General features: G+C 45.2%; 7 protein-coding genes and 1 long non-coding RNA gene across 13 annotated transcripts; 4 read left to right on the forward strand and 4 right to left on the reverse strand.

The window, feature by feature from the left end:
- The first annotated feature begins 9,175 nt into the window (after positions 1-9,175).
- Rnf183 (ring finger protein 183) lies at positions 9,176-17,210 on the forward strand. The gene is made up of 2 exons (XM_028858040.2): positions 9,176-9,642; positions 16,175-17,210. The coding sequence occupies exon 2, from the start codon at positions 16,213-16,215 to the stop codon at positions 16,783-16,785; it is 573 nt and encodes a 190-aa protein (XP_028713873.1). The 5' UTR covers positions 9,176-9,642; positions 16,175-16,212; the 3' UTR covers positions 16,786-17,210.
- Positions 17,211-20,517: 3,307 nt separating this feature from the next.
- Positions 20,518-35,414, reverse strand: Prpf4 (pre-mRNA processing factor 4). Its single transcript, XM_028858044.2, has 14 exons — positions 35,272-35,414; positions 34,410-34,587; positions 33,115-33,301; positions 30,804-30,891; positions 30,201-30,280; positions 29,959-30,052; positions 29,254-29,348; positions 27,942-28,000; positions 26,747-26,870; positions 25,315-25,404; positions 22,789-22,911; positions 22,567-22,674; positions 22,368-22,486; positions 20,518-21,904 (listed from the first exon to the last, which is right to left on the reverse strand). The coding sequence occupies exons 1-14, from the start codon at positions 35,296-35,298 to the stop codon at positions 21,711-21,713; spliced, it is 1,566 nt and encodes a 521-aa protein (XP_028713877.1). The 5' UTR covers positions 35,299-35,414; the 3' UTR covers positions 20,518-21,710.
- Positions 35,415-35,527: 113 nt separating this feature from the next.
- Positions 35,528-47,021, forward strand: Cdc26 (cell division cycle 26). Of its 3 annotated transcripts, none has more exons than XM_028858046.2 (4): positions 35,528-35,633; positions 37,468-37,577; positions 38,872-39,057; positions 45,756-47,021. In XM_028858046.2, the coding sequence occupies exons 3-4, from the start codon at positions 38,977-38,979 to the stop codon at positions 45,933-45,935; spliced, it is 261 nt and encodes an 86-aa protein (XP_028713879.1). In that variant the 5' UTR covers positions 35,528-35,633; positions 37,468-37,577; positions 38,872-38,976; the 3' UTR covers positions 45,936-47,021. The 3 variants fall into 3 exon arrangements, with proteins under 3 accessions (XP_028713879.1, XP_028713881.1, XP_028713880.1); XM_028858048.2 differs by having other exon boundaries at positions 38,936-39,057; XM_028858047.2 differs by lacking the exon at positions 37,468-37,577 and having other exon boundaries at positions 35,531-35,633.
- A 2,108-nt stretch (positions 47,022-49,129) lies between these two features.
- Slc31a1 (solute carrier family 31 member 1) lies at positions 49,130-82,787 on the reverse strand. 2 transcript variants are annotated; one of them, XM_028858045.2, is made up of 5 exons: positions 82,655-82,787; positions 55,009-55,192; positions 54,530-54,602; positions 52,901-53,069; positions 49,130-52,322 (listed from the first exon to the last, which is right to left on the reverse strand). In XM_028858045.2, the coding sequence occupies exons 2-5, from the start codon at positions 55,135-55,137 to the stop codon at positions 52,121-52,123; spliced, it is 573 nt and encodes a 190-aa protein (XP_028713878.1). In that variant the 5' UTR covers positions 55,138-55,192; positions 82,655-82,787; the 3' UTR covers positions 49,130-52,120. The 2 variants fall into 2 exon arrangements, with proteins under 2 accessions (XP_028713878.1, XP_037058505.1); XM_037202610.1 differs by lacking the exon at positions 82,655-82,787 and adding an exon at positions 70,947-70,969.
- A 188-nt stretch (positions 82,788-82,975) lies between these two features.
- On the forward strand, positions 82,976-146,968 carry Fkbp15 (FKBP prolyl isomerase family member 15). 2 transcript variants are annotated; one of them, XM_037202607.1, is made up of 28 exons: positions 82,976-83,122; positions 93,593-93,708; positions 94,702-94,786; positions 95,771-95,840; positions 101,044-101,118; positions 101,439-101,537; positions 103,060-103,209; positions 105,819-105,887; positions 107,033-107,179; positions 110,852-110,994; positions 111,429-111,486; positions 113,037-113,144; positions 116,163-116,265; positions 117,550-117,656; positions 119,237-119,351; positions 121,642-121,751; positions 122,601-122,708; positions 123,593-123,687; positions 124,799-124,871; positions 131,335-131,506; positions 133,011-133,147; positions 138,381-138,536; positions 139,530-139,691; positions 140,595-140,714; positions 141,282-141,389; positions 141,662-142,377; positions 143,616-143,712; positions 145,719-146,968. In XM_037202607.1, exons 1-28 carry the CDS (start codon positions 83,070-83,072, stop codon positions 145,794-145,796), a joined length of 3,630 nt encoding a protein of 1,209 aa, XP_037058502.1. In that variant the 5' UTR covers positions 82,976-83,069; the 3' UTR covers positions 145,797-146,968. The 2 variants fall into 2 exon arrangements, with proteins under 2 accessions (XP_037058502.1, XP_037058503.1); XM_037202608.1 differs by lacking the exons at positions 82,976-83,122; positions 93,593-93,708; positions 94,702-94,786; ... (1 more) ...; positions 101,044-101,118; positions 101,439-101,537 and adding an exon at positions 101,552-101,643 and having other exon boundaries at positions 124,799-124,901.
- Lamtor2 (late endosomal/lysosomal adaptor, MAPK and MTOR activator 2) lies at positions 133,251-134,655 on the reverse strand. The gene is given in 4 exon segments (XM_037202325.1): positions 133,251-133,269; positions 133,405-133,657; positions 133,660-133,752; positions 134,649-134,655. Coding segments are annotated over 4 exon segments (372 nt in total).
- A 1,703-nt stretch (positions 146,969-148,671) lies between the features above and the next one.
- On the reverse strand, positions 148,672-161,500 carry Slc31a2 (solute carrier family 31 member 2). 2 transcript variants are annotated; one of them, XM_028858042.2, is made up of 4 exons: positions 161,395-161,500; positions 154,843-154,909; positions 151,028-151,217; positions 148,672-150,164 (listed from the first exon to the last, which is right to left on the reverse strand). In XM_028858042.2, the coding sequence occupies exons 1-4, from the start codon at positions 161,398-161,400 to the stop codon at positions 149,996-149,998; spliced, it is 432 nt and encodes a 143-aa protein (XP_028713875.1). In that variant the 5' UTR covers positions 161,401-161,500; the 3' UTR covers positions 148,672-149,995. The 2 variants fall into 2 exon arrangements, with proteins under 2 accessions (XP_028713875.1, XP_037058506.1); XM_037202611.1 differs by lacking the exon at positions 161,395-161,500 and adding an exon at positions 155,014-155,411.
- Positions 155,904-165,533, forward strand: LOC119087401. The gene is made up of 2 exons (XR_005090831.1): positions 155,904-156,138; positions 165,287-165,533. It is a non-coding gene; the product is annotated as an uncharacterized LOC119087401 (long non-coding RNA).
- Positions 165,534-209,347: the final 43,814 nt, after the last annotated feature.

The raw sequence follows: 209,347 nt of genomic DNA on the forward strand, positions 1-209,347 counted from the left end.
CCCCCCATCCCCACCTCCTCCAGGGCAAATCCTCCCCGAGGACTGCGATCAACCTGGTAGACTCAGTTCAGGCAGGTCCAGTCCCTTCCTCCCAGCCTAAGCCAAGCATCCCTGCATAAGCTCCAGGTTTCAAACAGCCAACTCATGCAATGAGCACAGGATCTGGTACCACTGCCTAGATGCCTCCCAAACAGATCAAGCCAATCAACTGTCTCATCTATTCAGAGGGCCTGATCCATTTGGGAGCCCCTCAGCCTTTGGTTCATAGTTCATGTGTTTCCATTCATTTGGCTTTTTTTTTTCAATAATTGAGTAAAACCGAAATTTATTATAAGCCACAGTCATCCTAAGGACCTCCGTACTATATATATAGCCTTCATGGTTCTATGGGTTGTGGTCTGATTGTTCTTTATTTTATATCTAGAATCCACTTATGAGTGAGTACATACCATGACTGTCTTTCTGGGATTGGGTTAGCTCACTCAGGATGATTTTTTCTAGTTCTATCCATTTGCCTGCAAATTTCATGCTTTCATTGTTTTTCTCTGCTGAGTAGTACTCCATGGTATATATGTAGCACATTTTTTCATCCATTCTTCCGTTGACAGGCATCTAGGTTGTTTCCAGGTTCTGGCTATTACAAATAGTGCTCCTATGAACATAGCTGAGCATGTATCTTTATGGTATGAATCAGCATTCCTTGGGTATATGCCCAAGAGTGGGATGGCTGGGTCTTGAGGTAGTTCAATTCCTAATTTTCTGAGAAACTGCCATACTGATTTCCACAGTGGTTGTACAAGTTTCCATTCCCACCAACAGTGGAGGAGTGTTCCCTTTGCTCCACATCCTCTCCAACACTGACTGTCATTGGTGTTTTTGATTGTAGCCATTCTGACAGGTGTAAGGTGGTATCTCAGAGTCGTTTTGATTTGCATTTCTCTGATGATTAAGGATGTTGAGCATTTCTTTAAATGTCTTTTAGCCATTTGTGATTCTTGTTTTGTGAATTCTCTGTTTAGCTCTTTAGCCCATTTTTTAATTGGACTGTTCAGTATTTTGATGTCTAGTTTCTTGAGTTCTTTATATACTGTGGAGATCAATCCTCTGTCAGATGTGGGGTTGGTGAAGATCTTTTCCCATTCTGTTGGCTGTCTTTTTGTCTTATTGACTGTGTCTTTTGCCCTGTAAAAGCTTCTCAGTTTCGAGAGGTCCCATTTATTAATTGTTGTGCTCAGGGTCTGTGCTGTTGATGTTTTATTTAGGAAATGGTCTCCGGTGCCAATGCATTCAAGAGTGCTTCCTACTTTCTTTTCTATTAAGTTTAGTGTAACTGGATTTATGTTCAGGTCTTTGATCCACTTGGACTTGAGCTTTGTGCATGGTGACAGATATGGATCTATTTGTAATCTTTTACATATTGACATCCAGTTATGCCAGCACCATTTGTTGAAGATACTTTCTTTTTTCCATTGTATAGTTTTGGCTCCTTTGTCAAAAACCAGGTGTTCATATGTGCATGGATTAATGTCATGGTCTTCAATTCGATTCCATTGGTCCATATGTCGGTTTTTATACCAGTACCAAGCTGTTTTTATTACTATAGCTTTATAGTAGAGTTTGAGGTCAGGGATGGTGATGCCTCCAACGGTTGCTTTATCGTATAGGATTCTTTTAGCTATACTGAGTCTTTTGTTTTTCCATATGAAGTTGAGTATTTTTCTTTCCAAGTCTGTGAAGAATTGTGTTGGGATTTTGATGGGGATTGCATTGAATCTGTAGATTGCTTTTGGTAAGATTGCCATTTTTACTATGTTAATCCTACCTATCCATGAGCATGGGAGATCCTTCCATTTTCTGATATCTTCAATTTCTTTCTTTAGAGATTTAAAGTTCTTGTCAAAAAGGTCCTTCACTTGTTTAGTTAGTATTATCCCAAGGTATTTTATATTATTTGTGGCTGGGATTTTTTTTAAGATGGAGATTTCACAGTGAAAAGACTGGCTGAATGGGAGGATGGCACTGAAAGTGTGTGTGTGAACATTTTGTTCACTTAAGTGCACTGCACTCATGCAGTTCCCACAGAAGCCAGAAGGGGGCGTCAGATCCTTGGGCATTACCAATGTGAGCCGCTGTGTGGGTGCTGGGACCTGAACCCCAGTCTTCCAGAAGAGCAGCCAGTGCTCTTAACAGCTGAGCCATTTCTTCAACCCCTTCAGGACCTTTGTTTTTGAAGTAAAGACTTCCCAGCCTGCATGATTTTATGATACAGAAAGATGGCAAGATGGAAAGAAGGCTACCCAATGGTACACAGGGGCCAGCACAACAATTTATGAAATATATTTCTGTATTTAAAATATAAAGAAAAGAGTCAGAGGGATACACATCTCCAGATGAGTCAATGACTAGCTCCGCGTGGAGGGTCTGAGGCGAGTTGATTCCCTCTTCCAGAAGGTGTGGCTTTCATAGCGGAGGGGTGGCTTCATCTGTGCATTAATGTCCTTGTCTGAAAAATGGAGAGGATGGTGAGAGGGTGTCATCAGGGTCAAGTTATGAAATCCGCTGACCCTGGAGAGTGTGTTTGTCATTGTTCCTAAGTGTCAACAATTGTGTTCACCCGAGTCTCATCATTTTTCTGTCCTGGATGTATCTTATGGAAAAGTTAAGCAGCGGTGATGGGAAACAACGGGAGGGTGTATGTGGCCGTGGAGAGCAGAACACCCAGAAGGCCTGAGAGTACAGCAGTGAACCTGCACACCCATGGCATAGGGATCGCTGACGTTTTGACTTCCACACTGTGGGAATCCCGTGGGAAAGACTTCCTGCTGTTGATTCTTTCTGTAACAGCATGCCCGAGACCGGAGAAGTACAGGCTAAGAATTTCAAGATAATGGTGCAGGCTTCTGGTGAGGGTCTTCTGCGGCTTCAGTGCACAGTGGAGAGAGGGAAGGCAGCTGGGACTGCTCCGTGACAGCTCATAGTCTCCTCGATGAATCTGCAATCCACGGGAAGCATTACTCCTCTTAATGATCTAATCCCTTGTAATGGCATCACCACCTTCGGCACCATCACAAGCAAACAGCAAAGTTTAGGAGCGGACAAGCTATATTTAAAACATAGCATTGTGGTGATATTGTGTTCCCCAATATATTGTGCACCCCAATAAACTTATCTGGGGTCAGAGAACAGAACAGCCACTAGATATAGAGGCCAGAAAATGGTGGCACATACACCTTTAATCCTAGCATTCCAAAGGCAGAGATCTGTCTGGATCTCTGTGAGTTCAAAGCCACACTAGGAACAGCCAGGCATGGTGACTCACGCCTTTAATCCCAGGAAGTGATGGCAGGAAGCAGAAAGGTATAAAAGGCGTGAGGACCAGGAACCAGAGTCTTGTTAAGCTTTTAGGCTTTTGAGCATCAGTTCAGCTGAGATCCATTTGGATGAAGACTCAGAGGCTTCCAGTCTGAGGAAATAGGATCAACTGAGGAATTGGCGAGGTGAGGTTAGCTGTAGCCTGTTCTGTCTCTCTGATCTTTCAGTATTCACCCCAATATCTGGCTCACTTTTTTTTTTTAAGATTTATTTATTTATTATGTATTCAGTGTTCTGCCTGCATGTTTTGCCTGCAGGCTAGAAGAGGGCACCAGATCTCATTACAGATGGTAATGAGCCACCATGTGGTTACTGGGAATTGAACTCAGGAGCTTTGGAAGAACAGCCAGTGCTCTTAACTGCTGAGCCATCTCTCCAGCCCAATAATTACTGGGTTTTTGTTGTTGTTTTATTTGTTTGTTTGTTTTTGTTTTTTTCTTTTGGTTTCTCTGTGTAGCTTTTGGAGCCTGTCCTGGAACTCACTCTGTAGCCCAGGCTGGCCTTGAACTCACAGAGATCCGCCTGCCTCTGCCTCCCAAGTGCTGGGATTAAAGGTGTGCGCCACCACCACCCGGCTGTTTGTTTTTATTAATAAGAGTTTTTAAGATTCATGTTACATAGAATCCCATCCCTGCCTCCTCACAATGTAAAATACTCCATCCCCCAAATCTAAACTTGTTCCAAAGTCCATCCCCCAAAGTCTTACTTTGTTTCGGCACCAGCTGTAAAGTCCAAAGTCCCATTTATCAGCTTATGAAATCAAAGTAAGTGCTCTACATCCAAAACACAGCGTCAAGACCAGCATAAGGTACAGACATACTCCTGTTCCAAAAGGGTGACACAGGCCATCCGCCCCCTAGGTCCTGAGTGTCTAGAATAGCAGCCACCATTTCAGGAGCTACCATTTTACTCTTCATCATCAGCTGGAGCTCATGTTCTGCACACACACACACACACACACACACACACCATGAGCACCGAAAGAGCACAGGGTGTGCCCAAGACCGCAGATGCCCTGTCCTCTGGGAAGGGAGGGAAATTTGAGGCCCTGGGTCCCAGCCTCAGCTCTGACAATTAGCATTCATATTAGCTGCTCTAAAGGGCTTGATAATCTGTGTCAGCCTGAGGTCAGAAAGGGCTAGAAGATAGAGCTGTATCAATGTTTTTAATTTCGTTCAACTGACACAATCTACATGTAAAATAAAATAACAAGATCAGCAGCCTAAAACCCTATCCTTAATCCCCAAATCCCCTGCTCTGAAAAATTAAGATTTTTTTCATTACATTTGATGCCAAAACTTCAGATACTGTTGTGTTGTTTATTCTTCTGATGCCAGTATTCATAATAAACTGTAGGCTATCTTCCAAGACTGGAGGCGGGGGCAGTGTACAAACTGATAAACGTTATGGTTAAGTGGAAGGTTTTTATTGTTGACGTGAGGGAGAGGACAGCCAGAGGCATCGGAGAGAGTCCAGAGCACAGAGAGAAAGTAGTAGACTGAAAATGGCCAGCAGACTGGACCTGGAAAGGAGAACAGAGAGAAGGGGAGAGAGACAGGGGAAGACAAAGAGAGAAGAGCATGGCTGGACTAGCAGGGTTATGGGGCGACGAGAAGCTGGGATGGGACAAAGTGCCAGAGCCGGGGAAGTTCACAATAGAAGTGAGAAGAGCTAGGTTCTTGTGATACCGAGGGAGCCTGGAGGCCAGCATGCACTTTGGTGTGCCAATAGGCACCACAGATGGCCATTTGCCCTCTGACGGTGTTGAGGGAACTGGCTTCTTTGGTAGAGGGGAACCTGCTTCACCAGTTCCTGAGGAATGCTGGCTTTTGTCTAAAGGCCAGAACTTGGACCTGACAGTCAGTGCTTACATGAATAGGAAAAGGCCACACCTAGGTTAAAGTGTCTACAAGGGTGCCGGACCAATCAGAACTTTACATGGTGACTGACTAATCAGAACTTTACAAGGGTGCCAGACCAATCAGAACTTCCTGATGAGAAGTTTAAATTTGCTGTTCCAGAGTCAAAATTACCTTGAGTTATCTTCAGTCTCCATATTAGTCATTCATTGTCCATCTACGTGTTTGATCCAACAGAAAATGTTTAAAATGTATTTTTAGGAGACCACTAGCTTCTACCAATTCAAAACCTGAGAACGTCATCAGTTAACATCTGAAACCTATAGCAGATTTTTTTTCCTTCTCTGCTTAACCCACCTACCCATGGCCCTCACCAATGTATTTAGGAAATGTGTTGGTTTATGACTTTCTTCTGTTCTGTGACTAATAAAAGCTCATGTAGGGGTGGAGAGATGGCTCAGAGCCTAAGAAGACCTGGGTCCTGTTCCCAGAACTCACACGGTGGCTTATAACCAACCACCTGTAACTCTGGTTCCAAGGGATCCCAAGACCTCTTCTGGCCCCCATGGCTCCTGCACACACATGGTGCACATAAACTCACACAGACACACATGCACATAAATAAATCAGTCTTCTTAAAAGAAGCCTATGTAACCACTTCCAAGGCAGGGCATGTCATTCAGGACAACCTGAGTCTGAGTTCCTGGGCTGTGATCACTCATACTTGGCTCAGAGTAAACTGTCTCTTACTCTTTCAAGGTGATGTTGTGCTTTGTATCATCAGGTTTTAATGCCAAGGATGACCTACTTTCTCCAGAACAGTCACCAAGACCAGTGTCAAGTCCTATCATGGGATGTTCATGCTGAACGGTCCGTGCTGTAGAAGGCTGGGGCCTGGACCTTTTTGTTTCAGTCACTGGTCCATCGGTCTATTCTGAGCTGGTCGTTGGGTGTTCTCTCCTGTTTCAGAGCACTTGTGTTGTTTACAGAGTATTTGGTTGGAATATTTGATTGCTGGCATCCAGCCTTTTTCTCCTGCCATTTCTTCATGTTGTATGACTTTTTCCTGGGGAGACATGAACAAATGTCTATTCACCCCAGTGTGCTGGCTCATTTTATGTCAACTTGACTCAAGCTAGGATCATTGAAGAGGAGGGAGCCGCAATCGAGAAAATGCCTCCATAAGATCAGGCTGCAGGCAAGCCTGTAGGGCATTTTCTTAATTAGTGATTGATGGGGGAGGACCCAGCCCATTGTGGGTGGTGCCATGTATATACTGGTGGTCCTGGGCTCTATAGGAAAGCAGGCTGGACAAGCCATAGAGAGCAAGCCAGTAAGCAGCACTTCTCATGGCCTCTGTATCAGCTCCTGCCTCCAGGTTCCTGCCCTGTGTGAGTTCCTGTCCTGCCTTCCTTCAGTGAACAGTGCTGTGGAAATGTAAGTCAAGTAAACCCTTTCCTCCCCAAGTTGGACATGGTGTTTCATCATCAGTGACCCTAATTAGGACACCCCTGATAAGACACCAATGACTGACCAGAGAGAATGGTTCCACCAGAGTCTGTACTGGAGAACCAGTGGGTTGATTAGGGTTACTTACAGACTTCTACTTACCTTAGAGTAACTATGTCTCCACTGGCTCTTGCCAGTAGTGATATTTGAAGTTTGGGTTGATTCTTTTTAACAAAATTGTACAGAACAATTCATCTCCAATAACAGCATTATTTATGGTGTTTTATCCTCTTGCCTGCTTCCTTCCGATACAGCCAATCCCTCCTTAGGCCCGGTCCCCCACCTTGGCTGTGATCCACTGAATCTTATGACCCTTGGCTCACAGGTTCCAAGGTAATGCTTAGGCCAGGTACTTTTCCAGCTGGCTGGCCTGGTCCCCCCAAGCATGAACTAAATTAGTTTAACTCTCAAATTCCTGAGATGCCTCACCCTCTCTTCTGGGTATTTCTCAGATTTAAAAAAAAAAAAAAAATTCCATTGTTTACAAAGGACTTCTTAGCCTGGCCACCCACAGACATCAAGATGATGGTCTCCTCACAGGACGGTTAGTGACCCAGCGGAGGGCCAGGGCCTCTTTTATGTCTGTTTCACGTCCTGCAGTGCCCTGACTGACTTCTTACCTGCACTACTTACTTTCACCTTAAAGTCTTTAAAAAATCATTGATTTTTATATTTATGGGTGTTTCATTTGCATGTATTTCTGTGCACCATGTGCATGTCTGCAGAAGCCAGGAGAAGTTGTTGGATCCCCTGAGAGCGAGTTACAGACAACTGTGAACCACCATGGAGGTACTGGTTATCGAACCTGAGTCCTTTGGGAGGAGCAACCAGTGCTCTTAACCACTGAGCCATCTCTCCAGCCCCAATGCTTGAAGTCTTTAGAGAGCTAAAACATCCCAAAGTCCACAGTTTCATTTCATACAACTTTAGGCTAACCTAAAAAAATAATCTATAATTACTATTGCATTTGTCTTTTCCATGCAGCATTTACATATTTAAAATTAAAGGGTTCTGCCAGCATGGTGGCACGTGCCCATAGTTCTAGCACTTGGGTCGTGGCGATAGGAGGATCACCAGGTGGAGGCTAGCCTTGGCAATACAGTGAGTTTGAGACCAGCCTGGGTTGCCAGGACATCTTGTCTCAAAAACAAAACAACAACGGCTAAACTTATTGAGTGATTAGTTAAGTAACCGGTGGCACAGCCATTCGACAGAGCAATGCAGCCATTACAAAAATAAGAACAATTGGTCTGGTGAGGGTCAGTGAATAAGGGCGTCTGCAGCAAGGGGCAGAGCAGCCTGTAGAATACGCGCGTGTGGATAAAAGGATGAGAAGGAACAAGGCACCCAGGCATTTTGCTTGTGCACACACAAGACATCTTTGAAAAGAGACACAAAAAGCATATATAGTGTAATGCTTTAATTTTGAGTGTAACTAAATGTCTGGGAAAAGAGCTTTTACTACAAAATCAAGCCTTCCACATACTGAAACACATGAATGTCCCGGTTCAAAAAGAATGTTAGCTGGGCCATGGGGGTACATTCCTTTAATCCCAGCACTCAGGAGGCAGAGGCAGGAGGATCTCCATGAGTTCAATGCCAGCCTGGTCTACCAAGCAAGTTCCAGGACAGCCAGGACTGTTACACAGAGAAACACTGTCTCGAAAAGCCAAAAAAAAAAAAAAAAAAAAGTGAACAAAAATGGGCCGTGTGTGAAGATGGTGAAGCCATAGGGCAGATCACAGGCTGGACTTCCAGTCTCCACCTGAACTCCTGCGTGTGTGCTCCATTTGCATTTTTATTATTTACCTGATCGTGCTATAGTGACAATAATAATAGTTCTAACTGAAGTTCACTGTGTGTTTCCGTGTGCCATTTACAACACGTCTGTGAATTAGCTCATTTAATCTGCACTCCGAGTAGGGGTGTGTGTATGCGCGCGCACACAGACGCATGTCGCATGTAGCGAGCAGCCAGAGGAGGATGTCAGATGTTTCTGCTTTATTCCTTTGAGGCAGAGTTCCGTCAAACTGGAAGCTTGCTGTTTAGGTCGGCTGGCCAGCAGGCCCCCAGGCCCCGCCAGTCTCCCCCTTTCGCCCTTTCCAATGCTGGGGTTACGGGCACGCCCAGGTTCTTACACACGTGTTTGGGATTTGAACTCAGGTTCTTGCACTAGCAAAGCCAGGCCAGTCCTCTTAGCCCACCCCCAGTAGGTGCATTTCTCCCCTCCAGTTTCAGATGAGAAAACCCAAGGCCAGGAGAAGCGAAGTCCCGTCTTCTTTGCTGGTCTGCATTCAGAAGCCACTGATTCTGGATTCCTAGTGGGTCTGATGTCTGGCTTGTTGAAGAATTAATTCAGGCACTTCCTGCTCATGCTTACTGAAATGTCATTTAACTCTTGTTTGTTTGTTTGTTTGTTTGTTTGTTTGTTTTGTTTTCCTGCTGGGTTGTCTGTATTTTGAAAGAGCTCTCGGTGTGCCTTCATTGCTGTTTGGGCCTCAGAGTAGCCATGTATCTGGCTTTAGGGATCCCCTGGTTTCCCTGAAGCCAGGCTGAGTGCGAGTCAAGACAGGTCAGCCCAGAGTAAGAGGAAGGCTAGGGCCCCTCCCGTTCCAGCAACCTGCAAGGATGAGTGGACTTCCTCCTACCAGCTCGCAGAAAGCCAGGGTGACTCACAGAAGCAAACGTCTAGGTCTCTCGTATGTGCAGAGGTCCAAAGTCGCCCGACGAGAGAACCAGCCAGAGTGGATCAAGAGCTGGGAGACCCATGCAAATGAGGCTGGCCCCCAGCAACCTGGAAGCCAGGGCGGAAGTGAGAAACCAAAGCACCCGCCTGGAGACTGCTGAGAGAGGAGGAGGAGGCTGGCTGAAGCTGGTGAGGACTAGGAAGAGGGTCTACCAGGTAAGGGGTGGGAGGGAGTCTACCAGGTAAGGGGTGGGGGACGGGGTCTACAAGGTAAGGGGTGGGAGCGGGTAGTGCAGGTGGTGTTACTTAGTGTGAACTCTGACCTGGAAGGCAGGCTCCTGGGTCAGTTTTCAAGCTCTGCAACCTTGGCCACGTCGTTTTACATCCCGAGCCCCAGTTTTCCCATCTATCAGACGGGCATTAAGAAAATCTGTGCTGACCACCCACTGTGGCATGCTAAGGTCGATGCCACCCTCACAGCAGCCTGCGAGGAGGGGTCATAGCTTCTTCAGTGCAGGAAAGTGGAGTTCAGAGAAGTGGAGTCATCACTCATTGAGTTCAGCGAGAGTCTTGTGTCACATCGTGAAGACTTTTTACTCCCACTCTGGCTTGTTTCTAGCCTGGGTTTAGCGAATCAGAGGGCCTCATAAAAACAGAAACAGTTGTAAAAGGCAATTACACTTTCTCGAGTGTTACCACACTCAGCTCCTGGCAAGGACCAGCCCCCTTGGAAAGCCAGCAAGTGCCACCAGAATGCCCGTTTTCTATGCCTGCTCTCAGGGTGTTGACAACATGGAGCAGATGCTACAAACAAGTTACCGTTAATAATGACTGCCGGGTGCTGCGTAGAATTTACCGTTGCTGACCTGTCCAGGTGGGAAGCTGGAGTCCGTAAGTCCCCGAGTGTCTCCTAGAGACACTGAACTCTGTACAGTGGGTGTCAGAGAGAAGCACCTCTGATAAGGACCCAAGCAACAGTTGCATCTCTTTACTGATCATGCATTTAGAGCTGTGGCCATGGGACTTCAGAGAGAATGTAGGTCATCTGATCTAGGCTGACACGGGAGATCTTCAGGGATAGGAAGACAAGCTTACCAGAATAAAGTTAATGTTTTCGTTCTTTCTTTTTTAAAAATGATTTATATATTTTTATTTTATGGGCATTGGTGTTTTGCCTGCGTGTACGTCTGTGTGAGGGTGTTGAATCCTCTGGAGCTGGAGTTACAGACAGATGTGAGCTGCCCTGTGGGTGCTGTGGACTGAACCTAGATCTTCTGGAAGAGTAGCTGGTGCTCTTAACTGCTGAGCCATCTCTCCAGCCCCAAAGTTAACATTTTTTTCAAGTAATAGAATTAAAAACAAAAGCTCTAGCAATAAGCCAGGTTGACGGTTTTGCCCACATCGATAACCACTATTGATAGTGAGTGGTTTCTAGGAGTGGCAGTGCACGCCATTAAGCCTAGAACTTGGGAAGCAGAGACTAGAGGATCACTGTGAGTTGGAGGCCAGCCCGGTCTACACAGAGAGTTCCAGGCTAGCCAGAGCTACAAAGTGAGACCCTGCCATAAACCAACAAACAAACAAACAAAATACTTGGTAGTTATCTTTCGGTAGATATTTTTCCATAGTGCACACATTTTTCAAAGTAGATTCTGTTGTAATTGTCTTATCACTGATTCTTTAATACTTCATAATGTTATATCATAGACAAACTCCAAGTAAGAATTGTTTTATCACATCATTTTAAAGGCTGCAGAATGTCTCCCTCTTAAATCCATCTTCAGTAATAATGCAAATCACCTTTCAAACAGAACTGGCTACCTGCATGTGATGTAGTGCAGAGGAGGCCAGTGAGACTGGGTCCTCTGGAGCTGGAGTTACAGGCAGTTGTGAGCCACTCCAGGTGGGTTCTGGGAACTGAATTTAGTCCTCTACAAGAGCAGTATGGACTTTTTTATTTTTTTTTTGTTTTTCCGAGACAGGGTTTCTCTGTGTAGCTTTGCGCCTCTCCTGGAACTCACTTGGTAGCCCAGGCTGGCCTCGAACTCACAGAGATTCACCTGGCTCTGCCTTCCGAGTGCTGGGATTAAAGGCGTGCGCCACCACCACCCGGTGACTTTTTTTTTTTTAAAGATTTATTTATTATGTATACAGTGTTCTGCCTGTATCTCATTACAGATGGTTGTGAGCCACCATGTGGTTGCTGGGTATTGAACTCAGGACCTTTGGAAGAGCAGTCAGTACTCCTAACCGCTGAGCCATCTCTCCAGCTCATCAGAATGAATTCTTAAGACTCAGTTGTCTCTGCAGTCTGTGTCCATCCTCTTGACCTGGGCTCTATCTAAAAGCTTCATTTAAAAATGGGATACAGTTTGTGATGCTTGCCTAGCATGAGCAATGCCCTGGGTTCAATCCTGAGTACTTTAAGAAAACAAACTAAATGCTTCATGACTTTTAGCTTTCTTTTTCACAAAGGGAAATTGAGTCAAGAGAAGTTAAGCAACTCACTTGGAATTATAGTCCTAACAAGTGGTGGAGCCCCAACAACTTGGTTCCAGAATCTATAACCTTGCTTCCAAGATGCCTCCTGGCTTCCTGGAAATGATTTTGATTCTGTCTCTGAAGGTATCTTTCATGCAAATCCCACCATTTCCTTATTTCTCTTTTTAATTAAAAGTTTATACTTAGTATACAAAACAATGTGCTTCATAATGTCATATTCATACATGTACATCATTGTACCTTCCTCCATCACCTCACTGTCCTCTCTCCTCCTCCTCATCTCTCTCGCTGGTCCCTTCTCCTCCTCAAATAGTATTCCTTTGTTTTTATGTCCCATATATACACCCACATATGCATATATGTCTCCATTCCACAATTGAGAAGAAGCATGTAATATTTCCTTCTTCCCCTCCAGTTACCCTCTCTAGTTACCCCTATATCCTCCATCCATCCACATATATATGAACAGATACATTTAAATCTAGATTCTGCATATGAGAGAAAAGATACATTTTTCATTCTGATTCTGGCTTATTTTGCTTAACATGGTAACCTCCAGTTCCATCCACCTTCCTGCTAATGGCGTAATTTCACCCTTTATGGCTGAATAAAACTCCATTGTGTATACCTAACACTTATTCTAAAAATCCACTATCTACTGATGGGCATCTAGGCTGGTTCCATGTCTTGGTTATTGTTCATAGTGCAGCAGTGGACAGATGTCTCTGTGGATACGTATCTGTTCTGCTGACTTAGGCTCGCCCAGGTTCACACACAGGAGGAACATGGCTGGGTCACAGAGAGGAGCCCCAGACTGATTTTCATAGTGCCTCCCCCAGTTTGCACCCCTACCAGCAGTGTACAAAGTTCCCTCCTCCTCCAAGTCCTTATCGACCGACACTCATTTCCCTTTTTATCTACTTTTTTACATTCACTTCTTTTGGAGGAGCGTGTGCATGTGTGGAGGTCGGAGGTCGGCTGACGGAAGTTGGCTCTTCCCTTCTACTATGTGCTCCAGGGGCTAGAACTCAGGTCATGGGGCTTGGCGGCAAGTTCCCCACCGAGCACCTAGATGGAGACCTGGCCATCACTTCTTGTTCTTTGCTTTCTTGATAGCCGTTCAGACCAGGTGAGGTGCAATCTCAATGTTAATTGACACTTGCTGATGGCTGAGGACGCTGAACAGTTTTCAGATAGTTATTGTGTGCTGTATTCTTCCAGCCGTACCCTCACCGGACCTACAGCAGACATCACCGTCACACACTTGAACTAACCGCTGTGGCCATAACTGATCTTTCGTATCCACTCTTGGCCCTTCCAGTCTCTTCTCTGTACTACAGCTGGAATGCCATTTTTAAAATGGAAATGGCTCAGCAGTTAGGAGCACTGGCTGCTTTTCCAGAGGATCCAGATTCAATTCCTAGCACCCACATGATAGTTCATAAATGTTTGTAACTCCAGTCCCTGGGGGAAAACGACACCCTCTGCTGGCCTCCATGGGCACTGGGCATACATTTGGTGTACAGATAGACACTTAATACCAAAAAATTTTATATTAAAAATAAAATGGATTTAGGAATCCCATGGTGGCTCACATCTGTAATCTCAGCACTTGGGATTCAGGAGGCAAGAGAACCGTGAGTTCAAGGTCAGTCTGGACAAATAGCAAGTTCAAGGCAGCCTCAGCTCTAGCATAAGACCCTATCTCAAACAAACAAAAACCTCCAAACAAATGAAAATGAAAGCAAGTCAAGGATTAGGCCTACCCCATCAACAAGACTCAAATGAGGTTGGAACTTACAGATCCTGCTTCCTGCCTTCACTCTGAGCACTTTGACCTCTCGCTTGCCCAGCCCCTCAGCCATCTTGGCCTTTGTCTTCCTCACACTGGCAGACTTCACCTCTGGGTTTTGAGATGTGCTGTTTTCTGGGCCTGTAACGCTCCTCCTCCACTCTGCCTGGCCGGATTGTTTTCAACCTTGACTCAGCAGGCACGTCACCTCTTTGGAGAAACCTTCTATTCCAAGCCCATTTTCTTTTTTGTTCTTCGTAGCATTTGTTAAAATCATGTATTTCACTAGGTGTAGTAGCACACGCCTTTAATCCCAGCACTCAGGAAGTAGAGGCGTGTGGATCTCTGTGAGTTTGAGGCCAGCCTGATCTAAATAATGAGTTCTAGGGCATCCAGGGCTGCATATATATAAAATGTAATTTGTTTCTCATTACTCATGAGACATCAGTTTTGCCTCAGCAGCCTATGGACATCATGAGATCAAAGATGAGGCCGATTGTGTTCACTGTTATCTGTCAGTGCCTAGTACAGCACCTGGCATGTGGTAGGCATTCCGTGATCGGGAAGGAATGGACGGCTCACTGCTTGGCATCAGCACACGTCCAGTGGCTGTGCCAGCTTTGGTTATGGCTGTGCCATCCATCCTCCCGGAATGTCTTCATCTCCTTAGTCCATGTGTGAGCTGTGACTGAGGTCCAGACAAAACCAGGAAGTAAAAGTGGACACAGGGTTTGCTTTGGTATCAAATTGCTCAGGATATAGAACATTTTATCAAATCTCCAAGGAAGTCACACTGCCCCGAAGTCTTCCTTTGCACGATTCCTGGGTTCCTACCCAGAGAATCTTAACTGACACAAGGAATCTCAGAGGAAACAGGAGTCCTTCCTATGTAGCTCTTTCCACACATCCCACAGGTGGGTGAAATGGATGCAGCGTCTTTGTGACTGCAGCACATGGACTGGGAATCCAGACATGTGTCCAGTGTCATAGGAACTAGCCAGAATCACTTCCTGTTTCCAGGTGTAAAGTGAATGGTCTCAATGGAGTAGTTTCCTTAAATACCTCCCCCACAGCAACTCAACTCTTCAAATCATTTAAACGGCCAGTATAAGCAAGAGATAAAAGCCAAATGTTTCCGCCTGAAATGGGGAAACAGGGTTCAAATGCTCCTCTCCAAGGTGGGCAGAACGGCCAGCTCTGGGGTTGGAACTGTCCCTGTCCCGAAGGCTTGCCTGCCTTGGTTGTCGCTACCAAGATGAGTGGTGAAAAGGAGAGGTACAGGCTTTGGGGATTTGATAGATCTTCGAGGTTTGTGTAGCAAGCGAAGTGCACGGCAGGCAACTCCTTAATGCGAGGAGGAGGTTCCAGCATTTTAGGAAAGAAATGAGGGCCCAAGAGAGAGGAAACCCAGAAGACTTGCCCTCATGGTGAGCCTGAAAGAGGAAACTGTCACCCTTACCTTTCCAGTCCAGGGATTTCAGGTATGAAAAGAGCCACCCTCAGACCTGTATCTGCTCTAGACTCAATTGGTTGCCACGCCCTCTGTGTGTGTGTGTGTGTCTCTCATCTGGGTCTCTCAGGCACCACCCTGGCAGGTCTCTGGCCTTGACTCCAGGCAGGTGTGCCAAGGCTGCAGCCAGGGCCACCTGGCAGCTCCAGGTGCTGTGAGCATGCTGTCATGGAAACGGCCCTGGGGTTGGTGGCAAGGCGGCAGTTTCCCAAAGCTAGGAGGATTCAGGAGAGGGAAAGACGGGAAACTCATACCCTTCAGAGTGGTCTCTCTGATCCCCCTCTCCAGTCCACAGAAGCCCAGGTGGGTGCTGGGAGAAAGCGGGAAGGAGGAGCCATGGGAGGTGAGAACTGGGAAGAAACACAGAGAGCTGATCTAGTGGCCTGAGTGAGGGAGTCTTCTCGAGAGTTGTTCCCTAGGACCAGGACCGGTCAGTCAGCTGTGAAGAGCTGGCCTCTGGCCCAAAGGAAGGAGCAGAGAGGGGGCTGGCATTTGTCCCCAGCGGAGGGACAGACCAGGGAACTCACAGAGCCCATCTCTGCTCTGGTTAGGGATTTGAGGCTGCAGGAACGGAGACTCACCGAATGTGTAATGCTCTCTTGCTGCATAGAGCCAAGGCAGCCTAGAGTAAGTGCAGGGAGCGAAGGCTGACGTTTTAGTCATCTCCAAAGCCCCAGTGTGGCCCCCTCGACTACCGGCTCATTCTACGGGGGCTAGGGTAGGGTGACTCATAGGGTGGCTCAGGCCTTCACCCTTGGTGATGGACAGCTTCAGACTTCAGTCAGTGATCAGGACGGGGTGTTGGTGGACAATATGCTTTTAGACATGCATCCTCCCACCTGTGAAATGTGGGTAGACAGCTGTTAGCCTCTCCGAGCTGAGGGCTGCAGACCAAGCTCAGGGACAGAGCCCCATGGGTGTGCTTTACTCTCTCTCTCTACCAGGACATCCCCTGTGGGGTTCCCCTGCATGTGATCGGAGGATGGCCGAGCCACAGGGCCAGGAACTCACAGCTGAGTGTCCCGTCTGCTGGAACCCCTTCAACAACACGTTCCACACCCCCAAAGTGCTAGACTGCTGTCACTCCTTCTGCGTGGAATGCCTGGCCCACCTCAGCCTGGTGGCCCCGGCCAGGCGGCGCCTGCTCTGCCCACTCTGCCGTCAGCCCACCGTACTGGCCTCAGGGCAGCCGGTCACTGACTTGCCGACAGATACTGCCATGTTGACCCTGCTCCGCCTAGAGCCCCACCACGTCATCCTCGAGGGTCACCAGCTCTGTCTCAAGGACCAACCCAAGAGCCGTTACTTACTGCGTCAGCCTCGGGTCTATACCCTGGACCTTGGCCCGGAGCCGGGGAGCCAGACCGGCCCCCCTCCGAACACAGCCCCCGACGCCAGGCCTGTGCCCATCCCCAGCCACTACTCTCTCAGAGAGTGCATCCGCAACCCTCACTTCCGGATCTTTGCCTACCTGATGGCCGTCATCCTCAGTGTTACCCTGCTGCTCATCTTCTCCATCTTTTGGACTAAGCAGTTCTTTGGGGGCATGGGGTGAGCATCCTCTGTGCCAGCCCAAGGAACCACGCCTTTCTCTGTGGTGGCTGCCGTGGGGACTACCGAGCCGCCTTCGACGTTGTCCGTCTGTGTGGTATTGCTCATTGGACAGCCCAGGGATGGGTTAGGTCATGTGTCTGCTTTGGAGAACAGAGACCAGGAAGTGAACTGTGGGGGCATGGAGTGTAGAGGAGCAGTTCTGTGGCCCCGTGGTCCCACAGCAAGCTGTGCCAAAGGGCTGGACAGCACTGTCCAGACCGACCAGCTGAGATGGCTTGCAGCACCCACCACCGGCACTGCGTTGAGCTGTTCGTGTGTTGTCGAGTTCTGCAGTGTTTGGGTTTGTGGGCCAACGCACTTGGCTCCCCTTTCAGCCTTTCTGATGCTCGCCACCCTTCCCAGTAAAATCAGCCTGCATTCCTTTAATCCATTGGTTTCTTCCTTCCATGACCATTTACTGGGCAGAGACAGAGGGAAGAGGAGAGAGAATGATGGGGGGGGGGGTGGCCCTCAGTGGAAGGGAGGGTGTGCAGGATGATGTCTTCAGCACGCAGTGTGAAGAAATCTGTAAAGGTGAAGGAAGCTGTGGGGCAAAGGTCTGTTGCCCTGGTCAGTAGCTGCAGGGCAGATGGAGCTGAGGCCAGCACCGGAACTCTGGCGGGAGGACCCCTGGGAGGAAGGAATGCTCCAGCCCCCCATCTCAGGCTTGAGTAGCCCAGGGCACAGGGGTGACCCAGGTCTTCTCTTATGACAGACCCCAGAATCAAGTATCTGAAAGAGTCAGGCCAGCTGCTATGGGGCAGACTGCCACTGTGCCACGTGTAAGTTCTGATTCTCTGGTCTGAACGTGTCTTTCTGGCACCAGACTTTGAGGCAATCCCAACGTGTCTAACACACAATCAGGAAGACATTTTCCTTTTTGATTTATAGAATAAGCTGTCCGAGGTCAGAACTTGAGTCAGTTTTATTTGCTCTAAATAGTATTTTCACAGACGTATCATTTATTTATAAATTCCTTAGGGGTCAAAGATGCTATAAAATAGTCAAGATATAAACTCTATTTTGGTTTAGTAATCCAGACAGTTTTAAGTGCTGACGTGGAGGAAAATTCTCCATTACGAAACTGGAAAGGTTCCTGGATGTTCCTCCTGAGACCAGTGCCTGTCTCCACTGACCGCGCCAGGTAACTGTGCTGACGCCGACTCCATCCCCACGGACTTCATTTCTCTGCACTTCTGCTTCTTAACTTGGTGGCAAATAAGTTAGGCAGCTACCTCACCATATTCTGAGCTAACCGGGACGGGCAGAGAGGAGCTGGTAAGAACCCAAGAAGGTTCCCTCCTCCCGAGCCCCGGGACCAAGAAAGCTTCGTGCTGGAACTGAGGCTCAGGCCAGGGCTATCCAGCTACCAAGTGCTGGAGTCCTTTCTGTAAGAATAGAACTTAGATTTTTTTTTTTTTTTTTTTTTTTGATTTTTCGAGACAGGGTTTCTCTGCGTAGCTTTGCGCCTTTCCTGGGACTCACTAGGTAGCCCCAGCTGGCCTTGAACTCAGAGATCCGCCTGGCTCTGCCTCCCGAGTGCTGGGATTAAAGGCGTGCACCACCACCTCCCGGCTAGAACTTAGATTCTTAGGATGGTGGCTATACCAAAACTAGTTGGTAAGTTTGTCACACTGGACAGAAGCCTGTCTAGGGTGCTGGCTTCTACTTCACATGTTAGTTCTAACCCGGGGCAGTGTGAGTGAGTCACTTTCATGTCACCGTGACAATAGCTGACAGAAACCACCTGAGGCGAGCTTGACTCCGACTCGGTTTCAGAGGGTACAGAGCATGTGCAGGGAGCCTGCTGCAGATGCTTGCTACATCACAGCACACCAGGAGGCAGAGAGCAGCTGGGAACAGAAGCTGGTGACCTATCTGCACCAGCCGGGTCCTGTCCCGAGGGTTCACAGTGCCAGGGACATTTCTGAACCAAATCCTAACAAGCAACTCACCCACTTACAGCAACACACATCTAGAAACACACGGGAACATCTTCTTTGGGTGTGCTAAGGTTGGGGACATAGACCTGCGGCTGTGCTGGTTCTACGGGACAGTAACACCTCTCCGGAAGTACAAATCCATTGAGCAACAGCAACAGGCTCCAAGTCAAGATAGGAGTGGAAAAAGAACTCCATTTTTCATAAGTCAGAGTGATCTGTCAATGGCATCTACAAGAAAGGTGAAAATGCTATCTAGCAAGCAGGCCACATGTGCCATCCTGGCCTTGTCGTGAGTCCAACCTTCTCCATAAGGCTCTGTGAAATCACTTCACAGTCTCAAATGGTTCCACCACTTACAAGCCAGGTAATCTAGCAGGTCACTTGAGTCTGTTTTGCCCATAAAAAGGGAATACATCTCAGTAATCTTTTTTTTTGGGGGGGGGTTTGGGGGGTGTTTTCAAGACAGAGTTTCTCTGTGTAGCACTGGCTGTCCTCTGTCCTGGAACTCTCTCTGTAGAGCAGGCTGGCCTAAAACTCAAGAGATCCGCCTGCCTCTGCCTCTCGAGAGCTGGATTAGAGGCATGCACCACCTCCACCCCGCTCCACCTCAGCAATCTTAGGAGAACGAGCTGTCTTGGTGTGCCTGACACACCACTTAGGCAGGGTTAAGTGATAAACAGTGGTTCTGCCGTTCAGGCTCCACTAATCATTTCCTTACAAAGGTTTACACAGAGCATTTCCAACTGAAATGCTCTCTTGGAACAGCCAAAAATCGTTAAGTCCTAGTAAAGTTTAAACCAGAGAAAGTGGAACTTGGAGTGCTAGATCCTGATTGCAGGGTAGCACACCAGTCTCATCATTTTACACACACTACAAGAAAGTCAAGAAAAAGGTACTTTTCATGGCACACTATTATGGGAACGAACAGGTTAAGGGTACTAAGTGCCAAGAGAAGGGTAGACCTGAGAAGCTTACAGCTATAGAGGAAATGTTTAGTTATAACTGGAATCAGATTAAAATTTATGTTTAGCTGGGTGTGGTGGGCAGCCTCTTTAATCCCAACACTTGGGAGGCAGATGCAGGTGGATTACTAAGTTTGAGGCCAGGCTGGTCTAATACATCAAGTTCCAGGCCAGCCAGAGCTACATAGTAAGACCCTATCTTAAAATACAAAACAAAAAACCAAGAACAACATGTTTTGCTCCATACCACATATCCATAATCTGCAGAGAGCAGAACAGAAAGGGAAGCTGGTAGAGTGTAGTTTTGAATACTGGAGGGGACGCCACCATAAGTCCATGGTAATTTTACTCTATACACAACCTTCTTTGAAATTACTCTTATGTGGATTTACTGTGTCAATTCTGGAGCTGAGGATATATGCCCATAATGGGAAGATAGATAAAGACTGATGAAGAATTATGGAACCCAGACACACAGTTCACTGTAATATGTTCTCCTAGGCCAACTCTATTACAAAGGCTGTTAATACCACCCCTTCACCTGTAATTTACAAACCTTGAGATGCAGAGGCAGGAGCATTAAGAGTCTGAGGCCAATATGAGCTACAAAGCAAGACCCTGTCTTGAAAAACCTATCCCCTGCCCCCTGAAAAACCCACCATAAACATCTGTGAACAGTGATAGAAACTGAACAATTCACACCTGGAATCGCATTAGATCTCAAAACTAAAAAAGGGAACCTCTTTGGACTAATGGTTAAGACTCATAAAAGGATGAACTAGAAAAGAATCCTTTGAAAGACATTTTTATGGTAGGATTTTACTCTCAGCAAGTGTATAATAAGAAAAAAACGTTTATGTTTGGGAATGCCCAAACTAGATTAGGGATTTGTCCCTCATTTACTTTGTCAATGAAGTACCCTTTAATACAGAAAGTACACCCTTTAAATAATCAACAGAAGGAGGTTGTACCAGACATCATGTTTGTTTTCTAAAAACTCATTTGAATCTGGATACAGTGGCCTTGTCTTATCAGGAAGAATGCCAAACTTCAAAGCAAATGGAAGAGGTTTCCCCCAACAAGGCAGATGTGTTCAGTTCTGAGTTCCGTGATGTAGTTAACATCCTCTGTGAACTCCACAGGAAGAGGGTAAATCTCTGCTGCGGAACCATCATGCAGTTGCAGTCTACTGCTTGACATCTCATTCTCAGGGGCAGGAGAGGAGCGTGCCCTCAGGCCCTGCTCAAACAATGCACAGCAGCAGCATGCCCTCTTAACGGGGGAATTTCAAATACAGTCCGCTATCTTCTTGCTGGATCACGTGTAGAAGGGAGCACATACCACGCCACAGAGACAATGCAGCTGTCAGGGGCAGCAGCACATTTCTGGAATGCCATCACTTGAAAGGCAGAGGCTGGAGGATCACTTACAATGTGAGGGAGGCCTCCTGACATGTACACCAAATTCCAGGACAGTCAGGGCTAAATAGACAGACCCTGTCTCAAAATGCCAAATTAAAAAACTTAAAAATGAAAGAACAGCTGGGCGGCAGTGCCTTTAATCCCAGCACTCGGGAGGCAGAGCCAGGCGGATCTCTGTGAGTTTGAGGCCAGCCTGGTCTACAGAGCGAGATCCAGGAGAGGCACCAGAACTACATAGAGAAACCCTGTCTCGAAAAAACCAAAAAAAGAAAAAAAGAAAGAAGAATAGCCACAATCCCGAGTACCGAGAGAGGTGGGAAGGCATTCAAAAGTGATGAGTCTAATCAATGTCTACACAGTTTATGGCAGAACCTGAGACGAGGATTGCACTAACCACGATCACCTAGACACTGGGCTACTCAGAAGTGGGGCCGACGTGAAAATCCAATCCTACACGTGGTATCTGGCAGAAAACAGGACAGACCACAGCACAATTCTTTTCCTCTGAGGAAAATGGCTCCTCGGTGAGAGCACAGGGCCCGAGGCCTTCCATGGTCTTGCTTACTCTGCCATCCAGAGCTTGAAGGTCCTGTCGTATGAGCAAGTGGCTATGAGTTGCCCATCAGAAGAAATGTCTAAGCCCATTACTTTGCCCTCATGTCCAGCCAAAGTCTTCAACGGCGACCAGCCTGGGTGGGTCCAGATCTTGGCTGTGTTATCATAGGCACCCGTGAGCAAGAAGTCTCCATGGATAGCTGCAGGAGAAATGAAGCAGGCAGGAAGAATTTAAGTATTTAAAAAGAGTCTAACAACCCAAAGATCTGCCCAAACGTGTTAGTTTGAAAGGAAAGTTATTTCTGCATTCAGATAAACCCAACACATAGATTCTGCATTTCTAGGGGGCCTCCAAGAGAAGGGACAGCCACGAGCAGATTGAGGACACCCAAGGAACGGTAGGAAGGCTTTGTGCTCTTTCCCTGGTGGACAGTCTGTTCAGGAACATCAAGCATCGAGTACCTGCCCCACCGTCCATGGAAGACATACTGAAACAGCCTTCACCGGAGTCTGCCTCAAGAAGCATGCTTTGCCACAGCCTTGTCTGTGGGTATGGCAGAGGCAAGGAGATTAACATTTGCTTCTTTAACAGAGGTTCCATGTCTAGGCCTAACCCTGGCACGCACTCCATGAAGCAAGGCTGAAAACCAGGGCAAAGCTTACGCTCAAATTTGACACCGGTCACTAAGTTCTGATGGGCAGGGATGGTGTAGACACAACGCCGCTGTCGAAGGTCCCACACCTTGCAGGTGTTGTCGCCACTGCCCGTCGCAATGTGGTAGCTGTGGATCAGAAGTACCACGGTCAGGACCAAAGAGTACGATCTATGACCAGAGCCCTCCCTTCACTCAATGTGCTTTACCCATTGGGGGAGAAATTTATCCCGTAGATCTCCTTCAGGTGGCCTTCTAGGAACATAATGCACCGTCCTGTGCGCAGGTCCCAGACTCGACCAAATGCATCCAGTCCCCTGAAGAAACAACATACATGTGAGTACTCTGAATCCCGTTCCACGGGAAGCAGGGATGCCTAAGAGGTGAGACTACTGGCCTGCCCACCCCTTGCTTTGGGGAGGAAATCTTACCCAGTGCCAGCCAAAGAGCCATCTTGATGGAAGGCAATGTCATACACACCCATGCTGTGGCCTTCCTGATGCAGGATCTCCTCTTGAGCCTCTAAATCCCACAAGCGCCACGAACGGTCATAACTTAAAAATAAATAAACCAGCAGACTGATTCAGTGTCTACTATCCACAAGGTACTACAAATAACTGCAGCGCAGCTCATGCTCCTGAAACGAGTCACTCAACCATGTTCCTCTCTGGCACAAACAGTGCCTCACCATTCAAGCCTTTATGTCTTAGATGACAACTGGGAGATCAAGAACGTTCTAGACTTTACTTGAGCGGCTATTATTAAAGAATTCCCCAGTTTGGGGTCGGGGCTCAATAGGAGGGCGGGGGCTTGCCCGATATGTGCAGGGCCCTGGGTTCAGCTAACAACAGAAACAAAAACGCAATTCTTGACGAACAGCCCAGCAAAAGACTATTGTTTCTTCCCTCCCTCATTCCAGTGCTGTATTCCTTCATCCACCCAGCAAGCATCTGTGTATTTACTAGAGCCTCAGCGGGATGTTGGCATTAAAAAAAAATTCAGATGGACACATAGAGCAGATACAGACTAGACCCAGATATATAAGATCAGGTTTCACTAAGGGTGCTAAAGCAATTTGAATAGAAATCTTCAATGATGGCAGCACACAGGTTATGGCAGTACAAATACAGAAAAAATAAACTCAGCTGGGTGATGGTGGCGCACGCCTTTAATCCCAGCACTTGGGAGGCAGAGGCAGGCGGATCCAAAGCACACAGAGAAACTTTGTCTCAAAAAAAAAAAAAAAAAAAAAGGAAAAGAAAAAATAAACTGGAGTCTACTCAAGAAGGGCACAGTAGCCGGGCGGTGGTGGCGCACGCCTTTAATCCCAGCACTCGGGAGGCAGAGCCAGGCGGATCTTTGTGAGTTCGAGGCCAGCCTGGTCTACAGAGCAAGATCCAGGAAAGGCGTAAAGCTACACAGAGAAACCCTATCTCAAAAAACAAACAACAAAAAAAAAAAGAATGGCACAGTAATTGGACCCTGCACCAAAGAAGACATGCACATGGCAAAATCCTCACCAGCAAGAGCTGTGAGGACAGTAACACTAATAACATAAGGTTTGCTATGTGCCAGCTGCAATGGGTGAGATAGGAAGACCGACAACAGCAAACACTGGCAAAGCAGCCAGAACTCAGCTGGTCACATGTCTTTACTCTGGGGAATGGGGTCCCACCACGAAGGCCAGACTGGCCCAAGCTGTGGCACTGAATCCAGTTTGCCTGAATGTTTGAAGAAAGCTAAATATACATCTACTCTATGAACTAGCAATTGTACTCCCAGGTATTTACCCAAGAGAAAGGAAAAACAAAACAAAAAGCTTCAATAAGAATATTTATAGCTAGGGATGGAGGGACGGCTCAGTGGTTAAGAGCACAGGCTGCTCTTCCAGAGGACCCAGGTCTGATTCCCAGCACCCACATTACAGCTCACAGCCATGTGTAACTCTAATTCTAGGGGATCCAATGCCCCTTTCTGGACTCTGTGGGCATGAGGCACACGAGGCACACAGACATACATTAAAAGAAAAAAAAAGTATAGTAGCTTTATCCTGACTAGCCACACCCCAGAAACATGCCCAGGTGCCCATCAAGAGAGAACACATAAACTGGCGCAAACACACCACACACTGCTGCTCAGCTGAACAGCACACATGGCTATAAACAGGCCGAGTGAGCAAGTCAAGTCAGAGGCTGCTTTGGAAGGGGAGGCTAAGAAGGGGTGGGAGAGAACTCTGTTGGGTGATAGAAACATTCATTACATTGGTAAGGGTGTGGGCTATAGGCGGTATGCACTTGTCATGGTTGACTTGTACAATAAAACAATCCCGTTCTATTGTATGTTACTTAAACCTCAAAGAAAAAGATTTTTAGTAGAACTAAGCCTCACTAAACTAGAAAACTACAGAACTAGAAAGTCAACGTGTTGGCACAGAGAAATTTTATTTATTAGCATTTCTATTTTATTTATTTTTTCAAGACAGGGTTTCTGTGTAGCCCTGGCTGTCTTGAACTCGTCTGTAGATCAGGCTGGCTTTGAACTCAGAGATCTGCCTGTCTCTGCCTCCTGAGTGCTGGGATATAAGGTGTGCGCCGCCGCCGCCGCCGCCGCCACCCAGTTCTATTTAATTTTGTTATTTTCAGCCTTGCTATGTAGCCCAGGCTGGCCTCGAGCTTGTGATCCTCTTGCTTTAGCCTGCTGAGTGCTAGGACTGTAGGTGTGAGCCATCACAGCCAGCTGGGAGCCATTCCCATACAGAGTGCAGCGCACTCAGTGAGAGTTGAAGCAAACATCCTCTGCTCTGACAACTTTTGGCCTCCTTCTTTCTGATTCTATTACTGAAGTTTGAGAAAGTCCTAAGTGAAGATCCTTGCTCTATATATTTACCTGGCACATAACTGAAAAGGATTATCAAAACCAACAGGCTTGTACAAACTGGACACTAACAGATGGCTTACCAGGTCGTGCCCAGGAAACGCCCTGATGGATGCCACATTACCCGAGCCACACGCACTGTATGGCCTTCAATATCTGCCACTGGTTCATCACTGAAAGGAACCAAACACACAGGGGTTAAACACCTTGCAGCCATGACAGCCCCTCAGTTTACTGCTGCTGTGCAGACACACTCACGCTGTAGTTTGTACACAGGCATCTGCAGAGCGAGCAGCACAGGGGCTGACAGCACCTGCACACGGCTCTGTGCTAACTTGGAAATGCACCTGCAGTGGGTTACAGTCTTAGGGATAACAGTAACTTAAGCTACTTGCTAAGGTGCTGAAAGATGGAGGATTATTTCTGTGACCACAGAGTAAAGTGATCACTGTCTCAGTGCAGTGTGCCGATAAATTCTCCATCGAGGATAAGAGAAAAGTTCTTCAGACTGATGAGCAAAATAGTTCCACCACATCAAAGGATTCAAAAAAGAAAATATACTTTGGTAGAGGTGTGGAAACTGAAATCAGTTTTGGTCCAATGGGTTCCAGATAATCTGTTAAGCCTGTTCAAAGACTCAAATAAAAAAAAGAACTCCTAAGCTAGAGTGACTCAGTCTTCTGGATGGCCACTAATTTCTGCTACCTAGCAACAACAGAAAGGCTGAGACACCAGAGAGGAAATAAACAGGAGTCTAAAGAGGGCAATTAGAAGGGAGTGCTGTCAACGCGCACACACAGACCCAACCAGTGCCCTATGGGGACAAGCACCGCTAAATATTACAAAAGCCAATTAAAACTTGCCATGCTAGTAGCTGAGACCCTATCTAGCAAAAGACTGTAGATGCTAATTAGTGCTTTGGAAAATTCTGGAATAAAAACTTTGCTATGCTTTCTCTAGGAAAGAAAATGAACATTCAAATGTCTTTCAGATTACAGTATACTTCCAAAATTTGAGTGGACTAGTAAAAACACCCACATGCCCACATGAAGAAAGAAAACCATGCTGTAGTTGGAAAATGCATCCTAGGCAGAGGATGACACCAGTGGCCTGTACTGCCAGACAGAACCTCACTTCCCTCTCCTCTGTGGCTGTGTGCACAGATCCAAGAGGCTGCCAAGATGATCACCTTTAGTCCATCTACAAAACTGCATGTCGCTACTGCTAATGTACCATGTAGGTTAAACTGGATTGTTTTAGAATAATGGGAGCTGGGAATCAGTGACTCCTATGCTAAAGGCAAAAACTGAAGCCCAAAGCCAGCAAGGAAAGAAAATCCCAGCACACCTTCTGTGAACGAAAATGGTCTAAGAAAGACATCTTCTATTTTCAGTGAGCTCCCTGGACTTTTGGAGCATGTCTGGGGTTAAATGTCCCATTTTAAACCTAAAGGCCTAGTCATGTGCACATCTGCTTTAGGGATGGCACTATGGACTGCAGAATGGTAATAATCACCTGTCCAGACTCCAAAGCTTCACAGAACCATCGGCTGCGCAAGAGGCCAAGTTGACATCCTTTTGGTCCAAGGAGACAGTGGATTTAGGATGGAATACAATTGCCCCTACATTTGTGTTATGGCCTAAAGAGATAAAGGAGAGCAGAGTTAGAGGGTTTTTACTCTTCATAACCTATGAGCAAACAGAGACTACTATAAAGAACACAGAAAAGTACAAACTAGGGAATGTTAAAGTGACTAGTCAACTACTAAAAAAAAGAACATCTATTTATTTTTGAGACAGGGTATCTCTGTGCAGTTCTGGCTGCCTGGAACTTGCTATGAAGACCAGGCTGGCCTTGAATTTACAAAGATCGACCTACCCCTGCTTCCTGAGCGCTGAGATTAAAGGTGTGTGCCACCATGCCCAGCTATTTATTTTGTTTTTTAAGATTTATTTTAAAATCATGTATATGTGTGAGTATGTGCACATGAGCGCAGGTGCCTATGGAGGTCACAGGATCCACTGCGAGCCACCTGATGTGTGTTTTGGGAACTGAACTCAGGTTCCGTGTAAAGGCAATGCATGTTTTTAGCCGCTGAGTCATCCTCCAGTCCCCAAAAGAAATGTTTTAAACAAATACTCAAATTGCATTTTTTTTTTTTAATTTAGGGGAGGGGAAAAAGGTCGAAAACGGCATAGTGGACTTTATCAATAAATCTAGCACTTGGGAGGCTGAGGCAGGAAGATACTGAACTGAAGGAAGGCCTGGGAAACAGAGCAAGACTCCATTCTCAAAAGACTAAACCAAATCAAAAAAAGACACAAAACCTTTGTGTCTTTTAATTTAGATGCTGTAAAAGCCTGTTTGGCTGGACAAGATAACAGACTGCATGTTGTGAAGTCCTAATATTCTGGTGTTGTGGGGAGAGAAAAACACACACATCCACTCAAATGAAAATAAAATGCATGGGCTGGAAAGACAGTCATCAATCAGTTAAAAGATCTACTGCTCTTGCAGGTGGCTCACAACTGCCTGTAACTCCGGCTCCGGGGAATCAGACACCTTCAGCTGGTCTCTGCCAGCACTTACATATGTACATAGAGTACACACACATGTGTGTGCGCGTGCACGCATGCGCTTATTAACTGGAGTTTTACTGTTTAACAGATTTGTTGAGAAAAGAACGAGAGCTCCCGAGATTGTCACTCACCTCGAAGAGTGTGAAGGAGGCTGCAGTCAGGGACAGACCAGAGCTTGCAAAGCCCACTCCTATCAAACACAAAGGAAAGCATCTCAGCCAGGGTTGGTCTGGGAAGGAAAAGGCACCTTCATAACATCACCGAAGGACTATTTTGTCTTGCCCCTACACACCTGACAGTGGCCAGCAGAAAAGCAAAGCCTTGTAGAAAAGAGAGCTACAGCAGCTATTAGGCAACCAGTGGCCTCCTAGATTACCATGGGATGCAAGCTGCTAGTCTTAATGTACAGGTCAACTTGCTAGGGAAGGGAGAAAAATTAAACTGGGTCAATAGTGGCAGGACCTGAAATCCGAGCAGGATTTTGCCATCTACCAAGTGCTTTAGCCTTTAGCTTTCTCCTGAACCACAGCTTCGCTTTCTGCCCACTGAAGCCTTCCTCTGCAGTCAAGGTTAAGTTTCCTCTTTCTAAGACAGCCATGAACAGGGTCCAGGAATTGGCTCACATACTCAACAAAGTGCTTGTATGCGAACATGAGGATTTGAGTCCAGGTTCCCAGCACTCATGTAAAAGTTCAGTATGTAATGTCCGCAACCCCGCACAGGGACAGGCAAATCCCTGGGGCTCATGGACCAGTCAGCCTAGGTGAAGTGATAACTCCAGGTACAGTGAGAGACCGTTTCAAAACAATGTGGAGAGCAGTTAGGGAAGGAAGAAGATGTCCAACACTGGCCTCTGGCCTCCACATGCATACACATATTGAACCGCACATGTGCAGAGGCCCACATGAACACATACACACCACACATACACATACCCCAGCACCCCAAAACCAAAGCGATCATACACCCTGAGTTTCCTGTATATGTGGTAATATGTACAAAGCAAAGATAAGACTAATAATTAACATTTACCAAGTTCTTATCAAATGTGTGGCAAATATTAGCTACTGTACCAACGGTACAGATAAAGGCACCGAGGCTTCCAAGGATAGCCTACCTCAGTGAAACCACAGAACTAAGAAAGCAAAGCTGGACTAAGGCGTGAAAATACATACTTGGTTTATAAATTCCCATATGAACTACTCCAAGACACCAGTGGAAGAACATGAGAGACATTACATGTCACGGGTCTCTGGGGCCTTCACGAGTAGTAAGACCTGCCCAACTGAAGCTCTGCCAGTGCATATGAGCAGGCAGAGCCATGACACCTGCCTCAGAGGAGCAGAGGAAGAGGACAGAGGGACAGACACCTGAGACAAAGGCAATTTTTCTTCCTGAACCCATGCACAATTCAGAAAAATGTTACTGTAGAATGGAACTTACCAACAAGCTGTGGCTAACATTTTAGAATCGGGACTAAAGTGACAATAGGAGATTGGCCGATCATCTCCAATCTGACTGCAGAAATTATTCAAAGACTGAAAAACAAAAACAACAACACAAAAGGTGATTATTTCAAAGGCTAATCTAAGAGTTCTTTGGCTTTTCCACTTCTGGGAAAAAATGGGGGCTGCGGGGCTGGGAGCGAGGGGCGGCAGCAGTAACATCCTCCCAATGTAATCCACCTCAAGACTTTGTACACTTTGCTGTTGTCAGATGACATTCATGTTGAAGGAACGGAAAGAACAGCATAAAGCCTCATCTGCAACGCTGCCCCCCCCCTTCTCTGTGCAGCCCTGGCTGTCCTGGAACTTGCTCTGTAAACCAGGCTGGACTCCATCTCACAGAGATCCACTTGTCTCTGCCTCCCGAGTGCTCTGCCAGGGTACTTCAGTAGCTTTTACGTCAGTTAAACACAAACAAAAGCACAGAGAAAAGCACAGCTTGACCTATGAGAAGGGAACAGTCAAGGGCAGAAGCACCAGTCTCTGGGAGCACAAAGCACAGAATGTTCTTGTCACCACAGCTGACAGTGTCTCCGACATCACCGATCCATCAGGTGGCATGTGCCTTTACCTTCCTGTGGGTGGGGCCAAAACAGAATCTCTACTAATGGAAGAGACTGGACAATAGTGAAGGGCATCTTACCCGGAGAGACTTGTGCAGCTCTTGCATCTGGGAGGTTCTGGTTGTCTCAGGAATCTCCTTATGGAGACGGGCCTCCTCCAAGCGTTTCATTGCCCTGTGACCCATAAACATCATCACTAAAGGAGCTACCAACAAGGGTCTGTACACTCTCTACTTCTAAATCCCATACAGTAAACGCCACCATCAGAGTCTACCCCCAGTCCCTGAAATGACAGGCTTCTTTCTTCTGGACCTCTGCTTACCTGGGGAGTGAATAATTAGCAATCCACAGTCTGGCCACTTTTAGGCTATTTGGCCCTTCATGGTACCAGGTTTGCTGATACTGAAAAGGAATTAACAGAAGAAATGTTAGGTCTGAAGCACACTTGCTGTTCTCAATTGTAACTGCTCACAAAGAAAGTGAATTGATTCAGTAATGGAAAGAAGTAGGCACATGTTCTTTCTATTAATTGCCTTTTGTTTTCTTTAAAAAGATTTAACTATGTGTTTGTGTCTACATGGGGGGATATGCATGTGAATGCAGGTACCATGGAGGTCAGAAGACCACATCAGACGGCTTGGCAGTTGTGTGTTGGTGTACACTCTTAAGGGCCGGGCAATCTCTCCAGCCCCCCTACTTTTCTTCCTTCATGTCTTACTAGTTTCTGGTTTCTTACTGAGTCACATCAAGAGTGCCATGGTGCCTTCCTGAATGGAGAACTTACAGCACCATTCAGTTGTATAAGAATTACCAATTGGTGTCATCAACCATTCCCGAATGGCAGAACCTGTAGACACCTCTCCTCATCCTAGCAAAGCATAGCACTGGAAAGAAAGACCTATCCTCAAATTTCTTTACATTTTACCTCTTCTTTTGACTTCTTAGATTTCTCATCATCTTTTTTAGTCTTTTTTAAGGCATCAGTTCCAACCACTGAGAGGATATTTCTTAACCTGTAACAAAAAAGGTCAGACACCAATGGATGAAATAAGACTGTCAAAAGGTCTAGCAGGAGCCCACCACCACTTGTGAGAGAGACGTGTCAAGATCCCCAGATGCCAACAACCACAGAGAGCAATGAACCCTATCCATACTGTGTTTGTTCCCCAGCTCATCTATCCTTATGATAAAGCTTACTTCATAAATTAGGCAAGGTAAAACGTTAGTAACAAAAACCCAGATTTTTATAATTATTTGAACAGGGTGTTTTCTTTCTCGCTCTCAAAATTATCTTACTCTCCTGCACACTAATGGAAGGACACAGCCAAAAGACAGAGCTGGATGGTGTGACATTGCACTGCATCCCTCAGAAGGGTGTGCAACTCAAAATTTATAAAGTGTCTACTTCCGGCATCTTCGCAGTCAGGATTTTTGGGCCTCAGACGACTATGGATGAGAGAAAGCAGGAAAACAAGCAAGACCACATGGCAAAGGGGAGGGCTGTGCACTCCTTAATCTTCCCCAGACCTCCCCGACTCCTCCTTCTTCATCTGAAGGCTCCCTAATGCAGCTACCAGCAATTGTTTTCTTTCATTTTGTCAACTGGCCTATACATGGCTGCCACTCAGTCTTTAAGGATGGCTGGAATCCACTTAATGCCATGATGTGGAGGGCCCTGATTCAGGGGCTAAGTATATTTAATGACTAAGAATAGTTCCAAGCTGCGATGGTGGTGAACGCCTCTAATTCCAGCACTTGGGAGGCAGAGGCAGGCGAATCTCTGAGTTCAAGGCCAGCCTGGGCTAGAGTCCCAGGACAGCCAGGGCAACACAGAGAAACCCTGTCTGGAGGTGAGGGTGGGAGTAGGGAAGAAAAGTTCCAAAGGGACTATGCTTGATGGCACACACCTTAACCCCAGTACTTGGGAGGTAGAGGTAGGCAGATCGCCCTGAGTTCTAGGCTAGCCTGGTCTACAAAATGAGATTCAGGCCAGTCAGGGCCACACACTGAGATCCTGTTTCAATGAAATAAAAATTAAAAGACAGGTGTGGTGGTGAGCTCCAGGCCAGCCAAGGCTATATAGTGAGAGCCTGTCTCAAACCACCACCACCACTAAAACTAAAGGCTAATTCTGAAGGGACTACAGACCACAGTGCATCACACCAGTACCGGACAGCAGTGGGCAGCATGTGAAGGAAATGTGGAAGAAGTATGGAATCCAGGCTTGAGAGGAGTGTGGGGCCGATTCCAGGAAAGGCTTTCCAGAAAAGGTGTTGTCAAGTGCTCATTCAGGCCAGAGTCCAAACAGAAAGATGACAGTTGAGGCAGTGGGTAAGGAAATGTAAAGGCCAACAGTCAGGAAAACAGGCTGAGCTTAGACCTGCAAATGGGCAGTAGAGCTGGAATGTGGAATACAGACGGCCTGTGGAAATTCACGTGGGGGCCCGGTCACCCGAGCTATTCATGCTATACACAGGAGGGAGGGTCTGCAAGGACAGTGATGTGGCAACAGGCGGGAGAGGAAGAATAAAGGTGGAAAACCAGGCTTTAGTGTCATAGCGAGCGCAAGCCACAGTGGTGGCCCTGAGCTAAGGCAGTGGCAATTGGGACTCAGGCATTCACCTAAGGGACCCAATGATACAGACAGATGGGACACATGGTGAGAGGGAACCAACTCTCACAAGTTGTTCTATGACCTCCACACCACGTCTTCACAGACACACACAAATAAATAGGATTTTAGAAAGCATCCTTTAAAAGGGCTTTCACAGGAAACGGGGGAGGCTTACTTCACAGGAGAAAGGCTTCTGTGAGTAAGTGGACTTATTCTCAAACAAACAAAATGACTCTAAAAGGTGAGAGAGAAACAGAAAGTGAAATGCTGTGGACCAGGGCCAGAGGATATGGTGCAGCAGTTACAGAGTGCTTCCTGATCTTCAGGAGGACACAAGGTCCGTTCTCAAAACCATACAGCTCACAACTGCCTGTAACTCTAGCTCTAGGGGATGACACCCTCTTCTGGACTCCCAGGGTACCAGAACTCATGTGCACATTCCCACATACAGATTTACATAATTAAAAATACATCTTAGAAAACAAGACCCCCCCCCCCCAGCATTTCAAACAAACAACTTCAGAGGAGAGCAGGAAAAGGGTTGATAGGAAAGCTGGCACCTTCTTCATAGTCCATAAAACCCTGTAATTAGAACAAAAGTGTAACTATTTATAAAGGACACCTTTCTCTTCGTTCAGCAGGGCCCTCTCCAAAAAGTGTGATAGGTTCTCCCAAGGCTCTGAGGCAAGCCTTGACCTCTGAGTCATCCGTGGAAACATTGATTTGCCGGGCCCTCTTTCTTCTTTCAAACTCTGCCAAGACTTCCGCCTGCCGCTCACTGATGTGCTCCTCGATTTCAAACACTTCCCCTATGCGAAGACCAGGCAACACGGGGGAGAGAGACAATTACAAACAACTTCCAATCAGAGGCTGCGTGTCCTGGAGTAGAGCTTCTTACACCAGACGGAGGTGCCATGTGGTGTCTGAGTGTAGGGCTCACAGAGAATTCAGCAACACTGAAGGGCTTCTGAAGGGGCAGTGACCAACAATTAATCCAAAATCAAGTTCAAAACAAATCTGCATGTATGCCTGCATGCCAGAAGGCATCAGACCCCATTATAGATGGTTATGGGCTGCCATGTGGTTGCTGGGAATTGAACTCTGGTCCTCTGGAAGAGTAGCCAGTGCTCTTAACCGCTGAGCCATCTCTCCAGCTCTTTTTTTTTTATATTTTGTCTTTTTTTTTTAACCACAGAGCCAAGGACTGAACCCAGGACCCTGTGCTTGCTAGGCAAGTGCTCTATCACTGAGCTAAATCTCCAACTCCTCACCCCCGCCAAAAAACAAAACCCAAACCAAAACAACAGGGGTTCTGAGGAATCAATCTCAGGTCCTAATGGCTGCACAGCAAACCTTTTGTCACCAGAACTAGCTCCCCAGGCCAAGAAAGGAAGGTTTTGACCCGATAAATCTTAATGTTATGTGGTCTGGGAAGGTGTTCATCAGAAAATTGGATCAGCCGGGCGGTGGTGGCGCACGCCTTTAATCCCAGCACTCGGGAGGCAGAGGCAGGCGGATCTCTGAGTTCGAGGCTAGCCTGGTCTACCAATTGAGTTCCAGGAAAGGTGCAAAGCTACACAAAGAAACCCTGTCTAGAAAAAACCAGAAAAAAAAGAAAGAAAGAAAGAAAGGAAGAAAGAAAGAAAGAAAGAAAGAAAGAAAGAAAGAAAGAAAGAAAGAAAGAAAGAAAGAAAGAAAGAAAATTGGATCATTAAAGGTGCACGGTGGTGTACACCTGTTCTAGTCCCTGGGAGGAGGCAGGAGTGAGAGTTCAAAGGCAACTGACTAGCCAAAGGATGGGAATGTGTGGTTCAGTGGTGGAACACCTGCCTAACATGCAAAAAACCCTGGGTTGGATCCACCACCACCCCCAAAAAAAAGAAAAAAAGGAAAGATGATTCACAATTTGTATCTTACCAGAGGTTATATTAATATTTCCGGCTTCAATGCCTGCTTTGAGTCCTTCTTTTCCCAAAATCCCAGATTCTCCTTTGGCCAGACGTTCCCTCTCTTTCTCTTCCAAGCTTCCATAATATATGTGTGGTTTCTTCACAACAGGAGCAACTAAATCATCAGGTGCTTTAGTTTTAGTTGCCTGTTAAACCAAAGACCCCGATTAAAGCTTAATCCGAGTAAACCATGCTTCCCAAAAGAACGAAGCTAATGCTTTCATTTTAATTTCTCCAAAAACTACAGGACAAGGTGGGTATCCGTCAAGATTGATTTTGTGCGAGTTCAGACTCTCGTTAAGTTTGGCAGACAAATACAACGGATCAACTTCTGTTTGAAGTATCTGGTTTGCTTTGGGGCCCGTTTATTTTATTGGAAATGCAATCTTCGGTTTTACAAAAATAACTGCCCATTACTGGACAAGTACCAAGAATAACCCCAAACAATCATGGCGGTTTTAGATGCACCAAGTCACAATGTTACTGGAATACACATTTCAAATACTTCCAGAGCCCATTTGAAGTTGGGAGGCCTCATCGTTAAGTCCCGAGTCATACAGTTTAAGTCAAGACATGTCTCCATTTCTAAGCACCGTGTTTTGGAGCAGTCATAAAATGCGTTCACTGCTCCGGGCTGAAGTGAGAGCGGTGCAGAAGGAGCTGCGGCACACGAAGGCGTTTAGACATCAGGAAAAGGCTGCTAAGCTCCTCACTACGGTCCCTCAAGTCTTCCTCCTCCGCCCTGACCATCAAGGTAACGGCCCCTTCCCGCGGGGACCCCGCCCTCTCTGGGATAGGACCGGCCTGAACTGCGATCCGGAGCTCCGTACCGTGGACGAGGCTCGTGAGGAGGCCATGCCGGGCTAAGGAGCCGCGAGGCCCTGGCCAAATCGGCGCTCTACTTTCCAGATCGTCCACCGCGCGCCCAGCGAAGTGGAAGTGCGTCACTGGCCGGAAACGTATCAGAGCGTACTCCGAACTAGAAGTCGCGAAGTATCTTGGGCGTCGTAGTTGCCAAGCGTCTGCTGGTGTCGAGGGGCGTGGCCTCATGAGCGTTCAACACAAGCTCGCGGGAAAAGAGGCGTGTGGGAAGAGAGGCGCAGAGTATTCTGGGAAGTGTAGTTCGGGACGCGCAGCGATGGCTTCTTGGTGGGAGTTGAGGTTCTGGGAAGCTGCAGAGGCCTGAAAAGAGGTAGGTTCGCGGATTTCGACTGTAATCAGGAGCGAACCGAAGGTCTCTGCTCTCCTTCGGGAGGCCTTCCATCATCTCGAGGCCGAGAGCTGTGTTGCCATGGAAATCTCTCCCTAGACTAGTGCAGCCTTGGAGCTGGTAAGGAGGACTGTACGGTAGGTACGGAAGTCCTCCCGGGGGCCCCTCGTAACTGGGTGGCTCCGCAGCGATTTTGGGCTTCAAGAAGCATTAAACTCTAAGAGCCTTCTAGGACTAAAAGACGTGGCGGGGGATCGGCGGCCTAGTTTGTTGTTGGTTTACTTGTCTACAACCTATTCTTTGTGTTCTTTGAGATAAAGGGTCCAGGGAGGCGCCAGGGAGAGTGCATACCAGCAGCTGTCGCTCCCCGGATCGCTAGGCCATCAGAGATAAGGTTTCTTTCTTCTTCTTTTTTTAAATCCTTACATGAAGATTGTGGGGATTGCCAAAATATTCGTGTTTGCTGAGCTGGACAGACTCACTCCTGCTCTTTCCCAAACAAATGCAATTATCGGAGCACTTCATCTTCGAGTGCTTACTAAACGCCGAATTATGCACAAGGAGCTAATTCTATTTTAGTTATCCAAGTCACGTGACAACAGAGTACAGAAAAATAAATTCTGGTGAGAAATGAGGCTAATCCGTCGTTCTGGAGCCATAGTGTAGTAGAATTATTAACGTGGCAAGTGGAGAGCAGTTCTTTTAACCTGCACTCAATACTGCCCTCTAGTGGCGAGGCTTTCAGTTTGTATACAAGTAGAAAACTTTTCTTCTAATTATTTCTTCCTTTTCCTTTGGAGCTGGCTTCCTCTTCCATTTCTCTACTTAGGGATCTGGTAGAACGTAGTATCTGATTTAGAATAAGGCAGTTTGAAATGTCATGGGCCAGTGTTTTGTATTGATTTTATCACCCCTGGCTATGCTAAGAGAGAAAGGTAAATGTTTCTTCATTTAATATACATCGTAGTCTTTTGATTCTAGATGCATACAAGAGTAATTTACATATTCACACTATGATCTTTCACTTGGATCATTATCATTTTACTCTTTTCTCTAGTGGTCTATGTGTAACTTTTATAGGCAGCTGATATTGTTAACTAAACTGTTTGCTTCAATTTTACAAAACTGCAATAATTTTTCAAGCTTCACAAGTCTTCTGTATTAAAGTAATATAAAGAATGGGAATGTAGCATGTTCAGTGGGTAAAGGAACCGGTACCCAGCCTGACATCCCCTGTAGTAGAGAGAACTGACTCGCAAAGGTTGTCTCTGACCTCTGTTCATGGGCTGTGGGCTGTGTGCTGTGTGCTTCTACCACACCCAATAAATAACCAAATATAAAAAAAAAAACTTTCCAAAAAGCAAAGTTTTAAAAGTTACTAAAGAGAAATAAAAAAAAAAACAACAATAATGGAAGAGTCTAGGACTCAAGAAAAGTTAGTTTCACCTTCTCTTATTTGGATAGCTTAGATTATTCCAAAACTTGTTGTCTGCTAACTATGGATACTGTGGAGGACATAAAGATGATACCTTCAGTGGGTACTAAGCTCCACTTAGTTTTTTGTTCCGAAACAAACATGGGCTTTGTCAACACAAGCATTCATTTGCCCTATGAAATGATTTTGAACTCCTGTGGCCTTATTGGTCTCTATCTGCCTCCCCTTCAAATTTCCCACAGGGAGTTGACATTCCTGGCCCCTCACATGCAGCCCAGCCTGGGCTCAGTGCTCATGCAGCGCTGTTGAAGGATCCTCCTTAGAGTTCTGTTTTTCCACTAGATTGCCACAGTCTGTTGTCTTGTCTTGTTTTCCCCACAGGTTGCGACAGTGCCTTTAAATGTCTATAGCTCAGCACAGGAAACATCTGATTAGTCAGTGATTTACCCACTTAGGACCTGGCTAGATCCTGTGGATAATCCTATGAATTGGTAAGTTTGGTTTTCATGAGATTTAAGCCATGGTTTTAATACCCAGGAATGGTCACAGTCTCTGATGATGTTCATAGAAAGCAGATTGAATTTATGGCTTGTCCACTTTCCCTAACTATGTTGAATTAAGATGAGATAGTTAACCATTTCCCATTTTTCCTTTGTGTGTATGTGACTGTAAGTGTGGTATATTCACATGTGTGTACACCTTGAGGCTAGAGGATGTTTCCTGGGTGTCCTGCTCTGTCCCACTCTGTTTTACTCCTTGAGACAGGGGCTCTCCCTGAATCCGGAGCCAGGCTGATAGCCAGCAAACCCTAGCAATCTCCTGTTCCTCCATAGTTCAGGGTTACAGGTCCCTATAAGATCATGCCCAACCTTTTTTACTTGAGACAGGGTTTCTGTGTAGCCTTGGTTGTCCTAGAACTTGCTGTATAGACCGTGCTGGCCTCAAACTAAGATTCACCTGCCTCTGCCTCACAAGTGCTGGGAAAAAGGGGTGTGTCACCATTGCCTGGCTATGCCTGTCGTTTTATGTGTGGGATGGAGATTTGAACTGAGGTCCACATGCTTGGGCAGGAAGTGCTCTACTTGCTCAGTCAATCTCCCCAACTCCTGACTTTCTTCCTCTTGTTTCTTGTCTGTTTTTGTTTTTTTCAGACAGGGTTTCTTTTCTGGCCTCCAACGCCTATGCTCAAGTGACCCCAGGCAGTTGGGGCTGTAGTCACAGGCCACTGCCCTCGGCTAATTTCTTTTAGCTAGTGTATTTTTTTGGAGGTTATTAGAGCACGAGATTAAGGTGATTGTTGGGGGTCTTGCTTGGGAGCTCACAGCCGGGAAGGTTTCAGGACACCCAAGCTTGGTTTCTGACCTAAAACTCTCGACAGAGAATAGTTTCTGTGCTGCTGTGTCTGTCATGTCCTCTGGGTTTTGAATGAAGCATCTCAGAAAGTGTTAAAAAGAAGAAAAAAAAAAAAACAACCCAAAAAGATTGCTGCCTAGATTCTCTGCTGGCATTTTGCTGGGTTTGTTTTTGAAGATTTCACTTTTAATTTTGTGTATAATAGGTATATGCACGTGAGTGCAGGTGTCCACGGAGGGCATAGGCATCTGATCCCCTGAAGCTGGAGCTACAGGCAGTTAGTTATAAGCTGGGAATTGAACTTGTGTCCTCTGCAAGGGCAATATTTACTCTTAACCGGAGAACCATCTCTTTAGCCCCCAGCAAAAAAAGCCTATGCGTGAAAATCTAAATGAGTTAATGTCCTGTTTATTTTATTGTTCGTGTTTACAGATTTATCCGTTTGTAGCTGAGACTCCGGCACCTGAAGTTTTTCCTCTCTCGACATTTTTAACAGCCCATAGCTCCCTGGGTCTGACTCCTATTGCTGATTTCAATATGCTGCGACGAAAACCAACACGTCTGGAGCTCAAGCTCGATGACATTGAAGAGTTTGAGAGCATTCGGAAGGACCTGGAGGTGAGAATTCACTTTCCGATTCTTAGGGGTATTTCAGATAGTAATTACCTTCGGAACCTCAGACTCTTCCAGCGGCTTATTTGAAATCTATTAGGGTGCTTTTCAGGGATCTCAAAATAAAAATGAATTTCCTGTGACTATCATAGCAAAGAATTTGGTGGCCCAAAACAACAGAAAATGATCCTCTTATAGTTCTTTTTTTATTTATTTATATTACTATTTTATTTGTTTATTAACTTTTTCATATATTTTGGTCATGTTTTCCCCAGCCCCAATTCTTCCCATACCCTGTCTACCTCATTACTCACCCAACTTTATGTTCTTTTTCTCTCTCAAAAAACGAAACAAGGGCCGGGCGGTGGTGGCGCACGCCTTTAATCCCAGCACTCGGGAGGCAGAGGCAGGCAGATCTCTGTGAGTTCGAGGCCAGCCTGGGGCTACCAAGTGAGCTCCAGGAAAGGCACAAAACTACACAGAGAAACCCTGTCTCGAAAAACCAAAAAACAAACAAACAAACAAACAAACAAACAAACAAAAAAAAACGAAACAAATTCCCCAAACAAGAAACAAAAAGTCCACAAAAATACCACTGAGTTCATTTTGTGTTGGCCACCTACTCCTGGCCGTGGAGTCTGCTCAGGAGTGTGGTTGATATCCCCAGTGATGTTGGAGACGTTAGAGAAAACTGATTTTTCCTTTGCCATGAGTGTCAGTTGCAGCTAGCCTCTTGGTTAGGGGTGGGACCCTGTGTCTGTCTACTTCTCCCTCAGTGCTGGGACCCTGTCTGGCTCGAACCCGTGCAGGTCCTGTGCGTGCCGCCACAGGCTCTGAGTGCATATGTGCATCCGTCCTGTTGATCTGGAGGGTGCTGTGTCCTTGGAGTCGTCCTTCTTCACCTCTTAACGATCTTTGTGCCTCCTCTTCCACATAGATCCCTGAGTCTTGAGGGGAAGGGTTTGAGGAAGACAATCCAATTATTACTGAGTGCTCCAGAGTCTTCCACTCTCTACACATTGTCCAGTTGTGGGTCTCTGTGTTAATTGCCATCTAGTTCAAGAAGAAACTTCTCTGATATGGCTGATCTGTGGATACAGCAGTATGTCATCAGGAGTCATTTTATTGCAATGTTTCTTTATCAGAATAGTATTATGTTTTCCCTTAGGTCTGTGACCTATCTAGTCTCAGGCTTGTGCATGCTAGGCAAATACTCTACCAACTGAGGAACATTACAGCCTGTCAGCATTTGTTATTAACTTGGAGTTATTTTATTTCCCCCTCAGTGCTGAAGATTAACCTAGGACTTTGTGCATGTTAGACAGATACACTTATTGAACATTCACCTGCTCCTTGCAATCATTTGGCTGTTTATTGTAAAATCTTTTACATTAGGAACTTTGAGTAAAGAAATCCTATTCATTTTCTTCACCATTGAATTTCTAAAATCTAGCCTGCAGTGGGGTACTGTTTATATTTTTTGTTTTTGTCTGAGACAGGATCTCACTGTGTAGCCCTGGCTGGTCTGGGAACCCATTATGTAGACCAAGCTGGCCTTGAACTTGAACAGTTGCCTCCTGAGGACTGGGATTAAAGGCATACCCACACTAGGCAGCTGTATATATTTCTAAATCTGGCTTTGCCACACAATATTAGATATCTATTAATAAGAGTAAATTCTTCCATGCCTTCAGGATGAAGTCCAAATTCCTAAGCATGGTTCATGAGGTCCTTTATGACCTAGTCCTTGCTCATCTCTCCACTTTATCTGCCAGGTTGTCTTTAATCTCAGTGCTGTGTACTCTGCTCCCTTCCCCCCTACCTCATCTTGACTTGGCCCCTTCCAGCCCCTGGCTGGATTAAGTTCACTCCCCACCCATGTTGATCTACCTCTTGTAGGTAGCACCGCTCTCTGTTTTAACTCTCTGTTTTCTTCAGCTGGGCCAGAAGCTCCTTGAAGGCAAGGATTAGTATATTAAGCTCTGGACTCTTTCCAGAGGAGGGCTCCCTACAAGCCAATTTGCATTTGCTGCTCGAGGAGGTACTTTATTCAGATGGTAGGGGACATTACATCTTGCATGTACCCAGCATGGAATTGGCTTTACATCATTCATACGAAGTCTGACAACTTCGGTTTCTCTTGTTCTTCATTCCAGCAACTGTATTGTTCATAAAGTATCATCAATTTTTTCGTGTGTGTGTGTGTGTGTGTGTGTGTGTGTGTGTGTGTGTGTGTGTATGTATGAGTGTTCTCATGCCATGGAACATGTGGCAGCTAGAGCACAACATGCAGAAATTATTTCTCTTCTCTCACCATGTTTATTCCTGGGATTTAATTCAGGCTCAGTCTTGGCAAGCAAGTGCCTTTACTCACCCAGCTGTCTTGCCAATCCAGTTCTTTTTTTTTTTTTGCTTTTTAAGAATTCATATTGGCAGTCTATTATTAAGCATGAGGTTTTGCTCTTTTTGTGTTTTTAAGACAGGGTCTCACTGTGTAGCCCAGGTAGGCCTGGAACTCATTGTGACCTTTCACCTCAGAGTCCTGAGTGCTGGGATTGTAGGCATTCATCTTCAGTCCTGAAAAGGATGAGTTTCAAGAATGGTTTAGGTTTTAGTTGTGATGAATCAAAAATGCTGGCCCAGTGGACTTTGACTCTGCAGAATGAGCTCATTGTTGAATCGGCCTTTCCACTAAAAGGTAGTGGGTTTGGTGTCCTTTCAAACAGTTCAGGAGAGAGGGACACTCTTGGAATGAATGAAAATGAAAACAGTAGGAAAAGCGGCCCTTCCTCTTTCCATCCTCCTCAGGTTCAAATAAGTAGCCCAGGCTGTCCCAGCTTCTCCTGCCCCTGCCTCTCAAGGACTGACACTATAATTGGGCACTGTCCTATGCCTGGCTCTGTTCTTCCTCCTTTCCTTTTCTTTTTTCTTGTTTGGTTTTTCAAGACAGGCTGTCTTTACATAGCCTTGGCTGATCTCGAATTCACAGAGACCCCCCTGCCTCTGCCTCCTAAGTACTGGGATTAAAGGCTTGTGCCACCATGCCCAGCTCTGGTCTTTTTTTAAAAAAATCTTTGTGAACTTTTTGACTACATGTGTCCTCACCATGTGTATGCAGTGTCCATGGAGGCCAGAAGAGGGCATCAGAACCCCTGAACTGGAGTTACAGATGGCTGTGACCTGCCATGTGGGTGCTGGGAGCTGAACCTGGGTCCTTTGCCATGTGGGTGCTGGAAACTGAACCTGGGTCCTTGGCAAGAGCAGCAGGTGCTCTTTCTTAACTGCTGAGTCATCTTTCTGTCTCTACTCCTTGGTATTTCATTTTTCACTAAAGTTGTTTGCACCTCAGGAACAGTCTGTAGTTGTTCATAACATGAAACTTTTAAAACGATTTCATTCCAGGTGAGTATCCTCAGAGATCCCTTTGCTTCTTAGAAGTAGTTTTTATAAAGATTTTTTGGGGTGAACCTCTTAAGGTCACTTCTTTGTAGTGTTGACTAACTAGAGATTAACAGAAGTCCAGTACACATACAAACGCGCACACACACACAATTGTATTTATTATTATTAGGTATATGATGTGGGTGAGTGAGGGTGTTCGTTTTCCACAGTGCATGTGTAGAGGTCAGAGGACAACTTTCTCGAGTTGGTTCTCTCCTCCGCCATGTTGAGGCAGGGTCTCTTCCTGTTTCTGTTGTATACTTCAGGCTAGCTTGCCCAGGAGCGTCTAGGCTGTCTCTGCCTGCTAGCTTACGGCTAGGAGTGCTGGCATTACAACCCTGCACCACCACATCCAGTTTTGTTTATTTATGTATTAAAACCCCATGGGTTCTGGGGACTGAACACAGACTGCCAGGGTTGTGCAGCCATCGTACTGGCCAGGTTCCTTATGTTGTTATTTAAAAGGTAACCACAGGAAATTTCATATTTGGGGGCATTTTAGATTCTGGATTTTTAGCTTAGGATACTTGACTTCTGTAGCAAATGCATACTATTCCAAAATCTGAAAGAAAAAAAAAAAAAACTTGAATCTCAAATACTTTGGGTCCCAAGTATTTCGGAGAAGGGATCCTCAGCCCAGCCTTATTTGATTGACTCTAGTACATTGATGCTGGGATTTGAGGGGTCACAGTTCACCAGTGAGTGGTGCAATTACCATCATAATTTCAGTGATCAGAGCAGCTGAGCTGTGTTCCCAGTAAAGAACTGTAGATAGAGCATTATCATTTAATGCCATCTTTATAGTCAGGGAGTGGTGGCTATGGGAATCTGTAGTCACTTGTGATTTAGAGCAGGACCTCTTTTGTGAGACAACAAAGCCTAAGTCTTCCTCTGTATCTCCTGTTCAACTTGAATTGGCAAGGTCGAGTTCAGTCTCCAAACAGCCGTAAAGTTAGTCTGGTCTCCTGCGGCCTGACTGAAGCCATTGCTGCTGTAACAGGAGGATTAAGGGCATGAATCAGAAGAACCAAAGCCCTGATTGGTTGGATGTATTGATCTGACCTTTGACGGTACAGCGGGGAGCTCAAGAACACATTGTCAGAAGTGGGGCAGACTCACAGATTGTCTGGTCTCGAGAAAGCCCCAAACAAAATGTTCATGGGCCGTGGTATTGTTCAGACAGATCAGCATTTGCTCGTCTATGCAAGGTGGATAGGCAGAGTGGAAGGAACCAAAGAGCCCTTTCTGGAGAGGATGCCTTATGCACATCAATAGTGAAGATTTTTGTTGGTGACAATAAAATACTACTCAGGAGCATGTGTTTAAGAGACTGCTTTGAACTGTAGAGCAAGATCGAAAGAAGTAGTTGTGGAAACAGTGGAATAGAGAGGATTTGTCCTTATAACTTGTGCCAATTATCATACAGTTGATTCAGAAATAACACCATTCATTGGCATCCTTTTGACATGGAAAAGACCTTTTTGAACAAGACATTATCCACTGCATAACAAGGAGGCGGGGCGGAGGTGGACCTGGTGACCTTTTTAGGTTGTGAAGAGAACTTTGGAAGTGCTGGAAGTAACTTTGGTCACAGTGGCAACTTTGGCAGAAGACGAAGCTACAGTGATGGAGGCGGAGGCGGTGGCAGCAGAGGTTGTTGTGTGAAGCAGGCTGTGGGGGCTGGAGAGATCTGTAACCAGGATCCGGCTGTGGAACCTAAGCGAGACATGGTAGTGGCGGGATCCATGGTGGCTGCAGTGAAGGGAATTTGGCAGTGGTTTAACTAATCACAGTGGTGGTGAGAACTCCATGGCTTGGAAATCAGTCAGATCAGAGACCCAGGAAGTACGTCTCAGTGAAGGAAACTCAGGCAGTATGGTGGTGGTGGTGGATTGTAGCATAATTCTTTTGTTTTTGAGATAAGGTTTTACTATAGAGGCCAGGCTAGCTTTGAACTTGTAATAGTCCAGTTGTAGAGTTCTAAACAGCGCAGAGAAGGCTTCCATTCTTAGGAAAGCGAGTTGTCAGGAAAGCTATAGAGTACTTAGGACAGTCCAGCCAAATGCCTTAAAGAAACTTTAGGAAATGAGCCACAGAGGGAGTGACATCCCTATCAGGAAGGTTTCTGCAGCGGAAGCAGGAAGCCCTTCTTGTTCAGGAGGTTCTCAGCCACAAGTGTAGAGACAAGTGTAGCAACTGTTGATGCAGTGTGGTGCCAGCTGGATTGACACCAAAGTCATCTAGCTGTTGTAGGTTTTCTTTCCATTGCATTAAGGATTGACACCAAGGTCATCTATCTGTTGTAGGTTTTCTTTCCATTGCATTAGGGATTGACACCAAGGTCATCTAGCTGTTGTAGGTTTTCTTTCCATTGCATTAGACTTATGGCTCATTGAGTTGCAATAGTGGTACCAAGAATAAAGAGGAAATTTTCCAAAAAATTCAAAACCAAACCAAAAGCAAACCAGGGGCTGGGATATAGTTCGGTGGTAGATTGCTTGCCTACCATGCATGAAGCCTTGGGTTCAATCCCTAGCATCATCAATAAACAAGTAGACAATTAACTTACAAAATTGAAAAGGCAGAAGGAAGCCCCCAAACTGAGACCTACCCCAGGTAGCATCGTCTCTTCTTGTGTTACCATAGTTGTGGGGAACCAGTCAGGCTGCAGGTTTATTTTTTATTTTCTGGTTTTTTGAGACAGGGTTTCTCTGTGTGACCACACTGGTTGTTCTGGAACTCACTCTGTAGACCACTGGCCTCCAGATCACAGAGATCCACTGCCTCTGTCTCCAGAGTGCTGGGATTAAAGGCGTGCGCCACCATGCCTGGCAAGGCTGTGGCTTCTTGGTGACTACAAGAGTCATGTCATTTTTCACTTGTTCTCATTAAAAAGTTTGCTTGAAACACCTTTTGTTGCCCCATATCCACTATCTCCAACTGCAGGTTCCTGCAGGCCTCTGTACTGCACCCTCTGTGACTCCCCCATTATAACCTTGAACTCTCTGTGTATAGAACTAGTGGTCTCCATGCCCGTTGCCTTCTAGACTGCGATATTCTGGAAGGTAGGGGTACATCTTCTAAGACTGCATGCCTGTATCCTTCTTGTAACGATCCTAAACTTGGGATATCAGTTTATTGTTTATTAGCCCCTAACCTTGCCCCTTACCCAATACTCGTGTATGGTAAATAAATGCTAGATTAAATATTTGCTAATTGAAAGAATGTTTTTCCTAATTTTTTTTTTTTTTTTTGACTTTCAGACCCGTAAGAAACAGAAGGAAGATGTAGAAGGGGTAGGAACCAGTGATGGAGAAGGAGGGGCTGCTGGGCTCAGCAGTGACCCCAAGAGCCGGGAACAAATGATAAATGATCGAATTGGTTACAAACCCCAACCTAAGCCCAACAACCGCACATCTCAGTTTGGAAACTTTGAGTTTTAGAGATGGATTCTCTTGCATACCAGACCCCTGGAATGGAATAAAATGATGGCGGAAATACAGAACAGATTTAGAGAATTAAGTGTGTACAACCAAGCAGAATGTTTTCTGTCTCCTGCAGGGAGAAATAATGTCTGCGTGAAATTACTGTTCAACTTTTCTGATAAGCTAGAAGCCAAATTCTGGCTGTTTCTGGAAAATTGGACTGTGGAAAGCTTACCTGATTTTTGTTTTTAAAATTAAATATATTTTTGGAAAAAATGTGAGACATCCTTAAACGTAGTAGCAATGAAGTCCCTCGCTCTGAGAGGTAATCGCCATCAGAGGTGATGTCCTTGTCTTTACAAAAGGACCCCAAACCTGGACACTTGGAGTTGATCCCCTGGACTTTCACTTCACTTGTTTATTCAGTATTTGGTGACTGCTGCCCGTCCTGCAAGCAACAGAGATCCCAGATGAGTGTGCTCGTGGCTCTAACCCTGCACTTGGAAGGCTGAGGTAGTCTCATGAGTTGGAGGCTAGTCTGGGCTACAGAATGAAGTCTTGTCTCAAAATGTAAAAACACAAAAACAAAACAAAAAAACCAATCCAAACCAAGACAAAGACCCCTACCCTCATGGAGATTGGATTCTAATGAACAAATTGTCAGAGTCAAATCCACAAAGGCTTTATACAATGAGGGAAACACGAGCATTCCTAACAGTACGAGAGGGACTTTAATTCTTCTTCCCTTGGGACTCGCCTAAGAATTCTTGCAGCAGGAACCCATCTGAATTCTGGATATTTTTGCACCATGCTCCATTTTACCATAAAATTCAGGGACAGAACCACCAACTGTGGAAGCCAGAACACCTGGAATCAAGTTTCAAAGAGACTCCTTAGCTGGGTTTTACCCAGGCTTCTGGATAGTTCGTGAGTGATGTATATGGGAAGGTAGAGATAAAGAGGAATGTGTAGTTTCCTCTTCCTGCTCCACGCTTTTTTTTTTTTTTTTTTTTAACAAAACTTTTATTCCAGTTTTATTAATGACCCCTGAGCCCTGTTATCTTACTGTCTTAAAAAACAATAAAACCCGAGACACAGGCTGTAGATAGGGACTCTTTATTGCAGCCTGCAAAGGCCTTACAGAGGGCAAAGAGAAGATTCTGCCTGCATTACTCCTTCCTTCCTGCACCTCCCCGTAGGACTTCCCGGTTGTTTTCATGCCTCCTGCATGGCCTGCCTTTGTTCTAATAGCTGTCATGCAGAGGGCTGTGTAAGACAGTGCGGAGTGATCCATGCAGACACCACAATTCCTGAAAGGGCACACCTGTCTGAGTTTGCAGACGTGAACCAGAGCTCAGCCGTGAAGTGGCAGGTAGTAGATTCGAACCCGGGCAGTCTGCTTTCCTTGCCCATGCTTCTAAATGGCCTTCAATATGTTGCTTTCTTAGTGTTCCTGGCTGAAAGCAGTGTGTGGGGGATAGAAGTTTTTATTTTTAGGTTTCCAAGAATTTCCATGCTGTTTTATGAACAGAATGACAGTTATTCATCAGTAGACTAGGACTTACTGCAATTGCTAATCTTTTTTGGGCATTAACTACATTATGTTTCAATTCTGTATTCCTTAGGATCTGTTCATTTCTGGATTACCAGTGCCCAGGAGGTTAGTCAGTTGTAAAGATACTGACCTTATTCAGGAGAGTGACCTCTCATTTTCCTGAAGTCTCTAGGGACAGAATAACCAGTAGATAGTGAAAACAATATGGGTTGGATATGCCTGTGTTGTGTGGAGTACCTTATCCATATTGCTTTTAATTCAAATAGGTAGGTGCTATTACTCCTTTGTGTGTGGGAGGATACACACTAGGCGTGCTACAGATTGAACCCAGAGCCTTAGAAAAGCACACTCAGGCAAGCACTCAACCACCAAGCGACACCCATAGCCATTTGCTTTTGCAACAGGGTCTCACAGTGTTAGAAGCCCAGGCCGAACACTGCTCAAGTTATGCCTGCCCTCTCTATCTCCATCTTCATAGCTGGTTCTGAGATCCTTGCTGCTACAGGGACAGACATACTGTGGAGCATCTGTAAACAGAATACCCAGGTGCCAAGATTCCATTCTGTCTGCCTAGACTTACAGATCAGGTTGCTCGACTCCCGGCCATTAGAGGGCTTCTGGTGGGGACACATCTGCCACCTGTGTGTGCCCCTCCTCCTTACTTCCCCCGTATCCAGAGTGGTGCATTTCTTTGGAATTCTCTCCTTGCCACCAAGAATCAGAGATAGCCTGACTGGTGCTGAGGCCTGAACTCTCAGATCCTGTCATGCTGCTGTCTATATTTTCATGGCATTAATGACTCTGAATAGAATTCTTGCCCAAATGGAAAATCCACCTGTGTTCCCCTGTACCCCCAAACTGAAGACCTTTAACTAGGTAGTCCAGGTCTTTCCTCATAACCTTCCTGCCTCATCCTGCCAAATACTAGAATGACAGGCACTTGTCACCGCACTTGACTATCAACTGCCTTTTTATACATGAGGAAACGTCGAGATGGTTAGAATAGTTTTTCCTAAGTGGTGCAGCCCAGATTTGAGACCCCCGTCCTCAGGGGCCATGTTTATCACCGCACTAAAGACTGCAGGAATGGTGGGGAGCGCTCTGTGGGCCAGCAGGAAGACCGGTCATGGTGACACCGGCCACTACCACGGGGCTAGGCAAAGTCCGGCAGGGAGGCTCCTGGAAGCCAGTGCTCCTGCCTGATGGCATGAATGCAGAGGTTATGAATCATGGATGAAACGGGGCAAAAGTTAGCTTTTGAACCCAACAATCCCTCCTATACTGAAAGACTTGCAGACACAGGACCCGTGTCCTAGGCACAAGGTCATGCTGATCTGGCAGGCACTAGCCCAGACTTTTTTTTCTTTTTTTTTGAGACAGGGTTTCTCTGTGTAGCTTTGGAGTCTGTCCTGGAACTCGCTCTGTAGACCAGGCTGGCCTCGAACTCACAGAGATCCGCCTGCCTCTGCCTCCGAGTGTGGATTAAAGGTGTGCGCCACCATTGCGCTAGCCCAGCCTTTTAAGTACAGTGAGAGAATAGCAACAAGACCACGTTATCTAAGAGACTGACATTGTAGAATTCATGGTAATGGCCAATCCCCAAAGACTGCAAAGCGACCAGCTTCCTTAGAGACTACTCTGTGTAGACAGACATGCATAGAATCACAAAATCAAGACATTTATTTTGTTCTCTTGCACACAACACTTACAACGTTCCCATTACAGCAGTCCTGCTCTCTGGGAGCTTACAGTCTCTGAAACAGTCAACACGAACGGAGACCCAGTGATTAAGGCATTACATCAAATGCAGACTTGTCATTTAGATGAATTTTCTGAAGTGGCTGGAAAGGGCAGGCTCAAGATTAAATGATATGACGTACACCCCGCCTCACTCTCCTGAGTCTAGTAAGGAACCCAAGCCCACAGTCTGAAAGGGAATTTGGGACAACCCTACCATAATAGTAAAGAAACTTTGATGGATGCTGAGGAGCTTCCCTATGTGGGAAATGGGATGTTGAGTGTTCTTGCATCTTGGACTGGAGTTAGTACCTAGGATCTGTAACTCTGGGGGTAGGTAATCCTTTACTCAGCTTTATAGAAACTAATGGGGCAACTGCTTCTTGAAGCAAACTTAAGGCCTGTACCCAGTTATAAATACCAAGTTCTAATCGGTAAGATAATTATAAGCACAGCATTGCGATGCCTACTGCATCAGGAAGCTGAGAGACTTTAAAAAAACTAAGCTGCCTGGGATAAGACAGGAAGGAAAAAGTAAGCAGGGCTCAAGAAATTTAGACCCAGTCTTCCCACAGAAGAAGGAGACGTTTAGATGAACACAAGAGCTGGGCATTAATGTTCAAGAGCATGGATTTAAGCTTACATCTGTCCAGTACTAACCACACCCTCCAGAACCTAGTCAGGGATCTCAAGTGCAGGTTTTGCAGTAGACTGCTTCTAACCCGAAGAACCACGTCAAAGTGAGGTTTCTCTTGGTTTCAGATTCATAGCACCCTGTCCTAACTGGCCCTGGTTCTTCCCACCTCACTGGTAAGGTCTTGTTTCTGATAGTGTATGCTTTATTTTTAGGGTGTTGGTTAAACAAGGCCTGCATATGCTAGCTAAGTGATCCCCATCTGAGCTGCATCTCAGCCCCGGGAAGGTGTTTTATGGCAGCTCACCTGGAGATTTCTAGAAAGCACCAGGGTCCCCACTGAATGTGGGTTTTGTATTCCCCTGGGTTGTTTATTCCTTGGCTTCTGAGATAACAACGGGGTACATCTGTCTGCACCATAATGTCGGGCTCCGTCAGTACCTGGCATTCACTGTGCAATGCTAAAAACCAGCACAACAGGACTGAATGAAGAGAAAAGCGAAGCTCTAAAGTGAATTTCTTAGATTTTTTTTAGTCTCTATCCAGTAGGCTTTTAACCCTCTCTTGGGTCAAAGCTACCAAAGAGCACATTCCTTGTTCTCCGAGGTTTAATTGGCACCCATAGAGAGGAAGTATAAACTTCAGAATCACAACACTGGCCAACAAGACAGCAGGTTTGTTTCTTCTGTTCCGAGGCACAACGGATCTAGCACCAAAGAAGGAGGGATGAACAGACGAGCACAGGAAGAAGAATCACTTTAAAGAGGTAGTTTGGGAACAAGCCTGCATGGAGACTAGTGATTGACAGCACATCCAAGGGGATTCTTCAGTGAGAAAAGGGGTTTTGGCCACTCTGAGCTATGTGAACCCCCATAAATGATAAAGGTGGTCAAGCGGAGGATGGGGACCTACATAATGCTCACTGAGAAAAATCTGGCTACTAGACCATGCCCCACGTCTCTCCAAACAGAAAGTCGGGTTTTTGCCCTTCTGGCCTTGGACTGGCTGACCTGCACTACAGGACAAAGGTCTCCTGGCCTTCAAACTACTTCCAAGGAACCCCAGATCTTTAAGTCAGGACTAGAGACTATATATGCTGCTAAGTGTACTTTGGCTATACACAAGTGTGTGTATATACATAAAGCCTATTTGGAGCTAAATAAGTTTGTGGAATGAATAAGTATTGACCAGCAGCATTTAGATATGACATGTGCCCAAGACATACCACCTACCAACCAGCAATTCTGATTCTCATGCCTGATGCCAGGGAGCCCCACCCTCTGTCCCTTCCAGGTGCAACTTTGCTATTTTAATGCTGACTCTTAGGGTAATCCTCTTGATGTCAGCAGAAATGTCACCTAGGAACTTAGAAATGCCAAATTGGTGGCTCTAGGGTTGATGTCCACCAAGTAGTGTCTTAACAAGCCCTCTGGGTGATTCTGAAACATTCTAAAGTTTGAAAAATCACTGGTTTCAAGGAACATACACAAAAACAATAATAGGAAAAACAATACAAACTTTGCTTTGTTCAGTTGGGACAAACCAAAGTACTGAGTCAAAGTAAAATGGCAATGGTTTTATTTAACAATCTCTATTTCTGCTATCTCAAATTGATTGTCCTGTTTTGCTTTGATTGGTAAGTTCACTTCTAATCCAAATGTTAATGGGAACAAATGTTGGTGAGTGAGGAAGAATACATACTCCACAAACCATAGGCCGCATTTAGTCCCTAACCACGCTCCACACACTACTAGTATTTTGGTGTAACACATCACACCTAGAGAAAGGCACAATGTGTTTCCCGCTTGCTAAGACTGGAGCTTATTTTCTAGTGTGAAATTTAAGTCCCGGGTTGGGTGAGATGTCCCTAATTACCATCAATTCTTTATGAAGTTAAAATCCCTTTCTGTTACTGACCCAGAACCCCACCCACCCAACACACATATCATCTGTTTAAAACAAAAATGCACCCCCCCCCAAAAAAAAACCCAGAAAAATAAAAAGAAGCAGATAATCAAGTCATTAACTAGGAAGCTACCTGGATTAGACAAGACTCAGGATTATGAGAGAGAAGACATCTCACAGATGGCTTCTCAAGACAAAGTCAATTTCATCTTATTAGAAAAACCACTACTCAGAGACTGTAACTAAGCCTCTATTCAGTGTGTGTGCATAAAGAGACAGGAGAGAGAAGGGATGATTGGAGAGGGAATCACATCTTCCGGTCCCGAGATGCTTCCTACATACAATTGATAAGGCCACATGTGGAGTCTGATGTTAATGGCAGTGCTCTGTGATGTCCACTACCACTGCCTTCTTCCAGCTGAAGAGAAAGTATCCCGTCCCAGCCCCTGCTGCTACTGCGATGCAGAGGTACCCATTGTAGGTCATGAAGATGAGCATGAGGAAGTAGCTGATGACTACCTGGATAATGTGCAGCACTGTCTGCAGGAGGTGGGGGAAGCTCAGCATCTGCTGCCTGGGGAGTAAACAGACAGGAAAGTCAGACTTGGGAGGCTGCAGTGCAGGAGAAAAGCTGTAGCTGTTAGCACAGCCTTCAACTGGACTGCATCATAGCTATCCCGGACACTGTGTGGGGATGGGATTGGGGGTGGGGGTAAGATAGAACTTTCGATTTTCATTGAGCCAGTCTCAAACTTACTACGTATTTAAGGACGGCCTTGAAATCTGATTCTCCAGCCTTCATCAAGTGCTGGGATAACAGGCATACATCATGCTTAGATTTAACTTTTGACAGAAAGGAATCAGGTGCATTCTGCCATTCTTTTATATCTTGACTCTACATTCTTAAAATGCCCATTACTATTTAGAAAATATTTAAAAAATTGGACTCCCTTCAACTTCTTTCAAAGTGGCAAACACTTGCAACTTAGAACAACATGTATGTGCCTTTGCAGACTGCAAGTCCATAAACCACAACTGGGAACTTCTAAAGTTACATGGAATCACTAACTCAGGGAGAAAAAAACACTTGCTTTGTTACATTCTTAAGACAGCTCTCTAGACCTTTCCTTTGGATCTGTTCCATCTTCTTACCCAACAGTTTTGTGCGTCTCCATCAGGATGGTTCCATTTGGTCCGGGGACAGGCATGGAATTGTAGCGAATGCTGACCTGAGACTTGCGCAGCAGACCTTCTCTGGCTATCTTGAGTCCTTCATAAAACATCGCTAGTAAGAACACGGCCACGAAAGCTCCAGCCATCTCTAAGAAAGGGAGCAAGGAAGGAAGGAGGTAACAGCACCGTCAAAATCATGGGCCAGCATGCTACTGGACACAGTGGCGCCCTCCTGTGGTCCCTGTGCTCGGGAGGCTCAGGCAGAGGATTCTGAGTGCACAGTCAGCCTGAGCTACATGGCAAGTAACTATCTCAAACAGAACAGAAAAAGTGTCATCTCAGTTTATGAATAACTGGATGGTTGCCTCTTTACCCTCGCAGGAGAGCTGAGATGTTATCAAAAAACCACTGCCTCTGCTCAAGAACATATTTACTTTCTGATTATCCAAACACATGATATAGAATATGGAAAAAGGGAATAGCCAACTGTTGTTTTGTTGTTTAACAGGGTTTTGTTGTGTAGCCCAGGTTGATCTTGGCCTTCTGGAAAGTCTCCTGCCTCAGCCTCTAGAGCACTGGGATTACAGGTATGCACCACCACATCCAGCTAAAACAACCTGTTTTTAAAAGTGCTGCTTATGTATTTTGAATAAGCATTTTAAGAGATAATGTATATATAAAATGAAGAATTGGTAAGATGAATGTATTTATGTGACTAATTTAAATTTAACATACTACTTGAACTAAATGCTTCCCCCTCCTTCTCCAAAATCAAATTGGTTTATTTCAGAAATAACCTTGGTATCTAAAGCAGTTTAAGTGACAAGTAAACTCACTGAATTGCATTTAAATGTAAAGCACCAATATATACATGATAGATAGCAAAGACGGGTGACAGCCACCTTAAAACTAAGAGTGACTCTATGATATGCCAAGTGTCAGGACATGAACACCATAGTTTGATGTAGCAGAGAAAAGTGCTGGTTTAGAGAGTTCTAGAAAGTGTGACACTTGTTTTAGCTCTGTCATAATAAACTGTGTTTCAGGGCAAGGCATTTCACTATATATATATATATATATATATATTCACTATATATATATCTGTAAACAGGCAGTTTATGAGATCAATACTTTTTTTTTTCCAGGCAGTGTCTATGTAGTCTGGCTATCCTTGAACTCTCTATGTAGACTAGGCTGGCCTTGAACTCACAAAGATCCTCCTGCCTCTGCCTCTCAAGTGCTGAGATTAAAGGTATTCACTGCCATACCTGCCAGGACCAACAGTTCTTAACCAGGGTTACACTGTGGTATTTGAATATGCTTGCAGTCTTAAACCTAGGACCAATTACAACTTAGCAAGCAAGAAAAGGATTACAAAAGATCCTTATCTGAAATTTAAATTATTTACCTAAAGGAAGCTCACTGGAGGATCCAAAAAAAATATCATGTATTCCATCTTCTGATTAGGAAATAGGAATTATGATGGTTATGTAGCACAACCATCCGGATCCGGTAATAATAGGACAGAAAGAGGTGCTGGATTTCCAAATCTATGTCACCATCTCTCATGTGATTGTCATCTTCAAAGATTACCTGATGGTTACTCACCTCCAGGTGTGTTGATTACCAAACCGGAAAACAATAGTTCCACATTATCAAAGCCAAAGTAGAAGGTCATAGGCTGCCAGAAAACCAAAACAAGCCAGTTAGAGAAGACTGAAGAGCTAATGGGCATCTCAGCAGAGGCTCACAGTAACACAAGCAGACAAGAAGAAATACCTGAAGCAGTGGGAGGCTTTACTACCATGAGCACTAAGAGTTTTTCCCCCCCCCTCCACCCCCATCTCATGTCCTTCTCTCTTTCTACACAGAACACAAACACCAGGACTTAATTCAGGAAGGGGTGGGTTTCAAAAGAGAGGCTTAAAGAAAGGAGTCTAGAAAGTCTGGTTCTGGTGTCACTGTGTATGTTGTCATCCGACTTGCCTGGGGCGGGGTCTGCTTTGGTTCTCTCTTTGGTGACCTCCCAGTGCTAAGATTCCATGTTCCTATTATCCAAGTGTAGGGCAAGGTCCTGTGACACTTACCATCATCATCATCATGCCGTCGCCTCCACCATGGGAGTGGGAGGTAGTGGGGTGATGGTGAGGTGGCATGGTACTGTTGTCCATGTGGTTCATCTCCATATGGTTCATCCCCATATGGTTCATCCCCATATGGTCGGAAGGATCCAGTTTTCCAGACAAAGATGAGAGTCAGCAGAAAAAAATCCTTCAAGAAGAACAACTATGTATTATTAAGGACATAAAATATTTTCTTGATAGATACTTTGTCCACACAGAACTTTGCCCAGTGAACAAATGCTCTCCTAGATACGGAGGTAACTTGCACTAGTAAGGATCACCTTCGAGACAGACGAAGGACAAAGGGCTGTACTGAAGACTCGAGACACCCACTCCTTATTCTGCACAACTACTCCTCTAAGACACAGGCTTAACAATGTGTGTTCAGTTTAAATATGAGGTAGAGGAAAGCAGCCTCTTCAGATGGCAGGAAATAGAGAATCTGAAATAACGTATAAATGGAAGCCATTAACAAAATGCGATGACTCCAAGGCTCTCTAATCATAAACACCAGTAGATAAAAAGCCAGGACCAGATAATTCTCCTAATTGGGATGGCCTGTGTTTAACCAGGATAGTCAGATTCCACTTAGAGGACAATCAGCTTTGAGTTCATTTAAATCTCAGGAAAGGTCTGCTGCTGCCTCAGGCAAGGAGTGTGCCCAGCTTTCAGACACAATTTCAGCCACCAGGACATTAGCATTAAGAACATGAAAAATAAGGTATAAATTGGATGGTCTATATTAAATTAAGTCTAGACACTGCATCTTCAGCTTGTACCTTTGCACCATGTTAATACTTTACTGCAGAAGTCAACATGAGTCAGAGTTCAGTGACTCCCACAGCTGCTGTGTGGGCAGGGGACTGGGAAGTTGGGCTATACTGTGCAGAGGTAGCCCTGGCTGTCCTGGAACTCACTATGTAGACCAGGCTGGCCCTGAACTCAAGAGATCCATCTGCCTCTGCCTCCTGAGTGCTGGGATTAAAGACATGTACCACCACTGACTGGAAAAAACCTGTCTTTTCTCTAATTTGTATTTATTTTTATTTGTATGAATGTTTTGCCGGCATGTATGAATGTGTATCACTTGTGTGCAGTGCCTGAGGAGGCCAGATGAGGGTGTTGGATCCCCTGGAACTGGAGTTACAGATGAGTGGAATGGAGCCTGGGACTTATTCCAGAACAGCAAGTTTGCTTAACTTCTGAGCCACCCGTCTAGCTCCTGAAATCTCTGTGTCCCTCAACTCCAGTATGTAGAAGAAATTCAAAATAGGATCAGGGCATGGTGGTGCCCACTGTAATCCCAGCACTCAGGGTGTTGAAGGAGAAATATTCAGACTCTGAGTCAAGCCTGGGCTACATAGTGAGCGTCTGTCTCAAAAAAGGAAAAAGAAATTCCAATTAGGTATCCGCGGACTTGAGTCTGAGTACGCTTCTGACCACTCAAGCTCCTATCATGGACCAGACTGGGAGCTAAGTACTAGTAGTTCAACAGCAAATAAAGGGAAGTACTTGATAAGGAGAGAGGTAGTGAAGTAAGCAGAATAATTTCATGATGTAATCAGTGCTATGGGGGAACTAAACAGGGCAGCGTGACATCGCTCAGATGTGGAGAAGAGATGCAGCTCAACTAGGAAATTTACAGCCAGGAAGCTACATGTCTGACTCAAGAACAGCCAGCTTACATAGTTCTATCACACAGACATGCTCCAAGTTCCACTTTCCACTTGAGTAACTGTCATTCTAGACTCGGCAGTATCATTACAGAGTTGACAGTCTATCTAGTCCTCTCAACACCATTGTTACGGTATTAAAATGTTGAACAGTGGTTTTGCTCATGGAAATTTTATAATAAATACCAAATAACAGAATATATAAAATAGAGCCGGGCGGCAGTGGTGCACACGCCTTTAATCCCAGCACTCGGGAGGCAGAGCCAGGCAGATCTCAGGGAGTTCGAGGCCAGCCTGGTCTACTGCGTGAGATGCAGGACAGGAACCAAAACTACACAGAGAAACCCTGTCTCGAAAAACCAAAACTAGAAAAAAAAAAAAATATATAAAATAGTGAGCCCACAAGTGTCAATGATGAGACCATTGTCGAGCAGTTATCAGTTTTCCTTAAAAAAAAAAAAAAAGGCAATTATGACAGAATGGTAGGAATATTGGTTATAACTCATGATTCTAAACCAAACAAATAAAATGGCATCAGAATAAAAGGAGCCAGATGACTAATAAAGACACCAAACAGAAGTTATAAATTTCATTTTCTTCCAGGGCAAGGCTGGAAAATGATAACATTAGAAAAGGATAAAAGATAATTTCACTCCATATCATCGACAGGAATCCAGGTCATGGAGAGGCAGTGAACATTTTATTGGGTGCCTTTATTTCTAAGAGGCAGAGGGAGATAAAGAAATGAACCAGACACAATCTTTCCTTAGAGACTCTCGAAGGGGAAGTTGAGCAGTCACACTTTATGACATGGACTCTTTAAAAAGCAGGAACATGGCACCACAAACTGCTTGAGCCCCCACACCCTTAACTTCTCTGACCGCTGATAACACTGTTTTCAGTAACAATATTTGAAGACCGGGCAGTTAAGTCTGTGTAATGGTAAATATTATCAAAAAGCCTTCAGGCAGATCAGTGGCCCAGGTTCAAGGCTCAAGGAAAGCTCCAAACCATGCACCTGCTCTGCAGTGTCCTGTGTGTAGGATGCATTCCACATTCAAACGCACCAGGGAAGAGAGCAGGAAGAGAATCAGCTTGTTTTTCTTGTAGTGCACAATGGACTTCTGTAATGGGAACCTTCTGCAAGGCTTCCCAGTGGGGTCTGGGCAGGGAGGAGATCATCAAGCAGACACTGTAGCTCAGACTCCAGCCTGCTGTACCCTGTGTCCACTAAGCTTCTTCGGATTACTGGAGCCCAGGAATACAGAATTTGCTTAGTATGTGTGGACTCTGGCTTTGACCTTAACAGCAAAGGTGTGAGATTAGGAAAATCCCACAGGACTATGTCAAATCAAATTTATAAATATATATATTACTATATTGTGCATCAGGAAGAACTTAGAAGTTATTTATGAAAACAAAACATATAAGGGCTGGAGTTAATTGCTCAGTTGCAGAGCTTTTGCCTAGCACAACTGAGGCCCTAGGATCAATCACCAGCATGGCAAAAAAAAAAAAAAAAAAAAAGGTTTTATTTTTCAAAAAATTTGTATCTTATTTACTTTTACTGTATGAGTGTTTTGCCCTGCATGTATGTATGTTCACCACATGTGTGCCTGGTCCCTGTGGAGGTCAGAAGAGGACATCAGATCTCCTGGGACAGACCATATAGGTGGCTGTGAGCCACTGTGTGGGTCCTGGGAATTAAACTTGGGTCTTCTGCAAGAGCAACCAGGGTTCTTAACCACTGAGCCATCCTCCAGTTCCCTAAAACTTTAAATCATAGTAAGTACATGCCAGTCTATATGTTTTTTGTATCAACTTAGCTTTTCAGTGATGTGTCTGGATATGCCATGTGTCTGCATAACCAATTGTATATATAAAAAAAGATTCAAAAATCAAACACAATTAACCCATTCCCTCTAGAACATAGGCAGCAAAATGGTATTTGTTGGTTTTCCTTTGAGAGCTTTAAGTTGATCCAAACTCAATTTATTGAGAACAGAAATGGATACTGAAGGAAGAAAGGGTAAGTCAGAACCCAGGCACACACGGCTGTTGGCCTTAGTTCACAGTCTGAGTGGTCTGACCTCAGAGTAATCTGGAGCCGGCTGTTTGACTCATTTATGTTTCCCAAACTCCACAGCATCTTGCTCTCTAAGAACTGTTTCCTGTGATTTAGCTCCACCCTTACCACCTCTTTCTAAGAACCGGGTTCAAGGTCCACAAAGCAATTCCTGTACATTTTATGGACTCAAGTTCTCCATTATAAAGCAATTAGTTGAACCCGAGGATGAGTAAGAGACGGGATTTAAAATCTCTGAGATAAAGCATTGATTCAATGGGTGACTGTTTGGACACAGCAGGCATATGGTAATTCCATGCTAAGACTCAACTTTCTCTTTGCTCCTTATCCTCTATCATTTCATCAGGTTCACACATTATTTAAAAAGAAGAAATAACAAAACATGGATAGAACAGAAAAACAAAACAAAAAAAATCCTTGATTCTTAACTGATAAAATCTACTTGCAATACTGTTGTTTAAGGGCTTCTTATAAGACATCAGAGAGAGCAGAAATACTGTGCTTTTATTTATATTGTTGCCATTCAGATTACGCCAGTTTTCTTCAATAGAATTCAAGTGGGACCCATATTAGAAAGACACCTTTGTATTAGAAAAGATAGTCAGGCAATTTAAACCCGGTCGGTGGTGGTGGTGGTGGCGCACGCCTTTAATCCCAGCACTCGGAGACAGAGCCAGGCGGATCTCTGTGAGTTCAAGGTCAGCCTGGCCTACAGAGTGAGATCCAGGAGAGGCACCAAAACTACACAGAGAAACCCTGTCTCGGGAAAAAAAAAAAAAACAACCAAAAACCAAAAAAAAAAAAAAAAAAAAAAAAAGGCAGTGAAGCAACTTGACAGCAGATTGTGGAAGTTCCTAAGCTGCTAGTATGGCCAACTTGGATTGTTAAGAAAATACAAAACAGTCTAAGAGCTGACTTAAAACAAAACAAAACATGGAGCAGATTTTAAGGAACGTAGTCCGTATAACCGCGAAGAAGGCTTTTTCTACTCAGCTTCTCAGGAGTACCTTACTTTAGAGGTACTTGAACTTGGTCCTGTCGCCCTCTCTACCTGTAGAGTCTATACTGAACGCTGGGTAGCTAGCTCTGTTGTTCGTTCTGTGTCCTCTTTTCCTGCATCTGAGCATAGGTGTTTGTTGTGGAATATTTGGCTGCTGGGACGACAGAGAAAGACCTGATACAGGTGTTTATACAAATAGCTTTCTTTCTATTACAATTCAGTCAGTCTACCCCTAAGAACTATCAGAAAAGGGCAGTTTCCCCTAACTTCTCTAACAAAGACTTACCTAAAAGATTAACTTGAGGCAGGGCACGGCACAGACCTGTAATCCCAGCACTTGGGAGGCAGCTCACAAGTTTCAGGCCAGCCTGAGCTACATAAGGAAATCCAGTCTCACAAAGCCAAACCAAGCCAAGTAAAACAAAATGCTTAAAATGCCAAACTGCAAACCCTAGGACATCTAGCAAAATAAAAATGAATTTGTGGGCAAAAGCTAGACTGTAACAAGAAAGCTAAATCCTGATGGCTTTCGGGGCCTCAGCACTCACTGTACTTCTAATAGGTGAGCGCCGAACTTCACATTCCTTCTTTGTCCTGGCATTACGTAACGGTGGAGGAGAAACACTCCCTGGGACTAGCAGTGGACCCACAAAAGAAGGAAGTGGTTATGCTTGGCATGAAGCCCCCTTCCCAGCCCAGGCAGATGGAATCGAGAGTCTTGGACAGTTCTGGAGACTGCCTAGGCCTTTGCCGACTTTCATGTTAAGGAGGATAAAGAAAGCTTTTATTCTTAAAGTGATTAGGTTTCTGTTTCCTTTTAGACTGGTACAAACATAAGACAGACACTCAGCTTTCCTGCTTTTGGCAAAAAAAGATATGAGAAACTCAAGGTCAAACACATTAACCACAATAAATAGGGATTCCTGTTCCTGGACTCTGTCCACATGGTCAAGTAACCAGTTTAGCTGTGCTAATACTGCTTCTGTACAGGGCTAATATAGATCCCGAGATTGGTCTGACTTTGTTTCAAGTGACTTTCAAAACTTCCTTGTATGAAGGATCGATCTACTCATCCATAGTTCACCTTTGAGGACAGACTATAGGGGAACTTTCCAATGGCTAACTTTAAACTCTCTTGATGGCTTTATGAAAATCAACCTCCCCCTCCAGCCCCCCCCTCTCCCCTCTCTCTCACACACACACACCCCTTCTCTCTTAGCTTTTCATATTTTAAAGCCCTCCAGTGAGCTGGTTCTGGTGGCTCATGCCTTTAATCCCGGTACTTGGGAGGCAGAGGCAGATCTTTGTAAATTGGAGGCTAGCATGGTCTACATAGTGAATTTCATGCTAGCCAGAGCTATACAGTGAGACCCTGTTGCAAAACAAAAAAAGAAAAACCCAGGTGAAACAATGTTTCAGTTTCACTCTAACTTTTTGCTGGTTGATAATAAAAAAAGCACTAAGGGATCACCTATAAATCCTCATCTGCTTCTCTCCACAGCACTGGTGGGCTGAGAAAGACTCCAGAATGGGTTAAGGGTTAATGCAGCGATTCTTTGCAGATTTTAAATGATCACTATGTTATTTTCTCTTCACCATATATCACAGGAAGCATTACTTCAGGTCATCTGTGGCATCCTGAAAGCACTGATCACTATGTTATTTTCTCCTTCTTCACCATATATCACAGGAAGCACTACTTCAGGTCATCTGTGGCATCCCGGAAAGCACTTTTCATGGAAGGAAACCGGGCTGTGTCATTCATTGTTCACATTCAGGCAACAGTAGAATTCATGTGGCTGCCTTAGTCATACATTAGACTCCCAGGGCGCATCAAAAGTAACTACCCACCAGACACATAAAGGGGAAAACTACTTCAAACAATTAAACTTAAGAGCTTTCCTTCATAAGAGTGGCCAATAATCTAGGCAAACAAGAAATGCTGCATGGATTGACAAGTTTTTAAAATCATAAAACAGCAGCTATCAATTAGTGGCTCTTCTACCTGGAGGCTCTTGGCTAGGAATATCTATTCAGCAAGGACAGTAATTTGACTGCCCTTGTCTCCAAATCTAATTCTGTCTGTGGAGAGCAAACCTGTGATCTGATTCTAATCAGAAAGAGACAAAAAAATACCGTTTCGGCTGTTAGCTGAAGGTCACCTTCTGGTGTCATAAATTTCATCAGCCCACATCACCCACCCCACTGTAGTATTAGGCTGTTTGGACTGAAGAAGCCAGATAGGAAACCTGTTAGGGCAAGACAGATGCTGCGGGACTGCCTGCCTGAGGAATTACAGAGCCACCGAGGGCCATCCTTTTTAGAGAAATCATGCTAATGTCAAACAATGCTTAAAATGCTGCTGACCAGTCCCTACGTCACTTACGTCTTCTGACAAACATGAATGGACGGTACAACTACCACATAAGCAACAAAACATAGGAGAGGGAAAAACCAAACCCAAACTAGTTTAAACATGAGACTTGGTAATTAGTTTACTTGGAAAATTGTTTTGTACTTTAGAGCTTCACTTTCCCTAACTGTAAAAACAAGACAGTGTATTATTAGTGGGGCCCTACCAAAGCCAAAGCCTCATTCTGCCTTCCCACGTGCACCCAGTAGAACAGAATGCCTCTAACACCCTTACTCCTGGACTGTAAGTTGAGGGAGCTCCCTGCCATCTTTACCTTTGGATTACCTACATTTTAACACCCTGAATACAGTAATAAATTATAATAAAAACCTTCATAAGTAAATTGCTTTTTTGAGACAGTCTCACCACACAACTCTGGCTGGCCTTGAACCCAGAGATCAACCTGTGTCTGCCTCCCATGTTCTGAGATTAAAGGCACGCCACACTTGATTGCCTTAATATTTAGGAGTATACTAAAACAATCTTAATTTCCTCTTTACTACCTTAATGAATCTGACATGTTATATAGTATCTGATAGGCTTCAAAACTATTCAATAGCTTTATCTTAAGAAGTAGCAAACTGTAGTTGATGTAGAAGTAACATAGGCAAGTTTGTTAGCCTTACTTCAGACCTAAGTAAAATCTAGGAAAGGAACCTTGCAGGTAGGACTATTCATTATTTATTTTTGTGGTGGTGGGACTGAACCCAGGGCTCTACACCTTGGCAAGCAACACATAAGCGTACAATAGAGGAAGTGAGAGAACTGTCAGATTAGATCAGCTTACAAGTACATTTACTCAGTACATTTACTAAATAAATAATTGCATAGAACCTGAACAAATGTTAAAAAAAAAAAAAAATCCTTCCTGGAGGCTGGAGAGAGAGCTCAGAGGTTAAGAGCACTGACTACTCTTTCAGAGGACCCAGGTTCAATTCCCAGCACCCACATGGCAGCTCACACCTGTCTATAACTCCAAGATCTGACACCCTCACACAGACATACATACAGACAAAACACCAATGCACATAAAAAAATCTTTCTGAAAATCCAACATAGTATCTTTTCAAGATGGAGGAACCAAGGCACAGAGAGCCTCACTGGTCTGTTCAATGCAAGAAAGTTGAGGCCCCTTTGCTAGGACCCGCATATCTTCACAACTAGCCTAGTGTCTGTAAGTTAGAGATCTTCTGGCTGGCCTCTGGGTTTCACCATCAACAGCTCTGTTCTCACCTTTACATTACTCTTGTGCTCCAGACAATCATTTCTTCAGCATCGAAAGTCACCCTTCCAATCTCTTGGGCAACAGCGTCCTCCCTGGCTTCCAGGGTCTACTTCTAAGACTGCTACATATCTGTAAAACATTGTCCCTTCTCCAGCAGTCTAACTGGGGCCAGGTCGCAACAAATCCTTAATCTATTTTCATGACCTTTTCAATCTGTGCTTATTTCTGTCAGCATGCTAACAGAATTGTGTGGTGAGAAGGTACAAATGGTTGAGCCTGGTCCCAAGCAGTCAGGACCCCCCACCCCCACAAAAAAAAGAAAAACCTGAATGAACTGGAAAAATCTTAGAAGTCGTACCATGCATGAACTCTTTTGTAGATACAGGAATTTTTAATAACTTAATAACTACTCCAACACCTGTGGGGACACGTCAGGAAAGTGTATTGCTCCATTCCAGACACATAAGCAAACTCTTGCAGCCAGGCAAATGCAGAGGCTCCCCGGGATCTGAATCATGCTGCTTGATGGAGCTGGCGTTGGTCAAAGAACCAGCAGCCCAGGTTAAACTCGTGTCTCCACTCCAGGGGTTTATTGCTTCTCAAGCCCTAATTTGCTTTTTAGGCTGCAATAGGAGGAACTATCTTTTCCTCAACTGGCACTGATTTATTACCTGATTTTTATGTCTGTCTGTCTGTCTGTCTCCCCCTCACCCCCTTATCTCAGTCTAATCATCTTCACATGGATGTGTTTCACGAAGACAGTTCTTAGTTTTTCTGAATGAATTTAGCACTTTGAAACTTACTTTTCTTACTTTTTTTTTTTTTTTTTAAGAACTATGTCCTCTTGGAACTCTTTTTTCTTCAATCATCTGCATGAGTCCAAATCCTGTCACCTTTCACATTCACTGTGCAGTACGCACACAGCACCCAAACTAAGGATAGATCAAAGCCTGAACTCTTGTGAGTGTACATTCTGTCGTAGTCAGGGTTTCTAGTGCTGTGAAGCGACAGCATGACCACGGCAACTCTTGGAAAGCATTTCACTGGGGCTGGCTGACAGTTTCAGAGGTTTAGTCCACTATCGTCATGGTGGGAAACATGGCGGTGTGCAGGCAGACATGGTGCTGGAGAGGAGCTGAGAGATCTACATCCTGATCCACAGGCAGCAGAAGACTGTGTGCCACACTGGGCAGAGCTTGAGCATAAATGACCTCAAAGCCCACCCCCACAGTGACACACTTCCTCCAACAAAGCCACACCTCCTAAGAGCGCCACTCCCTATGGGCCAAGCATTCAAACACTTGAGTCTACGGGGGACCATACCTATTCAAACCACCACAGTCTAATTCATTCTGTAGAAAGAACTAGGATGTCATGTCTATGAAGTTTTTCTTATATTTCTAACAAACGAAATCTCTTTTTGGACTTTCTTACTTACGGAAATTTTAACTGACCGTTCTTAACATTAGTTAAGATGGAAAATATCACATATACTCGCTAAGTTCCTTGAAGGCAAGTACCTTTCTAATTCTTACCCTACAGCCTCTGGAAGAACACTCTACAAGCAGTCTTTCAGAAGATATTTGTTGGGCTGGGTATGAAGTTCACTCAGCGGGTTGAGGGCTTGCCAGCATGCATGAAACCCTGGGCTCCCTCTCGAGCACCACAACAGGGCACGGTGGTGCCGGTCTGTATGCCTAGCACTTAGGAAAAGAAACGGAAGGACTGGAAGTTCAAGATAATCTTCAGCGTGAGTTCAAGGCTAACCTATGCTACATGAGATTCTTCCAACCTCCCGACAAGCAAAAGTATTTATTCATTCTTATAAATTCATGTAGATTTTAATATCCATCTACATGCAACTAGATAAAAATGAAAAGTCATTGGCTTTGGGGAGCTCCTATAGGAGAGAAAACCCTCATTAAATATAGAAGCAAATAAAGATGTGTAGGTGTAGACAGTCTGTGATAAGTGGATGAAGGAGTAAACAAGCGTGGATGGAAGAACAGGAAGGACAAAATCAGATCGAGTGGGGCAGGGAGGAGGAGAGAGGCGTGCTCTGTAAGGAGGTGCCATCTCAGCACTGTTAACTTACTAGAGCTTGGTAAATGAGCAGGAGAGTGTCCATGGGGGCAAGAGAATCAAGGGCATCCAAGGTCAACAACACATTCAGGGAAGAGGTTAATGAGACAGAAGTGACTGGTCCTTTGTTCAGTGGTTCTCAACCTGTGGGTCACGACCCTGGGAATGGGGTTGAATATCAGATATCTTGCACACATATAAGGTATTTACATTACCATTCATAACAGTAGCAAAATTACAGTAATGAAGCAGCAATGGAATAATTTTATGGTTGGGGGTCACCAGAACATGAGGAACTGTATTAAAGGGTCTCAGCATTGAGAAGGTTGAGACCACAGGCTTAGACAGTGCTCACGAACAGAGTTGAAGAATGTCAGTTCAATGACTTACAGTTGATCAGTGAGAAGCCTGTAAGCTGTATCTCATGAGTAACCTGGAATTATTTCTGAGTAGCAAGCAGGGGATGACATAAGTGTAGAATTATATGGTATTCAAATCCTGGCTCTGTTCATTTCTGGCTCCTGGAGACAATTCTTTGAACAGTCCACGGTCTGTAGGTTTGCAATAAGTACCACGCACAGAAGTTGTGTTGAATTCAATAGCACTTGTGTAAACCACTCAAATTTGGTACTTACTAGCCAGCTAGCCAACTAGCCAGCCAAACAAACAAATAAAATGTAGGTAGACTAAGCTCCAGGAAGAACACAGCAGAATAAAAACAGTAAGTGCTTAATGGTTTTTCACTCGACCTCGTAACACCAGGACATTTTCTACAGTGACACAGAACAAATCTCATGCCTCACTTCTACCTCCCCGACAACATCAGTGACTAGCAGGTAGTTCGTTTTTAATGTCCTGCTTTAAAGACAATGGCCAACATATGAGATTGAGTCCACAAGCTGGATGCTGGTTCCAACACCGTCACACAGAATTATTTTGTGTAAAACACTTCTCAGTCTCAGTATCACTGACATTCTGAGCTGGAAATCCTTCATTACAAGCTGTCACATGCTACAGGATGTTTAGCACCATCTCCAGCCTCTCTCACATAGTAACAGCCAGAAAACCATTCCCACTCACAGACTCACACTTGTCTACATAATTCCCAGACACCGTGAGTTCCAGGCCACCCGACCCTTTATGGTAATTACAGTAGGAAATATTAGGTCTAGCCCTGATTATTTTTCTTATACATTAGGCAATTTAACCTTTCTGGTCATAGTTCCCTGAGTCAAGGGATGGAATAATTTATCTTTAGTGCCTATTTAGTTTAAAAGTTCAGATGTGGATAGCAGTTTCAATAAAGCAAACACACACTTGTCTTCTAAAGGTACTCGGAGTAATAGATGATATGCTTTGGACATTCTGACCTTTCAGTGTCTTTAGCATTTACTTATCAAACACACTTAGATCACCTAGCACTCTGCAGTTCACTTTTAAATAATCAGCTCCTCTGAGAGGCATTTTGCTAAAGTGGAGATAGCAAGAGCCTTCGCAGCTTCCAGAGTCAGGCTGCTGACTGGTATACGGCTCTGCCATCACTGGAACTCAGAACAACTTATTAAAACTTTGTGAGAACAATATGCACACATAAAACTGGGATAATAACATCACAACATTATAAAAATCAAATGGAAATATATAGATGAAAGCAACTGCTACCCTAATCACACACACAGTAAATAATAAATGCTAATTACTTTCTTCCTAACTCAAGGGCTTCTCAAAGTGCAGTCCAAAGACTACTTGGATCACAATTCCCAGTAACATTGCTGAAAATAAACCCAGGAGGCTAAGGAGACAGAATTATGAGGTCTAGGCCAGCTTGGGCTACATGGTAAGTTCAAGGCCAGCCTGGTATACCAAGTGAGACTTTGTCTTAAAAAAAGAAAGAAACAGTGATAAAGAGATGGCTCAATGGTTAAGGGCACTGGCTGCTCTTTCTAGCACCCCAATGGCAGCTCACAGCCACCTATAACTCTAGTCCCAGGGGAATCCCACACCCTCTTTTGGCCTCCATGGGTACAAGGCACCCACATGATACATGGACATTCAAGCAAGCAGAACACCCATACACATGAAATTTTAAAAAAAATGAAAAAAGAAAAAGAAACGACAGGATACCACAATAACCCCTCCCCAGTCAGTCTATGTTCTGTGGTTCCGAGGTAAGTGTAACACACTGAGATATTCTGTGGAAGGGCCAGTGAGACTTTAGCAGCAAAGGAACCTGCTGCCAAGTGCGTTTACCCTAAGCCAACCCACTGCCCCAATCATTTACTTCCTGCAGTTTTGCATTTCCAGTTTTAAAAACAAGGCAGCCATGGATAGAAAAGAGACATTTTATTTCCCCATAATGTTTCAAAGTTACTACTTCTGCCTACAAAGGATGCTTTTTTCATATAATTGCGTATTTTAAAATATATATTTCTATGGTCATTTCACTAGGATTTTGGGAAGGAAAAGATAAAGGTTCAAATTGCCATGTTGAAATGGAAATGTGATTGATTATACTATAGTGTGTATATGTATAAGTACAGTGTTCTTGCCCATCTTGTCTTTTCTAGTCTAGGAGTAGGAACAGTTCAGAGGTACAATGCAGCACCATCTGGTACAGCTGAAATCATAACAAAGGAAACTCTTTTCGTGGCTGGTTTTCTGGAAGGTTTCAAAGCCTCTGACAGATTGTCTAGCCTGGCAGAAAGGTGGCCTGCAGGGCAGGCTTCAATCATCCTGCCGCGACTTTCCCTGGGAGCCTGGGAAGCGTCAGTAGGGCTACCTAGGGAAGCCATGTGTTAGTCTCCAATTCTGTCCTCGAACCTCTGGGAGCTGTAGTTCAACAGTGGGCCTGGTTATTGCATGTCCTGACCCGTCCCATCCGTCCGTCCGTCGTGTGTCGTCCCCCCGCCCCCTGTCACTGGAGCCATTCCACAGAGAAATGATGAATGCATGCTGAGAGCTTGGCCAGCAGCTAAGTTTTATTCTCAAGTCCAAAAAGTCAACACTAATCAAACTGTATCATCTTGGTGGCTGTAAGAGTTCATAGTTGTGAGATGTGATGGTGTACACCTTAATCTCATCGCTTAGGAGGCAGAGGCAGGTGGATCTCTGTGAGTCTGAGGGCAGCTTGGTCTATATACTAAGTTCCAGGACAGTCAGAGCTACAAAATAGAAAGACCCTATTTCAAAAAAAAAAAAAAAAAAAAAAAAAGTTATCTATTTACTTTGAGTTTTATGGTTTTATAAATATAAAGAGAGATTTTTTTGGAACTAAAGGATACATGTTTGATATACCCCTGTGCTGTTCCCACTATGTGTGCTACCTTCCACAGCCGCAAAACAATGTTCCCAAACTTCAACTATAACACCAAGAATGACACTGGAAACCCGGGATGTGTGCATGCATTTACTGCGACACATATACATGCACACATACCTCCTCAAGGCAGCTGCTAGTCTTTGGTCTTTTCTCTAGAATATGTGGAGGGATGAGGAGTTGAAAAGTGTGTCAGAGTTGTGCAGAGAAGAGGGAAGGCAGGAACTGACAGGGTAGCAGAGGCTGGACTACCTGACTTCCTACTCTCTGCCCCAGGGGCCACAGGAAATCCACACAAAAAGGTCAGGAGGCTCTGGCTTAAAGCTGCAAGAACCCACGGCAAATTTCAGAAAGGCCCTGGGCACCTGGCAGCAGAATGGAGGTGGGGGAAGGAGGAAGAGGAAGTTACAGTCTATGCTTAAGTATGAAGGAAAATACTGCATGTGGTGACATACATGCCTCTGATCCTAGGACTCCAGAGGGAGAAGCAGGGGAATCAAAAGTTCAAAGTCCCTCAGCTACATAAGTAATTCGAGGCCAGCCTGGCCACAAGAGACACTGACTCAAAAAACAAAAACAAAAAAGGCAGCTGGCAATTTTGACCTGCTTTTGGTCTCTAAGCTCAAAAAGACACAACTGTGAGGGTGCCACACACTTCAGAAAGTTACCATAATCACAACATCGGAGGGAGGGGAAAACACAGTACTCTTTGTAACCCCAGTCCCTCTGTGGACGTTATGAAAAGGAATCTCTTGACTCCTATGTGTAAGTACGGCAAGCATGACTGGGACACGGTGCCTTTTTCTAAGTTTAGAAATATTCACCTTGTAAATCAGCTCTTAAATAACGCCATACTGAAAAGCATTAGGAGATGTCCAGGACTGTGACACAGGTGACCGCAGTGCACTGTGCAGTTCCCAGCAGAATCTCATTTATAGGAAAAGGACATGTCTAAACAACCCCTTGTGCAATGTTGGTGGCTCCTAGTTCCACCTTATCAGCTCCTCATTCTATCCCAGGCATGTCCAGAGCACCTCACTTACCAAATGAGAGAAGAAAAATGGTTCTTAGCAACCATTTCGGGACATCATCAAATGAGATATGGCTGACAGAGACAGTTAGTTACATACTCTCTTGGAGAAGCCCACACTGGTACTTGGGTCCATCTTGCTTCTCCTCTCTTCCTTTGGGAAGCTTAAGTACATCTGTCTGTGCAAGCTGAAGTACATCTGTCTGTCTCCTGAGTGCTTCTTTCTCTTAATCTTCAAACTTGAGCCTATATTAAAATATCCTTAATGTCCCTAAAGCTTCAAGAATTCCTCAGGCCACTGAGGATGGCAGTGTAGAGCTGTATCTGTCCCTCACACTTGACAAAGTTACCTATACAAGGTCTCCACTGAAGATTTTGTCTCTAAATAATAGAAGTTAAGGTGTTTCAAAATTCACTGTGCATTGGCAATTAATACCCCGCAAATCATAAGTTGGTCTTCAGTTTTCAGTATGATGTATACATCCCCTGACACCTTGAAACAGCTTCTAAGTATTTACCCTAAGGGCAAATGTATGAACTGTTATATGTACAAAGCTATGCACCACAGGCCTGTCTGTGACGCCAAAACACTAAAAATACAACCCACGTGTTCACTGATTAAATTAGTTATATTTCCAGAAAACAGAATACTTTATAGCCATTTAAGAGTGAGAAATGTCTGTCCACCTTTATAGGATGATCATTCAGATATACTATGAAATTGGTGGGGGGAGCAGAGCACACTGTATGATGTAATTTATAAAAACAAACAAACAAACAAAAAAGTTAAAGGGAGAAAGTATACACACATAGTTTATAGTTTTAAAAATCAAGTGATCAGGTTCCATCCCTTTATTTTCCAGTGGGGAAACGGATGCACATGTTACTGGAGAATGACATTAACATACTTTCTAGCCACCTTTATATTTGCTTCTGCAATGGGACTCTGTAACACTCAGCCCTCCCATTTCTCCCCACGGCTTGCTGGGAAGTGGAAGCAGGAGGGGTTTCCGAGCCCCACATAATCCTGTGTTGGCAGTAACCGTACAGGAGCTCTTTTCCTTAGCCCACTCTCACCTTTCCACACAAAGAAGATCAGGTATAAAGCCACATTCTTCACAAAGGCCTTTAGAAAGCTTTTCTTTGCTTGTGCCCCAGAGCCCAGCTCACACTGGATAGGACAAACAGACTGGAAAGGTCCTTTAGTTATGCAATGGCAGAGGGGCCCAAGTCCACTGATCTCCCGGACGCTGGCCCTCCCAGATGCTGCCCTTTGCTGCTGGCTGAGCCATCCTGGAATTAGGAGAGCAGGAATGCGCCCTTCCCTTCTCCTCTGAGTGCCCCACTGCAGTCTGGGTACAGTTTCAGCCCCTAATCAGAATGATTTCCAGTATATTTTGTGTAAAGATTTCAGAATGCTTTATATATGGTATCAGAGTGGAGCCAAGTACTGCATTATTCTTCACAGATAGAAGTTTGTCACATATTCGCTATGTGACATTAAGAAAATCACCAATGAGATGACTCTGTGGGTAAAGGCACTTGCTGAGCAAAGCTGACAACCTAAGTTCGATTCCCAAACCCAAGCAAAGGTGGAAGAACTGCAGCCTCCACAAAGTCATACTCTGACCTCCACACATGTGAATACCCACACCCATATAAAAAATAATAAATAGTTCAGCTGGCCTTGAATTTACTATGTAGCTGAGGACAACCTGAATTCTTGGTCTTCCTGCCTCCACTCCCCAAAGTATATAGCTTTTTGTCATTTGATTTAAAGAATCCTAGCTACGCAGATACACACAGGGGCAGAGCATTTCTTTGGCTACTTGCTTGCTGTAGTCAAAGACAGATTGTACTCGCTACAATCCAAGGTCTTTTATTGTTTAAATCTGTCTTTAGTTACAGAGGATTTCAACTGTCTAGGCTATAATGTTGATGTGCCCAGAATATGATCTGAAACATAAACGTCAAAACAGATGAGTTGTTCTTTCTATTCAACAGAAAGCTGAAGTTAAATAGATTATGTGACAGGAACTTACGTCCCTCAAACCACTAATTAACAAAAGATGACTTTATCTAAGTGCAATAGGAGAGAGAGTACAACTGAAAACAAGAAGATCCGCTCCTGGGTGTGATGGCTCAGACTTTTAATCCCAACACTTGGGAGGCAAACTCTGTGAGTTCGAGACCAGCGTGGTCTACATAGTATGAGCCTGTCTCAAAAGAACTGAACAACAAACAAACCCTCAAAGAACAAAGTTGTCTGAGCTGGGGGTGGTGGGGTGGTGGTACACTCACACCTTCAAAGGCAGGCGGATCTCTGTAAGTTTGAGGCCAGCCTAGTCTACAAAGTGAGTTACAGGACAGCCAGGGCTGTTACACAGAGAAACTCTGTCTTGAAAAGCCAAAACAAACAAACAAACAAACAAACACAAAAACAAAACAAAACAAAAAACCCAAAAAAACTTGAGCTGTCTGAAGCCCAGATAGAGGCTTCATGGAAGAGTGCAACAAGTCCTGAGCTAGGCCCAGGAAGGGTGGTTGGTACTCTAGACCTGACCCCAGGCACTTGCTAGTTATGTGAACCTGAGGAACTTGTTCATTCATGCAATATTGCTAAAAAGATTTATTGCACAATGTAATGTAAATTTCTAGTCCTTCAAAGTTACTGTTACAAACTATTTAGATTAATTAAGAAATACAAGTTAGATCCCCGACTTCAAGTTCTACTATAAAGCTATAGTAGTAAAAACAGTTAAGTATTGGCATAAAAACAGACACATGGATCAATGGAATCGAATCAAAGATCCTAACATAAATCCACACACCTATGAACACCTGATTTTTGACAAAGAAGACAAAACTGTAAAATGGAAAAAAGAAAACATCTTCAACAAATGATGCTGGCATAACTAGAGGTCAACATGTAGAAGATTGCAAACAGATCCATATCTATCGCCATGCACAAAACCCAAGTCCAAGTGGATCAAAGAGCAACATAAATCCAATTACACTGAACTTGACAGAAGAGAAAATAGGAAATAGTCTTGAACACATTGGCACAGGAGATCACTTCCTAAATATAACACCAGTAGCACAGACACTGAGAGCAACAATTAATAAATGGGACCTCCTGAAACTGAGAAGCTTTTGTAGGGCAAAAGGCATGGTCAATAAGATGAAATGACAGACTACAGAATGGGAAAAGATTTTCACCAATCCCACATTTGACAGAAGGCTGATCTCGAAAATATATAAAGAATTTAAGAAACTAGACATCAAAATACTGAACAATCCAATTAAAAAATGAGCTGGGCAGTGATGGCGCATGCCTTTAATCCCAGCACCTGGGAGGCAGAGCCAGGCGGATCTCTGTGAGTTTGAGGCCAGCCTGGTCTACAGAGCAAGATCCAGGACAGGCACCAAAACTACACAGAGAAACCCTGTCTCACCGGGCGGTGGCACAGCTTATCCACACGGAGGCAGAGCAGGCGGATCTCTGTGAGTCGAGGCCGTCTGGTCTCCAAACGAGTCCAGAAAGGCGCAAAGCTACACAGAGAAACCCTGGCTCGAAAAACCAAAAAAAAAAAAAAAAAAAAAAAAACTGTTCAAAAAGCCAAAACAAACAAACAAACAAAAAAGGGCTACAGAGTTAAACAGAGAATTCTCAACAGAAGAATCTCAAATGGCCGAAAGACATTTAAGGAATTGCTCAACATTCTTAGTCATCAGGGAAATGCAAATCAAAATGACTCTGAGATACCATCTTCCACCTGTCAAAATGGCTATGATCAAAAACACTGATAACAGCTTATGTTGGAGAGGATGCAGAGCAAGGGGAACACTCCTCCACTGCTGGTGGGAGTGCAAACTTGTTCAGTCACTTTGAAAATCTGTATGGTGGTTTCTCAAAAAATTGAGAGTCAATTTACCTTAAGACCCAGCATATACTCAAGGAACGCTCAATCATACCACAAGGACACATGCTCATCTATGTTCACAGCAGCATTATTTGTAATACCAGAACCTGGAAACAATCTAGATGCCCCTCAACTGAAGAATGGATAAAGAAAATGTGGCACATATACACAATGGAGTACTACTCAGCAATAAAAAACAATGACATCATGAAATTTGCAGGCAAATGGATGGAACTAGAAAATATCATCCTGAGTGAGGTACCCCAAACTCAGAAGGACAAACATGGTATGTACTCACTCATAAATGAATACTAGAGGTAAAGCAAAGGATAACCAGACTACAACCCACAGCTCCAGAGAAGCTCAGTAACAAGGACCCTAAGAGGGACACATGGATTACCCTGAGAAGGGGAAATAGATGAGATCTCCATGAGCAAACTGGGGTGGGGGGGCAATGGAGGGTAGGATATGGAGAATGAGAACATAAGGGATCAGGATGGTCAAGCTAGAATGGGGACAGAGTGGGAGAGCAATGAAAGAGATACCATGATAGATGGAGACATCATGGGGATAGGGAGAAACAGGGTGCTAGGGAAGTTCCCAGGAATCCCCAAGGATGACCCCAACTTAGACTACTAGCAGTAGTGGAGAGGGTGCCTGAACTGGCTTACTTCGATAATCAGATTAGTGAATACCCTAACTATCATCATAGAGCCTTCATTCAGTAACTGATGGAAGCAGATGCAGAGATCCACAGCCAAACACCAGGCTGGAATCCAGGAGTCCAGTCAGTGAGAGAAAAGAGGGATTTTATGAGCAAGGACATCAAGATCATGATGGGAAAACATACAGAGACAACCAAACCAAAGTAGTGGGAACTCATGAACTTTAGACCAACATCTGTGGAGTCCCCAAGGGGATTGGACCAGGCCCTCTGCATAGGTGAGACAGTTGTCTTGCTTGAACTGTTTAAGGGGCTCCCTGGCATTGGTATCGGGATTCGTCCCGGGTGCATGAGTGGGCTTTCTGAAGCCCAGTGCCTATGGTGGAACACCTTACACAGTCTTGGTGCAGGGGGAGGGGCCTGGACCTGCCTCAACGGAATGTACCAGGCTCTGCTGACTCCCCATGGGAGGTCTTGCCTTGGAGAAGGTGGGAATGGTGGGTAAGTTGGGGGGAAGGCTGGTGGGTGGGAGGAGGGAGGAGAGGGGGATCTGTGATTGATTGGTATGTATAAAGAATAGAAAAATTTTTAATAATAAAAAAGAAAAAAACTATATGTATGAGTGTTTTGCCTGCATATATGTAGATGAACCATGCGTATACAGTGCTCAGAGGCCAGAAGAGGGTGTCAGATCCCCTAGAACAGTGGTTTTCGAGACCTCTGGTGGGGGTGGGGGGTGGTCATCGAATGACCCTTTTACAGGGGTTGCTTATCAAATATTTTGTGTATCAGATATTTACATTGTGATTCATAACAGTAGCAAAATTACAGCTATGAAGTAGTAATGAAAATAATTATGGTTGGGGGTCACCACAACATGAGTAACTGTATTAAAGGGTCGAGCATTAGGTAGGGTGAGAACCACTGTTCTAGAACTAGTTACAGACAATTGTGAATTGTCATGTGGTGCAGGGAAGCAAACCCCGGGACCCCCAGGTACAGCCAGTGCTCTTAATTACTGAGCCATCTCTCCAACCACAGAACTCTTAGCTTTTTAGATTTATTTTATAGGTATAAATATTTTGCCTACGTCTATTATGTATGTATATGTACCATGTACCTACCTGATGCCCATGTAAGACAGAGTGGACATCAGATGCCCTGGAATTGGAGTTACAGATGGTTGTGAGCCACCACATGGGTACTGGAAATTGAACCTTGGTCCTCTGTAAGAGTAACCAGTGCTTTTAACCACTTAGTCACCTCTCCAGACCCCATTCAATACGACCCCGCCCCCTCTTTTTTCGAGACAGGGTTTCTGTGCCACTTTGGAGCCTGTCCTGGAATTTGCTCTGTGGACCAGGCAGGCCTCAAACTCACTGAGATCTCTCTGCCTTTGCCTCCCAAGTGCTGGGATTAAAGGTGTGCGTCACCGCCCCCCCTGCCCCCCAGCCCATTCAATACTTCTTGCTCATGCACTGAATGAAGGAACTACAATGATGCCCTATCCCAAAGATGGTGGAAGAAACATGTAACTAACTACAACACAATTTGAGATGTATGAGTTACAGATAAAGACTATATGGAAGCTGATAAAAAGCTAACAAAGGCTGGGCATAGTGGCACACAACTTTTATCCTAGTATTTAGGAGGAAGAGGCAGGCCCTTCTCTGAGTTCCAGGTCTACATGGCGAGAACTTGTCTTAAAAAGGAAAAAAAGAAAAGGAAAGAAAAGAAAAAGAAAAAGCTAACTGACAACGGACTAGAGACCATGGGAACATAGTTCACAGCATTCCCCTTTCATTTTATAAACCAAATAACTACATTCTAGTACTCTGAACTGCTTGAAAATTGTATCAATACTCATTAGAGTTCTTTAACATATGTACTGTCTATTTAGGGAACGACCAACAAGGCTAAAAATGGTCCATTAATGTGTTTAAAGTTTTCCTGTTGAACCATTTTTCTGAATTTACTTTCGAGAGGCAGACTTCCATGTCATGCTGTATTGCATACTGTCCTCAGCTACAAAAGCAGGTTGTGTACAACCCCCTGGGGTCACTGTGCAAAGGGAAAGAGGTAGGGTGGGTCCTTCTCAAGCCTTCCTTCTCCACAGGGTTTGCATTCCTAAGGATGGGCCCCTCCTCTGCTTAGGGATGTTACCTAAACCATAAAACGATACAACTCAAAGCCATGGAACTTCAAAAGCATTTTCCTTCCAGTACCTACTATAAGGTGTGTGTGTGTGTGTGTGTGTGTGTGTGTGTGTGTGTGTGATAAACAGCACACTCTAATGTATTAAGTACAAGACTTTTGATAACTTGTTACATACCTAGTTACAAAGGACAGGAGACCAGTTTTAAAAATGGCTTTGTTGTGCCAGGAGCTGAATGTGGGAGTACAGGCATGAGCAACTTCCTACTGCCTCCACTCCCTGCCCCCACTCACACTTGCCTGGCAAACTTTCAAAGGCAGAGTTTTCTGGGTGAGTTATCTGACATCAGATGAACTCTTGTCAATGTAAACATGTCATTTTCTGTGACAACTGTCTCATCTTTTCCCTCTTGTCGCACTGGGAAAAAGACTCAACAACAGAGCCAAGTTAGAGACAAGAAGGGAAGGAATGACCTAAAGAGAAGAAACATCTCTCTCTCTCTCTCTCTCTCTCTCTCTCTCTCTCTCTCTCTCTCTCTCTCTCTCTCACACACACACACACACACACACACACACACACACACACTCACACATACCAACCACACTGGTCTCAAGCTTATTATCTATTTACCTTCTCTGATCTTGAACTCCTCCCTCCCACCTCCCCTTCCCAGAGCTGGGATTACAGGCCACCATTCCAGCTAAGGACCAGAGACTACTAGTATTGAATTATTACCTTCACAACAGTCATTTCGTTTTATCTATAGTCTGGAACCTTTACTTTCTTCAACTTGAAATTTACATTATAATCTAAAGGGAAACTGGATTGAAGTTTTTAAGATTAATACCACTGCCCTAAGTAGTGTTTACTATGCTTTACCTCAGTCAATCTGCATAACCTCGTGTTCTAGGGATTAAATTTTTCCTTTATAAAATTCTGAACTAACTGAATTTTTTAAATGTTGACCATGTCATGCTGTGCCAGTACATGCATATAATCCCAGCATGGTGGAGGCAGAGGCAGGTGGATCTCTGTGATTTGGAGGCAATCCTGGTCTGTATAGCTCCAGAATAGCTGGGATACATAGTAAGACCTTGTCTAAAAATCAAACCAACCAACCAAAAATATTAGTCATGTCATTTAGAGTACAAATCATTTCATGCTGATCTAATTGGAAACTTGTTATCTTGGACTAATAAGTATAGCTTTGGGTTCCTTTTACATATTACTTTTTAATATTCTGTGTATATTATTATCTTAAATTCTCTCAAACAATTTATCTGACAAAGAGGAGATTTATTCAATGCGGCTACAACAGGAAGAGGAGGGAAAAAAATGCAGTGACCCTCCCCCACAGTCCACCTTCAGGATTCTGAAGTGAGGTGCAGTTTCAGTAGAAGGCCTATCTAACAATCCCAGTAAAGGTGTGGTTCCACACATCAATGGGTCTTCTATAAGGTAGTCCAACAGGTTTAAATCTCTTTCCAGGAGAAAGCGTTCTTCTCTGGCTGGCCCAGGCTTTAGACTTTTTTCTCACAGCATGAGACCAGAGACTACTGTTTCAATAGTCTAGAAGCCAAACTGTGGGGACACAGGTATCATCCTTGCTAGGTTGGATATACTAACACTAACTTAGTACTTAACTACCTGCAAGTATTATTCTAGTACTTTATGCCTTATGTGAATTAACTCATATGACTCTAGAAAATGGGTACTGCCGGGTGGTGGTGGCACATGCCTTTAATCCCAGCACTTAGTAGGCAGAGCCAGGTGGATCTCTGTGAGTTCGAGGCCAGTCTGGTCTACAGAGTGAGATCCAGGACAGGTACCAAAACTACACAGAGAAACCCTGTCTCAAAAAAACAAAAAACAAAAACAAAAATAAAAACAAACAAACAAAAAAAAACCAAAAAAAAAAAAAAAGAAAAAAGAAAATGGGTACTATTGAAACCCCTATTTTATAATGGAAAAATCGTAGCAACTTGCCCAAGGCCTATGCAATTAACAAGGAGTGAAGAAATTTGACCCCAAAGCTTAAGTACATAACTTCTATTCTACACAGCCATTCTAGTGGTTGTGTCTATGAAAATCAAGTTGAATGCTTCAGCTAGACTAGATAAGAAGGAGTCACACAGATGCCCACAATCTGCTGTTGGATGCAGGAATCAACTCTAAAGGCTGGCAGAAATTTTCATAAACCTCTAGAAAAAATTTGTGGTCAGGCTGCTTTGTGAGTGACTTTGCAGTAGTTATTGTATGATGGAGAAAGCAACCATATATGATTAGGCCAGGGTTGATAAGTTTTCTATAAAGGACCAATGACTAAACATTTAGGCACTGTGGACCACGTCATTGCTGCTGCAGATACTCAACTCTACCTTGTAGGATAAAAGTAGCCATAGATAATATGCAAATAAATGAGCATGGCTGTGTTCCAATAAAACTGTAAAACAGGCAGCTGAGATAAGATTCGCCTGTAGTCTGCTGATCTCTGAGAACCATATTCCAAGAAAAAGTTGAGGCTTTAGGTTAAAAACAACAAAACTCACAGAGGTACTGTGTTTTAAGCTGGAATAAGATATGTAAAGTGTGCATGACGCCCTACTTTAACACACTTTAGTTAGCCAGGCCACAGTCCTAGGTGCAGCGGGTCAAAGGGCATCCCTTGCCTTGGAAAATTTTGCAAAGCCCCCTTTAGGCTGGCGATATATAGCTTAGTGGTAGAATGCTTGCCTAGCTTGTGCAAAATTCTGTCTTCAATTCCCAGTGCCATGGAAACATGCACCTGCCTGTGTTTGCCAAAGCTGCTCCTTGCAACCTGGAAAGCCTTACCTCCCAGTGTCCTTTTGGAATCCTACTCATCGTCAAAGCCCTCTATGTAACCTTACAATTTCAGTAGTTCAGGAGTCTAAAAAGGAAAGGTTAATCCCTAGAACATGGGGTTTTGCAGATTGGCTGAGGTAAGGCATGGTTTAGGGCACTGGTACTAAACTTCAACCCAGTTTCCCTTTGGATTATAATGAAAAGATATGATCTCTTCCTACTTTGGTATTCTACAATAATTTCCTAGAGAGTTCATTTCTGATCTACACAAAGGCTAGCATTACACACAGTAGTCTCTGAGGTGATATTTCTCAAATTGTATTTTATATTCTTCTGCCTTTAGCAACTTGAATGAATAGAATACTATAGACATATTTTAATCTACATTCAATCCATATCTCTATACCACTGGAAGATTTGCTTGATATAAAAGTTATCATCTTTTTGAAAACTTGATTTGAAAGAATTATTAAATTTGATGCTTCCTAGTTAATCTTCAGGGAATTCTCTCTCTTTCTGTGTATGTGTATATAATATATATGTGTGTGTGTGTGTGTGTGCGCGGTGTGTGTGTGTGTGTGTGTATTTTAAAGACAGTTTTCACTATGTTGGCCTGGCTGGCCTCTAATTCTCAAGATCCACCTACCTCTGCTTTCCAAGTGCTATGATCAAAGAGGTATGCTACTACATTTGATAATCAACACACTTTCTACATATTTCAGTGCTGTATGGTTCAGAAAATGAAATGAACAAACATACTGAACTCGAACTTGAGCTTAGGGTTGTATTTATTACTTATCTTTGCACTTCCAGTTCTCAGCAGACATGCCTACATCTTATCCCTTTTTAAAGGTGTTTAGGAAACCTGACCTAAACTCTGAGCACATTATAAAGGCTAGGGAGGAACTCAGGTTTCCGGACTCCAACTCCAGTAGTACCAAGCTGGATGTCCTAAACCAGAATGACTGGCTTTTCAGAAGCACCAGATCCTACATTTCCAATTCTAAGCCTGAAAGACTGAGGAAGACCAATTTCTACTTTTCTCTTCCTCATGTTGCGAATGAAATTCAAGATCAGATATTATGCCTGCCTAGAGTGTCCCAATCACCAAACAGGCCAGTTTTAGGGTTAATGAATACCTAAGAAAGGCCATTTAATACACCCATGAGAAAAACACCTCCATCCAAGAATACAAGAAAAGAGCTCAGACACTCTCTAAGGTTTCCTGTTTACAACAAACAAACAAACAAACAAAAACATTATTAGCCCAGTGTAGTGACATAGTTTTCAATTGCTTCACTTGAAAGTCAGAGGCTGATGGATCTCAGTGTGAGTTCAAGGCCAGCCTGGTCTACATAATGAGTTCTAGGACAGCCATGGCTACATAAATAGACCATCTCAAAAAACAAAAAAGCAACCAACAACAACAACAACAACAACAACAACAAAAAACAAGCTGGGCAGTGGTGGTGCACACCTAGCACTCGGAGGAGGCAGATCTCTGAGTTTGAGGCCAGCCTGGTCTACAGAATGAGCTCCAGGACAGCTGGGGCTACATAGAGAAACCCCATCTCAAACAAAACAAAACACCAAACAAAAAACAAAAACAAAAATAATCCAAAAAAAAAACTAAAAAAGAAAGAAAGCATGACTGAAATGTTTTAATACTGAGTGATCAGACCTAGGGCAGGGTTAGAATTTATTATCCATTCGTCCCCTCCTCCCAACTCAAGTTCATAATGTAAACAGAGCTACTGCTCTAGGCTCCAGTCCTACTGCACAGATTCCAGTTTATCCTTGCTTTAACAGTCAGATTTCACTGCAGTAACCATCTTAATCTGTAAAATAAACACAGGAAGCAGACCAACAGCCTTATCCGCAGATAAACAGGAATAATTTACTTACAAAAATTATAAGTAACGTATAATATTTCTAGCTACACTATTTCCCCTTCCCCCTCCCCTGGAGTTTTAGACAATAGTGCAGTCACCTTCAATGAACAAAAGAGACCAAGCAACCCAGACAGTTCACAGCCAGTACAGCATTTTTATCTTTCTGGAAGCTACCTATTAAAGACAAGAGCCATCGTTGGCTCTTTGGGTCACACGGGGAGGGGGCGGGAATGAGAGTAAATTAAGGAACAAGGATAAATTCTATTATTCAATCTAATAAAAAAATTAATGAGAACCCACTGTGGGCAAGAAGACTTACAACTTAGTAGTTCAAAAACTATAATAAAGAGCCCCACAGGGGAAGTGCCAAGAGGTACAAAGTTCTCTGGGAGACAGCTACCTGTCCCTTCAACATCATCCAACAGACTAAAGCATTCCGGTAAGGGACACTTACAGGGCCAACCTGACTGAGAAGAAAAGCTGAGAGAAAGAACTCCAATGAGATCTGTGGAAATGGACGCTACACTGGGACACACTATCGGCTTATCCACAGTGCGGCTAACCAGGTCTGTCTGGTTCATGATCGTTCAAAAATGATACCGGTGTTACCCAAAGAAATACAGAAAACACACACACACACACACACACACACACACACACACACGGTGAAAACTGGAGGCGGAGAAGTCAGCAACAACTAATGTTGACTTAATACCTTGGAAGCAAAACTCAGTCCAGCAAAAGTGAGCTGAGGTTTTTCTCCCTTCAAAGTTCCCTCCATCATCCACCCTCCCGAATATCCCAGCTCTTCTAGACCTCTCCTATCTGAATTTTAGAAACGAGGTCCTTTCTCAAGCCGTATGCCACACAGTCTAGTAGTTAAGGGCCAGGGTTCTCCTTTACTCATTAGCTCTCCAAACCCTGATACAAAGGACCAGGTTTGCCCTTTACTCTGCGTGACCTCGGACTAGTCACCCAAGTGGTTAGTTCTCCTGTTTTCTTTTCTGCAAATTCGTTGATTACGAGGAGACCCGGATCCGACTCGATGATGGCTGAGATTTAAAACCTTGGCAAACCGCACACGGAGACACTGGACACACGGTCCTTTGCGTAGATGGGGAAACTGAGGCACCGAGCACCCTGCCTAAGGTCATAATAGCAATAACGCTGTGGGGGACAGGCCACCGCACGGCTCAGATCCCCAGACTTCTAGTCGCCCGCTCTTTCTCTTTCCGCCCAAGCCCGGAGGAGCTGCGGGGGGTCCTGATTCGGGAGGGGAAAGGACAGCGGACACGCTGGGATTGGGAAAGGAAAGGGACAGGCCTTACCCTCCCAGGTCGAGCTCCGCCGCCCGTGCCTTCCTCTGGAACTGGAACCCCTCACCAGGTCTGGACTTCTCCCAAACCCCCGCCACTACTGTCGGGCTCGACGCGTCCCACGACTGCAGCAGAGGCCACGGATTCCCGCCCCGGCCCCGCCCCCTGCGCTATCTGACCAATCCTCACCCAGAGCCTAGGAACTCCACCCCCTCGGAGGGCTGGCGAGGCCTTGCGTCACCAGGAGCTCACCTTCTCATTTGCCTTTGCTCCACCTTCTCCACCGCCGGGTCTCCTCTGGGCCCCACTACCGGGAGAGAGTTTTCCTGCCGGAAAGCAGCTCGCGGCTGCGGCAATTTACGACATCGGTTGTGACAGGCCCTGGGAACACCGACTTCCTCCCTTCAGCCGAGCTAAAGCCGACGTGATGTTCGGGGCCGGAGACGAAGATGACACCGACTTCCTCTCGCCAAGCGGCGGGTGAGTGATTGAGAAGTCGGGGCTGGAGCGCAGGCCCGAGAGACCGGTGGGTGGTTGCAGGGGTCGGTCTCTGCTCAGGCCTCTTCTCAACTTCCGGGTCCAGACCCCTGCCGCACTCAGTGGCTCGACTTGGCGGTCTGAGCACAGCTCGCCCCGGTGTCAGACCGGTCGATTTGGGTTCAGGACCTGGCATCTTCACCTGACACCCTTTTGCTTTATGAATCACAGTGTCTCCAGTGAAATGGAGATGATTGCGGAGGAGACTGCCTGCCTCGGGGTTTTTATAGGAGTCTGCTTCTATAAATACATGCGCTGTAAATTCAGGAGACTTTCTCTTCCCAGTGAACCAGGTGGTGACACTTTGAACCAGGAGCTGGTAGGCAGCTTCCTTCAAAGCCTACCTCGGATGTTACCTTTTTGGCGATCCTCTGCCTTCACAGCCCCAGGCAGAACAGACTGCATTATCTTCTTTATTCCCACGAGTCTTTTGCACACGGGAGCTACTGAAGTCTAAGTCCTGAAGAACTGCTTACGTTGCTCATTTCTGTCTAGCTCTTAGAAGAGTAGCTCCTGGAGCATGTTGATTGCTCAGGAAGTGCCCGCGAACTCACACTTTGTAAGCCCCGAGGCTTAAAGCCAATGGGAGAGACTGCACCATTTTCTCCTGCGTCAAACATCATATATACTGTCTTGGGACAGAAGTCTTTAAAGGGAGGCAAGATTTCCCCCCTCTTTTTAACAATTAGCTTAGTGTTTTCCCTTCCGTTGACTTAGTGGACCTCTTGCCTCCCTTCAGACTTGTTAACTGCAAAGCTCACATCCTTGCAGAACCCTGCTTTGCACATCTGCTTTACGAGTTTTGTGCATGGTGACGAATCTCCTTAAGAAATGACGAACACAGCAACATGCCCATCATTCTACCAGATTCCGAGAGGTAACACTAGTGATTAATCTTTTGGTGTACTGGGAATTCAATGCAGGAATGACTATAAAATGACTGGTTTTCTTTTGGTCTTTCTTATTTGTGCACTGTGTTTGTGTGTGCGTGTGCCTGTGTGTGGCATATGCATGCGGTGACCATTTTTGTAGAGGACAGAGGTTCAGTATCAGGTATCTTTCTCTGTAGACTTCCACTTTATTTTTTGAGACAGGTTCTCTCACGGAACCTGAGCTTAACATTTTGACAAGACAAAATGTTTCCATTCTTTCCTATTTCACCCAAAATATTTGCAGCCTCTACTGCTGTTGGTTGGATTTTCAGCCAACACCTGTTTTGTTTGTGTCTGTATATGGGGCCTTTTGAATCTCTTCAAGGTTTGTTCATTTATTTGAGACAGGGTTTCACTATGAGGCCCTGGCTGGCCTAGAATTTTTTATATAGACCAAGCTGGCCTTGAACTCACAAGGATCTGCCTGTCTGCTTCCTGAATGCTGGGATTAAAGGCATGTGCCATCACATCCAGCTTTGAGGTATATTTTAATTTCATAATCTTCACTATGTGAGAGTATTTGAGGAAAGTCTATAAAGGAATTTTAAGACGCTCAACTTTCATGCTTCAAGGACTCTGCTGCTGACTAGGCAGACAGTGGCAGTCATGTGCTCTTCTCCTGATTCCTGACCCAAGATAAGTTTTTCCTAGCTCAACTCGCCTGATTCCTTGAGCAGGCTTAACTAAGGATTTGAGATTCATCAAGCGTATGACTGTGGGTCCTAGGCATAGCAACAGACAATTTGATGATGAAAAGACTCAACAACAAAACTATGCAGATCAATTTTTGTCCCCAGTTGTAGCTAGGTAAACAGAATCAAATTTAAGATTAAGAATAGAAAAGTGAACGGGGGAGATGGCTCAGTAGTTAAGAGCATTGGCTTCTTCTCTTCCAGAGGACCTGGATTTGATCCCCACCACCCACATGGTGGGTCACAACCTTCTGCAACTCCAGCCTTGTGACCAACACCATCTTCTGGCCTCCTTGAGGCATGCACATGGTACATAGGACACACATGCAAACAAAACACCCACACACATTAAGTAAAAAAAAAAAAAAAAAAAAAGATGAGAGGCAGTTCCGTGAGCAGTCTCTGATTTGGCTGTCCCCCGTTGGTTTTGTTAAGGAAACAGCACATCTGACAGTGAATGCTGACACTGATTTTCAGTTCCTCTTTTACAAGTGCAGTTTAATTTTCCCGAAGTTTGACTTAACTTTATGACTTTCCTGATTCTATGTAGGCTATTGAAGGCTAACCGGAGTACGAGTACTGATGTCTGGGGTGTAGCAGGAATCTTAGAGAGTCTTGTTAATAAAATCAAACCCGGGGCCAGTTATTGGGGTGAATACTGGAAGATCAGAGAGACAGAACAAGCCACAGCTACCTCACCTGGCCAACTTCTCAGCTGATCCCGCTCCTCAGACTGGAAGCCTCTGTGTCCTCATATCCGAATGGCTCTCAGCTGAACTGTGCTGCTCAAAACCTAAAAGCTTAACCAGCCAAATGCTTAACCAGCCAAATGCTTAACCAGCCAAATGCTTAACCAACCAAATGCTTCTAGTTTCTGGTCCTCACACCGCATATACCTTTTTGCTTTCTACCATCACTCCCTAGGATTAAAGGCTCGCTTTCTGGGATTAAAGGCGTGTGTCACCATGCTTGACTATTTCCAATGTGGCCTTGAACTCACAGAGATCCAGAGGGATTTCTACCTCTGGAGTGCTAGGATTAAAGATGTGAGTGCCACCATTTTCTAGCCTTTGTATCTAGTGGCTGTTCTGTCTCTGACCCCCAGATAAGTTTATTAGGGTGCATAATATTTTGGGAACACAATACCACACTGGGGTGGTGGTTTAAGTGACTGGTAGTCTGCTTTTCACGTTCCTGGGCCTCTTTTTGTTTGTTTGTTTGCTTGCTTGTTTGTTTGTTTTTGAGACATAATTTTACTGTGCCTCTCTGGTTAGCCTGGTATTCACAATTTATGGCAGACTAGCCTCCAACTCAGAGATCTGCCTCCTTCTGCCTCCAGAGTGTTGAGATTACCCAGATTAATTGAGCCTGGACAAGTTCCCCAGCCTTAAAGTCAATGGCTAACCTAAAGTAGTAAACAAAAGGCATATCTCTCCTTCCGTCTTAGCCCTTTCCCCACCGTTGTGACTGAAGTGAAGAAATGGGCAAATGTTTGTTAAGTACATCGTGTTTGACTTCAGCTAAGACAGAGAGGAATAAGGAATAGTTCTTACCCCTTAAACAGTGGAGTAAAATAAAATAACAAACAAATCACAAAGCTTTAAACATTTTAGATTTATTTATTTAATGTTAATGTGTAAGAGTGTGTGTACAGGGTGTCAGGTTCACAGATGGTTACAAACCACCATCTGGGTGCTAGGAACTGAACCCAAGTCTTCTGCAATAGCAAGAAATGCTCTTGACATCTGAGCCATCTCTCCAGCTCCCACAGGCTTTGTTTGAGATTGCATCTCACTCTATTGCCCTGTAAATTCTTAAATTCCTGGCTTCAAATACTCCACCAGAGAGCTTCTGAGCTGCTTCCCCACCTGACCTTCCTTTTATTGTCAATTATTGGTGTGTAAACAATTATACCTTATCTAGATTTAAGCTTTGGGCCAGCAAAATGGCTCAGTGGAGAAAGCCTTGACAATCCAAGTTCAATCCCCATAAACCACATAAAGATAGAAGAAGAGAGCCATTTCCACAAAGTTGCCCTCTGGTCCTGCATGCACACTGGCACATACTTCCTACACACACAAGCACATAGACATTGTACATACGCAGTACTGATAATAAGTTTTTCAAAATTTATACATATAATACTTGACAGTTTTTCACTATTGCTAAAGGTATTATTGCCTAACTCTTCTAGAATTTAACCCCTTTAAGAACCTCAGCCAGGCATAGTGGCACATGCTTTTTAATCCCAGCACTCAGAGGCAGAGGAAGGTAGATTTCTGTGAATTCACCTACTCTACATAGGGAGTTCCCAGGCAGCCAGGCCTCATAGTTAAACACTGTCTTAAAAAAGAAAGAAAGGGGAGAGAATCTTTAGACCACCCTGACTAAAAGGAAAAATCTCAGTTTCTCCTATGTTCTTTTTTTTTATTAAGAAAAAATTTTTTTATTCATTTTACATACTAATCACAGATCCTTCCTTCCCTCCTCCCGCCCACCAGTCTCCTCTCCCTCAACCCACTCCCTATTCCCTCTTACAAGAAGGTAAGGCCTCCCATGTGTAGCTAGCTACACCCATGGGGAGTCAGCAGAGCCTGGAACATTCAATAGAGGCAGGTCCAAGCCCCTCCCCCTGCCTCAAGGCTGTGCAAGGTGTCCCACCATAGGTAGTGGGCTCCAAAAAGCCAGCTCATGCACTAGGGATGTATCCTGATTCTACTGTCAGGGGTCCCCTTAAGCAGATCAAGCTACTCAACTGTCTCACTATGCAGAGGGCCTAGTCCAGTCCCATGGAGGCTCTAGAGGTGTTGGTCTAAATTTCATGAGTTCCCACTAGTTTGATTCAGTTGTCTCTATAGGTTTCCTCATCATGATTTTGATGCCCCTTGCTCATAGAATCCCTCTTCTCTCTCATTGACTGGACTACTGGAGCTTGGCCTGGTGTTTGGCTATGGATCTTTGCATCTGCTTCCATCAGTTACTGGAGAAAGGCTCTATGATGATAGTTAGGGTATTCACTGATCTGATTACTGGGGTAAGCCACTTCAGGCACCCTCTCCACTATTGATAGTAGTCTAAGCTGGTGTCATCCTTGGGGATTCCTGGGAACTTCCCTAGTACCCTGTTTCTCCCTATCCCCATGATGTCTCCATCTATCATGGTATCTCTTTCATTGCTCTTCCACTACATCCCTGTTCCAGCTTGACCATCCCGATCCCTTATGTTTTTATCCCCCATTCACTATCCTCTATTGCCCACCCCCACCCCCAGTTTACTCAAGGAGATCTCATCTATTTCCCTTTCCCAGGGTAATCCATGTGTCCCTCTTAGGGTCCTTCCTTGTTACTGAGCTTCTCTGGAGCTGTAAGTTGTAGTCTGGTTATCCTTTGCTTTACCTCTAGTATCCACTTATGAGTGAATACCTACCATGTTTGTCCTTCTGAGTCTGGGCTATCTCACTCAGGATGATTTTTTCTAGTTCCTTCCATTTGCCTGCAAATTTCATGATGTCATTGTTTTTTACTGCTGAGTAATACTCCATTGTGTATATGTGCCACATTTTCTTTATCCATTCTTCAGTTGAGGGCATCTAGATTGTTTCCAGGTTCTGGCTATTACAAATAATGCTGCTATGAACATAGCTGAGCATGTGTCTTTGTGGTATGATTGAGCATTCCTTGGGTATATTCCCAAGAGGGGTATAGCTGGGTCTTGAGGAAGATTGATTCCCACTTTTCTGAGAAACCACCATACTGATTTTCAAAGTGTCTGTACAAGTTTGCACTTCTGCCAACAGTGGAGGAGTGTTCCTCCTTGCTCCGCATCCTCTCCAACATAAGCTGTTATCAGTGTTTTTGATCATAGCCATTCTGACAGGTGTAAGATGGTATCTCAGAGTTGTTTTGATTTGCATTTTCCTCAACATAAGGATGTTGAGCAATTCCTTAAATGTCTTTCTTTCGGCCATTTGAGATTCTTCTGTTGAGAATTTTTCTGTAGCTCTGTATCCCATTTTTTAATTGGATTGTTTGGTATTTTGATGTCTAGTTTCTTGAGTTCTTTATATATTCTGGAGATCAGCCCTCTGTCAGATGTGGGGTTGGTGAAGATCTTTTCCCATTCTGTAGGCTGTCGTTTTGTCTTATTTACTGTGTCCTTTGCCTTACAGAAGCTTCTCAGTTTCAAGAGGTCCCATTTATTAATTGTTGCTCTCAGTGTCTATGCTATGGTTTTATATTTAGGAAGTGGTCTTCTGTTCCAATGTGTTCAAGACTATTTCCTACTTTCTCTTCTATCAGGTTCAGAGTAACTGGATTTATGTTGAGGTCTTTGATCCACTTGGACTTGAATTTTGTGCATGGCGATAGATATGGATCTATTTGCAGTCTTCTGCATGTTGACATCCAGTTATGCCAGCACCATTTGTTGAAGATGCTTTCTTTTTTCTATTGTACAGTTTTGGCTTCTTTGTCAAAAATCAGGTGTTCATAGGTGTGTGTATTAATGTCAGGGTCTTCAGTTTGACTCCTTTGGTCCACATGTCGGTTTTTATGCCAATACCAAGCTGTTTTTATTACTATAGCTCTATAGTAGAGCTTGAGGTCAGGGATGGTGATGCCTCCAGAGGTGGCTTTATTGTACAGGATAGTTTTAGCTATCTTCCATTTTTTGTTTTTTTCCATATGAAGTTGAGTATTGTTCTTTCCAGGTCTGTGAAGAATTGTGTTGGGATTTTGATGGGGATTGCATTGAATCTATAGATTGCTTTTGGTAAGATTGCCGTTTTTACTATATTAATCCTACCTATCCATGAGCATGGGCGATCTTTCCATTTATCTGTTATCTTCTTCATTTTCTTTCTTCAGAAAAGTAAAGTTCTTGTCATTACAGGTCTTTCACTTGCTTAGTTAGAATTACCCCAAGGTATTTTATATTATTTGTGGCTATTGTAAAGGGTGATGTTTCTCTGATTTCTCTAAGATTATTATTATTATTTTTTTCCAAGACAGGGTTTCTCTGTGTAGTTTTTGAGCCTGTCCTGGATCTCGCTCTGTAGACCAGGCTGGCCGAACTCACAGAGATCCACCCAGTTCTGCCTCCCGAGTGCTGGGATTAAAGGCAAGCGCCACCACTGCAGCCGTTTCTCTGATTTCTTTCTCAGCCTGTTTATCATTTGTATATAGGAGAGCTACTGATTTTTTTGAGTTAATCTTGTATCCTGCCATATTACTGAAGGTGTTTATCAGCTGTAGGAGTTCACTATAGAATTTTTGGGGTCACTTATGAATACTATCATATCGTCTGCAGATAGCAAAAGTTTGACTTCTTCTTTTCCAATTTGTATCCCCTTGATCTCCTTTTGTTGTCTTATTGCTCCAGCTAGGACTTCGAGTACTATATTGAATAGATATGGGGTCTCCTATGTTCTTTTAGCGCTTGTTGATGTCTTAAGCAGGCATTACTCTCACTCAAGTATTACATTTTCATTGTAATCTAAACCTCTGTCTTTAAAGTAAACATTTGTGGTCCCATTTACAGGACACTTAAAGGAACATTCTAGATTCTTTAAGAAAATAATAGTGCCAAACCACATTGAATGTATTTTGTGAAATACTAATGTAATGCACATATATGAATTATGCTTTTAAAAAGCCAGAAGAATTGAGTTGTTGAGAAGCTTCAGAGTTTGTACACCCCAACCAAGAGCAACTTTGGAGAAGAGGAATTCAAGGATAGACTGGATTTGAGAGTTAATTATTTTCTCAATTGATTTGTTTTGCTATATATAACAAAATAGAACAGACTGGGTAAGTAATTAAAGAAAATAAATCTAGGACTTAGTTTGTGGAGTACAACACCATATAACAGTTGCCCCTTTGGATAACTCATAATTTGTGATATCTAATCTCCTCATTTGATCATAAACTTCTGGAAAAAGAATCCAGTTTTGCTCACCCGTGTTTACCTAGCTCTCAGTGTAGTGCTTAACCTCTCTTAAGCCCCAGGAAAACATCTAACTTAGATTAGATTAGCTTCCAGGGAGTCCAGGCACAGGAAGAATGCTCCAGGTAGAAAGAATACCATGTCTAAAGGCCTAGGGATGTGGTTTAATGATCAAGTCTTTGCCCATCCTGCATGAGACTCTTGAGTTTAATCTCCAGCTACTGCACCCCTCTCCAAAACAAAGTTCCTGCCTTATATAAGAAACTGAAGGATTTGGAGATGGCCCACCAGTGAAGAGCACTGGCCGCACTTCTACAGGACCTGGGTTCAATTCCTAACTCCCTTGGCAGCTCACAACCCTCTTTAACACAAGTCTCATGGAATCCAATGCCCTCTTCTGGCCTCTATGGGCACTGCATGCATGGGATGCACAGACATATATGCAGGCAAAATCATGATTTCTAGCATAGCCAGGGCTACATATAAAATCTTTAAAAAGAAAAGAAGCTGAAAGTTCCTTATAGTAGCTGTAGCACACAGTTGGAGATAAGAAAGAAATGACTAAGTATGAAGCTTCTGAAGTAAGGAGATGAAGTCTTGAAGGGTTTTCTAAAACCATCTTCATCTTGTAGAGTTTGGATTAAAAAAAGAAATTTTTTTTTACATTTATTTGTTTACTTATTTATAGTGTGTATGTGTAGATGCATGGGTACAGGCACACATGTGTGTCATGGCATGAGTATGGAGGTCGGGGTAACTTGTAGGAATTGTTTCTCTTCTTTTGCCACCTGTTTTCTGCAGATTGAGCTCATGTCATCAAGATTGGTGACAAGCACCTTTACCCACTGAGCCATCTTAATGGCCCAAGTTCCAAGTCTCTATCTTACTAATATTGAAGAGTCATCAAGAATAATCGTGTAGATGCAGTGTGTAGAATGTATAAGAAGTAGATAAGAGTTGGGTCTTGGCCGGGCCGTGGTGGCGCACGCCTTTAATCCCAGCACTCGGGAGGCAGAGGCAGCGATCTCTGTGAGTCGAGGCCAGCTGGCACCAAGTGAGCTCCAGAAAGGCGCAAAACTACGCAGAGAAACCCTGTCTCGAAAAACCAAAAAAAAAAAAAAAAAAAAAAAAAAAGTTGGGTCTGGTGCACATGCCTGTAATCCCAGCTACACAGGAGGACCGAAAGATCAAGGTCAACCTGGCCCCTTAGCCAGACTCCATCATAAAGTAAAGTAACATAAAAAAGGGTGATGGTGATGGCTATAGCTCAGTGGGAGAGCACTTGCCTGGCGTGTTCAAGGCCCTATGGTCAATCCCCAGTACTGGAATAGGTCTGGGGAGAGAGAGAACTGTGTAAGACGTAGGTGGGGGGGGGGCGAGTGAATTAGGAGATTATTGCAGTTATTAAAACTATACAGAGGTGGCCAGGTGGTGGTAGCACACGCCTTTAATCCCAGCACTCTTGAGGCAGAGCTAGGCGGATCTCTGTGAGTTCGAGGCCAGCCTGGTCTACAGAGCGAGATCCAGGACAGGCACCAAAACTACAGGGAGAAACCCCGTCTTGAAAAAAACCCATACAGTTTCTTCCTTTTCTCATGTGGTCTTCATTTACCATGGTCTCCTATTCCTTGTTCTCCCTCTGTGTTCTTGATCCAACTGGGATCTCCCGCTCCCACAGGCTCTCTTTCCCTCGACCCTCGCCCTTCATTACTCCCACTCATGTTCAGGTTATTCATGTAGATCTCAGCCATTTCTCCGTCATTGGGCAATCCTCGAGTCTTTCTTGGGGTCCTGTTTTCCAGGTAGCCTCCCTGGTGATGTGAGTAGCAGTCCAGTCATCCTTGTTCCACCTTTAGTATCCTCCTATGAGTGAGTACATAGAAGAAACAAAGTGCTAGAGAAGCCCACAGAAATCCACAAAGATACCCCCACAATAGACTGCTGGCAATGGTTGAGAGACAGCCGGAACTGACCTACTCTGGTGATGAGATGGCCAAACACTCTAATAGTCGTGCCAGAAACCCCATCCAAGGATTGAGAAATCTGGATGCAGAGATCCAAGGCTAGGCCCCAGGTGGAGCTCCGGGAGTCTAATTATCGAGAAAGAGGAGGGTTTATATGAGTGAGAATTGTTGAAACCAAGGTTGGATAAAGCACAGGGACAAATAGCCAAACAAATGGAAACACATGAACTATGAACCAAAGGCTGAGGGCCCCCAACTGGATCAGGCCCTCTGAATAGGTGAGACAGTTGATTGGCTTGATCTGTTTGGGAGGCATCTAGGCAGTGGTACTGGGTCCTGTGCTCATTGCATGAGTTAGCTGTTTGAAACCTGGAGCTTATGCAGGGACACTTGGCTCAGTCTGGGAGGAAGGGATTGGACCTGCCTGGACTGAGTCGATCTCAGTCCTCGGGGGAGGCTTTGCCCTGGAGGAGGTGGGAATGGGGGTTGGGCTGGGGGGAAGGAAAGGGGGACAGGAGGGGAGAGAACAAGGGAATCCGTGGCTGATATGTAGAACTGAATGGTATTGTAAAATAAAATAAAAGGAAAAAAAAAACCCATACAGAGGTGATGGCAGCATAAATGGAGGACGTGACAGTGAGGTAGGGAAGTGGGGAATGCATTTGGGAACTCTCTAGGAATACAATCAGATGGAACTTGGGTCAGCTACGGATTTCAAATCACAAATACTGTCTTGATTTCAGAGAGCCTCAGCTGCTCCTGCTGTTACTGAATGGTGAGCTACACCATCAGAGATATTTAAGATCACAGGCAGCAGCATTTAAAGTGATTAAAAGTTTGGGATATGTCAGATGAAATTTTATTTTCATTTTTCATTAACAGTGCCAGGCTGGCTTCTCTTTTTGGACTGGATCAAGCAACTACGGGCCATGGAAATGAATTCTTCCAGTACACAGCCCCAAAGCAGCCTAAGAAAGGCCAGGGAATAGTGGCCACAGGTAAGTTAAGAGGCATTAGGATTATGTCATAATGGGTTGGTTGGATGGCTAACTGTCTTTGGAAATGACATGCTATGATGGTTAATATTGGTTGTTAACTTGGTAGTATCTAGAATCACTTAAGGGACCAACTCTGGGCATATCTGTGAGGAGTTCCTATACTGGACTAACTGGATGATTAAACTACTCTAAATATGGGTGAAGTTTTATAGGAACAGAACAAAGAAAGACACAAATCAAGGTTTTTAATCATATACCTCGGCGGAGCCATGAGGATAAAACAAACAGAGAAAATCTCTGCTGTAGGCCTCAGATGTTATCTGATGACATTCTTAGCCTTTTGGTTGGTGGAAGCTAGTGTTCTTTTAAGTTAATACATTCTGAAAGGCTCTGCCTGTTAGTCACCAGGATGTTAGATTAGACACATGAGTGGGCAAGAGAGGGCTACTGAGGGGGCTGAAGACAACCCAGGATAGGTTGTAATTAGGCTCTGAACCTGCAAACCTTCTTACCTCAGCCCGATCACTGGCCTTCTGGTCAGTTCATCAGCCTTGTAGGAGATTCAGTGTTATGTGGGGTTCCTTCCAGGAACTTTCATCCACACTATCACCCTAAATTCCCTGTACTAGAAGAGGGAGATAGATTTATTTTTATATACCCTAGTTGTCTGAGCATTGAAAAGAGAAAAGAACACTGTAGTATGGCCCTGTTTTCTAGACAATACTTCTTATCCAGCCATAACATTCATCTGTGGTGTATGGTGTTGGGGCTGGAGTGAGTCTAGCATCATCTGCTGTCATTATGTAAAGCTCTCACTTAGAGCCTGTTTCCTTACCACCAGACAAGGTTGTGGAGCTCTTTCTGGATCCAATGAGGAGAGTGGTAATGAAAGCATTGTTACACCAACCAGAAAGTATGAAGTGGAATTTTGAGGCTAGTTTTGAGGTGAAAAATCAAAAAAATGAATGACACCTTTGTTTTCTTCATCTTCAGGAAATCAGACAGCACCCAAACCAGCAACCACCACCACAGGCACTTCGTCAGTACTGTTTGCAACCGCAGTGCACGCATATCGATAGTGAGTAGTTGGGAGACAAAGCTCTGCGCTGGTGGAGGGTAGGGAAGTGTAGGATGCAGTTCCTGTCCTTTCTCAGAAGCCCATGCTCATTGCAGCCTAGTTCCTCAGTCCTTGCCTAAACAGGGCCTTAAATAACATTATCTTGTCTGTGCTGTTAATGTTTGGACCCTCCACAGCAGCTTCTTAAGTTCTTAGGAATACTGTGGATAATAGATGATTTGTTGTATGATATCATTTTAAGATGTGTTACTTTTGTTTATGTTGCATTTGTTTAACTCTGTGAAGCTGTGTTGCTATGCCTATCTAAAACATCTGATGTTCTAATAATGAACTGAATGGCCAAAATCAAAGCAGGAGAAAGAATAGGCAGGGCTGGCAGGCAGAGAGAATATATAGAATATATATAGAAGAAAAAATCTGGGAAAAAAAGAAGCAGTCAGAGAAGGAGGAAGACTCCAGGGGCCAGCCACTCAGCTACACAGCAAGCCGTGGAGTAAGAAACAAAGAAAGGTATGCAGGAATAGAAAAGGAAAAGCCCAGAGGCAAAAGATAGATGGGATAATTTAAAGTTAAGAAAAACTGACAAGAAACAAGCCAAGCTAAGGGCGGGCATTTATAATTACGAATAAGCCTCTGTGTGTGATTTATTTGGGAGATGGGTGGTGGGCCCCCAAAGAGCTAATAGCAAAAAACAACTAATAACACTGACTGAGGAATAAAGAAGTTGGAGCTGGGTGTGGTGACACTCATCTTTAATCGCAGCACTTGAGAGGCAGAGATTGCAGGATCTCTGAGTTCCAGACCAGCCAGAGTTATACCAATGAGAGCCTGTCTCAGAGAAAAAGCAGTTGCAGAAGAGCTTTAGATTAAAAACTGTTCACCTCTGACCTCTTCTAGAGGCCAGATGCCTAGCTGTATCAAAACAGTGCTGGCTCTTCATGGTTTATAGAGGTCCTGATATCTGTTGTTTTCTTGCTTTAATAGCATAAACGGTCAATATGCAAAGCAGGGCAAATTCGGAGCTGCTGTCCTGGGGAACCACACAACCAGAGAGGTGAGAAGCCCCACATCAATTCATATGCCACATCCCAAGTATTGTTAGTACCAGGGGTCTGGTTTTTATCTGCCTGATCTGGCTCGTGTGTCAGGATAACAGTGGCTACTAATGATAAGTCTGAGTGTGTAGGATTCAGTAAATGGCCTCAGTTTGCATACTGTTAGGCATTAAAGCAGGTGCAGCTGCTCAGAATGTTTGCTTTAGACGTTTCATTTGTGATGGTTCTAGTGTCAGAGCTGGAAAGCTTTGGAGTAAACTGTTAAGGATGTTCTTTGTTGGGTAGTTAATGATCATTCATTGTACTGTCAGCACATTCCATCTTTATCAGCTAATGACTGATATTTATCCTTTGCAAGTCTGAAAACAAGGTTGAGCAGTTGATCACTGCACATTAGTCAGGGTGAAGTGTCGTGGATATCACCAAACACCCCTAAGCCTGACTTCTTTGAGTTGGTACATCTAGCTCAAATACCGCTCCAGAACATTGAGTTAGACATTATTGAGCTGAACATCAATTCTAGCATTTCAGAGGCCCAGAGAACACAGGGTTCCTGCTGCTCTGCCACTCTCAGCACAAAGCTAAGATTAGTTGCCCATGGTAACTGATACAATGGACAGCACTGTAAGACACACAAAAACAGGTATGGGAGATTTGAAACACAAATCAGCAGGGCTTAAATATGCAGCCACAAGTATTAGTACTAAGCTCTTGCTAGGGTTATTAAGTCTTTCATCTGTGATCACACCCTCACCTTTCTTTTCACACTCAGCTTATTTTGAACAGATCTCAATATACAATTTCAGTGGTAAATGCTTTAGTATATAATTCTAAGAGAGGAGATACTTAAAAACAAAACTGTCAGGTCATTATCACACCTAAAGAAGTAAACAGTACATCTTAATCTCAGTCACTACCAGGAAGTGTTCAAATTTCCTTGTTCCTGTATTGTTTTTCTTCTTGTACATCCATTTGAATCAACATCTAGTGTGGTTACCCATTGCAGTTGGTCCCTGTGTCCCTTAAATCTTCCATCCTCCCATCAGGAAGCAAATGATGTCTGGCCGTCTCTTGTTTTGTGTTTTAGCAGCTGCTGCTGACTGTTATCTAGACCTGTTAATTCATTAGAGATTACAGTTTGGATCTTAGAACTCGAGCTGTGAGACATCACTATGCTTGACGGCCAGAAAGAGGTAGTAGGTTGGAGAAGCAATTATAAAGAAGCAGATAAGGGGCTGAGATATGGCTTAGTTGTTAAGAGCACCAGCTTCTCTTCCAGAGGACCTGAGTTTGGTTCTCAGTGCTCACATATTGGCTCACAACTGTCTGTAATTCCAATTCAGGGAACCTGATGCCCTCTTCTGGCCTCTGCATGCATGTGATGCATAGACATACATGTAGGCCATACACACATACACAGAAAAGAAAATAAATTTGGGGGTCTGGAGAGATGGCTCAGTGGTTAAGAGCCCTGGTTGCCCTTTCAGAGGATCCAGTTCAATTCCCAGCATCCACATTGCTGCTCACAATTGTCTATAACTCCAGTTCTAGGGATCCAATGCTCTCTTCTGGCCTCAACAGGCATCAAACACAAGGTACAGACATGGTGCACAGATATACCTGCAGACAAAACACCCGTTCACATTAAATAAAGAATAGGAGCTGATAGCTGAATGGTAAGCACACACCTTTAATCCCAGGACTTGAGAGGCAGAGACAGGAGGATCTCTGTGGGCTCAAGGGAGATATGGTTTACATAGGAGTTCAAGGCCAGCCAGGGCTACACAGTGAGGTCCTGTCATTAAAAAGAAAGAAAGAAAGAAGGAAGGAAGGAAGGAAGGAAGGAAGGAAGGAAGGAAGGAAGGAAGGAAGGAAGACACAGATAAATTGCAACAGTTATATTGTAAAGTTTTTTGGATAAAAACCTCGCTGGAGAGCTATAGAAATGTTAAAGGGAAGATAAATTAAAATCTTAGGGAAAAACCACCAATGAGGTGCCTCTGTTCTCTATCTTGAGTACATTGCTGACTTTAGGTGTAGTCTAGGCAGCAGGTATGACACAAGCAGAGAGACTGCTCAAGAGAAGAGAAGTTGACAAAACCAGAGTCTCGCAGCTCTACATCGGTTTTCCCCCCTAGACATTTGTGGAATTCAGGGGTGCTATGGAAGTCCTGGCACTATGCCAGAGTTGGAACGATTACTGCAGCTTTGTGGTGCATAGGAGAAACACTTGTAGAGGGAGAGACCTACACAATAGCAACTCTCTTCCTCTGCTTGTATTTGCTAGATTTTGAACTTCATGGGGAAGTACTAAAGAACTCAGCTAAAAATCTCTGTTGAGTAGAACTTTAAGAACGAAGGAGTTGGAGAGACAGTCTAGGCTTTCAGCCAAAAGCTTGGCAAGGTGCTGCCTGAGAATCAGGACAACTCAGAAGTAGACTGATTCTTAAAATATTTTAAAGATTTATTTGTTTTATTTTATGTATAAGAATATTTTGCCTGCATTATTTTTCTGTGTACCAAGTGAGTGCACTGTGCCCACAGAGGTGAGAAGAGAGAATGGGATCCCTCTGGAACTGAAGTTAGGATGGTTGTGAGCCACATGTGGGTACCAGGAATCAAGCCTGGGCCCTATTCAAGAGCAGCAACTATGTTTAACCTCTGAGCCAACTCTAATTATGATAAACTGATTCTTAGTAAATGTCTAATCCTCTTACAACCACTTCAGTCCACAGTTGAACTGTGGTGATCAGCCTTTCACTTTGAAAAATAGTATTGCAGGTGAAACCACCTATCAGCCCTCACATCCTGCGCCCCCCCCCCATGTTTCTGAGGACAAATTCCATTTTTAAAAATATTTATTTATAGCTGAGTGGTGGTGGCACATGTCTTTAATCCTAGCACTCGGGAGGCAGAGCCAGGCAGATCTCTGTGAGTTCGAGGCCAGCCTGGTCTAGTCAAAAACAAACAAACAAACAAAAAACCCATATATATATATATATATTATATATATATATATATATATATATATATATATATAATTTTAATTATTTTTAGTTATGTGTAAGTATTTGTGTCTGCATGTGGGAATGTACCTATGAGTGCAGGTACCTGAGGGGGCCAAAGGCATCTCTTCCCCTAGAGCTAGAGTTACAGGTGGTTTTGAGCCTCCTATCATGGATTTGGGGAACTGAACTCAGGTCCTCTAGAAGAGAAGCAATGCTCTTAACCACTGAGCCATTATGTCTGTTGTCCAGAGGGTGAATTTTAATTATTTGTTCGTTTGTGTTTGTTTAATTGATATATATAGCATACATGCGCATGTCATCCCTAAGTCTCTGGGATATTGGTTCTAGGGTCCTCTCCTCCCCATGTATAAATGAATGTTCAAGATCCTTCTGTAAAGTGGCAGAGGGCTGTACTTGTACATTCTTCCTTATACTTTAAGTCAGCTCTAGGTTATTTGTACCATCTGATAGATGTAAGTGCTGCATAAATCGTTACTATATTATTCAAGGACTATAAGAAGAAGTATATGTTTAAATCTCCAGAACTGGAATCCAGGCACATAGAGGCTGACTGTGACATTTTTTTATATATAAAATTTTGCATTTTAACATTTTAAGTACACAGCCCAGTGGCTATTTTGTTTTATTTTTTAATTATTTTATATTTATTTATATAATGTATATGGGTGGTTTTCCTACATGTCTGTCTGTCTGTGTACCACTTATGTGCTTAGTGCCAAAAGAGGCCAGAAGAGGGTATAGGATCCCCTGGAACTCGAGTTATGAGCTACCATGTAGGTGCTGGGACTTGAACTCAGGTCCTCTGGAAGAATAACCAGTGCTCTTAACTGCTGACCTGTCTCTCTAGCTCCAATCCAGAGGCTTTAATTACAGTATTAAGTGCTCATCACTACTAGTCCCATTTTTTTTTTTTTTTTTTTTTTTTGTAATCTCAAACAGAAACGATCCATTAAGTGGTAACCCTCCATTTCCCTACCCTTACTCCTCCATAACCTCTAATCTGCTGTCTCTGGGAATTTACCTGTTCTAGATACCTCATATAAGTGAAATCATGTGACATTTATCTTTTTGTGATTGACTTGCTTTATTAGCTCAGTACCCTCAAAGTTCAACCCTGGTTTTCTTACCCATGACCTTTCTAAGTACATGCTGTAGCCCTGTGCTATAATGCTGACCCCCTGTGTATAATTCTATGCCAAGAAAAATGCCCATAAGAAATGAGGACAAAATAAATTTGCAGACAAACGAAAGTTGGGAGAACCTATTGTCAGTAGATTGTTACTATGGGAAACTTGAATGGAAGTTCATTAGGTTGAAGGAGGTACATGTCCACGTCCTCTGTAAGACATGGAGAAGTTCATAGATGCACTATCCATATGGTTTCAAACTGGACACAACTTGAATAGCCACGACTAGGAGAGTGAGTAAATAGGTTGTGGTATATTCATATAAAATAATAGTAATGGACAATAGAGAACCAAGTACTGGTAAATTAAGTGACAAGGCTTAGTCTACATTAAATGAAAAAGGCAGGACAAAAATCAAGATCTATAAGCCATTTATAGTAATTTAACTATAATGAAATTGGTCTATGACTGAGTCGTAGTAGTGGTTCCCTGGTAGGGAGAGATTACTGATGGGAAGGGGCAGGGGAGCTATTAGGATGTAGGAAACAATGGTCTTTTCTCAATCTGGCTGGTTGCCACATGGGCACATATATGTGTGAAAATTCACTGAACTGTACATGTATGATTTATGTGATTTTTTTCCCCCTCAAATTTAAAAGATTTTTGCTGTTGGTTGGTTGGTTGGTGTTTTTGAGACAGGATTTCATTCTATAGCTCATGTTGAACTCAAACTCATGACAATCCTCCTGCCTCAGCCTCCCAAGAGCTGGGATTACAGGCATGCACCTCCAAATCTGACTTGCATTTTCTGTAAAGCATTCAGCCACTATCCCTTAGTTACCCCTCATATGAATGGAAATGCCAACAAAATACAGTTATTGCTATTTACAGTTAAAGAGTGAGGCCAGAATGAGAGGAGGTAAATGGCCAGTGAAAAATCCTATTTCACAGACTGAACGGTTTTGAGATTTATGGCTGTAGGAAGCATAGCCTCATGTCTTACTGATGGCCTGTTTTCTTTTCCTGTCCATTGTGTTTGACTACAGTATAGGATTCTTCTTTACATCAGTCAGCAGCAGCCAGTGACTGTTGCTACAATTCATCTGAACTTTGAGCTAATGGTAAGAGTCCCTCCTACTGGAATCTCTAGCCCCATTAGGTTTGTGGGAAAGATGGGCCTGAACATTTCTGATCAAAAAAGATCCTCTGCTCAGGCCTAGACACCAGTAAGCAGCCCTTCAGAAAGGTCTCCTGGCTCCTTTTGGGAAAGTGGACGTGTGTGTGTGTGTGTGTGTGTGTGTGTGTGTGGGTGGGTGTGGGGGGTTCCTGTTTACTGCCTGAGTCGCTGAACCAGTCCTCAGTCCTCCTCTGGGAGCTGAGACAGTCAGATTTACCCACGTGCTGCTCTGCTTGAATTACCCAGACTTTTTTGTGCCCCCAGGTTCGGTCCAATAACTACAGCACCTTTTATGATGACCAGAGACAAAACTGGTCTATCATGTTTGAGTCAGAGAAGGCTGCTGTGGCGTTCAATAAACAGGTGACGTCTTCTTACTCTTTCCTGTGCAAAGCCAGAGCACTTGTTTGGAGTCTTCCTTATTTAAGTTATGGCAAAACCATAACTGCTCTGTGTTATTAATGACAAGGTAAAGAACCCACTAAGCTTGCTGTGTTTCAGGAAAAGAATAGACATTCTTATTGAAATTGCCTGAGGAAATATTTAAAGGGAAAAATGGGGAAATGTTAGCTTATTTGATTAAACTTTTTTGCTGGGCTGGAGAAATGGTCCTGTGTTAAAACACTTGTTGCTATACAAGTGTAAGGACCAGAGTTCACATCCCTAGCACTCAAATAAGTGCTGGATGGGTGTGGCAGAGAGGGATTCCCAGGACAAACTGGCCGGTTAGACTAACAGAATCAGGGAGCTCTGCCTTCAGCCAGAGACCCTGCCTCAGTAAATACAGTAATCAAAGAAGACACCTAGCATTAGCCTCTGGCCTCCAGACACACACAGCCTCATATCCATGTGCCCACCCATGTGAACACAGATACACATATACCACACACATATACAGATGCAAAAATCCCTACCTTTTTTGCTACACAATTTTCTTAAAGATACATGAAACCTGTAGAAGTAGCATATCAAAAGACTTAAAATTTTATAAGCTCATTGTAGAAAAACATCTAAAAAAAATCATTTAAGAACTAGTTGGTAAAGTGTTTGTCATGTAAACATGAGGACTTGAGTCCGATCCCCAGCACTGTGTGATAAAGAGAAAGCCAAGAGTGGTGGTGAGTACTTATAGTCTCTGCACTTTAGTCCTTTGACCTCTACACATATGTACACACACACATGTACCCACACACAAGCATGTAGCGCACACACATTCGTAACTTTACTACCCAGAGTAACACATATTAACACATTACATTGTTTTTTATGTATATAGTAAGTGTATGCATGTATATTCCTTCAAGAGTTCTATAGTTTCTGTATTTTATCTTCCTACCTCATGAAAAATTATTTAGAAGCTTGTACTATGGATTTTGTCTGCTATGGTTTGAATGTACCTTTCCCTAGGAGGTCACATTATTGAAACCTAATCACTAAGGTAATGGTAGTAGGAGGTTGGGTCTTTGGGAGGTGGTTATTAGATCATGAGGTCAGAGCCTCTGTTTACTTACTGGTATTTCCTAGGTGCATTGCTAAGCACTGTTTGAACTGGCCTGTCTAATTTCCATAGCCACCCTATAAGATTTGCAAAGCTCTTCTTCATTTTGCAAGTGGGATCGGGTAAATCTATGGAGATTAAGTTATTTGCTGAAGGTCAGAGTTAAGAAGTGGCACTGCCTGGCTCTGTACCCAGACATTCTGACTCCAGTGCTGTCTTGTTAGGCACCTAGATTCCTGGCCCGATTACTGACTTTGGAATGGCTTACTTCTACACTTGTAATCTGTTTGTTAGTAGATGCAGCTGTTTGGAAAGAATATTAGCGGTGATGGGATGGGTACATATGAAGCTTAAAGCAAGCTTATGGTGCTGTGATTTGACTTGCAGGTGTGTGTGGCCAAATGCAATAGCAGTTCTTCCTTGGATTCGGTGCTGTGTCAGGACCTGGTTGCAGCAGAGGGTCCTGCTGTAGATACTGGAGATTCTTTGGAAGTAGCCTATACAGGCTGGCTCCTTCAGAATCAGATGCTGGGCCAGGTAAGACAGTGTACTCTCCAAGTTCTTTCTGTGTAAGCGGCACGTGGCTTTCCATGTGCACATGGAATGTGATCTGTGGCTACTGATCAGGAGAAACCTTTGCAGAGACTGAATCAGTCTTCACAAAACACATTCATGAAGTACTTCTGTGCAAATGTGCTCAGTGACCCCACACCCCATCTCATATCTAGGGGGACACAGTTTCCTAAGGATAATTGATGCTTATGTCTTGTCCTCCCTGCCAGTTTCAAACTTGAATATAACTTTAAGAAATAGATTATTGAGAGCTGCTGGTAGTGAAAGTCCATGAGAGTATACAGCAGTGACAACTAGTGTTCAGAAGGTCAACCTATCAGAACTAAGGGTTCTGTTAGAGGAAACCATCACACAAGGCATTATGGAATTACTGCCTTTTGAATGAACTGGCTGTCTCTTGTTGTAAACTTCTTGTGCAATAACAGCTATGAGTCTCCGCATTTACCGTGCATTTCCATGTTATGTGTACATGTAATCTCATGATGGCATCTCAATCTTGGGCACAACTTTCCCTATACATTTGGGGTAATTGGACAACTGCCCCAGCTGTGTTTATTTTTCATTAACATAAATCTGGCCAGGGCCATTCTCCAGACAAAAGTATTTCAGCAAAGATACCTTTTTCCAAGGACAAAACTGCACATAGATAAACATTAGCTCATCTCACTCACAGATAGAGAAAAGAACCACTAGCAATTAAATCCTAAACTCCTTACCTTCACCCCGGGTTATTTACACAAGACCTAACTTAAGAGATTTACTGCTCACATTCCTGGGATGAAGTTTTAGCCATTTGCTAGATACTGAGTTACGGCAGTTTCTTCCCACTGACCCAAGGAGATTGCCTCCAGGCCAGGCAGGCAATAGGTGCCAAGCTTCTTTCTTGTGCAAATTAAGTTTTTATTTCTCCTCAGCCAGGTGCTATTCCTAGATTTTCTCCTCAGCAATTACTCTGAGTGAAAGTGCTTTTACTAACCAAATACTACATGCTCTGACATAGGTTGCTTAGCCACCTAACATATGCCCCCCTCCCTATCAGAAAGCAGCTGCAGCCGGACTGAGTGGGAAAAGTGGCGCCAAAGACAGTTTACTTTCTTGTGATTTACTGACCCCTAACATTCTACCTAGCATTTCTAGATTATAGTTTGAGCACATAAATTCCCTAGTGATCTTAGCCTTTAGTTGACCCTACCAGAGAACTCCCCATTAGTCACTCCCCTTTTGGGTTGTAATTGGAAGCTGACAATTAATTGCTTTATGTGTGGGTCCTTATCACCTCTCTCTGAGACCCTGAAAACTTCAAGCCTCACATTGCTTTACCAAAGAATTACTGGGTGGGTATATAGACTGGTTCTCTGAGAGCACTAGAAGAGGATTGATGGAGAAGAACAAAGATGAGGACAGAGATGGAAAGAACTAGGTAGAATGATGAGAGAACAGCAGAAGGGACGGAGAGCAGGAGGGACTGAGAGGAGCTAAGTAAGAGAGCAGAAAAGAAACTGTGCAGATAGAATCGTCATAGAAGAATGAAGTGAATGGACTAAAGAACTCAGTGTGCTTAGATTCATTGAATAGCCCTCAGATTAGAATCCTCAGCTGGTTGGTAGACTCTTCCGCGGACCCTGGGAGCAAACAATATAGGCTGGACCTATTACTGTTTGCGTTAATAGATCTTATTTTTAGACCTTCTCACTATCTTTCTTTTTCTTTTAGAGACAGGGACTCACTATGTAGCCCTGGATGGCCTGCAACTTGCTATGTAGACCCGGCTGACCTGGAGATCACAGAGATCTGCCTGCCTCTGCCTCTGCCCTCTTTCCAGAGTTCTGGGATTAAAATCACATGCCACTGTGTCTAGCTACCATTTTCCTTTTACCAGACACTGTAAATATGTTGGAATTGTTGTGTTTTTAATACTGTTAAGTTCTCAAAAGCAATGGGATGTGACAGAAAGAGTTGTATGACTTAAAAAGTGTGAATATGTGGGCTATGGTGGCTCAGGTTTTTAATTCCAGCACTTGGGAGGCAGGTGCAGGCCGATTTCCATGAGTTCAGGGCCTGCCAGATCTACATAGTGAATTCCAAGCTGACCAGGGCCACATAGTGAAAGCCTGTATCAAACAAAACAAAAGACAGAACACAACAACAAGCAACGGGGGTGGGGGGTGGGGTGTGTGTGCGCAGATCAAGGCCCAGCTGTATCCCAGCTTGACCTGGATCAAATCTAGGAAACCCGTGGGTTTCCCCATTTGTGCAGGGAGGTTAGTAATCCTCCCCAGCTTTCCTGGCAGGACGGTATCAGCACCAAATGAGTACAGTCACTGAAAATGTGTTATAGATGTGATGGTGCCAGAGCGTGCTGTTCCCCAGCTTGGCAAACCATTGTTCCCAGGGTGTTCGTTGTGATAACCTCCAACCATGACGTAGTCCCATCCTTTTAGCTTCTTCAGGAGCCACGTGCCCATCATACCTGTTGTTTCCTGTTCGGAAGTACTGACCCCGGTAGTTGATTATCATCATGAGGATTATTGTTTTTGAAACTGACTGACTTTCTTTACTTTACCGAATGGCAGGTTTTTGACTCTACTGCTAACAAAGATAAACCTCTTCGCCTGAAATTAGGATCAGGAAAAGTTGTCAAGGTAAAAGCCTGTTGGAATTTAGCTTTTATGTTGTAGCATCCTCAACCTGTCCTTATCTTCTAGAGTCTGGAGATGCTTGGTTGAAAAGTGGGAAGGGGCTGGGGGGAGGTGGCGCACGCCTGTAATCCCAGTACTCTGGAGGCAGAGGCAGGCGGATCTCTCTGAGTTCGAGGCCAGCCTGGGATACAGAGTGAGTTCCACGACAGGCTCCAAAGCTACACAGAGAAACCCTGTCTCGAAAAACAAAACAAACAAACAAACAAACAAAACAACAACAACAACAAAAAGAAAAGTGGGAGGGGAAAGGTGTTCTGCACTGTCGACATTGGGGAATGCTTACCTATGAGAAGAAGCTGTGCTGAAGAGGAGTGCATTTGTTTTCTTAGACTCTCCCTTCCTTTTCCTCCTGTGGCTCTGAGGAAATTATTCCATTGTTCCCGAAGCCTGATGGAGAAGTGGCACTGTTTCTCCCAGCTGTTGCCATGATGCTCGATTCTCGTCTTTTGACTGGGTGTAGCATGAGGAGCCCTGCTCTAGGATTTGAGTTGTGAATTTTGCTTATCATAAAGTGGCCATTTTAACATATGTTCAGTGTCATGGTATTGGGCATGTTAGGGCATTGTGCTGGGTCTATTCATCCATGTACAAAATGTTTTTTCACTGCATTGCCTATGCCTGTTTTGCCCAAATTCTTTGGAGACTTTTTCTGTTAAATAGTTAAGGCATGCTCCTTGAAGTTAGACGGGTCTCATGTTCCACATCAGCTTAACACCTACTGACTGTGTAATCTGTAAGCCAGTTATTGAACCTCCAGAGTCTGTTTTCTCACTTAAGAAGTGAAGGCAGTGCTAGCAATCATGGGATTCAACAACAAGCAGGTGGAATGCTTAACCATAGCTATACCTGGAAAAATGTGATTTAATAAGTGATAGCTTCCATTCTCTTTTAATACTATAATTCTGTGCCCACTCCCATCATTTAAATGTCTTGCCCCACTCCAGATGTGCCAGCTTTTATTCTTTTTTTACATTTGTTTATTGTTTCTGTGTGTGTGTGTGTGTGTGGTGTATGTAAGTTTATGTGTTTGTGTGCATGTTTATGTTCTTTTTGTCTGATGAGTTTTTTCCTACTTCCGGTTTCTATAGGGCTTAGAGAATGGACTACTGGGCATGAAGAAAGGAGGAAAGCGGTTAATTATCATCCCTTCAGCCTGTGCTGCTGGCTCCGAAGGAGTAATAGGCTGGACTCAGCCAACAGACTCAATCCTGGTGTTTGAGGTAGAAGTTAGGCGGGTAAGTGAAACTGACCTGTGTTGTGCTTGTACATCTGATTCTGAAGATATAGATTGCTTTTAAAAAATAGAAATGGGCCGGGCGGTGGTGGCGCATGCCTTTAATCCCAGTACTCGGAAGGCAGAGCAGCGATCTCTGTGAGTTTGAGCAGCCTGGGCTACCAAGTGAGTTCCAGGAAAAGGTGCAAAGCTACACAGAGAAACCCTGTCTCGAAAAACCAAAATAAATAAATAAATAAATAAAAATAAAAAATAGAAATGGCAGGGTAGGGAGAAGGTTGGTAGAGTCCTTGCCTTCAGGTCTGAGCTCAGTTCCCGGAACCTACACAAACATGCTGGTATGGTGATGCGTGTTTGTAATGACCATACGTATTTGTATACATACGTGTGTGAGTGTGTGTGTGTGTATGTATACACATATACATGTATATATATGTACATAGAAGACATATGTATGTTCATGCATTCCTAGGAATTTCTAGAAGCTTTAGAAGAAATGATGAGTGGTTTTCTCTGAGAATGGACTTGGAGTTCATCATCTTGTCTTTTTTTTTTTTTTTTTTTTTTTTTTTTTATTATGTTTACAGTGTTCTGCTTGCATATATTCCTTCAAGCCAGAAGAGGGCACTAGATCTCATTACAGATGGTTGTGAGCCACCATGTGGTTGCTGGGAATTGAACTCATGAACTCAGGACCTCTGGAAGAATAGTCAGTGCTCTTAACCTCTGAGCCATCTCTCCAGCCCTCATCTTGTCTTTTTTTTAGTGTATAAAAATCTTGTCAGCCAGGTGTGGTGGTGCATATCTTTAGTCCCAGCGTTTGGGAGGCAGAAGCAGTCAGATTTTAGTGAGTTTGTGGCCAAACTGATCTACTAATGAGTTTCAAACCAACCAGGGTCACACAGTGAGACCCTGTCTTTGAATAGCTATAATTTCTATACTAAAATAGCAACTAAATTTGGTTGGTTTATAGTATCCCTTCCCTCAAATGACCTTGTTATTATTAGGGTTAAATGTTATGGTGCTGGTAACTATAAACTATAAAATACAATACAAATAATGAATATTATGACTATTTCTATGTAGTAGTTATGCCTGCCACAAAGAGAGGTAGCCCTCCTAATGGGAGACCCTTCTCTCTGCTGGCCATATCTAATCTTCTTACAGTGACATGTCCCCAGCTGCCTTTTTTGTTTTCAAATATCTTCTAGTTTCTCTCAGTTTTTCTTTGAGCCTCAGGAAATCATAGGTAATGATAGATGACAAACTAGTTCAAAACTATTAATACTGACTTATAAACATAAGCAAAAGTTTTTTTTTTGTTGTTTTTTTTTTTTTTTTTTTCCGAGACAAAGTTTCTCTGTGTAGCTTTGCACCTTTCCTGGAACTCGCTTTGGAGACCAGGCTGGCCTCGAACTCACAGAGATCCACCTGGCTCTGCCTCCCAAGTGCTGGGATTAAAGGCGTGCGCCACCACCGCCTAGCGCAAAAGTTTTCTACTTTACCAGTAATCAAGAAGTTAGACTGAGTGAGGTAACCCAAACCCAGAAAGACAGTCATGGTATGTACTCACTCATAAGTGGATTCTAGATATAAAATAAAGAACAATCAGACCACAACCCATAGAACCATAGAGGCTATATATATAGCATGGAGGTCCCTAGGACGACTGTGGCTTATAATAAATTTCGGTTTTACTCAATTATTGAAAAAAAAAAAAAAAAGAAGAAGTTAGAGCTAGGCATAGTGACCTATGCTGTTAATCCCAGCATTTGAGAAGCAGAGGCAGGTGGATCTCTATAGGTTTGAGGCCAGCCTGGTCTACATAGTGAGCATAGTGAGTTCCATGACAGCCAGAGCTAATAATAAGACCCTATCTCATATATATATATATATATATATATATATATATATAGAGAGAGAGAGAGAGAGAGAGAGAGAGAGAGAGATTAGAAAAAGCATATGTAAGACAGGAAAAGCGACTGGAAGGGGGAAATGAAGGGGAATGGGATGAGGGGGAGAGTATCTACTAAAATATATTTTGTTTGAAAATGCCTTGTATCTAATATCTTATATGCTGATTAAACAAAAAGCCAAGAGAACTTTGAGTTTAAAAAAGATAAAGGAGGGCTGGAGAGATGGCTCAATAGGTAAGAGCACTTACTGCTTTTCCAGAGAACCAGGGTTTAGTTCCCAGCACTCATATCAGGCAGCTCACAACTGCCTGTAACTCTAATTCCAGAGGATCCAGTGCCCTCTGCAGGCCTCAGTGGTAACTGCATGCAAGTGCCACACATAAAGTCATACAGGCACACTCATTTATGCATAATTTATAAATAAATTAATCTTTAAAAAAAATTAGAGCTTGACATGATATTAAGTTGACAAAGCTGATAATGATAACCCTCAGCTAGCATGTCAAAGATGTTGAGAAAGTTTATATACTGCTATGGCTTATGGGCTGGTTCATATTTTATAAAGGAATTTAGGGAATTTAATGATTTATGTAATAGTCTTTAAATATGAGCACACTCTTTAAAAAACATTTTCTTATTTAGTTTGTGTGTGTGCGCACATATGTGTGTGTGTGTGTGTGCACATATGTGTGTGCACATATGCTACAGTGCATGTGTGATGGTCAGAGGAATCAGTTCTCTCCCTGTGGGTTCTGAGAATTGAATTCAGGTTGTCAGGATTGGTGGTTAGTCTTTCTGGCCCAGGAATACACCTTTTATCCAATAATTTAACTGATTGGAATTTGTACTCAGGAAATATGTAAGATTATTTGCAAAGATCTAGACATAGAGCTAGACATTAAAGCATTATTTGTGATAGAAATAAATTATCTAATTATGTGAAATAGGTTTTTATTTATTTATTTAAAGATTTATTTATTATGTGTACAGTGTTCTGCCTGCATGTATGCTTGCACTGCATGCCAGAAGAGGGCATCAGATCTCATTATAGGTGGTTGTGTACCATCATGTAGATGCTGGGAATTGAACATAGGACCTCTGGAAGAGCAGTCAGTGCTCTTAACCTCTGAGTTATCTCTCCAGCCTTGAAATAGCTTTTTATAATAGCATATATAGCAGGGCGGTGGTGGTGTACGCCTTTAATCCCAGCACTCGGGAGGCAGAGCCAGGCGGATCTCTGTGAGTTCGAGGCCAGCCTGGGCTACCAAGTGAGTCCCAGGAAAGGCGCAAAGCTACACAGAGAAACCCTGTCTCGAAAAACCAATAAATAAATAAATAAATAAATAAATAAATAAATAAATAAATAAATAATAGCATATATATTTATAACTTCCATTTCAAAAATCCTTTGGAGACTTTACCTTGTAGATTATAGCAGGAAAGAGCATGACCTAGAAGTTAGACACACTCTTCAAGAACTGAAAACAATGAAGATAAATATTTAGTGACAGGAAATACATTAATGTATAAGCAAGTAAGCAGAACAGCTATGAAGCTGTAGCCCCATTTGTAAAAGCACACATGCCCTCGTTCATAAACGCAGATGATGTAATGGTAGCTAATTGTAACTAACCATTCCCTTTGTCTTGTCTTCTGCATTTTTGATTACCTATACTGAATAGGCAATAGCTTGTATGCTAAAGAATAAATAAAAGAGACTATTGAAGGGTAAGCGTGTACATTCTGTTCTACCCCAGGTGAAGTTTGCTAGAGATTCTGGCTCTGATGGCCACAGTGTGAGCTCCCGGGACTCTGCAGCCCCCTCCCCTGTACCTGCTGCTGACAGCCTCCCAAGTGACCCTGTTGTGATACCATCCATAACACTGCCTCTCAAGTCCGGGTAAGATATTAGGGCCATGGCATGCTCTAGGATTCTTCAACATGGTTCCTCATATGTAGTTTAAAACTGCAATCAATATTAAGTAATTGAAAAAATAAAATAAACAGGATCAGGAATGGGAAAATGCTACATCAGATTCTTCTGACAATGGATTAATAGTCTGTAAAAGTGGTAATAAGAATATCTGCAGAACCCTGGAAGAAAGCTGAGTAAAGGGCATGAATACAGAATGCAGGCCCATGAGAAAGTGGACTGAATTTGAATGAAAGATTGTTCAACTTTGGTGGCCTTCCAAGACTATACAAGTAAAGAGGAGTTAAAATTCTGTTTTAGCTGTTCAGTTGAATATTTTAAAAGCAATGTTTTTAAGCCAGCTTAATTTGTGTTTATGACTATAGATTTTGTAGTATCTCAGGACTTTTTTTTTCTTTCAGGGAACCGGCTCTTCGTTCCAAATCTAACTCTCTCAGTGAACAGCTTACTGTAAATACAGTAAGTATGATTCTGTACCCCTAAGCCCTGGAGTGCTTGGTTTCGTGTGCTTAGTACATGGTTTGAGAGCCACTGACTAGGTTAGAAATGAAATTAATTATTACTATATTCATTTTATCCTACTTGGAAATCAGTCAGTAGAAATTAGCTTGGGCTTTTACACCAGTAGTTCTGAATTAAAGGTATGTGGCCTTGAGAAAGGATCTGACTTTTCAGATCCTCAGTTTCTTTATTGTTGCAGTGGAGATAATTTTCACAGCCCCCATTTACAGTTCTTGTGAGGACTAAAGATGCTCTTAAAGCCCTGAGCTCAGAGCTGTGTAAAGTTGTTTTCAATGGGCAGTAGCTGTGGTGTTACCAGGAGAGAGGTGTGAGGTTGGGAGGGAACCCCTCCAGTAGAGTGCACTTCTGTCTAGAGATGCCATTATTCCAACAGGGATGGATCAGAGGTTAATCCTTGGCTTTCTCTGTTGCTTATTCTGTGTGACCTTGAAGAGCTTACTCTCTAAAGAGGTTTATTTCTTCGTATGTAAATTGACGTAAGGAAATGAACACTTACTGAGTTTTCAGTATTATATCTGACATATTGTAAGTGCTTAATAAGCATTGTTCACATTAACATTGATGCTAATATAATTTTATGTTATGTGTATTTTATCTCAAAAAGAACAAAATTCTGTAACTGCCACCACCACCAAAGAAAGTGTGTGTGAGAGGGGGATTGGAGAGCACTCATTTACCTGAAAGAGTAGACACCTTGTGCTTTTTGTTCTCTCAGAGGAACTGAGGCTTCTTCATCTACTGGTTGACTTTGAGCAGGTCATTGGCTTTCTGTTTCCCCAAAGGTCAGAGGAGAGGACCAGTTGCTATTTCAGTAAAATTTGGACTTGAATGCCTCTAGGAGGCATGAAAAGGTAGTTTCCTGCTGCCCTGCTTGGTCCATGCAGGTTCTGAGTGTGCAGCAGGGGGACCAGATGACAGGCAAAGAACTTCAGGTTCAAGAAAGGCCTTTCTTTCCCTGCCACTGGGTACAGTAGTGATGGGTGGAGCCAGCCCTGTGCACATTCAGCCACAGCAGGACCCACTTCATAAGTAATTGGTCCTGGTGGAAAAAACTTTCTAAACTCAGGAAGTTAAACCAAGTGTGCATTAGCACTCTCATTTTACAGTGGGGACACTTGATTTAAAAGAGATGATTCGTATGCAAGCAGTCCATTCCAGATCTATGGGGACTCATTTTGACTGTTGTTGTTATTATTAATTATACGCTTCTATGCATGGCATCTTTAATTCTTTCTTTCTTTTGGGGGGGCTATAGGGATTGTGTCTGAGCTAAATGTACACAGATAGGCCTCTTTCTTGTCATTATTTCCTCAATACTGTATTTATATAGCATTTGCATTGTATTTGGTATAAATAATTCTTGCTTTCTAGAAGAAACGGCTTCTAATAGGGAATAGTACGGGTAAAGGTTTTGATACAAGGCAAAGAAGTTGAACTGTTTGTGGCAACAAACCACAATCACAGTGATGTTTATGCCTTCTTTTTAGAGTCCTGATACAGTCAAGGCCAAGCTGATCTCTCGGATGGCTAAAATGGGCCAGCCCATGCTGCCCATCCTCCCACCACAGCTGGATTCCAATGACTCAGAACCAGAAGTATGTCACCTTGACTGTATTAACATGTGTAGTACAGGTGCTGCCATCTTGTGTTTCTTTGGTTGAAATAAGTTCCTTTCCTGTGTCTAATCCAGAGTCATGAGATCAGTGTGGGTACATGTCTTTCTACTGTGATTAGGCCTTCCCCAAATGGAGGTAAATCCTGCATATCTGACCCAAGAACTGGACTGTTTAAAAGCAATTCTGCACATCAGGCACAAGAACTAGACCATTTAGAGAGGTTTGGTTAGTGTTCATGTACCAGGATCTTGCATCTGTATTGCTCATAATCTTTAGCTGCCTGTCTGAAATGAATAAATCTGCTTCATGTTGAGAAAAAAGAATCAGTCTTCAGACAAGATGTGCAACCCATAACAGGCACTCTATTCTACTTTTTGAAAGTTTCTTTTACTCTTTAAAAATTTTAATTTTATTATTTTTGTGCATGAGTGTTTTGCCTGCATGCATGTCTACATGTCTACAGGTGCTCAATTCTTTTTTTTTTCCCCCCTTGGAGACTGAGTCTCACCATGTTGCCTAGGCTCGTAACTCCTGGGTTCCAGTGACTTCCTACCTCAGCCTTCCCAGTGTGTAGGACCATAGGCACATGCCACTACTTCTGGCTTCCATCCATGTTTGTTAATTGAATGCTTGGATCAGTTTGGGAAATACTGGTCTTCTCACCCATGATACCTGTTTAAATACCAAACTGTTACATTTTATGACTTTATATATGATGTTTTTTCCTGTGTTTTAAAAACATTATTTAGAAGTTCAAGAATTTTGTTGAAATCCTATCTACAATCCCCCTTGCTTTTTGCTCTTGACACTGTGCTCAGAAAGCATCCCCAGGATGGGGAGGTAGTTCAGTGGGGAAGGTACTTGCTATGTGCACCTAAGCAGCTCTCCAGCACCCACATCAGAGCCAGGGCAGTGCCTTGTGCCTGTAATCCTAGATCTGAGGAGGGCCCACAGAGGGATCCTTGGGGCCTGGGAGTCAACCAGTCCAGTCAACCAGTGAGCTCTAGGTCTGGTGGGAGACCTTGACTCAGAATTAATGTTAAAAGTGACCATGCAACACACCCAGTGTTGACCTCTGACCTCCACATGCCCAAAAGTGTACAATGTGCACATTCCCTCCTATATACACACGTGAACACATATAAACACTCATATACAAATGAAAGCACTCCTATTTTTAGATTTTAGAAATATGGCATATCTTTCAGAAATATGATTATTTTATATTTATTTAGATCTAAATTTGTGGTCCACAAGAATATAAAGTAACTTAAGCTGTTTTTTTTCTTTCTTTTTTATTAAGAAAATTTTTTCATTCAAATTATACACCAATCAAAGATCCCCCCTCTTCCCTCCTCCTGCCCCCTGCCCCCAAGCCTCCACCTTTCTTTGGTTTTTTTGAGACAGGGTTTCACTGTGTAGCTCTTGCTGTCCTGGAACTGGCTTTGTAGACCAGGCTGGTCTCGAACTCACAGAGATCCACCTGGCTCTGCCTCCCAAATGCTGGGCTTAAAGGCATACGCCACCACTGCCAGGCTAAGCCTCTTTTCAGTGGTTAGCTTGTTACTGATAAAAAAAAAATTCTTTCTCAAATGAACTGAAATATATGATAGATTGATTTTTGAGAATTTTTTCATTTGATATAAAATGAAGAGAAAAAATATAAAATGTGCTCTGAAGTAGGGTTTATTTTTCATAGTATTGTTTTATTTGTTTTCTGGAAAGTTCTAACATTTTAAATGGAGCTTACTATTTTGTTTTTGTTTCCTGGTTTCTACAAATGAAATTTGAATAATATAATTCATTAAAAATTACTTTTTATATATATAATTAATTAAAATTTAAGTATAATTAAAACTAAGTTACTTTATTGCATAATAATTAAAAATTATAAAGAAAGAATATACTTAACGGCATTTTCTTTATATATTGCTTTATAAACTAACTTTTAAACTTATTGTTATATCATAAATGCCTATGTTAATATCAGATATATATATATATATATATATATATATATATATATAAAATGTATATTGCTTTAAAGGCAATTCAGTGGCCTTCCATTTATCATAATTCCCTTTATTCTCTTGGTAGACATTTGAATTGATTTAGGAATTGGTAGTAATCTAAAAGTGGGTTGATTTTCCCGGAAGAGAATACTGGGGCCTGGGGATCTCTAAAGAATGACGAAGAAGTGACAGCCTTGAACCACAGCACGGCAGATTATGAACTGTGTGTCAGGACTGCCTGCCCTGGCACGAAGATGGAGCAGCTTCATTTAGGGTTACAGCTTTGGTTTAATGATTTTTTTCAAAAAATATTTTAAGAATGAGAGCCAACAGCTAGGTGTGGTGGCACACACCTTTAGTCTCAGCACTTGGGAGCAGAGACAGGAGGATCTCTGAGTTTGAGGCCAATCTGGTCCACATAGCAAGTTCCAGGACAGTGACAACTGCATAGAAAGACTCAAAAAAACTTTCTCAAAAAAACAAAACAACAACGAAAGAGTTCGGGCAAACATTCTAGACAGCCAGCATCAAAGCCAGCCTGCTAATGAGGTGGAGTGAATCCCCTCTGTCCAGTTTCCTATGGCTGTTTGGGGTCTGTGAAATGATTTGGCTGAAGAGGTGAGGCTGGGTTGATGCTGGCTGTCCTTGTAGGAGGCCCTTCTCGTGGGAACGGGTTAGGTCAGTTAGGTAGCTGATGGTGCATTCTGTAGATCTGTCACGGTGAAGCATCGACAGCTTAGAACACCAGTAGAGATGAACTGTGTTTGATTATTTGGTATGGCTTATAGGAAGAAGGGCTCTTACTCTCTTACATAATTGAATGCTTCCTGCATACAACTCATACCCTTGACTTTTGCATTTCTGCCTGCCTTTCCTTCCTCTTTCTTGCCTGGAAATCCTGTACTGCGAGCCGAGTTAGAGAGGGGCAGCCTCAGTCTTCAGCTAAAGTCCTACACATAGAGACCAGCCCTTGTGTCTCTTTCAGGATACAACTGTTGTACGCGGAGCTGGGCAGTCCCTGGTGACCCCGTCTGTCCAGCCTTCTCTTCAGCCAGCCCACCCAGTGTTACCACAGATGGCCACACAGGGTAAGAAAGGAACCTCTCTGAGGCTTGGCCCCTGAGTCGGATCTAACTTTTCTTCAGTGTTCCTTAGATTATTAGCTTGCCTTGTTAGTGCTGGGGCCTGGGTTAGGGACTAACACTTGAGTTTGTCTTGTAGAACACTTTCAAACTCAGATGGAGTCAGCCTGTCGTCGTGACTTCTGCTTTGTTGCATTGTCCCTTTTGGAAATCTCTGCTCAGCTCTTGAGACATTTCCCTTTGTGTTATTTGCACGTGTGTCAGCAGATGGGATCTGAGTCAGATGCACAAGGGAGCACTGTTTTCATCAGTTGCTGGGATGCTGGTGGAGCGGTTCTGGGAGTTTAAGTGGGGAAACTGGCCCAGTTTAAAGCATGGGAATGTCAGGTGCCAGTCCAGACTTATGAGTGTGACGGAAAGTTCCTGGAAAGACCCCACCTGACATTGAACCTTCTTAAGGCTAACTTACTCGAGGTCAGTGATTGTGTAGAGGCAGAGATCCAGCAGGTTCAGAGACCAGTTGTAATTTATCTTGGGCCATTAATAGCTACCTGGAAGAATTCATTCATTCATTCATCCATTCATTTATTCATTCATCTATTCATTCATTTATTCTATGTGTCTTTAATGGCCACCTGGAAAAATCTATTTATTTATTTATTTATTTATTTATTCTCTGTGTCTTTTACATTGTGTTGTGGAGATCATGCTGATTTGGGTCTGCAGGTCAGGTCCCTTTACGTGCTCCAGCAGATCATAGATGGGGTGAATGATGGGACAGGCCAACTCATACCCTTGGGTCTGGCCTGGGCAGTTGTAGGGTTCGTTCACAGAAATGGAGACAGTTCTCCGTGCTGTCCCCAGCCTATTCTTAATAGCCATTTATTGCCCTTCTTTGGTTGTGACCTAACATCTCTGCAACTATTAGGTAAACCCTTTGAAATGTACAGAGTATTAGCCTTCACCAATCAAAAGCTAAGAATGTGGTCAGATAGCATCTGAGGCCCGAAACTAAAACCTCCTGCCTTTCCAGAACACACTCAGAATACAGATGTTTTCACCACTGTATTTAAAAAAATGTCTAGATTTGTGAAAACTTCATGAGATTGTTAACTACATGGGAACATGGAATTTGGAGTAACCCAAATCCATGTTCCCGAGCCATGGTCATGATTGCTTGGCTCCAAAATTAATTATCTTTTATCCCCTTTGAGGTCAGAGTTGTGTTTTTGTGTTAACACAAGAAGCAAGGATGGTAACAGTAGAAATATCTTGGTTTATCATACCTAGCACCTCAGCCATCTGTTTCTGGGTTCCAAACACCCTCTGCTGCCTTGATGCAAGTTGCTCCTGTTGATTCCCACTCTGCTGTATCTGGAAATGCTCAGAACTTCCAGGTAAGTCTTTTTTAATTAATTAATTAATTAATTAATTTCTTTAGTTGTTATTTTGAGATAGGGTCTTACTATGTAGTCTTGGCTGGCCTCGAACTCTCAGAGATTTGCTTGCCTCTTGCCTCCTGAGAGCTGAGATTAATGGAGTGTACCACCACGTCCAGCCCTCAGGTAACAAACAATATTATTTTAAAGTGGTTTTAGTCATGAAATATAATTTCTGTTGGTCTTCTTGTGTGAATAAGAAAGATCCCTTCCCTCCTTTTTACACAGCAGCAGTTCCCCAAGTCAATATTTGTAATTTCCCTTTCCCTAAATTACTCCTTTCTTATCCCTAAACCACACAGAGTTGTCTATTCACGACTTCCTGTGAAGAGTAAGTGCAGGAATAAGCAAAGTACTTATTCAAGGCCTGGGCCTGGCACACAGCGAGGTCCTGTTGGTGCACGCAACATAGCAAGAGCTCTCTCCAGCCTCGGCCCCTCGTGGTGATTGTGAACAGAGACTCAAAACTGAAAACATCTCCCACAGTGGAAAATCCCTCTGTCACAGACTAAGAATTTTTGTTTTAATTTAACAATGTTTGGATTGTTATATTGTCCTTAGAAACAAACAAGTTCTTCTATGGGGAGAGAATAACTCTCCTCAAAATGATAGCTGATGTTTATTGAACATTTGCCTTTTGCCAGGCATTTAATTTGCCAATTTTTAGGGGCTTTGCCTGTATTACCTCATTTAGCCCATTAGCAAATCCCCATGAAACAGTAACATCTGCCTTGCACAGTTGAGATACTCCGGTTCAGAAAAATAAGAGCTTCTGGTCACCCAGATAAGCATCAGGATCTAGCTAGGGTACTGGATGTGGTGGCAAACATCTGTGATCCCAGCACTAAGGAACTGGAAGCAGGAACATTGAGAATGCAAGGGTATCCTTAGCTATATAGTGATTTTGAAGCTAGCCTGAGCTACATGAAACCTTGTCTGAAAACACACAAACAAAACAGAATCTAGGGGCTGAGCAGTGGATGGCTCAGCTGTTAAGAACCCACCATATCAGGTGGGTTAGAAACCCCCACACATTTGTGCATAGACATACATGCATACAGATTTTTAAAAGCCTGTAAAATAAAATAAAAAAAAAAAAAAAAAAAAAAAAACACAACCCCCCCCACACACACACAAAAAAAAAAAAAAAAAAAAAAAAAAACCGATTCTAGCAGGGGAGAGGCATCCAGGAAACTGACTGGCTTAGTTTGGAATCTTGAAAAATAACTTTTTTTTTTTCCTTCAAGAGAAACTAAACAGGGTTTGCTTAATTTCAAGTTTTTCTTAAAAATAGGCTTGATAGTAGGGAACCAATTCCCACTTTATTAAATCATATTGCCAGAGGACTGATAGTGATACAAGATTCCTGTTCCTCAGGTTCTGGGTAGGACTGGAGTGACCAGGTACCATCAAGTCCCAAAGACAGTGACCTAACTGTGGTCTTATCATTTCCAGTTTTAATCACCTCAAGCCTCCTCCCTGTTTTTCTGCTTTGTTCTATCATAGGAATGTAAACAAATAACTTGTCACTTTGTCAGCCCTGTGCAGGTGTGCAAGCCTACACATATCCCCAGGCATGCTCAGTTACCTCGCAGCTGCAGCCCGTTCGGCCCTTGTACCCAGCACCACTGTCCCAGGCTCCCCACTTTCAAGGTAGGGAATAACTTTCTCCTCCCAGTTTCCCCTCTTCTACCTTTGCTGGGCTCTCCTCCCTCCCATTCTGTTTTCATTTTTCCTCCAACAGCTCTCTACCCTTTCTTTCTTTTCATTGTTTTGTTTTAGCAGCTTGGTTGAGTTGTAATTTATATACCATATAATTCATTTAAATATATATTTAAATATAGTATATATAGTACATGTTGTGTATGTATATATGTATGCATGCATATGAGTGTGCAGGTATGCGTACTTGTGTACATATATGTGGAGGCCAGAGCAGGACATTGGATATCTTCCTCTATTGGTCTGCAGCTTATTGTTTTGAGACTAGGTCTCTCAGTGAACTGGAAATCTTGCCATTTTTGCATAGACCACCTAGCCAGGAAGCTTTCAGGATCCACCTGTGTCTACCCCCCAGTGCTGGGGTTCCAGGTATACACAACCATGGTCAATTTCCTTTGTTACTATTTTTGGTAGGTGCTGGAGATTCAAATTCAAGTTCTTGAGCTTATGGAGCAAGGCACTTTTACTGGCTGATCATCTCCCCAGACCCCAGCATTTTTTTTTTTTCCTTTAGGAAAAGTTCAGAGTTGTGCATTGTAGTTGGAAGTGCTCCTGTGTCCTGCCCGGTCCACAGCTGCTCAGACCCAAGTAAACACACAGAGGCTTATATTAATTAAAACTGCTCGGCTATTAGCTCAGGCTCACTACTGACTAGCTCTTACACTTAAACTAACCCATTTCTGTTAATCTATATGTCGCCACATTGTCTTTGGCTTTACCTGTGTGTCATTACATACTGCTCCCTGGATGGCGGGCTGGCATCTCCTCCTCAGTTCTGTTTTTCTTTCCCAGGATTCTCCTTGTCTGCTTATCCCGCCTATACTTCCTACATGGCTCCTAGCCAATCAGCATTTTATTAAACCAGTGCACAAAAGAGTTATCCCACAGCAGTGCATCTGTCACAACAATCCATTTTTTAGAAAATTTGCATCTTCCCCGAAGTTCCTTTGTACCCACAGTCCTGGTCTTTTTCCCTCCATGCTCTCCTACCAGCCTTTTTAATTCTTCTGTCAGAGTGACTGGAGCCTATAGCAGATGGTGAAAGAGCAAACACTGGAGGGACTGAGAGGAAGCATGAGGACTACTGTGGGTGTTGAGTGCCTCGGATGAAAACTACTTTGTTAAAATTTGTAAATTAGGAAAGTAATTCACTTTAGTAAAAATGTCAAACAATACGAAATGGGATAAAGTAAAGGTAACTGTCCTCTCTGTCATTAAACTTCTGCCCATAGGAGAGCATCTCTCATAGTTGTGTGGGCAACTTTGTGTGTATTTTATGCACTTATGCAAGCATAGATGTGTTTTGTAAACAAAGTAAATGAAATGTTGACTGATGTGTGGGTTTTCTGCCATTGTGTGCAGCCTGTCTTTTGCTTGGTAATCACTTTGGCATGCATCAGATAGTGGGAGAGGAAACTAGTGTATCTCCAGCAGCCTAACTTGCTCTTCTGCAGTGGGAAGGGCTTCCTAAATGCAGCCTTTGTCTGGAGCCCTGTCCCTTCTCCATCTTTGAAACACTTTTGCATCCCTCCAACCTGACATTTCCTCTGGCTCAGCACCTCTCCATCCACTGCTTCTGTAGACACAAGTGCATATGAATGTCCCCAGAAGGTTAGTACTATTTTTAAGGTGCTATTTTTGTACCTTATACATGGCCTATTTTTTGCACTTGAAATCACCTCCTTAAAAAGTTGTTTTTCAGATAGTATCTCATGAAGCCCAGGCTGATCTTCAACTCTGAATCTTCTGTGTGCCTCATGAGTTACAGTCATGTGCTGCTGTGCCCATTTTAAATTTAAAACACTCTGTTGTAATGATTTGTCTATAAATTGAAGCCCACTAAGATCTGGGACCATGTTCTATTCATGACTGTATTCCTGGTGCCTGTGCAATGCCTGACACACAGCTAGGTAAAGGGGAAGCAGTGTAAGTGCCAGGATTATAGTAGTCCAAAGTGGGTGTACACTTGGACCAGTGTGCACTTGGGCCAGACTCTAGCCCTTGATGCATTTTGCAGAAATATAGCCTAGTTATTATTAGCTTGGGAGCCCTTTTGTCTCTATTCCTTCTTCTATGTCTTCTCCTAACAGTGTGAAATCACCTACTGCATTTCCTAGTACATGAAAGGGGTCCTTTCCTTTCTCTGCTAAAACTGCCCTTGACTTTTTCACGCATGGTTTCCTCTTTCCAGGTTTATAAGTTCCTTTTCATATCTGTTTAGGATCAGGTGACGTGATGTCCTTTCTCATGACTGAAGCCCGGCAACACAACACTGAAATTCGAATGGCAGTCAGCAAAGTGGCTGATAAAATGGATCATCTCATGACTAAGGTGACTGAGTCAGAGCTGAGGCTCTGTTGAAAATGGACCAGTTAGGCCAGGGACGGCTCAGCAGGTAAAAACACTTGCTGAACAAGTTCAGCAATCTGAGTTTGATTCCTGAAATTCATCATGCAAAGAGAGAACTGCTTCCTGCAAGTTATGCTCTGACTTCAGCACATGTGCTGTGACACAGGTGTACATGTCTATATTTACACATGTCATATGTACACAGAATAATGCATAGAATAATCTGAATAAATAAATACTAATTTTAATAAAGGAGAGTGGGTATAATAAAGACACGTTATTTATATGTATGAAATTGTAATAAATAATAAATAGAGGGCTGGAGAGACAGTTCAGTGATTAAGAGTACTTTTGCAGAGGACCAAGGTTCTATTCCCAGCCCTCACAGTTCCAGGAGATCTGATACCTCATCTCATCTCTGATGCACCAGGCACACACATGGTGCACATACATACTTGTAGGCAAAACACTCAAGACACATAAAATAAAATAAATAAATCTAAAAAAATATTTTAAATTTTAAAAAGAGATAACAAAAATGTAAAAAAGGGGGTTGGGGAGACAGGAAGTAGACAATAAGTGGGACGTAAATAGGAGAAGCCACAGCTGTAAGAAAACTCTTCCTTGGTTTCCCATATTCACAGTCCTTAGTCATTTACCTAGAAGGGTGGTTATTTTTGCTTTGGGATCAAGTTAGCAGGAGAAAGCAGGCTTACATTTAGATATTGTCTCAGAAATTTATTAACTTTCTTGAAAAAGTGATTGGTCCCGGGTGAGTTGCATTTCTCCAGTTAAACATGTTCACAGAGTCTTTCTGGCCTCCCTTTGCAGGTTGAAGAGTTACAGAAGCATAGCTCTGGCAGTTCTGTGCTTCCTCCTAACATGTCAGTCACCATGGAAACAAGCATGATCATGAGCAACATCCAGCGAATCATTCAGGTGAGGGTGATGGGGAGCACAGCTCAGCCTGGAGAGCTTGTCCATGCTCCCTCCTCAGATGTGCTACCCTTTGAAAATCTGTCCCTCACCCCGAGAGATAACATGTGTTGAATACTACAGTTGGACAAACCAATGGCTTAATTTGGTCCTATGACTTACACTGTCGTATTAGTTATTTTTCTTAAGAAAGTAGGGTTTGTTTTGCCTCCTAGTTTGAGAGCATGCAGCTTATCATGGCAGGTAGGAGTGGTAGCAGAGGGGAGACAACTGGTCCCATTGAGCAGAGAGCCAATAGGAAGTGGGACCTAGCTAGGAACCCTTAAGGACCACCCTCAGTAACCCACTTCCTTTCACTGGACCCCACCTCCAGTCCACCCCAAGCTGGAGATGAAGTATTCGAACACATGCGCATGCAGGTGACATCTCCTGTTGGAACCACAACCATCTATATTGTACTGTATATTCCATTATACTAAGCTGTATTATACTGTGCTCTATGTGCAATGTGATTTATACTATATGTGGTCAAAAAGAAACATTGCTTTTTGGCCCAATTTTAAATTCTCACTTCATTTTCTGATCATTTCAGTTCTCTAGCTATCTAGCCTAGTGATTAGAATCCATCAGGTATAATTCAGTTTGTTACTTCAACAGTTACATCTGTGGGGAAATAAGTTTAGTGTTTGTTTGAAAGTGTGTTCACAAAGCTACCCATGGGTTCAGCTATTCTGCCTTACACTTTGGGGATACAGTCTATCATGGCAGGAAGGCTTGGCAGCAGAACGTGAAGTGCTGGTCACGTTGGCTGCAGCCGGGAAGCAGAGAGTGGAGAGGAAGCGGGCACTTTGAAGACACATACCTTGTGTGTTGTGTGTCTGGATCAGGAAAACGAGAGGCTGAAGCAGGAGCTCCTTGAGAAAAGCAGTCGGATAGAAGAGCAGAATGACAAGATTAGTGAACTCATTGAACGAAACCAGAGGTAAGGACAGGGACAAGGCCAGGGGAGGTGGGCAAAGGGCTTAGTGTAATTTGTCCACTTTAACACACGTTTGTTGAGGGCAGTATATTAATCACAAGTCTCTGCTCTACGTTTGCTGTGTTTTGTTTCTTGAACCCGAGGACCTTGAACACACTAAGTACACAATACCTCTCTCTGAGCTGCAACCTATTCACCCGTCCATGTATTTCAGCCATGTCAGTTCTGCCTGTTGTGTGAGTTACCTGTTCACTGCTTCAGGAGAAAACGCTGAGGTGCCTGTGCTTGGTTGAGACCCTCAGCTCTGCCCTTCATTCTTGTGTGGCTTTGGGTATTTTGTTCATCTCTGCAAGCCTAGCTTCCTCATTTCTGAAAAGCGTGTTACGTAGAAAATTGTGTCCGCTCTTCTCTTTTCTGTGTGAATTATTTTATCAATAGGACTCGACCAGAGCCTCACTTATTTCATAAAGCACAACCATTTTGTAGTTTTTAGTGGATCCTTTTGAGCTTTGTGAGGGTGGAAAGGTAAACAGGACTAGTCTCAATGCATTTCATTTGAAAAAGCCATTTTTCCTGTATTTCTCACTAGTATTTGTTGTCTCTCTCATGGCAGGCTTGGTAGAAGGCTTACAGTCTTCTTACTCCCTTTTCTTTCCTCCCCATCTCCCATTAGCACACACCCTGTGAATGTCTGCCTTCATTATGCAGAGCAATTCTTCTGTGGCCCAGGTTGCCACCTCTTGGTTACTGTCGATATCTTGGTTAATTTCTGCAGGTATCGAGAAAGCAAAGTGCTTTCAGATTATTTGTTTTTTTTTTTAAGATTAAAAAATATGTGCATATGGATGTTTTGCTTGCATATCTGTGTATTGTGTGTGTGCAGTATCCTGGGAGAGAAGATGGAGCTGGATCCCTTGGACTGGAGTTACATATGGTTGTGAGCCACCACGTGGGTGCTGGGAACTGATCCCAGGACCTCTGCAAGAACATCGAAGGCTCCTAACCTATGAACCATCCCTCCAGCTCCCTTTAGATTGTTTCTGATGAAGGTGTAGAACAATGATGTGAGAACTGAGTGGGTTAAATCTTCTCTTTGTCTTTATTTCTGTCTCAGGTATGTTGAGCATAGTAACCTGATGTTGGAGAAGAGGAACAACTCACTTCAAACAGCCACAGAAAACACACAGGCAAGAGTATTGCATGCTGAACAAGAGAAGGTAAAATAGCTGGCAGAGGAAGGCCCAGGTTGGGATATGTTGAGCTGAGGAGTCCTACATAAGAACTTCCAAGTTTCTGTTCAGCAGGATATTTGTTGTCTTTGGGACAGACCTAGAAATCCAACGATTTTCATGTGTTAGTCACATCTAGATCTGTTTTACTATGTTTTGCAGTAAGTTGACTCAGAAACAAGATTGAACTAGGGGTGAGGTTTTATGCCTGTAATCCCAGCTTCTGACAGCAGAGGCTGGAGAATCTGTAGTTCAAGGGCAACCTGAGCTACCTAGTGAGATCGTCTCTCAAAAAAAAAAAAAAAAAAAAAAAAGAAAGAAAAATCCAATTGCTTGTCTTAATAATTTGATAATTATGAGACTATTATAGTTTATAAGAAGCTAAATTTATTCTTTTGATAGAATCAAAAGAAAATTTCTATTATGTTATGTAATAAATTTGTATGTTGTTCTTAGTGGAATTTAGGATTGTCTAGTTTGATCTTTCGTCTGTGTGTAGTTTGTTATTCATTTGAGTCTGACAAAACCATTTTAAAGTGCTATTTTGGAGCCAGACAGGTAGTATATGTGTGTAATCCCAGGACTTGGGAGGCCAAGACAAAAAATTACTGTAAGTTCAAGTCTACCCTGAGGTACGTGGCAAGTGCCAGGCCAGCCTGGACTACCTTTCCTTAATAAAATGCCAAGTGAGATGACATACACTTTTAATCCTGTTACTTGGGAGGCAGAGGCAAACTCATCTCTGTGAATTTGAGGCCAGCCTGGTCTAAATAGCAAATTCCAGGCCATTTGGGGCTACATAGTGAGATTCTGTCTCAAGAAACAAAACAGAAGGAAAATAATGGAGTTGGACATGGTGACATATGCCTGTAGTCCCAGAGGAGTGTCAGGAGTTCCAGGTCATTCTCTGCTAGGTGGAAAGTCTGAAGCCAAAGTTTGAGCTACACGAGACCCTGCCACAGTAGATAGATAGATCAACAGACAGACAGACATATAGATAAGGAAAGAAGGAGGGCATGAATTACTGTGACTTCAGTCCTTCAGAGTAGGAATTTTGATCTGCTCTGAATAGAAGTGAGAAAGATGCTAGTGAGTCTTGGGTTGGAGTCAACTAATTCTGGAGTCTAGTTTCCCTCTTCTTGTTACTGGACACTGTCCAGAACAGATTCCTTCGTATTTGGGTCATCACTCTTCAGCTGGCAAATCTTTGCTCTTTATCTTGTATTTTTTCATGAAATTCTAAGCAGTCTATCTATATTTTATAATTGACGTTTCCTTGGAAACATGCAAAATTGAACAGAATGAATATATAACTTGTGATTTTGACTTTCTTTCCTATACTCTGATAATAAGGGTTCCTTATTTATGTTTCAAGCTAACTTTTGTGTTTGCTTAGCCATACCATCCAGTAAGTAATGTCTTTGGCCAGTGTGGTGGTTTGAATGACCCCATAAGCTCATATATTTGAATGTTCGTTCTCCCAGTTGGTGGACTGTTTGGGAAAGATAGGAGGTGTGACCTTGTTGGAGGAGCTGTGTGACTGGGGGTGGGCTTGAAGATTTCAGAGGCCCACACCAGGCCTCGTCTTGCTCTCTCTGCCTATAACTTGTGGATCAGATGTGAGCTCATAGCCATGCTCCAGTACCATGCCATGCCTGCCTGCTTTCATGCTCCCTACCATGATGATCACGGACCAACCCTCTAAACTGGCAGCAAGCCCTCTGGCTTTGGTCATGGTGTCTTAGCAGTAGAACAGTAACTAAGACAGCCACCTATCCGCAGATGAGCTGTGCCTGGCCCTGCACAGCCCTGTCCTGTTCCGGCCCGGTTTCTTTTCCATTGCTACTTCATTCATTGTTTGTTGTGACGGCTACTAACGACCTGGTCATAAGCAGCAGCCTGCAACTTCATTGCTCTCCACAAAATGTGCCTTGCTATGTCTCCTTTCTCTGGTTTTATTTTTATTTTCCCTCTCCTTTTCCTTATCTCCCCAACGCCAGGCCTACTGGGCACCCAAATATGCTATTTATCCTCACTGTTGCTATTCAGGGGTAAATGATGACTATAACTTATTCTATAGACCAATAATGCCCAAAGAATGGCTTAGCGACCTCAGAGTTGCTTGGGAAACTTGATCAGAATTACATATTTTGAAGCCTCACCTCCTGGGTTTCTAATTTAGTATATGCAACCAAGATAACACTTTTCCAAAGCTCTTCTCTATTCCAGTACCTACCCAGGTATAAAAGTCATTTCTTTTTTGACATCTCGATACTTTTGCTTTTACTTAAGTTCAACATGTGACTTTCATGTTCACTGGCCCTGCTTGTATATGCACGTATTCACAAGTATGTTCCAGTGAAACTTTATTCCCCAAAAAGTAGTGGTCCAATTTGGTGTAGTTTATCAAACTTTTCCTTAGCTTGCTAATCCTCTCGTGGTTTTGCATTTTAAAATTCCACCTGTCTGGCCCAGAGCCTAGCAGGTGTCCCATGTGTCATAGTCAAACAGCAGGGTAGAACAGAGCACCCTGCCCTGCTTCCTCTAGAGAACCTCCCGCTGGTGACCAGGGCCTGCCTGTATATTCCACCCATCACCGTGATTTCAGCGAGCCATTGTGGGCCTTGACTGTCCCCTGGTAGTTGTTTTTTCTTCTTCTTTCTTTGTTCGTATAGGTCTCACTGTGTAGCCCGGGTGTTTTCAGTGTTTCGGTATGTAACCCAGGCTGCCATAGACTCTTCAGCCTCCTGCCCAGCCTTCCAGGTGTTGGAATTACAGATGTGTGCCACTATCCCTGGATAATCTACTTCTTTTTTTAAATTTGCTGTTTGAGACAGGGTGTCACTATGTAGTGCTGGCTGGTCTGAAGCTAGCTATGTAGACCAGGCTGGCCTTGAACTCACAGAAATATGCCTGTCTTTTCCTCCGAGTGCTGGGATTTAAGGTGTGCATCAGCTTTGATCTACTTTAGCAGTCTCCCTGTGATCTCTTGTAAAGAGAGACCAGCAGTTCTTTCAGGAGGCAGATGTTTGCCTCCAAGCACTTCTCAGAAAAATATGGTTAAGTGTTCAATGAATATTTGGTAAGTGAAAATTTTTTTCTGTGACAGAATCGATTCATAAGAACCCATTTTCTTATGAAGTAATGACAAAGTGAAAAACTGTTAGAGGAATTGAGCTCAATGAACTCATTTTTAAAAGAACAAATCAAGGCCCAGAAGATGGCCAGGACTTGCTCAGGGCCTCATTTTCAGCACTGTCCTCCCACATCAGAGTGCTGTCTCTCCTGATGCTGTTTTCCTGCTTCTAGTGTCAATGCTTCCTTGTCTTTGATCCTTGCTTCTTCTCCCAGCTCTCTACCTCGACGGTGGACATTGTTCCAGGGTAGCAATCAGAGTCCTCCCACTACCATGTAGGTTTCTGCTGATTTCCTTTTCCCCTTGACATTGCCTATCCTGACAGTATTTAAAATATTGTGACTATATCTGTAAATACCTACATGCACACACATCATCATGTGTACCTTCTCCCAACTTATAAAAGTTTGATCTGTTGATTCTAATAAAATAACAAAAAACCCCATAACACATAAATCACCCATAATCCTTCCAAAGATAACCATGGTTAATGTATTGCTGATGTCTTTGCATATGTACATGCGTTTGAATGAGAATATTTTTATGCTTCTGTAGTAGGCCTTTCTAGGTAAGGATCTGATATAAAAACAACTTTGAAGCTGGTCATAGTAGTGCATGTCTATAATCCTAGCCCTTGGGCTTGGGTAAGAGGATCATTAATTTAAGGCCAGTCTGAGCTAAATGGTGCGACATCACTTTAAAATAAAGTGTGGGGAAGCACTTTTGAGTGTCCCCTACTCTGTCCTTTGGACATAGGGGTCTTCCAGGTCTTGTGAGGGGCTCTGCTGTAATTAGTGAACTCCCTAAGCTCCACAAAGGGGCAGAACTGTCCGAGTTCTATGTTAGTTCAGTTTTCATGCCTGTGCGAAGCAGAACAGCAAGTAGACTTTATTCCATGTGAGGAAGATGAAGCCTACCCTGGAGGTTCTAGACAAAAATTATCTACTGTAAAGGTCACATATACTTTCAGATTCATGGCCTATTTATCTTTAGTCATTATACTTTTGTTTCATTTCCCTCACTGTTAGGAGAGTCAAAACCACAGACTTTAAATGAAAGCTAGAAAGTTGATAAATGCTTGGGGATAAGACAAGGAATAAATACTTTCATGTATATGTGATACTAAGGCCTAGTTTATGCTAGGCAAGTGTTCCACTCCTGAGATATATCCCCAGCCCTAGAAATAAATACTGTAAACACAGGTGTGCATGGTGAATACCATAAGAAGCTACAAATGATAAGATGAAAGTAGACAGCTGTCTAATGTGCATAAAGTAGAACAGTGGAGAGGGAATCATGGTGGCAATATCATAGCCTGGGGAGTCAGCCCAACCCCAGTTGACAGAAACAAGCCTGGTCACCCACAGAGTAACCTCACCGCCTCTGCTGATGTCTGACTCTGTGTTACGGGAAGCCCAGCAGTTCAAGGCAATGAATGCAGTCTGACTCTGTGTTACGGGAAGCACAGCAGTTCAAGGCAGTGAATGCAGTAGCTGACTTTTCTTGACCATCCTTATAATCATTGCCATCATCACTAGTGTTCAGAATACCACCTGAGAGTTTCCAGTCATTTCGCCTGTATCGTAAGTTCTGGAGAATATTTAGTCTCTTTAAAGTTGGTCCTTGTCTATCACAGAAACACTAGAAAGTGGCCCAAGTCCCATTTCTCATCAGCTTGATTGGAATTTTGGCAATGAGTGATGAAATGTGTAGAGTAGCTGCTGGAGGAGAACCAATGATATACAAAATTGCAATGGATTTCCTTCGATCTAGCATTCTGTACCTAGGAATATTCTAAATGGCTCTTGCATACACAGGGGATCACTGCATACAGTGGATCCAAGATGCTCACTGGTGTAATGAGAAAGGCCAGAAACAATGCGTGCATGCTGCAGTACAGAATAAACTATGTTATAGACACATGGTGGAATATGATGTAGATTTTACAAAGCGGGGGAAGGGAGAAGACCCATATGTACTACTGAAGACTACATAGTTTATCTGCTGTTTTACCTGGAAGGCGTGAAGACTCAGTATGTAGATAAAGAATCACTTTATACAAGTGGGAAGTTGAACACATATGGCTTTTGTTACATTTTTATTTATTTTGTGTTCATATATGTTTATGGCCATGTATTTGCTACAGTGTACGCATGGAGGTCCATTTTCCAGTATCGATTTTCTCTTTCCACTGTGTGAGTCCTGGAAATCAAACTCTGGCTGTCAGTCTTGGCAGCAGACATCTTTACCCACTGAGCCATCTTGCCAGCTCCTGAAAAAACATACTTCATGTGGTTATCAATATGAGGCAAGGCAGAACTGTGTAGCATGGGAGAGTCTCACTCTTTACTTTTTAAATACTTTAAAAAATTTTTGAGCAACAGCACATTATCTTTTTAAAGAATAGTCTGTGAAACATCTTTTTTGGTTTTTCGAGACAGGGTTTCTCTGTGTAGCTTTGTGCCTTTCCTGAACTCATTTAAGTGCTCGAACTCACAGAGATCCGCCTGTCTCTGCCTTCCGAGTGCTGGGATTAAAGGCGTGCGCCACCACGCCCGGCTGAAACATCTTTTTGAAAGGCTCATATAAAATCTAATCCAGTCAGCAAGAAGAAAGTAGGAAGCACCGAGTTTCTATCTAGCTTGGCCACTGATAGAAAATGCCCTGCAAGCTCTTTCCTTCACATATAGGTCATCTTACAAAAACAGAATAACACTTACCATGCTATTTGATAATCTGCTTATATTCTTCATTTAGCTGTAGGTTCCAGCTGTACTCCATGCCATCGAGTATTCTTTTTCAAATACAATTGTGATAGCCCACAGGATGAGCATTTCCTATTTTGCTTGCTTAAATCTTTTCAGTGTTTTATGTTAGTTCTACATTCTGTTAAAACTTAATGCTACATTGAACAGCCTTGTAACACACTTTTTGTCATCTCTTACAGTCCGGTTTCTCTGTTTATTTGCTTTTGAGATGGTCTTGTTAATATAACCAAGGCTTGCCTTCGGCTCCTTATCCTCCTGCCTCATCCTTTCAAGCTCTGGGATTACAGCGTGTGCTGCCACACCTGGCTTGTGTAGTATTTCCTAAGTACACATTCCTGCAACAGAAGTCAGTCCGAGCCCTTGGACATTTCCAGGTCTTGATTTGAGCCCAGTGCAGGTGGAAGGTGTCCTTCTCTCCCTTCCTGTCTACCAATACCATCAGTTCAGCGTCCCATGAGGTTGAATCAGCACTTGGGATGCCTGTGTCTAAATGATGTCACCCTTTGTCACTGTTCAGGCCAAGGTGACAGAAGAGTTAGCAGCAGCCACTGCACAGGTCTCTCACCTGCAGCTGAAGATGACAGCTCACCAGAAGAAGGAGACAGAGCTGCAGGTGCAGCTGACAGAAAGCGTGAAAGAGACAGAGCTTCTCAGGGGCCAGGTCACCAGACTCCAGGCGGACCTCTCGGGTAAGTTCTCAGAGGAGGAGGAGTTAAATGGCGTCCTTCCTGTCGATTCCTCTGGCATAATGTCCATACCCACAGGAAGGACTTAGCATTGAGGAGGAAGAACAGGAAGACACCCCTCCCCCAATTCCGTTGTAATTGACAAGTCACACTGTTTCTGTTTGAGGAAATGTTGTTTCAGTATCTTTGTTACTAACATGGTGGACTTTTAAGAAACAAGCACTTCCCGCTGTGGTTTCCTCCTTCCTGGAGCGTGGATTACAGTGCCCCAGCTTGGACTCAAGGCCCCTGTCCTGCGCTCACCTCCTGCTCTGTTGCCCAGAATCTGCCTTAACATCAGGCCTCCTGGCTGCGCTCCCTGTTTGATTCTCATCCCGTTCTTCCCTTGGACTAGCTGGGTTCAGATGGGTGTAGCCGTTGCTTGGCGTGCTCACTCACCATCAGTAGTGCCTCCAGTCCCTCTAAAGTCTGTCTCTTGCACAGTTTTTCTAGACCATTTGATCTCTCCTTTCGAGTCCCTGATCCCTAAGTGCATTATTCTGACCTTCCATAAGCATCATTTATAAGTTTATTCTTCCCTCTAGAATACAAGTCCCTAGAGGGCAAGGACAGTGATTTAGTCTTTGTAAAAGTCCTTCCTCCGTCTGAGGGTTACGTCAGTACTTGGCACAAGGGGGTGACTAAGGCGTGCTGATAGCTAGAAGCTTGTGAGTGCCAGCGCGTTGGCTCCTGGTGTCTTGGTGTAGAGAAACCTGTGTGGAAGGAACTGGGATGAGTGGGCAGGGACAGAGGCAGCAGCCAGGTGGGCAGAGGCACAGTCCTTGTCTAAGAGAAAGCTCAGGGTCACTGAGAGCATTGGCAGGCGGTTCCTTGCAGATGCATCCTCTCTTACAGAGCAGGAGTTGGCCCACCTCAAACACATTGGACAACTTTTGATTTGAATGTCGTGTAGGCATCTCACCTCTGTTTCTGTGGTTCCCTCTGACAGTCCTTTGTGACAGTTACTTCAAGAGCCGGTTTTCAAACGAGTTTTAGTATACTAGATTAAAAGATAACCCCACCCCCAACCTCATTTGAAAAGGGATGTTTTGAAAGCAAATTCTCAATCAAATGTCTTAGGTACCAAGAAAGTTGAGAGTCTTACCCAGGCAGTGAGAAGGGACTGAGCTCTCCTCAACAGAGACACTCCATGTGGTCCTCTGGCAATGGAAGTAGGGCTGTCTGAGTGATCGGTGTTAAAGGTGGTCTCTGACTGTTCAGAGACCATTCCCTCACACTTCGCATGTGTGTAAGGAGGTATAGACATTCAGAAGTTACCCTTCTCAGGGTAAACATGGGTTGACAGTAGAGTCAGTGTAGGGCTTATTAATCCTTTCTGGAGGTCAGGGAGGCTCATGTGGTAGGATTGGGAGATTAGAGCATGCAACGTTGAAGGAGCCTCCGGAATGCCCCAGTGCCCACCGCATCTCTGGTTCTCCGGTCATGTCTCCCTGCTCCTCTGTCCTAGAGCTCCGAGAAGCCTCTGAGCAAACACAGTCCAAATTCAAAAGTGAAAAGCAGAGCCGGAAACAGCTGGAGCTCAAGGTGACATCCCTGGAGGAAGAACTGACTGACCTCCGAGCTGAGAAGGAGTCCCTGGAAAAGGTAAGTTCCAAAAGCCAAGTTCTTCTTGGAGCCAAGTGGCCAGGCATAGCTAATTAATACACAATTTTCTTTTCCATTTTTTTTTTTAAGAGTTGAAATTTATTCAGAAAAAAGCAAAATTCCTGTGCTCAGCCCAATAAGGTGTTTCCAGGGCTCTGCTCTCCCACCATTTTTTTTTTTTTTTTTTTTTTTTTTTTTTTTTTTTTTTCGAGGGCTCTGCTCCTCCCAGCCACTCATCTCCTTCTGCTATTCCCCACGCCCATCCTTTCTGATCCAGCTTCCATCCCTCTAGTATGATGCTGCTACTTGGGTGAGGAGTTCCTCCAGGCCCTCCAGCAATTGCCTGGGTCTGGGCCTTGAGCACTCGGAAGCCTACAGTCTCCTCGGCATTTATACATAGCAGAAGGTTGGCCACCTGGTAATGGCTACATGGCCCTCCGTGTAAGTCCATGAGGATAAATTTGAGATTGTCTTCATTAAACGCTTGGTTCCCATTCTGATTGTACTCGGCCAGAGGTTACTGGTGCTAGCAGTGGTGACCCAGGCATCTGTGCCCCCTCAGCCCAAGTCGTCCAGTGTAGTCCCTCCTGAGTCAGCAGCGCGTACTGCAAGCAGCTCATGCCACCCGACTCTAGTGCCTGATGCTCAGGTCCCTGTGCACTCACAGGGTGCTTTGAACTCCTTGGGTGTTGGCTTGGCTTAGCACCTGTGTCATAGCCTTAAGATGGAGCATGCCTGTATCTCCTAACCCTGACCTGCATCCCTTACATTTTTTATAGTATGGATGTGTTAGGGAAAGTGCAAACAATACAGAAAAGTATAAAATTAAAAAGTTGTTTTTAATTCCTTCTCTCACTGTATGTGTTATAAATAACAGCTATAAACAACACATGGACCTAGGTTACTCTCTGTATACATAAAATATTGCATATCCCTTTATATAAACACGTACTGATAATATGTTTTTCTAAACAATATTGGGCTCCTACCTAGTGAACGCTTTTAAAAGAGTGGTGAGGACACTATGCTCACTACTGCACAGAAGTCTACTGTTAGTCCACTGTGCAGCTGCTGTCCTATGCTGGACCAGTAGATATGTGTGCCTCCAGTTTCTCATTTCAGTCAGCTGTGGACCTCCACAGACTGAATAGCTTCTTGTTTGTTTGTTTGTTTTTTGTTTTTCAGACAGGGACTTTCTATATAGTCCTGGTTGTCCTAGAGCCATGTAGACCAGGCTAGCCTCCAACTGCTGCCCCTGCCTCCTGAGTATTGGGATTAAAGGTCTGTGCCACCATGCCTAGCAGCTATGTGTTTTTATTAGTAATAAAGCTTTCATATATTTCATACCTATTTCTATTTTTCCTGTGAATTTTCTTTTGGAGTCCTGTATCCTCTTTTCTATTAGAATATTGAGTGTTAATCCTTTGTCAGCCATAAACATTACTAATATTTTTCCATCTTGATACTTTTAAAAATTTATTCTCATTTTTCGAAGATTTACCAGGCATAAGGACACAGGACTCTAGAGGCAGGCAGAGACAGGTAGATCTCTGTGAATCTGAGGCCAATTTGGTCTTACATAATGAATTCTAGAGCAGTCAAGGCCAATGAGACCCTGTCCCAAAACAACAACAATAAACAAACAAAACATCTAGATGTAATAGAACATGTCTTTAATCCTACCACTCAGGACTCAGAGACTGGTGGATCTGTCTGACAGGCTCTTCTCTGTCCTGCCCTGTCCCACCGTCGCTTCCGATTAATCACTTATATTAATTATAAATGTTTGACCAATGGCTCAGGCTTATTATTAACTAGCTCTTAATTTAAACTAACCTGTATTTCTTATCTGTGCTTTGCCATGTGGTTTGTAGCTTGTTCCCTCATGTTCTACATGGCTTGCTTCCTCAGTGGCTGGCTGGCCTCTCCTGACTCCACCCTTCTCTTTCCCAGCATTCTCAGGTTGGCTTTCCCACCTAACTTTCTGACCAGCCACTGGCCTGTCAGCTTTTTATTAACCATTGAAAGTAATACATATTCATAGTATAGAAAAGGGTTATTCCACAGCATTCTGTGTGAGTTCAAGGCCGGCCTGGTCTACATAATAAGCTCTAGGTCAGCTAAGTATACATAGTAAAACTCTGTCTCCAAAAAACCCACCAACAACAACAAACCCTGATTGTTATTATTATTTTGTGTTTAAGTGCCTCAGGAAAGCAAAAGAGGGTGTCAGATCCCTTGGAGCTGGAGTTACAAGTGATTATAACCATCCAACATGGGGCCTGGGACCCCAAATCAGGTCCTTTGGAAGCTTTCTTAAAGGCTGCTGAGCTGACTTTCCAGCCCACTTCCCCTAGCTTGCTATTTTTGTGTTAGATATTATTTTAAATTTTAATGATTAAATTTTTAATGTCAGGGTAATCACCTGGTGCTAGCAGGGGTTGGACAAAGCAAGAACATTGCTATCTTTTTCTTTGTGCTAGAATGTTTAATATGAAAAGAACAAACTGTTACTGAGCTTTCAGTGAACCTCTAGTAAAGCTATTCTTGACTAACACCTTTTTAGAGGGGGTCAATCCTGATCTGTGTTTATATAGAGTTTGTGTATAAACACATAAGACGACTTTATCTTCTATGATTTTATCACTTTAAAGTGTGTGTTTGTTGCTAGGTGGTGGTGGCACACTCTTTAATCCCAGCAATTGGGAAGCAGAGGCAGGTGGATCTGTGAGTTCGAGGCCAGCCTGGGCTACAGAGTGAATTCCAGGAAAGGCTCCAAAGCTACACAGAGAAACCCTGTCTCGAAGAAGAAAAAAAAAAAAGTGTGTGTGTGTGTGTGTGTGTGTGTGTGTGTGTGTGTGTGTGTGCGCACGCACAGTGAAAGTAGGGAGGGGAGATGATGAGAGCAGAAGCATGCACACATGTATGAAGGTCAGAGGAGATAACCTTAGGTGGCAGTCCTTACCTCCCACCTTGTTTGAGATAGTCTATTGTTCCCTAGCTGACCCATGAGCTTCTCAAGATGCCCCTGTTTCCACTTCCCCTCTTGCCATAGGAGTGCTGAGACCAAGTCTGCGTTTGCATGGGTTCTGAGGGCCTGAACTCAGGTCCTCACACTCCGTGGCAAGTGGCTTGCCCTCTGAGCCACCTTCCCAGTCCCTCTTTCATTCTGTCGTGCTTTTTAAAGCACTTCCCTCTGACCTTGGGCTGTTCTTAATTTCTCCTTGTTGCAGACACTATCACTGTGACTAACCCTATAATCTTTGACTAGAATTTACAAATTTACAATTTGTAGCTTTTCTGGATGTATTTTGAAAGATTACCATCCAAAGAGACTATGTCTGTTTATTTTCTCACCAGCCAGCCAGATGTGAGTATGTGCCCTTTTGTATCTACATGAAAGTTATGCTGCCCCAGCTCTTAAGAGAACAGCAGCAGATCAGTTACTTGTCTTTTCCTTGTATAATTTATCTCACTCAGTAGCAGAGATACAAAATATAAAAGGGGGTGCTTAAAAAGGAACTGTAATAGTACTTTTTGTCGGGACTGCCAGCCTGCAAATAATGACGTGTCAACTTATTTTAATTCTAAAAGTTGGGCCATAGCTTAGGCTTTTTCCTAAATAGGTCTTATAACTTAAATTAACCAATTTTTTTTTTTTTTTTAAATCTACGTTCTTCCACGAGGCTCATTACCTTATATCCACACTGCTCATCCTGCTTCTTCCTTGTCTGGTTGATAACTCCATCTTTCTTCTTCCCAAAGTTCTCTCTCTGCTGTGAAGTTCTGCCTATACTCTACTGCCTAGCTATTGGCCATTCAGCTCTTTATTACACCAATTACAGCAATATATCTTCACACAGTCTATAAATACCTCACAATAATTCTCCTTTTTGTCTAAATTAAAAGGAAATGTTTTAACTTTAACATTGTAAAACAAAAACAGTAAGAGCAATTATCAGGTAAAAATTACATTCACAATGTCTAGTCCATCTGTATTTGGCATATTCAGAGAAAATACTCTATTATCCTACCTTGGGGAATCTAAAGTTTTATACCTAAATCATTTTCTATCATAATGTGCATTACCATCCTCAAAATATCTCAAAAATATTTAAATCTCAAAACTTTTATTCAGATAACAAACTTAAGCTTTTATGTATCTCAACCTTATACACTTTACAATTCTTTTGTAAGTTTCTTTTCTAAATTTGGTAACAAGGAAAATGATATAACAATCTGGTATAAGGTCCAAACTCCCTGTGTTTTCATCCTTATGTGGCTTATTTTTTTATATTATTTTACTCTCTTTTAAAGACTTTAATATTTTCAAATCTTTTTCTATGACTATCTATACCCATTTTCTTTTTGTCTTCAGTACCTAAGCACCCTTTTAAGAATACTGTACCTTTTTAGAGGTTTGCTTTGTGTGTGTCTGGACCTGGCTTTCTGTGCATCTGCAGCGTTTTCTGACCAGGTGAGCCAAACCTTAAACTGCTAGGCTACTGCTGCTGAGTGGCGCTGGTGGATGGCTCCATGCCCCCTCCGTTCTGTGAGAGCCGAGCCTCATGTCAGTGGGTACTGGCCCAGGGCCACATTTACCTGTCCCAGCTCTGGGAATTTGTTGTGTCTGCCTGCAGCTGGAGTTTGTACCCATTGCCAGCTATTCAAACACTCAGCTGCACAGCAGGGCCTCTTAAAAGAGCTGTGTTCCATGTGCAGCAAGCATTGAGTCTAGTTGGATTTTTTTTTCAGCTTTTTCAGGCCCTATGTGGATTTACATGCCCCATGTTGGGTGCCATTTATAGTGGTACTTTCCCATCAGGACTGCCAGCCTGCAATTAATGACACCAAGACTTATTATTAATTATAAATGTTTGGCCTTAGCTTAGGCTTGTTCCTAACTAGTTCTTGTAACTTAAATTTGCCCATATTTTTAAATCTACATTCTTCCATGAGGCTTGTTTTCTCATCTTTGTACTACCTATCCTGTTTCTTCTGTATCTGGCTGGTGACCTCTCCTTTCTTCTGCCCAGAAGTCCTACCTATACCCTCCTGCCTAGCTGTTTGCCATTTAGCTTTTTATTATATCAATCATAGCAATACATCTTCACACAGTGTACAAATGTCCCACAACAAGGAACCATTCCTAGAAATGACCCACTGAGATCACTGACCACCACCCCATCCACACTATTCAGCTAGTACTGAGGCTGGTTCTCTTGTTCCTAAGAACCTCTCAGAGAGGAAAAAGAAATCGGCTCAAGAGCGCTGCCAGGCAGAGGAGGAGATGGATGAGATTCGCAAGTCACACCAGGAGGAACTGGACAGACTTCGGCAGCTCTTGAAAAAGGCTCGAGTGTCCACAGACCAAGCGACTGCAGAGCAGGTAACGGGTACTTGGAAACATAAGGAAGTAGTGAAGGACACAGCGAGAACATGTAGCTTCCACTTACCCTAGGAAGATGTTTCTTGTGGCTTATGCACACCTGGGAGGGTAATGGAAATCCTGACAACCAGGGCCATCCCTCTCTGAGTGTTTAAAAGCTATACTTACTTTGGGACTGGGGATATGACTGAGTAGGTAGGAGTGCTTGCTGTGTGTAAGTGAGGGTCCAGGGAAACCACTGAACTGGACTACTCCATGCCTAAAAAGAAAGATTTATTGGGGCTCAAATCACAAGACTATCTCTGGGAGGGGGAGGGGGGAGAAGCAAAATGGTGGAAAGCAAGCTAATTGTATATGGCAGCCAGCAGGGTAGAGGTCTTTGAGCTCATACAGGCTGTTTGGATGGATGTGGACTAGATGGCCTTTGGGGTAGTTGACTTTTGGTGATGGATTAAGGGAGGTTCCTAGTAAACAGAATCCCTGAAAAGAAAGCCTAAAGGCAGAGCCCTGTTTAGGACTTTGACACCAGCACTGCCGTTTGGGGGCTGCTTTGGACCTGACGCTGTGCAAGCATGAGAACCCGAGTTCGAATCTCCTGTACCCACGTGAAATGTTGGGTATCACTGCATGTGCACAGGGAGACAGGAGGGTCCCTGGGGCTGGCTGCCAGCCAGGCTCCAGGTTCAGTGAGAGACCCTGTCTCAAGGGAATGTCACGGATAGCTTCCTCCTGTCTCTGTGTGTGGACATGAGTGTGAACACACATACACATACACGTGCACACACTGCTCGCATAGAGACCAAGAAGGAATCAAAGGACACTTTCAAAGTCATTAAGATCTTTTCAACAGCTGATTTCTAGCTACATGGGCAAAGGCCTTTAAATTCTGTGGGGATGGGCTTCTTCTGTTGTAATGTGAACCCCGCCCCCAACTCCTAACCCCGCCCCCAACTCCTAACCCCGCCCCCACACAGCTGTTGTTTCTCTTGGCAGCTGTCTCTCGCACAGGCCGCACAGGCGGAGCTGCAGAGCCGGTGGGAAGCCAAGTGTGAGCATCTCCTGGCCTCTGCGAAGGATGAGCACCTGCAGCAGTACCAGGAGGTTTGCGCGCAGAGGGATGCCCAGCAGCAGCAGCTGTCCCGCCTTCAGGATGAGGTAGTTCTTTCTTTCCCTGAGTCAGCTCTGTGACACGAGGCCTCCAGGCTGTGGGAAGCCTGTCCAGCCTTGTGAGCTTGGGCGGTATTAACAGCTGGCAAACACAGCCAGGCCTGGGGAACCTGCAGTTAGTTATTTTTCACTTGCTTACACAGGGTGGCGGGTCAGGAACCTGGAAAAAGATAAAACAGCAGTGTTCCAGGACTTGTTTCCACTGTTGGACCCTTCATTTCCTACGCAGATATTTACTGAGCATTAGTTTGGCTCCAGTCGCTGTGTTAGAGAAAGGGCATGCCAAGACTCTGTCCTCAGTAGTCACAAAGCACAGAAAAGAAACGGAGATAAGTGGTCTGAGGAAGCCTAGAAGAGGAAGTGCCTAAAGTTGCTGGGAGGGAGTCCCAAAGGAGGTGACCTTTGAGCAGAGCCAAGGACAGGTAACTTGTGGTAAGGTAGACAGGTAGAGCGTGGGATATGGTGGGATACTTTAGGGAGAGCTGGAAGGTGACTTAGGGACATGTTATGACAGTCCCTTGTCTGAAGGGCAGTTCCTTGCATTATCCAGTAAAAACCCTTTGACTTGGAAGCCTTGGAGGCAGTCTTGGAGGTGAATAGGTTGCTGAGTATTTGTATGTATGTGACTATCCTTACTCATACCCCCTTGTTTTCATTATATTCTTGACCTCACTGGGAGCAAGTCAAGTATCGTTGATGGGAAGGAAGCTGTGAGCTGATTGTTGAGGAAGTAGAGTGACCTGCATCAGCTGGTCTGGGGTGAGGACCAAGACTGGGCCCAGCAGACCTTGCTGAAGCCAGGACTTGTTCCCAGAATGGTTCTCGTGTGTTTCCTGACTGTCACAGTGATGCAGGTTCCAAGGCCACAGCCCGTGTCTGTTCACTTTGCAGTGCTTAGCTCTCCAGGCGCAGGTCGCAGCCCTCACCGCACAGAATGAGCACCTCCAGCAACTGGAGAAGAATAAGTCCCAGGCACCTGCAGTCAGAGCTGCTGCTGACCCCTCAGAGAAGGTGAGCTGACATTCAAAGCAGCAGCAAAACCTCTCCTATCAAGACAGTGAATGTGCTTATCAAGTTTTAGAAAACATAGCCTGTGTGTCATGCTGACAGTGTTTCTCCAGCTTTATTGATTCATCACTTGTCTGACATAAAAACTAATTCTTTAGAATCTACCACTCTGGTAGCAAACCCAAAGAGACTCTCTTCCTCTGAAGCTTTGACAGCTATGGGAAGTATCCCTAAATCATAGAGAAGAGTTGGATGATTGTCTGCACCCAGCACCCAGCCTCTACTGATCCCTGTGGTCAAGGCCACACGGCCGGCTGTGGTGCTTATAGTTGGAGTTACATCATATCAGCAAATGATCTTTGGGCAGTCTTGTACACTTACTATCACTGTGCGCCCTTGGCACACATAAATTTAAAGGATAAATTCTCCTTTAAAACTGTCCTCTCCGCGGTGGCAGTCACAGACATTCACGACTATCTGTGTCCCAGCCTCTGTAGAGTTCCAACTCTGATTGTAATGCATCACTTAATGACTTGACTTTGGTCGCATGCCTTTTTGATCTTGGCACAGGTCAAGAAGATCATGAACCAGGTGTTCCAGTCATTGAGGGGAGAGTTTGAGCTGGAGGAATCTTATGACGGCAGGACCGTCCTCAGGACCATCATGCATACAATCAAGGTACAGCCAGAACGCTGCCAGCTGGTTCATTGAAATGGGCATTTTGTTTAATTACTGTCTAAGCACTCATACTTAAAAAGTTACTCAAGACCATCCATCCGTGATGAGGATTTCTGAACTGACATATGCCTGGATGGATGTGACCAGCCTCTTCCGGCAGGGAGAAGCACGGTCATTTGAATTAGGTGGCAGCTGTGCCTCTGGGGACAGAAGACCTCTCGGTGCACACTGTCTCCCTTTCAGTGCTCATCTCCTCCTTGGCTTTTGAACAGATGGTGACTCTGCAGCTGTTGAACCAGCAGGAGGAAGAGCAGGGGGCGTGTAGCAGTGAGGAGGAAGAAGAGAAGCCTTCGAGACCTTCCGTGGAGCAGCCAGGTCCCGCCACTCCAGGGCTGTCTCCAGCACCCCCAAGTGGGGAGACGCAGGAGGCTCCCAAGGTGCTGTCAGAACAGGTAGCAGGGGAGACCAGCCCACTGCTTCCACAGGATCTCCCCATGCCACGGAATGGTACACAGACAAGGAGAGAGGAGTTCTCCGAAGCAGAGACGTCCTCAGAGATGAAAGACAGCTCCCTCCCACCTGAGCCAGCCGGCATCCCATCCCACAGAGTCCTGGGGCCCCCGACTTCAATCCCACCTAAACCCCCAGGCCCTGTGACTGTGGATTCCGAGTGTGAGGAGGCACTTGCTGATGGCCAGAGAGCAGTGCAGCCCGACAACCCACCGGGAGAAGAAGAACATGTCAGGGAAGTAGCCCCCGATGGCCCACTGCAAGGAAACTCCAGGAGATTGTCACTGACTCCAGACCCTGAGAAGGGGGAGCCACCAGCCTTAGACCCTGAAAGCCCAGGAGAGCCTCAGCCCCCTGAGCTCAGAGAAGTTGAGGATGTCAGTAGCTCTGGTCCCCCTGAGACATTGTTGGATACAGAGCTTGCTTCTGCGGCTTCAGGAGCATCCCTCAGACACAACCAGGATGCCCAGAACTGCAGGTGTGTATCTGAGCAGGCACAAGATGGCTGTCGGTGAGGTGATCTCTTTTCCAGGGTTGACACATGACACTGGCTGTTGTACTTATTCTTCATCAACAGCTCTACATACTGGGCTCTGTGGCAGGCCCCATGATAGTGTGGCGGGCAAGGCAGGTGTAGTTTCTGAGTCTGAGGAGCATACAGTCTAGTGGGGAAGATAATAATACTTACATATTATAATAGTGAAGTACATGCTAACAAAAAGAAACTGTGCTGGTCCTGAGGATCAGGGGGAAATTCTGTTAGAACAGGTGGTTATGGAATGCCTCTGAGAAGGCAGCATTTCAACCATGATCCGAGGAGTCCTGAGTCATCCAGACTGACAGCAGGAAGTCTCTGCAGACAGAGGAGCACACAGAGGTGCTCTGGTGGATGGACACACCATAGGAACTGAGAGGGTCTAGTATGAGACAAGTCGGGTAAAGCTGAAGGTGGAAAACAAAGAAGGGGCCAAGATAGGTGACCATCTGTGTCACTGTGAAGGCTTGAATTGTATGCAAGTACAATGAGGAACCAGGAAAAGGATTTAAGCAGAAGAGTAGTAGAGTCTGATTTATTAACTTTAGAGATTGTGCTGGCTGTAGACCGGAAGAGGGCTGGCACAGGATGTAGACTGGAGGGGATAAGAGATATTATAGACTGGAGGAGGGGCTGATACAGGGTGTAGACTGTGGAGGGGTGTTAACACAGAGTATAGACTGTGGAGGGGTGTTAACACAGGGTATAGACTGTGGAGGGGTGTTAACACAGGGTATAGACCGTGGAGGGGTGTTAACACAGGGTATAGACTGTGGAGGGGTGTTAACACAGGGTATAGACCGTGGAGGGGTGTTAACACAGGGTATAGACTGTGGAGGGTGTTAACACAGGGTATAGACTGTGGAGGGTGTTAACACAGGGTATAGACTGTGGAGGGGTGTTAACACAGGGTATAGACTGTGGAGGGGTGTTAACACAGGGTATAGACCGTGGAGGGGTGTTAACACAGGGTATAGACTGTGGAGGGATGTTAACACAGGGTATAGACTGTGGAGGGGATTAGACAGGGTGTGGTCTTTAGAGGGATGGATGCACAGTGTAGGAAGAGAGATTTGAATTGGGTGAGTGGGTCTCACTTCAGGACCGGTGACCCTCATAACTGGTGGGCACTGTGACCCAGGCAGAAACAGCAACATATCTGTGGCTTGATTCTCCTTTAGTCTCTCTGGGGATGAAGAGGACGAGCTGTTTAAAGGGGCAACTCTGAAAGTCCCGAGGCCCAAAGTCCAGCCTGAGGAAGAGGATGAAGACGAGGTGGTAAGGAAATCTCAGGCTCTGCTGAGTCCTCATAGCACCACCTGGGGGCTCTTCCCTGCAGGCTCGGAGAAGAGAAAAGGAGTCTGTTGGTGGCCTACTTCCTGGACTCTGTGTACAGGACCTTGTGGGAGTGAGCTTGGGGTCCAGAGTGGGCAGCTCTGTAAGCAGAGTGGGGATGGCCAGCTGCCACTGTACTCTTAAAAGGGTGCCATAATCTCTGTCCCCTGGGGGACAGTCCTATTTGCAGTAAGGGAAGGTGGGAAGGATTCTGAAAGTCAGCTTGTTGCGCTCCTCCGTCCTAGACAAAGAAAGGTTAGAAGGATCATTCACAGGAGGCTGATGGTAGATTAGGACTGAGCCAGGCTTCTCTTGGGTCACTTGTTTCTGAGAACTTCTGCTCACCTAGCCCACTTCCACCCTGCTGCTTGCTTTCTCAGCTCACACCCAGGGCTCATTGTTGACAGTGTAGTCAAGTGAGGGGACAGGAGAGCCGGGCCACAAAGGAGCTGCTGACAGAGCCAGGATTGGAGCCCTGGCTTGGCCATCTGACATGTGACCATTTTGACCCTGTAATGGGAATTTCACTGTTATGAAGTGTGTGTGGAGGAGACAGAGGAGTGTTAGATTCAGTCTAGGGCAGAACTAGGACCTGAACATGGGCAAAGCCTGTTGTCCTTCTGTACCATCCATTTGGAGTGAGTTTTGCCTTTTGCCAGAAGGCAGTGACATCTGGAACCCAACTCAGGTGAAGCAGAGTCCGGCCCTCTTGCCTGCCTGCCTGCCTGCCTTCAGAGAAGGTACCCTATTCCTCCCATTAGCCTGCCTTCCTGAGAATTCAGTTTGCATTTAGAACACTAACTAAAAATTCTGCATAGAAAATGAAGGAGAAAAGAAGATGAGCAATATATTAATTGGTATTACTGCCAGTTCTATCAAGTCAATAATCTGTTTCTTCGGTAGTTCAGAAAAATACTTCACAGTTTCATTTAACCTTCTACTAATATGGTTATGTGTTATGCTTGTCTGGAGCCTCAAGCCTTGCGTCACCTGACCAAAGCAGACAAAAGGCTAGAAGCTTAAATCATGAAAAGAGCAGGAGAACCTCCTACACGGCTCCTTGTGTTAGTCAGCATTGTTACTGCACAAAATGCTGGAAACAGGAAGTGTATAAAGACAGACTGTATTTTGGCTCAAAGTTTCAAAGGTTTTAGTCCACGATGGGTTCACTCCACTGCTTTTAGGCCTACGGTAAAGACATGTATGGAGAAAAAGCATCCTCTTAATAGTTAGGAAGTGGAAGAGTGAAAAGGAGGGCCAGAGTTCCCCTGCCCCCTCTGAGGGCAGCCTCTAGTCCCCAGACCTCTTACTGGGCCCATCGCAGAAGGTTTCCAGCACCTCCACCAGTACCACCTGTAACACAGTATCCTTTGGCTGGGACGCTTAGGGTCCTAAGACCCTTTATCCCTTTAGTCCACACTCCCATTAAAGAGAGCATGGGCCCTGCCTTTGTGAGCTTTCTTTATCTCTCGGGATTCTCCACTTGAGAGTTTGGACATGCCTCTGCATCCACGTCTTTCTGAGTTTCTCTGGCCACCTCAGGCCACAGCTGGCTTTCTAATGTGATTGTACTTCTCCGGACCTCTTCTTCTCCTGTTCCAGGCTGCTTTGCTTTCGTTTCTTCTCTTTTCCCATCTCTCCTTAACGAACCTTCTTTTTTCCACACGCAATTTCTAAGTTGACTTATCTGCCCTATCAATACGTGTTTCACAAATAAATTACAGAAACTGCCAAGCAAAATTGGTCTTTTGTCTCTGTTGAAAGATGGCTTCCCTCCGTGCCTGCTTGTCTCAGCTTTATCTGGATCAGTTCTCTGGCCACAAAGCCTGTCCTAGTTTATCTCCTTTCCAGCCAGAGGCAGGACAGCTGTTGGACCACTTCCCCTCATAGGCAGGAGGCCCCCTGGGCAGGGATGTGTGAGGACTGACCTCTCTTTCCTGTTTTGTCAGAGCATGAAGGGACGTCCGCCCCCAACACCCCTTTTTGGAGATGATGATGATGACGATGACATTGACTGGCTGGGGTGAAGACCTAGGAAACAGGCACACAGGTTCCTCTCCCAGCCCTTCCCTAAGCATGATTTTGCACAGCCGGCCTCAGGTCTAGGTGAGCCTCAGGGTGAGGTCCCGGTGGACATTCTGGGGACAGTGGTTCAGACATCTGAGTTAGCTGCCATCTGAGCCCCTGCCTGACCTGGTGAAGAGGACCATGAGCCTGTCTGCAGAACTGGTGGCGTAAGAGCCCTCAGGGAGTGGCCCTACCGTGGAGGAAGGGCTAGGAGGGTCACCTGCAGCCAGTCACAAGCATCCCGCCATCTCTCCCAAGCTCTTCCTTTTCACTCATTCTCAAGTTGACCCGTGAGCCCTCCTGCTCTCCCTGGGCTCACCAGAGCTACAGCAACAGGCCCTATGGCCTGAGGAGGGGTCTCCTCAGAGAACCGAGGGATCATGCTGGCCTAGCCTGTGGCTCTGGGACATCTATCTTCTATCTCTGCCTTAAATCTTTTAAAAGAGGTCAATAAGTACTTGGAATTAACAAGACTAAAATAAATGCCGACAATAAAACTTGACTTGGGCCCTCGAGGAGAAACTGAGTTTGGTTTCTAGGGCTGTCATGCTCCTTCTTGGGACCCTAGGGGAGGGGTGGGGGGGGGTGGGGTGGGGTTGTAACTTGGTCAGTTAATGTGCACAAAAGCACTGTGATATATTTGTTGGCACCTGACCTTGAACTTGAGGACTTTCAAAGAGTCACACACTGCAGTACCAGTTGACCACAGCTGCATAAGGCTCAGGGCATCATGGTTATCAGGACCAGTCCCACCCTGTACTGATTTCTGCAGACTGTATTACAGGCTAAGGAGCCATGCAGGAGGAGAAGTGGGAGGCTGTAATATCCACTGTTTATATCTGAGGGATTCTTCCATTGCCTGTGAACCCCAGGGGCCTACGCTACTGCAGAGAAGAGCAGTCAGAAAATACATGTGGCCTTTCACATATTCTAGGATCTTCCAAAGACCCTGCAGCCACTCTTCAAGAGGAATGCTTTTAACAGAAATGCTCCGTGGTTTTAAAGTTTGTAAGACTGTATCCTGAATTCCACTGCATCTGGCCATTACCCTTGCAGGCTTTGTGCTGGTCTCCCACATCTGGGTCTAGGACAAATCAAGAAAGACTGTATTAAACAGTTATTTAAACAAGTTGCTTTAACCTCTAAGCCTCAGTTGTCTCTATAAAGATGTGGATAACGGTGTCCTCTTGCAGTGGCTGGTAGCTTTGGGACAGTCTGGGCAGTGCCCGTCACTGAAGAAGACACGGTTTTCCCCACTTTTAAAAAGATTCATTTTTATTTGATATGCATGGGTGTTTGGCCGCATGTGTGTCTGTGTACCATGTGTGTGCAGAGGCCAGAAGAGAGCAGCAGAGCGTTCCAGACAGTTATGAGCTGCTTATGGGTGCTGAGAACTAAACCCAGGTCCTCTACAAGAGCAACAAGTGCTGTTAACTGCTGAGCCATTGGTCCTGCCCTGTTATCCCCAGACGTAGAGGAGCAGAGTAAGCTGTCCACAGTTCCATAGTTAGCAAGCAGGACAAGAGTTCTGGTCCTGTCCAGCTGATCAAGAGCTGGGCTCTTGTCCACCATCCTTGCCTGTCCTTGGGTAGAGGGGAAGGGCTAATGCTGCTTGCTAGGAATATGGGTCCCGGGGCTGTGTGTCTCAGTGGTAGAGTACTTGCCTAGCATGCACAAGCCCCAGAGCTGACTCTAGCACTAAAGAAAAAAGAAAAATGTAGGCTCCTGGCCCCATCCAAATCTGGGAGACTTTCCAGCCATTGTGGAAACAGAACACAACATCTTCAGTCTCCATTCACTGTGTATCCACAGGCACTGTGTGGCCCATGCCCCTCCTCTGAGTGATGAGGGGACAGTGAGTCCCAGCTCTGCTGCTCATCACCAGGTGACTCCCTCATACCTCAGCCTCCTCAGCACATATGCAGGTGTTTGTTTACGAGCCAAGGAGAGTCCTCTGGTCTTGACCTGGCATTCCTCAGCTGCCGAGGGCCCGGAGAGATGTCCTCCCCACATGCTCGCCATATAGCCAACTTGCCAGCTCATTTCATTGCCTGGGTTCCCTCCTTACCTTAACTAGCCAGAGTCCTGACCACCTGTGCCCCGTTTCAGCTTGAAGCAGTTATGGAGAAAAATATGTTCCTGTGCTCCTTGTTCCCAGGACAGGCTTCAGGGCTAAGTTAAGGACGGAACCCCTGGCACAGGGGACCGAATGGGCTACCTAATGGCCATTGATGAGGACCATGAGCCTGTCTGCAGAACTGGTGGTGTAAGAGCCCTCAGGGAGTGGCCCTACCGTGGAGGAAGGGCTAGGAGGGTCACCTGCAGCCAGTCACAGCATCCCGCCATCTCTCCCAAGCTCTTCCTTTTCACTCATTCTCAAGTTGACCCATGAGCCCTCCTGCTCTCCCTGGGCTCACCCGAGCTACAGCAACAGGCCCTATGGCCTGGGGAGGGGTCTCCTCAGAGAACCGAGGGATCATGCTAGATGCAGCGCCTGGGGTATGAGTGACTGTCCACACGCTTCTGCCGCCGCTACATCTGCCCAGCATGTTTTCCCTCACTTGTGGGATACCCTGGCCCAGCCAGCCGGGGGTCCCCACGCACAATATACTAACACCTGTTACAATCAATAGCTTGTTACATGAACTTAACAGGACTAAGCTGACACTCTGGTGTCTACCAACAGGCACATTTCTGGGCATAGTTTCTCTGCACACAGTGTTGTCTTTAACACATGCAATCTCAGTCCTTGGTCTCAAGTGTTCCAGCTCCTGCAGTGGTAACATGTAAGAGTTGTGCACTGTTGGTAAGAGGAGAAACAGACCAACAACTGCAGACTGTTCAAAAATAGAAATTTATTAAAGTGTATTTGTTTTTAATTCCCAAAGCTTAAAACCGTCTTTTCATTGAGCCCATGAGGTACTTGAACATAGACACTATAGTATGTAGCAGTGACTGCTCGTGCTCTGTGTGTGTGTGTGTGTGTGTGTGTGTGTGTGTGTGTGTGTGTTTCACTGCATTCCAGGCTAGTCTGGAATTCTGTATGTAACCTGGGCTGCCCTCAGACCCACAATCCCCTGGCTCAGCCTCCCGGGTACTGGGGTTACATGTACGTGTCCCCATTCCTGTCCCTAACTTTTTTCTGTAAAGTGAAAAGGCTCAAATACCTGGAGTCCACTTAACGCTTAACATGACCTGGCTTTGGTTTGCCTGCTATTGCACCCTCAGTCACACCCCTGCCGAGTCAGTACTTGTATTGCACCCTCAGTCAGCCCCCGCCCCCCGCAACACACCCCTGCTGAATCAGTCCTTCAGTGACTGACTCATGGCTCCCTCCCTACCAGGTCATTGGGAGTTAGCAAGTAAGAAATGAGAGGCAGCCAGTCTGTTAGGAAATGCCGTCCTCTGCGGTGCACACAGAGGATGGGGTGTGCCCTGGTCACGAGACTGACCTGCCGCAGGCGGGGCTGTCGGATGGGGAGAGCTCATCTGCACTGCAGTCTGCAGCCTTGCTAACCGTCCTGGCTCTGCCTTGAATCAGTATCAGCTCCCTAAGCAAGGGAGCCGGGTCTCAGCAGACACTGCCATCCTCATGAACACAGTGAGTTCATTAGAAACTTTGTTTCGTATGAATGTGCAAAATTGCCAACCAGGAGGTCCAAGTGAAAAACTTGTTTTGTCAATGGCAGTCTTTATGTGTTCCAAGGCAAAAAGGTGAGAAGGAGCTGGCATAGTCTGTCCCCAAAGACTGGAGATGCCCCTGACATTAAGGCACAAAGCAGAAGAGGATATCCAGGTTCCATGGCCTTCCTCACTGAAGCTCTTTGGGAAATTTTAATTTGAAGTCTGAGATCTGTGGTCACAGGTCTGGCTACCTTTCCTGCAGGTTCCAGTCTCTTCCATGTTCCCTTTGGTCACAGCTGCTTGCCTAAGGCACCACAGGAGGCCTGGCCCTATGTAGGCGGGGCTAGGAAGGGAGGTAGCTCCAATGACCTCTAAGCTCCAGGGACCGTTTGCTGGCTTCAGCTCAAAGCTGCCAGGAACCCATGGGAAAGAGGTGGACAATGGCCATCGTTAAGAATAAGCGTCTGGAAGTACAATGCCTGGAGCAGAGGCCCCAGCTCTCTTCAGCCCTCAGCATCTACGCAGGTCTGGCCCACTAAGTCATGTTGAGAAGTGGGTAGGCTAGGTAGTAGCCCACAGCCGAGCCCAGGACCACACCGAGGAAAATCCAGGTGTTGTAGGACATTACAGCCAGCATCACAAAGTAGCCAATGACCACCTGAATGACATGGACCAGGGACTGGCCAAAGTAACACAAAAACCACCTAGGCATAAAAGAGAAACGAGTTAGTTACATAGTGATGAGCAGATGTGTTTAGAGACAGAGAGCCCCGAGTCCCAGCATAACATTTTACCCAGCAGAGATTTCTCTCCAAAGAGACATCCCCACCACATTTAGTTCTGAGCTTCCTGTATCCCTAGGCAGATGGGGAAACCATTATGGTTTATGTAGTCAATTTTGTCTGATAAGGGATAAGAAGAAATCATCGGGAAGCCAGTCTCTCCCCTGAATTGAATGTGGGAGGTGGATGAGTCATGAAAAGAACAGGGACTTGGGTGCCTATTAAATCTCCGAATCTTTTGAGTGCTAATTTTCTTATCATTAAAACACTGGCAGAACTCCCACAGGGTGGTTGTGAGGCACCCAGGTAAGGTGCCTGGGACATTGCGGGCAGGCTCGTTAAGCAGAGGTGAGGCTGCAGAAGGCAGACGGGCCTGTAAAGCCTGGTCGGCGTGGGACCGGAGCCCAGAAAGGATGCCTCCCTCTCCCATCAAGTGGATACTAGGCTGATGGCAGTTCTTGCTTTGGTACACCTGCACATCTCCTGTGTTTGGGAGCCTGGGGAGGAAGAACAGTTGCCCATGCCTGCTGCTTGACAGGCCTGCAGCACAGGTTTGAAGTTCCCTGCAGTTCCCTGAGAAACCCTTGGGATCCTCCCAAGGGGCTTCTTGATACATAGCTATGGCCCAGACATCAGAGACTCAGGCTCTAGTTCATCTTACTAAATACTTCCTGGGGCCCAAATTATCTTTCTGTGCTTTCTGTGAAAATTCTCTTTCTCTGGGCCCAACCACCTCTCAGGATAGGAATGAATGCTCTGGCCATCCTTCCACCCATGGTTTGTACCTGAGGCGGGTACTATTGGCTGGAGTTGATCCGGAGCCTGTAGAATCCTGGTCTGGTTCCAGGATGAGCTGCTGGCTGGTGGTACTAGGTAGGTTCTCCAGAGTCTTATGGAGCAACTTGGCTTTGCCAACCTTGATGCCTTCATACAGTACAGCCAGGAGCAAGACTACCAGCACTGAGAGGGCTATGCCTGTGAAGAGGCCAAGTTGAAAAATAGGTTTTGGTGTGCCGTGTCCTGTATGGTGATTGCAGATAATGATAGTGTATCACATTTCAAAAAAGCTAGGAGAGGGTTTTACTCGTTCTCACCATGAACAAATGATAAAAGTTTGAAAAGGGACAGGTGGCTGGCCCTGACTTGAATGCTACACAACCTATACATGTACTGAAACATCTCAAAGTACCACATAAGAGGGACAATTTTGCCAATTAAAAATAAATAAGCTGGTCAGGTGTGGTGACGTGCACTAAAAGACAGGCAAGTAGATTTCTGAGAAGGAGGAGGAGGAGGGAAGGAGGAAGAAGAGGAAGAAGGAGGGAGATGGGCGAGAAGAGCAGCAGCAGCAGCCACCTCTGCCATATTCCCAGCACTGGGGAAGCAAACACAGTCAGATGCCTGGGCTTGCGGACCAGCCCAGCCTAGCTTACTAGGCAGGTTCCAAGCCAGCGAGAAACCCTGTCTCAACAAGGAAGATACCATCTGATGAATGATAGCCAAGGCTGTCCTCTGACATGCACATGGACATGCACACATATGCACATCCACATGCACACAAGTATATATGCACATATGGTACGTGTGCATATAAATAAAGCAAGCTGGATGTTGGACAAAGGCCTGTATGTAATTCCAGGTACTCTGATGGCCGAGGGAGATGGATCACCAGTTCAGTGCTGGCCAGGACTAGATTGGATTCCAGGCTAACCTAAACAACTTAGCGAGACCTTATCTCAAGAAATAAAAAGGCCCAGAGACAAGAGTGCCTGCCTAGCCCAAGTGAGGCCCAAGGTTTGATCCCCAGTGCCCCAGAACAAGCAAGCCAAGTTGTAGAACTGGCTGGGAAGGCAAGGACAGGCCACTCCCCACTCACTCTGAATCCACTCCAGCCACCGGTCTCTTCCTCCTTACCCTCATTAGGCTCAGACCTCCATCATCTCTTTGCCTCTCCAGACATCTCTTGGTAGTGCTGACATACTGGAGTGTAGCCCCTCATTCTGGCAGAGCCAGGGATTAAGGATGAGAAGCCGCACAGCATCACCCCCATTAGCTCCCCCACATTCTGCACACATCTCTATCAAGATTTCTTGCAAATGGGCACTGTATACATTAAGGCATACATTTTTTCACATGTAGGCATACCAAAACCCTGGGAAGGGGTACAGCAGGAGAGCAACAGAATACAGTTAGAATACAGTGGGTGTTTACTTTCTTCTCACCTAATTTTCCAAAATTATTGCCTATGAGAATTCCATGCATTACATTTATAGAGAAAAATCCAGTAAGTTAAAATGAATAGTAAGTACTTACTAGTGCCTCTGGGCAAAATGAACTCTGATGCTACCTGTGTTTTACAGCAGACAGATAATAGATGGTCCATCTGAAGTATTTTATGAGGCTTTGTGACGTAAGAATATATTTGGAACTGGGAATAGTAGTGCATGCCTGCAATCTCAGCCCTGAGGAAGCTGAGGTAGGTGGATTGTGAGTTTACAGCCAGCCTGGGCTATATACTAAGAAACACTGTATCCAATAAATACTTGCTAGTGGGGGCTTATATGTGCCATTGACTTGTGGCTGAAGCCCCTAAGTAGCTGGCCTCAGGATGGAGAGGAACCAACATTTGATAAGATTGGAACACTCAGCCTTACTCCTAGGCTCTGGGGAACAGACAGGGGCCGCAGGCTGAGCTGATCACCAGTGGCTAGTGGCTTAATTATGCCTGTGTAAAGCATTTCCCTAAGTTCTGTGAGTTGTTCCAGCAAATGATTGATGCCAGTTGGGGGGGGGGGTCATAGCCTTGATTTTACAGCTCACTGGTCAGAAGTACAAGTGTCTGCATGGGAGACAGTCCGCGAGGGACTGTGCTCTTGATCTGTGGGGTGTGCACCAACTCTAGGGTCGGAATTAAACTGAACTGTTGGATATTCAGCAGCTGAAAAATGGCTGGTGTGGAAAAACTACACATCTGACCATGGAAGTGTACACATCTGACCATGGAAGTGTTGAGTATAAGAAAAAAGGAAAAACCATAGGCTGTTTTTTTCCTTCACAAAGGCAAAAGCCACAGGCTCTCTCTCTCTTTTTTTAAAATAGGTAATCATAGGCAATTACATGCCCATGGTAGAAGTTTAATCATGGAGAGGAGTATACACTAAACAGTAAGTCTTCCCACACTCCCAGAACGCAGCCTCCTCTCCATAGCAACCTCTGCAGCTCCATGTCTGTACCAGCCTTGGCTGTCTAAATGACAGCATCCCGTCTGCATACTCACCTGCATCGAATTTCATCATCCGTCTCCCCCAGGACACTGACTCCCTTCTGTTCACACACATCTACCTCATTTTCCCAGGTTACTCTACAGTGTCTGTGATAGAGTGCATCTTTCAGAGATGTCCACTCCCATATATCCTACCCACATCCTCCTTCCAACATGAGATGGGAGCCATGTTCCCTCTCTTTTAACCTGAAAAGGTCAAAGGATCAGTCAACAGGTGAAGATAATTCTATGCAAACTTCCAAGTGTAGGTTTTATTTTTATATGTGTATGTGCATATGTATATATATATATATATATGTGTGTGTGTGTGTGTGTGTGTGTGTGTGTGTGTGCATGTTCATGTATGTGCATGCACATGTGTGTAGAGGCCAGGGGTCAACATTAGGTATCCTCTGTTACTCTCTACCTTATTTGAGACTGTGTCTCTTGCTGAAGCTAAAGATAGGCTGGCTGGCTAGCAAGCCCCAGGGTCCTCCTGTCTCTACTCCTCAGTGCAAGGAATTCAGGTGCATGCTGCCATGACTGTCTTTTACATGGGGGCTGGGAATCGAATTAAGATCTTCATGCTCTTGGGCTGGAGAGATGGCTCAGCGGTTAAGAGTTCCCAGCAACCGCATGGTGGCTCATAACCATCTGTAATGAGATCTGGCACGCAGGCAGAACACTGTATATATAGTAAACAAATAAACCTTTTTTTTTAAAAAAAAAAAAACCTGTTTTTTTTAAAAAAAAAAGATCTTCATGCTCTCTCAGCAAGCACCTTACCAACTGAGCCTTCTCACCAGCCCCTAGAGTAGGATTTTAAAACCTCATGCATTTCACGCCCCCCCCCCTTTTTTTTTTTTTTTTTTAGGATACCTGCTTAAAACCTCGCCATTCTGCCATGAGGAAGCCCAGGCTACAGGAGGAGCCACTGTGAGCCTCAGACGAGACCCAGCTGAGGCTGCAGTTCACAACCAGTACAAGACCCTAAAAACTCCTCCAAAAGCCTGTGTCCAGCCACTGTCTGGCTCACTGCATGAGAGGCCCTGAGTACAGACCACTTAGTTAGCATAGTCAACCCACAGAATCTTGGTGAGGCGTTAACGAGATGTGTTCTACCCCATTGCTTGGTCTGCGTGATGGTCATACATTGTAGAGAAGGGCACATCTGCCATGGCAGGCATCTGACCTATTATTAGCTTGCTTTAGAATGATAAATGCAAAGTTCTAGCTCAATGTGCCCTAACTGCCCACAGAAAATAAAGAGAACCCAGGTTCTCTGCCGCCTGGCACCATGGGGCTTGCCAAACTACAAGTGACCTTCCCAGTTCTTACCTGTAGGACTGTGGACTCTCCAGAAATCAAACAGAAGCACAGCCTCATCTGAGAAGATGAAATGCATCTGAAAGAGACGAGATATGCATCACAGGAGGCTTGGACACAGAGGTCCTGCTTCCTAATGCTCTCTAGCAGTTGCCCTGGGAGACCTAGGGCTGCAGGACTTACATGCTGGAAGGTCCATTAGAAGCCAGATGGAGGAGGAGGGCTTGCCCAAGTGGGCCAATAGCACCTATAACCGAGCCCTGCTCCGTGTGGAAGTGAAGATGGGGAGTGCCTATCCTCACAAGGCCAACCAGACTTGGGATGACACAGTATCCTTGGGGCTCATGGAGACATTCCCTCTGGGTCCTCTAAACTCATTAGGAAGTCCTAGGCCAAGCCTTATAGACTGGCTCAGCCTTTTTGCTTAGTTCTAAAAACACTCCCCATAGCCAGCAAGGAGTCCCAGTTGTCCTAGTGAACCTGGACAGACACGACAGAGCTTGTCATACAAGGCTAAGGACAGATGTCTCCCATCTGTTCACCACACACATCCACTCATTCACTAGACTCTTTGCTGACCCTAGTCTGTGCTCAGCATTGAGTAGGTAAAGAGGAGAATGGAGCACTTGCCTCAAATACGTGAGGCCTTAGGCTCAACCTCTAGTATCATTAAAAGCATAAAAAAGGAACACATTGATTCAGGCCAGCTCCCTCCCCCTCAACCATCTCATCTGCAAATGGGAAAGGGGAGCCCCGAGAGGGAAAGAGATTTGCCCTGGGTGGGCTTTGTGAGAAGCCTGGGAGCTCTCAATGAGTGTTACAGGGAAGAGGACCTGGAGAGAGGATGGGTTCTCAGAAAGGCTGTGGGAGTTCTGACTGAGACATGCTTCAGTGCAAGTGGAGGGACAGGAAAATTAGGTCAGCTGCCACTTTGTCTGGAAGCTGTGCCACTGGGCATTCTCCGGCCACGTGGACGCCAGAGTCCAAACTTGTTTGTAGGTGACAGCCCTAAGTCACAGATCATACACATCTACCTTTTCCTTCTCCCCCTTCTCAAAATTGAGCATCAAAGGAGATGATAAAGAACAGTGGGAGGGAAGGGGCCATGGTAGTTCACAGCTGTAGTTCTAGCACTTGGAAGGCTGAGGCAGGTGCACTGTTCTGAATTCCAGGCCATTTGGTCACATAATGAGTTCCAGAATACGGTGGCCTAAATAAGAATGGCCTATACAGGCTCATGTATTTGAATGTTTAGTCATCAGAGAGTGGCATTACTGGAGAAGGATTGGGCGCCATGGCCTTGTTTGAGTAAGTGTGGCCTTGTTGGAGGAAGTGTGTCACTGGGGGGGGGGTGAGCTTTGAGGTTTCAAAAGCCCACACCAGGCCCAGAGTCTGTCTGTCTGTCTGTCTGTCTGTCTCTGCCAATCAGTCAGGATGTAGCTCTCAGCTACTGCTCCCTGCCATGCTCCCCACCATGACGATGATGACTGTAACATGAATCTTAAATGGTCTTGTAATAAAAAACCCAGAACTAGATATCAGGGTGAAAGCTGAAGGATCAGAGAAGCAGAGCAGCCAGCCACTAGTTCTTACCTCTACGAAATCCTCAGTCTAAAGAGAGTGAGTTCCTGTTTCCTCACACCTTATATACCTTTCTCTGCCCAGACATCACTTCCTGGGATTAAAGGCGTGTGTGTGCTTCCCAGTACTGGGATTAAAGGTGTATGCCACCACTGCCTGGCCTCTATGTCTAATCTAGTGGTTGGCTCTGTCCTCTGATCCTCAGGCAGGTTTATTGGGGTACAGAATATGTCACCACAGATGATGATGAACTCTCTGAAACTGTAAGCAAGCCCCAAATTAACTGCTTTCTTTCTTTCTTTCTTTCTTTCTTTTTTTTTTAAGATTTATTTATTTCTTATGTATAGAGAATGTATGACTGCAGGCCAGAAGAGGGCACCAGATCTCATTACAGATGGTTGTGAGCCACCATGTAGGTGCTGGGAATTGAACTCAGGACCTCTGGAAGAGCAGCCAGTGCTCTTAACCTCTGAGCCATCTCCCCAGCCCCTTACTGCTTTCTTTTATGAGAGTTGCCCTAGGCATAGTGTCTCTTCACAGCAGCAAGACAGTGACTGAGACACAGGTCAGCCTGGAGTAAGGTGAGCCATCATCTCAAAACAAAACAAAACAAAACAAAACAAAGCAAAACAAAAAGATAATAGATTGGGAGCAAACCAGATCTGTCAACTAAGGGCTTTCTGGAGCCTCAGCACCAGCCCAGGGAAGCTGGGAGAAGTGTGAAGCATTCATATGAGATGAGTCAATGGGCCCTCTTTCCCACATCTTGTCAAAGCTACAGGAATATTTCTCAAAAGGGTTCCATGAGAACCATAGGCTGTTAAGACATACTTTGAGAGATGATTCTGTAATCAAGCCTCGGAGAAGCTGGAATTGGGCAAAATAAAGCTCAACAGCTCTCTTTCTTGCCAGAAGGCAGACCCTAGAACCCTATCCCGAGTCCCTTTCCACCCCTTTTCTTGTTGGACAGAATCTCATTTGGGAGGGTGTTACTCTTTTCTCATATCTGTTGGTATGCTGGCCAGCAGGTTTTTGCCCAGGCAGACTGGTTTCAGAGTCTGTGCTCTCAACACAACCTGTAAGGAAGCCCAAGAGGAAGTTAAGGCATGCCCAGGGTTACACTGTGAGGTAGTGGCAGTATCAGGAATAGAACTCATGTCTTCACACCTGACCCTCATTTGACATAAGGCATAAACAAACCTAATTTGTGGAGAAAACCCATGGGCATGCTTTTTGTTTGTTTGTTTTGTTTTGTACATATATATGGAGGGGAGAGAGAGAGAGGAGAGAGAGAGAGAGAGAGAGGAGAGAGGGAGAGAGGGAGAGAGAGAGAACCTCACCATGTATTTGAACTTGCTATGTATACCAGATCCACCTGCTTCTGCCTCCCAAGTGCTTTTATTAAGGCATGAAACACCTTATCTGGAAAAATATTTTTATCTTTAATTATGTATCTAAGTGTGTGTCTGTGTGTGGGTTTTTGAATATGAGTGCAATTGCCCACAGAGTCCAGAAGAAGGTACCAGATTCCCCTTGGAGCTAGAGTTACAGGCAGTTGTAGCTACCCTAGGATAACATGGGTTCTGAGACCCAAACTGGGTTCTCTGCAAAAGCAGAACACGATCTTAACTGTTGAACCATTTATCCAGTCCATTTTGTTTTGTTTTAGTCAGGGTCTTGTGTAGCCCAGGCTGGCCTTGAACTTGAGAATGATTCCGAACTTCTGATGCTCCTAATTCCACCTTCTGAGTGCTGGGATCACAAGAATGCACCAGCACACTTAGTGTCTGTGGCACTGGGGTCTGTGACTCTGTGTGTGCTGGACACGCACTTGGCCAACTGAGTCCTTGATTGTTAGTTTTAACACTTCCAAAAAAAGATGTGAAAGTAGCAGAGAGGCGGTCCCACTGGGAGGGAAGAAGGGAAGAAGCTGGGAAAGGAGAAAAGCACAGGAGAAAAGACCTCCACACAGTCACAGGGCTGGGGCTCAGGCCTTTAAGGATAAAGAAGCGACGCAAACAAGATCATGGTATGTGAAGACAGGCAAGAAAAGCCAGCGCTTGAGGGACTGCAGCTGAGAAGCAGGGTGCAAGCGAGGGGGAAGAGCTTAGAGGGAGGCTGTGGAGCAGAACACAGACAGGTGTGCACGATCCTGGTTCCACACACACAGGGAAGTGCCGGTGAACCGCTGAGTGCAGCATCCATCAACAAGTCCCACACGGCCCAGGTCGCTTAGTGAAGGACATCATGTTCCCTTAAGACCCCAGAGCTTTCCTGAAAATGCAGGTGCCTGGCCTCCTTAGACCTGTCGATCAGAAGCCAGGCGAAGAGCCAGGTGACCTTAACGAGACCCATTCGAGGAAAGGGCTCTGATGCTCACTCAGCGTGGTACAGTTGGAACAGAGGAGCAAAGCCTAGTGTGCAGAACCCAGATTCTGAAGCTGAACACCCTGTATCTGCCCTCTTCTTCTGCTAGGACCTTGAAGCCACACACACAGCAAGCTCCTCCTGGAGCTCAGTCTGTCTGTCTGTAACATGGGAACTGAACCCAGGAAGTCTTTTTCCCTGGTTTGGCTTCACTTTCTCGGATCGCTGTGAACTTTGTACAGACAGGCTCCCATTGTGAGCTTCATTCCTACTCGGAATTCCTACAATAAAGGACAAGAGAAAACAAAAACGGAGTATGTCTCTGTTTGTGAGTGGAGAGGAATGCCTCACCCATGGGTGTTCTAGTCCCCGTGGTCAGACTTGTACCCTGTAGACCAGACCTGGAAACAGGGATGGCTGTCCTACGTGGCACACATACCTTTCGGTTCTGATGGGCATCTGACTTTCAGAAGACCCAGAGGAGAGTAAATCATCTGACTAAATAGCAGCCCTTTTCTTCTGAGGGCCTGCACAGGTGTGCACTGTGTTCAGCTCCTACCTACCCAGTATCTCCCCCAATCCAACATCTCTGCTATTGCCAGCTACTGTTCACCGGGCCTTTGTTTAAGGGCCCATGCATTCAGAGTCATAGGACTTTCTAGAAAGCATAGTTACTCTTCAAATTGCAGCATGTTTGAGAAGCACTCTGGGTATTTCTGGGGGCAAGTATCTGTAGGGGTATGGCTGGGGAAATAGTCTGAACCACCACGTCCCTGCCTGCTAGCTGGGGCTGGTCAGGTAAATTATGTAACAGCTTCAATGTGGAAAATAAGTAGTCCCTTCAAAATCATGGTGAATGATGAGCACTTTATCTTCCTAAAATGAACGTGGTGCTTGGCAAACATAAAAAGCTAAAATAGTACCAAATAGGAAAATCATTTTGAGTTCTACCATCCTGAGATACCTTGTCAGAATTTCAAAATGAACAGTTGATGACCTGGGAAAATGCTCACAAAAGAATACTATGATGAAGGGAACATCAGGGCAAAACTCCGTGTATCCTGAGGTTGCCTTCCTCAGACTGCGGAGAGGCCGTAGGTGGAGGATGTGCCCATCACTCCTTCACCCAGTCAGGCTGGTACAGCAGTAGGTATGGATGGAATGCCTCCAGTAGCTAAGTTAGTCACTCTGGGAGTTTCCACAGCTCATTTTATCCTATCATCCTTGGGTCCAGGCCAACACCTTTTGCTGCCCACAGACCCACACGCAGTAAGCTTCTCTCAACAACATCCTTTGTGTGTGTGTGCTAGGAATGTACAGCCTCTGAGGATGCAGAGGAATGGGAGGAGGCTGGCAGCATTCGCTCTGCTTAGCAGGAGAATAGATAATTAAAACAGAGAGACTGCAGGCAGAAGCAGGGAGGCAGGGGGACCCCCTGGGGAGGGGACAAAGCCACCTGTAGGAGGAGAGGCAAGTGGCTGGGACAGTTGGGGAGCAGGTGGCAGCTGGGAGGCCAGACTGCAGTGCCCATAGGGAACGAGTCCACTTCCCTACCAAGTTCAAAACCCCTGGTGCCTCACTCTTTCTGTATTTTGGTGCAAGAAGAGGATCCAAAATGAGCACACCCAGACTTTCGGGAAGCTTTGGGTTGGCAGGTCTTGTGTTGAGATATGTAAGGGCAGGGCCCCAGCCGTGTTCCCACTGGGGATAAATCTGTGTCTCTGGCAGTTTATCTGCTTTATGCAGGGCGGCACCTCACAGAGGAGGGACCGTGGCCAAAGACAGAGCTGTTCACAGGGCTTGTTTTCTTTTCCCTCATTTGGGGTTAAAGAGAGAAAAGTGCCTTCGTTTTTTAACCAGACACTTCAGGAAGAGACGAAAGCTGCCGTTGACGGCCTGGGGACCTTTTATCAAGGGGTTCTCATCTATTTCCCATATTAGAGGATCCGCAGGAGGTGGAGGGCCTCTCCACCAAACGGCCTGTGTAGGTTTCCTGTCTTAGATTCTGAGACATCCTTTGTGAGATGAAACTGATAGGATTTCCTCAAAGAGTAGTGGAGTCTTTTAAGCTGTCATTATCCAAGGGGGAACCTCGCCAGAAAAAGACGTCTGTTGAAAACGCCACTTTCAGATTCCGAAGGTAAGAAGGATGGGGAAGTAACTGGGTTAGTTTTAAAGAAACAGACCCAGGAGCCTGCCCAGGACAGGGCACTGAGCCGGGGGTGTGTGCTCAGTGCCCGCGCCCGCGCGTGGGCTGCGCTGATCCCCGCCGGGCCTCCCCTCGGAGGAAACCTTCTGTAATGTCCCAAACCTGGGTCGATCCCGGGAAGGGAGGGCGGACAGCTGTCCTCGTTCTCCGCACCCATCTGCAGCGTCCCAGTTGGGGCTGGCCTGGCTGTAGAGACTGACTCCCGTCAGGAAGGGACAAACAGAAACGAACTCCCAGAGCTACAGCCAGCTTCACCTGCGGCGTCCCCCAGCCCTACTCCTGCTGTGACACCGCCGCGGACACATCCCCCCAGCCTCTGCAGCCCCGGGCCAGGGGCTGCGGGGATCTCCGGGAGTGCCGCACAGTCGCCCGCCTCCGTCCCCTCCGCTGCGCGACGCAGAACTCACCGCCATGGTGCGCGCACTGGGCGGCCGCCCGGGTCGCGTCAGTCCGCTCGCGGCTCCCGGACTCGACTCAGTAGGATTGCAGCTGCTACCGCGCCCCGGCCGCGCGGATCACGTGGCCGGGGCGAGGCGGCGCGCGGGCGCCTGGGAGTTGTGGTCCTCACTCGCTCCCCACGCCACGACCCAGGCCACGCCCCCCCCCGCGGGGGAACCTACGCTCCCATCCACCCACCCCCGGGTCCTGGCTGCTCTGACACGGGGTCTCCGCAATCTGCAGCAAGCCCGGCCGCCTGCCATTCACTTTGCCTTGGCAATTATCATAAAAATGTTTATTACTTTTTCTTTTTGATCAGACACCTAGCGAAGCTTAACATATGTTGAGTGGAATATTAAATTGTTCATCCCAGGAGCACAATAGCAACAAATTGGGAGTACATTAAGTCAATTACACGCCAGACTTTGCCTGTCGCCACTTTATCTCTCCAATCTGATAAGCAAACAGCAGTGCAGTGCACAGATGTAATTTTCTTTCTTGTGTGCATGCTCACTATGATTATGTTTCTGTATTGCACACATTTTTCGTCTTCCTTGTAGGTAATACAAAATCTTAGTTCATTTGGGCTACATTAACAGACTATCACAGACTGAGGGCTTATAAACCATGGACATTTATTTCTCACAGTTCCCAGTCCAAGATCAGGGTACCAGTTCCATGTCTTCCCAGGGCTGCTTTCGGCTTGCAGACCGCTCTCTTCTCTTTCTCCCCTCACAAATATTTGTATTTGTTTTATTACTAGGTTAATAAACTTTTTCTCTCATTAGTATTTCCATTTTTGTGTACTGCCTTTTCATCTCATTGACCTAGTTTTATTGGGGATAAATATCACACTTTTAACACTATTAAAAACTTTCTTTTCCAAACACCAACCATCTTTTATATAAGTTCTTAAAGGCACTTGGTAATCCTTTGCCCACTAATTTGCCCATACAATCTCCTTCAAGAATTCTGACCAAGGGTTATCTGAGATCTTGAGACTGGAGTCTGCCCTCTCAGCTCGAATTCTGAGTTCTGGAGTACTAGCCATGAGACCTCAGACAAACAGCTTTACCTATCAGAGGCTCAGCTTCCTGATAAGATTAAAACAATAATAATAGAATCTGTGTCATAGAGGTGTTGAAAGGCTGAAATGAAAACACGTGTTGAATTCTCAGCATTAAACCTGCCAGTGGAACCTTGCTTGATAAATGGAAGAAGCCATTGTCATCATTAACAGCAAATATTTCCACCCGGTGAGAGCAAGCCACCTGCAAAAGGTTAAGCCATCGCTCAGGGTCACACAGCTGTAAGGAGGGTTGTGCAGCCTCGGGAAAAGCATCCCTGCCGGACACAGGAGGGGGATCTGAGCAGGGCAGGGAGTTGGGGACCTGGGGTCATTTCCTTACACCTTTGCACCTCCTCACAGAAGCAGGCTCTTGTGCCAATGCACGCCCCTTTCCCCTCGTTGTTCACTGAAGGATTAGCAACACAGCCTCATTCATGTGAAGGTTTTCCTTGGCTTTGTTACAATCTGATGACCTTCACGCTCAGTTCTAGCTTCCCTGTGGATGTTACGGTCACAGCACTTAACCCTATGCTGCCGGTTTCTTTTGAGCCACCAGTGGCTGCCCCTTCTCTGACCGGAGGGAAAGGAACCCGACTCAGACACAGAATCCTAGGTGTTAAGATTACACCAGAGCTGCCCACACCTTGGTCTATGTCAGGATTCTTTCCAGAGTCTTTTTGGACAGCCTGTGGACTCCCTTCTCCCTTTCTCCACAGCACATCCCTGGAGCCTGAGACAAAACCCTAGGCAGGAGAAACAACATCACCCAAAGAGAGGCAAAGGGCCCTTTAACTGGGCACTGAGCTGGTCCAGAGTCAGGTAGCAGTGGGGAAATCTGACTAGTCATTTCTGTCTGAGGTTTAATAGAGGAACTCACAGAGGCCACAGGTACACAATGCTACTACAGCTGGACATCTGACTTTCCTGGGGAGCCAAGAACAAACACACATTTCACTGATATAACCCTAATAACAGGCCAGGAACATGACTCCAACCAAGTCCAACTTGAACCAGTGAGTTTAACTGGGCTTACTTACAGAAGCATGGATTAGGGGTCAAATACAAGAGCATGAGCAACTTACTTCCTGCCTGGACAATCCTCCAGCTCAACCAGAGCAAACATCAGGCCTACAGAGAGCTGAGAGAGACACTGTTTTGCTTTTGTGTGGCTGGGGAAAGTAAGTTCTCTGTGGATCCATTCATTGCGGAGGCCAGAGTTAAGTAGGACAGCACCCTTCTCTGCCTGTGCTGTGCTTGAGACTCCTCTTATACCAACCCTGAGGTTGCCCAATGCAGCTTCCAAAGACTCGATGCCTGTGTCCTGCAGCAGGAGACTCCAAGTGTTCCCATCAGCGCGCTGCACCAAGCTCTGAGGCCAGATGCTCAACTGAACATTATCAGTATAGGAGAGACTGGCCTGAAGAACAGAGCTATCCACGTCTCAGCCAGCAAACGGCCGCAGATCACAATTACCCTTTTGAAAAATCACGGAAAGGCAGGGGATGTAGCTCAGTGGTTTGTGTGCTTGCTTAGCATGCATGGGGCCCTACATTCAATCCCCAGTAGCACATAAACCGAGTATGATGATGTACCTCCAATCCCAGCACATGGCAGGTAGAAGCAGGAGCGCTAAAAGTTCAAGATCATCCTTGGCTACATAAGACCCAGTCTCAAGAAAATATTTAAAAAAATATAAAATTGTATGGGCCTGGAGAGATGGCTTGGTGGTTAAGAGTGCCTGATGGTCTTTCAGAGGATCTAGGTTTGGTTCCCAAGACCCATGTCAGGCAGTTAACAACTGTAATTCCAACTCCAGAAGAACCAATGTCCTCCTCTCACAGCTTTCAGACACCCACACATACCACCACACATGCTCACATAATTTAAAATAAACATCTTTAAAAATAAAGTAAATATTAAATTATAGCAAAATACACATAATAGGGTCTGGAGGGGATGATTTAGTGGTAACCTTAGTGGAGACATGAGTCTTCAAACCCCCAGAAACCATGTAAAAAACTGGGCATAGTCAAACATGCCTGTAACCGAGCACTGGGTGATAAGTAGCAGAAACAAGAGGATCATTGGCATTCTCTGGCCATCAGGCTAGCTGCAGATTCAGTGAGAGACCCTGTCTCAAAGGAACAAGGTGGTGAATGATAGAGTAGGACATCTGATGTCTTTCTTTGGTCTCCAAATGTATGCACAGATATACATTCACAATAATATGCATTCACCACACACACACACACACACACACACACACACACACACACACACACTACACATACCATAAAACTGATCGTGTTAACCATTTCAGAGTACAGAATTCAGAGCGTTAATACAATTATAGTGCTGTGCAGCCAATCCCCAGAATTCTCTGTCTCATGAAAGTGAAAGTCTATACTCATGATTCCTTCCTTCCCTCAGTCCCTGGCGACTACCACTGTACGTTCTGTTCCAGCTTTGTGGCTTCACAGCTTTTATCAAATAAAGGGAGCCGTACACAGCATTTGCCCTTTTGTGACTGACCTGTTTCACTTAGCGTGATGTCTTCCATGTTGAAGCAGGTATCTGAGTTTCCTTACCCTTGAAGGCTGCATAATATTCCACTGTATGCACAGACCATTGCTGTACTCATTCACCTACAGCCAGTTCACTGGGTTGTTCCCATCTTCTGGTTAATGTGAAGGATGTTGCTATGCATGTATGTGGATACAACTAGTCTTTATCAAGAATCTACTCTGAATTGCCAGTTCTTATGGGAAAATATTCTGATTTTTTTTCTGCAGCTGCCAGCTCCTACTCTGTCCCCATGTAGAGTCCCTGAGGCACACAGGCTCCAGAACGTGTCCCTGAGCATCTCCACCAGAGCCTAACTGGACTTTCATTCTCAACCCCAGGGAAAGATGGGTCAAGGCAGGTTTCAGCTGGAGAATGGAGACTGTGCTCTACAGCAGGTTCTTCTCTGCTTGGTAAGAAAAACTGTTTACCCCCTACAAACCCTACAAAGGTCCAAAGAGGAGTGTTTTGCTGGCACCCTTGGTTGGTCTGCTGTGTCTGTGGGGCTCCAATGTATCATGACCCCAGCGATTGCTTGATGCTGGAGGACGACTGGGAAAACCTGCTCTCTAGTGGTGTGGGGAGTATCCATTTGAACCAGATGATCATTCCTTTGCCTTTCAAAGACAGCAGCTGCATTCAGTTCCAGCGCTAGGTGAGGGACGTGTGGGGAGACCTTCCCTCTCCCACATCGGAGTAGACAGACCCCCTTTCCCCTGTCTGAGAAGAAGGAAGGCGAGGAGAGACAAAGCTCTGGCTCTGATGCAATCATCTGGGTGAGGCAGGTGTGTGTGGTGGGGGGCGCTGGCACTGGTCCATCTCTGACTGCAAGAGTTGTTCTCCTGAGGGACACCAGGTCACCCTTGAATGAGCTTCAACTCTGGGATGTCAGGTGGGCGCTTGAGTGAGCCTCAGGCCAAGGCTGCCATGGTTAGCATGATGCTAACTAGAAGCCTACTTTCTAGTCACAGCCCACAGCTCTCTTGCTGGGCAGGGAAGATGGATTGCAGGTGCTAAATGATGGCCCAAGAAACTCACAGGTGATGACTGAGCAACCTCTGTCCTAAATGGCAGCATGCTCTCGGACTCTGCAGAAACTGCTCAGAACCTGGGGCGTGGGGTAGACAAATAGTCCTGTGTGGGCCTTTCCTTTCTCCTTATCTCCTCCTCCTCCTCTCCCTCCTCCCCTCCCTCCCTCCCTCCCTCCCTCCCTCCATCCCTTCCTGTGTGGCACTGGGGGTTCAACCCTAGGCCCTGCCCATGAAAGGTAAGCATACTATTGTTGGGTTACATTCTAAACCTGTGCCTTTTACTCTTGGTTGAGAATCCCACAGATCAGCTTTTTTTCTTCTTCAGTTCTAGAGAATGAACCCAGGCCCTCTTACATGCCAGATGAGCACTCAACCACTAAGCTATGTCCCTAGGCACTGTTAATGTTTTTTATTTGAGACAAGGTCTCGTGAGGTTACCCAGGCTGACGTTGAATTCACTCTGTAGCACAGGCTGTGCTGTGCTTAACGGTTTTCTGCCTTCGGCTCCAGAGTAGCTGAAATTGCAGGCCTATACCACCAGGCCTGGATAGATAAGCCTCTTCATTTCATCCTCCTCCCACTTCTCATTTTAAAATTTAAAATTTAATTTATTTTGTGTATATGGGTGTTTTCCTGACATCTAAGTCTGTAAGCCAATTGTGTGCCCTGTGCCCATGGAAGCCAGAAGAGGGCGTTGACTCCCGGAACTGGGGTTACAGACAATTGTGAGCCATCATGTGGGTGCTGGGAATCAAACATGGGTCCCCTGGAAGCAGCCAGTGTTCTTAACCTCTAGATAAACATTTTAAAAAAGGATTCACATTAAGGAATACTTTATTTAACTTGATAAAGGATGTGTGCAAACTGAAATTGAAACATAGTGGCATCTCAGAGGGAAATATGAAAAACCCATTAATAACAGATGAAACTGTATTCACTCAGCAGACACCTTGCTGGCATTGGGTCCCAGGGACTGCAAAACACTGAACCTCCTGGAAGTTGGTAATTGAATGGAAGAAAATTTTAACTTGATATCCAGAGGTCCAGACATTCTTTCTAATCATGCCCAAATCTCCCTTTTGGAGACTGGCAGAGAGGGGTGAGATGTCACTTGGTGTGAGGACGTGCGTGGGTGTGCACATGTGGGAGCAGGCGTGAACAAGTGTGAGTGTGTGTGTGTGTGTGTGTGTGTGTGTGTGTGTGTGTGTGTATGTCTATGATTTGGTGTTTGTGAATCAGAGTAGATGGTACATTTGCATTTGCGTGCACTGATGTGTGAACACGGAATGTAGGTAAGCGCTGGAATCAGGTGTGGATAGGGCTAAACACTTGGGTCTGGAGGTCGGCACTTCAAGTGAAGCGGGAGAGGAGAACTGAGCAGGCATGCTCATCTGGCCATGGGATAGCCCTGGGAGGCAAATTTAGGGCACGACTGCTTCAGGGTTAATGGGTAACCCACACCCCTCGCCCCTACTTGGCAGAGCTCAGGGCTGGTACTGCTTCCAGTCAGAGGCAGTATTGACAGCAGTGAGTCTTTCTAACCTCGTCTGTCGGGGTTTCTACTGTCTGGTCGCCTCTTGAATAATCCCTCCCCATTTCTTGGTGCCTCTTCTACAGTGGTCTCCATCTGCAGACCCTGCTGTTTTACGGAGAGGAAGGTAGGGTTCACGGCTTCCAGGAAGTGTCCTGGAGTGGCTTCCATAGAAATGAGTTGAGGCCATGAACCAGACAAGGTGGTCGCTTACACAGTCTCTCCAGTCACGGACATAGAGAACAGTTTCTAGAAAGCCAGAATCAGAGACAAAGAGCCAGAAGGAGCCAGAACACAGGAATCTTTCCTTCAGAGAGCTAAATACAGGGAACGTCTTACCTGAATGGGACTCAGGAAGCCTTACTCCACCCTGGGCTGTTTATTCTCCTGAGGCTGCAGGAAGATGCTTTTCCTCCTCCAGCCCCTGTAGGAACAAGTGAGTGAAATGCAGACTAAAGATAATTTATGATACGAAATCTCTAAACGCGTTTCTGTGTTCATACTTCCAGCCCCTGACAGTGCCCTGTGAACTTGTCTATCTCCCTACCAGAACACAGGAGTTTACTTTTGAATTACCAGGGCCTGACATAATCGCTGGCATGTATAGGGTCACACTGATAATGTCTAACAGTATTGAACCTTTACTTGAACCTAGTTTTGTGTTAGCCACTTCATGTGAATTATTTTTTCCTATGGATACAATGATGCAGACCATGCTGACTTTTGTTCTTTTTCCGTGTTTTATTTATAATTACGTGTATGTGTGTATGTGGTGGGGGGTGCGCGTGAATACAGCGCCTGCAGAGGCCAGAAGAGGCTTGTCAGGTCCACTGCAGCACAAAAGGGTTATGAGCCACCTGGGGTGAGTGCTGTGTGTGTGTGTGTGTGTGTGTGTGTGTGTGTGTGTGTGTATGCGTGCACATCTGAAAGCCTATTCAGAGGTCAGGTGTCTTCACCTATCAGTGTCCACCTATTCCTTTGAGGCAGGGTCTCTCCCTGAACATAGGGTTCCTGTTATCTTAGTCAGACTGGAAGGCAGCAAGTTCCGGAGTCCTCTCGTCTCCACTTGCCCCTGAACTTGGGTTATAGGTGTGTGGGAAGCTCAGCTTCTTATACGGATCTTGGGATCTGAATTCCATTCCTCATGATTGCTAAGGAAGTTTTCTTGCTGGATCTCTCCAGCCCCGACCTCCATCTTTTTTTTTTTTTTTTTTTTTTTTTTTAGGACAAGTAGCTTACTGTGAGCCACCCACGCTGATAGAGAGCAGGTCCCAAGTGCTCTGGTTCTGAAGACTTTCTCTTAGGGCTCACTCTTCCTTAGGAGGCATGCCCAGGTGCTCAAGAAGCAAGGATTACATTTCAGTTCAGTGAAAGAAGCCATTCCCTGCATTCAGTGTGCTGCGGGCCGCAGGAATATATCGTAAGAGTTCAGCTGGTTATGGCAAAGTCACTACCTGGAGGGATTGATCCCTCCAGAGGAAGCCAAATTCCAAGGAGTTTTTGGTGTTACTTGGCTTGTTATATATCAGCTGTCTTCTGTTATGAAAATCATGTGTGCCTTCATAGTTTTCCCAATTGACTTTTCCCTAGAAGGGCTAACAGTGTGGACTGATCACTCTCTGGACATACACATTCCAGGTATTTGGGGAACAGCCTCAGGAAAGGCTTTCTCTGAAATCAGATATCTCCCTTAGCCACTTTCAAGGACTAGCAGTAATAACAGCCCACATGCAAGTTTCCTGATTTAAGGTAAATTCCACAAAGAGACACCACCTAGGTCAGGTGGACCTCAAGTAATAGCTTTACACAATTTAGCTCGGACCCTCCCTTCTTACAGCCTTACTAACTTTATAGACCTCTAACTCCTTACCTAACCACTTCTAGGAATATTTAGATAATCTGTGCACTGACAGATATGCTCAGCCAGAACCCCAGTTTAAGCCTCCCTGTAATTATCATCATTGGCAGCATCCGACCAGGTCCATCTCCAGATGAAGGAAAGTACCTTATCAGAGACACCTCTGTACTCTCTAAGAACAGACTTAAGCATCCAGACTACCCATTTGAGAAGGCCTGGCAGATGTGCCAATTAAGCTTAACTTCCTCCTTTCCCAAATCTTACCTCTAGTTCCAGATCTCCCTTTAACTATCACCAGAGGCATCTAGCTGTACACAGGTTGCCTAGCAACTGAACACACTTTCCCCCACCCTGCAGAAAAACGGCAGATAGCTTGGACAGATAGGAGCCACAGGAAAAAAGAAGGCAGTTTTATTTTCTCCCATTGATGTAGCAACTTATAGATTTTAACATTTTCTACCAATCACGTTTAAGATTATAGTTGTGCACATAAGATCCCTCTTTCTAGATATTACCCAAATTTAGCCTTTAGTTAATTCATTAGTCACTTCCCCTTTGGGTTGCAAATGGTAATTAACAATTACTGCCCCTCTATGTGATTCGTATCACCCCTTCGTTTGACCCTGGAAGGCAGACAATCACTGCCTGAGGATATTTGGGCCAGGTGACCTGAGTGGAGGGGAGGATTGTGATTGTGTGGGTATGTAACTGTAAAGCTGGAGATGGATGATGGATTAAAGTGAATGGACCAAAGAGCTTTGTGTGCATAGATTGATTTGCCAACCTTAAGAATAGATTCTCAGCTAGTTGATTGATTCTCCCCCGGACCCTGGATAAGAGACTATTAGGGGCTGGACTCCAATAGTCTTTAATACAGATGCTGCCTGCATCTGTGTCTGTGAACCCCATTTCAATGATTGCTTTTCCTCACTCTCCAGGAAGACATTGCAGCGCCCAATGATATTCTTTTTTTGAAAGGTGCTTCCTTTTCATTCTCATCTTAGTGATTCTGGACTCCTGGGTTCCTTTTTTGTTACTGTTGTTTCCAGACATTGTTTCTCTATGTAGCCCTGGCTGTCCTGGAACTCACTATTGTTGGTTGTTTTTTTACTCTTTTGCTCCTTTGGGTGCCTGCCACCCAGTTCCCAAATAAATCATGCATAGAGACCTTTCCTTACCTATAAATGCCGACCTTAGTTTGGCTTACTGCTAGCCAGCTTTTCTTAAATTATCTCATCTACCTTTTGCCTCTGGGCTTTTTCCTTTTCTTACTTCCGAGTATCTTACTTTCTCTCTTACTCTGTGACTTGTGGCTGTGTGGCCGTGTGGCTGTGTGGCCGTGTGGCTGTGTGGCTGTGTGGCTGGCTGTGTGGCTGGCTGTGTGGCTGGCTGTGTGGCTGGCTGTGTGGCTGTGTGGCTGGGTGGCTGGTCCTGACATCCTCCTCTGCTTGTTCTCTTGTTCCTCCTTGATCTCCCTCTTTCTCTTTTTCTTCTTCTATTCCTTCTCTCTACCTGCCAGCCCTGCCTATCCTTTCTCCTGCCTCACTATTGGCCATTCAGCTCTTTATTAGAGCATCAGGTACTTCAGACAGGCAAAGTAACACAGCTTCACAGAGCTAAACAAATGCAACATAAAAGAGTGCAACACATCTTTGCATCATTAAACAAATGTTCCACAGCATAAACAAATGTAACCCATCTTAAAATAGTATTCTACAACCACTTGCACTGTAGATCAGGCTGGCCTCAAATTCAGAGATCCACCTGACTTCGCCTCCTGAGTGTTAAGATTAAAGGCATGTGCCACTGCTGCCCATCAATTCCTGAGTCCTTTGTAGTATTTATTTATGTATCCTAGATATACTTCCTCTTGGCATCACCAGGCATAGAGTAGGTGGTTAGTCAATGCCAGGTTACTGAATAGAAAAAGAAAAAAAGCAAAGAATCTTTTCTGAACATCTTCCTCAAAGAGACAAGTATTCCCTCTGACCAGTGGCACCTGTACAGGAAGCTACAGCCAGAGAGTTCTTTTCAGACCTCTGCTCAGAAAAAGCCAGGATTTTTGGCCTTAGTATAGAAAAGCATTTCAAGATGAGCCAGTGTGAAGCAGAGTTAAAGTTTATTAAGATTTTAAGAAAGATTTATCTATTTCAATTATGTGTGTATGGGTGTTTTGCTTGCATACATGTCCATGCACCACTTTCGTACAGTGCCTGTGGGACCAGAAAAGAGCATTAGCTCCTTTGGAACAGGAGTTGTAGACAGTTGTGAGCTACCATGTGGGTGCTAGGAATCGAACCCAGGTCCTCTGGAAAAGCAGATAGTGCTCTTAACCACTGAGCCATCTCTCTAGACCCTTTAGAAGGAAATTTAAAATTGACTTACGTGTGGGTGCCAAGAAATAGAAATGCCTAGGGAAAAGATAGTGTACACCCAAGTGTGGGCTTCTTAAGACAGTTGTGCACAAGGGCCTTAACAGTAACCGAATACATGGTTTAGTCGTTCTGAAGTTACAGTGTTGGAAGGGTCTCTAAGGGACCCCTCTATTCCTTTTCAGTAAATGGGGTCCTAGTGTGGTTTCTTAGGTACACTGGATGGGATTACAATAAAGTAAGACAAACTTATAGGTCATAAGGGTTGGATATGGAAAAGGAGACACATTTTTACTGTATTCAAAGTTAATATTTTTGTTTTTGTTAGATTTTTTTTTTTTGGTTTTTCAAGACAGGGTTTCTCTGTGTAGCTTTGCGCCTTTCCTGGAACTCACTTTGGAGACCAGGCTGGCCTCGAACTCACAGAGATCCGCCTGGCTCTGCCTCCCGAGTACTGGGATTAAAGGCGTGTGCCACCACCGCCCGGCTAATATTTTTGTTTTTGAAATTCCAAGAAAATTGCAAGTTTACCCCTGGGAGAGGAGGAAGGCCATATACACTTGGGCCTCAAGCCTGGCACAGCACATTGCTATCTTAACATTTTTATTTGAAATATTGCTATATGAGAGGAATATTGTCTCTACATATGACAGGTATTGTTAACTGTCCTCAAGTTCTTATGGAGATGCAAATCTTATGGAATGGTGACAGCCATTCTCTGGCCCCTGCACGGAGATGCTGTGCAGACGAACTAAGAGGAATCTGTGTAAATCTCACCTCTGACAAACCGTCAAGCGCTGTGCATCTTGAGACACAGAGAGAAGGGGGAAAGCACAGCCTGGCTCTGCGCCATGCGGTCTCAGTGACTTTGGGCACAGTCAGACACACAGTGACAATAGTTCTTTGTGAGCTGCCAGCTGGGTCTGGATGCCCTTTTCCACTGCAGCCAGCAGGGCAAGAGGAGACTGTCAGGCCCCCTGTTCTACGTCTGGAAGAACCGTTCTCCATGCGACAATGACCTTTGACCTTCCAAGGATGTCACCACTTTCAGCCTTCACTAATCATCATCATCATCATCATCATCATCATCATCATCATCATCATTTTATTGCTGCTGTCATCATTGTTTTGAGATGGAGTTTCACTTAGCCTAGGCTGACCTCAAACTTACTACACCGTTGGCTAGCCTTCAGTGCCTGATCCTCCTGCCTCTGCTTGCCAAGTGCTAGGTTTGCAGAATGGCGCCACCACACCCCGTCTCAAATCGTCAGCCAACCCATTCTGTTTTTTTTGTTGTTGTCCGGTTTGTTTTCCAGACACGGCTTCTCTGTGTAGCCCTGGCTGTCCCGGAACTCGCTCTGCAAGGTGGCCTTGAACTCAGAAATCTACCTGGCTCTGCCTCTCAAGTTCTGGGATTAAAGACATATGTCACTGTTGCCTGCAACCAACCCATTCTTGGTCAACAACTGCAGTTAAATATGAACAAGCTACCTGGGCAGTTCTGTCAAAAACTGCGACATCTGAAACAGACAGGAAAGGAGGGTGCAGACAGCACCCACATAATGGCTCATCTTTATCGAGAGCTTTTATTTTTCAGATCTATTCTTACTACTTTTGTGTGTTTGTATACACATGAACACAAGTACTCAAGGAGACCGCAGCAGCATTGGAATCCCCTGGAGCTGGAATCACAGGCCATTGTGAGCAGTCCAGTGTTGGTGATGGGAACCAAACTTGGGTCCTCCAGAAGAGTGGTACATGCTCTTAACCACTGGGCTGTCTCTCCAGTCCAAGAGTTTATCTTTAAATGCTAAGTGCACAAAACTATGAGTTGAACACTATTTTTAAGCTGATCTAATTTATGGTTATTTTTCATATATGTTCTTAGTATATAAAAAGGGCCTTATATAAATATACATATAAACGTGTGTGTGTGTGTGTGTGTGTGTGTGTGTGTGTGTGTGTGTGTAGAAATGGGGTAGCTTGTGTAGCCTAGGCTAGCCATGAAATTGCAAAGTAGCCGAGGATATCCTTGAACTTTTGACTCTTCTGCCTTTGCTTCCTGAGTGTTGGGGGAAAAGGCACATGCTACCATATGTGAGTATACTGTTTAAAGCAGTTAAGAAACTATAACATCATTTACAGAAACGCTATTTAGAGAATATTTATATTAAAAGACAAAAAATAGTATAAGTCCACCTAAAGTCATTTGTTCTAAACAGAGAGCACACACTGAGCAGGGCAAAGAGACCCTCACGCAGGCCTGCCCCTGGAGGGGAAAAACATGGGCTGGCCCGGAAGGCGCCCGGTGGATGGGGCACTGTTATGGTGAGCAAATTGTATGGTGTGCTATAGGAGAGAGAGAGAGCCAGACAGTTCATTTCCTGTAGACAGAGGCATAGCTGAAGGAATGAATGAAAGTGGTGAGGAGCAGGCTGAGGTGGGCGGCTTGACTGCCACTCAGTAACATGGTGAGATCTGGGCCCTGATGCAGCCGAGGTCTGTGTCAATGTGAGCTTTTAAACACAAAAATACATGTTCTGGTTGACATACCGCAGTTAACAAGAACAGTTAGCCAGAAGAGGAGCTACAGAAGCTGAATAGCAAGGTTAGTACATTTAGAGACTTTCCCAGAACTGTGGACTTTGATGGATCGGGTCTTTGTTTTCGTTTTGGCAGGCAGTGCTCTCTACGTGCTGAGCTGTACCGCCTGAATGGCACTTCCATCATGGAGTCAGTTGTGCTAAGTTAGTCTGCGGCCCTGTTACATTGCCAGCTGGCTCACTCTTGACAGGCTAGCTCTTCCCTAGACATCAAGGGGTTCCATGTGTCGAGGAGAATACCGTATCACTCCTGGGGCATCGCTCCTTTGTCCGGGTTTGAATCCTGCCTCTGCCTGCTGGTTATGTGAACTGTGGTGGGCCACTGAAACCCTATTTTCTCGATTGTAAAATGAATGATGACAGAACACACATTCCCTGGGACTGTTGTAGGATTTTGATATAAAGAAGCATGTAGGGGTTGGGGATTGAGCTCAGAGGTAGAGCGCTTGCCTAGCAAGCGCAAGGCCCTGGGTTCGGTCCTCAGCTCTGAAAAAAAAAAAAAAGACTGGCGAGATGGCTTAAAGGTTAAGAGCACCGACTGCTCTTCCAGAGGTCCTGAGTTCAATTCCCAGCAACCACACGGTGGCTCACAACCATCTGTAATGAGATCTGGCACCCTCTTCTGTGTACATAATAAATAAATAAATCTTTAAAAAAAAAAGAAAAAAGCATGTAGAACAGTGGTGGGTATTAAATAATAAAAATAACAACAGCAACAACCCTCTGTACCTCTGTGTTGAGTGTCAGTTGGAAATGATTAAGAGGAAACAAAAAGCGTCAAGTCTCCACTGCTTTTTAATCTTAAAGTCCTAGACCCATCAAATAGGCTGTTTTGGTGCAAGAGTCTGGAGTGTAGCCATGTGTAATCACAGAAGTGTATGTGAAAGTTGGAGGCTTGAAACTGGCAGCTCATTGCATTTCAATCATAACTCACTAGGTGTAGAAACACATAGAAACATCTAGCAATTTAAAGGTAAAGGACGGGGACTTTGAGTAAGCTACTGGGAGACCTCAGTGTGCAGCCCCGGAGAGCGGTCTGCCTTTTCCTTCCCACAGAGACCTGAGCTCTTTTCAGGCCATCCCTGTTTCTGCTGCATTCAGCCGGGAGGGGGGAGCTGTGCTTTGGGGTAGTTGTTCTATTACACAAGAGACTCTGAATTGCGGAATTTCGGGGTCCCTACCCACATGTAGGGAGGGGTGTAAAGGAATTCCTGCAGGTCCTGAGGAACCAACACAAGCAAAATCTGGACCTCCTCACCTTAATCCTGATGTGGAGAGGATTCTAAATATGTGTATTCAGAAATATGTGAAATCACATTTATTCTATCTGAGCTGTGCTGTCCAGTAGAAATAATTGCATGAACCACACGTTCGAATGACACATATTTTAAGTTTTCTAGGAATCCCTTTTTTTGTTTTGTTTTTTGAGACAGGGTTTCCTCTGTGTAGCTTTGGTACCCTGTCCTGGATCTTGCTCTGTGAACCAGGCTGACCTCGAACCCACCTGGCTCTGCCTCCCGAGTGTTGGGATTAAAGGTGTGCACCACCACCGCCTGGCCTAGGAGTCACATTTAAAAACTAAGAGAGGGGGGCTGGGAAGATGGATCAGTGATTAAAATGCAAACACGGTGACCTCAGTTCAGCTCACCAACACCCCTGTAAAAAACAAAAGCTGCATGTGTCAGAGACAGGTGGATTCTGGGAGTTCCGCAGGAGCCAGAAGCTTCCAGGTCCAATGAAAAACCCATCTCAAAAGGTAAGATGGAGAAATGACTGACAGAGACATCCCCATGCCAGTCTCTGGCCTCCATATATGCCCACGAGAGTGAAACACCAGCACACACACACACACACACACACACACACACACACACACACACACACACACCACACACACACAGTGAGGGGAGACAGGTGAAATTAATGTATTGTGTCACTAATGTAGCCAAAACACCATTAGTCATGTAATTGATACAAAATTATAGAGTACGCTGTTACAGTTATTTTTAATAGGCCTTTAAAATACAACACATTTTTACCTTTATGGCATAGCTCAGTTTGGGCTAGCCACATTTAAGGTAACTGAGAGTCACATGCAACTAATGACTACCTTACTAGGTAGTCAAGTGCTGGTCTGGTGAGAAGCCACATCAGTTTTGTTTGTTTTGTTTTCTTAATGGGAATTGGCCACTAGGTGGAGCCAGTCAGTGCTCATTCTGAAGGGTACTTGAGGAAAAATCCCACAAGGGAGGGGAAGGCCAAAGCAAGGCAATTTATTAGGCTGTCCTTGCCTCACCCCACTGTTTCCCGAGAGGACTCATTGCAAAGAACCGCAGTGTGGTCCTGCACAAACTTCCTGGAACACAATATGTGGTCTCTCAGACCGCATGGGTGGCTGGGGCAATGGGCAGTGTGAGCCAGACAGCTGGATGGGATGCCAGCTGGAACCGGCTGCCTTTGAACTGTCAGGCTTCCAGGTGACACAGAGAGGCCCTTTCCCACGAGGGAAACTTCTGTGCAAAGCCGTCCTTAGGACGTCAGCTAGCCCAGCCGATACTGTCGGGCTTTACAAGAAGACAGCGTGGACACCCGTGATCCACTTCTTAGGAGGGTCCCATTTTGAAAGGAAACATGGAATCTACTTGTTTCTTTGCAAAAATCCTGTAAAACACAGCATTTTAGCTGCAAGTCTTTCTTGCCCAACCAACCCTTGAAAGCTAGGTCGAGCCCGGCACTGGTGGCACACAACTTTAATCCCAGCACTCGGGAGACAGAGGCAGGTGGATCTCTGTGAGTTCGAGGCCAGCCTGGGCTAGAGAGTGAATTCCAGGAAAGGTCAAAGCTACATGAGAAATCCTGTCTCGAAAAACAAAAACAAAAAACAAACAAACAAAAACATCAACAAAAAAAGAAAGCTAGGTGAATTCTTCTCATTACTTTTTCATGGAGAGGTATAGAAACTCATCACAAACGTACTTCATAGGTAAGATCCCTTGGTTCCCCAAATGTGGCATGCTCAGTTTTACCCCGTGACAGAGAAGTCCATGGAGAGCCCACTGTTTTTACACTGTGTAAAATCTTGACACTGGGTCAAGATTCTGAATATTCGTATCCACTCCATAGGCCTCACAAAAAGTGAATCGAATGGAATAGTTAGAAGACATAGACCAGACACTGTACTTACATTTTGACCTGCTGAGAATGTTCCCCTTAAAACAGTGGCTCTCAACCTTTTTAAGGCTGCAACCCTTTAATACAGCTCCTCATCCTGTGGTGACCCCCCAACCATACAACTATTTTCACTGCTACTTCATAACTAAAATTTTGCTACTGTTATGAGTCACAATGTAAACTTCTGATACGCAGGACATCTGATATGTGACCCCTATGGAAAGATTGTTCTACACCGAGAGTCTCAACCCCCCGTGGGGGTTGAGAACTACTTCTTTAAGTATCTTACTTTCTGGGCTCCGACCCAGTATGTGATCTGTATCTCTACTGGGACACCAGAGTGTTGGGGGCAGGTACCTTGGGTCCCAATCTTCAGAAGCTGAAGGGGACCACTTCCGGTATGGGAACTGAACAGAACACCTGTTACCATAAGTGAAAAAAGTCACTAGGTGAGTCCCTACAACTTGCCTTCTCTGATATTTTGAAGTGGCTGGTGGCCTGCTATCAGCCTGCATTCCGGCCCAGGAGGCAGGCAGCCTGTCTCCTCGAGTCTAACCCTCCAGAAGTCTGCTCTGCAGGTGGCCCCAGTGCTGAGTCACAGCAGAGGGAGGGAGAAGCATTGTCCTGCAATCTGAGGACCAGGCTTGTCAAAGTCCCAGCAGCACCTGCCAGCAGAGGCTAGCTGCCAGCCAGCCCCAATGTATCACCAGAAAATGGCCACCTGCCCGCAGCTGCTCTCTATTACATTTATTACCACATACACTGGCATTGCCCAGGGGTCAACACAAGCTGCCACAGTTGAGGTACAACGAGAGTGAAGGAGAGGTGTTGAGAGGTATGGACTCTGCCTGGCTAGTTAGCTCTGACAGGACCGAACAGAACAGCCCTGCTGTTGGGGAGAAGCATCAGCTGGCTTCGGAGATGCCTTGGAATCCAAACATTGCTTTTCTAGATGTTGAAAACCTCGGGTCCATGGATTTCTGGACGTCAGACAGCCACAGATATTATAAAGGAAATGTTATGTCCATGTGCACAGGAACATTTCTCTATAGTTTCAGTAAATTGATGGAAGAAAATAATAAACAACACCGTATCCAAAGTCTCTGTGAAAAGGAGACAAATAATCTCAGTGTTTAGGGGAACTGCTTTAATAAACCTCCACACAGAAGAGCGACATCCTAGCAGTTTCCTTCTGGAAAAATGAGCTTCACAACAAGAGGAGAAGGAAATAATTAGAATCTAATTTTTTTTTTAAGACAGGATCTTAATATGTAGCCCTAGATGGCCTGGACTTTGCTGTGTAGACCAGGCTGGGCTCAAACACAGAGATCTCCAGCCTCTGCTTCTCAAGTGCTGGGATTAAAGGCATGAACACCATGCCTGACTCGGACAACGTATTTTTTAAAGATTTACTTATTCTTATGTGTATGAGTGTTTTGCTTATATGTGTATGTACGCACCATGTGTGTGCCTGGCCCATGAAAGCCAGAAGAGTGTGCAGGATCCCCTGGAACTGAATTCACAGTCATGTGGGTGCTGCCTGTAACCCTGGATCCTCTATGTGAGCAGCAACGACTCCTAAATGCTGAGCCACTCTTCAGGTGCACCCCCAAAAGCAGTTCTCTAATAAGGAGACACTCTGTACATGTGTCCCCTTACTGACTGGTAGTTTCAATGTAACTGGCCCCATCATCCCCTAGGGAGTGATACTATTAGGAGAAGGTGTGGCTTTGTTGGAGTGGGTGTGGCCTTGTTGGAGAAGTGTGTCACTGTGGGGTGGGTTTTGAGATTTCCTATGCTCAGGATACCGCCCAGTCGACTTCTGTTGCCTGCAGGATGTAGGAGTCTCAGCTCCTTCTCCAGCAACATGTCTGCCTGCACTCCATCGTGCTCCTTGTCGTGATGATAATGAACCTCTGAAACTGTAAGCGAGCTCTGTAGTTGGAAGTTTTTCTGTGTCCCACCTGGCCCTGCAGCCGCTCAGACTCAAGTAAACACACAGAGGCTTATATTATTTTCAAACTATGACCATAGCAGGCTTCTTGCTAGCTAGCTCTTATGTCTTAAATTAACCCATTTCTATAAATCTATACCTTGCCACATGGCTTGCGGCTTACCAGTACTTTACATCTTGCCTCTCCTGAAGTCAGCTAGCAGTGTCTGCCCCACTCTCCTTTCTTCTATCTCTCTTGGATTTTCTTGCCTGGCTCCATCCTGCCCTGCCAGAGGCCAATGTAGCTTTATTTATCAACCAATCAGAGCAACACATATTCACAGCATACGGAAAGACATCCCACAGCAGAGCTCCCTCAATGAAATGTTTTCTTTATAAGACTTGCTATGGTCATGGTGTCTTTTCACAGCAATAAAAACAAACCCTAAGACACTGACCCTCTCAAAGATGATGTTCTGAAGGCTAAGTGACTTATCGGTCACACAGCCTTGAGAGACCAGTCCTGGGGGCTTCTAACCTTCAGTGCTTGCTCTGAGACCTGAGTTTTGCCTCTCGTCCGGGCTGCAGCTGACCGTACCTGTTCCAGTTATGACACCAGCTATCTCTTCTTTTACATCAAGGGAAATAAAACGTGATCAGCTTCAGCCAATGCTGTGTTGCTTCGGGGTCCAGTGCACTCATGTCGTGGAGATGGAGCTATGGGGATGTGCATGAGAAATACTTAAGAGAAGGCTGCTACTTCAGCTTTCCTTGGGATTCTGAGAGAGAATCCTGGAGGGGGGACAGTGAGAAGGGCCCCAGAGCCAGTGGCTTGGCCTGCTCACACTATTATTTCTGCTTCCTGACAACAGAACAGGTTCCCTGACTCCCAGGTCACAGAATTTGCTCTCTGTCGAATTGGCCTCTAGAGCATCAATCACTGTAGTGGTTTGAATAAGAACGGCCCCCACAGGCTCATAATTCGAGTACTTAGTCACCAGGGAGTGTAACTCAGAGCATTAGAAGGATTAGGAGGTGTGGCCTTGTTGTTACTCAGGGTACGCTTTGAGCTTTCAAAAGCCCATGCCAAGCCTCAAGTCTCTTTCTGCCTACAGATCAGGATGCAGTTCTCAGCTACTGCTCTGGTGTCTGCCTGCATGCCCGCCATGCTTCCACCATGCTTCCCTCCATGATGATAATGAACTCAACTTCTGACACTGTAAGCCAGTTCCCAAGTCAATGCTTTCTCTTATAATAATTGCCATGGTCGTGGTGTCTCTTCATAGTAAGAGAACACAGACTTAAGACATGCAGTACTCATCTGAGCAAGCCTACCAACAGAGGAAAACCTCTGTTCTTCTTTGCAGGATTCAAGGAACATCTGAACAGTCTCTGATGTATAAGAGTATCCCTAGTAGTGAAAAGGAAAAGGCTAAATGGTATTGTATCCACACTGAGCCTACTCCATTTTATAAGTGTCTTTCATGTCCAAAATAGCATTTTAAAGTAGACAAGACATCTTCACATTCTTGAAGAATACTTACGTGTTAGTTAGACATTGTATCACTGTGACGGAATGCCTGACATGACTTGAAGAGAGGAATGATTTATTTGCTCAGCATTTCAGAGGGTTTAGACAATCCGTGGTTGCTTAGCAACAGGGGCTTGGGTAGCATACTGTGGCATTGGGGCTATGTAGTGGAGGATGAAGGTGGGGGGATGTGGCTGAAAGGGGGGGGCAACATGAACAGGATAACACTGCCCAGAACATGTTCCTGGTGACCTGCGTCCTCTAACTAGGCCCCATCTGGGTAAGTCATTCATATCCAAACTGCCAAACCGTACCAGTTACTTTTCTCATCACTACACCTGACAAGAGCGGTTTATTCTGGCTCACAGTTTGATGGTGCAGTCCAACAGAGCAGGGAAGACATGGTGTCCGGAGTGTGAGGCAGCTGGCCCCGTCATAGCCAGTCAAGAAAGCAGAGAAAGATGGATGCTGACGCTCCACCTACTTTCTCCTTTCTATACAGTCTGGAACCCCAGCCCATAGAATAGTGCTATGTATTGTTAGCGTGGGTCTCTGTAGGGTGAAAAGGGCCAAGGCAAAAACACCCTGACCCTGACTTGACCCCAGGACCAGGGCTTGAAATCTCACAATCCCTGAGTTTGCCCCTGAGTCAGGCTATAGAATTCCACCGACCACTGAGGTCCCTGAGTGTGAAAACTCACCAATCCCTGAGCACAGAATCCCACCAGTCCCTGAGCTCCCTGAGCACCCTGGAAAGCTCTGCCTCCCAAGGAACCTTGCCAGGGTCCGGTCTTGGCTTGGGTTCAGGTCCTAAGTTGGGGAAGAGGCATCGTGCAAGGAAAACTTCTGACCACCGGCGGATTGCACTCAAGTGGCCCTGAATAGCTCAGGCCATCTTTATTTATACTTAAAGAGTTTTTCTTACCAGGGTTACATGAACAGCTTTATTATTGGTTTCTATTTTTGACTTTAAGAAATACATCATAATTTAAGGAATACATTGTGATCATTATGACCATTGTTCTCCTTTATGCTTCCCAAATAGACTTTCCCACCCCCTTCATAACCTTATTCTAGACATAGAGTTCAGCACTTTGCAGTCTTAACTAAATATCAAGAACATTCTGCTCTTGAAGCATTTATGTCAGCTGGCAGCCACTTGAGGTTACAAAGTTAAAAGTAATAGACATGGGCACAATGCTTTAAGGACAATATTCAAACCCAGACAATTCTTTCTTGTCTGCAAGATATGCTTTTCTACAGTTCCCTTTTCTACAGAGGGTCCTGTGATAAAGGCAGACCCTGATAAAGCGCTCTCTTCCCATCTCACTATACCAGGCTTCTTCCACCAATATAAGCTCCTATGTATGGTAAAGATGGATCTATCCACCCATTTTGCATTGTATTTTTTCCTCTTGGAGCATACCAGATCCTACCAATGATTCCATTCTTGGTGTCCAGGGAACTTACTCTCAACAGCTGGCACTATATGTGTATTCCTGAGGCTTTCCCCCTATTCTATGTATGCATGCCTTAGTCTCCTTTCCAGAACTGTGAGATATGGTTAGTGTTCCAAGTGTTGTTTTCTCATATGTACCTAACTGTTTCTCTTGAGTCAGAAAAGTTCCCAGGATTGGGAGTTGTAGTTAGTAACTCCAGATAAGAGATTTGAGAATTATTAGCCCCTGTTGAATCTTGGGGAAATTATTCGAGAAAGAGCAAAATTTCCAGGGAAAATTACAGCTATTACATGTGTGACTGATAAAATAAAACTAAAAACCACCCAAAGAATCACCAATATAATGAGAGAGAAAAGAGCCTGCAAGCTGCATGGAATTTGCAAATTCCTATGCTGTCCTGTCCTTGCCAAGTGAGAGTCTGTTTCCACAGGTGCCTTGCCACAAGGAAACTGGTTGGACAGGTAGTCATATGCTGATCCAAGATTTGGCTGCACAGCTCCAACAAAACCCTGTATAAGCTCTGTACCCTGCTCAGTTTGCTGCTGTTTCTCACCCAAGGCAGCCACCTTCCTAGATGTTTCCTTGACTGAGGTTTGTTGTGCAGTGTGACATTTTTCCCTGAGGAGATCCCTGCTGTAACAGCTTTTACTGGAGCCGGAACTGGAGCAGAGCAGAAGTGTAACATATTCCCCTAGCAGAGCAGAGTTGTTACAGTTACACTGGGGGGCGGGGCGGGGGGACCTGAGCAGGGCTGTAACGCGTCTCTGGAGCAGAACAGAGAGGAGCCGAGCTGTAACAACTTCCCTGGGGAAACCCTCCCCTTCCCTGATGGAGCTGAGTTCTTACACTTGCACTGAGGAAACCTTTCCCTGGTGCAGGGCTGTAAACTGCTACACTTATGGTGACTTTGTGGTGTTCCTTGGCTCTTGACTGCCAGAATACCTTTCCCTCTGAGCTGCAATGTTTAGTCTCCCCACCTCGATTAACCTACCTAGAAACTGCTCCACAGATACACCCAGAGGTTTGTCTTCAAGGTGATTCTAGGATGACAATCAATATTATCCATCACACAAACCCTGACTCTATGGAGTATGTCTATATGCCAAATTCAGTGCTAAGTAAATAGAATTCAGCAGTGAGTAAGTTATGTATGGTCCTCGTTTCTATGGTTTCATAGCCAGAGGACAAATGGCTAGCTGAAGGTCACAAACTTAGTATTGAAGAAGGGGACCCCATGCAGATGCATAATTCTTACATTTAAAACATTTTCTATCAAAACTGGAGGGTCATGGATGGGAAATGTAACCACACTTGGCAAATAACACCATTGGACACTAGAGTTGGGTGTTAGGGCCAGACTGGAGCCAATAATGCATGAAGTCCCTGACTCCCACAAGAATGATTGGATCCCCAGCCAGGCATTTCATTCTGGTAAAGGAACAAACCTCAAAAGCCCTGGCAGATTTCAGCAGCTCACTAGGAAGCAGGATGGCTTTTCTGGATGTCTAGGCCATGCAAGTGTTCCATGAGCAACAGTACCCACGTGGACACTCAGGCCCAGATATGTCCAACTCAGCACCAACACCCCACATTCCTGACCCCACAGCATTTTAACCTCTACATTTCTCTCTAGACCACAGAATCTCAGCAGAGAGAATATGATCTAAAGCCCCCTACCACCAGAGTTTAGCAGCCTAACACAGAGCCCAGCAGTGGTTAACTTTTTCTTGCCTTGTTCTGAGGAACAGTGTGTATACTCCTACACAGCCACATGGACACAGACACACAAGGACAAGGAGCCACTGGGACTCAATGGCACGTTGAGATTGCTGCATGGCTTGTACTGCACCAGACAGTGCAGGTACAAAAGCAGCCACACTGTGTTTTCTGTTCTCCTCTGCAGTGTCATGTAAATCAGTTGTACTGTAATCCACCAAGACAGAACAATGGATTAGAGTATTAAGAAATAGAGGACAACTGCAGCTTGGGAGGAAGAGGGAGGAATGGGGAGATGTCTCCTGATGTGATGGTGTCTCCGTGTTTAAGCTGGACTTCAAGCATTAATCAGGCAGTCAAGGGAGGAAAACGCCCATTTTTGCTAATTCTGAAAGCAACATTTCTTCTTCCTCTTCCTCCTCTCTATTCTTATTCTCCTCCTCCTTCTTTTTCTTTCCTTCTTCTCCTCCACCTCCCTTTTAAAAGAGTCTCTTGTTCAAGGCAATGAGGAAGATTCACATTGGCTCTCTCAATTGGAGTTCCTACCCCACTCCAGGTAAGGAAGAAGATGCACCCAGAGGTTTATGCTTCCTCTCCTGCAGAGTGGACCCATGGTCCAGGAACTTCTCTTTCCTTCTGGAGTTTTCTACAGCTCCCTGGCCAGGGTTAACTCTGAAGGTGGTACTCAAGATATTTAAGAGGTTAAAGGAAAGATATGTAAAAAGGACTTATTACTAATTCTGAAAACAAACTTCATCCACTGTTTCACTCTTTAGTATATAAGGTGGTGGTACTGAGGTAATCTAGCACAGTTTTCTTTAGATTATTAGGTTCCATGAATCTTTACAGATGAGAAAGTCATCTTCAGTTACTCTATGATAAAAACACTTGACTGAGCAGCAGAACCATATTTATTGTCATTGTGTCATGGTACTATATTGTGAGTTTTTTCAGATGGATGTCTCACAGCATTCGTTTCCTTGAGAGTCCAATGAACATTGGCTTGATTCTTTCAGATTAGCCAAAGAAATTTGTTTTGTACCCTTTGTTGCTGAAGATGTCATTTCTCTCTTCACGTAAAGATCTAGAATGTGAAAAAAAAAGATCTACAATGTGTGTTTTACCTGAACATGTATATTTGCATGAAAGTTGCATACATCCGCATAGTCAGTTGGTTGCCTTTCTCGTTGCTATGACAAAATGCTGTCTAAAGCAATCTCAGGGGAGGCCCCATTGTGGTGGGAAGGCATAGTGGCTGCATCTGGATTGGGACCATATGTTCAAACACATGAGCCTGCAGGGACACCAGATCCAAACTGTAAAAGGTGGTAACTTTCTCACTTCTCACCATGTTTCCTCTTCCTAATTGCTTTCCTGTCACTATTCTGTCTATTCCCTTCTGTTTTATATTAGTAATCCACAGAATCTCAGTTCCTAGGGTGTACTCAGCAAGTATTTAGGGATTGGAAATGTGTTGAGTTAGACTACGGTGAGCCGTAGGTTCACCCCCTAGTACAAGGACACAGGCAATTTCAGGAAGGCTCAATCAAGCCTTGATGATGTCAGCACCGTGGACAGCTCCCAAGACCCTGGCTAGTCAGATTAATCAGGTAGTCAAAGGAACCCTTTCAGCAAATGCCTTCCCCCTGCTCCCTTTGACATGAAGTGTATGCCTTGTGATGACAACATGGTAAATTTGTCCCCAAGTAGCCTGTACCACTCTGCTATTGGTCCTAATACACCAGATGGTAGCAGATCAGAGGAGGTTTCTTTGCTAAGTGTCACACAATGAAAAATATTGTGGATGTCAAGGGTGGATCAAGGATATTGGCTTCTCTAGGCAAAAGCTTAAAAACAGTAAATCCTCCAGGAAGAAGTTCTGGAAACAGTTTCCAATGTAATTGACACACTCTCCCCTGCCCTCACTCCCTGCCACGATACCTCCCACACATCCCACCACAGCTTCTAGAGCTTGCTGTGTGTTCTTCTTCTGTGTTACTGTAGGCCTCCTTCAGAGTGGGCCACCTGTCCCCTTGAGTAAGATGTCACATTAGATGCTCAATAATTCTGTTGAATAGATTCAGGGGAGCTACATGAATCAGCACTGGGGACAAGGTTCCCATGATCAAACCCTGGCCAGGAAGATCAGCAAGAAAAGCTTTATAATTCCCGACAGTGTGCCCTTTTCTTGTATTCTTGAAGGGCATAGATAAACTGATGACTTAGCAAATGGGGGAAAATGATTACTGACTGCTGATGTTTTTTTCCCATGTTGCTTACTGGCTATTAGGACGACACTGAACGACACACAGAAGCTACTGGACAGTGTAGTGAACTCAGGCTGTTGAATGGTTCAGTGTTTCCAAGACTGAAGATGAAAAATCATCCAGAATAATAAAACAAAGAGTATAAAGCTGTGTGTGATGTCTCATGCCTATGATCCCAGCACTCGGGAAACAGAAGCAGGAAGATTTCCATGAGTTCCAGGCAAGACTGGCCACAAGTGCATTCTAGTCTACCCTAAAGTAGAGAGTAAGACCCCTGTCTCAAAAGCAAAAACCAAACAACCAGAAAAACTAAAAAAGTAATAAAAAATACAAAGGGCAGATGAGACTCTGAGCATCTTTGTGAGGCATAAGGCTAGCCCTGGGAGCTGGAGTGTGCTCTCTAAGGCATGCCAAACCCCTGTTCTAGAAAGAAACCATCTCCTGGTTGACAGGAGAGTTGTCCTTGTTTACACTACCTTTGACCCTCGTGACCGCTGAGTTTAGGTATGCCTCAGCATAAAGCTGAGTCCATTCCAAGGAAGCAGCAATCCTTTTTAAAATTATTTCCATTCCAAGGAAGCAGCAACCCTTTTTAAAATTATGATCTATTTTATGTGTGTTAGTCTTTTACCTGCATGTATGTATGTGCACCACATGTATGCTTGGTGCCCTGGAGGTCAGAAGAGAGGGTTGTATCCTTTGGAATTGGAGTTATGGGTGACTGTGAGCTACCAAGTGGGTACTAGAAATGGAACCCAGGTCCTCTGCAAGGACAATAAATATTTTTAACTGCTGATCAAGCTCTCTAGTCCTGGGAGCACCAATATTTAAGCCACAGACGGCAACCTAAAAGCCAACTGTGACCTAGTAGCCTGACTGAGATCCTCTTTTTCATTGACTCTCTGCATTTCCAGCAGGCTTTTATATCAGTTTCCTTTCTGTTGCTAGAATAAAACAACAAAACCAATAACAAATCTATGGAAGAAAGCATTTATTTTTGGCTTACAGTTCCAGAGGGGGAGTTTAAAACAGGGGGAGGGGCATGGCTACAGGCAGCCAGAGCATGAGGCTGAGAGATTACATCTTCAACCATAAGCAGTGATAAGAGAGAGCAAACTGGGAGTGGGGTGAGACTATAAACTCTCAAGTCCACTCCCAGTGACAATGCTTCCTTTAGCAAAGCCCTACCTCCTAAAGGTTTCATAGCATCTCCAAACAGGCCCATGAGTTGGGGACCAAGCACTCAAATACCTGAGCCAACAGGGGATATTTCTCATTTGAATAACCCCTGCTCTGATTACAGAAATCCTTTTCTGGGAAGTTCATGCCTTAAAATCTCAGCTGTTGTCGAAAGATTCGGATTTAGTCTCCCATGCTCACTGCAGATCGGAGTCTAGTAGAATATTATTTTAAGGTGTGTTACTTTGTTTATGTTGCATTTGTTTAACTCTGTGAAGCTGTGTTACTGGCTGTCTAAAACACCTGATGGTTTAATAAAGAACTAGCCAATAGCAAGGCAAGAGAAAGGATAGGTGGGGCTGGCAGGCAGAAAGAATAAATAGGGGGAGGAATCTTGGAGGAGAGAAAGAGATCTAGGAACCAGAGAAGGAGGAGGACATCAGGGTCAGCCCACAGCCACACAGCAAGCCATGGAGAAAAAGTAAGATTTACAGAAGTAAGAGAATGGGAAAAGACCAGGGGCAAAAGGTAGATGGAAAAATAATTTAAGGAAAGCTGGCTAGAAACTAAGCCAAGCTAAGGCTGGGCATTCATAATTAAGAATAAGCCTCCTTGAGTGATTTACTTGGAAGATGGATGAATGGTACCCCCCTCCCAAGGTAAAAACCTTCAACAACAAGGGAGAATAAGATTGGGTGCAGATTAGGAAAAGAAAAGGCCAATTAAACAATTGAGCAGGATTAGACTTGTTTTGCAAAAACATTTAAGATTCATAATCACAAATTATCAGCTCTGCTTCCTAAAACCATAACGATATTGTGGATTGAGAGAAAATGGCCCCCAAAGGGAGCGGCACTATTGGGAGGTGTGGCCTTCTTGGAGGAAGCATGTCACTGTGGGGGCGGGCTTTGAGGTCTCCTATATGTTCAAGTCACGCCCAGTGAGACAGTACTTTCTTTCTTTTCTTTTTCTTTCTTTCTTTTTCCATTTTTCAAGACAGAGTTTCTCTATGTAGTTTTGGTTCCTGTCCTGGATCTCACTCTGTAGACCAGGCTGGCCAAGAACTCACAGAGATCCTCCTGTTCTGCTCCGGAGAGCTGGGATTAAAGACCCAGAGAGACAGTACTTTCTATTGTCTGCTCAAGATGTGGAACTCACAGCTCCTTCTCCAGCACCATGTCTGCCTGCATGCTGCCATGTCCCACCATGATGATAATGAACTAAACCTCTGAGTTGTAAGTCAGCCCCAATTAAATGTTTTCCTGTATGAGAGTTGCTGTGGTCATGATGTCTCTTCACAGCAATTGAACACTGACTAAGATAGATATCAAACATTTGGATGGGAGACTGCACAGAACACATGCTTTTTAAAATGCACACACTTTGAACCCACTTCAATTTTTTTTCCGTGGGTGGTGGTGGGGGTGGGGTGGGGGTGGGTGGGGGGTGTGGTGGAGGTGGGGAGGGTGGGAGGTAGGTGGGTGAGGGGGTGGAGGGGGTACGGGTGGGGTGGTGGGGAGGAATATCATGCATTGCTGGGTCACTAGAAGGGACTCCCGGTCATTAGTGTTGTTGTAATGCTGGAAGGTCCAAGTTTCAGCATGTTTTGATGACCAGATCTATGGACCTTTCTGGCACTTGAACTTTGCCTTTCTGAGAGCCGAGCACAAGAAACAGAGGATGGGACAAGTAGTTTAAACCCCGCTAAGGCTGGAGGTCAAGTTTCTAAAATGAGGAGTTCTTTAAATGTAGAAAGAAAGCGTGGTTAGACTATTTAATTAAGACGAACTAGTCAAGTCCGCTTCCTGGTGATCTCCTGGTGAACGGAATATGAGATGTCTAGAGCCAGGAATCCAGTTACCTGCTTAGCCAGTGCCTGCCACCTCGTACTTCATACTGATGGCGGTAAAACAAGGAGGCAGAAACTAGTCAGCTAGGACAGGGACTCCAATGCGGTTCTGAAGATGCCTTTGCTGGAGGTCAGGAACACCCAAAGAGAGTTCTGCTTCCTGGTCCCTGACTACCTTGCCTTTAAGCTACACGTGAGGACATGACTGGAACTGAGAGAAGACACCTGGACTGGCCAGCTCATCTCTCTCCACATCTCACTGTAGTTGGTACCGTAAGACCCTCACAAGGCTCCAAAGTAGTACCTTTTGTTATCTATTCCCAGAGCCCTGCCCCTGCTACACAGGGGCAGGGTCCCCTAACTTCCCACCTACGCACCTATGACAGGCTTATCTCTAAAACTCACCCTTTGGCATCCATACATTTTATGCTTTGAATTCCAGAGGCAAGAACTTGAAAGCCACTGGGTGGGGGAGCAGCTTTTGTGACTGTTGAGTTTTCTAGGTCTCTGGTCTGTTCTCCAAGTGTATCCTTCTAAGAGGCCTTTTAAGTAGAGTTATTAAGCCAGGGTGGTAGCTGATGCTTATAACCCAGCACTCGAGAGAACGAGGCAGGAAATTGTCATGAGTTCGTGACCAGGTTGGGTGATGTAGTGAGTTCCAGGCCATCCTGGGGTATAGAGTGAGACTTTGTCTCAAACAAAACCAAACAAACAAGATGAACATCGTTATTAAAAATGTAAATCACACATCTTATTTTCTTATCTTTACCTTTTTATTTTATGCGCAAGGGTATTTTGCCTATGTGTGTCTGTGCACCACGTGCGTGCTTGGTTCCCACAGAGAACAGAAGAGGCTGTTGTTGTGCCCAGATCGTAACCCCCAGAGAGACCACCAAGGACGAGCATACCAGAATGCAAAAGCAAGGTTTATCTGTTACAAGTCATGACAGGGAACTCATCTCAAGCCATCTCAAGTGAGGCAGGGAAGAGTTACTCTTTCTTGGGGAAGTTAATTTTTATAGGCAAAACCCATAACATTTCTTAGAGGGGAAGGGGTTAGTACGGGTCTGTCCTTGATTGGTCCAGTTTTTCCCGGGCCTGGATTTTATCTTATTCTAGCTTATCTGTTTGCCCTGTCAGGAGTTTTACAACTCATCTCCGGGGAGAGGGGCATTTTGTGGTTAATTGGTTACCATCAGACATTCTGACTTTGTTCTTTTGAGTTCCTGGGGCTGGCGCCATTACTTCTGGTAACTTGAAACTGGCCTGGGTCTATCTATATTGAGAAATCTTTGTCTAAGGGCCCCTTTTTGAGACAATAGAGTGAGGGTCTTGTTGTGTTTAGATCGCATCCCCAAAGCCGCCACTGGAGACTTTAGGTACAAAATGCAAAAGTAAGGTGTTTTCTAAGTTTACAAGCCTCCAGGGAGGCTCTTCCAAATCTCTCACTCACAGCAGGGAGGTTGGAAGGAGCACTCCCTTTCTTTGTGAGGCTAGTTCCTAAAGGCACAGACCATATAATTTATTTTAACCCGCCTCCCTTTTTAGTCTTTTGGTCGAATATCCTGACTCTGTTTTCCAAAGTCCCTGTAGCAGATACAGCCACCTGGAGAAAAGGGGTCTAAGTTCTTATCTACACTTAGGAATCCTGGTTTAAGCTTCTCTTTGTCTGTAGGGATAGAGTGGGGGTTTTACTGAGGTATCACAGCTGTTAGATCCCCTGCAAATGGATAGTTGTAAGTTGCCATATGGGTGCTGGAAAGGAAACCTGGATCTTCTGGACAAGGAGTCAATGTTCTTAACTACTGAGCCGTCTCCAGCCCCATCAACAAGTAATTGCTATGAATTGTGTGTGTGGGGGGGGGGGCGCTGTCTGAGGTAAGGATATTTTAAGAGAAAGGAAGCCCTGACTCTTCTCTAGTTTTTTTTTTTTCCTTCTCTTTGGGGGAAGAACAGAGACCAAAGAAAGCAGAGCTGAAGAGGTGAAGTTATGGATCGAGCCTGGCTGAATCTGGCTAAGCTCCGACTTGTTAGAAGTGAAAGTTTACATGGCTGTGCTATCTGCCTTCCTCTTCCTTGTTCGCTCTCCCACCTGTCTCCCCCCACACCCTGCCCACACCCCTCTGTAGTGAGTAGCCATTCCAGCTTGGATCTGAAGTTCCAACCCCCATTGAGACTCTGGCAACTGTCACGCCTACGAGGCGGGCGAGGGGAGGCGCCTGGGACCCGAGAGCTGGATGGGCCAGCGCTCGCTCTGTTCCGGGACCCTGAACGGTGGAGGTTGACTGAACACCGCTGGACTGCGATACACCTTCCCCAGACCCTGCGACCTACCTATCACTTAATTTGTGAGTTACACCATTAAATAAATATCTTTTAACTACGTGGAGTGGCCAAATAATTTCACCAATACCTCCTGGAGGACGGTTGGATGAAATGCCCATAGTTTCCGCCTCTGCTCTTTTGGAAGCTCACAGATTATTTAAGAGGCTTCCCACGAAGAGCCTCTGTGCCTGGCACCCCCTCTGTGGTTCCTGTTTTCATTAAGCCAGAATCCAAGAGTCACAGCTTAGTTTAGCTGCAGTTTTGCTCAGGTCCGCTAAACTGTCTACTGCTGTTTTGACTTGCCTATGAAGGCCCTGGGCCCAGGCTCGTGCTTCAGGGCTTAGTCTCAGAGGCGGGGCTTTGTGGAAGAGAGTTCATGAAGATTCCAGCTACCCAATGGATCAAACCACTGATGGACTGGAGTTGGAAGCGCATTGAAGGTGATAGAACTTAGGGTGTTGGAGGAAGCAGTTAGAGGCCTTTGGAGTGTCCTATGCCAAGCCCTTCCTTTTTCTGTACTTCCTGGCTGCCGTGAAGTGAGCAGCTCGGCGCCACTGTAAACCCGCCCCCCCCCCCAATCTTCTTCCTTTCCTTGGCCCCAAGCAATGGAATTAGTTCACTGTGGGGTAAACCTTCTGAAGCCAGGAGCTAAAACAAACTATGCCCCCTTCCGTTTTTTGTCTCTGGCATTTTGGCACAGCAACAAAAGTGACGAGTTAAAATACTTACCAAACTTTTTTTTTTTTTTTTTAACCCACAAATAGAGTTTATTCCATCGGGATCTCACATGACTAACAAATATCTATGTGCATGTGAAATCTATATTCATGAATCATGTTCCCTCTGTATGGTGAATGATTGATTTTTTTTTTGAGGGGTAACGACATAAAATTAACCATTGACCATTTTTGAGGAGACAGTTCTGTGCATTTGGTATATTTATAATGTTGTTCAAGTATTACCCTATCTATTTCCAAGACATTTTTCATCAGTTGATAAGAAAATTGATACCATTAATCAGTCACTTCCTCCTTCCCTGAGCCCTTGCCAACGATCAGGCCGCCCTTTGTCCTTGCGGGGTCAATATACAAACACAGCTCTCGCCTCAAGGGTAAGACAGAGCTTATTCTAGAGCCAGATATGAGTGACCATGGCTGGGGAACACAGATTCAGGTGACTCTAAATTCCATCTTCTTACGAAGCAACAGTTTCACAAAGTTAACACATTCCGAAAGATTATACCACACCTGGTAGATGTTAGGTCTACATAGAGTGGGCAAGGAATGGCTCTTGAGGAATAAAGATAGCCAATTAATTGTAATTAGATTTGAACATGCCACATTCCAGCTCCTCCATAATCATTGATGTTCTAATGTAGATAGTTCGGTATAAGTTGTCTTGCTTCTGGGACTTTCACAGTGATTTTTACCTTTGTTGGAAACCTTATATAGCTGAAATACCTGTATGACCTCTTGTACTTGTTTTCTTTCACTTTGCATAATATTGCCAAAAATTTAAAGCACCTACTTAAATGCATCAGACATGCTCCTTGTCCAGGGGAAATCTGACTGCCCACCCTGGGCAGAGAGATATAAAACAGGATCGGCAAGCTGGCCTGTCATGACTGGTCCCAAAGTCAGACTTGAGGTCCTCTAGAGATATGAAGGCCGGGAGAGTTTCTGTGCAGATACTAGACTGTGACCGACAAAGGACTGCCCCTGTGAAATTGCCGTGGGGCACAGCACTGCCCACAAAGATCATGGTGTCTTGAGAGTTAGTGAACTTCCTCTGTGTCACAGGGAGATGCTGACTCTCCTTAGCTGAAGCATCCTTGGATCTCAGCACTCACTCCTCTGCCTCCAATAACTTCGGCACACTATTAGTTCATCCCTCCTGAGGTCTCGCGGTACTTTATAAATTTTATAGTAACAGTTCAGTTTCCTTCGAGGGGATCTGGTCTATTCCTGGCCTACAACCCTGATTCCAGCACACAGAGAGTCCTCAGTCAATATCTTTTACTCAAACCCTTTAGAAGCCTGGATTCCTTCTTTTCGGAGCATCGCGTTCTGACTCCCACCACTCCAGACCGCATAGGTGCTTTTTTAGGTGTGCACTCTCATGCGAACTACATTCTGTGCAGATCGAATCCGGCGACTGCAGCTGGCTTCCTATCCTTCGACCTCGAAGGTGGGTCCCATTCAACACCTTCTAGTCGCGCATGGCATTCTTATTAATCATGTATTCATTGTACAAAATAACAAGTTTCATTCTATCTCAGGTCCCCCCTCTGTCGTCCTCCGCGGGGCCCTTCAACAACAAGCTGCAGCTTTATTTTCCTCTGAATGTGAGTGGGCGATTTCTTCCAGAAACCGTGTTGAACGTGGGGTGGGGAGGAATATCACGTGTGTGAGCCTTCAGACACCTAATGGACGAATGTTTGTTTAAACTTGGGTTTGTAACAAGGGTACATGAGGGAAAGGAGGGGAAGAACTCATGGGAAATCCAGAAAATAGTTTCTTCTTTAACGTGTAGGAACTTGTCTCTGCAGTAGCAAAGCTCTCTTCCTCTCGTCGCCCATCAGGACAGGACCACAAAACAAAACCGCAGCTGGGCTTCTAGCCAGGGAGACAGCGAGTGAGATGCGCGCCTCTGCAGGTCGTTAGCGCGCAGTGCAGGAGCCATGGACTCCTTACTTCCTCATCGTGCTCAGCCTAACGCCTCTGCAGAGATGGCCTTAATAGGAACCTGGACCTATTTCCTTCCAGGAACATGTCTGGGAGCAATGACTTGGAGAAAGAGAATCTCCATGCTTTAAGTTTCTGGGAAGAGTTGCTTGGTAGTTCATGACATGCAGGACTGCCAGGTAACGAGCCGGCTATCTTTAGATGGACTAAGGGCAGAGCACCAGCTGAAACCAGGGAACACGGTTTCTTTTTTTTTTTTTTAAAGATTTATTTATTATGTATACAGAAGATTTATTTATTTATTTATTTATTTATTTATTTGTTTGTTTGTTGTTTTTTCGAGACAGGTTTCTCTGTGTAGCTTTGCGCCTTTCCTGGACTCACTTGGTAGCCAGGCTGGCCTCGAACTCACAGAGATCGCTGCCTCTGCTCCGAGTCTGGGATTAAAGGCGTGCGCCACACGCCCGCTTTCAGAAGATTTATTTTTAAAGATTTATTTATTTATTTATTTATTTATTTATTTTTATGTTACAGAGATTTATTTTTAAAGATTTATTTATTTATTATTTATTATTATTATTTATTTATTATGTATACAGAAGAGGAACCAGATCTCATTACAGATGGTTGTGACCACCATGTGGTTACAGGGAATTGAACTCAGGACCTTTGAAGAGCAGTCGTGCTCTTAACCTCTGACCATCTCTCCAGCCCGAAACACGTTCTTTACTCATCTCATTCACCCTGGCCTCAGTAACCTCTTGACCTCTGTGAAATGAAGAATGTGGTGACCCTATCCTGAGTTCAAATATGTCCTGCTCCTCCGTGCCTGTCTGAAAGCCTCTCATGCTTCACACGGTGTTCTGAGATGGGGAGGGGACCTAAATGACATCTGTGTGAATCTATGAACAAGGTGACTCATCCACACCTGCAGCCAGAGCCCTTCTTCAGCAAAGCTGACTGCATTGCCTCAAACTGTGCTCCTGAACAGCAGGATATTTCACACACAGTATTGCGCTTCAAACCTGAATTGGAGGGCATCCCAGCCCTGGTATTGAATAACGGAGTGTCTTAGCTTCTGTCCCATGGCTTTTCTCACTTATGATACAGTGACATAGATTCTCTCTTGTAGGTTATTGTGAGAACTAAATGGATAACTATACATGCATACATGTGGCAAAAACCTATGCACATAAAAGTAAGACTTCAGTGTGTAGAGAACGCATCTCACCCCTCATGACCTGCACTGTGCTCCCTGCTCCTTGGCTACAGTGAGCAGATAGATGCTGTAATCTACAGACTAACGTATGCTGGGATACTTGCTCCTTCACAGGCTGCTCTCCTCCAACATGGCTTTTTCCTCTTCAGAGCGGCACAAACTTGTGTGGCTTCTCAGACACAGACTCTGCCAGCCAGGGAAGTGAGATTCATTCCATTAGACACACTGGGTTACTCCTCTTTCAGATCAATCGATCTTATTTAAATTCTGCCTTCTGGCTAGAAGACTCCCTTCTTTCAAGGTTGCTGAGACACACAGGGTCTGGAGCTTTAGCGTCTCAGTTCTTCTAAGAGGGCAGCAGCAGCACCATCACACACAGTAGCGCTCAGCTACTGAAGGCCTTGGGTGAGACGGACAGCGGGGTTGAGCCCGGTTGTCCCACAAGGACTCCAGAGGATTCTGACCATGCAGATCCAGGTCAGGAACACAGGCTAGGTCACAGAGCTGGAACAGATGGTGTCTTAAGGATCCTAAAATAAGTGTCTCAGACTTACTTCTTCCAAATTAAATAACGCTGTTCTTGGAGAAGATATTTTCTTAGGAAAAAGTTTTACCTAAAAACAGAGGTTTTTAATCTGAGGACTATAGTTTTAGTTAAGATGAGGTGGGAAGCGATGCTCTTGAGGCCACTTGAGCATGTTAATTCCTAAAGAAATCATATTCCGTTTTATGCTTTAGATCTTTTAATCCCGACATTGGACAAATAAATTAGTTACAGTCTTTGATGATTTTTTTTCATGGTTTATTGAAGATTTCTCTTTTGAATTCTTGTTACCATGAATGGTACCACAGCTGGCCTTAAATTCAAGGTAACCCCCACAATAGACTGCTGGCAATGTCGAGAGACAGCTGAACTGACCTACTCTGTGATAGATGGCCAAACACCCTAATTGTTGTGCTAGAAACCCCATCCAATGACTGGGAACTGAATGCAGAGATCCACGCTAGGCCCGGGTGGAGCTCCAGAGTCCAATTGGTGAGAAGAGGAGGATTGTATGAGCAAGAATTGTTGAGACCAAGATAGGAAAAAGCACAGGACAAATAGCCAAACGAATGGAACACATGAATATGAACAACGGCTGAGGGCCCCCAACTGGATCAGGCCCTCTGAATAGGTGAGACAGTTGATTGCTTGATCTGTTTGGAGGCATCCAGCAGTGGTACCGGTCCTTGCTCAGTGCATGAGTTGGCTGTTTGAACCTGGGACTTATGCAGGATGCTTGCTCAGCCTGGGAGAGGGGACTGACCTGCCTGGACTGAGTCTACAGGTTGATCTCAGTCTCGGGGAGGCTTTGCCCTGGAGAGATGGGAATGGGGGTGCGCTGGAGGAAGGGGAGGGAGCGGAGGGCGAGAATAAGGGAATCATGGCTGATATTATGAAATTAAAAAAAAAAAAAAACCCAAGGTAACCTTGCCCCTTCAACTTCCAAGTGCCAGGATTACAGTGTGGTCTTTCACCACTGAGCAGCAGTGAACATCTCTAACATACATGGCATTTCATAATATGCTGTATGTGTGTGAGGATATACAAAACAACACATAACGGAATGGTCACAGGATCTGAAATGAACATAAGCTGGACAGCACCAGGCATCCATGGAGTGCCAATAAATACCAAACGCGACCACAGGAGGGCACAGTGTACCGCAACACAATCTTGCTGAAGATATCAGTGGTAACCTGGAACTAGGCTCCAGTCACAGTGACTGACTATGGAGGCACTAGGGCCTCAGAGCACAGGAACTCAGGCACATCTCAAGATTCAGGATAAAGTTGGTCCTCAAGGATATCACTGTTCAGCCACGCTGCCGTATATTCACACCCTCATCTGAGCCAATGGAGGGAAGAGATTGTAAGTCATGAAACCCTACCTCAGCTTCCTCCTGTCCTCTATCAAACGACAAGAAAGCAATTCCCTGACTCTATGCTGGTTCAGACTGACTTCCACTTAGGAGCTGTGGGCACTGGTCAAGGCTCAGTCCTACCAATGAACACCTCTTGAACCAAGAGAAGGCTCTGAAGCAAGTGAGAGAGAAGGCAAGGCGGAGGATCAGGCAGGTGAAAAGCCTGCATACAGTGCTGCGTGGAGCTTGGAGGCTGTGGTCGACACCTCCCTCTCATCTGTCCCGTTTCCAGACTGCCATGATATTTGTCCCAGCTCTGGACCCAACACAATTCTGCTGAAGGGCTGGGGAGCATAAAAGCAGTCACAATGACTACGTGATGGTCTGGGGCATCTAAGTCTTTGGAGGACTGCGTGTGACAAGAACGAGGATACCCCACATTTCTAAGTGTGAGACTACTGTTCCCCCAGTTCTAGACATTCATAATGTATGCTAGTGCATTCATTTTTGCAAACATGTTTTAAAACTGTACTTTAGGAATACAAAAAAAATTCTGGATAATGTTGAGGTACCTGTGAGATCAGTGGAGTCCAAGGAGGACTATCCTAGGTAGAGGAGGAGACCAGAGACTGTCTAGCTTACGAGGATAGATAGGAATTTAACTTGAGGATGATGAACGGTATGTGTTTGTGTGTGTGTGTGTGTGTGTGTGTGTGTGTGTGTGTGTGTGTGTGTGTGCAGGAGAACTTTGCATCTCAAAGCTAGTGTGAGAGTTTGTGATCTACTTATGGAAACAAATTATCTGGCTGAGGCCATGAATGACTTTCAGATCACAGCCATTCTTGTCTCTTCAGGAGTTCTCACGTGTGACTGAACCTCAGGCGAGAACCCATGTTTCAAGAAGACAGAGAAAGACATGTGAGGCTGGTGGTGGGGTCTGCTCCCATAGGTTCCTAAACCAGGGCTTTGGTCCCTCCTTTATCAGACTGTGTGCACTGGCCTCACTGTCCCTCATAGAGTCCCGAAGAGCAGCCATGTCCTCTACCACTCTGCATCCCCCCTCAAAGCAGGGCTTCTTGCTGACCCGGGTTCACATCTCCACTAGGCTGAAGCAGGAAATCCCAGCAAGCTTCTCGTCTCCTTCCTCGCTGGCTACAGTGAGCGGCAAGGCTAACCTCTGACCATCTCCACAGCCCTCCATGTTTTCCATCTTTGGGAGGGTAGCATCAACTTTCTGCCACGTGACAGAATTCAGTAGCTTCAACTGGCCAAGCAGGTTGACAACAAGAGACAGACACAGCAAGGGAAACAGAGGTAAAGACAGAAAAAGCCAGGGCATTGTTTCTCCTCTCCTCCTCAGAGGCTCGGAGGAACGGTGGAACTCGGAAAAGCAAGCAAATGTCCTCAGAGACACCCATAGTGAAGCAGAGAACACAAAGGCAAGCTTGGCAGGACAGAGCCAGAGCTCACATGTCCAGAGCCTCGACCGAAGGGCTGGTGGTGAAGACGCTGCTGCTCCCTCATCCTGGAGCGTGGCTGAGCCCTGTGAAGAGCTGCCCAGAGAGGCTTCAGCAGGCACACTGTCTAAAGAGCTGAACAGTCTGGGCCAGCACAAGAGGGCTCCCTCTCCCTGGCTGCGTCTAAACACCTCCAGCTCTGAGAGAAGACTGCACAAGGCAAGAACCCATGGGAAGGGACAGTGAGAGCCACCTGGGAGGGGGGAGGAACATCAGGAAGTCTTTGGACCTGTGCCATATGGCCAGGACACTTTTGAGACTGCCTCTGTCTTTCCATCTATAGGGAGCCACAGCTTCTGTGGAAAGTGACTTCAGGAGCAGTATAGATACAGCCAAGACCTGAGAGGAATGGCAGACTGGATGTTCTGTCCTGCAGGAGCAGGAGAGGAGTCTGCCCCTTGCACCCAGTCAGGGAGGTGCTTTCGGTGCTGCCCTGTCTGATCCAGGAACCCCGCCTAGCAGCTTGTCACCCCTTCCACATGATGCTGGATCTGCCTATCAGGAACCACACCTCCCCACCCACTGCCTTTCGCCCGGTCCCAAGCCACAGACAGAATCTGGAGTCTCTTCTTCCTGAACATGCACTTTCTTTGGGGCATGCCATGACCTGAGGGTTGGTGTCCTTCCAAATTCATATGTTACAACCTAATTTCCGCAGTGAGAAAAGGACCAGGGTTTGATTCACCACAAATTCATCGATGACGTGACTAGTGTCCAAGAACACGGCCAGCCTAAGAACCTGCAACCCTCACCTGTGGAATTCAGCACTAAGTCGCTGTTCATGGGTATGCGCTCTCACAGATACTCTGTCAGGAACTCGGTCCCGGCCTTCCCAGTTCAGAGCTATTTTTCATTCAGTGTCTGTGTTTTATTAGGATTGATCTTTAGTTATAAACCAGTCCTCAGGTTGTACCCCCTCACCAGGCAGCACCCACTCTCAGAATCCAACAAGGCACAAATCCTTGCCAATCGCAGAGAACAGAGAGCACCAGGACAGATGGCCACGTGTCTCATGGTGCTCACGCACTCACAAGTCCGGGGAAAAAAGAAGATTTAAAAAGGCCGAGAGAGGGACCACAGGAGACGTCACAGAGCCCAAGAAGGCTGAGACATTCTACAAGGAAAGCACGAAGTATCCTGGAGGAAACCCACGCTGGCATTTGCTTCAGCAAAGAGAAGGGAAACAGGAGACCCAGCCCCAGGCTATCCCAGAACAGAGCTCATGGAGGAATAATGTGACTCAGGAGTACAGGCCAGTCGCTGAGCACATCACAACTTCTGAGAACCACGGACAGGGCTTGACTGTGGCCAATGCAAGGAACACAGCAACCCAAGGACCACAAAACCAAGTGCCCATGAGCACATGGTTATCTGCCCCACAGGAAGGGGATGAAACTCAAGGAGTCCCCAAGGACCAGTGCTGTCACCAGCAAGATGAAGGTCGTACCAAGGTCATAAATGCCAAGATGCCAAGGCAATCCGGACAAAGGCATTATGGGAGGCACGCCCATTCCGCCACCAGCTTCTCTCATCCTGGTTTAGAGTCTCCTTGCCTGAGTTAGCACTCAGCAGACTAGGAAAACAGCCCAGGGATTGCCTGTGTCTCCATCAAAGGAAACAGGAAGGGGCATTGGATTTGAAACCAAATGGACAGTGGGCATCAGGCTCTTCACCCTGACGGGGAGTGGGGTCAGAAATGAGTCCAACCAGTATTTCAGGGGCTGCTTAAAGTCCTGGCACTCAGATGTGGCCCTGCCACTGTGGTCCAGGGAGCCAGGACCCGAGGTCAGCCTCTGGAGTCCCTGTTTGCTTGCAGGGATACTCTCCATCAGCATCCGGAAACTACTGTCTCCAGACCAGCTTGTGAAATGACAGAGCGCCCACCACCGTGGTCAGGCTCTCCGGGATCCTCAGTGGATCCTGAGCAAGGCCAGTTTCCCATGCCAGTTACCATTCCTGTTGCTAGCTGAGGTCCCCGGGCTGCTGGGAGACCCAGGCTCAGCTGCTCCAGGACTCACCCTCTGGTCACAGCCTGCAAGGCCTCCACCACAGCTGTCCCCAGTCCTGGCTTGACACTGCCACCTGAAAGGGTTGGCACCGAGGCTTCCTGGCATTCCACACCTACCCATTTATAGGCTCCTTCACTGCACCTGCCTAGAGAACCAGTTATGAAAATGCTTCCCCTTTCTTGCTAGCTCCCAGAAGAAAAGAATTACTAAGCAGTGCTTTGAACTTACATCCTAGGACAATGAACCAAAGCCAGAGACTACAACCTAGACAAAGCAGAGGACGCTCAAGCACCTCAAGCCCAGAAGGCAGTGAGCAGGTGAGCCAGGCCCAGGAGGGGTGAGGTCTGATCTCTTAGGAACTTCCCAGTACCTTCCAGGAGTGGGAGGGGCATTGGGTTTGAGGACCATGCATTCACAGTGGCAGGGCAAAGGGGCCATTGTGGCAGACCCTGCTGCTACCCAGTCTCCAGCAACCTTGGCCACCCTGCCTGGGCACAACCAACTCCATAGTGTCCCCCAGGCCTCGGTTCCCCTGTGCCCGGCGTCCACCAGGCCAGGGGAGGGGAGGATTCTAGCTCTGTGGTGTATGGTGGAAAGGACTCTGGGAGACCCGGCTGTGGCTCACAGCAGCCCCTCGATCACAGGGTGGGCTCCAGGGTCCTCTAATATGCAAGCACACCCTCTCCAGACCCAAGAGAAGATAGGGCCTGCCTGGGTGAGGGGTGGGAGCGACACCAGGGTGGCTCCCATGTGAAGACAGCCTTCCAGGTGAGGTCGGCCAGCCAAATGCTGTCAAGACAAACAGCAAGAGAGAGAGGACGGTCAAGGAGCCTTTGTTCTTCTTGCCTTTCCAACAGGAGGGCCAAGCCGAGGGAGGGCAGCAAGGATGCCAGCCACAGACCAGGAGCAAGAGGAGGGGGGTAAGGACATCATAGCTAGGAGCAAGGAATCTCAACACAGTCACACGTGGTGTGCAGGGGCCCTTCCAACCACTGCTGTGGATGGAGGCCACCTTCCCTGGCGGGAACACAACACCGGACCTCTGAGTGGACTTCGCTCCCCACCAGCCCGCACCAGGAGAGGCTCTGGAAAGGCAAGGTTTTCCAGTGTCATGTGAACAAGTAGCCAGTGAGCACAGGGTCCTGGGCTGAAGGGCACAGGCCCAGGAGCACACTGGGCGCCCGCCAGGGATCTGGCAAGCCTGCAGGAGAGCGTTTTATGTGGTGGTGAGGCTTCCTGCTGAGGCCATGTGCAGACCAAGGGAAGCCCCTTCTCTGGGCTCTCCTCCGTGGCTGGGACATCACATTCTAGCCGGCCTAAAGCATCAGCCGGCCCTCACTGTGCACACCACTTCAGTCAGAAGAAGCACCTTGGATGAAGGAGGCAGAGTGGGTATGGCTTTAGGGAGCAGTCACCTGGTGGCCCCATCAAGGACACTGTAGAGTGAGGTGGCTCTCTCCTGGCTCCAGTGAGTGTGGCTCTTCTCTTCAGACAGGAAGATGACGGCTGAACCAAGGGACCTTTCTTTTGGCCTGTGCCTCAAGTCTTCCTCACCTCCAGTACTCACGACTCACAGAAAATGCTTATCTTCTGTGCAAACGACTTTCCTTAAGGGTTCTGGAGACCCGGACCCTTCTCCTGCTTGGCAGAGTCATGGCAGGACTCTCCAGAGACAGAGCTCACAAAACACAGGCAGGCCCTGTGTAGACAGACAGACAGACAGACAGACAGACAGACAGGAGACAGGTCAGTATGAACTCTTGGATGGCTCTTACTGGGTTTCACCTGCCTGCATCACTCTCTTTTCTGATGGTCAAGTTTCTCCAGGGGCCTCGTTCACTAAGGTTTTGCCTCCTTTGCACAAATCCCCAGGATGTGTGTGTATGACCTGTCTCCACACTACCCTCCCAGCTTTCCATTGTCCATTCCCAGGCTGGCTTGTACTCTCTAGGCAGCCAAGGATCACATGACCCTCCTGATTCTCATGCCTCCATCTCCTGAAAGCTCAGGTGCAGGTGTGCCCACCATTTCTGCTTCACAGTGTCTCTGGGGATGAAACCCAGGCCTTCATGGATGCCAGACAAGCAAGCCTGCCCACAGCCAAGCTGCAGCCCTCTCTCTTCCTCAGGAGTGGAGACACTTTACCACAGGGAGGCTCTCTGTGGGCTCCCTTGTCTGCACCTCACAGCAGGCCCTGGGTCATGCTCCTATAGGGGAGCTAACAGGTCTGAGCCCCACCATAGGACTCGGCTTCAGAGCCTCCGTCATTTAGAGCTCTTTTTCACTATGGAGGCAGGCTAACCTACAATTTCCAATATCCTGCCTCAGCCTCTGAGTAGCTACAAGTACAGCCCTGGGACCCTGGGACTTGGCTTCAAGGCACTGATGAACACGTGTTATTCAGAACTATGAACAACAACAACAACCAGGAAGATTGGTGATGGAGCTGGGTCATGGCTGTTGCAACCATTTTTAGACTGGTGTGCAGCCAGCTGAATCCATGCCCCCTTCTCAACTGTGTCCAGGGCAGGATTCAAACACAAGGGTCTTGCGGGGTGGGGGGGTTGGGGGGGTGGGGGGCGTCTTAAAAAATCTCTTGAGGTTGCCTTTCCACAATGTGGAAACAGATTACTTTAAAAATGAAAGTCAACGGCAACTATTTCAGTGTGAGCAAAATATGAGCATTTTCAGGGAAGCCACGGCCTTACCCAGCCATCACAATACCCTGAGAGGGGCAGGGGTCAGCACTTGAGGAAGGCAGATTTGAGAAAGTTCTCTTCCCTCTGCAATCTTACTATGAAGCCAAGAGCTCCTGCTTGCTAAGTCCCAGCCCCTCTTGCACCTTGCCCAGCAGGGGTGGACCTGCCAGGCTGCTGAGTCCGGAACCCTGCTGCTGCCCTGTCTCTCAGCACTAAAGAGCACTCAGGGGAGGGTTTGCCCTGGCAGCGGGGGAAGAGGCCTCCTTACACATGGGCTCCAGGCTCTTTGCTCAGCAAAGGCTCTGCAGGCAGCCTCCCCTCCATCCTCCTGCTCAGTGTGTGAGCAGGAGCCCGTCCCTCAGCTGGACTAAACTGAGCTTGGCGCTGGAGAACAGAGGTGGTCTAAATACCCCGTTACAAGACGAATCCTCCAAAGCGATGACGACCGTTGAAGGTAGCCACGGGAGCCTGGAAAAGGAAGGACCATCTGTGTTGATGCCCATCTGTATCTTCTGTGCGTCGGACAGAAGCGTCAGGCAGCAACAATCCCAATACTGTTTTGGAAAGGAGGCTCTCAGAACCTTTCACTCACGTTTTGACCTTACCAGACCTCAGTAAAAATCGCTGCATTCCTTGCTTCTGACCAGGAATTGAAGTAGAAATACCCAATCCAAGAACATATCGAGCCTGAATGGGAGCCATGGTAAGTTTGAGACTGGGGTACCCGCCCTCTGCTGGCCGTTAGTTAGTGCGTGATGACGTCAGCGTTGTGCTCGCGCATGATTGGTCGTCAGTTCCCTTTATCTTAGGATTGCTATTGCTGTGATGAAAACCGTAACCAAAGAAACTTGGGGAGGAGAGAGGGTTTATTTGACTTAGGCTTCCACATCAAAGGGAAGTCAGGATTGAAACTTAAGCAGGGCAGAATCCTGGAGGCAGGAGCTGATGCAAAGACCGTGGAGGAAAGCTACTTACTGGCTTGCTCTTCATGGCTTGCTCCAGCTTGCTTTCTTAGCGAGCCGGGGACCACCAGCCCAGGGATAACGCCACTGTAGTGGGCTTGGCCTTCTTGCCTCAATCACTAATTAAGAAACTGCTCTACGGGCTTGCCTACAGCCCAATCTTATGGACGCATTTTCTCAACTGAGGTTCTCTTCTCTTTGATGACTCTAGCTTGCGTCAGTTGACATAAAACTAGCCAGGACAGTCAGTACCTCCAGGATCATGGCCACTTTCTCCACAACGGATTTTTACTGATGGCCCGGTTACAGATGCTCTGTTCCATGCATGCCTGAGACCAGTGGGGTGCTGAAGAAGACAGTGTCTTTGTCTCTAACCCATTTGAAAGTGTCCTCTCTCCATCATGTGTGGTTGACATGATCTGCTCCAGTTTCTCACAGGACATGAGGTATCAAAATGCAGATGCCTCACAATTCTGGTTACTGCCAGGGGAACCTCAATCAGTTGCATCTGAAGGTCTTAGGACCTTCTGGATATATCACACTCTAGTCTTTATCACAAACAGGAAGCTTCAAATAGAACATATTGGCTTGCCTCTGTTTAGGAATCATTGCCTAGAGGTCCTAAGAGCTCACCCTCCCAGTCTGGAGGCAAACAAATAGAGGCATTGTACACCATGGGGGGCCAGAAGTGAGACTGAAATCTGCTTTGTCCTCATGTACATGTCCTTCAGAAAACTACGGATGACATTTTAAATGTAGCTGATGCACTATCAAGATTGCAGCTTGCCTGGCTTAAAAGGTCATCTTGAGGGGCTGTAAGACAGCTCAGTGGTTAGGAGCATTTACGGTCTTGCTGAGAACCGGAGTTCAGTGCCCAGCATACATATCAGGTGTCTCACAGCCATATGTAACTGTAGTTCCACCAAATCTAATGCCATCTTCTGGCCTCCATGAGTGCCGGCACCCAAGTGGTGATTATTAACTCATGCGCACACACATATATATATTATTTTTTTAAAAGTCATCTTTACTGTGTGGATCAGAAAGGAAATGTGGGCACAAATTCCATGGTTCTGTTTTAACACTATCTTTTTTTTTTTAAAGAGCTATTTTTATTTTCTCTTATGTGCATAGGTATTCTTCATGTGTGTATATGCCAGCTGCATGCAGCACACGAGGAGGCCAGAAGAGGGTGTCAGATCCCCTGAAACTGGAGTTAACAGACCACTGTAAGCCCACACACAGGTGTTAGGAAACCACTGGAAAACAGTAAGCACTCTTAACTGCTGAGCCACCTCTCCATCCCAGAACACTATATTATATGTTATGGATATATATACATATATATGTATATATTCATTTATACACATATATGCTGTAAATAAAAACTAACAATTGCTTCATCGACCTTGGGTATCCTTTACTCTTATGTGAATTTGGCTTTTTTATAACATCTTTTTAAAGGGTATTTGCTTAGAGAGGTAGCTGTTGAAAACATAAGCAGCATTCAATAGCTCCATCTTAACACATTTCTCTTTTCATCCTTTACTAGACCAGCATAGGCACTATGCCCAAGTTGCCCGCTGTTCTGCCTCCCCTTAGGTCAGCTCCAGGACGGTGATCCCCTCTTGTCTTGAGGCTTTGGTGGATTTGCCATAGCCAATAGTGCAGTTGTGGTATAGGGACAACCCTGGCACTTTTGAGGAGAGGGCAGTGCAGGGAAACAGGTGGAACACGAGTACAGAACAGTCCTGTTCAAATAACCCATTATCTGCAGACACATCTAGTGGGTTGGGGTGCACCACTGAGACACCATGAACATAAACTTCCCAGGATAGTGCAATCGTGAGCATGACTGAGACACCATCAATACAAAAACTCCCAGGATAGTGTGATCGTTAGCGAGGCTCGGGATAGATAGTTAGAACGATGGGTATCAAAGCATTATTAAAAGGGGAGGAAACCAGCCAAGTCTTTGACTTACAAATATTTTATGTACTTTCTCCGCTTTGACTTCCTGATGACTCCTCCACAAATACTGTGACTGACGGGTCTAGGCAGAATAGAAGTGATTCCAAGAGACCACCCGGGAGACGGCCCTTATCAAGGCTCACCTGCGTCGATGCTCGCAAACGCCAGCAGAGGGCGCACGTGGCCTTCGGACTAACGGTCGCTTCTCGCCACAGTCACAGACCACTGACCTAGGTGGTCATTTACGTCCTGGCCCAATTCTAGCGAAAACCACAGAACAGACTGCCTTTGGTGAGGGCTCTCAAATATGGGTGGAGTCTCTCAGCGTCAGATGGAGTGAAAGGTTCTGAGAGCCTCCTTTCCAAAACAGTACTGGGGTTGCTTGGCTGCCTGACGCTTCTGTCCGACGCAACAGAAGATACAGATGGCATCGACACAGATGGTCTTCCTTTTCCAGGCTCCCGTGGCTACCGTCAACGGTCTTTCGTCGTCGCTTTGGAGGATTCGTCTTGTAATGGGGTATTTAGACCACCTCTGTTCTCCCAGCGCCCAAGCTCAGTTTAGTCCAGCTGAGGGACTGGCTCCTGCTCACACACTTAGCAGGAGGATGGAGGGGGAGGCTGCTGCAGAGCCTTTGCTGAGCAAAGAGCCTGGACCCATGTGTAAGGAGGCCCTCTTCCCCACGGCCAGGGCAAACCCTTCTCCTGAGTGCTCTTTAGTGCTGAGAGACAGGGCAGCAGCAGGGGTCCGGACTCAGCACCTGCAGGTCCACCCCTGCTGGGCAAGGTGCAAGAGGGGCTGGGACTTAGCAAGCAGGAGCTCTTGGCTTATATAAGATTGCAGAGGGAAGAGAACTTCCCGAATCTGCCTTCCTCAAGTGCTGACCCCTGCCCTCTCAGGGTATTGTGATGGCCGGGTAAGGCCCTGGCTTCCCTGAAAATGTTCATATTTTGCTCACACTGAAATAGTTGCCGTTGACTTTCATTTTTAAAGTAATCTGTTTCCACGTTGTGGAAAGGCAACCTCAAGAGATTTTTAAGACCCCCCAAGACCCCTTGTGTTTGAATCCTGCCCTGACACAGTTGAGAAGGGGGCATGGATTCAGCTGGCTGCACACCAGGTCTAAAAATGGGCAACAGCCATGACCCAGCTCCATCACAATCTTCCTGGTTGTTGTTGTTGTTGTTCATAGTTCTGAATAACACGTGTTCATCAGTGCCTTGAAGCCAAGTCCCAGGGTCCAGGGCTGTACTTCTAGCTACTCAGAGGCTGAGGCAGGATATTGGAAATTGTAGGTTAGCCTGCCTCCATAGTGAAAGCTCTAAATGACGGAGGCTCTGAAGCCGAGTCCTATGGTGGGGCTCAGACCTGTTAGCTCCCCTTTAGGAGCATGACCCAGGGGCCTGCTGTGAGGTGCAGACAAGGGAGCCTCCCTGTGGTAAAGTGTCTCCACTCCTGAGGGAAGAGAGAGGGGCTGCAGCTTGGCTGTGGGCAGGCTTGCTTGTCTGGCATCCATGAAGGCCTGGGTTCATCCCCAGAGACACTGTGAAGCAGAAATGGTGGGCACACCTCACCTGAGCTTTCAGGAGATGGAGGCATGAGAATCATGAGGGTCATGTCATCCTTGGCTGCCTAGAGAGTACAAGGCCAGCCTGGGAATGGACAATGGAAAGCTGGGAGGTAGTGTGGAGACAGGTCATACACACACATCCTGGGGATTTGTGCAAAGGAGGCAAAACCTTAGTGAACGAGGCCCCTGGAGAAACTTGACCATCAGAAAAGAGAGTGATGCAGGCAGGTGAAACCCAGTAAGAGCCATCCAAGAGTTCATACTGACCTGTCTCCTGTCTGTCTGTCTGTCTGTCTGTCTGTCTGTCTACACAGGGCCTGCCTGTGTTTTGTGAGCTCTGTCCCTGGAGAGTCCTGCCATGACTCTGCCAAGCAGGAGAAGGGTCCGGGGTCTCCAGAACCCTTAAGGAAAGTCGTTGGCACAGAAGATAAGCATTTTCTGTGAGTCGTGAGTACTGGAGGTGAGGAAGACTTGAGGCACAGGCCAAAAGAAAGGTCCCTTGGTTCAGCCGTCATCTTCCTGTCTGAAGAGAAGAGCCACACTCACTGGAGCAGGAGAGAGCCACCTCATCTACAGTGTCCTTGATGGGGCCACCAGGTGACTGCTCCTAAAGCCATACCCACTCTGCCTCCTTCATCAAGGTGCTTCTTCTGACTGAAGTGGTGTGCACAGTGAGGGCGGCTGATGCTTTAGGCCGGCTAGAATGTGATGTCCAGCACGGAGGAGCCCAGAGAAGGGGCTTCCCTTGGTCTGCACATGGCCTCAGCAGGAAGCCTCACCACCACATAAAACGCTCTCCTGCAGGCTTGCCAGATCCCTGGCGGGCCCAGTGTGCTCCTGGGCCTGTGCCTTCAGCCCGGACCGTGCTCACTGGCTACTTGTTCACATGACACTGGAAAACCTTGCCTTTCCAGAGCCTCTCCTGGTGCG

This window comes from Peromyscus leucopus, chromosome 2 (genome assembly GCF_004664715.2).
Source record: "Peromyscus leucopus breed LL Stock chromosome 2, UCI_PerLeu_2.1, whole genome shotgun sequence".
In the NCBI taxonomy this organism is placed as follows: Eukaryota; Metazoa; Chordata; class Mammalia; order Rodentia; family Cricetidae; genus Peromyscus; species Peromyscus leucopus.

What these genes read in the sequence shown, in the direction of transcription:
- Rnf183 (XM_028858040.2), top strand. Translation starts at nt 16,213, where the DNA reads ATGGCCGAGCCACAGGGCCAGGAACTCACAGCTGAGTGTCCCGTCTGC.
- Prpf4 (XM_028858044.2), bottom strand. Translation starts at nt 35,298, where the DNA reads ATGGCCTCCTCACGAGCCTCGTCCACG. An exon ending in AAATATTAATATAACCTCTG is followed by an intron (nt 33,302 to 34,409) that starts GTAAGATACAAA and finishes GTCTTCGCATAG; the next exon opens with GGGAAGTGTTTGAAATCGAG. An exon ending in GGCTCTTTGGCTGGCACTGG is followed by an intron (nt 22,675 to 22,788) that starts GTAAGATTTCCT and finishes TTGTTTCTTCAG; the next exon opens with GGGACTGGATGCATTTGGTC.
- Cdc26 (XM_028858046.2), top strand. Translation starts at nt 38,977, where the DNA reads ATGCTGCGACGAAAACCAACACGTCTGGAGCTCAAGCTCGATGACATT. An exon ending in GCATTCGGAAGGACCTGGAG is followed by an intron (nt 39,058 to 45,755) that starts GTGAGAATTCAC and finishes TTTGACTTTCAG; the next exon opens with ACCCGTAAGAAACAGAAGGA.
- Slc31a1 (XM_028858045.2), bottom strand. Translation starts at nt 55,137, where the DNA reads ATGGGGATGAACCATATGGGGATGAACCATATGGAGATGAACCACATG. An exon ending in ACGGCATGATGATGATGATG is followed by an intron (nt 54,603 to 55,008) that starts GTAAGTGTCACA and finishes GTTTTCTGGCAG; the next exon opens with CCTATGACCTTCTACTTTGG. An exon ending in GAGACGCACAAAACTGTTGG is followed by an intron (nt 52,323 to 52,900) that starts GTAAGAAGATGG and finishes TTTACTCCCCAG; the next exon opens with GCAGCAGATGCTGAGCTTCC.
- Fkbp15 (XM_037202607.1), top strand. Translation starts at nt 83,070, where the DNA reads ATGTTCGGGGCCGGAGACGAAGATGACACCGACTTCCTCTCGCCAAGC. An exon ending in TTGAGGTAGAAGTTAGGCGG is followed by an intron (nt 107,180 to 110,851) that starts GTAAGTGAAACT and finishes GTTCTACCCCAG; the next exon opens with GTGAAGTTTGCTAGAGATTC. An exon ending in AAGAGGATGAAGACGAGGTG is followed by an intron (nt 143,713 to 145,718) that starts GTAAGGAAATCT and finishes CTGTTTTGTCAG; the next exon opens with AGCATGAAGGGACGTCCGCC.
- Slc31a2 (XM_028858042.2), bottom strand. An exon ending in GAGAGTCCACAGTCCTACAG is followed by an intron (nt 151,218 to 154,842) that starts GTAAGAACTGGG and finishes GCCTCTTCACAG; the next exon opens with GCATAGCCCTCTCAGTGCTG. An exon ending in GCCAATAGTACCCGCCTCAG is followed by an intron (nt 150,165 to 151,027) that starts GTACAAACCATG and finishes TTTTATGCCTAG; the next exon opens with GTGGTTTTTGTGTTACTTTG.